Below are 217,268 nucleotides of genomic sequence, written 5' to 3'. Positions count from 1 at the left end.
TAGCTTACGAAATTTTGAGTCGCTTTTGATGAAAATGAAATTGGGAATTTTCATTATGGATCCATGGAATTTAATGCTTTGAGCCTTTTACTATCAAAAAGTGTTCTTTCTAATTAACAAAAACTCAATTATTTTAAGAATTAGGTCCCAAACCCAATAAAAGTGCCACATACACACTTTTATGGGCTTTCTTATACACAGCTTTTATTACAAAAATTGGTAGTTTAAAAATTATGGCCAACTTTCTGTAACAATTCATGAATTATATATTAAACATCTAACTGGACATTAGTTACTAAAATTCAATATAAGCAATACAAGTAAATAGAACTTATTACTAATTACAAAACATTTTCTACATAGTCTTCATTTTTGGCAATATAAGTGGTATATATGGTTTTAATTTTAGCAGTAGCGTTTCTTTCAAACGGCACAAGAAAAATAAGTCGTAACTCAATTTCTTTACAGGCACAGTACTCGGGTTATTCTGATGTAATTCGCCTTCATCTTTTAATCAGATCGATTTTACTGCTTCATAATACGGGCCTTAATCTAACCTTACTACAATTTGACATTGCATGGTTCTACTGCGCCGACTCCTGTAATTTTCTAAAACAAACAGACCCCTCCCATGCTCTTTTTGATCTGTGACTGATTTTGGAACAAAATTCACACAGATATCCTAATTTTATACGCAAAAAGATTAAGATGTGATTTTTGAAATACTGTTTAAAATATTGACTAACCCAGTTGGTTGTCACTGTCTGCTGCCGATAACGTTTTTTATCTTGCGTCAATGAAATCAAAGGCGGTAATGGAAAAACCTGCCAACTGTTATCCTCGACTAACTTATGACCACTTATTCGCTTAGGTACATATTAAATATGAACTTTCACAGAAAAAAAGTCCATTTACAAACATCAGAATGGGATAACGTTAAAAAGCAAATGTCAAAAATTCTATTACCAATATTTCCAGGGCATCAGTTGGTCAGGCGTGTTTCACTCTCTCATCCTGGTTGTGATGCATAATGCAATTTAATGTCGGCGGTGGGCGAGTGTCCATAATATACTTGCCCAATCAAATCATGGAACAAGTGTTCAGTGACCCTGGACTAAACATCCCGAAAGTCGATTTCTCCGATAAAAACAGACGAAACGTAAACGATAGATGCTATCGCTCGGGCAAAAGCGCTATCCGCGACCCGGATGTTATCGGCGAGGACACTTTCGACAACAGTCCGCCAGAAAAACAAGTTATTTGTCTGTTATCCGTCACGCAACATGCGAGAACTCTCGATTGAAGACAAACCGAACAAAACGGTTCGGTTGATCCTGAACCGGCACTCGAATCCTCCAGGGGAACCCTTTCTAACCGACCGCAGAAAGATATCGATCGAGCTGAGCCCGAACAAAGACTTCGACGCGGCATTGCTTAGCGAGTTAGGCCCGCGTTTCTGTTCCGTGACCTGGTTGGGCGACTCGAACGACAACGTCAGCGTCGAAGAGAACCCTTCGATAGCGCTCGCCAAAGACCTGCAGGCCCATGGGTACGAGACAGTCCTCCATTTGCCGGGCAGGAATTTGACGTCGGCTATGGTGGAAGAAATACTGAACGCGATCGACTCGGCCGGAGTAAGGGGCGTGCTGGCCCTTCAGGGCGGTGAGATTTCTTTTCGATTTTAACAGGGAGACAAACCCAATAAGAATGGAGTACCGTTATCTCAACTCAATTCGAACAAACGAAAACCAAATTTTAAAGAAAAATTCCCATTTTATTTGATACTATTTTGTTTTATGATGTGTGTACCCGTTTCGTTCGTGTGATATTGGGTAAAAATGAACCGCAACTCCAATGCAAAGGTAAATCGAAAGTGAGGTTTTGGCATAGTCAAATAAAATGCTTAAAGGATTTTTATTTTTTTAAGATTCGATTTCGTTTCCAATTCCCTTCAGGACGGTGAGATTGTTTTTTTTATTATTGGGATCTTAGGAATCTTTGGTATCTGTGATATCCGCAAAAAAAAAATTAAAAATGCCAAAATATAATTATGAAATAAAGATTTTAAAGTTATTGGTTGCCGTCTAAAAGGTATAACTTTTTGTAACAAAGAACTTCATTCATGGTATTTTTAATTTATTTTTTTGTAGTGTTCATTCAAGGCTATAATTCAAAATTATTTCCGGCTCTCTTTGTAATTCTATAAAGAAAATTACGCAATTAAAGTTGTAAAGACAAATAATTTAATGCATGCAAAATTGTTCTAATTAAAACATCTCAAATTTTGCATATTTATGTTACTTACGATGTACAGGGCGAATCATGTTGAATTCTGGAGAAATATAAAAGGAAACTGGTTCAAAGTTAAATTAATATACAGGGTGTTCTATTCGATACGTTGAAGAAGTTTTCGTTTTTAATTGTCCTTAACTTTTATTGTGCCATTCAGCCTGAAGCACCCTGTATATAACAAAGCATACACAATGGGCTCATAAAAGTTTTCTTTTAATTATTTAACTTCTAAAGTAAGTCGGAAGAGAAAGAAAGAAAATTAAGAGACAGAATTTTGCAAAATTGGAAATTTAAAAATAAAATCTTTATGCCAATCTCAAATGTCCTGGTTTCCTCCTGCGTCGGTTATTAATGACGTTTCGCCGATCATCCTGTTGGCTTCTTCAGAATTAAAACTGTAGGGACTTTGGTAAAGAGGGATTTCACGCCGAAACTAACCAGAATATGGATTTAATCTAATGCTTTTTAATTGTTGAATGAAATAAAAGGATTTAAGTATGAAAGCCAATGGTGAGAACCAATGGTGCTGATAATAGGGCATATCAGTCAAACTTGTAACGATGGCTTAAGGCACTCTTCAGAAGAAGACAGACTTCTGATAATCCTTACATTTGATGGTATTTTTTACGGCATATTATGCAATATATTGTTGCTTTTCATTATTTGTTGAAATGGTAACTGTACTTAGCGAAGTAATTGTTTTGTAATTGGATATTGTATATGTCAGACAATAAACCTTATTATTCTTATTATTATACATTTTGAAAAAGTAAAGTTTCAAATGCGAAGATTGGGCGCATGTACGCGAAAAAGACGACTCCAAGTGCGAATTTCCATACGCCGCTGATCTCGTGTCGTTCGTGAGGCGCACTCGGGGCTCCCGTTTCGTCATCGGGGTGAGCGCGTATCCGGACGGCCATGAACGCAGCGCCGCCGCCGACGACGAGTTCAACTATTTACGTCAAAAGGTAATCTGCGGCCTTTTTTTAATTTACAAACATTTTCATTTGCTCTTCCGTAGCAAAAATGCATACGGCGATATTCATTATTTGAACATTCCATAGGGTCTTTTAAGAGAAATTAATTTTTAGCAGTTTGTGACAATGATTTTTTCAAAGTTAGGTAATTTACAGGTAAAATTTGAGCCAAGAATAAAAAAGTCGATTTGTGACTAAACGATAACACTTATCGACTTAAAACAGGGGTAACAATTTTTGAGGATTTGCGATTCTGCTGAAGGCAATTTGTTCAATTTTGCAATATCGCGTTGAAACTACATGTGCGTTGAAATCGATTTTCTCGTAAAAAATGATTTTCAAAAAAATCTACGTAGCATAGGTTTTTTTATCTTGCCAATTGGGCGTTATCTTATGAAAGCCCTGTGCCTGATAAGTTCATTCTCGTACTATTTATACTATACTTTTACATAGAAAAGTTCCAGAATGTTTTGCAGAATCTAAAAATGTTATAATATACAGAGTGGTCCTTTTAAAAAACGAAAGTTGATATACATTACGACTGTATCTGGCGACGTCGCATGGCCAAAAATGTTTTATGTAGGTAGCTCATATTCGTTCACACTTCAGGTTTTTACCTTAAGCTATTTTCAGCTTTTCTTCTTTTTTTTACTATTTTAAAGGCGCTCTAGCCAGTGGCTTATCTAATAACTTTCCAGGTTGACTGCGGCGCCGATTTCATCGTGACGCAGGCGTCGTTCGAGTTTGACACGCTCGAGGCGTTCGCGCGGCGTTGCCGCGCACGCGGCATCGCGGTTCCCATCTTGCCGGGCGTCTTCGTCATCAAAAGTCAACGATCGCTGTCGGCCATGATGCGGTATTGCCAGCTCCGCGTGCCTGACAGCTTGCTAGCCGACGTAGAGGCGAGGAAAGAGGACGACCGCGCGGTCGAAGCGTACGGCGTCGATCTGGCAACGTCGCTCGTTCGACGGGCGCTGCGCGACAGCTACGGCTTCGGCGGCGCGCACATTTTCACCCTCAACGATTTGGGCTGCACGGCCGAGGTTCTGCGCAGACTGCGCGAAAATCGATAACAATAAACGATTACAAGATAGAAATGTTAGAAAATACATCAAAAGATTCCGATTTGATGGATGAATTTCAAATAATAAACCAATTTTTTTTTGTCCGTTTATTTATTTAAGAAACAAAATAAACACTACTCACGACTCCTGCTAGAACGTGTCTAAATCTTTTTCCATTCAAGGATTTAAGGATTGTCTTAGAGTTTGCAGGATTCTAGTATAATACGACCAAAAATATAGCGCATTACGAATATTAGTAAAAACTTGTTAGATTGCAATATGTTCCTATATATGACGGAGGTATTTGATTATGATCCTTCCAGTAAGTACTTATTTATGTACCTTTTTCTCGAGCTTTGACCCGAGGCGAGGCTGTTTGCACTGGATAGTCCTAAGGGTAACTGTAAGTGCCTGAACTCTATTTATCTTACAGGTAAGTTTGTCTTGTGTGTCGATCAACAATATTCAACGTTTGAAAATAACTATAGCCAAATATTGTTATTGTATTGGATAAAGCCTCGTAAAATTCAGCCCAAATTAGAAAACTTCCAAATACTTCTTCACATAAGGAAGAAATTAAAAAACACTGCAAAATCGGCAGAAGAAAACAGCATATATGAGAAAATAACACTGCACCAAAATTTAATGGTAGTCCCACAAATGTAATTCGACAAGAGGTAGCTAAAATATCAGTGCAAAGCTGTGAAAAACGAGTAATAAATGAAGAAAATATTTAACGAGAACGATTAGTGACGACAGTAGCGATAGTGACGATTTTTTACTTTATAATTATTATATTTAATATTTTGTATATTAATAATGATATTATGTAAAATATAATTAAATTTTACGTAATAAATTGTTACTTTGTAGTTTTTTTTTTATGTACGTGGTTTAAGACTTGAGAAAACGATTAAAAACATACCTATATCCCGCTTGTTAGTATAGGTAGATAAATTCCTAGGACGGTCCTGGAATAGTAGCTGGAAGGATCTGCTCGGCAGGGTCTTCTATAAGGAGCTGCGATTTTGGAGTAATAAACAGTAGGCAAAGTTAATAAGCACTATACTTCTGGTGGAAGTATATGTCCTAACCCATTTCGGCATAAGTTTAACTGTGAAAAACATTTCAAATAAATTTTTTTTCTAGAAATCCGCCTTTCTTTTGCAATAATATACCCAGATTGTACTGGGTATTATATCGGGATAGTAATGCCAACAGCAACGTTGTCAGATTTAAGAATGTCACTTCACACGTGATAGTTTGCTTATTACTTTCGCAAAATCGATGGTTTGTCTGTCCCTCTGTTCTCTGTCAAACTGCTTTTTGCTTTTTTTACTCTTTTATTTTATGAAATATGAACCCGATCCGACCCCGGCAACCCTGATTGTTCGTCATTTCTGCTTCGATTTTTCATTCGCTATGACGCACGATAATGTGTGCGAAAGTTGAATTTTTGCAGAAGTATAGAGTCCGAAACACTAACGAAACTTATTCAAAATGGGGGGGGGGGGAAGGTGGTGGTTAAAATAAAAAAAAAACCGTTGACCCGATGGACAAAATTCTTGAACCGAAAGACGCGGGAGATCTATGACTATAACCTTTATTTCGGGTATTTTTTCGATTATATACAGGGTTTTTCAAAATAGAAAAGACCCTGAAAAGTGTTCTTTTCCATAATTAATTTATCAGCTGTAAATCAATTTTTTTAAAACAATAGCTAATTTTTGTATTTACGGTTTTCAACGTACGCTGCTCGAGATATGTCAAAAGATCTGCATTGTTGTCAGATTTATCAATTTTACGGTAGACGTCATAAATTTGTTATATTAAATGGGATGCCCTATTCATTTTTGTTGCTATGAATTGCATACGTCAAATTCCTTAAGGTCTCCTAATTATAAAATTTTATATCTATTAACTACTGAGCTACGGCAACACCGCTTTTTTTCTTAATGAAAAGTACCGGAAAACAAATTTCTTAGAAACCGATTAAGCTGGAAAGCCATAGTTATATAGCCGGGGTTATTTGGACATTCAGAATTTGAAAATGTTAACAGCAACGTTGTCAGATTTACCAATTTTACGTTAGAAGTCATAATTTTGTTATGGATGAATTGATGAACTTAGTGAGTTCTGGTAATTTCAAAATTTAGTTTCTGTTAATTAATGAGCTACGGCAACGCCGGTTCTTCGATAAAAAGTACCTAAATATTTCTAAAACTCCAAAAGCTGGATTGATAAGCAACGGTGTCAGATTTACCACTTTTAACATACACTTCACAATTTTATTATTTTAAATGGGATCCCACATTTTGGCTGCAATAATTTGCGCATGCCGAATTTAGTAGTCTCACGAATTTCAAAATTTTATTGAGCTACGGCAACGTCGGATCTTCGATAAAAAGTACCCAAATATTTCGATTATGCATAATTCGAGAGACGTTGGGAATGCTAAGACATCTGACAACGCTGTATGTCGAATTTAATAATTTTCTAATCGCATACGGTAAAAATTCGCTGAATGTCCAATTTCCATTTCCGGTGTGAGCGGAAAGGACAGCAACTGTCGAATTTTAAATCGTACAACGTATATTTTTTTGCATTGTTGGATTCAGGAGACAATTGCGCTTGGGATAGGACGGTTTTTCTCACTTTTTCGTTTTTTTTTTTATTTAATTTTGGAAAATTGTGTCTAGGAGGCTGTGACCATCATAAATTTTATTTACCGGGTCACCTGATCAGGAGAAAAATTGTAAATGAAACTTTTCTGTACTTGTCTAATGGCAAACTGCATTTAATGTAAAGAACCCTAGTGGAAACAAAAACTTCCTAAAACCGATACTTTTTTTGCAATATCTCAACACCAAAAATCAAAATCAAAATCCGTTAACAAATAGGCTCACGGGAAGGAAACAGCCAGATAAGTAAATACATTCTTATAAAAACAAAATATTACTTAGGTGGCTCTGCTTCTATTCATCAAGTCGGCACGATTGAAAATTATGACAGTTTGTACATTTTTTATCTGATTATCGATTTTGTCGTGTTGTTTATTTGGATTATCATGGAAAACAATAATCAATTTACAAATGGAGAAAAAGTTGATATATTTCTGATTTACGGGGAATACAGAAAAAACTCTCGACAGGCCCGTGCATTGCATGCGTCCCGCTATACGGGAGGTCGTTGTATTATGATGATCACAGCCTCCAAGACACGATTTTCAGAAAAAGATAAAAAAAAACAAAAAAAAATAGAAAAACCGTACTATCCTAAAGTTTCTTACGTTCGAAAACTTCAAAAATTCCGAAAGTTTAAGGATGTTAAAACATCTGACAAAGCTGTATATCGAATTTTCTAATTTCCTAATCGTATACGGTAAAAAATGGGTAATTAAATCAACTCAATCGGTCGGGGTCGGACGAATATTCATCTCGCCAGGCGGCGCACCTCCCCACCCCCGCCAAAGTCATCCCCACCCACCGGAAAATCCGCAACTTGCGACTGCATCCAGCGAACTCGCGCGCAACTCTTCCGTCGGCGGCGACGACGGCGACGCCGGGCGTCAGTTTCGCGTTTCCGCCGTCGCGAGCGCTGCCCCGCATCCCTCTTCGAGTAGCCGCCGCCACGAGCGCGTCCAAAATCAAAACGTCAGTTATTATTGAACGGTGCAGCAAAGCGTGCCGCCGCCGCCCCCGGGTACTTGAAATGTCGCCTCTTTCTTTCGTTACGCGGGATTTCAGATACGGATGAGAGGGGGAAGATCGGCGACCTTGAACCTTGACGCCCCTCGTGCCGCCGCCGCGCCACCCCACGATCCTAACCTAAAAACCGCCCCGCGCCGCAACGACATATTGCTATGGACGGTCGCTGAGCGAAAGGTACGCGACAGCCGTTTAACAGTAGCGTCGCACAGTGGTTAACGTCATAGTTATACCGGGTGGCACAAGAAAGTGGGAATACTCTATAAATTTTAACCGACTTGACATAGCGATTTGAAATTTGGAAGGGTTGATATAAGCTAAATTTTCGTTTTTTTGACAATATGTATTCAACGGTTGCACTTTCGGTTTGAGCGGAAACGACACTAACATTCATACAATGAAATACGAAATATGTCCAAAATTTTGTATTGGTTTGTGGAGGAAAATAACTATTTGAAAAAACTAGGTTATTCTAAAAAATTAATAGTTCATTTCATTAAATGCTTTTTGCCATTAGAGAAGCAAATAAAAGTTTCATTTACAATTTTTCTCATGACCAGGTGATCTGGTAAATAGTATTTATGATGGTCACAGCCTCGTAGACACAATTTTAAAAAATTAAATAAAAATTAAAAAAAAACAAAAAAAATGCAAAAAAATATGGTTTGTGCAAAGTTACTCTCGTTTGCGCTGAAACCGGAAAGTTGGACATTCGGCCTGTATTAATCCTATCAAATGTCAAATTGCTATCTCAAGCCGTTTAAAAGTTATAGAGTGTTCCCACTTTCTTGTGTCAGCCGGTATGTGTTAATGTGTGTCTAGTCACGATAACAATATGAAATATAATTATTTATATACGGGGTGTTTTCTAATCGAATGTCAATAATTAAGGGGCCAATGTTAATTCATATGAACATATATTCTGCGCACTATGTATCAAGAAGCACTATTTTAATAAAATATCTAGTTTTTAGTTACCAACTAGTGTCCTTCAGAAAGAAAAAAATTACAACACTCTTCTTTTTATTTTCACAGCTTTAATGAAACAACATACTATTCTAATTCTAATAAACGCTTATTAAAAAAAATGCAACCTACCATTACTGACTTTAACAAAATTGTCTGTTAATAAATGAAAAACAACCTTTTTAAAAAAGCGTAGAACATAGAAACTAGATAAGCTGTCGAAAGTGTCCTCCATGTGGAGGGATACACGTTTCAGCTTTTTCTTATTAAATCGCAGGAAGCTTTTATACGATCTTTCAGCTCTTCTACAGTGTTGACTGTAGACTTTTAAGATTCCCGCATAAGAAAAATTCTGAATTATTTAAATCTGGGGACCTAGAGGGCGATGGTTGAGGTCCACTGCAAACTACCCATCGGTTATTAAATATGTGATTTAAATACTCTCTTACTGCAACACTAAAGTGAGCATTCGCGGCGTCATGCATGGACCATATTGTGTTCCTAATTAAATATGGCACTTCTAGCAGTATTGGCAAATCCTCCTCTAAAAACCGGCGATAATTATAGCCATTTAGCATTTCTGGTAGAAAAAAGGGTCCAATTAAGTAATTTCCAACAATTCCAGCCCAAACATTTACCAAAAACTGTCCTTGATGTTTAAATTTTACAACTGCATGCTGGTTTTGATCAGCCAAATATAGTTATTGCAGTAATTGCGGAAATTTCTGATTGCATTTCTGGAAACGCTAGCTCCACCTGGTCAAACAAGGGATAATGCGCAATCTTGCCCAAAAACCATTAACAAAAATTAACACGCATTTATATGTATATGAATGTATGTATATATGTATATACTGTAGCTCTTTCTTTACCCAAAAATACCAAAAAGTGTAATGTATGATTTTTGAGTTTCTCGTGGTTCAATTTTATTGTTTAAAAAAAAATCTTATTACATCTTTAATAATTTTAGCTTCTTAAAATATAGAAAACTGTAATATAAGATCTTATTTTTTTTTTACAAAACTTCTGGATTCCTCCTGCGTCGGTTTTTGCAGAGTCGAACTTGCTGACGTTTCGCCAATCATATAGCTTGACAGACTTTGCTTTGCAAAATCCTTTTTTAATGTTAATTTGTCCATTAGTAGTATTTTATAGATATCTTTTGTATTAATAGATTTATTTATATTTCATTCCTTCTCCGACGCTTGATTAAATCTTATTTTAATTTTAGTAATTGGTTGGGGGAGTTAATCTGAACGGTTAAATGCAGGACGTTACTTGTAAACGTATAAATTATTAGGATCTTTTCTATAATTTATCATATTTTAGATTAGAAGTTTAGAAGAACCAATTTTGTATATAAATATACTATTGGTATTTTTAATTAAGATTCTAAAATAATTTTTCATGTATGATTATTGAAAGCACATATCGAAGCTCTAATAGGAGGATCCATGGTATTTTCTGAATTATTCATCATCATCCGCTGTACGGTAAACCGCTGTTTACATACAACATTTGCACGAGAATATGTAAAAAAGTCTGAGATTTATAAATAAAAATCTTTCACAAGCCTATCGCATCGCTAGCGAAACAACGCGAAATACATTTTCACTTTGGCTCGCACGCCAAAATCAAATTATAAATAACAACGGTTTACGGGAACAAAAAAAAAAGAAAAACGTAAACATCTTAATTTTATTGTAAAAAGATGTTTGGCAGTGGTGTGGTGGTGGTGAAATTCGATTGGACGCCGTCCAACGATTAAAGGTGGTCACATGGCAATGAAAATCTATTAATACCTTTCTTGTGTTTAAGTATCCTATGCTATAATCCATACGTCCGCCCCGTATGATATATATATATATATATATATATATATATATATATATATATATATATATATATATATATATATATATATATATATATATATATATATATATATAATCTGTGTGTGTGGTTCCAGTGTCGTAATAATAACAAAAATTTAATTGAAACAAAGATTTTGTGTTAGTTATTTTTGTTTAGTCGAATTTTGAGCAATTTTGAGCTAGTTATTTTTGGAATTATAGCCACTAAACTAATAGTTTTTGTCACGTAACATTTTTGTCATATTTATCCTTTTCAAAAACAGGAACATTATAGTAACATTCTAAAAATTGAAATTGATACGCCACTGGCATGCGTTTTGCATAAATTAGAGGAATATTAGCGGGGAAACCGCGGAAGGTAAAAAGTCAATGTCGGAGGCATATTTATTTACTGTCTTATGGCATCGTCGGCGCTCAATTAACGAAACACCCAGTATAATATCCACGGCCGTAAATAGTGTTCCGCATTTTAAAAATATTGTCGCAGCGTTGCCAGATCCGCTCAAAAATTCATGCACACTGCGGTAAACTTTCGCAACACGCAGTATATTATATCAGTCGGCGCGCTTATCCGAGATAGTTAATCAACGTAATTACGGTAATTAATTACGCCCCCGGCGGTCGATAATTCAAAATTAAAATAGCCTTCTTTTCATAAACTGCGCGTCTCTCCGCAGCAGGAAGCGGGATCCTGGTGAGCGCGTCGCCGCCGCCGCCACTAGTCCAAACTGGCCCACCAGTTCTGGATTTCGTACCCGCCGCCGGGGGCGGGCGGATCGTCCAGTTCGAAAGACAAAGAGAAGGAGAAACTTCAGCAGGACGACGAGAAGCGACCGTCCAAGGAGCAGAGGCAGCAGGAATACGACGCCGCAGTGAAGGTATCACTTTTTTTGCACACGGGATATTTTTGTTTCCGGGATGTGGACGATTATGGACGAGTTGTTAAAATTATTTTTTTTTCACTTCCGGCGCCTTTATTTTAAATTGTATCTCAACATTTTTATATGACTATTTTTCTGATAATTAATCTCTTAATATTAAAGATACGTATTTTATCGATAATTATTCTTTTAATAAAGGTTAGAGATACATATTCTCTCGATAACGGCTGGAGATACATATTTTCTTGATAATTATTTTGTTGATAACAATTGAAGAGTGCAAATGTCAAAGGGATATGTGCCATTTTTTGATATATTAACATTTTGCGTTAGAATGTCCTGAGAAAAGGAATATGTGCCTATCGAAATAATTACTTCCACGAACACTGACAATTATAACCATGTTGTAAATTTAAATAGTTTTATTTTATTATCTCAAAAATAAAATTTGGCCCACACCTCTTTTGGTATTTCCACGCTTCATGTGGAGATACGTTGTTCTTGATACTTATTTTGTTAATAACAGTTGCAGCTACATATTCTGTTGATAACACTTGGAGATGCATATTTTCTTGACGCATATTCTCTTGATAATGGTTGGCAATACATATTCTCTAGATAACGGTTAAAGATATATATTTCCTTGATAAAAATTGGAGATACTTATTTTCTTGATAATTATTTTGTTGATAACAATATTTTATTGATACTTAACGGTTGATATTCGCTTGATAACGGTTAAAGATACTTATTTTGTTTATGTATACTGTTTGAATATACTAATTTTCTTGATATTTATTATCTTCATAACGGTTGGATGATAGCGGTTATTTTGTTGTAACTTATTCTCTTGAAAACAGGTAAAGGTTGAAAATACATATTCTCTTGATAACGGAATATATAACTGCACGTTCTTGACAATTATCCTGTTACGGTTAAAGATAGAAGATATTCTTGATAATTATTCTGTTGACAACAATTTGAGATACATATTTTCATGATCATTATTCTGTAATATTTTCTTAATAACTATTACCTTAATAACGGTTGGAGATATATATTCCCTTGACAACGGTTGAAGATGCATATTTTTTTCACAACTATTAGTTGACTTGCAGTACTTTGGACATTAAAAGATAAAAAAGCTGCTGCTTGCTGACAAAATGAATTCACGATAAAGAAAATCTAAAAAAATTGAGAAAATAAGTAAATCCTTCAAGCACCATTACTGTCATTTTTAACGAGTTTTATAAAACAAGGTTGTTTACAAGCTAGCCTATAGACTAGCACCTCAATGCACTTTTTCGCTAAGTTAATAAATTTACTGTACATTTTGCGAATGATTAGACGACAGAAAACAAAAAAAAATGGGGGCGCGCTTTTTTTAGTCATCGATTTTTACAATTTCGTCGTATTACTCGGCAACGCCGCTTCCGAGTGCAACGCCGCTGTCCGGTCGATAGGCGAAGGTTAATCGCGAAGGGGAAGGGGGATTGATATTTTAAATCTGCAAGTTTCACCGAACTGCGAAACTTGCTGGTTGTATTCCATAGGCGTACCATTGTCAAAGGTCCTGAGAGAGGCAGGTAGGCAGCAGTTGTTGGGAAAAAAATTTTCATTTTAAATTTTTGAAGGCTACGCGAAGAAGGAGCTTTTTTTTTATAAATGGTAACTTTGAATAAACCTCTTTGTACGAAACTAACGGGGCTATCGGCAAGCTATGACACCCCTTTTAAGTAAGAGATTTGAAGGCTTTGAAAAATATAGTACGGAATGTAAACATGAACTGAAATAGAAAAAGGCAAGGTGGATAACATATAGCAAACACTCTGTAGAGTTCCTTCCAATGTTTCCGTTCATCTTACCACTCGGATCATGATTGTTAAGATTTATAAATAAAATTGTATAGGGTGAGCCACTTATCTAGGGACACTACCTTATCTTAGAAACTATAGGGGATGGAGCCAAAAGTTAAATACAAAAGCTAATTAGTGTGGTTCAATTTTGAGTGAGTATCAACTTTCTTATTTTAAATGGAACACCTGCTATATATAATATAAGACGTAAAATATCTGTCAATTTCTTCGTTCGGAAGCATTTATTGTTTCACTTGACTAAGTTTTGCTCTACACAAAGGACTCGAATAACAGATTTCATATTAATACAGGGTACACGAAAAATATGATTAAAAAATTGGCAAAAAAATTTTTTTTGTCGTTTTGGCGAATTTAATTAACAAAAGCTAAAAATTTTCAAATGGAACACCCTATATTTTTAACCAAATATCAATTCTAGGACTAAAAATAAGGTAAGTTTGTAATTTATATTAAATCTCAAATTACTTACTTTTTGAGATATTCGAGGTTTAAGATAACAACCGTATAAATTCTTATTGAATTTAAATCTGCCCACATTCATATTTCTTTTTAAAAAGTGGGCAATATTACGTAGTATTTTTAAAGATATAATACTTCAGATGTACGAATAAAATCTATTGATAACAATACAGGTTATCCATTAATACGTGGAAATTGTGAGAAAAATCGACTCTATACCACACAATTTAACAGATGTAATAAAACTTCAGAATTCATATTTAAGGAAACACCTAATAATGAATTACCTAGCCTGATTGAAAATACCTAATAACAAAAATAAATAATTAAATTTTACAGATTAACCAAAAAACTATGACTTATTTAAAATGCAAATAAAATACATACTAACAAAAAACTTGACAACTATGAACCTTTGAAATAGAAATTCGAAAAACCAAAAAAAAACAAGCAGAAATGTCAAAGTTGGTTTATATCTTAATGCGTCAAAAAAATATTGTGATGTCATAGCCAACTTCAACTACAACAAGCAATAAATGTTTAAATATTTTGATACTTCTTTATTGTTTTGATGTTAACTAAACTTTATGGACCGAATTAAAGAACATGTTTTAGTTAACTTTTTTTTAATAGATTTATTTACTCAAATTTTTTAGTTAGCCTATAAACTTTAATTACCTATTTTTGTTATTTGGTATTTTCAATCAAGCTAGATAATTAACCACTAACTGCTTCTTTAAATATGAATTCTGAAGTTTTATTAAAGCTGTATTGTTGACAATAGTTTTTATTCGTATATCTGGAGTCTAATATGTTTAAAAGAAGTAGGATCATGTCTATGCTATTTAAAAAATGCCTAATATTGCCAACAAGTGGGCAGCTTTAAATTCACCAAGCATTTATGAGTGTGTTATCTAAAACCTCGAATATTTCAAAAAGTAAGAAAAATTTAAATATAAGATAAATTACAAACTTACTTTATTTTTTTATCCTAGAATTGATGTCTGAATAAAGATATAAGCCCATCTCAGGGAAGAATTACTTAAGGTACTGTATAATAGTTAACACTTTAAAGCAATAAATGAATAAATAAATATTTTTGGTCGTACAATAATAACATCGTTGAAATTTTATCGGAAAGGGTCCATCGAACACGACGAAAATGAGCCAGGTAAATATACCTCTGCAACATTATTGTCTCGCATTTGATAAAGATATATAATTTCGTGAACATTTGAACTTTTAGTTCTTATTTATTTTGTTAAATGGATTTTCATCAAGTAAAAGCCAGTTCAGTCTTTATTTTGATTAAAATGGTCCATTCTTATAAAAAAGCTTCTGGCAAATGCGAGGAGCGATTAAATTAAAATAAAAACCAAATACACACAACAAATTATTATTAAATTAAACAACTTCAAAATGTCAGAAAGATTAACACTTTCGTGAAATAGTACCTAATAAAATAAATATAATAAATAAATTAATATGTTTCTTAAACTAGTGCTGCCATCTGTCAACTAACGTTTTTATAGGAAAGTTTGACATTTTGAGGTTAGGTTTACTCAGTTAGGTTTTGGCGAAAGAGTGCAGTTTGTGTTTTTTGTGTTAAATTGAAAAAATTGTGACTGTTAAAAATAGAACTTAATCGGGAACATTTTTTACAATTTTAGATGTGGACTAACGCAATAGCAATACATCGATGAACTTCATTCGACTTTTGGAGTTAGTTTTCGGACTTCAGTCGTGGTCGTAGTTCTCTTATGATGAATCTTCGTGTAGGTCGTCCAAAATCGGTGGTTGTTCAAGAAAAAATTGATGCAGTGCTGAAACAGATTTTGCGAGATCGTCATGTTACTTACCATGAGATGAGGTATCTTTGAGCATTAGTGGGACCAGCATACATAAAATTTGCATAAACACGTTGGATTCCACACAATTTGACATAAGTTCAAAAAAGGCACGTGTTGATTGATCGAAGGAAATGCTAAAAAAATCGATCGATGTGCTTCCAAGCATGTGACAGGTGATGAATCATGGATCTATGCGTATGAACCTGAAAGTAGGCAGCAGTCGACTGCGTGGGTCTTTCAGAATGAAACAAAGCTCACAAAAGTTGTTAGCTCGCGAAGCACCTCGAAACGAATGGTAACCTGTTTATTTAGGAACACTGGCCACGTTATAACTGTTTCTTTGATGAAAGGTAAAACAGTCAATTCTGAATGATATACAGCCATTTGTTTGCCGAAAGTCTTCGAAGAAATTAGAAAAAACAACCGCCGAAGACGAATCACTCCCGACGACGACAATGCTAGATCAGTGCAAACAAAGAACTTTTTGAGCATTAAAAACGTTGATTTAGCACCTAATGACTTCTTTTTATTCCCATACATTAAGAACAAATTACGTGGGCAACGATTGTTGACAGCAGAAGAAGCGATTGAAGCATGTTTCGGAGGTGCCGGAATCGATGTGGGAAAAGTGCTTCGATGATTGCTTTTATCGAATGCAAAAGTGTATTGATCATCGGGGTGAATATTTTGAGAAACAATAAAGTAAAATTGTTGGTAGCTTATAGTTTTTTATTACAAATCCCGAAATATAAAAGGTAGACCTCGTACACCCTTCCCTAACCTAACTTTACATGTCACCAAGTGAAAAAAAAAAACGAAGTTTGCGGAGAATAATCGCGAGACTTGGCATCGTCGCGTTTTGCTCAGCAGGTGACGGCTACACTTTTTCTATTTCAGCAGCATCACCGCACGCAAAGGGAGCAGTGGGAAATACGGCAGCTGGACAACGACCTCCTTCAGCAGCGTCAGTCGGAACGGGAAAGGGAGACCAAACTAAAGGAGCTCGCAGAGCAAAAGTCGCTCCTGATCGAAGACCAAGAAGATACGCTACAGTCGATGTGAGTAACGGACGCAAGTCAAGAATCCAAAATACACGCAAACGTTATACGAATTTGTTGAGGTTATGCTATTTTGTTAATATGCTATTTATTTATTCAATTCAATTGATGAAAACCCTGAACTGAAATATTCTGAGGTATCTCGCACGTCTTGGTTTGGAAAATTCTATATTATATTCAACGAGTCCAAGCGTTACTTCTCAAAATTGCCGATTATGCCTTGATTGACCAAGAGTGATGTAGCTAACTTTTCCATGACAACCATATTTGGGCCGATGAAAACGCTCATGGAGCTGTCGAATTTAAACATCAAGTTTTCGCTAAATGTTTGGACTGGAATTGTTGGAAATTACTTAATTGGACCCCTATTCCTGCCAGAAAGGCTAAATGACCATAATTACCGCCTATTTTTAGAAGATGATTTGCCAATGTTGCTTGAAGAACTATCATATTTAATTAGGATCACTGCCAGCTCACTTCAATGATGCAATAAGAGATTTTTAATTAATAACCGAAGAGTAGGTCGCGGCGGACCTCGACCGTGGCCCCCTAGGTTCTCAGATTTAAATAGTTTGGACTTTTTCTTATGGGAGCGTCTTAAATGTCTGGAAACACCGGAGGATTACTTCTGAGAGTGAGTTTTTTTTAAAGCGAGAACAGTATATCGGATTGAAAAAAATCAAGAAATTATTTTTGTTTTAAGCGAAATCAATAGACAGGTGAAATTCCGTACGCCCGTCACTGGTGTATTTTTGAAAACTTGCGATACTCTAAATAATGCCTCTTGATACGTAGTACATATGTGGCGAATTTCATTAAAATATCTTTACTGGTATTACAAATATTAAAAGAACATATAAAGGCCAAAAAAAATAATAAAAAGCTTAAGACCCCCTTGCCCCACCCTCCCATATATCTAAAATTTTAAAATCAAGCGATGAATAATTATTTTGAACTATTTACATTTTTATTTAAAAAACCAAAAGAAAATATGCCTATTTGAAGCGACAATTTCGTTTTTTCCGTGGTAATAGGTAAATTGTCCGCCCCCACCCCCGTGTCCCTTTGGCCCGTGATTTCGCAACGTCCCGTCTACACACTAACTCTCCCCTCCACCCCGGGATCAATCGGCCTCGCGACGCCGGCGTCCCGACGTCAGCAGCTCGGGCGGGATCGGGCGGCTCCGCTGCCGCCGCCGCTGCTGCAATGACGACGTCGACGTCGTCGTCGTCGTCGTCGTCTCGACGCGTCGGTCCGATCGAAGAGCCCCCGAAATTTGTTGATTCTTTTCGTCGTTTATATGAGAAGAAACCGCGAGCCGCCGCCGCATACCAAGGTTGTGAATAAATAAATAAATAATAAAAAAAAACGACCAGCGTGGTGTAAAAACAGTATAACATAATAAATAGTATATAATTGACAGTGCGCGGGTTTTTACAGTTCATTTCGGGAGTTTTTAAAATCGAGTAAGGGCACAGAAAACCCCCCTCGGAACCAAACGACCACCACCCCCCACCCCCAAAAACAAAAACGTATTTTGCTTAGGGAATTGTGAGGTTATAGCGTAACAGTTGAACCGTTGCCAAAAACGGCGGCCGAAAGTCGACGTCGACGTAGAGACCCCCCAAACTCCCCCCAACCCCCCGATACTGCGACCGAAATGCGGCAACCGCATCCGTTACGTCACTTAATTTTTGTTCCCTCGGACGTTTTGGAACGCGCGAAATTTAAAAATGCCGACGCCGACGATGTCAGATTTCTTAATTCTACGTCACACTTGGTGATTTTGGTATTTTAAACGCGGTGCCGTATTTATTTTTCCGCAACGAATTGTGAAAGCGTATGCCCGAAAGGTGTTGCCGGAGTTGTAAACTTCGTCACAAAATCTGACAACGTTGCCGTTGGTGTTTTTGAATTCCACAGGTACATGAAAAAAAATTTTTTGCGAAGTGTTTGAGCCCGAGTATATATTTCATTTATAGCATTTTTATATGTACAGGGTGTTGCGTTGTACCAGGACGGTAATCAACTTAAATGGAATATTACGAATATTTTTTATAATTCCAATTGTTCCCTTAATTTTGAGTCTTTTTTGTCATTACATAAAATTACGAAATTTTTAACGCCCTGTATTTGACACTTTTATTGGGTTTGGGATTTAATTCTGTATCATTTCATATAATTTTATTACAAAAATTGTTAGTTTAGAAGTTTTCTGCAACAACTCGTGTATTTTACTTCAAATCTCCGCTAAGCGCTTTCCGAAAACATATACAGGGTGATTTATAAATGAATGTCAATAATTAGGAGTCCATTTTAAAAAGAAATGAAATTTAGCACACGTGTACTATATTTCAAAAGGCATTATTTAGTGTACCAAATAAACCAGTAGGCTCGAAAGGAATTTCACCTGTCTATTTTGATGATTTCCCTTAAAATAAAATTTATTCTTACAATCTGCAATCATTTCCAAAGAAATTTAATTTCTTGATTTTTTTCAATCCCATGTACGGCTGTCGCTTAAAAAATAAAAGCCTCTTCTCTGCAAGGTGCTGACAATATCGTTAATATGACAACATGCAGAGAAGTTAGTTTTTATTTTTAAATGAACGAACTAAACAAAAAACCAGAAATCAAATAAATTGATGCAAATGCCATTATCCTTAATATCTACCTAAAAAAATATATATCTAGTTCTTAATTACCAAATAATGTCCTTCAGAAAAAAAAAATAGGAGTTTTTTTTACTTTTACAGGTTTCACGATTCTGATTAAAAAAAACACACACTCACACAAAAACAAAATTAATTGTTAATAAATTAATAATAACCTTTTGGAAAAAACGTAGAACATACAAACCAGATAAGTTGAAGTTGAAAGTGCCCTTCCACCTTAAAGATTAAACACTCATATTGCTGCGTATTCTTTGAAGAATACCTCCAGTGTTTATTATTAAACCGCAGAACGCTCTTATGCGATATTTCAGCTCCTCTACAGTGTTAACTGTAGACTTTTAAGATACCCCCATAAGAAAGAGTCCAAACTATTTAAATCTGGGGGTCTAGAAGGGCATGGTTTTTAGCAATATTAGCAAATCCTGTTTTTTAAAAATCGCCGATAATTATGGCCAATGAAATGATGAAATAAAATAATTTCCAAAGTTTCAAACATTTACCGTGAACTCTTCTCGGCTTAAATATGATTATTGTGGAAATTTTTGACTGCACTTCTCGAAAAGTTAGCTTCCTCTGTGAACACTATTTCTTGGTTAAACAAGAGAAAATGCTCAATTGACTTGAAACAACTATCAAAAAACCGCTTTGATAATGATAAGAAATAATTACGATTTTTTTTTAAACCTGTGCTTATTTAAAAATTGCTGAACCGTAGATTTTGGAAGGCCAAGACATCCTCACTTTTTCTACAAGAATTTGTTATTATTATTATTAGAAACAATAAATTAAAACAAAAGTTGCACTTTAACAACCAAAATTCAAAACAAAACAAAACAAAAAACATATAAGTTTTCCACCGGGATTCTAAAAGCTTATTGCCCGGATTTTCAGTTTTTTTTTTTAAAATTGCAATTTTCCATGGCTCAATTTATTAAAAAATATTGCGCGTACAAAAATAAAACAAATATTCTTTTTCAAACAACCTGCGCTTTTAATTATCGTGCGACATTTTTATTGATCGACGATTTTTTTTCTCGTATTTTTTAAAAAGTTCACCATATTAACCTTGCATTAAATTTGACAACTTTTGCAGGTGTCAAATTTGAAGATTTTCTTTTGAAAACGACTTTTCTCAATCAAACTTTTCCATATTTTTGGAAAATAGCATAAACTAAGATTTTTTCTAAAATTTTGAACGCTTAAAATCCTGATCAAAATATCCCCTATAATCGCTCATTTTTGCACATTATTGTCACACACTGCCAATTTCCCGGAAAAAAACTAACCGTAACGTCCCATACGAAAGTTCCGTCGTTCTCATTGACTTTCGTTCGTGGGGTTACGAAATACAAACATGGCGGCCACACCACGAGCAAAATACTTTTTTGACAGTAGTGGTCAAATATAACCGATATATATATCCATAATTTAGATATTACCCGATACGTCTGCCTTAGAAATCTAATAAAAAATCGAAAAAGTAGTGCCTATATATACAAAAGCGAAATTTTCCCTCAAAATCGTCAGTACCCCTTCCCCGATCCGCCCCTTTAGATGCTGCTCCGCTTTCGATCATGTCTCAATTAGCGTTGTGTAATTATTCGGCCAACGATAACAATAACAACAGTGATAATGTTAACGAGGAGTCCAATCAGCCGCCTACGATCTATAGGTAACTCGCCTTTTCTTCTTTTTTTTTCTCGCTTTCAGAAATCGTCCTCGAAACGAAATGAAAAAAAAAAACGGCACACAAGATTTTTTTCAAAGAAACTTCCACAAGCAATTGTAAGACTATTTAGAAAACTTCTGGATTCCTCCTGTCGTTGAGTTGAATTTGCTTGCGAGCTGAACTAAAACTGAAACAATTTCAGTTAAGCCCTGAAGAAGCCAGCATGATGATCCAGAATTTTTGTAAACAATAAGAAAATTAATAGTTTTAATTTACCTTTATTTATTTATTTATTTTTATTTTATTATATATTTATGTTTATTTATTTATTAGTTATATTTAAATTTATACCGACTTTTTATCGAATGCTTCAAATAATGCAGGCATCTTCAATCTTTATATATTATATATGCCGACCACACTCAATTGTATTGCTGTTTTGATTTGGGTATTTATAAATCAAGATCTTTACAGAATTAGTGAACTTTCTCGTGCCCATAATTTAAAGCTAAACCCATCAAAATCGCATTTAATGATATTTTTAAATAAAAATAAAGTTAAGCTACTTAAACAAAATATTAATATAATGTTAGATAATACTAAACTTTCCGTTGTCGATTCATCAAAAAATTTGGGGGTGATCATAGATTGTGATCTAAGATTTCGTGAACATTTAAAAAATATTTTTCAAAAGGCACATTTCTCACTAAAAATCTTGTATTTAATCTTATATTTTAACTACTGTGATGTGATTAAATTTATATTCACTTAAAGGTACAAATATCATTTGTTACAAATACAGTTTTCCTAATAATGTGTTACTAATAATGTTATTAGCTAGGGATCATAATGAGTTATCAAATTCTTTATCTTCAATTACATTTCTTCTTGCAATTCGTCTACCCAACCCAACCCGACCCAACAATCTTAACTGCGACTCAGGTCACCAATACGGGATTCAGTCACCCGTCTTCATATAAGCAGGTACATAGAAAAACGTGAGCCAGTTTCAGTCAGGCTCTGAAGAAGCCAACAGGATGATTGGCGACTCAGCAAAAACCAACGCAGGAGGAATCCAGAAGTTTTGTTTGTCTGTATTATATTTTTTTTTATGTTTTTCTATGTATATTTATTTGTACAAACTGACATGCTACATTTACAGGGTGGTCCAAATTCGAGGGACCTGTAGCGCTCGAAGCATTTGCAGTATAGTTAGCCCAAAACTAATATGCATGTACGGGCTCGACTTTCGAGAGAAGTCGAAAACTAAAAACCGCATCATGATATGTCAGAGCATTTCTGAGCTGCAGGGTGATTCTTAAAAATGTGCGTTTCTAAAAATCCTCTATAACTTTTTTATTTGTAAAGATCGAGATTTAAAGAAAAACATTTTTTGAAAAATTTTTAACGGTAACTCTATCTCAAACTCTTGACTGGAACCTTCGGCCCTGCACTAACACACAATAACGCGTTTTACCACAAACCGAAACTCAATTTTACGACTCGACGCGCGTTTCGCCAACCAAGTTGGCATCTTTAGGAGAAGATTAAAACTAAGTTTTACCAATCAAAACTAAACTAACCAAAACAGTTTTACGGTATCTATCTAGGTAGCTACGATCAGATAAAAAGAATTGCCGCGATCAACAAGCCCAAATGTCAAAAGCGATAAAAATGTTTGAAAACGTTGAAAAGTACGACATGATATAATGTTATATTGAAAATAACGAAAATCCGCAGAGGGCGTTAAATCTATATTTCCAGAGATATCCGGTTCAAAAATATTTTTGAAGTTAAAACGTCAACTGTAAGAGTACGGATCCTTTACAAAATCGCGACCTAAGACGCATATAAGCCTGGCCAGAGATAAAGAGTTGGAAGAACTAACGGTTCTCGGAAAAGTAGAAATTAATCGGAATACTTCCACCAGGGCTGTGGAGAGAAACACTGGAATACCACGCAGCAATGCCGTGCGGGTGATTGAAAGACACAAGTTTAGGCCCTATCGCAGCAACGAGATTTTGCTCCAAGACGTGCACTTTGAAGGTTATTTAGGTACATAAATGCCGAGGAGACTCCGATGTTGCCAGGAAAGTTATTTGGGCGGATGAGGCAACACTTTCTATTGATGAAATATTCACCAGGTATCAGGTATAACTGCTATTACTGGAATCAGCAAAATCGCCATATTATTGACGGAACAAGCAAATCAGGGAAGGTTCATTTTTAACCCATTTTGTCCCAGTGGTGCGTTAATGCACCATGATTTTTTTGTCACATCCAGGAAATATTTTTGCACATCCATTTGGAAATTTTATTATTATCGCTACTAAAGGACATAAAACCGTAGAAATCGCTAATTTATGTGTAAAGGAAAGATCTTATATATGTGACTTTAAAAATGAACAAAGCGTTACATAAATTTGTATCACACTTTTAAGTAAATCTAAAATAGTAAAAAAAAAACATTTTGGAGTTGTATTGCCATGTATTGCATGTACATACACTGGAAATATTGATTATACTTTATTTTTTGAAAATGTTTACTGCTGCGTGAATGCACCAGTGGTTTTATCTGTGAAACAAAACTTTGTTATTGCAAGTCTAGATGTGAGGAAGTAAAAAATATGCTTTCTGGAAAAACTCCGATTGAAATATTTTTTATATTTTTTGATGGCGAAGTGATCAAACAGTTACACAAAGAAATTTTCCACCTGCCATACATGGTCACCTCATGATTGTTCATGCTAATAAAGCCCGAAGGAGATGTAGAATCTGCCACAACCACACAATTTACGTTTGCAATAAGTGTAGTGTGTAATCTATTTTAGTTGTTTTCTACCGAATTTGAACTTTCTTTTGTATATTTATGTATAAATTATATGTTACATCTTATGTGCCCCAAAACATTATTTAATTTTTTTGTATTTTTTGACACATGTAATGTACTCTCAAGTGCAACAAAATAAATAATTTCATAGCAAAAAAGGATTTTTTATTTTATTTTTTTGGTATAATATGGGCTAAGATGTGGGTAGGCATCTACAGAGGCCAGGCCTCCAGACCTGACTCCTGGCGACTTCTTTTTGTGGGGGAGAATCAAAGACCTTGTATTTCGAAATCGCCCAACCACTAGAAGGGAACTGGAAGAGGCACTTCGTACTGTATTCAGGCAGCTTCGTGCGCTAGAAGTTCTAAATGCAGAAAATTGCGTCAAGAGAAGATGTAGGATATGTTTAGAAGAAAACGGCCGTCAATTTGAGCATTTGTTTTACAATTAAAGAAATTTTTTAGATGTACATTTTAAGTGTTACATCGTTTAATTTAAAAAAAAAATAAATAAAAAAATTGCTTTTCATAATTTCATTTCCGTTTATTATTTTATGGTTGAAAATTATTATAAACTAGAAGTTAAAGTACAAGGTTGCTGTGTCCCCTCGTGTCGTAACCAACTTGATTTTGTATGAAAAAAAAATTATCTACACAGGAAATTTTATTAGAAAACTGATTTTTGGAAAAAATTGGGGTTATCTCATTAAATGAAATATAATTTTGTGTAATATCTCGGAAACTAAGACAAAACGCTTTAAAAAAATAAAAAAATGTTTTTTTCCGAAAATTCTATTCTTGCAATTAAAAAATTTATAGAGAAGCTCAAAAACGCCTTGACATCTGGAAAATCGGGCCCGTCCCATGCCTATAAGTTTTGGGCCAACTATGTTGCAAATACTTAAAGCCATAGAGGCCCCTCGAATTTGGACCACCTGGTACATAATCTTGCGTTACGTGGTCAAATAAACCAAACTAAACTACACAGATGCAGAGCGCCGATCGCTAGCCTAGACTGCATGGAAGAGTTCAGCGCCGGCAGCGCCCTCAGTGCCTTGGCGGAGAAATCGGGAGACGGCGCGTTCACCAAGGAGCAGCTGCTGCTCGGTGGGATCACGCATTCCGCCCCCGTCGTCGCCGCCCCAACGCAAATCGCCCGTCAAACCAACGTCACGCCCGGCCTGAGATACCGCAACCTCGGTAAAAGCGGCCTCCGGGTCTCCAACATCGGTTTAGGTTGGCGCGCCATTTTTTTCTCGCGTAAACCTTCATTTTTTCCTCTCTCTCAGGCACTTGGCCGACGTTCAGTCCGAGCATCACCGAAGAACAAGCGGAACAAGTGATCGTGCTCGCCGTGGAGAGCGGCATCAACGTGTTCGATTTGTCGGAGGCCCATTCAGGTATAGTGCGACCAAAAATATAGTGCATTTAATGCTTTGACCTTTTAAGTAGGTCACGACAGTAGCGATAGTGACGATTTTTTAAGTGACTGATGCTTTATTATTAATATATTTAATATTTTTTATATTAATAATGATACTATGTAGAAATGTAATAAAATAGAACATAATAATTTGTTACTTTATAATAATTTTTCTATGTACATATTTCAAGAATTGCTCGGCGAAAAAGCTTGTAGATAAATTCCTAGGACGGTCCTGGAATAGTCATCCTGCTGGGCAGGGTGTTCTATAAGGGGCTGCGGTTTTGCAGTAACAAACAGTAGTCAAAGTTAGTCACGGAGTCGGTTGCAAAAATACAATATTTCTGGTCGAAGTGCAACGCCCCTTGCCTGCATAAAAACTTTCTAGAACGTTGTGTCGAATTTCCAGGCACCAGGGCCGAGGTAGAGCTGGGCAGGATACTGGCGCGCAGAGGCTGGAAGAGGACCAGCTTCATTGTCACCACCAAGATTTATTGGAGTACCAGGTATATCGAATATTTTGATTTTCGTTCTCAGACTAACGGGAACCGAGCGTATTGCAGATCGGAAGAACGCGGACTCTCTCGGAAACACATCATCGAAAGCGTCAAGGCCAGCCTTCTCCGCCTTCAGCTCTCCTACATAGACGTCGTCATAGTACACAAGGCGGATCCAATGTGTCCGATGGAAGGTAATTAAACGTTTTGGTACCAATCAATTGATCTCCAAAAATTCCGAGTTTTTTATCGACGATTTGCTATTATTTTCAGAGTATTTAACTGTCATCTCACCTGCCCTTCTACAGCCAGTAAAAACTGCCTTCATTTAAGGAGTGCTTTTGAGGATTTACAATGATTTATCGATGATTTACGATTGTGTACTCAGTATATAATTATTAAGGCTACTGACCGGTCTACAGACTGTAAAAATTGTCGAGATTTAGAGCGTGTTACTGTGGATTATTTACCGAACATTTAACTGTTAATTCCATCTGCCATTCAACAGCCAGTAAATACTACCGTGATTTGCGGAGTGCTTTTGATGATTTACAGTGATTTACTGATTATTTACAATTATGCACAGAGTATTTAACTAATAAGGTCAATTGTCGGTCTACAGGCTGTAAAAATTGCAGTGATTTACGGCGTATTATTGAGGATCTACAGTAATTTAACCATGATTACGAATGTCAGGGCCCTTGCCTTTCTCAGACTGTAAAAATTTGCATGATTTACGGCGTGTTATTAAGGATTTAAGGTGGTTTATCGAAGATTTACGATTATTTGTCAACAGAGGTGGTGCGAGCGATGAACTACGTCATAACGCAAGGGTGGGCGATGTACTGGGGCACCGCGCGTTGGTCGCCGGTCGAAATAATGGAGGCCTACACCAACTGTCGCCAGTTCAACTGCATCACGCCGATCGTCGAGCAATCGGAATACCATCTGTTTTGTCGGGAGAAGGCGGAACTTTACATGCCCGAACTGTACAACAAAATTGGCGTCGGTAAGTGGGCCCGTCATGTACAAATGTATTATTTTTTCAAAAATTAGTAGCAATAATAAACACATTTCGAACTAGTAATTATATTAATACAATTTATATACTTATTGAGCATTTGCATTGATTCACAACCATTTATCTATGATTTATTGAAGATTTTAGAGGATTTACGATGATTTGTTGATTGTTTACTTATGAAACGAAAACAAATTTTGTATGAAAAATTCTTCATCTAAATAATACATTTTTCTGAAATGTGCTCCCGCAGGTTTGATGGCCTGGTCCCCGATATCGATGGGCCTCTCCCAAGGGAAAGAGGACTGCGTGGCCTTGTTCTCGCGCGCCAGCTTCCGCAATAAGTACAGCTCGTTCTCGTGGACCGAGGACGAGACCGCCGCCGCCAACAAAGACGTGAGTTTAAATAATCTACGGACCCGTCTTAATCGCTGTAGTGTGTTTTGAGATCATTTACGGTGATGAATTTACGATTTCAGTGATCTAACGACGATGTAACTCATTTTCTGTGGAGATTTACTGTAATTTATTGAATATTTAAATCGAAAGTTTATCTATTGCGGTGATTTACTGTGATTCATGATGATTTATTCTTAGTTACTAATTCACTTGTTGCGGCACTCCATCGCGATTTAACGGTATTTATTGAGAATTTATGAAAACTTTTTTGTCGCTCGGGCACAAATGAATTTTTGTTTTTTGAAGTTTTGTGGCAATTTACTGTAATTTATTGAGGATTTAAATTAAACTTCAACTTATTGCACAGACGTATTTGATATTTATAGCGACTTAATGATATTTATGACAATTTATTGAGGATTTTGGTGTATTTAAATCAGACGTTTACTTATTTCGAACACTTTATTTTTGGCCTGAATCACTTTGGCATGAAGTCAGCGCGGGAATATTTTTGGGATTTCAGAAAACTTATTTTCGGTCATTTTTTTTTCGGTTCCAAGAGGATATGTTTTTAGTTTTTGAATATGTGCACCGATTTAAATTGATTGCGTGGAGATTTACTGTAATTTATTTAGGTTTTAAATCAAACTTTTACTTATTGTTGTGTTTTATTAATATTTACGAGTAGTTATTGAGGATATCGAGGGATTTAAATCGGAAGTTTACTTATTGCGATAGTTCACGGAACTTTATTTTTAATCTGGATCGCTTTCGCACGAAGACAATGGCGATTTATATTGTAGTTAAGCGCGATTTGACGGCGTTTACTAAGGATTTTCGGGAATTTATTACGGTGAATTTCTACCATCGGAGTCTTAGGGCTGTGGTTGGATGAAGGAACGTATCCAGGCGGACGACGGACGTCGTCATTCGGAACGCGTACGCGAACTGAACGCCCTGGCCGAGCGTCTCGGTTGTTCGCTAACCCAGCTGACGGTCGCCTGGTGCCTGAAGAACGAGTCGGTGCAGTGCCTGCTGCTAGGCGCCAGCACAGTCGACCAATTGTACGAGAACATCCAGTCGTTGCAGCTCGTCCCGAAGCTGAACACAAACGCGGTGGCGGACATCGAGAGGATACTGGAGAACAAACCGTCCAGGCCGCCGATGGTGTCCACCCTGGCGCTTAGATGACAATCAATGTGCCCCCCTGGGTCCATCAGGTTAGTACGGCACGTAAATATATAATAAACGGTATAGTACTCATTATTATCCTATGCCTAAGCCGGTACCGGTTGATGTTTTCAGGCGTCTCGGTATTAACCGTGCTATTCGCATAAACTAATTTTAATAGATATGTTTACGTTTTTACGAATAGTATTTGTTTGGGTTGTTGTACCTAAGGAGGAAATATCAAAAGATAAATCCCAAGGTCGATTTTGGGTACACCCTTGTTAACTCAGATACTTAGACGATATTTTTTTGGGTTGTTATACCTAATTTGTAAATAATTATTGTTGTTGCAGTCAGTTATATAAAAATTTCATATTTTTGCCGATTTGTCAAAAGCGATTTGACTAAAATTTAAATTATGTCACATCATTTTAATCGGAGTAAAGTATTCTAATAAAAACATACCATATACATATATATGATGTAGGCTTATATGTCAGAAAATTGATAGTGTTTTGTTTTGTACGTCAAGGGACAATTTTGCAGATTACTTTATTACATTACCGTGGCAAATGGATAACATAAAAAGGTATCCACTTCCCTCCTAGCTTCCAACCCGATCTTTAAATGCAAACAGAGTGATGATTTTGCGTTGCAGCGGCCAGGGCGGCACCAACAACGCGGACAGCCCCAAGGGCGACGACCTCAGCACCACCGACACCGACACCAACAAGGACGGCCAGAAGATGCCGTTCTGCGAGATCCAGTGACAAAAGGTTAACGAGTTTGTCAAAACTCGTAAAAGCAAAACCCCTGACGAGAAACCGTTCAAAGAGAAGGTGCGCTGGTCGTACAGCCCCGACGAAGGGCCCAAGTGCACCACAGAGACGTTCGTCTGCAAACGCAAGGACAAAAAAACGGTCAGCCCGGTGAAGGTATGAAGGCCGGCGTTCAGGAGGCTCGACCAAGAAGAGGTTCTCATTTAAAATTTTTAAAAAATCGCTGTGAATTTTGAATCAAACCGAACCCATTCAACTCCGGTGACGGAGGAGGATGATGGGATGGGAGGGGGGAGTAGTTTTTCTGCTTCTTCTTTTCTCAGTGGACCATACATTATTTCATAATATACAGGGTCTTCCATTAAAAAAAAATGCACTTTTCATAATTTTTGTATAATGTAGAACTCATTTGGATATTGAGAAATTCTGTTCGATACCTTCCCAAACTACGTCCGAAATTTAACCCTCTACCGGCTTCACGGTAATTTAAGTGAAGAAAATAATCATTTCCTCGAAGTAACGGCAACATCGCGAGCTTAAAAATATTTCAGAACGATAGAGGTGTGGAAATAATCGAATTATCAAATCCATAAGGGAATAAATGTGCTCAAAAAAAATATAAACCAAAATGAAATTGGTAAAAAAGGCAGTGGCGCACATTTTGCACTTCATAATCTAATTGTGTGTGATTGGTGGACTTTTCTGGTACGATTATGTTTTTTAAAGTAGTTTTCCCAGGATCTGTTGCGTCAGTGAGAGGGTAGGGTACGCTTAACATTTTAAATTGCTCAATGAAGTGAAAACTAAAATTTGGCCACTAAAATTATGTCTATTTTTAAAATTATTTCCGTTTTTTTCAACACAAATCTACATCTACGTTGCTATATAAAATAAGAAAGTTGCGTTCATTTATGAGGAACTGGAGAAGTGTGGGAGAAATCCGATTACGCCACTGCATTTGCTTTTAAAAAAAAAACCAAAAGGGCCGAAGATGGAAAAAAGCCCTTGACATGTCTAGTGCTGTACATCGTGGGCCGTTTTATTTTTTTTATCCACTATACGATCTGGAAAGCCATGTACAAAAGTTCCTTGAACTCTCCTGACAGGGTGTCCCAAAAGTATCTTTCCGACACAAACATTTTTGAAATCTTTGGTTAAAATAATAATGCCAGAAGTAAACAACTTGTCCCTGAAAACTTGCGGGAGAACATTATATGTCAGCAAGATAGCGCGCCCTATCATTGTGGTCATCAAGTGATAATTTTTTAAGAGTAAAAAAAGGAAAATATAATTGCTAAAAATAGTGATATTGCGTGGCCACAGCGAAGTCCCGATTTTACGCCCATGGACTTTTTTTTATTGGGCACTTTAAAGGATCGTGTGTATAAATCGCGAAATAGCTATACAGTTGATTAAAGGAAAAAATAGACAAGAGATTCTTGCCATACATAATAGTGGTGCGGTTAGAAATGCGGTCTCCAGCATTGTGGGCAATCTATTGAAAATATATTACAGAATCACCATATTTAATTATTTTTTTTAGTTATTTGTTTCTGTTTTTTTTATAGATTTATTTATTTAGTTAGCCCATAAACTTTAATTATTTATTTTTCTTTAAATATCAATTCTGATGTTTTATTAAATATGTTAATGTTAAATTGTCACGTATTAATGAACACCCTGTATTGTTAGCAATTGGTTTTTTATTATATCTTTAAAAGAAATAGTATCATGTCTTTGCCATTTAAAGAATACCTAATATTGGCAACAAGTTTCGTTGCAATTTTATATTTTTATGGAACAATCAAATTTTAAAAAAAAAACACATAACCTCAATTTCTGCCTAAACTATGGAACATTTGAATAGGAATTTCTTATAAAAGTGGCCTTTATCTTAACCAAGGATTCGAAAATGTCGAAATATACAGAGTGTTCCATTTAAAATAACAAAGTTGATGTCGGGGGGGACACTTTCGGGACACCCTGTATCAACGAAATTATAATATTCTAAATCTTCATTAAAGTCCAAGAAACCTTTTTTCGTATCTCCTGTGGGTTTCCGGATCGTATAGTGGATCGTTTTATCCAAATTTATTATCTTTTTTTTCCTTGGTTTTTTTTGTCTTTCTGGTTGAAAAAGAAGCCAATATTCGTTCCCTACTACCTAAAGGGAGGCTGTTAAATTACTATCAATAATACGCCCCCCCCCCCGTCCTTTAGTTAAATCGCAACAATGTCGTAGATAGATAACATTAACGCCGTAGATCAAGAACGACGTAGCTATAGAGGGCGTTGTTGAACAAGCTATTTCGCTGTTGGTACAATAAATATTGATTGTGATTTTGTACGATAGGGGCGCCGTCGTACTACGATGATATATATATTATGTACATAACCTTAGGATACGTTTTAAGCGGAACTTTGAGCCGGACTCGCGAACGCGGTCCAACCGAAAACTGATAAATTTAAATAAAAAACAAAAGTGTGCGTCGGGAAGATTGAGCTCAAGAAAATCTCGATTTCATCGAAAATCGCGAATAATTGATACTCGGGCAATTGAGAAGGTGCAAAAAATATCACCTCAATTTAAAATCGATGAGATAAAAATTAAAGTTCCCGCACAGTTAGATCGCTTATTGTTTATTTCAAATCGAACACCCTGTAGATTATTAAAAATTCACATTCCATGTGAAATTTTAAACATATTTTACAAAAAAAAATGTGCTTCCAGCTTGAAAACGTATATTTTTGCCATTTTAGGCCAATTAGGCTGCTTGATTGTATCGTATTTATTCGGCTGAACATTTTCCCTTCACGTACCTGACTAGGAAAAATTGCAAGGTTCTCTTGTCCGTGACAAATAAATAATAATATAGTGAAAGGAAAAAAAAACTAATTACTTTGAATATGGTGGGGAATAGACCCTAAATCAGTTTAATAGAGAAATAAATCCTGGACTTGATAACGCTTAAAGTTACAGGGTGTTCAACCTGCAAAAAACGAATTTCAAAAATGTGAATGTTTACGGATTAATTTTCGACAATAACACAAAAATTAAGCCTATTTTTAACATTTTGCCAAATATGAGGAACAAATTTTCAGTAGGAAGCGTTTTTTTTTTCAACGTCAAATATCCGGGGCATTCAACTGGAAATGACGTCGAAAATATTTCTTTATAATGCTTATCTTAATTAATTGCGTTTCCAACTTAAATCTCAATTTTTATGCGCGGGCTGCTTGAAAAACCGTGATCGTACGAGGGTCGAATTTAAACACCAATCAATTTACTTCGGTTTTCGCTGACGCGAAACCGGCTCTCCAAAGCGCCACCGCCGTCGAACTAGTTAGTTAAAAAAAATTCGCCGCGACGCCACTGTTGTGGAAGAGGGCGCAACGATCCGCCGAACATAACATGCAACGTAACCTACGTACACGGTGTGTCGAAACAAATGTAAAACACTTAAGGGGTGAGGGGGGTAATTCCTTGATAGAATACGTTGGATTAAAAGTCACCCATATGGCGGCAAGATGTTTTTTTTTGTCTTCATACACGGGCGATTGCTTATCATAGACCTCTAAATCACAGCTTGTTTACCCCAACACGGATAACCGCTAGGCTACTACCTTTAAAAACATGTGTTCCCCTGAAGATGAAGTCCAGCATTCTCTTTTTGCGTATTTAACGAGTCTGCTGTATTGAATTCTCTTGTTTCTCACAGCTCACAGAGCCACGATAAGCCGGCCGATTGATGATTACGAGTTGTTAAATATTATTGAACAACTTGCATACTGATGAAATCCAGTTACCTCCACACCATGTAGAGACGTTTCAAGCTTCTTTACCAACACATTTCGAACCGGGTCGTTCGGTACGTTGTCGGTTATGATCGACGGACGCCGCCATGATCGTTTCCTTTCTAGCCGATAAAGTCTTCTCTATATTAGTTTTATAGCGAAATTGCTCGAAGGGACTCGGAGAAACGCGTTTCACATTTTAAAAATTCGAATTAAATGTAAGCAAAACGCGCGCCGCTTCGATGACCAATGATCGCGTTCCGTTTCTGATAACGCGAATAAAAAGAATCGGTGCCGCCCGGATCGTCTGCCAGCGCAGGAAACAAACTGTCAAATGTCTCGCGCTATTTGGACGTTATGTTTCATCCTTTTTTTAAAAGAAATTCTGACGAAATAGAGCTAGAGAGAGAGAGAACTAACGGTCGTAGAAAAAGTATAATATGCAACACGTTCGGTAGACTTTTTAAGTCACTCGTTAGTCAAATGGTGTCTACCGCACTTGTTGCATAATATTTTTGCATTACATTCGTAAAGTTTGTATCCATTGTCATTGATCGATTCGTGAAGAAATTGTCTACGTAAATGACAGAGCTTTTCCTGTAGGATGACTCGGCGGCATCGGATCACCATCCGATCAAAAATTAATAAATAAAAACGTCTTTCCTTGCAATATCGTTAATTACACCTTATAAATAAATACGTTATCCTGTTTACGCCTAACTTGTATACATTTTACTACGTAGGACGTTTACTACTAAGCTTCAGTGTACCGATTATTGAAATTGCCTTACTATACTTACAAATATATATTATATAGCGAGAACAAAAGAATAGTAACCAAAACATCGGTACAATTATAAATTTTTCTAAAATTTTAGCTTGATAAGTAGGTCCCAAATCAATTTCTAACCTAACTCTTGAAGTTTACGTACGACGTTTTTCTTTACCCCGAGACTGTCGAGTTCCTAACTTCAAAATCCGGAAGCAGTTCTGACGCGACGGTCATTGTTCCAGTTTCGGAAATTTAAAATTAGTTTACGCGCACAGTTATAGGTTATGTTCGTGGCGTCCACGATATTGTTTGACATATCACTCAAAAAAAAAACAAATAAAAAACGTAGCAATAATTTATTTAACGTTGTTACTTTCGTTTTAGACGACGAAAGATTTGTTGATATTGATATTTTCCCGGTTGTTAACACTTGACTATATATTCTATCGTTCGCTTCGAAAACGAATAGGGAACTGACGATGCGAGGGTTATTTTTACGTTTCCTATCGATTTTCTATTTTGTAGGTTACTACTTCTAATAACATGTCGCGACTTTGTAAAAATAAAACATTTTTCATTCTCGAGGCCGTTTTTCTTTAGCGCCTTTGCATCACTTACCGAATTATATCGTACCAACTTCCATTCGTTCACCTAAACACGATGAGACATACACTTGCGGAAAAACAATTTCACCGATAAAAGTACTGGGTACTGAACAATTTGTTAATGGGAGTCGAAGGTTAAAACGAAAATATCTGCAGAAACGTCAATGTAATTAATTACAATTAATAACTTTATAATATGTACGCAAAAATTTTGAAAGCCTCGACCCCGGACCATAAAATTAAAATTAACTCAACCGAGGATACAACAAAAGCTTTTGCCAGGGCACAGATCACAGATATCTTTACAGATTCCGGCGCACCCGCCATCTGTTTATGGCAATCCAAAGTAAGCACGAGTATTCCCCTGTTTAAAATGAAATAATTTAAAACGACTTTATTTTGTACCGTTTTTCATCGATCGAGCAATAAAACGTCAACGAATTTAATTACAATTTAATAACTTAGCATATTACGTGTATGTACACAAAAATTTCAACAACCTGAGGCTCGGAGACTAGGGGTTTGCATTTACAGTACCATCTGGGTCGAAGTTATAACCTAAAATTTACAATAGTTCAATGAGGAGCATCCTGCCGTGCCTCGAAATGCATTTAAATAACCATCGACAGCCAGCCTAAAATTAAAATTGTGCCCCCGAAGGGCGTCAACTTTCCGAATTTGTTCTCGCCGGTAAAGGCGTGGTAATAAATGGTGCCGGAAAAAAGAACCGTACCGGAAATGATAAGGGTACCAGCCTGAAACATATTCTTAAATTTACAGGCCTTGTGGGGACGTGACTCAAGATCTTACAATTTTCGGGTTCCTGCACAGCGGTACCGCGAAAAGCGCCAAACTGTGGAAGAAATGGTACCTATTTGCCGTTTCGAATAGCTGCTTGAGTTCGGCCTCTTTATCTTTGGCGTACGTCCGATGGGCGCCATAAGCACCCAGCGCCACAGCGGACGCCCCCATTAAGGCTGCGATCCTCACAAATGGGCCCCCCTCGCGGGCCAACTTCCATAGGGGCGATTTTTCGGTGATTACTGTTACATTGGGTATTGGTACGACGCCCTTTTTGCCCTTAAAATCGAAACTATTACGTAGCTCCACAAGTCGCAAAATAAATCCCTGGTACTTACTATGACCATGGACGTGACCGACTTCGACAGTGGATTATCGTATACTACGAAATTTATGAAGTCATAAAACCCCATTTTTCTCCCGTTTTATTCGCGTGCCAGGCGAAAAAGGTTCATTTAAAATATCCCAAAATCAATAACAAAAAATGACAAATCACTAATTCCGCGTTCTGTGGTCGAGGCGAGAACGAAACACGGAAAGCTAACGAATCGAAATGTTTTCGTTGGTTAAAGTCAACGAAATTGCCAAAATAGCTTCTTCGTCGATGGTGTTTAAATCACATATCAAAATTTACGTTGATATGTCAGCCAGGTGATTTTACACCGTCAGCCCGGATCAAAACAACTTCTCTTCTTCTTTCGTTAGGCAAAATTGCATGGGTCATTCGCCCAGTTTTAAAAACTTTTTTCACAACCTTCAGTTCTAGGTTAAGTGTTTTTGTTATTTAATTTTTAACCTACAAAAGCGTCGATGGAAAAAAATGTTATTGAACGAATCACATGATTGACGGTGAGATGTACTTAGCGAAACCTATTTTTTTCTTGAACGTACTTAATTCGTTATTCGCTGGTTGTCTATTCGACTGCGGGTGCGACTTGAATCGAGGGGGGCGGTGCAATGTTTTGACCAACGAAATCCGGGCCTCGCAAAAATATTCGGCAGAGTTGAACGCGAAACAGGCGTTCGACACCGCCAACATGGTACTGATCGAAAAAGGGACGTTCGAAATGGGCACCCACAAGCCCGTCTTCGTCGACGATTTCGAGGGGCCGGTGCGAAATGTTTCAGTAGAAAGTTTCTTCCTGGATAAGTACGAAGTGTCGAACCAAAACTTTTACGATTTCGTAAAAGCGACTGGCTACGAAACGGAGGCCGAGATGTTCGGCGACAGTTTCATCTTGGAGATGTCGTTGCCCGAGGAAAGCAGATCGGGGTATCAGGATGTCAGAGCGGCGCAGGCCCCGTGGTGGATTAAAATGAAAGACGTCAGCTGGAAGCATCCGGAAGGACCCAGAACGACCATTGAAGGTAAAAGTTTGTGCCAAAAAGACATGGTATAACAAATTGTATTTTTTAAATTTGGAAGGTAACTTTTTGCTGATTTCAAAAATAGGCCACGTGTTATAGTTTTTCTTTACATTAAGAATTAGTCAAGAATTAATCAGTTTGCTGGCTATGCCTCCAGACGTTAATCGCAATTCTCTTCTTTTTTTAATTATGATAGTGTGGCATGTCGAAATATAGATAAAAATATTTAAAAAACAACAGAAATGCAAATAAGGCTGGTGACTATATTACATAAATATACACATAATACAAACATATAAACAGCACTTTATTGATGAGGAATATTCCGCTAATGCTTTTCTGAATACCCAGTTTTTAACTTATCTAAAGCTTTAATTGTTCAGTCAGCACGTAAAACCATTAATATTAATTATTTCACTCCTACTTTGTTCTTTAATGTGATTCATGTCTCAAAATAAATTTTGTTTTTTAAATACCCCACAAAGAAAATTGTATGGAAAAACCGTGGATTTTTCGCAATATATGTCTACAAAACGCTTATGTGAAATTTCATTTTTTAAAGTCCTTCAAATTTTTTTGGAAACTCCCGTTGGCCCTGCTTGCATTTTTCTCGTTTTTTTCTACAACGATAATATTCCGAATTCCTTGTCAACCCAAAACGGTATTCTTTTATCGAATTTCGAATTCAAGATACCCCACAGCCGTCATAATTAAACCAAAGACGTGGCGGTGACATGACGCCATGCTGATCCATGGCCAACTGAGTGACAATTTTGTTTTTTGATAATTGCGGCCTTAGTGTCAAGAATAACTATGGCATGTTTTATATTTTTCAAATTAGCGTCAAAGAACCTCTTTTTATAAAATAACATATATAAAATATAGAATAAAAAAGTTAGATGGGGTAAATGATTACAATGTGCAATAATCACCCCTTATCGTTGTTTGGTTAATTGAATCGATTGGTTTTTTGCAATTTAGACAGGATGAATCATCCGGTGGTGCACGTTTCTTGGAACGACGCGGTTTCCTTCTGCAAATATTTGGGCAAACGGTTACCGACTGAGGCCGAATGGGAAATGGCTTGCCGGGGCGGTCTGCGCCAAAAACTGTACCCTTGGGGTAACAAACTCAATCCTAAGGGCAAACATTGGTAAAACACCCCCCCACCCCCTTCCGCGAAGTATGGTTCACTATAACCACGTTTCAGGGCCAATATTTGGCAGGGAGAGTTTCCCCATGAAAACACTGGAGAGGACGGGTATAAGTTTACTTGTCCCGTTGACGAGTTTTCGCCCAATAATTTCGGCCTTTACAATATGGCAGGTAACGTGTGGGAGTGGACGCAAGACGACTGGCAGGCCGATCCGGTGAGTTAACCTAAAAAAAAATCCAGTAATTTTTTTTTTCCCTTTTCAAGAGTTCCAAAGTGAAAAAAGGGGGGTCGTTTATGTGCCACCAGGCGTTCTGTTGGAGGTACCGCTGCGCCGCCAGGTCTTTCAACACGAAAGACAGTTCGTCCGCGAATTTGGGGTTCCGATGCGCTGGTAACGCGGCCCAGTAAAAAATAATTCACGTTTTTAAGCACCAGTCAAATATATTCTGTTTATTCTTCATTTTACACCACGTTGGGTAACTTCACCGGGGCCGCCCGCCAATTGCTGTCAGAATCTTAAATAGTTCCGGTTATTATTTTTGTGTGGTCTATGACTGGAAACATCCGTTACCAACTCAAAACTTGCACTTACCCGTTGTTATTGTTAATAAGTACTTAAAAATCAAATGAAAATCCTGCCAAACGTCTTCCACGAAATTTTCGGACAATAACTAATGTTGCGTACTATTAAATTGTATAAATTTGTTCAATAAAATCTGGTTAGTGTGTTTGTGTACGATTCTCCTCTTCCGCAAATGAGTTGATGTGTTTTGGCCGAGCGGCTTACAGCTAGTGAAAAGAAATAGATTGTTAATTTAAAACAGCGAACAAATCTGTTGCGATTTGCACTGCAACGGCTTGTAGCAGACGTCGTTACAAATGAAAGTTGAAACTGTTGTGAATTATAACACCTCACTTAATTTTGGACGTTACAGTTTAAACTTTATTAACTATAGTTTGTGAAACATGCTTTGGTGTTGTGTTCGTGTTTGCGAAAACGACAATAATGGATGACGCCGTAAGTATATTCTACTTTGTTACAGTTCACTACGTAATTAATGTGTGTGTGTCGCAAATATATTTATTGTTTCATGCATTACTTCGTTTTTCTGAAATGTAGAATGCCATATTTGATTGATGAGTGCCAATATCAGATTATTGCATTGCGTATATCAAATTATACGAGGTTACAGAAGAGATCCAAATTTGTTGCAACGGTAATGTATCTCAAGTAAAATTTAAAATTTAGTTTAAATCTATTTTAAAAACCAATGTTACAGCAAAAATGAAAAAAAGGTATATGACGTACGTCACTTCCTGTGTTTGCGTTTTAATCAGTAGTTCTCTAATAACGCTGTTTTTATTTCATATATTATGTCCTATCTTTCTTCGTGGTGGATTTCTCCCTCTATGAATCTTTTAGTCGTATAGCTACTAGGCTACTAAAGATATAAAGTCCCTGCCTATGTCGGTAATACAGGATCTTATGAAGCAAAAATGAAGACATTTCAATAAGGTCTATTCAACATGCGCATGCGCGACATTTAGAATCTATGGTTCAAACAGATCAAACAACTATAGTATAACGAACAGTTGTATTGACGTTTGAGATTATTTCCAGCGAAATGAAACGACGATCTTAGTTAAAAAGAAATCCTCTCCGTGACTCAATAAACAAAATCAATTCTGAACTCAATCGAAGTGTTTTTTTTTAATGTATCACATTGCGTAGGTTTAATGGCCGTGAGTTTTTATATACAGTTCGTGGAGGATTTCCCTCTCTGTCAGAGTATAATAGACGATAATTTTGGGTTTTGTGATTAACTTCAGCGAAGAAAAAGAAGTCCTTTTTATTACTAAATAAGTAAAATCAATACCGAACAAATCGGTGTTTAAAAAAATCTGAGTACATTCTACTTTTATCCGTGGATGCTACGTAGTTCTAAGACGCTCCTTTTTATTTACTCTCTCTATGAGCCTTACAACCGTATTAATTCCATGGTTCAAACAACTACAGTATCATAACGGTAATGTTGGCTTTTTGGATTAATTTCATCGAAATGACACAAAGATCTTAATTAAAAGAAATCATTTTTATTACTGAATAAAAAAATTAATACCAAATTAATCGAAGTTTAAACAAATCTTAAAACATCACTTTTATCCGTGGACGCTGCGCAGTTCTAATAACACTTTTTATATATGCTATCAGCCTTCCAAGAGTATTAAAGTTATAAACATAACTAATATCTGACATATAGAATAACTTCTTAAATATTAGATTTGTATAAAAGTAGTATAGACTAAACCCAATATAATCAACCGTAATATTGATGTCTGGGGTAGATTTCGGCGAAATGAATCAACGGTCTTAGTTAAAAACAAATCGTATTTACTACTCAATAAATAAAATCAACGCCGTACGAAATCGAAGTGCAGAAAAACCGTAAAACGTATCACTTGACCAGAGCTCGGTCCTGCAAAATGGCCGACATCAGTTGCTTGTCTCTTAGCGCGTCGACAACTTCGCTCCTGTTCCACTCCAAGGTGACCTTGTGCAGTCTGGGCTCCTTTTTGCCGCTCACTTTGATGATGCCACGCGACTCTATCAGCGAACACAAACCGACGAACTCTGTTTGGTCGATGGCGTGGATGTTTCTCTTCGCGCACGCCTTCCTGTACGCCTCGTGCAACCTCCCCAACGTCACGATCTTGGCTTTCGCCTGGTCCATCATCAGGAGCAAAACGCACACCACAATTTTCTGTTGCAACGGCCACGTGTCGTCCGCACCATCGGACAAGTGCTGCGTAGTACCGTACACGTTGTTCAACACTTTCGTCACCTCTTTCAAGTGGACGGTCTTGGGAAGGGTGACGTTTTCCACGGACTTGAGCACTTTCTGTTGTTCCTGATTGATGAGCTCGACGACGCGTCTACCGACATCGAGGGCCCTGCGAATGTCGCCCGAAACGGACGCTACTTTACCGGCCAGCATCTGAAGCGCGGGCGCTGAAAACACTTTGGACGCTCCCGCGGCCTCCAATCTGGACGTGAAAATTTTAATGATCTGATCTTTGGTGTAGGGCGCGAAATGCACCAGTTTCGGTTGCAAGTCGCACCTGGACTGTAGGCGGGGCAAAGTGCGATCTGTCAAGTCCAGAGCGTTCGAGATGCCCACCAGAACGAGCCTCGAGCCCTGTTTGGCAGGCCATTCGAACAACGTGTACAAAATCGATTGGTTTTTCGTCTCCAGTTGGTCGATCTCGTCGAGTATCAGCAAGCTGCAAAAAGCATTACGGAAACCGCGTTTATCCAACCGTTGCGGCATGCTTTAGTTCAAATAGACTAATATTAAAGGCAGATAAGCTTCTGCTTGTTAACCTCTGACGAATCTAATGATTGGCGAAACGTCACGAATAACCGACGCAGTAGTAAATAGTAAGACGATTATACCACCGTATTCAATGATGAAACGTGGGTTTTTAGTAAATGTTCGTTTAAATAGATAGTGTAAGATAAAGAAGGGAAGTGTACTTGCGTAGTATTCGCTGTGACTTTGCAATAGTTAGTAAAGTTTATATTCTCTATATTTTTGTTAAGTATTTCATGCGTAGTTCATGTATTTTTCCATGAACAGAGCCGATTAATATAAAATAACAATTTGAAAATTTTTCTAAAATAAATTTTATTTAATTTTAACTTGTAAAAATTCGAAAGACTGTTTTTGCTACATTTGTAGCGAGTTTAGTCTAAAAATACAGCCAAATGCTGTTTAACCGACCTTGTTAAAACACCTTCAGATTTTCTATCGATGAGAGGGATAAAAGTTGGCTGCCAAAAATATGCTGCAACAGTTGCTCAAGAACACTGAGAGCTTGGCTTGAAGGTCGTCACAAATCCATGCCTTTTACAATGCCAATACTTTGGAGTGAACCCCAGAATCATGAAAATGATTGCCAATTTTGTATGACATCAACTCCAGGATTCTCGAAAAACAAATAAAAATAAGATTATATATCCGAACATCGCCTCCATTTCATCAAAAAAAAAGATGGAAAATAAAAATATTTCCGATCAACAGCCTCAATCTAGTTTTATTTCTGCCTGTACCTCTTCACTATTACACACTTTATCTGGATCTGGTCCATCAAAAGAACCTCATTTCCTTAAACAACGTGATTTAAATGATCTTGTTAGAGGCTAGGGGCTCTTAAGTTCTAAAGCACAATTACTCAGATCCAGATTAAAGCAGTGGAATTTGTTGGCTAAAAGTACAAGAGTCTCAAGGCAAGCAGATTTCATTACATATTGTAATGATGCTGCCGGGCTTCTTCAAGAACTTAGTTTTCCAGAAAAATTCACATACATCAAGTTTTGTTTTCTATGCGAGTGGGACAGCCGCGCAAAAGGAAAACATTACAAAGTCTTAACTTAACAAACTTGACCAGAAAGAAAGAACTGGGCTCAAAAATATGTCTCATCAACTTTTAGTACAAAGTAACAAAAATTTTTCTACAACCACTTCAGATAAATTTGGAACTCATGAAAAACTTTGTGAAAGCTTTGAACAAGGATGGTGCAGGCTTTCAAAATCAGTGACGCAAAATTGAAGATGGAGCTTTTAATTCGAAGTTGAACAAAGCATAAAGAAGAGCTGGGTGGCTTTTGTAAATGTATGTCATCATTTTCTTGGGAATACTAAAACTGACAACTACCGACAACTTTTTTCTGCTTACAAAATTTTAGGATGCAATAATCATTTAAAATTAATTTTTTGTCGTATCAGATGACCACAGCTTCAGCAGGATATTATGCAAATTGCAAAACGCTACAATGAGAAATAATCAGCAGCAATGCTTGCATTTTAAAATTAACACTCATAGAGAGGTTTGTCGATAATCCCGGCAAGATACATACAAAAACACTTACACAGTTTTATGTGTCCGGGTCAAATACCTCTCCAACAGTCCCAAATAATCCCTCTGCGGTTTCCCTTGCACGTTGATTTTGAGCTCCCTCGCTATTCTGGAGTACACGGCCTGAGCGGACTTGATAGAAGTGCAATTCACATACACGGCTTGTACTTTCGACCGAATACTTTCCTTGTGGAGGATTAGGTTGAGCGTAGCCGTCTTGCCGGTGCCCGGAGGGCCGCTGACGTACATCGATCCCGAAGTGCCCGTACTCGCATGTTCTTGAATAAAATTACTTAATTCCTCGATCTCCGTCTCCCTGCCCGGCAGCTCGCTGGGAGCACAACTGTGTAACGCCCTCCGGGCCTCATCGTACTCAGATCCTTTTCTATCGTGGTTGTTTTCGTCGTTTTCCTTCGTCACTGTAACCTCTACGTCGTCTGAATATAAGATATGCTTCGAAATCCGTCCCCCTTCGGGGCTCCTTATAGCCAAGTTTTCCAATAAAAAGGTCGGAATATCGTCTGAGCGGGCCGCGGGTTCAACTTTCGCATGTTTCGGTGGTGTCGACGAGTCGATTTCTTCCGCGTCGTCCGCTTTTTTCTTCGGTTTGGTCCGCGGAGTTTTGCAAACGCTCTCGACTAATTGGCGTGAGCTTTTGAGGGTGGCGATTCTAGCCGATGACCTCGTAGTCGCCCCAATCATTATCCCCGCAAATTAGAACGACTGCAACGGTATCTTTTATTTGTCCACTTTCGAAGGTTAGGAAATAAAATTTGGCGCCAGCACTGTCAAAACACAGAAAGGTATTTTTCACAGTTAACTCTGGACAGGGACGTAAAGTTAATAATCGGTCTGTGACGTACAACCGCAGCATTCGTGCTTTGTTTTCCAAATATTTTTTAGTGTTTACGAATTGTTATATATAAACAATTGGCAATGGCAATATGTGTGCTATCATGCGAGTGCAATAATAGTTGCGGATGTAGTCCATAAGAAATAACAATTAAAGTATTTTAATAAAGTAGTTTACGGTTTAATAGCCGAACTTGTTTGATTTTTACGTAGTGCTCAAAAATTACCCTCGAAATTTGTTGCGCGTGGGACGGGTGACGTCACTGCACCAGCGTGCGTTCTGTCACTTTTCTTTTATCGTCTTCTTCTTTCACCGTCCTCACTTAGCTGGATAAAGTTTGATATTTTATCTATGATTAGAAACACAAAAAAAGGGAGAAAGAAATATGATATAGCTTATACTGTTGCTAAATAAAAAAAATTCTCATTTTATGCAACACAGGTTCATTTGAGTTATCGTGTACATCCGAAAATATATTTTTAAATATTTTCCACGTATAAAGCAAGATTTTCGGCTGCCTACTTAATTTAATTTTTAGAACTTTATATCTATAAGTTTGTCCAGATTCCGCTAAATCTCCAGACCAAAAGGAGCTGAGGCATGGAGAGCGTTAGTCTATCTGAGTCTCTATGAGTGTAACGATAGTATAGGGATTTGTGGGTTTCGAAAGACGATCTAGTTCCTTAGGTGTAAAATTTCACTTCAGCAGAAGTTCAATAAAACTCCCTCGTTTCCTTTAATGTAAAATAGTGCATTCGAAAGTAAAATCTACACTCTTTTAGCACAACTTAACCTTTGAAAGTTGCAAGAGAGTGATCGGCAGTACATTCTCAGAATACGTCCAAATCCTATTAAATAGTTAGATAAAAGGGGGTTGAGGCGTGCAGAGCTTTCTGGATATAAAAAGTTTCGTTTAGCAAGCAGAGATGGAAAATGTGTCTTTTTAACACAGGAAAAGGTCCATTGAAGCATCAACATTGCTGCCAATACATTGTAAATAAGTTTGAATAACATATTTTTGCGATATTTCAATCTTCAGACAAAATAGAGTTGAGGTGTAAAGGAGCTTTTTCAAAAAATACTGTTTTCGTATAGAAAGTAGTAATTACCCAAGTTTGTGAGTATGATATGGTTATTCTGTCATTTTTCGTGAGTATCAATATTGTGATTGTAATGGTAGTACGGACCATAGATCATATAGCCATGCTGCAGGAGACACGGAAACAAATTTGGCCCAATGGTCATATGCAACGGACCTTATGACACAAATTACGTAAAGGGCAATTGCATAACCAACATGGCCGCCAACAGATTGTCAATAAGTTGTTATGCGACATTTTTTCCCAAAATACGTTAGGTGTGCGGATATCCCTGTTGAGTAGCATGAAAGGCATCAATATTTACGCGCCACTATGTAATACTACCAGAGACACAGGGGTTTATGAACCGTCAATAAATTTGAATGCGGCATTTTTAGGGCTGTTTTTTAAAAATATGCCTACATGTTGTGAGAATATCGTTGTCTGGACAGCAAACGATGCGTGCAATGCATCAATTTTCACCGTAGCATGACCATAGGCGCACGCTGTAGATCAGACTCGAACGTCTGTTTGGGGGCGGGGAAAATGAAAACGCGCCTCGATAAATTATATATTTGTGTGAAAACAATAAACAACAACATAAGTATGGCAAATTTTGGCATTAAATGCTTTGGCGTTAAGACCCCCCTGCCCACAAACAACTTGAAAAATAAAATAATACTCTGTAACGTAAAAATATTAGCGGGTAACATCACTAACGACTACGGCTGGGTAAGTATACGCTACGGGAAAAAAAATGGCGCGACGTGCGGTTAAACGTGGGTGTATGTGTGTGTGTGTGTGAAAATACTTTTCGTTTAAAAAATACTCTATGACAGTCTACGTGTAGAAGGCAAACCGTTTTTTTTTTTTTTGGTTAGTTCGAGTCGACGACGCTCCGCCTCTCGCCCGCGTTATTGTTGAACCGTTCCGCGACGTCGTCGGCGACGGGGGGCGCGCACTCCGCCCCCTCCGTCCCGGAAAACACCAACCCCGCGTCCGTCGTCAACCTCAGACCGTCGCACGCCATGTACGCGTCGGGGGCGGGGCCGGCGTCGCGCGGCGCGAAGTGCAGCCGCGCGTGATCGCGCAAAAAGTGCGCCTGAGGCGCCGAATAGTCGCAGTGCTCGCACGCGTAGGCGCTCGCCGATCCGTGCCTCTTCCGATGGTTTTCGACCGCATCCTTGCGGCCGCTCGCGTACGGGCAACTCGCGCACCAAAACACTTTTGGCGCGACGGCCTTCGGCAGTTCGGCCCGCCGCTGCACCGCCTCGTCGCTCGTTCTGTGCTTTTTCACGTGCTGCACATAATTGGCGTAGTACTTGACCGAGTAGTCGCACGAGTCGCAACTGTAACGCTGCTTCGCGCCGTGCAGCCCCAAATGGACCCTGTACTGTTCGCGTTTCTCGAACGCGGTCGGACACTTGTGGCACTTGTAACGTTTCTCTTTCGCGCGGCCGTTTTTCACGCACGTCCCGTACACGAAATCGGGATTTCCGGCGGCGAGAGCCTCGCGTCTTCGAAACAGTTCCGTGCCCGATAGGGGTACGTCCGCCGGCGATTCTCTAGCGACGACGACGACATAGGCGCCGACGCGTCGCGTCTGGGGTCTCGGGTGATCCGCGCAGACGTCGTGGCGCTCGCAGAGGGCGTCCGAACGTCGCTGATAATCGTCGCCGTGGACGTTCGCGTGCGTCTGCAGGTACGATTCGTCTTGGGCGGCGTACGTGCACAGGGGGCACTTGTAAGTGTAGGGGGCCCCGTGCAGCGTCTCATGGATGTCGAACTCGGCGCGTTTGAGGAACCGCGCGGGGCACTCGCCGCAAAACCGGAGCTGCGCCTCCATAGTGTCGCGTAGCTCGCGCAGCTGCTCGTCGTCGCTCCGTCCCGGGTCAACGAGACGGTGAACGGTGCCCGCGACGCCCCTGTGTACTTTCGCGTGCGATGACAACACGCCGGCGTTGTTGCACACGTAGTCGCACTCGGCGCAACGGTGCTCGTCCGTCCCGTCGCCGTGCATCTTTTCGTGCTCGAGCACGTTCACTTTGCGTACGTTCACGTGCGGGCAACGGCGGCACTTGAACATTTTCGAAAACTTGCCGTCGCGCGACACCCACACCAGCGGTGGCTCGTTGAACGACGCGGCATCGTCGTGGACTTTGGAGTGCTCGCGCAGCAAACGATCTCCGGCAGCGGTATACGCGCAGCGGGAACACGCGTGTTCGGTTTTAGGATCTGGCGGAGGCGATGGGCAAGACGATTCCGACTGCAGCCGCTGCTGCTCGTCAACCTCCAGCTTCTCGTGTCCGTTCCTATTGCTTACGACCCTTATGTCCCCACTGTGCTTTAGCCGGCAGTGGCGCTGCAACGGACGCCGCTTCGTTAATTAAAAAAAAACCCTCGATATATTTTTCGCAATTAAAAAAAACGACAACAACCGAATATGCTACTCAAACAAACCTTTTATACACTAACGGCTTATTGTCAGCGTAGTTTGAGCAACGTAAGTTCGTGCATTGATTACTTTCCACCTTATTGTTCATTATCTCCATAAAAGTGATAATAGTTTGATCTATTTTTAATCTAAGGTGCGTTTAATGCCTGCTATTCTTGTGCCTACAATTGTAGAGTTAATTGGAAAACTAACACCGAACGCTATGGTAAATATATCATTGCGCCAACTTTCTGACACGGAAAACTCGATTCTGGTACAAGGTTCCAATTTAATTCTAAAAGCAAACAAAGAAACTGCAACCTTAAGTCTATTATTAACACTTTTTCTCCATCATGACTTTAAAATGTCTCATCCTCAGGGTCTCGCTACATCACTGAACACATATCAAAAGTTCTTAAGAAATATACCGTCAAAACCAGATTTGCCACTTGTCCAAAAATCTCTCAATATCTTCGATGTGTCAAGGATAAAAATTGTTTAGCTCCGCCCCTCTCAAACGGTATATAAGCAGATTTTTGTTAGGGAACACGCATGCCTGGCGGATTTGGGATCTGGCGGAGGCGACGAGTAAGACGGTTCCGACTGTAGCCACCGCTGTCTCCATAAAAGTTACTATTGTTTGACGTATTTTAGATCTAAAGTGCGTTTAATGCCTTTCGATCCTATTGTTGCGGCTACAATTGTAGTAAACTGTGATAAACATATCATCGCTTTGTCAGCCAGTTTTGACAAAAGGTTCCAACTTCGTCCATTTCAAATCAATCTATACGTAAAAAGATGCCCATTCCCGAAACTCTCAACATTATACCAAATATATTCAAATCCGAGAATATGGAACCAAATCATCTCATCTTAATTCAAAAATGCTTGTCCGGAAACTATGGGTTCTCCATTATCACCAATCACATATATTTACGGAAGAAGAAACCTCTCGACATTCTATAGATCTAAAACCGAAATTATGGAAACACGTTGTTGATGACAATTTTGTGATTTGGCCTCACGGTCAAAAATCTCTACTACATTTTCTCGTTTAAACTCTATACACCTTAACATATATCTTTTAAAATACTGGAAGTGACCCACTTTAAGTAGACATCTCAAGACAAAGCTAAATTGCGGATATTGTGATGTAACCAGACACGAAATATTTTGTAAACAAGCTAACCACTTCACTGTGACAAGACCCCCACACAAAACATTAGAATGTCCCCATATTCAGGCTCAAACACGCAGCGATATAATTCTGATAACATTGATTTTTAGTCGATATAAAAGTCATTTGTGACGTACCTTTTATTTGATTTTTTTTCTTTTCGGTTTTCTCTCGTTTAGCAAAGGAACAAAAAACACAACCGCCGAATATAAAATGTCATTACATCCCTTCGAACAAAACATCCCTATTGAAGTTAAGCGAAGTTCTATTTAAGAATTTTAAAACAGTTTTTTTAAACACTAATAATAAATTTATCACTCAAAATTGGTGGGAGCTAAATATTTGTGCGAAATTTCCAAGTCCATAAAACATGCAAGCCCACTAAAAAAAAAAAATGCGGTGAATCTTTAGAATAAGGCGCGTTGGTGTACAAAAATTTTGATCCGTGATCCGGCAAAATTTCCGTGCTGCCATCTGCAACAAATATCAAACAAAAACACGCGAAAAAAAGTTGCACTAAGTTTAAAAAATGTTAAATTAGATTTACTTAAAGCTTAAGGTTGAATAGCAATATGGACACACAGGATGTCATTCCGTTTCATATCACCAATAATGGTTATTGCAAAAGAATTTATCAACATTGCTGGTTGGGCGGGCGGCCCGTTTGCATTTAAACAACAACAACAAAAGAAGAATTGTCTCCCAATTGCTCTGGCGCGGCAGACTTGAACTATTTAACTTATGTCCACTGAAATAGTTTTCGAATTAGATTAAATTTAAATAGGTTTAAATGGAAGAGGAAAGATTACTTACTTTTGCAATGATCGTAAAAATCTCAAAGATTTCAAAGGTAACGGGTGTCCAAAATACCTGATTTTCCCACGACTAAACTATAAATGAAGGCGAAGATTATACAAATTGAGGATAGGATCGTGAACTTGGCTAAACCACGGAGAACCAGAATGATTTGGCTATTTAGAGAAACAGGGTTGGGTTAGCCAAAAGTCACGATTATTGTTACCTCGAAACAGAATTTGGCTATGCACTATGAGGTACGAAATTTTGCCAAACACAGAACGGGCGCGCACACACACACAAAAAAAATTAGTACGGTTAGTAAGCCGTGTGTTAGTAATACCTGAATGACATGCTTCCAGTTAGAGACCTGATTACAGTGGCCGCAACGAAAGGGTGCTTGTTGTGGAACACCCTTCGTCGCTATGCTGTTATTTACACTTGCCTCGTCTCTATCGGGACTCGTACCCCTTAAACTTAGATCCTGCGATGAATATGAGGCCGAGGTGCCGGGAACAAGGCCGTCCTCGCATGGCGTGAACGCCTCGCTCCGATAGTACTGCTCGTTGTCTGACTGACGTTGCTGCTGCTGCTGCTGCTGCTGCTGTTTGTACTGCTCTTTGAAGTGCTCCTTGACGTGCTGGTGCAGGTTCTCCTTTGAGGCGTCCCTGCGACACAAAGGATCCCGCGGTTTTTATACATTTTCACCTCCTAACCACTATTCTCTGTAGTACTGTACTCCATTTACTTTTTGCAATGGATACATCGTTCGCCAGTTCCCTCAAAACTATTTACTAACTACTCTTTATAAAAGATATGTTGATCTTCAGCTTCTATTAAGTATCTTTTGTTCTTTGTTGTACATAAATTGTTCCCTAATTTTCCCTAACTACTCACTGTACTACTGTTATCTGTAAAATGTAGAAAGATTTTTAAACCCAACTCTGCAACTCTTTACTGTACTGGCTTTGTTGGTTTTCACGTATTCCTAACTACTCTCTCATACATAAATCGATTTTTAGCTCCCATTGACTACCCTTTGCAATAGGAGTATCGTTCGAGAATTCTCCAAAGGTATCCACTGAACACTGCAAAAGATACACCAGAGCTTTGCTAGTTTTCGCCTGTTCCTACCAACTCTCTGTAAAAGATACATCGATCTCCAGCTCCCACTAATTACTCTTTGTAATAGATAAATTCTCTTCTAGTTCTCCCTAACTATTTACCGTATTAGTTTTTGCCTAACATTAATTACTAATTGTAATAGACACTTCGATCTCGAGCTCCTACCAACTACTCCTTGTAATAGTTCTATTCGAACTCTTCAGTAACTACTCTCTACAAAAGGTCCTTCAGCTCTTAGTAACTACTATCTGTAAAAGATACATAGACGTCCAGCTTTCACTAACTATTCTTTGTAATAGACAAATCTAGTTCTCCCTAGCTATTTACCGTACCAGATTTGTTAGCTTTTGCTTATTCCCACAACTAGCTGCATTAGATGCAACGATCTCTGACTGAGTATAAAAGTTATACCGATCTCCAGCTTCCTTTAACTACTCTTTGATTCCTAACTACATCGATTTCCAGTTCCTACTAACTACTCTTTGTAATGGTTCTAGCCGAAGTGTTCACTGTACTCCTAACTACTTTCTAGAAAAGGTACATCGATCTCCAGCTCTCATTAACGACTCTTTGATTCCTAACTACTCTATGTAAACGGCAGTGGATTGGTAGAATAAGGGGTTCAATAGACTGGCCTGCAAAATCCTCAGATATTACTTAAAATCAAAAGCGTATAAGGAAAAACCACAAAATAAGAATTAGATACGAATTAATAATAAAATATCCCAGGTGATGTTTTGGAACTGTAGTTAATTTTACGGACAAACTATCGATGAAAAAAAAAAACGAATACCTATGATTCACGACAGGGGACGCTGCGAGTTTTGCCGGAACTAACAACGTTATCTGGCGAATTCGCGTGAAAATATTCCGAAGAAAACGTTTTTTTTTTTTTTTTGCGAAATTACGGTATTTACGATACGTGCGCTCAAGGTCCGAAATCTCGCCAATTTCGAATATGAATACTATGTGCGAGCGCGGGCATTTAATTTTTGCCGATAAATAACGATTATTGTAATTATTCCGCGGGGTTATGTAACGCGAGCGCGTGAGAATTATAATGGTACATTTTTACGTATAAAATAAGCCCCGGTTTTCTATTTACAATCATACGTCGAGGATTTGATTATTGTTATCACTTTAAACAATAAATTGGCATGCTTCTTCCAGATTCATTTTCAAGACTAACCTTGCTATCGAAGTCGCCAATTGGATAATAGCCGTCTGGCCGGTTTAACCACAACGAAGAAGAAGAACGCGTTGAACATAACCTACCATAGATAACCGACGTCTCAGACGCGTGCCACTCCTTTCATCATTTTCTTATACCGATAAGTAAAATGAGATTTTTTTGCTATCGAAATATGCTGTATTTTTAGGTCGGGCAATGCAGAAACAAAAAAGTTTAAGGCAAATAGAAGGATATTGGTGCCAAACTTAATATATACGAGCAATAGGCGACCCGACATTACAATTACTGTCTTCTTTAATAATTCTGCTAGCTGCAGGTTGACTAATCGCAAAATTGCTTAGGAAAACTTCAAAACTGTCAGCTTGTAACGCAAAATAAGTGCAAAAATGTGATTGCTAATTCTAATAGCAATGCATTGATAAATAATAATTGAGATGGAGAAACAAAAATGTGGATCTTGTCCTAAAAACGCATTAACGCAAACAAAAGAGCATATGAAAATTCAGATTCAAACTGTGCCACCGTTCACTCAAATTCAGCAATTCACAAGTTTAATTACAATCAAAAAGCAAAAAACTAAATGTTTTAGAAGCTAGGGAGATTAACAAAATGAATCTATTAATGTCCAATTAATTATTTACAATAGATTTTTGATTTTAATAATTGTATTATTAATTATTAATCAAAGTCAGTAAAATTCGTAATAGTTATTTGAAAATACAGAAAAATTGATTAAATCTTTGTCAAATCCTCAAAATCATAACTTCGTGGTTTTTGTTGAGTCAAACTTGCTATCATCCTGTTGGCTTCTTCAGAGCTTGACCGAAACTGGTTCGCATTTTACTCTGTACCTGCTTATATATTATTTGACGGGGCGGAGCTAAATGAGGGACATAAACACCGTCTCGGATGATTCGCATATTGATGACAGGTAAAAACCTGAGTCGCGGTTACGATTGTTTGGTCGCTATAGACTCTCGCATTTTTCGTTGGTAGACGAATTGATTACATGGAAGAATTTTTGTTTTATCGAGTAAAATTTTATGTCCGGTTTGATGAGTGTGTTCGGCAACAGCTGATGAGTTTATTTGTCTTAGTTCAAAGGCTCTTTCACGTTCTTTGAGTCCGGTTGACATTTTTCGTCCGGTCTCTCCAAAGATGTTGAGAGATTTTTAGACAACTTTTGCTATGTGTTCGGTGAAGTTTTGAATATAAGGAAGGGCAACAGTGGCAAGTGTGAGATTGATTTCGGTCTCATTGCTATTGGAAGGTTGTGGTGAAGTGTATTTTGTGATGTTGAAATTATTAGAGAAAAGAGCAGAAGTAAGGTGTTTTAATTCTGTGAAATGTCTAAAAAAACTACTAAGGATTCTTGACCATGAGGTCAAACAACAAAAGTATCGTCGACATACGTCTGTTCCAAAATTTGACCGTTATGAGAAAAATATGTTCCAGACAAGCATTTTCCAATTAAAATGAGCAGATGTTGAGAGTTTGAGAAATAGGGACTTTAGTAAAGAGGGATACTACGTCCAAACTAACCAGAATATCTTGTGTATCTGATGTAATGCTTTTTAATTGTTCAATGAAGTGAAAGGAATTAAATACAGTTTTCCCCGTAAAGGGTTTTAATATGGAAGCTGGAGAATATGTTCGAGAAGGTGTTGACAATAGGTCGAAGGGGTAATCTTTGGGAGTCCGTAGAGACGAGGAATTTTAGAGTTATGAGGGGTGACAGACTTTTTCACGGAGTCTAATAGAGAAGAAGCCTTAATAACAGATGTAGGGTTCCGTTCTCTAGTTGAGGTAGGATCTTTTTTAAGCTCACGATATGATTCGTCTGTATATATATATATATATATATATATATATATATATATATATATATATATATATATATATATATATATAGTATGCCATTTATTTCTCTTAAAATAAAAAATCTTAATCTTAAATCAAAATTTAATTTCTTGATTTTTTCCAATCCGATGTACGGTTTTAGTTTAAAATATTGTTAATATGATATTGAATTATTATTATTATGATTTCTAAATTCTGTAATTGTCTATCAGTTTTATGAAAATATCCAAAAATCGAAGTACGAATACGAAGTACGTACACTAAAATAAATAAAACAAATTTAAATAAAAATCGTTTACTATTTATCTTGTTGTTAGGATGTTATGTTATTTCATTAACACTATAACAGTAAAAAAAAAACAGTCTTCTAATATATTTTTTTCTGAAGGACACTAGTTGGTAACTAATAACTAGATGTTTTATTTTAGGTGGGAAAAATATATCTCTGCATGTCGTCATATTAACGATATCGTTATGACCATGCAGAAAGAAGGTTTTCATTTTGTTAAGCGAAAACCGTACATCGGATTGAAAAAATCAAAAAATTGGATTGGTTTAGATATTGTAAGAACAATTTTTACTTTAAGAGAAATCAGTGGCGTGCAATCATAGACATGTGAAATTCCGTACGCCCGCCACTGGTATATTTCTAAAAAATTTTGGTACACTAAATAATGATATTTTTCTTGTTGTCTTTTTATCTTCTATCTTAATTATCGACATTCGATTAGATGACGCCCTGTATAGACCGCTCGGGCGCTTATCGCAACCAAATTTAATTTGCAGTTTTATACATGCGAGTGACGCTATTCGAAAGATGGCGAATTCGTTCGTGCAATGGCAGACTAGCCCATAAAAATTTTACAATCGCGGTTATATTGTGTAACGTTAAAGCAAGCGGTTATAGTCGTTTTCCTTGTTTTCTACGAAAAAAAGAAGAACGGAAAATGACTATGACTATGATTAGGAAAGGCTGTATTTTATATCAAATTATTTCGATTTTATTGCCTTTTTCAAGATTTTTTTTCATTTTGAATACGTTGTAAGGGTTTTTTTTGTGACCGAGCGTAGGTAAATACGGCGGGTTTTCTGGAATCCGTTACTAGGAAAACCTATTGCGTAATGGCGGAGATAAAAAAAAATCCTGTCGTTCTCTCTCGTCTATCTACAATTCACTAACCTAATACAAACGACAAGGCGATAAGAGGTTTTTATTTTTATTATTGGCTCTTTTATCGCCATTGCCTCCCCTCCGCCGCCATTTTTATCAAAAAAAAAGTACCCAATCGGAAGCGTCATATTGCAAGTGCCCCCACCCCCACCCCACTCAGCATTTAAAATATGTACGACCGGATAACGAAACAAAAACTGTTCCAACCTATAGTCAACTATCAAGTACGGACCTGTTAATGAATGGATGCCAAATTTACGTAATATTTTCTAGATTGTGGCAGACATTTGTGTGCTATTTTGGAGTTATATTCCATCGTTTAACATTTCCGGGTTTTCCATTTCCACCATTGCTTTTCCACCTTTCCATTAACCGATATTTTTGTTATCTCCAGATTAGTTTGTAAGATGAGTAGTCGCTTTTTAAAATAAAGTATAAAAGTGTTCCATTACCAGAATTTTTTACGATATATGTAATTTGTTACACACATTTCCACAATTTTTATAAAAGCAATGAAATAACATATTTAACGATTTTCCACGTCCCCCTTACTTTTTGTAATTAACCAAAATTAATCCAAAATTGTTCCCGATATTTCGTTTTAAATTCACATACATTTTCGTTATGGAAAATGATACAAAACTTTTTCAATTAACTTGTAAAAAAATACTACCAGCTTAACAATTTTCCATTAAAATCATGAAACTGAGATTATCGAACCCTTTCCCGATAGTTTATTTTATATTTACGTAAATCTTTATCATGGGAAATGGCTTATAACTTTTCAACTAACGCATAGAAAAAAAATACTAGTTTAAGAATTTTCCATTAAAATTCCTATCTAACTAAAACAAATCTAAAAATTATCTTAATTTTTCGACTAACGCTTAAATAAATCACCAGTTAAACAAATTTAGATTAACATCAGTTATGTTCCGGTGGAACCAAAATATATCTAATATATTTTATTTTAAATCGGAACCCTTATCCGCAACTATCCAACTATTTCACAATATTTTTTGACTTTTTCCCGGTATTAGCCTAGTCTCACGCTCACCTGTAGTTGCACCTCTTGCACTTGAACAGTATCCTCTTGGCGTCCGACGACCTCTTCCTCTCCGTCGTCGTCGCGGCGCCCTTCGCCGCTTCCACCGGCGACCCTGCCCTCTTCTCCGACCTCGTCGGCGACGACGGCACCTTCTCCAGGTGCCTTGGCCTGGTGCCGCAGCCGCCGCTCGTCTCCGACGACAAATGCAAACTGCTCAACGGTATCTCCGTCAGGTACTTGTTGTACTTGGTGTAGTTTCGTCTGCCCGTCTCGTCCGTCATCAGTACCCGGGCCGATTCGTGCGCCTGGTCCCTCACCGACTTCAGCTTGATGTGTTTGGTGATGTCCCAGCGCCAGTTCGATCGGTACGAGCACAAAGAACACTCGAACGGTTTCTTGTTGAGATGGCCGACGATATGGACGTGGAACCTGGACGCGGTGGACGCCCAGAAGGTGCAGTGAGGACACTTGAACACCCGCTTGTGCTGCGCGGTGCTGATGTCGTTGCCGTGGGTCGCCACCTTCTCCGTAGCGTGGTTTTTCACCATATTGTTGTTGTTGTTGTTCTCCGGCACCTGGGTCCTTATAGAGAGATCGAGCGACGTCTCGTCGCCCCTGTCGTCCGTGTACTCGTAATTCGAGTCGTCCACCTCGAGGTCCATCGGCACCACGATATCATTCCACACGAACACTTTGTTCTCCATCGGGTGCGGCTGTTTTGCCGCTTCCTCCGTTACCTCCTCTTGTTCTTCCTCCACGTCTTCGATCTTCAATTCGGACACGGGCTCGAGCTTCAAGTCTTCCTCCTCGACGGATCTTAGAGCTTCCGCGCACGTCATCACGTGATTGTAGAGGTCTGCGGTCGATTTGCAACGTTGCCTGCAGTACTGGCACCTACTCGAACCGCCCAGGTTCGAGAGGCGGGGCGGGTTCCGCACGCCGCAGCTCCTAGGTTCGTTGCCGCACGCGTTCTGATGCCTCACGTGTTCCGTGAGGCACTTGCTCTCGTGGCCGCACAGATTGCAAATGAGGTTCGACGCGGAGGTACCGCCTCCCAACTCGAGCTTCTCCTTGAGCTTGTCGAAGAACGACGCGTTTTTCTGCTTGAAGTCGGCACGCGCGGCAGGGATGAGGTCGGGTACCACCTTGGGCTGCTGCTGGGGGTCCCTTTTGAATACGTCCTCGCTGCCGAAGAGGGACGCGAGGTCCTTTAAGGAACTGTTGGCCGACTTGGAGCAGATGTCGTTGATGACCGCCTGGCTCATCGTCGCGGACACGCCCTTCGAAGGTATGGGGATGAGGTTGGGCACCGGTCTCGACGCTTTCTTGAGTTTGTCGTGGTGCTTGGCCATCGGGACGTCATCTGAGGGAAGTCGACGCGGCGTCGCCTGGAGGAAAACGTCTCGGTCGGTGCACGCCCAAAGGCAAAGATCGCGCGAGTGGTTTCTTATCGTTTGCGAACGCGATAAGCGCAGGTGTTTACCCGACGCGCACACCTCGTATAACACGACGTCGTACGACCACTGCGACGATACTGACGTTTGACGCTCCGCGGGCCCGGTTTAAAATAATTCGTCGGGTTTTCGCGGCACGGCGACCTTCGAGACGACCGACATAGGTGTGCGCGCGTGTGTATGTGTGTGCGAGTGTGTAATCGGTGCGAAACTTCCGCGCGCGTACGCTCACGAAGTTTATGACGAATGTTTGACATCGCTCCGATAATGTCGCTTCGCCTTATTGCCTTCGAAAAACGAACGCTTATTGGACATTTTTCCCCAAAACACGCCATATCGCTTCATCATATTTTTTCAAAGAAACTTCCACAGGCTTCCGGCTTCCTCTTGCGTCGGTTTTTGTTGAGTCGAACTTGCTATCATCAGAGTTTGACTGAAACTAACTCGCATTTTACTCTGTACCTGCTTATATATTGTGTTGAATTTTGTCTTTGCCGAATCGAAGATAGAACTTTTGCATATTAAAACCTTTTACAGTGAAACTGGTAGTTTTGTACTTAATCCCTTTCACTTCATTAAATTAAATTAAATTAAAAAGCATTACATTAGATACACACGATATTCTGGTTGGTTTCGACGTAGAATCCCCTTTACTAAAGTTCCTATTCCTGAAACCCTCAACATCATTTCAGATATATTAAAATCCGAGAATATAGAACATATTTTCCTCATAACGGTCAAATTTTTAAACTTCCGGAACAGCTATTGCTTCTCCATTATCACCAGTCATCAAGAATATATTTATGGATGTCTTTGGAGAAGAGACACCTTCTATTTGAAACCAAAATTATGGAAGCGCTACGTCGATGATACTTTTGTCATTTGGCCTCATGGTCAAGAATCCCTAGTAGATTTTCTTAGATATTTAAACTCTCTACACCCATTGAATTAGAAACTAATAATAACCTCCCATTTTCAGATATTCTTATCAATAGAAAATCAGACCTAACATGGGGTCGTTGTATTTACAGAAAACCTACCTACACAGACCGATACCTTAACTCTTTTGTTTACAGTCTACAATTCCGAGTCACTGAACCCAGAATTAAAGCAACTTCCCTCTTTCACTTCACTACAACTTTCCAATACCAATGAGGCCGAAAGCAACACTTGCCACTGTTGTATTTTCTTACATTCAAAACACCACTGACCACATATCAAAAGTTCTAAAGAAATATAACGTCAAAACCAGATTTACCACTTGTCCAAAAACCATAAGCAACCTAACAATCTTAACTGCGACTCAGGCCAGACCTGTCACCAATATGGGACGCAGTCATCCGAGACAGTGTTTATGCAACTCATTTAGCTCCGCCCCCGTCAAACAATATATAAGCAGTTACAGATTAAAATGTGAGCCAGTTTCAGTCGAGCTCTGAAGAAGCCAACTGGTGAAACGTTAGCAAGTTCGACTCAACAAAAACCGACGGGAATCCAATTTTGTAAATAGAGCTTGTTCCTCGTGTGTGTTCCTGTGTCCGCGGCTGTTTTCTTCGTTGTTGCGTATTTCTAATGTTCTAGAATGTATAAATATGGAAAAACGACATTGTGCGAACAATCCAAATAACTCTTGTTTTATCTGTGGTAGTTATATCGTAGTAAAGCAAAAGCAAACTACAACTTCTTTTGTGAAAAATGTATACCGTGCTCATCTTGGTGTAAAAATTGGCGACCAAGACAAGTCCTGGGCTCCTCATACTGTTTGTTCCGTTTGCATTCAAGCAATAAGAAACTGACAAAAAGGTAGAAAGAAACGTTTAACCTTTGGTGTTGGTGATGAGTTATTTTCAAAGATACAACAGAAAAAAAAGAACCAAATTGTGTATCCCAATGTTAACTCGGCTGTTCGAGCGGTTCCCGGGCGGACCAGATGTACTGATATCTACCGTATCAATAATTCCAACCCAAATGACGCAAGATTTCACACCGGATATCAGAGAGCCCGAAGTGTTTAACCAGAGCGAATTAAATGATTTAATTTGAGATTTGCACCTTCCAACGGACACATATAGCCTCAGTTGCCGTTGCATATTGAGTACCTTTAAAAGAAACTTATGAAAGTTTAGGACATCAGTTGAAGAAAATAAACGACCGAGAACATCAGTGGATGCTATGTGGCGACCTTCAAGTGCTGTGCATGCCCCTAGGACAACACGGGGGTTGTACAAAATTTCCATGCATTATTTATGAGTGAGGTAGTCGGGCAAGAGTTAGACATTGGACTCAAACATAATGGTCCTCTAGAACAAGTCTTATACCTGGCAGCAAAAATGCATGAGGAGATAGCTTAGTTCACCCCAAATAAAATTTTACTGCCTCCTCTTCATAACAAAATTGGATTGATGAATCAGTTTGTTAAAGGCCTGGACAAAAATGGACAGTGTTTCAAATATACAATGCCAAGATAAAAGAAGGTATTTTTATTGGGCCGCAGATAAGAACATTATGCAAAGTCAACACAGAAAGTGCCTTTCCTGTTTTCATACTCCAACCATTTCCTGAAAATCTTGGAGCAGTTAGCGAAGAACAGGGAGAGAGGTTTCACAGGGACATTGAGAAAATGAAATGGCGAAACCAACGCAGAGGCAGCATCACGATGATGACAAATTCCAAGCACCAAAAAGAAAAAAGCAGAATCAAATACAAACTTCAAAGGAAATTTGCCGTTTTACGACACCCTCAAAAACTGTCTAAACTGTTTAACCAATTTTAGGCGTTTATTTTTACCTTCTAGCCAAGGCCTAGCCCACCACAGCATTTCTTTTTCTAATTCTTTTACTTTTTTCGCATAACATTAAACTTAAACATTTCAATAAAACAATTAAACACCAGTCAAAAACAGAAATAGACAAACGTTGCCTCAAAATACTGAACTGTTAAATGACATTTTGAGACGTCAAAGAGATTGCTTCCCAGTTCACTTCGGCGTAAAACTAGTATTAGTTTTGACTTACGATTTACATAGTTGGCATTGCCGAATTGACGCCAAAAATTGATGAAAATCATAGCGAGTTCCATTTACACTCGACGAGTTTGTTCGTCAACCATAAACGCGAATAATCGACATCGACATGCCAAGAAATAAGGCACCGACAAAGTACCCACGTGGCCGATTTAACTCGGCACAAAGAAACAAAAGTATGCGAATACGTATGAAAATAAGAAACGGTGGGTCGCTGTGTAGGAATTAGGCAGACCGCCAAAAAATCTCGGCCGCCTCACGTTTTCCGTTACGTCACAATTCCCTTCGTCCGATTTCGCCAAAAAAAAAAAACGACGCGCTATTCCTTGCGAGAGACGTGTTAAATTTGGACGGGCGCCCCGCATCAAAACAAACATCGTTCCGAAAATAACGCGTAGACACGCGGCGGCGTTCTTTTTTTTTTTTTTTCTTTCATCTCGTCCGTCGTCATCGTCAGGTTTCGTCGGTCCGTGGTTGTACTTCTTCTTATCGGTTGTTATGGTCACGGGTACCAAGCCGGGCAAAAGATCGGTCGCGGTAAAGAAGAGCGACGAAACAGCTGATCCGGTGCCGTTACGTTATTTCGCGTGTTTAAAACCCCCAGCAGAATCGTTCGTGTTGCGTATCGTATTTTTTAGCGTCGGGTGAAGGTGGGTGATCTTCTTTCGTGGCAACTAAAAGTGGGTTTACACGAGCAGATTTTCAACGTGTAGCAAGTTCATTCGATAACGCCTTGCTATAGCCGCATAGCTTCTCCATTTACACAAACGCAAACGACTCGGTATATATTTTTTGAAAATGTTAACCAGAGCAGGTGTTTTACGTGCTGGTATGAAAATGGTTGGTAAATTAATTGTTCAGGAATTGCTCAAAGAACAAAAAAAGAAGCAAATGAAAAAACGTAAATGGATTTGCCGACGTAATATATTGGGTGCTTTAGTTACTTCGCTTGTGGAACGGAGATCAGAAGATCCTGAATATTTTAGAAAACGTTTAAGAATCATGACAGACCAGTTTGACACTTTACTTCAAAAAGTTATTGACACCAATTTTTCACAGAAACTTCCACAGGCTACTGCAATGCTTTTTACAAAACTTCTGGATTCCTCCTGCGTCGGTTTTTGCCGAGTCGAAATTGCTGACGTTTCGCCAATCATCTTGCTGGCTTCTTCAGAGCTTGACTGAAACTGCTACTGATACTGAACTGATACACAGTTTTGTAAAAAGCAGTTATTGACACTAATATGCGTGAAGTGCATTCGCCATAAATTAAATAAGAAATTACCCTAAAATTCCCTACCCTACCGACGATAACTACCCTTGCAGAGTCATTTAGAGTTTCAGAATGCACAATTTCATTATTTTTGAAAGATGTATTGGACATCATATGTTTTACAAGATTATATTATGGTAATTAAAAAATGAAAGTATAGTTGTCGATATAATTTGCATTAAGGCATTTAACAGCTTGCGACAGAAAATCGTATTGTTCAGTATTTTCTTGTACTTGGAAACAGCCGTCAAAATAGTCTTCGTGAGTCCGTGAGTAATGCTGAGTGTATTTGGAATTTGGAAACTGGTGAGAACATTGGCTGGCAGGCTTGAAAATTAAAAGATCTTGTGAATTTAACACTTGACATCTTTCCTCTGTTACGTAATTATTTATAAACTTCTGGCGCTTAATAACATTCGTTAATCGTAAACTACGTAGTTGGTTGGCTATAGCCTGCCCGAATGTATCAAATTCATCTTCGCGGAAATTTTCGGCTAAAGATTCTAATCTACTCATCGCTCCCAGAACAGGTGGTGTTTTATTTAGGACACCGCTCTGCACGTTTTTTTTTTTTTTTGGAGACAATAGACTATTTTTCTTTTGTAAGGACTCATGTTCTTGTCCCAATTCTTCGAAATATGACGATGCGTCACTGTTTGTGTTTATTTAAAATATTGTTATAATTTATTTTGTTTTAGGTGCAAGAGATAAATGGATGAAAATACAGAATTATTTCTACAATCTCTTGAAATTTTTTTTCTGCTTGACGGGAAACACGTTTTAACTACAAAGGAGGTTATAATGCGGTATTGTTTGCCATAGTGGATGTAATTAGTTAAATAATAATTAACATGTCACGTTATAACTAACTACATTAGTTTTACTGCTTCTTGCTTCAATAACTGGCTGCAGAAAACCACCACACGCTCCACATTTTTTGGAATTTACTGTCTTGGTGGCCTCTCTGTTATATATGTGGTCCTTATATTTTTTATCTTCAATTTGCAACTGATATGGAAATATGCATTTTTTGAATAATAGATTTAAGAGCTGCCAAACGAATATTGTCCTATATGGTTGTCTTGGGTTCCGTAAGCATTTAAAAAAAAATATGGTATTTTTATCCATGTTAATTCTTAAATTTTCACGTACTTAGCAAAACACACCCGAGTTTTAACTTTCGTGCGGCAAGAAATCGACTAGACTGAAGCATTTTCACTGTCGATTTTAGTCCCTACTTTGGTGCTTGCGATTTTAAGTCGTTTCTGTATAGACAATTTGATAATAATAACCCCGCATAACCGATGAGTACACGCGGGGCACAAAATCTCAAGGTCGATTGGAAGCCTGAGTTTTTACAAGAGTTTTTGTAAAGCACTGTCGACGAGCCGGCGGACGATCGCTTATTGATCGATGCAAGGACGACACCGATGCCGTACAAATACACACGATTCTAAATCGCAATCTATAAATATTTGAAATGGCTTCGCGGCGATCAAAAAACGGCCAAATTGACGTCCTGTCAAATGGGCCCTGTTATGCAAAAAGCTACCACACCAACATTATATGGAAAAATTAGATTAACTTGTAATCTGGTCAATAATTGGTTCTGCAAAATCTTTCCAACCCAATGTCGACTCTAGACCTCGAAATATGCATTCGTACATACTCTTCATTTTAACATAAAACCTTCAACCCACTTGGTTGACACACCAGATCCTAAAATAAGAATTCCGCGATCTATGAACTGACGCAGAAGGAATCCAAAAGTTTAGAGTTAGCCGATGAAGCTGAAAACATTACGCAAAGAAGATTATGAATGTGAGTGCTTGACTTCTGGTCTTCAAAAAACATTGCCTTTATCAGGAATACCCACAACGTACATCTCGACAGTTCCGGTCTAAGGGGTGACGGCCTTTATACAGATTTTAAATCAACGAACTTGGGTGCAGTGACTGAGTTTTTGTCGCAGTTCGAATAGGACAAGTTATTTACTAACAAAACCCATGAGGATATGGTCAACGTGTTCTAGGATATAGTTTATTTAGCTATCGATATTTACGTTCCATTAAGAAGTTTCCAGTTTGGGTTTCTCCAGAGCTTAAAGGTACAATGATTGAGAAGAAGAAATCACATAAACGATATCTTGAAACCGGGATATATGGAGACTATAACAGATTTTCCGACTTAAGGGCCAAATGTAAATTTTGAAAAACGCAGGAAAAATTTGGAAGTTCGTCAACAGTAAAAAGGAAATGAACTGTATTCCATCGGTTGTGCATTTTGGCGACGTGACCTGTTCTGTAGGTGAGGATATTGTCAATTTATTTGCGGACTATTTTTCGAACATGTATAGTGACAAGGACTCTGTCTCTGAAGATGCACTGCCTTCCGGAGACGCCAGCTTTTCACACATACACATTTCGATTTCATCTATTTACGAGAAACTGTCGGCTATAGATAAAAACAAAAGACCCGGTCCCGATGGCATTGCAGCTTCATACTTTCTAGACCACATTATATTATCTTTAACCACTCTTTAAAAACGGGAACTTACTGAAAATAAAACTTCATTGCTCTTATCCTAAAATCCGTCTACAATTATAGGCCCATCAGTATCCTGAGCTGTATTCGTAAAGTGTTCGAAAGTTTAGTCTGCGAATATTTATCTGCTGGCCTGAAAGGTTGCTTTATCGACCAACAATTTGGATTTCTCCCCCATCGCTACACTGGAATAATTGTTCAATCACGTTCATGTCATTTACACAGACTTTTTAAAGGCATTTGATAGTTCCTTCTGGTGTTCCGCGAGGATCACACCTGGGACCCCTACTATTCGATGTTGCCTTATGTTTTCATCACGACGACCTAAAATTCTACAGGAGAAGCTAAAATGCTGATGGCTGTATAAAACTCCAATCCGATTTAGATCACCTATCGCTGTGGTGCGATTTTAATGGAATTGAACTAAATATTAATAAATGCCAACTAGTGAACTTCAACCGGAGCAGAAACTCCATGCGTTATACTTATAATATAAAAGGGTCACCGGTAATACAGGACTCCGTAATAAGGGATCTTGGTGTGTTACTCGATATTAAATTGACTTACACATACCATCGTCTATTGTGCCTAAATCACTTCTGATTTTGGGCTTCATTAAGCGTTGTACATCCAGAGTATTCCGCCTCTCACATTACTGTTCTGCTGTTTCGTGCATCCACACCATTTTTTATAATCTACTGCACTCAAATTCTAATAGAACTGAGATGTTATATAAAATTGGGATTCGCAATTAACATACATACATACATAGGTATATTTCCTCAAAAGTTATTCTGTTATTATGTGATATTATATCTCGGGACACAGCCTCTTACCGAACGATTCAGGTTCCAAATTAAAATCATTCCAAAGTGTTTATATGGCTGATGATTTTATTGATATTATGAGAAACTGCTGTAAAAAAGGCATTCAGAGAAACAAAAAAATAATTTCGGAATAAGTATTTTAAAAAATCTAAGAGGAAGACCATGCGCAACCGTTTCCTTTCTCATCTCTAGTGTCTCTGCGAGGGTTGGGAGTTTTTTGCATTACATGGCCCAACTGAAATTCAATATTTCGTCCCAGGGCAAACAAAACAAAGCCAATAACGTTATTTTATGAGAAAAACCGTTTGTTTTTCATCAGATGACGTTGTTTTGCCTCTGTTGGAAAGTGTAAATGAGTAACACCAACAGAAAAAATAAAATATAGTAATTTGTTAATATAAGTGTACATCCTATTTTTTTCTTACAAAGTCTTTAAGGTTATGACACATTTTCTTAGCAGTGCCCAGTTTGTGGTATTTTATCAAAACTTAACTTATCTTTTTTTCTTGAGTTGCACTGTCCATTTCCAATCAGTTTCACATTTGTTTTGTATTAGGTAAAATAATTTTGTTTGTTCCGGTATCTTAAGTTCGCATATTTTTAAATAATACACGCACGTGTAGACTTCTTGACAAGGTATATTATAAAGTTCATTCCAAATATTATTTTATCGCCTTGTGTTTCGCCGGCATGTTAACAAGCATTTTCGCAACAAGTTTCGAACTTGGTCGTGTGTTAACTGCGCCGTCGGTTTACAAAAAATAAATACTTAGTAATTAGTAATCAAGTAATTAAGTAATCAGGCCCAAAAAAAATTGAGATAGTTTATACGCCAGCGTTATTTTTGGACGTTAAAAGTGAGTGATCGCGTGTTATCAAGTATGAATTATTTAAATAACCAAACTTACATATAATTCATAAATAATATAAAAAAAAATGAACTAAAATGCTCCTATTTTCTACCCGCTCACTACCCTTAGGCACACTAATCCTGGGGGCCTAGAAGAGTACAAATTTTTTCATCCAAAAAAATTTTTTTGCCAACTAGTTTTCCCTACTAAAATTTAACGAAATTCTCAATTTTTTGAATGAAATTCTATTTAAAAAAAAAGCTGACCTATAAAATTTGCCTAGTAAAATTTAAAATAGAAATTATAAAGAAATTTCAGAATTTTCGCTTTAAATTTATAATATAAACCCTTTTATTTTTCGCAAAAAATTGTTTTTGCATTTTTTTAAGCGGGGTGGGGGGATCAAAAATTCCAACTAAAATTTCCCAAAATCCAAAAAATTCGATTTTTCAAATAATTAGATCAAGTTTACCTTCAAATTGAATTTTTCATTTTTTTTTTATCTAAATTAATTTTTTTTATTAGACCCATAAATTTGTACCCCTAAGCGCACCCTCTATAACCTCCCCGTTCACCTAAATTTGAAAATTTTTAAGCCGTACACTTAAGATTTGTCTTCAAAATTTCAAAAAAATTGCAATACTAATTTTGAACAGTTTTCGGTGAATGTACTTTAGTGCTGCAGAAAGAGAATATTTAGATCGCACCTCAACCATGGCCTCCTAGGTCCCCAGATTTAAATGGATTTGACTTTTTATTATGGGTGCATCTTAAAAGCCTGGTTTATCGCACCCCAGTTTCTTATAACACTGTAAAAGAGCTAAAGGATCGTATAACACTTTCCTGCAATTTAATAAGAAATACTGTAAGAGTGCGCGCTTATCGCACTTATCAAGTCCATTTAAAATCGAAAACCGGTGGTATTTCTCGAGTGGCCCGTTTCATTTGCAAGAACCTTCGCGCCCGATATAAATTTCGAGATAATTTGATGCGGTCTCGCGTGAAAAACAGTTTGACAGCAGTTATCGATTGCACAATATCGTTGTTATTGTCGCTACGTTGCACTAGTCTCGGCATTTTTCGACTAAGAGGTACAACAGGTACAAATCAATGGTGAACTTAGTAAAAAGAAGATGAGGTGAACATTTGTATGATTTAATGGCCGTGTCAACGATATGACATGGCAATTTCCTCCCACCATTACGAGGAACTTTTATTACAAAGACAAAGCAACGCAATGGGCGGGTGACATCTTTCTACTACTAGCGACCATGAAAGACAGGAAGGCATGCGCTCAATGTTAACTCCAATAACGCTTTTTTGCTAATTCTGGCAGTGCTGTTTAAAATAATGCTTGGTTAAATACATCAAATAGGACATATCTTAAATATCCTTAACGTGTTAATCACACCAATGCGTAGAATTGAATTTTTTAAACCAAGTTTTATGTACCAAATCACGCTCATTTTTTAAAGCGTTTTTGGTTCCTTCTTTTTTTCGTTACCGCCTAAATTCGTTTTGAGTTTTAAATTCTTTTATTCATACTTTAGGTTAGGATGAAGATATTGAGATGCGGTTTTCACCGGATTGTTGGACTGTTGTTTGACTATTTAATGACCCAAACACAAATCGTATAACAATAATAATAATAATAATAATTACACATTTTATTTTCAGGTCAAAGTGCTGCCATATTTGACTTATAAAATCAATTAAAGTCAACTTGCCGACGTAAATTGGACAAAAGCAAACTTTACGAACTAAAAATGCGCATTTGAATGAAAAAAAATTGTTTTTGTTGACTGATGTTATTATTTTTTACTTAGTAACTCTCTATCTGTAAACTCTGTGTCTGTAAAAATTATTAATTCTGTTATCAAGGCGGTTGTTTGACATCAGTTTTTAAATTCAGTTCGCTGGAAGTTAGGCGATTATATTAAGATCGCTTTCCTAATAGAGTCGTACCATTTTCAAATGTACATTGAAGGTTGAGTGAAACAGGTACTTTGAGGGTAAATAATCATTTAAAAGGTACCCATCGGAGTGTAAAAAGTCCAGAAGCTGAAAAAGCAGTTTTAAATTTTATTGATGAAAACCTTGAACTTGGTACTATGGCACTTTCATTTTAGATAGATATTTTATTTTTCACAAAAAAAAAGTTGCAGTTGCAGTGCAGTGGCGATCTAATTAGTCAAAATATTATTTGACCACACGCAGTCGGTGGCACGCCACTGAGTTACTTATAAGATATTAAATTTCTTATAGAAATGATAATGATGAAATTTATTTAAAATATCTAAAGTGGTATTACAGATATTAAAAAGATATCTTTTATTTTTGAAAAAAACAGGAGAAAAATGAAATGAAGCCGTTTATGATCTCATTTATAGAAAATAATATCGCAAATGAATACCAGGTAATAAATACCCATACATTAAGAATAAATTACGTGGGCAACGATTTTTGACACCAGAAGAAGCGATTTATGCGTTTAAAAAGCATGTTTTGGAGACGCCCGACTCGACTGTTATATAAAAGGTATCGGCCACCCCGTACTATTGCTACAGTTGCGAAAAAAAAAACGACACCCACCTCTTCGGGCCGGTCGTCTTCCGCGACGACGACGGCGACGGCGTCTTCGTCGGCGGCGTCGCTCCCGCCCACCTTATTGCGGCGTCGGGCGGCCGCCAGGCCCGCCGCCTGACCCACCGGCGGCGTGTGATGATTCATCTCGTGCACCGTCAAGCTCTGCTTGATATCCGCGGTGAAATTGCACGCGGTACATCGAAAAACGCCCCTGCCGTTGTGGTTCTTGCAGTGGCGGTCCAGGTTCCACTTGTACGGGGTGCGAAAGTCGCACATGTCGCACTTGATCATCGGCATCGAATGGTACTTGACGTGTTTCGTGTACCTGGCCTTGATGTGCGTCACGTACGTGCACTTCGAGCATCGGAAAAACTTCGTCTTGATGTGGTATTCGCGTTCGTGTCTGCTCAACTGCGTGCGACTCGACGATGTGTAATCGCACACCGAACACCCGAATGACGTGGCCGATTCTTCTTGTCCGTCGTCGCCTTCGTCGTCGCGACGCCGTCGTCGATTTTCTTCGGGTCGTTTGAGCGACGACGACGGCGCGGCGTCGACGTCGACGTCATCGCCGTGTACCATCTTCGCGTGGCGGAGCAGTTTTTGGAAGTGCTTCGACGCGTAGAGACAATGCGGACACTCGTAGATGCGCACCTTTTCCTTGTGCACGTCGCGCAGGTGGTAGAGAAACACGCGGGGGTTTTGCGTGAAGAAGTCGCAACCGGAGCACGTGTAGTTACGTCTCACCTTGCAATCGGGCAGGTCGTCTTGGTCTTGCTGCGGACGCGCGGCGTCGACCGACGTGGACGCTTCTTCTTCGACGGCGCCCGATCGATGGGCGGGCGTCGGCGGCGTCGACATCGCCCTCGCCGCGTCTGCAAAGAAACGCCAGGTTGACATCCTGCCGAGCAGACACTTACCCGTAACGAATCCAGGACCGTCCTAGGAATTTATCTACCGACACTAACAAGCAATTTATTACGTTCTATTTCTACATGGTATAATTATTAATATATACAAAATATTAAATATAATAATAATAAAGCACCATCATTATTAAAAAATAGTCATTATCGCTATCACCTAGTTCCATGATCAGCTCAGCCACTAATCGTTCTCGATAAATATTTTCTATAATCCACCCTCCATTGCGAAAGTCCTTGAGATTCCATTAGCACTTGACGTTTACTAATTGTTTGGAACTGAAAATCCATTTTCTTTAAAAAAGTATGCAACGACTCGTACAACCAATGTTTAATTCTCTCATCACTTTTTTATGCACTTCCTCCAGGGTTAAAACATCATTCACTTTCGTTGTTTTTTTATTTGCTGAGGTAGTTCGTCTTCTAAATTGTCATTAGGATCGACTACCATCTCCACTTCGTCATCAAATTCTGCGTCGTTTTCCATGTCTTCCTCTAACAGGGGAACATGTGCTTCATCCCACGAACTCCACATTTTAAAGTGTTAAAAAACAGGAACCTTAAAAAAATGTTTAATTGTAAGATTCTAATAAATATTTATCTGTATTCTTATGACGTACCTAACTAGGTACGAGACATAAATATAAAAGAAGAAGAATGTAGGTTAATCGACAGGCACACAAGAAAAAAATGATTATTTTCAAACTTATCTGTAAGATGTTAACAGAGTACAGGTACTTACCCTTACCCTTTGAACTATCCAGTGAAGACAGCCTCGCAGAGCTCGCAAAGCTCCAGAATCAGGTACATAAAGAGGTAGATAAAAATAACATTGCTTTACAAAAATATAAATAAAACGCAATTTCGAGAAATCGATTTTTTCCAAAGCAACGAAACTAGCATCTCGGAAACGGTGCGTCGTTGCTAATCAGCGTCGAAAAAGAAAAAAAAAATGTCTGTTCTCTGTTCTCTGTCGTCGCTCGATAAAAACGCGAATAACTTCCGAACGGTTTGAGCTACGATGCCGAAATTGGCCCCTTTGGAGACACACAGGAAATGTCCTCGATTGGAAAGTGGCGTCCATCCATTTTTAGGGATTTTCCTCTGTTTTTCGCATGTCGCTATGAAACGCGATAAGTGGCCGAAATTTGAAAATATCGAATTCAAATTTGGCATACACATATGGAAAAAAAATATTTCTCGAAAATTGCTTACGGGATCGTAAACATTTTTGGACGCAAAATATTGGGCTGCGGCTGCACCATTCTTTATTTTTGAAAAATGCACAGGCGTCCCTTTTTCGGAAAAACCGAAAAATATAGTCTCCTTTTATGGAAAATTCCTTTACATGGCAATATATGCCGTAAAGATAGCTAAAATTTTTGCACTCAAGCTTTTTACTTTACATATTGTGCAAGGTGTTTGGGATACTAATAAATATACTAAATAAATATCATAGGTGTCTCAAATTTGCAGCTATCGACTTCAAATGTGGCATGAAAGTAAAAGTCCGTACCCACATCTAAACTGTAAAAGTTGGGCGCCTTCAAATTTCAAATTGGGATATTGCGGCTTTCAGAAAACAAGTATTTTTTCGAAAACCATTTACTGTATTAGAAAAATTCTTGGACCATGAAACGTGGGAGATCCAAGGCTATAACTTCTGTTTTCGGATTTTTTTCATTTATGTACAGGCTTTGTGGATTATGGGCAAAAAATAAAAAAAACTCAAAATTACCATGCTTATTCGGTAGACAACGACACTCGACCAAATAATGGTAAGGCAGGTCATGATAATGAACTGAAAAAATATGTTTACGGCAGAAGAATAAGTGCAGAAATCAGCAAACCGCTGACAATTTATACCGAATAAGTGATACTTGCTTGTTAAATGGAGACTTGTATTATAATAATTAACTTCCTCTACCATTGAGAAGAAGAAAATTTTTATCTATCTTTAAAACACAATACAGCGTTGCCACAGGCTATTTAGGTAGCTTTTTTTTTCATAATTTTAAGTTTATATGACCTGCCAATATAAGTTTAATAATTTTAAGTACAACCTTTGTCTACTGGCAATTTCTGCACGTGTTATCGATGACTCTTTTCGACGAACCATATTCGATTCTCGTCTTTGTCGTCGCCAAGGTCGCGACTACTGAAATGGCTGATTTCCGCCGCCGTGTCTCAATCTGTACAGAAATAATGATATACCGAGCGGAGAGAAAAATCGTTATTGTCCCTAGTTGCCGGACATTTCCCACAATTCCGACGAAAACAATAGAAACCACGTACGTATCTATACACCGTAGCCATCGTCGTCTCCTTTTTTGTCGAATTTTTCGTTAAAAAAAAAGCGTGTCCATCATACGTGAGAATTATTTATAGCAACGACTCGGAATAAAGAACACTCACGTCTATGGCTGGGACTATATGCAAAATGCGTATTTTTGCATATCGTGCATATTTTAGGCATATACAAAAAGAAGAACCCACAAAATGATTCTAGAAAAGCAACATCAAAACAGATTTTTCGAGTTTCAAGCGACTTCAAAAAGCAAAAAGCAAAAGTGTCGATCTCTGCTGTATTTAAAGTTTCAGTTGTTAAAAAGTTTTCTATTCTGATGAGATTAATACAGTTTTCAAATAATCATAATTCAGACGTTAACGCAAGCAAAGTTGTTAAAAACAAGAATTTCTTGATGTAGTTCCATATGGAAAAAATGATATTTGTGTTTTCTAGTTCTTCTGCTGACGAATCCAGTCGAACCTGTCTAGTCAATTTCTTTTGCAAATGCAATTGGAAAAATTCAAAATATTGAAAAAACTATTAGGTCTAGGTATGTATTACTGTTAATGAAAAAGATGAAGATTTTTAAAAGGAATTCAAAAGAAAATTTCAACATTTATTTTTTTAAAAAGTATGTTTCATTCGTCACGCTTTCGTTCAGTCATTAAAAACAAGAAGTTCTTGGTGCAGTTCCATATATAAGGAATGATATTTGTATTTTCCAGTTCTTCTACTGACCTGGGGATTATCTCGAACCTTAAGTAAGATTTTCAATTTTTTTCCTCATTCTGGATTACCACTTTCTGTTCTTCGTATTCAATACTAGGTAGCATCAAACCGTTCGAGTCTGTCTAGTCAAACTCAAATGCCTTTGCAAGTGCAAGAAGAAAAATTCAATATATTGAACAAACTTAGCTATGTTCAGAATTCAAAAGAAAATTTCAAAATATATTTAAAAAAAAGGTGTGTCGGTCCTGTATACTTTGTAACATTGGAATTACCATTACCAACGAAAATTAAAATTTACTAACAGCAGCCGTCCTGAAAATAGGACGTCATTTTGAGTTCTTATTTCTTCTACTGTTATTATAGGTTAGGAAAGATATATCTAAGTAATGGCGATGGCAATGGCTATCTTTCGTTGTAATAAAACTATCGTAGCATTTTTTTTGGCAAATAAGCAATCCCAATGGCGGCGGCATTCTAGTTTATTCCAAAAGTGTTCGATCGACACGACGGAGCAATAACGTTCTTCGTTTTTTGCGACGTAATTATAGTCGAACCGTCGTCAATAATAATTATCATACAAGAAAAGAGACAATTAACGTTTATTACGGTTTAAATTGCGCAAAAGAACACACAGTGCAAATATTAAAACGTTCCGAAGGTTACGCGACTATCGAAGATTCGTCGAGCCACACACACACAGATACGCGCACGTAGGTGTACATTAGTAGCCGATTCGTTTTTAACTTCGCAAGTCGTCTAATCGGCGAGTTCGTATTCGAATTCGTTGAGCCATCGATATGTCAATGTTACACTGACCAAAGTAGTTCGTCAATGCGACATTTTTATTATTTGTCTGTTCTCTGTAACGGTCGGATAACTTCAGAACGGTTGAAATTAGGGGCTTCAAATTTTCGTCCCTGGTAATACTAAGCGACGCGCAGCGACCCTGAAAATATCGAGCCGATCGAACAACCGGCCGCCATTTTGTCGCCCGTTATTGGTTTCTGCTAAAAAGTCTAAGAAATTTGAAGCAACCGAGTTGAAATTCGACGAGAAGCGAGATCGGAAGTTTGGAAGTATTTGGAAAAAATTTTTAAAAATTTTTTTTCGGGACCGGAAAATTTTTATTTTCTCGTAAGACGCGTGATGTTCGAAGAAATAACCCAAAAACATAGCGTAATAAAAAATATACAGCGTGCTCCAGTTATGACCAGCCGTGACACCGTGAACGCCCTTTTAGGTCGGGTCGAGAGCTAAGATTTTTTCGTTTACCGTTTTTTGGTCTATTGTACAGGGTGGGCGAGTTACGAGCTACAAAGCGATTGGTCGAAATTTAACGTTACCCCGTACTTCGATTATTTACGCGTTTCGGGTGCGCACAAAATATTGACTCGTTTGTGATAGGCCGGGATGTTTACCTAATACAGGGCGAATCAAAACTGCATGTTCATCTAACTTTTTCAATAATTCATTCGGATCTAACGTTAGTTCGGTTCAAAAAACGACGGTTTTTTTTGGCTGTCCCGCGCGTTTCAGTTTTTAATCTTCGAAAACGGAAAGAAATCACGTGGCTTCAGGTCACGACCGTACGGCGGGCCCAGGGCACTTCCTGTCGACCGATTACCATTGGATAGACATTTTTATAGTACCTACGATAAACGTAAAAGTCGCCCTGACGCGGCCAATTTTCCGTGCGCCGAACGTATTGTATTATAATTTCTTTCCGATTGACTCCGCGACCTTTGCACCTCGACCTCTTCTTTCTTTCTTTTGGTGTCGGCTTAATCACGAAATCGGATCAATTCGATATAGGTATAGTGCGTTCGCAGATAAACGTAACGAACGTAAAAAGTAGTACCTTAATGCCCAACGACCAGCCCTTCAAGTTTAACCTACGTTCCATTACAAATTTTCGGTGTCACCGTCGGCATATTTCAGTTTTCAAAATTAATTGAAAACGTTATTTTTTGCATGGGTTTGCGGAAAAAAAAATCATTTCTCAAGAACGATTAATTCTTCTCCTTTTACTTCTGTTGGCCACGACTGTTAGGATCATTCGGCCATAAGAACGATAAATTCATTCGAGAATTTTTTTTATTTTAAGCATTTTTTCGATTATATACGGGATTTTCAATTATAGACAAAAATGCAAAAGACTTTGAAAATTGTTTTCCTTTTTGTTTTTCGGGAATAGATTAGCTGCAAATCAAAATTCGTAAAAAAAGGCTAACTGGTAATGCAGTCCTATAGGCAGCTTCGAGAGCTACCATTTTTATTGTAAACAATATTCCAAAAGTTTTTATAGGCAATTTCACTAATTTCGAAAAAGAACTGGATTTGCATAAATTAAAAACACACTTATTTCTAGAAGTAGAAACTTAATGTTTTACTTGTATCAAAGTCTTTGAATAAAACGCTCTTCTACAATGTTAACTGGGGTGCGATGAACCAAACTTTAAAGATGCCCCCATAAGAAAAACTCCAAACTGTTAAAATGTGGGGACCTAGGGGGGCATGGTTGAGGTCTGCCGCGACTTACCTATCTGTAAATAATATTTCTTGGTCAAACAAATCGCTTAACTCGTTGAATATGATATGGGTTAAAACATTGTGCGAAATTTTCCAATCCAAGAGATGCAAGATATTCATATTATATACAACAGAATTTAAAACTGCTTCTTCAATTTCTGAAGTTCTTTTAAATGATTATTGACCCTCAAAGTACCTGTCTCAGTCAACCTTCTGCGTACATTTCAAAATATTCTTCCATCTGATATGACTCTATTAGGAAAGCTCTCTTGATAAAATCGCCTAACTTCCGGCCATCAGCTGTCAAACAACCGCGTTGACAAGAGAATTAATAATTGTTACAGATACGACCTAATACAAAGATAAGACATAATTATATGTAGATTTCAAAAATACACCTCAGAGTTTACGTACTTCGTATTCATACTTAGACTTTTGGAAGTATTATAACAAAACAGACAGACAATTACTTATGAAATAATAATAATTCTCAGCATGCTGTTATATTAATGATATTGTTATTACCGTGCGGAGAAGAGGTTTTCATTTTTTTTAAGCGAAAACCGTACATCGGATTGAAAAAATCAAGATATTAATGTTTTTTTTTAATTAGCACTAGATACTAGATACTAGATACCCGGTATATAACGTTCACTGTAATTTTAAATTGTTTTTTTTTAGTCTCATTTGTATTAACATTTTCCTTTAAAACAAATGCTTAACGAGATATATTACTTTGGACACCCCGTATAGGAACTGATTCGGTGTGACTGTCGAACGCGACAGACAAAAAAAAACTGGATAATTAGGCGGGACCTTTAAAACGTCTTGTGAGACGACGGCGTAAATCTGCATAGCGAACGAGAGCGGCCTCGAACTAATTATGCTGGGTGACGATTCACGATGACGCGTGTTTGTATTAGATGTGCGTGTATGTGTATGTGTGTGCATGCGCTCTGCCACTCATCTCGATCGAGATCTACTGCAGCCCATCTTCCGGACAAGTTTCTGAGGCACCGCGCGTGACCTTCGAAAGAGAAAAACCGGCGGCGCGTTAAATCTGGCGATCCGGGCGGCTAAACTCGCGTAATGCATCTAACAAAACAGCTCGGGCAGTTAAGACGGAGATTTTTTACAAAAAGGTTTTATAAACATGTACAGGGGGTTATTCATTACATTTTGATACCCGCCTACAAGGTTAATTTTGAAAGATAGAAGAAAAAGTGTAAATACGAAAGTTTGAAAATAAAAATAAATAATAATAAACAAAACATATAGTTTATTGACATTTCATTTTGCCGTTTTTAAGATCTTTCAATTTAAAAAAAAATTATCGTTCGATTTCTGGACAATAGCCATATTGTTTAAAAATGGTCCAGTCTGCCTTCATAGCAACCGTATTATCTATGTTTGCAATTGTTTTAACAATTGTCCACTTTCGATAGCTAATAAGATCTGCAGCATAAGTTAAATAACTTGAGATATTTCAAATAATAAAATTATATTATTCACATAACCTCCATTTTTTTCTATACATCGGACAATATTTACTTTCAATTTCCTATTAATACAAGAGGCGATAAAATCGGGGTTTCTCTGTTTAGATCTTGTAAAACGATAATAATATACTTGTAAAACTTTCATACCTATATATAACTTTTATTTTTTTAAGCATCCTCACAAAAAATATCACAAGGATTCAGGTCGGGGCTGTTAACAGGGATAGTTCTTTGCCTATCCATCCAAAATATATATTTATTATTGAGATAATCGGTAACCGGATGGCCACTATGTGGAGGTGCGCCATCTCGATGCCAAATTAATTTTAAATAATTCCTTAACTTTTCTAACAACTGTTCTATTTCTGTTGCAAGGAATCTTAAATATCGTTTAAGGATCCTTCGTATATAATTGGTCCGACCACTACATTGTTTAACATACCACACCATACATTAACTGACTGAACTGAAAAATGTTTATCCTTCCTATTAAACACACCTGCTGTCGCTAACGAAGCCGTAAATATTATTATTTTGTTTAGAAAATTTCCATCTTCTTGAGATCTTCTATACATTTTTGTGTAGAAGAGTAGAACCGAATGTCATGATGTCACGTAATGGTATAATAATTCACCTTGAAAGTAAAGTAATATATTGAGGTCTTCATCAAAATTTCTTTGTATTACCCTAGTCTTCCGTGTGACACTAGTTCGGTTCTAAAATTGTTTAATTACATTTTTAATTGTATTTAACATCCTCTTTAATCCTCTCTAATAAAAAATGTAAAAGAGCGAGCTTGTTCATTGCTTCTATTCGGCTCAGGAAAAGAGTGATTTTATTTTCGACAAAAATAAAAATAATTACACCATATTTACGTTTTCTTTTCTTCTTTTTGCTAAAATTTATTTTAAAATTTCTGTATTCATGTGGGTATGTGTTTCTATTTAATTGTTATACATTTATACTGTTTTGTCATATTTACGATTTATTGACATTTATTAATATTTATTAAACCTTAACAAGTAAAAGTTCCCGGTAAATGAACTTCTTATTCTTATTCTTTGATACGCAACGAACAACAAACTTCTGGAGATCTCTGCTGCAAAAATCCATAGTTTGATATGCGGGCATTTTCGAAATGAAATAACGCGTTGGTGGCAGTTTCAACTGCCATAACTATTTCTTTTCTTTATCTATGGTTGCCTCGCTGTCGCCATGTCCGTATCTACTTACGTTTTTGTTGAAATCCGTAAGGAAAGGTAAGAACTTTAATCGGTAGATGGTCGTAACACGAACCGACCAATTAAAAATAAAGTAATTTATTTGTGAGGTTTCAAAAATGTCGGTACATTTTTTTAAAAAATATAATTTTCAAGTGTCCGGCTCCATGTAGGCGCACTGGTCTATTTCGGACAACGTCAGAACAGAGACCCAAAAGTGACAGTATTAACCCACATCCGCGGCTATCCGTTACGAATGACGGGTCGCTTCACTTTCTTTGGAATCTCGCGGGGCCGGTTCTCCGCGATTTTATGTCACGCGGGCGGCCGCCAACAGGACCGGACCGGCCCGCCAATCGCTTGTCGCGTCACGTGATTTTTGACGCCCGCGCATACGACAAACAATATTTTTCGATCGAAATGAGTGGAAGAGATTGATTTTGGTCATCTATATGTATCGCTACGGTATAATAAATTATTTTTTCGTTGCTAAGCTAGTTTTCAAACTGAGTTTGAAAAGTATACAGCCACATATATTTTTTAATTCGGTATTTTTGAACAATAAATACGGAATGAAAGCTGGCTATTCCAGATTATCCTTTTTTAAATACACAGGGCGTACGGAAATCCTCAAAAACTGCTACGCTTGTTTCGAGTTCGTAAGGTGACATCGCGATATGCATTTCTGTTAATGATAAGCAATTGGAAATGCAGGCACTAAATTTTTCATAACTGTATGCTACAAATTAAAGAAGTGGAAAAATGACATAAATCAATGAAATAACATGTTTAATTTAAGTAACATAAATACATTTAACATTTGCGAAAATAAAAAATCATTAACAAAAATAGGGAATTAAACAGTTTACAACGCCAAATACAATTCATTTTCAAAATGCCCACCGTTAATTTCTAAACATTTTCTTATACATTGTAAAAAATACGACTAACGTATTTCGAATGATTTCACAACCGTTTATTATATATTTAATATTTGGAGTGCCTTAAATTAAAAAAAAAAACGTTTTCCTTGCTGTAAGGTGGTAGTTCGTCTGAATGCGGCCCACGAAAACATCTGAGCAGCGTCATTAGCGTAAAGCGAGAGAGACAGGGATGGACGATCCCGCTCTTCTAAACAATATTACACGGCCGGGCGTGTTATCAAGCGCTGGCCGAACGACTGACCTCTAAACGAGAATGTCAAGCAGTCGTTGCATAACCGTTTAATAAAACACAAGAAGACACCGAAGGCCGTTCCTCATTGGCGACATTAAAATACACGCCGAGCTTATAACGTTCCACGGCCTTCTACGCGGAACGCCGTGGGCGAACGGCCTTATAGACGCGCGCCCCGGCGACGCGCAAAAAAGAGGAAGAAGTAGTAGTAGAGGGTTGAGGTTACGAAACGTGGATAATAGTTGGCTTTGGGGCGCTTTCCAAAAATCGATGAAATCGATTCTTTTCGAAAGTATACGCGCTCCTCATTAAACTCACGACAAAAACGATTTTTTTTTGTCTGTCTGTTCTCCGTTCTCTGTTCCAGGGTTTTTCGATGACAACTTCCAAACGGTTTGAGCTATCAACTATTTCAGTTTTAATTAAATCTAAATGTTTAGCACAAGTAAACCAGTTGAATGGTACATGTTTTAATTTAAAAAAAAAACAAACACTTACTGGGACACCCATTAGGCCGTAGGCGAACGCCCTTATGGACATGCGCACCGACGACGCGCAAAAAAGAAGAAGAAGTTAGGGTTAAGGTTACGTAACGTCTAAAATAGTTGGCTTTGGTGTGCGATACGAACGTACGTGGTGAATCCTGTTCTCGGCTATTTCGAAACCAATTTTCTGTCGAGTTATCGCACTATTGTTTCACCTGCTTATCCGCGTCGTCTAAATAACTATTCTTATCGGCGAACTTGTGAAACGTACGTTTTGTAGGACGCGAGGCTTCTTAAACGAATTTCGGTTTGACTTTCAGCCAAATTTTTCGAAAAACTATAATAATTTCACAACGAAAACCCTACTTTTTCGTTAAAATTGTTACAGAAGAATTCGGTTCATAATAAAGTTTACAAAAATGTCACACTAAAAAAATTACTAGTTACGAATTACGTATACTTTATGAAAAACTAGTTTTACATTTAAGAGGCAGCATACGTTGCAATGATAACAAATATAATGAAAACATGATGTGTTCGTAATAAAAATTACTATCTAATACACGGACCGAATCGCCAAATTTCTGCTTTTTCGGCGTATCTTCGGAAGTGATGGGAATTTTTCGATTTTCCCAACAGCACGTTATCGTTATGACTTCCAAGATGACCATGATAGACAGACTTGTTATTATTATTTAAAGCAGAGTTTTTTTAATATTAAAAAAATGAATTTAAAATCAATAAGTAATATTATATATTACTATGCAGGATGTTTTTTAATAGAATGTCAATAATTAAGGAGGCGAGTTTTGCGTCCATTTTAATAAGAAAACATCTTAATTTTTCAGATACAGATATTTAAACAACAAAAACAGTTTTCGGTAAATTTTTGGGCTGGAATCTCATGCTTTAAGCTCAAAAATTATTCCGGTACTCGTTTTTGGGAAATATTTTTTTTTTTGATATTTTTAAAATATTTCCCAACCTGCCAACGCCCTCAGTTTCAATAGGTTCCGCCAGGGTACGAAACTCAATCACTGTGCCACGTTTGAAGTCGATAGCTTCAAATTTCGGACATTTCAGCGTTTCATAGCGATGTACGAAAAACAGTGGAAAAAATATGGACGCCAAGGTCTGACCGCGGTCATTCCTTATGGGTTTATATGTCCCGTCGGCTGTCTAAAATGAGCTAAATTTCAGCTCCCTTGTTCGAACCGTTCGAAAATTATTCGTGTTTTTATGTGGCGTCTACAGAGAACAGACAAAAAATAAAAACGTTTCTTTTTCGACGCAACGGCGACGCTGATGAGTTTCTCCATAATCCCATAGGCGAAGCAGCAATCACAGTGATCTACTAGCGATGATAAAAACTCAAGTGTTTTTAACCTCATAGAAACGAAGAAGATTAGAAGCCTATTACGACTAGTGTTCAGTCCTTCATCGCAATGTCTTCGAAGAAAACGTTGCACAGAGCCAAAAGCTATTTTAAATCAGATAAATGAGGGTTCTCCGAGAGGATCGCCACACTCCGCGAACGCATAAGTTGGTGTTTTGTTTTTTTTTTTTTTATTATCAGTTTCCTTTCGTGTTTTGAGCGCCGACGAAAACCTTGACGATATCCTTTATCGCCGCCGGAGCTATTATTAAAATTCGAAGCGCCACTTAAGGCTCCCTTCAATAACAATCGCCGATCGCGGAGCTTCCTTATATGACGATACGGAACCCAAGTAGAGATCTTTTTTTTTTTTTTTTTTCAAAGAAACTGGCACAGACTACTGTAATACTTTTTGTAAAACTTCCGGATTCCTCCTGCGTCGGTTTTTGTTGGCTCGAACTAGCTAACGTTTCGCCAATCATCTTTAAAAACACATTTTGTAGAACATTTGTTGCATGTGGCTGGCATTGTGAGGTTTTATGATAAAAAAAATCTCCCGTTCTGAAAGGGCTAATTAACGACTTTACATTTCAAACCTTGTTTAAGAGCATTGTACGGAAACATTTGTAGCAGATTAGCTCGCGTCCGGTTAGTCATCTTGCCTTCTTCAGAGCTTGACCGAAACTGTCTCGCATTTTACTCTATACCCGCTTACATATTGTAGGGCGGCGGAGCTAAATGTAAAACGTATGTTAGGGTGTATAGGGTTTACAGCTTTCTTCTCAAAGACCTCCGTAAATATATTTGGGGTGACTGGCGATAGTGGAGAAGCCATAGTTGCTCCAATTCAAAAATTTGACCGTTACAAGAAAAATATGTTCTTCACTTAAAGTGAGAAGATTTGGTTCCAGATTCTAGGATTTTAATATATCTGAAATGATGTTGAGAGTTTACTTTCTCGTCTCAGGTCTAAATACTACGCGTTTGAATGGTGATTTTAAGGCAAATCTGGAAAAATTCGACAGAAACACCTGCAATCCTCTCTTATTCGCGTTATCTGCGCAGCGTTTGGGTGATTCAAAGAACGACAAGTCACGTGAGCCTCGCCGTGACAGCCTATCTATCAAGATATCTTTTTATTTCTTTCGGGATTGTTTGCTCACTGTTTCACACTTTGGCGCGGCAGATAAGATAACGTTCTAGGAACGTATTACTGTGTCGAAACATTCGAATATTTTTCGAGGCTCTGCAAAGAAATCGGCGCCTTGGCCTGTTTTATTTCTTGGCATTTATTGCTTTTGATTGTCGCCGGTACTTTCGAATGGGAAAAATTAATCAAAATATCCCCATTTTTTAGGCTTTAACTTATATTCTTTACCATTCTAAAGTAACCAAACTAGGAATCCACGTTCTGGTCAACTCAGGCCCGTCTTCCTTCGAGTCTGGTTCACAAAATTGTTACGCATGCTGGTTTCTTCCAGTGCGAGCATTCTGGCCATAAAAATTTTATGTACGTCGCCGCTCGACAAACTACAACCAAGTTCTAAAGCTCTTTAACCAAAAAATTGTTCTGCGTAGCTTACACTTCACCTGGACACACTTTAAGTTTAAAATTAAAAAAATTACACACGTTTTTCATTACAAGTATTTCATTACGAAGTATTCCTGTCTTTTGATTGAGGATGGTAGGTGTCCTACTCGTCCTTAATTACGAATACGCCGCCATCTACATATCTACATCTTGACTTGAAGGCTGGAGTCCCGAAATCCAAACTGTATTTCTGATACGTACTGGTCACGTAAGTTATGCATTTTTCAAGAACACAGGCTACTGTAAATCGTTTAATCGGTATCTCGAACGGAATTCTGTCTTTGACGAATCGAAGAAGAGTTTTTTGAACAACTTTTAATATGTGATCAGTGATTTTTTTAATGTAAGGAAGGAGAACAGTAAGAGAAGAGCAGATGTTTAATGCTGGAACGTACAGGGTCCCACAGACCTCCAAAGTGAGTCTATTAGTGTTTTTACTATATTCAAAACATCAATCTTAATCAGAATCAAACTCACTCGCTAATATTTTCAAAAAATATAAATGATTCGTAAAGGAAGGCTCTCTAGGGCGCCTCTCAAGTGTCAACTGCTGTTGGGCAACTCAGCAGATTCCTCTATTCCCGAATCCTAGGTTTTTAGCACCGTTCTCGGTTTCAACAACCAATTAAGTTGCATAATTGTCTTCCCGATACACGGCGGCGGCGGCGGCGGCGGCACGGAGATTCTTCGACGCCCACGGCGCGTACGCTTTTAGACGCAAGACTCTTTCGGCGTCACTAAAGGTCGCTCAAAGGTCGTAGCGACGAAACAACACGTATATACGGGTGCTGTTTAACAACTCCTTAGGAAAAAGCAGTAAGAAAAAACAATTTACGCCATTTTGGAATTATTTTTAATCAACTAACATTTGCTAATGGTAAATCTTTGTTTAAGAAAAACGACATACACGAACATAAACGTTCCACGATTTTTAGAAAATAATTGGAAATTAATTAGAACGAAGGTTTCTCTCTAAAGCTACCAAAATAATACAAAACTGCAAAACGCTTGCACTTTTATCAGCCAATTTTCTTCAATTTGAAAAACTAACGTCGCTGGTTTTTTGGTACTGTATTCTCGTTCTTGGACATTCCATGGTTAAATATCGCAAACAGTTTCGTGAATAAAGCTTGGAGAATAACGGAAAAACCACAAATAATGCTTCGCCGACTAACCGCCATGGTTTAATCAATTTAGTAACCACAAGACGTATGGTCTGTTCATAGATATAAGAAAGTGACCAATTGCTTTTGAATGGGATTATCCAAGGGTGGTCATTAACATACAATGCAACAAGATTATTCCTAAAGTTTCGGAATTTAAATTCAGGCGAAATTGTGGTTCGTAATAGAAAATAATTTTATACCTACCTGTGTTTAATATTCTTTGGTTTGGTATACTGCTTAGTTAAAGTTTATTTCAGCGAGGAAAAAAAGAAGCGATGATCAAGATATAATACGGCGTAAAATTTACCAGTTATACGAGGAACAAAGCGTGCCTACAGGCTTGAAAAAGATGAAACCGGTGTTAAATGTGGCAGAACTACCTTATGGAAGTGTATTCAACACATTTTTAAAAAATTGACAAAAGGCAAGTTTTAATGGAATCTTTTAGACTTCGTAAATGACGACTGGAATATCTAGAAAAAATTATAATTTACAGTGAACAACAACAAAGGCCAATTATTTACTTGGATGAAACCTGGTTCGACACTTATGATACCCCGGAAAAGGTTTGTGTTGACTCAACTCATAAGTGTAAAACAAACGCGCCATCAAAAAGAGGTAAAAGAATAACTATTTTGCATGCTGGCTCTATAGATGGTTGGATTCCAAATGGACTTTCTCTGTCTGCGAAAAATATTAAAGATTCTTCTCTGGATTACCATAAAGACACCACCGCTGATTTATTTGAAAGTTGGTTTAAAAACAAACTAGTTCCAAACATTCCTCCTAATAGCGTCATTGTAATGGACAATGCAAGTTATCACAGTAGACAGTTGACTAAAACCCCTTCCTCGTGTGACACAAAAGCAACAATCCAAAGCAATTAATTGAGGTTCTATAGAGCTTGAACCTACAAAAGCAATACGCCTGTGATAATTATGCAAAACATCTAGGACATACAGTTTTAAGGCTTCCACTTTACCACTGCATATTTAATCTCATTGAACATGTTTGGCACCAACTGAAATCTGCCATTCGCCGTAACAATGTTTTTTCCCGTGTTAACTCCAATGTCCTCAAATTTATAAAAACCCAAGTTTTTAACATCCCTCCACAAAGTTGGGAAAATTGATTGAGGGATATATTATGTGAATAATTTTAAGTAATATAAGTAGGTAATAAAAATAATTTGTAATTTTATTTTAGATTTAAACATAAATACATACATAAATAAATAAATATTGTTTAGAGTCTTTCCTAACAAAACCCCAAATAATTAAATTCTAAGCAAAGTACGGACCTGTTGGGCCATATTTCATTCTTACAGCTTGCCCGGGTCTTTCTTTAATTCGTATCAGTTAGACAATTTCTTATATCTATGAACAGACTTTACCAAATGCCTTCAAATAATATCTGCATCACTGGCATTACACTTTCTCGCATTACTTTCAATTGAACCATTCTTCATTGGACGTATTGACGTTTTGTTAATTCCAAATGAACCACCAAAGCCTCGCGTGGCGAGTAACGCGATATTTTGTCTCTGGTGCACTGAAAAGTGCACTTTTAGAAGTCGATCACTTAAATACGCGATGAATTCATCTTCTAGGGCGACCCTCGTATCTATAAGCCGGCGCCGAGTTCTTGGCACCGTTTCTTCGTTACCGACGTGCCTAATGTAACGTTATTATTTTTTTTAGTCGCAGTTGCTGCCTCATGTTGCGTGCCTCTTCATTTGGCTGTTCCTTCGTTCCTTCGAAGCAGGCGAAACCCATTCACGAATCTCAAAAAGAAAATTCGACAAACCCATCTTTGCCTTTGAGCCTTCTTTGTTCAAAAACATTTTCACACGAAGCGATGAAGCCCTCAAAACTTCATTGGATAAAATGCATCCAGATAAGAAACACAAAAATGTCGCCTATTTTAGGAAGCATAACTTCGAGCTTCGTACAAAACACACAATTCATACAAACTGGCAAACCACAGAATATCGGGAAAACGTTAATTTTGTCGACGATAAAACAAGTTATAAAGATTGGGCTCTGTAAACCGACGGCAGATATAATTCCAAAAATTCCTTTGAGCCTATTTAAAAACGAATTGATGACTGAAAACATTGTGCAATCACCTGAAGACTTCATTTTCATTCAAGTTGGACGAGTCCAATTTGCCAAGTAATGAAACATTGTTGTTATCTGACGTGAGATTTATCAAAGATGAAAAATATCTCAAGAACTTTTATTTGCTAGAAATTTATAGACAGGCACAAATGAAAAAAGTTTTGTAATGAAAATAAAGAATATTATCAGCTGTTACAGGCAGTGCTCCAGCTATTACGACAGCATTTAGTTGCTAGAAATTTAAGTGAACGACTGTTTCAATCATTGCAACATATCATCGGCGAAGTCAATATAATCGGAGGCAACTTTTTAAAAGACAGATTAATTAATCAACTTCGTGTTGCTAATGATGAAGATTTCAACAGATTGTGATCTTTCACGCAGCTATCAAAAGGAAATTGTCTGACTCGTTTTTACAATCTCTTTGACTCTGTCATAGTGTTCTTGGAAAACAAACACATGGATAAACACCTTTGCTTAATGATACAAATCTCCAACTGAAAGGCGACGACTTAAACTTCGTGCCAACATTTGGAAAATCTTCGCAGTGATCTCATTGAAAAATTCCAGGACATTTTGAAATTGGAAATACTAGACTGAATGCTATCTTTTTCATATGTCAACATAGTCACCCCAGTTAGAAATAGAACTTATAGAACTAACAACGAATGAGCCAATAAAAATCAAATTCAAAAATGGCTACAAAAGTCAATTTGGCAGTTGTACCCTGGATTGTGGGTTATCGTTCATCGATTTATCATAACATTCCCATCGTCATATTTGACAACGCTCTTTACTAAAAAGAAATCAAGAATTACGACTGTTTTTGAGTCAAATCGAATCTGATATCAACAAAGCTGGTTAAAAGTCATCAAATTCATCAATTTCATTAGATTAGTTTAATAATTAAAATTCTTTGCCTATCCACATTTTTTCAATATTATATGGTAAAAATTTCTAGTTTAGAATGTAAGTTTAAACACCAGAACTGACTATTATAGCACAATATATTGGGTTGTTCGGAAAGTCATTTCGTTTTTTTTGGGGAACATGAAAAACATGACATGAAATATTTTATTAAATTATATATTGGCCATTCTGGTCCAACACCTTTTGCCATCTTTCTGGCAGTAACATAATTACCCTCTTATAAAAGTTTTGGTCCTTGCTGGCAAAAAACTGGTTCAGGTGGTTTTTGACATCTTCATTTGAGGTAAAGGTTTTGCCATCCAAAAAATTTTGCAGGGACCGGAACGAATAGTAGTCGGAAGGCGCCAGATCTGGAGAATATGATGTATGTTGCGGTACGTCCCATTCAAGCTGTAAAAGTTTTCGGCGAGTGACCAAACTTGTGTGAGGTCTCGCATTATCCTGGTGGAACACTACACCCTTCCTGTTGATTAATTCGGGCCTCTTCTCTTTAAGTGAATCATTCAATTTGTCCAGTTGATGACAATAGACTTCTGAATTAATCGTTGTATTGTCCGGTAAAAGCTCAAAAAAAACGATTCCTTTGACATCCCACCAAACGGAGAGCATCACCTTTTTTTGGTGAATGTTGGCTTTTGACACGCTTTGAGCCGGTGCATCTTTTCTGCTCCATGACCTCTTGCGTTTAACATTGTTGTATACAACCCATTTTTCGTCCCCAGTAATAATCCGCTTCAAAAATGGATCATTTTCTTGACGTTTGAGGAGCGAATCACACACGTCAACGCGACGACACAAATTTCGCTCCGTAAGGACATGGGGCACCCACACATCGAGCTTCGAGGTTAAGCCCATGCCTTTCAAATGGCCATAAATAGTCGAATTCGACAAATTTAATCTCTCACCGATCTCTCGTGTGGTTATTCGCCGATTTGTATCAACTAATGCCTTTATCGCATCTTTGTCAGCTTCGACCGGCCTTCCAGACCGTGGTGCATCTTCGACATCAAAATTGCCGGATCGAAATTTTGCAAACCAGTTCAATGTCATAGTGTGGGCTATGTGCAAAGTGCTTTTTAATAAAAATATTGTGAGTGACGCAAGGCACGATGATACTGTTTCGAAAGCAGCATTCCAGACAGTTACCAAAGGATCAGTTTTATAACACATACGGAAAATATAATTTAAAAAATACTGAGCAAAAGTGATTAATATTAATGTAGACGAAGAATCATTTTCTGGTAATAGCAGTTCCAATCTTGGCTCTGATGATGAAATGTTTCATCGTAAATACAAACTAAATACTTATTTTTAGTCGTAGCAAATTACATTTTATGCGGTATGATACGCATTTTTTTAATTTTCCTATTTTTTTTGGTATTATTGTAATTTTTATTGCATGGATAAATCATCATAATTTTTTCATGTCGATTCAATCACTTAAATATTCATAAGGAATACCCTGATCTATTATTACATAGAAAATAGGTAAATCCAGTATGGAGGCACTAATTAATTTAATAAATCGCAAGTACAACTGATTCTACCTATTTTATTGCCAAGTTGTTTTTATTATTACATACGCTCAACTGAATTAGAAGCTAATAATAACGTTTATTATTAGAAAGCCTTTTGACAACATAATATTTAAAAATACATTAATTGATTTTTTTTTTTTTGGTTTCAAATCAACCGAAATTAAACGAAACGCGTGGAAAGCGATGGACACTAATTTCGTTAGTATTTTGCTACGTATTTTCTTACTGCGACGGTACGTCTCGACGTGAAAATCACAATAGAAACGAACATAAAGAAGCGCTTCATTAGCATCGGGAACAATGGCAGCCGTGAAACGCCCGTATAAGTACTAATCAATTCAAAATCACGACTCCGTTTTGGTTAGTTAAGCTCCGTCGACGCATGCGTCAAAAATGGGCGGTCATGAAACACACAAAAGCGCTATCCGGAAAGAAACTGTTCCAAAATAAATACACGTTTAATTAGTACGATATTAATTTTGAACTGGACGGGTAACTAAAGTTTTGTTTTCATTGATAATTAATTTCACACAAGAAAGTGGGAGCACTCTATAACTTTTAAACGGCTTTTAAGCGGAAACGACAGTTACCTTCGAATTTTAAATTCCACAACCCATATTTCTCCGCATTTTTGGGAAGGTTTTTCTTTTTTTTTTTTTAAATTTTTATTTAAATTTTGAAAATTGTGTCTAGGAGGCTGTGATCATCATAAATACGATTTACCGGGTCACCTGATCATGGGACAAATTGTACTTTACTTGTCTTGTAATGAACTATTAATTTTTTGGGCTAACCTAGTTTTTTCAAAACGCACCCTAGTGGGAGCAAAAGCTCTTGAAAACCGGTACTTTTTTTGCAACATTTTGACACCAAAATTGTTTAAAATCAGTTAAAAAATAAGCTCAGAGGAAAGAAAAAAAAAACAGATAAGTGACACTATATTATGCAACAAGTGCGGTAAACGGCATTTGACTTACGAGTTTACTTGACACGAGCGGAGCGCAGCGGAGCGAGTTTTTAATAAACGAGCGAGTTAAAAAGTTTACCGAACGTGTTGCATACTATACTTTTTCTACGACCGTTAGTTTTTCGGTACATTTTCGCAATACAACACAAATGACCGTCAGAATTGACAAACGTCAAAATTCAAAGCGTGGGAAATATCTCCGAAAATATCCGATTGCTCCCAAATCCCGGAAATGACCGAAGTGGCTCGGATTCGTGGGAAACAAAACTGACGTGGTAAAGTGACGCTTCCCGCACGCTAGATCGGTGGGTAATTAAGTATTTTACAAACGGAAATAGAAAAATACATTTTTATAAAAACAAAATATTACTTAGGTGGCTTTGCTTCTATTCATCAGAAAGTCGGCATGATTGAAAATTCAAACAGTTTGTTGTTGCTGTTTGTAGAAATGGAAAAAAGTTGATATGTTTCTGATATAAGGGGAATGCAGAAAAAAATTCTCGAAATAGTCGACATGATAATTTTATTATAACATCAATATCGTGGGATATTGTGGGATACGTCAACGTAAATCCAGCTGCATCGTTAAGAGAAGTGGCATATCTTTATAACTTTTGATGTGTACGTTCTAAACAAAAACAAAAACCGACGCAGCATTAATCCATAAGTTTTGTAAAAAGTAACCAAACCAAATCGATATAGAGCGGCTATAAGCTTCGTAGTTTATCGTCAGTGTCCATTTAACCTCCGGAGCGACATTGATTTCCTGAGCAATTGCTTGGGAATCGATACGCAGGGGTAAAAGTAGGCAAAGAACTGGCACCGCACGACCGCGGGGTGCGGGGCGCGGAAAAAGATGGCCGACCAGGCGCCGCGAAAGTCGACAGAAAAGTTATATATATATAATATAGTCGAGGATTTGTGGTGACATCAAAATTTGCGAGACTTCTACTACGACTTCTACAATTGGCCAAAAAGGGTTAACTTAACTCACGGATAAAAAAATATTCTTCTCGATAGTCCTATAGAAGATTTAAATGAAGATCGGGATACCTATGAGGAAAACTTCCCAGTCTCTCTGAGGTAAGACATTAACGAAAGCAACGTTGTAGGTCCTTAAATAAGACGATTAATGGAAGAACGAGACTTTGGGAATACCGTAATCGAATAAGTAAAGGTTGCGCGAGTATAATATGAGTATAAAACTACACTTTTTACACTCACATTTGGACTACTATCCCGAAAATCTTTACGGAATTGGTTACTAGCTTAATCACTAATTTAATTATTTTTATTTTGATATCGACAAGGAGGAAACTCGTGGTATTTTTTAAAAACGGGTTTAAAAATAGCCTATTTTTTAATGTATTTTTAATTTTTAATATTTTGAATTTTTTTATGAGTTTTCTGTTATGTATTTAAAGTCCAAAGTGAATACGTTTTCGAAATCTGAAGAAAAAGACATAATTCCGATAGAAAAAAAATGAAAAAAAAAAAAATTTTAGACCCATTTTAAAAATTTACGGATTTTTAATAAACAGCTTTTAAAATATTTTGCATTTTTAATAATTTGCAATTTCTTATGTTAGTGATGTGATGCACGCAATCCACTCGAAAGTTTTCTTTTATACATTTAATGTCCGAAGTGAATAAATTTTCTAAATCTGAAGAAAACGATAAAATTTTGGAAAAAAAAAATTAAAAATTAAATTTGTATGCCCATTTTAAAAATTTACGGATTTGTTTATTAATTTATTTGCCTATTTAATAAATAATTTAATTATTTCTTCAGCTATTAAAATAGCCTATTTTTCTTACGTATTTTTAATTTCCAATAATTTTAAATTTCTCATATACGTGATTTGATGTACGCTATGTACTCACAAAAGTTTTTGTTTATATATATTACGTGTGAAGTGAATAAATTTTATAAATCTGAAGAAAAAGACATAATTTCGATTAAAAACAATTAAAAATAACAATTTTACGCCCATTTTAAAAATGTACAGATTTGTTTATTCGCCCATTTAATAACTAATTTAATTATTTTTATTTTAATACCGACATTAAGACAATATTTATTTATAAACAAGACAGACGCAGCTCTAAAATAAAAAGAAAGCACAAATGCCACAAAAAAAAAGATACTTAATCAGTGGACTAGTTTAAGTTGTGAAGAGTGTAGGGATTACAGTTCAAGTACATTTTTCCCAAAACGAAAGGAGATCGCTTACAACTTTATAAGTTGTTATAAGTTACAAAATTTCTTCTACGATCTTCCAAAGACTGCATTCTATGGACATGAAGGTTTTCATGATAACTAAAAAAATGTCTCTTTGTTGTTGTACGCTCCTTAAAATGGCCAAATTTTAACCTATTTTTAAATCTTAATAATTTGTAATTTGTTATTAGGATCTCGGTAACGGTAAGAGACATAGGGTGACTTAACATTCCAACAGATGTTTATTCTGCAACTGTAACGATTATTTGTAGAAACGTGAAATTTTTATTTGAAACGTAAATGGACCGTTTTAAATTTGATTAAGCATTGATGTTTAGGGGTATTTTCTAATAAGTAGAAGCGTTTCTTTTAACATCAAGTGATATTTATCGTTCATAAATGTTTGATCTAAATGGCAATCTGTTCGTATATATTACGGAGTTATTTGACTGTGATTCTTCTAGAAAGTACGTATTTATGTATAGTACGACCAAAAATATAGTGCATTTATGGCTTTGACGTTTTAAGTATATTACAGTACCTTAACCGCAGACCTTGGCAGGACCGTGGTAAAACCCATCCCAACAGATTCTGCATTAAGTAGGTCTTGCCTGAGATGCACCGTAACGAATATTTATAGAAACTTGAAATTTTTATTTGAAACGTAAATGGACCGTTTTAAATTTCATTAAGCATTGACGCTGCGGGGGATTTTCGAATAGGTAGAAGCGTTTATTTTAACATAAGGTGATACGTATCGTTATTAAGAGTTATATTACGGAGGTATTTGACTGTGAGGTAAGTTTGAAAATAATAATTTTTGTCTTTTGTGTCTGTCGTGCCATTCTTCTTCTTGTATTGTTGTGTCTTCTAGAAAGTTCTTCGTTTTGTAAAGAGCAACAGTCTTTTTTTAGATAATATTCCCGTCGGATAAAGGTACGTCATAAGAATACTTACAGATAAATATTTATTAGAATCTTACAATTAAACATTTTTTGAAGGTTCCTGTTTTTTAACACTTTAAATTGTGAAGACCGTGGAAAGAAGCACATGTTCCCCTGTTAGAACAAGACATCGAAAACAACGCAGAATTTGAAGAGGAGGTGGAAATGGTAGTCGAACCTGATGACAATTTAGAAGACGAACTACGTCAGCAAATAAGAAAACGGATCCATTTGTCTTCGGATGCTAAACAAATTGTTTTGAATGTTTACAAAATTTTATAAGAAATTCAGAAGGGGAAGTAGGCGCAGGCACTAATTTTTTTATGTACATGTTTCAAGAATTGCTCGGTGAAATAGATTGAAAACATACTTACGAGGGCAGCGCCAAACTTTCCCGACCTGAATATGAAATAAACAAAATAGGGTAAATTTTTTTTATTATTTTTCAATATAATCCCCCTTAACTTCAATGCACTTATTACATCTCTTTATTAATAACTCGATCCCTTTAAAAAAATATTCTTTTGGTTTGTCTGCTAAAACAGCCTCTTTTAACTCAATTTCGTCGTTAAACCGACGTCCACGTAAGTCCTTCTTCAAATATCCAAACAAATAATAGTCGCTGGGGACCATATCTGGACTATAGGGAGGATGATCTATCTGTTGGAACCCACACTCTAAAATGGCAGCTTGTGCAACACCAGCAGTATGGACAGGTGCATTATCGTGCAAAAGACGCACGCCTCTGGTCAGTTTTCCTCGACGTTTTACAAGTATGCAGTCTCGCAATTTATGTAATAATGTTGCGTAATATTTACCATTGACAGTGGTATTAGTTTTTTTAAAATCTATCAAAAGAATTCCTTCACAATTCCAAAAGATCGTGGCCATCACCTTTTTTGTTGACGGGCACTCAATACCACCTCGTCCACAATCGCAACAATATCTTCCGTTATGACTTCCACTGGTCGACCAGTTCTTGAATCATCTTCAAGGGATTCCTGCCCCATCCGAAAACGTTTTGACCATTCTTTCACTACAGAACACGAAGGAGAACTTTGGCCGTACACACCATCCAGCCTTTCTTGAATAATTTTAGGTGCTAACCCTTCTTTTGTCAAAAATTTTATGACTGCTCTATACTCAATTTGCATTATTTGCGACATATTTTCGGACACGTCTTGTTTAAAATGCTGTCAATAAAAAATTATTTGGCGCAAGACTTCAATTTTTTTTTCGCAGCCTACTAAGATACATATTTAAAAGAAGACAAAGATTTATCGTGATACTGGAGCTGCATCTATGTCACGCCGGGAAATTTTGGAGCTAACCTCGTATATCCCGCTTGTTAGTGTAGGTAAATAAATTCCTAGGACGATCCTGGAACGATTACGGGTAAAGGTCGGCATTGTATTCTATAAGGGAATAATAAACAGTGGGTAAAGTTAACCACGGGTTCGGTTGTAAAAGCGCTCTATTTCTGACCCAAGTACGGGCACTGTAAAAATCCAATATGGCGTCCGTAAAAAAAATAAAGTCGATGATGGTTTGAGAAGCTTAAGATTTCAAATAAAGACAAACCCGGAAGTTTTAAGATTTTCCGCCATACTGCCGGAAGTAACAAAAATAACTTAATTTCAGTCACCCTGTCTCTCTTACCGAGACGCTAACGGTAACAGTCGAACGTGAAACACCCGGTATAGGCAAACGTCTAAGTTTTCTAAATCTGATGAAAAAGGCAGAATACCGAAAAAGAAACGAAACAATATTCTCATGCCCCTTTTTAAAAGTTTAATTATTTTTATTTTAATACGGACAGCCAGACGACCCGTGGAATTTTGGGGTTTTAAAGTAGTCGATTTTTATGTAATTAATTATCCAAAGTTTTACGCGACACACCCCGTATACGGCCGCATAAACTAACCGCTCTGCTTGGCTCGCGGTGTACGAGCGTTACGTCACGCGAGCATTGCCGCTGCACTATTACGATTTCATTTCGAGCGGGCCGCATCTTCTTCGTCGACGGTTTGGTGCGCACGCGCGTCGCCTTCCCGAAAAAAAACTCGCCTCCACGGCCGAATCGCGGTAAAGACCGCGCGTGGTTGTGTCCCTTTAGGAAGCGCGGCCCGCTCGATTCACGCGACGGCCTATTTTCGTTCCGTCGCTTACGTAAACACACATACACACACACACGCAGGCGAGGCTCGCGAAGACACCGCGTCGACGACGACGACGACGTAGGGGGCACACGCACACAAAAAATGCGACCCGCGGGCCGAAACGGCATCAGCACCTACCTCACGTTATCTGTAGGACAGAACAAGGACGTCAGACGCACAGACACTCAACTGGCACGGAGACAGACGGAACGCCGCAAGAGAGACATCGCGTTGTTACCCGTCCACGATCCCAAGGAACACTGCCAGCGAGCCGCGGCTGCAGAATTATTACACGCAGAATACTCGGGGCGCTGCTGACTCAGCCATCGTCGGCCCGGCTTGGCCCATCTTCGACGCGGATCTCCTCGTCGTCGACGGCGGTGGCGGCTGCGAGGCAACCCTCCGCGTGGGTTTTGATCTGGTGACGTGTGAAGTACGCGACGCGGCCGCCCAGAGGGAAGCTCGGTCGCGAAGCGCGGCCGACTCGATTCGGGGCGGTTGGTTTCGGGGCGTTATGATCACGCCAGATGGCATTGTTTACGTTTCTACGACACGGGCCAATGTTGCCGGCACCGGTGCGGCGGTTTTCGAACGATTAATAACACACGTTCAATAACATTTTTAAGTTTAAGAAAAGTAAATAAATTCTATTTCATTGAGCATGGTTCATAAAATTACAAGTGCTCCCTACCCTAACGGCGATACGGTCAGCAAGAAATGCACTTTCATAGCGTGACAACGTGGCAACGGCGCTTGTACGAGGGAGGGTTGTTTATGTTTCGTTTTACGCGCTTGGTCCAAATTTTCGTGAGAATAATGGGTTTTTTAATTTCAAAAACCGTTTTAGAACAGATGTCCATTAAAATGTCGTTTCATCGAGCTCCTAGATTTCCGGTTCGGTGAAGTTTTTGCGAGCAATCTCCAAAAATGTAATTAGCGTATTTGGCTTAGGAAGAGGTCAGAGGAAAGCAACTGCGGAGTTGATGTTTAAATATTTGAAATAAATAAGTATTCAATAGTTTTTCCAATTATTTACCCAAAAATCCTAACATCCCGGACTTTTACCATTGGGGTCGAATGAAAGGTACTATTTATCAAACTCGTCCCACTACCCCTGAAAATATAGTCGATCGTATCTGGAATGCTGTAACCAACCTATCAAGAGGAAGGAATGTTGTTAATTTATATTTGAGGTGTATTCAAAAAGTAAGACGACTTTTAATTTTTATCAAAAAGTGTTTTTTTATTTGCCATAATTGTCCCCTTCAAAGAGATTTCCCCCTCCACCCCGGATATAATATATATTTGTGCCTACGTTTGTTTCAACCCTCGAAACACTTCAGTGTCGACGTCATCACCATTTTTCAACACCATTTGTTTCACTTCTTCAAAGCTTTCAGCAGTTATTCACGTGCAGAGTCATCGGAGTCTTCTCAGCCATCTTAGAATCACTTATAAACATCTTTTTGCTCAAGGTACATTGACCGTATGCCGTTGTCAACATTTCAAGTGTTTCGCAGAACTGTTTTTACACAAAATTACCATACTGTCTTACAAAAAAAAAAATAAACGTGCAAACTGACTGAAACTGTGAACATGTGTTAGGGACATGCGTACCAACATAACAAAAAAATATATCGAAAATCGAATGTATGTATCCCGCCCAATTACAAAAGACACCTTAGTTTTTGAACACACCTCGTATTATAAGACTTGCGCTAGGTTAAAATAAATATATTGTTATGCGAATTTCACTGAGTTGTTGGGCTTTTGTTTGACTAATCTAACGGTGTAAAGAAAATGTTATCGTTCCTTTTAAGTTATTTTCTTTTAGTGTCAGAAAATCTGGTGGCAGGTCTCTCAGTCGCAATCGTCTCGTTCGATAGCCTAAGGATTCGCCCATTTTAACGACTTCAAGTTCATCAAAACGCATTAAGCCATGACCATTAATATAAGAAAATTTTGCTGAAAACGGGTTTCAAAATTCAACATGGTAATTACGCCCTCTGGTGGCCATTTAGGAACCTCAAAAAAATTGCCATCATTTTCTCCTGCCCGATTTATGTACTTTTTATTTTAAAAGAAAAAAGAAGGGCACAAACAACGTCCTCCGTGTCGTCTGACAAACAGCTGAATAAAAAAAACACCACAAAAACGTTTCTCCCGCATAAATGATTGAAAACAAATACGCGACGGCAACTTCGTTTTCTTGCCTGTCTGGTCCAAGAACGGAGACTTTTTGTATGACGTCTCGGTTAAGTGAATAAATATAGCAACTCGGCAACGCCCTGCAGCCGGATGCCGTTTGACGACCACGGATAAAATTTTCCTTTCAAGGAAAGTGATGGACGAGTGCCTTTGAAAACAGGAAAAGAAGAAGACGTCGTTCACGAGGTGTGCAGTTTCGGGTCGGCAAAATTGATCCTGCACTTATTTTCCTTTTTCTAATTACGAAACTGACCAGAAGCGATGTTAACGCTCAGGCAGGCGCAATAAGTTACTCGGCCCATCGGGAAGACAATTGTAAAAGAAGAAGAAAAAGAAGGTTACCTCGTTTGCGGTTAGAACGCTTTTCCCCTTTTCCGACGAAAATCGCGTTTTCTAGCCCCGTGCCACTTACTTGGTAACAAGGCGCGCTCAGATCAAAAGAAATGAGACGCGAGGCAGGAGGATGTCCAAAAAAGCACCCGCGTCCACTAAAAAACGTCCGAAAACGTGCAGAAAAAGTCAAGTCGCCGCCCGTGCAGACACCAAACGCGAGGTACGAGAAGAGATATACAAGCGGATCGATCGAGAGGCGACGTCAATGTTACGTCGACGCCGCTGGCTCTCTTCGGCTCGCCGCAGCACCCTTCTTGCTCTTCCGCCGTCGCCCGGGACGCGGAGGGGCGGACAATCGATGTCCGCTTCGGAGGAACAACGACGTCTGGAGGCGCATCGTCAACGTCAACAGACCTTCGCGTTTGTTAATCAATGAGAATTTAAACCCGGAGTAAACCACTGACGGTCAGTCGACAAACTCTAGCTAAATGTGAGCATAAACGCAATCGCGCAACCAACCACAGTCCCACATACGGATATACAGGGTGTCCTAAACATCTTAACTTCTGAGACACCGGATGGTAAAGTTTTTAAAAATAAAATGGATTTTTTTAATATCTGTAACACCACTTTAGAAATTTTGATGATGGTACGCCACTGATTTCTCTTAAATTAAAAATTATTCTTACAATCTCCAAACATTTCCAAAGAATTTTTTTTCAATTCGATGTGCGGTTTTCGCTTTCAGCAAAAACCGACGCAGGAGGAATCCAGGAGTTTTGTAAAAAGTGTCGTTATTTTTTTTGGTTTTTGATTTTTTGGTTAATTGGGTTACATCAAGAACTTTTTTCGTGAAACATAAAATATCTATCTGATACAAAATATTTGGTTTTTGGTTACCAACTAGTGTCTTTCGGAAAAAAACTTACTACTAATAATTGTTAACAAATTTGTCTGTTAATAAATTAATAACAAACTTTTTGGAAAAAAGTAGAAGATAGAAACTAGATAAGTTTTCGAAAGTGTCCTCCACCTCCAGTGTTTATACGATCCTTCAGCTCTTCTATAGTGTTAAGTAGGGTGCGATAACCCAGACTTATATGATGCCCCCATCCGGATCTGTTATTATAGTACGACCAAAAATATGGAGCATTTATTGCTTTGACGTTTTAAGTATTTTACAGTACCTTAACCGCAGACCTTCGCAGGACCGTGGTAAAACCTATCCCAACAGATATTAATTCTACATTAAGTGGGTCTTGCCTGAGATGAACCGTAACGAACCGTAAACGAAACGAAACTGAAACGAATCTACGACGCTTATAAAATGAATAGTGTTTTAACGCTAGAAGAACTGCATAAAACGTACTGACAGACTTCACATGGACAAGGCATAATCATTTTTCATTTTGGGTCCAAAAGTGATTGAGTGGAAAACGCCTTATTTTTATCTACCAAAAACGTCAAAAATTACATTACTGTTGTGCTTCCTAACATTCAAAACTTCACTGACCACATATCAACAGTTCTAAAGTATTATAATATCACAAGCAGATTTCCAATTTGATCCGTCAAAGACAAAATTCCACTTGAGATGCCAGGAGTTTACAGTATTCCAAGCATATGCGGCGAAAAACACGTTGGAGAGACGGGACGAAAAATATCAGCTAGGCTTAAAGAACATGCCTTAAGACTAAGACAAATAAACTCATCAGCAATTGCCGAACACAATCAAGAAATCGGATAAAAATTTTTATTCAATATAACCAAAATTCTTACATGTAATCAATTCTTGTACCAACTAAAAATCCGAGAGTCTATAGAAATTTATAAGCAACCGAACAATCTTAACCGAGACGGTGTTTATGTCGGCCATTTAGCCCCCTCCAACAATATATAAGCAGGTACAGAGCAAAATGCGAGATAGTTGCAATCAAGCTGTGAAGAAGCCAACAGGATGATAGCAAGTTGGACTCAACAAAAACCGACGCAGGACGAATTCAGAAGTTTTGTAAAAAGTAGCGTGTTCCAGTGTAAAATCGCACTTGAAACCCGGTTTTTGCCTGCTACGCGATATTAAAAGGGTCGCAAAACAAGCCCGTCGACGAATTGGCAAGGACCGAGCCCCAAACCTTTAGACTTTCTTGTATTACGCGGCGTTTAACACCGATTTCCTTCGAGGCGTCGCAAATATTTGCCGATCTTACGCCACCTCACGCGGTCTTTATTGCCGGCAAACAAGCGGACGTAAGAAATCCACACAAACACACACGAAAATAAAGTTTTCGTAATCTGTACCATCGCCACTTCTTGTAATATTGAACTAGAGATAAGATAACGCGTACCGTTTTCAAAATGTTAACAAATACTCAGGTTTTCCTGCTTCGCGAACGTCGTCGCCTCGGCTTTTTTTCTCCAAGTAATTTTAATCCTTTCCGATAACAAATATTGGCCTTAGGAACGGCACCGCTTTTTCTCTCTCTTTGTCTAAATCGATTCGACAGCCCGCGGTATCTTATCGCTTATATTGAACGTTAAGCTGTTTGTTTGTCAATAGTCAAGGTCCTCGAATTTTTCTTACGCCGAAGAGCTGCGTTTTATTGCACGTCGCACTCTATTTCGTCAAGTACGTTTTAATTATTGTTATCGCTACGAATTGGTGTCCATGCGACGTCGTCACGTTTCGCCGCCGCGACGAATCGGCAACGATGCGAAATCTTCCCGACAAAATCCCGTTGTTGGGCGATTACGGAATATTAAAGTTTTCCCGAATTATTTATAATCTAAATGAACTACCTGACGGGGCGGAGTATTTGTTCGTCAAGCACGCGTATTAAGCGCTTCTTCTTCTTTTCTTTTCTTAGCGTCAACCACTAGGCTCATTCGGCCATTACAACCGCGTTGTGGCAGAAACAATTCACCCTGGTCTCTGCCTCTTTAATTTAATTTTACTCGCTACGTTTAATAATCGGGTTATTGAACGAGTGTGCTTAATTTGCTCACCACGACCGATCACAGTGTGTTTCCACGTCTGCGTGTCATCAGAAGGAAACAATAGGCATGCGTCAGGCAGTTTAGCACATAACGCTAAGGTCGTCTTTGCAGTTTCTGTAGAAAGAGACATACTAAAAGCCACGTAGGTTTTCCCAAACATTTTACTTTTTTATTAAAGCGGACCCTACGCTGTATTTTTTTAGAGTCAACTGTTTTATTTTACTTCCATTTTCTTATTCGGATTGTTTTAAACACCGATTACAAAAATAGGCAAAGGATAGCGAAAAATTACAAAAGAATGTAATAAAAACGAGTTGCTCTCCAATCAATCTCGCTCTATTTGAAGATTAATAAAACGAAAAGCTAAATAAGGTTTTTCTAAAATTTTAAAAACTGCGAAAATTGCATCTTGATATCTTTTTACGTTACATTTTCTCAAACTACTAAATTATTTGATGTTGGACGATTCCAAAAGATTTTAGAACAGATAAGCGCCGGAAACAGTAACGTATGACGCCATAACGAAAAAATCGAAACTTTACTGCCATCTATCCACGAGTAGCGAAACTAAGTGTCAATTATCAAGGGAAGCGATTGACATTCGACAATGCGGCCAAAGTAAAGGTTGACCTGTTGTTTCCTGGTCCATGAATGGTTTTCGATCAATTATTTTCCATACAGTACGTAAGAGTAAATGATGTTACAGCGTCGAGAAGTACCGATTTTCACATCGATTTTTTCAAATATCTCGGGCAGCTTGGGAACTGTAAGGTACTATTTAAGCCGATAATCATATTTTTCCTGATTTTTGATTTACTAATTATTGACTCCCGAAATTTTTGTATATAGTTGAAAAACCCTGTATATAATAGAACAAATAACGGATCTCCCGCATTTAAGAATTTTGCCGAAGTAACAGAAGAGAATTTTCATTGTTTTTTAATAACTGGCTTTTCGATTCTACAGTTTAGATCGGCTTGAAATTTGGCACGCTTATAGAGTGCGACTCCTCGACGGAACCTATTGAAACTGGAGAGCCTGTGGGTCCGTCAGCATTTAAAAAAAATAAAAACCGTATATGTGACGCATTTCGCGTCATTCGCAAAAAACGGAAAAATGCAACACGATGATTCAATTGACGGATTAGGCGGTGCCAAAGACTAAAATTTTCGTCTCCCTCTCAAATATGACATTCGACAAGGAACCTCTGCCCCCCTCCCCGAATGCAAAACGCTCAATTTTCCAACGTATTTTATTTTTTACACATTTCCAAGGATTAAAAACTAGAAAAAAGAAAACGTACACTCAGCGTTGACGGGGATCGTCCCATCCTCGTTTAGAAAGAAGGCTCCTCCTTCGGCGCCCCGCCACCCTACTGGTGAACGCACTGCATGCCCTGCATGCCCGCGTGTTCGTCGTCGTCGCTCGCATACGCCTCGCCCCTATGGCGGCCGTGGTGATCCCGCTCGTTGGGATCATAGTCGACCAAGTCCGCCTCCTCCACGTGTTCTCCCTCGGGCATAGTAAAAACGGGTCGAGCCGGCAACAGCGCTTCCAATTTTCTGAGTACGGGTTCGGGGGCGAAGTGCTTCTCGGGAAACTTGACGTTGAACGTAACGTAGAGGTTCCCCTTCTCGAAGGGGTTCTTATGGATCGGCATTCCCTCCCCCGCGACTGTCTTGACGTCACCGGGTTTGATCACCTCGCCGGCGGGATGACGTATGAGCAGCTTGCGCTTGTCGAGGTGCGTGATGACAAAATTGAAGCCGCACAACGCGTCCGTCAGCGAGATCGTGTGCTTCACGTATAGGTTGTTGCCATTCCGCTCGAACCTATACCGGGCGACGCGTTAATCGCGCAAAAAGTCTCGACGTTTGAGAATTTAAACGACCAGAAGGCCGAGTGTCAAAGTTCAATTCACAATGACATTAAAAATAGTCCATGTATTGGACAAATGATCATTATTTGCAGATGATATTAGCAGATGAGCGGTTCCAATCTGATTATGCAGGGAAGAAGCAGTTCTTCAGTGATGAGAACGATCTAGGTTTGAATTTGACGAAAAGAGTCAGTTCTTTTCTTTTATAGGGAGTATTTTTGTAACCTCAGATAGGGGTTCTATTCGACAGAGTAAAGTTGTAAAATCCTTAGATTTTAACCTATCTAAATTTAAGAAATAAAGAGATTATGTTCCCTTTTATTATATACGTATTAACTCCACACTGCAATCGTAACAACCGTTTTCGAGTTATTTTCTTGGACCACCGCAAGTGCGGTTTTTAATTTTTTCAAAACACTCCCGACTATAAATTTCAAGTCGATAGCTTCAAATTTCGGACACTTCTAACGATGTCCGAAAGAACAACCGACAATTAAAAAATATATACATCGACCTAGGGGGTTCGATCCGTCCTTTTTTTATTGGCTTATTTGTCTCGTGGACTGCTTAAAAGGAACCAAATGTGAAGGTCGTAGGTCAAACTGTTCGAATGCCGCGTCTACAGAGAACACACAGTTTTTTATGTCTGTTTTCTGTAGACGCAGCATAAAAACGGAAATAACTACCGAACGGTTTAAACTAGGCGGTTCAAATTTTCAAACTCGTCCGCCATATTTATTTTTCGTTTTCTGAACATTTTTATAAAACAAAGTACATGTTCCAAATTTCAAACGATCGAGTTGAAATTTAGAGTAATGTAGACCTATTGAAACTGTGGGACCCGGTGGGTCGTTAAGTATTTCAAACAAATTAAAAACCGTATTTGCAATCAGCGATAAGATAATTGTTTAATGGAAAGATTTCAAAGATCCAATGCTGTAATGCTATTTTTGGCGATTTTCACAAATATATAGGGTGCGCTGGTTATTCCGCCTATCCTCGCATAAAGTGACTCTAAAAGTAGCGTGTAGGTAAAACGGGTATATCACAGGGCACAATGATGTAAATAATAGTCCACTGAATATATAACTCGTGAGTTATTAAAATATTCTCCTTGGAGGTGTTTTATATTTTTAAATTTTTATATTTTGTTTTGCTATGTATTATTTCTGTACTAAACTTATTTATAGATCTTTTTCGACGAAACATATATATCTTTTTCGGTGCCAATATGGTTGTGAATTTGATTAAACAAATAAATAAATAAATAAAAAATACAACATTGCAACCGAAATTGGGTTTTTTGGAGATACCAGTTACAAAAACATAAGCGCTTATTTCCATGATGCAACTATTTTCGTTACAAGGTTCCTATTTATGATTTCTTAATATAATTTACCTGTAATTGAAAAAAATATTTTTTTAAAATGGGTGAGAACTGTTTTCGCTTGTGAACGTGGCAGGTTAATACTTTTTAAGGGTTAGTTTTTAGTCCAAAATGCATGGTGTGGCACATTAATTTATAGCAAAAAAATGGCGACATTTTGAAACCCACGTGAAAAATATTGTCTCGAAAACTGTTAGTCTAAAAAACATTTAAATTTCACTCTCTACATAAACTCGAAAACCTTTAGTGATTGGGATGTTATTTAAATTAAATAACAGAATTTACAGGATGAATCCCTTAATCGGGGGATGTACTGTAAAAATATTCCTTGTAATGGTCGCGGCCTGGTGTAGCCAGAAAGGCAGTACCAAAAGTTTCATATAGAAGAGCCAAGTCTTTACCACATTGGATACGAAAAATTTCAATCAATACTGGATTGGAGCCCTTTCCTTACATCACAAACTTCCCTAAAAATATGAAAAAATTCCCGATTTCGAGAAAAGAAAATATTCATTTGACATCAGGCTGTACCCCAAATTCACAATGTAGATTATGAGAGGTCAGTTCAATAACGACCTGTATACATATCTTTTTTACTTTTGGTTGAACAGAAAACTAAAGGACATTATTACCTCTCGTGGGGCTTCTGCTGCAGGACGATGACGACGTCGCCCGCCCTCACGTCTGGCTGCTGGTCGCCTTCGCCCCTGAAGTAGATCTTTTGGCTGTCCCGCATACCCTTGTCGACATGCACCTCGAGGATCTTCGTCTCATTGCACACCTTTTTGCCGTGGCACCCCGGGCACCGATCCTTTTCCTTGATGACCTCGCCCTCGCCCCGACACTCGCCGCACTGCGACTGGATCTGTTGGGCCATGCCCGGCCCGAGGCTGCGGTAGGTTACCTGCGAAACGTCACCACTTCTAATTGCCCAAAAGAATATGTTGAATCTTACACTCCTATTCCCTTCATAAATAATTTAACGTATTTTTTTTCTATGACAACATTATAACTGGCAAAATTAAACACAGAAGCGAACGTGAACTGTCCGAAAAATTCAGTGAAAGAAAAGTTCTAACCTTGATTCCGCAGCCATTACACGAGTGACACTTCTCGGTGGGTTGTCCGTTTTTGGTACCCTTTCCGCCGCAAGTGACGCAGATGACGTTTTTGCTGAGTTGGAGCTTCGAGGTCTTGCCATTGTACAGATCCTCCAGGGTTACCTTCAAAGGGTGGACAGTGTCCTCGCCCCTGTGTTTCCTGTGCGGTCCCATCCCGGACCAACCGCCGCCGAACAAGTGTGAGAAAAAGTCGTCGCCGCCCTCTTGGGCGCCCTCCTGCATGCCCTTGAGGCCCACCTTGTCGTACAGCGACCTTTTCTTCGGATCGGAGAGCACTTCGTACGCATAGCTGATTTCCTTGAATTTGTCGCCGGCCTGCGGGTTCTTGTCCGGGTGGAATTCTTTCGCCAATTTCCTGTATTGCTGGAAACAATTAGTCACATTTCATTGTCGAAGTTCGAAAATATGACGCAATAAACATGCAGCTTTCAGAGCGAGCGAAATCCTAAACGTGGCCGTGAAAACGAAAAAAAAAACCGCGATTACCTTTTTTATCTCGTTATCCGAAGCTGATCTCGATACTCCTAAAAGATCGTACAATTTATTGTCTGCCATCTTTCTAAACAAGGATTTTGATCGCCATAGATAAATGTCGTCTCCCGTTAGCTTTACTCCACAGAATAATTGAACGGTAGGACCGTTTTAAATGTCATAATTATTCGCATTATACAAATAAATCCAAAAAAACTCGCAACGATTTCAATTTACATGATTCGAACGGAACGGAATGGTTCAAAAATGAAATCAAATTTTCAAAGGTGTTAACGGGTTTTTAGTGGTAGTGTTTTATTTTATTATTGTAACAATGTATAAGTAACAGCTATATTATATGCCAAAAAAATGTGTTTATTTTACGTACACCATACTACACCAGACTATATATAAGCAGAAATTCCCAAAATTATAAACTGGGGAAATTCAAAAGAAAATGAATGGAAAGACGAAACACGATCTAAAAAATTATAATTTAATATTTGGCAACATAGGATGAATTTACAATAAAAAAAACGTGGTTGCGTCAACTCACAATTTGGGTGTCTATGACCTATGAACATTCCGTGCATTTCAGATTCCGTTTCGAAGCTAAAGCCAACGAAATATCATTTGTTATACGGTTGTTTCCTGTCTATGGTTATATAGGAAACAAATTCATTAATTCGTTTTTCAATTGCTGCCAGTCCGTCTTGCAAAACAGATTGTCGCGCATCTGTGGTCGTGGAACGGATTGGATGAATAGGATTTACTTATAATAGCCACAACCACAATAGGTCATTCGGCCAGCTGAATACAAAAATTCTGAAGAATGCATTCCTAAAAGAAGGGTCTGGGCCAATCCATCATCAGCCAGGTTGATTAACATATACAAAAACGATTAACTTCTCTCAAAAATCTTAAACCGATTACAAAAAAAGGCCTGCCCCGCTACCCGCCGGACCATCCAGGCCAATGCGGCCTCTATACCGGCGTGGACGAGAAAAAACAGCGGGGCCGACAACGATTCTAACTTTAAAACAATCACAAAACACTCGGTAAAAAAAAAACACTCCACTTTGGAAGCCAATATCAAAAATTTGGACGATTACAACGGATTCTGTCAGGAGCGAACGGATGTTAAACCGCCATGTACAATGACACCGACAGAATCCAAGGTACTTTAAAGATCCGAGTTGGTTTCTTCTTCTTTTCTTTGTATCCCATACAAAGTTAGATACGACCGCACCAGAGTTTATTTTCGTTCGTAGTATTTTTTTTTTATAATAATTATTAAAATTTATATTATTGTTTTGCAACAGATTCAAGTCGTCCGTTGGCTCTTACAATCGAAATGGACCATTCTTTAACAAACTTCGGTTGGTTAAAAGGTTCGCCTGCAGTTTCGCTTTAATTTCGACATAATTTTAGAACTTTCCGAAAGTACCGTGAAGATAGACTCCGAAAGTAGCTCGGACAAGAGCGACCCCATCGAAATTTTAGGCGATTACGACGCGGAATCGTCCGGCAGCGGTAGCAAGCTGGAAGATGATTTCGACAGTAACTTGCCCAGCACAGTTACGCTACTGAAACACGAAGCTACGGGGACCAAGCTCTATCTTATAGGCACCGCCCATTTTAGCAAAGAATCGCAAGACGATGTCGAGAAAGTTTGTGAAAGGATAGACATGGGGTTAGATATACACTACCGTGGTTTTTAGGTGATCAGGCACGTCCAGCCCCACTGTGTCGTGTTAGAGCTCTGCCGATCGCGAACGAACATTCTCGAACTGGACGAGAAAACGATATTGGAAGAGGCGAAAAAAATGGACATGCAAAAAATTGTGTCCACCATCAAGTCCAACGGCATATATAACGGCCTCATGTACATTCTTCTTCTTAACATGAGTAGTCACATTACAAAAGAGATTGGCATGGCTCCCGGGGGCGAGTTTCGGGTCGCGTACAGAGAAGTAAAGGTAGACGTGGCAAAGGTACATAGGAATAATTGCTAAACACTATTGTAGGCGTCCAAACTACCCCATTGCATTATCCGTTTGGGAGATAGGCCTATTAGCATAACGATCCGCAGGGCTTTAGCAAGATTGAGTTGGTTTCAGACTTTTAAGCTTGCCTGGCACCTGCTGACGTCGAAAGACCCCATAAGGTAAGGTTTTTCCCATTATTTTATAATGTGTGTGAGGTTAGGGATGAATTAGGGACATTGCACCCATGTAGAATTCAGAGAAAGAGTGAATTCAAATAAAAAAAAAAATAAATGTAAAAACTGGTGTTATAAAATTTGGAGGAGGACATTTAAAAAATTGTTAAAGATAAGTGCAATTAAGGATTATTATTATGGAAAGAAAAAATAAAATTTATCACCCTGAATGTTTATGGCAATTATTTTTGAGGCAAAGGTCAAGCATATTAGCAGCAGTTCAATTAATTTATTTATCAGTATATTTATTAAATAAAGTCATACTACTATCCGTTTTTGACTTTTTTCTGGGAAAACAAAAAGTGTTTTAAATATGTAGCAAACGCCTTTCTACTCTCTTAAGAAAAATATCTGTGAAATCTTTTTTTACATATATTTTTTATTAAAAATAAATTGTTTACTTTCAATTTTAAAAGAAAAGGGAGCTTTTGAAAGGAGTTTTCTAAAACGATCCGGCGCCTCAAAATTTTTTTGTGGAACATCAATTTTTACTATATTTTTGAAAAATTCTTTTTCTCTTTCTCTTAATTTCTAAAAACGCGTTTATGAGAGCTTTAAAAGACGCCCAGCCACTTTCTCTCTTTTCTTAATTCAAAAAATATGTTTATGATTTGTTAGATGGAAGCTATTAGGCTCCGCTTTCAAATTGAGTTTTCTAACACTCTTTGCAATGTTCCCTCAAAATTTTATCACAGAACATCAATTTTTATGTATATTTAAAATTTTTTTAAAATTCGTCTTAACTCTAAAAATGTATTTATGGTAGCTAAGCGGCTACTATTAACTTCCGCTTTTGAAAAGAGCTTTCTAAGACCGTTCGCAATGTTCTCTCAATTTTTACGTATATTTTTGATTTTTTTTATTTATCTTTTTTTCCCTTAATTAAAAAATGCGTTTTTGTTATCTTAGATAACAGGAGTGGGCTGGGCTTTCAAAGGAACTTTTTTAAGACCCTTCGCAATATTTTTTCTAAATTTTATTATGGAACATCAATTTTTCTCTTTAATTCTAAAATCGTATTTCCTTCACAATATCCTGTCAATTTTTACATATATTTTTGATTTTTTCAAAATTTATCTTTTTTGCCTTAAATCAAAAAATGCGCGTTTGGTAGCTTAGATGGTGGGATAGCTAGTGGGCACTGCTTTCAAAAGGAGTTTTTTAAGACCTTTGGCAATATTTTTTCAAAATTTTATCGCGGAATATAATTTTTCACATATCTAGTTTTTAAAAAATTATCTTCTGCTTCTCTTAATTTTAAAAACCTCTTTATGATAGCTAGACGGCAGCTATTGGGTTCGGCTTTTGAAAGAAGCTTTCTAAAACTCATCGATAGGTCATCTCCTAGTTAATGCTGTTAGATCAATTTTTACATAAATTTTTGATTTTGTTAAAAATTCACCTTCTTTTTATCTTAATCTTAAAAACGCGTTTTTGATGGTTTTGACGGTGGCTACGAGGTTCCGTTCTCGAGGCGTAGCCTTTAACACTCTCCCAATAACCCCTTCAAATTTCGTTATTTTGTAACAAATTTTTGGTGTTTTCAAAAAACCTTATCGGTGCAAACACCAGTGTCTCTAACCTCACGCGCGCCACTTGATCGCCGCTAATGGAATTCTAGCGTCGAGGAAATCGAAAAATGTAAAAATCGGGACATGCTCGAGCAGCTACTCGCCGATTTGGCAGGCGAGTATCCCGCGTTTCGAGAAGTGTTCTTAGACGAGCGGGATATCTATTTGACTAACGCGCTGCAGGAGGCGGCCGTCAGCAAACATCCGGAGGGAGGTGCGGAACCCCTGAAAGTTGTCGGGGTGGTCGGGATAGGTCACACCCCCGGCATCATTAGGCTGTGGCCCCACAGCCAGAAAAATTTCCTAAAGGGGATTATGGTCGTGCCCCCGCCGACTCTGATTTCGAGAATTTTGCGCTACTCCTTCCGCCTGACGATGCTTGGTTTGGGTGGCTACTTCGTCTACAAACTCATACCCGTACCGAAGGCAATCAGGGAAACCTTTCACTTAATTACGGCGAAAGTGATAAACAACATTAAAACCTCGCCTTTTAAATATTCGATTAACTAATTCTTTCCGATAATTCCGCGCGTAACTAAATAACTTGGTTATTTTCTTCTTATTGTTGTTTCTTTGGGTTCGTTTCTCGCACGAAAAACTTGGTTATGTAATCGTGTTTGGATTTGACATTTCGCTACATTTATGGTAGGGGGCGGATTCGTCACAGACCACGTGCGTTTGCATAAGACGTCAACAATTCTCCGGTCTGTACCCGGAAGTTGACAGTAAAGCTTTGCGTTATTTTTGTTCTGGAGATTGTTAAGTATGTTGTTAAAAAAGAAAAAGATGGTTCTAGTCTTTGCCGAGATTTATTTGGGCGCCAACATTCTAAGATAAAATCGATTATTTATATGAATAACGTCAGGCACAGGTTTGGATAACATTCCTTACACATTTAGTTTACGGTATTCGGGTTTTATGATACTTGTTAGGAATATATTTTGTAAACAATAAAGGTGATATATTTTTGAGTAGTTGTTTAAATATCTTTAACGCGTGTATTTTTCACGCAACATGTCTACTACCAAACTGAAACGAACTAGTCACTTAAAACTAGTGACTTTTTGCACCCCTTTGGCGTTGTTTTCAACGCTACCTGCGATGGACAGACCCCCCCACCCCGTTACACAAAGAAAATATTTCGTCCCATTTTTCATGTATATTTGTTTTTTTAGATTTTATTATTAAAAAGATGTAAAATCGGGAGAGAAAAAGAAAAGAAATGAAGATAAAGAATTTGAAAAAGCGACATCAAGCAGATGTTTGAATATTTTTTTACGTGCATTAAAATTTGTGTAGAGGATCTCTGAGACAAGGCAGTCTGTTGCTGTATCCTTACTTTGTTTCTGTACCTTACTTTTACATTATCAATGGCACTTCTAGAAATATATGTATAAATGAAATGTAGAGCTCTTCGTTCCATTTTAAACCAGTTAGGTTGATGGCAACCAGCAGACACATAATAAAACGTACACGAACACTTTGCAACCTCTGCATACGGCGTCTGGACTCACAGTAATTGAAATGTGAGGGAACAAGTCACTCACATAATTGTTTCCTTTTTTTTTAAATTTAGAATATGTCTGTTCCCATATAAAATTTTTAGTGTCGTGTGTCTCTTGAAATACAATTAATTCAAGTCAGTTCGCTCATTAATCATATCAGCGTACGCATCTGACATTAAAAATATCTCATCACAGATAACTGTGGTCGGTTTTGTCGTTTACCGACACTGTCAGAAGCCTATTTCCGCAGTGACCTCACTGAGCACATGGAGCAAATTTCATGTAACAATTCAATGGTTAATTAAGCAGTGGTACTCTGCGTCAGAGGAAATAATAGAATTCGAGATAGAACCACTCTAATCGGTAGAAAACAAACCACTTGACGGTTTACTGCAAAAGCTGCGCTCGGATCGTTCGATAGATCGCAATTGGTTTACAAAAATACACACCACAGATCGCAATTAACTTACCAAAAATACACAGGCATTATTTCCAAATTAATGTGTCCAGTCATGAAACGGAAGGTGCGTGGGACGTACGGTTCAATTCAGTATAAAGTTTGAAAGGTAAAATGTGAAAAAAAATTGTTGAAATAGTTTTAACTTTTTTTTATTAAAATATAAATAAAGTTACAAGCTACTGTGGTATTTTCAGTGTGACGAATTACTTTAAGCAGCCATGACAGTATTCTAGTCCTTGGACGCAAACACTAGATGGCATTCGTAACAGTATACGCGACCTTCCCTTCTATCTTATACTCTTTGGTTAAGCTCACGCAATCGGTTTCTATTAAGAGGCATCAGGTCATTGAGAGTCAAATGAACGTTCTGAAGACATAAGGGTCCCTGTATATGGGCGCAAAGTATATGAAATCATGTTGGATGATTGAAGAACTACTACCGACGGATATCGCCAATGGACGAGTGTCCCTCCTAAACTTCGACGCACGCGCTAACTAAACTTTTTTACCTACGCGTTTAGTTAAAACAACAAACAAGACAATTTTTATTTACGGACGTTTACAAAATTATTTGTTGCGAAGGCGGAAACGTTTGCAGGGGGAGCGTGTCGGCGCGTCTTCGCAGGGCCCCCTTCCTCGAGTACCCTAAGGACGCCATGATGACGTGAATCGCGGCTTCGACGGTGCGGCCGACGTCGAGCTCGCTGCCGATGTTCGGATTTACCTCGACCAAATCGACGCCGTTTAATCGACCGGTCCTGTGCACCATTTCCATGAGCTGGATGCCTTCGCGTAGGGTCAAACCGCCCCGCACTAAAATCTCACGATTTGAGATCGCCCGAGCGAGAGCGGACATTCGGTGCACTCACCCGACGTTCCCGTGCTCGGCGCTTCGAGAGAGTCCAACGAATCGATATCGAAACTGACATGTATCGACCTCGACGAATCCGGATCGATCCTTTTCAGTGCCATGTCGACCACGTTGGTTATCCCGAAGTTCTCGACATCTTCCATGCCGAACGCGTTAATTCCTTAACATGTTATTTCAATAATTCAAAGTTAATACCGAACAAACACTGGGAACGATTCTTGATTAGCGATTAGAGATTTAGTAGCTTAAAAGTTTTGTTAAGTGGAACGCGCTTTACGGTTTAAATTATTACAATGAAAATGATTTGTGGAATATATTCGTTGGGACCGAGAATAATTCTTAAGTTAAGGCGCGCCATCTATTAATAAACCTTACAAACTCTGAAAGAATGCGGTAAACCGCAAATCACATACGAATAACCTTGCGTTGCAGCCACATAACACGGAAACCAACGTGATTTACTATTTATTGAAAATATTGAAGACTAGCTGTGAGAAATAAAGTTATTATGGGCCTTTCGCTGATTAAACAATAATTAAGATAAGAAAATTATAAGTACAAACTAATTCGCCGCGAAAATCTAAAGTTCAAAGAAGACAAAATCATATAAATAATAAAATTATGGTGATTGTTTGAAATTTTGTTGTTTATACTATTAAGTAGTTAAGTTTTTGTGGTTCTTTAATTCAATTCACTTCACAAACTACTGAAGTTGCCAAAAAACACCACTTTTATTATTAAGGATGTTCCAACAACTTAAACAGTAAACTTAAATGTTTTAACCTAACATTTTCACTTGTTATTTTATGGCGATCGACTTTTTTTTTGCTTTAATTTGACATATTCCCTGACCAACTTGTTTATTCCGGGCTTCCTTTTGTGGCCCGCGTTACGAACGATTTGACAGCACAATTTCTATCCAAATACGAGCAGCACCGTTAACAATTTGCGACGTTTCCATTCCACGCACAAGCAATTGCCTACGTCACGTATTTATAACTTGATTGATCAGTGTACAGCGGTTTGCCGAAAAAGCGACAAACCACTTTTTATCCATCTCGTTATTGGCGACCGTCCACTTGAAACATTTGCCTCGCGCAGCTCTTTGGTTCGGTCGGCTATTAATTCAAGAGCGTCTCCAATTTATTTGACATCCTATTCCTCGGACCGCTAAGGCCCCGAAATCTGATATCAATTAGGTAGCTTCCGAGTTCGACGTCGAGTGATTACTTTGCGCGCGGATAATTTAAGAGGCCTGTTCGGATTTCATCGAAATTTGCCATTATTAACCCCGATCTCATTGATGTTTTGAACAAATAATTTACGGTCTCTTTGTTAATGCCATGATGGACAATTTATAAGTTATATTGCAAGGTTCGGTTATAATAATAATAATTATAGAGATTGGTAGATGACTGAGATATTAATTATTTTAAGATCAAGTAAATAAAAACTTATAAACAACACCCAAGGCACCCGGTGGGAATCGAACCCACAACCTCCGGCAGGTCGGGTTGCGATGGGCGAGTATCCATCGTGAATTGCCCACTAGAAGCGAAGAGGAAGAATTATATTAAGATTAGTGTTGATCACAGCAGTCGTGTCCAACAGAAATTGTGAAAAGCATTGAATTGAAGATTAGTGTTGCGTCAATCGTTCATTTTACGAGAACCGAATCTTTTGAGTCATCAAAAATTTATGTTGCCATATGCAAGGTATAAACCGTAAGCGGTAATAGTCACTGAATCCCAATAGTACGAACGACCGATTCAGATTCATTTGAATTTGAATTATTGTAGTGTCTAAATGTTCTGTTTTCTGTTTTAGTTAGTATAATACTTAGTTGTTTCCCGTTTTTTATTGCATCACGATTTTATGAAAATAGCGACAATTATGTCGGATTCTCAATTCTCATAATAAGAAAATGATGAATAAATGGAATATAACAGCTGCTTCTCTACGCGGATGTCATACATTTGTGCCCGATCCTAATATTTAATTATTGATTTTCCTGTTTGTCTTCGAGGAGTGAAGGTTTGATATTTATTTCTGTGAATAAATGAAATAAATGAAAATTTAAAGTAGTTGTTTTAATTGGATACTCTAATATCTTTTCCGCCACAAACGTGGAAAACTTCCACAACGTTTCGTTTTTTTTGGACCATACTCTACTTTAGTCCCTAAAATCCGAAATAAAGAAATCCAGGGCCGTGTCTTAAAAAATCGAAGTTCAAGTTACAACCAAAACTGAATTTAAAGTCTATCAGATTTGTTTACGTGACTAATAGTTCTAAAAAAAAAGTTACAAGGTATTTTTGAAGATGCATTTTTTAAAAAAATATTATGACATAATAATTCTATATCACCTCGGGTTGGTAGCTTTTGATGTGGATAATGAATTTCATTTTATAGTGGTGTGGAATACGAGTTACATTATATTAGTACTTTATCATTATTAAATAGTCGGTAGATAAACAAGTGTTTGTTAGGTATTCAAGAAAAATTAAAAGGTTTATATAATCACAAGAGTCAGCCACATCTGTGCCCTGTCAAACTACAGCCGCTAATATTTATGTCTCGCGCATTAAGACAGAATGCAGTAACTTTTTACCAAGTTTTTCAATGATGAGCCTCTCGTAAGAATCAACCGATCTCAGACCTACGTACGCGACGTTCCTGAGCGACAGTACCGGTTTCTGCCAGTCCATACCGGGCAGGTAAGGCCAGTAGTCGCAAAGCTCTTTAGCGAGGATTGCCATCGGCATCCCGTGCACGTTTCCTGAGCCCGATGTTTTGTTGGTGTTCAAATCCGCATGCGCGTCCACCCACAACACGCAGACGTTCTCGTTCATCGCCTTAAGATGGCCGTCGACCGTGCCTATACCTGTACCACAGAGAAAAGCAATCGGTACTACTTACTTAACTATCCAAATCCAAATAACGCTATTCCTTTTACTACGTTTATTATCTGTGACTAAAGTGTACCCGGTTCCATTTGTTTACTCTGGGTGTGTTATTTTCTATTATCTGTGGCGGGCAAATGTCACCGATTGACCGGCCCAATCGGAGGACGCAATAAAGAAGAAGTTTACCTTCAGACGTAACATCAACGCGTTAGTTGGGGTTTAATGTCGCGAAATATACCTAACGAGTGATCGCCGCCCAGCGTGATGCAGATCCGGCCATCCCTGATGATGTCCGACACGTTTTTCGAAATCTCGCGGTTGCAGGCGGCTACGTGCGCGTAACCTTTCATGTTCGGCACGTTATTGGTTTCCAAATCGGCCGCCACGTCGTAAGCTACGTTGCCGTAGTCCCTAATGTTGACTTGACCGCCTGTAACGTAGTAGGATACGGGATGTATAATTTCAAAATAAGTGTTGTAGTTTGCGATAGTTATTTTCGGAAGTGTTTGTTTCTAAAAAGTAAATTATAGAATAAAAAATTTTTGATCTTTATTCGTTCTTCTGTTCTTGGGCCCTCGTTATCGTTGTAGGTGCACGATGTTAGATCATTTATAATGACTGGAGAATAATGTGAAATATTCCAATTTTTTTAAATCTCTTGCCAAATTCACTCTCTGGTATCTTGCGGAGCCCCGACAACAGATGATTTTTTTTTCATTTTTCTGTCTGTGGCTGCGGGTCTAGAAATAGGGAACGGCTGTTTTTTATTTTATTATTAAAAATATATATATTTTTCAAATTGTATTCTTGGTTTGTTAAATTTTCATATTCGATTGAAGCAGTATATTTATATTTATGTATACGATTTTATAAAAGTGGACTTGTTTATTTGATATCTTTTAGCTGAAATTTTAGCTTTCAATGCGTTTAAAATTGATGCTCTAAATTCGTAAGGTTTGTGGCGAACTATGATATTGTATTTAAAAATAATACGTTTTAAATATTTTTGATATTGAATTTTTTGTTTAATTGATATTTTAAAATTTTATTAACGTTATTTTCAGGGAAATGATTTTCAATAAAAATTTGTGCGATTTTTGATTAAATTTCCGTTTTCTAGTGATGTTAGTTTTATCGCCACTATGTTGACGACACTTGTGTTTGTATATTCTCTTTTAATTTAGTTTTTCCTGATATATAAAATATTTACCATATCCTGCCCCGAATTTCACGTACTTAAAAAAAAAAGAAATACAATGAAATTAAAATCAGGCGAGAAGCGGAACAGAACGAATTTAAAAATCCTTCTCCAAGAAAAAAGATCCAAAATTATTTAGGTCGATTTTTCCAAATATTCTTTTATTGCGTCTCACGAGAAAATCGCGCAAGGACGCCACTGGCAGCAATAGTCTTTCGACGCACTGTCTTTTAGACGATATAAAAACGAATCCCCCACTCCCTCTCGGTAATGACTCACCGCTTTCCTCCAAGCTGTCCCTGAGCCTGTCGATCAAGCCCAGTTTTCTGATGACGTCTGGTCCGTCGGCGACACCTGCCTTCGGCTGACCCTTGTCGAAGGGCACCCCAAGGATGCCGACCCTGAGGCCGGGGTCCGTCGCAAAGAATCGCCTCGTAATTTTCGAAAAAGATTCGAAAAATGGCCGCATAATGCGCGTAAATTTGTTTATTACTGACAATCGGTTCCTTTGCTGTGGTCAGCTTGGTTCACAAGTCGATATTGCCTAATCTTTGACGCCGATATCGCGGAGATACAATCCTGTTTACATTTAGTCACTTTATGATAATAATAATAATGCTCATGTACGATACGTTTTTAAACTTCGGCTGGCCATTTCTTTTCTATGAATCGGACGTTGAGTCCGCCTGCTCCTTGTTTTATGAAAATCTGTATGAATGTATTAACGTATGTGTTCTTCGTTTTGGAAAGTATATAGTAATAATAAGTATCCCCCCGGTTTAATTGAAATATAATATGCAATAGGCTCAGATGTACTGGTAGTCAATATTTTTAATGCCTTAGGTGAAAAATAAAATCTTTTAATAACTTTTTTTTTCCCAAAGATACTTCCACAGGCTACTGTAATACTTTTTACAAAACCTCCGGATTCCTCCTTGTTGAGTCGAACTTAATAACGTTTCGCCAATCATCCTGCTGGCTTTTTCAGAGCTTGACTGACTGAGCGGTTTCAGTCAAGCTCTGACGAAGGCAACGAAACATTAGGAAGTTCGACTCAACAAAAACCGACGCAGGAGGAATCCAGAAGTTTTGTAAAAAGTATTGAATATGACATTAACAAAGATCCTAAATAAGTTTGTTCGATTATTAAAAAAAAAACAGGTGTACTTGAATCTGAGGCGGAAAAAGCTCTTAAAGTAAACATAAATTCTTAATGGATCCAGATTTAATTCCAACATTCCTTATACATGACTCTCGCTCTGTTCTGGCCAAACCGCTTGTACTTTATTTTGTGTCTGAGAAACCAAGCCGTTCCAGGTATGCGGAAAATGTCTAAAATTATTCCCGTACACAAAAGAGCCTGTAGATCGCAAATCTCATAATATTCCAAGGCTGATTGGAAAACTCTACTGATCAGGAGTTTGATATTGGCCTAGGAACCTGAATTCGTAGCGAAATTTCATTTGTGTGGCTATTTGAAAATGGACAATTCCAAGGCTCGGAAAACTCTACTGCTCTGGAGTTTGACATTGACATATCTGTAAAGTTTTAGAATCTCTGCTACAGGACCAAATATTTCATGTTTTTAAGAACTAAATAGTCCATGCTTAAAGGAAGATCCACTATTGATATTGATAAATAAAATTGATGACGTCACGCTGCGAAGGGGGTCGCGAAATGAAACGCCGACGTTCTCAAGGAATTTATTATAGAAACAGATTCTTGTATTAAAAAAGTGATATGCAAAAATATCTAGAGGAACATAAAAAATATAAGTATCTAAAAGTCTTCTAAATACCATCTCCTAGTTAGTCTAAACAGTAGTAGCCAGTGACGTTAACCTCTAAAAGTGGTTATGCAGCCAACATTACGTTTCGAGGTGTAAATCTCATTGGCTGGAGCCGCTTGTACCTCATCTATAATGAGATGCAGCGTATTTCTTCGATATAACGTCAGAGGGAGACGCTACAAAGTATCGGAATGTCGAAGGCTCTAGTTAGCTCAAGATTGGTTTACTCAAGACGGCCCGCTTCAGTCAGACCCGGAATGTGACGTTCTGAAAAAAAAAAAGATAAATTTAAAGTCAATTTGTCAAAGAAACAGGCACAGTTTACAAATATCCCCCTTTGCGGACGTTTCGCCAATCATATTATTGGCTTCTTCAGAGCTTAACTTTAAGTGGGTCGAATTCTGCTTTGTACCTGCATATGTACTGTTTGAAGGGGGTGGAGTCGAAAATTGTTTAATTGCAGGTCTCTGGAACAACTTCTGATTGCTTGGATGCTGCAATTCTGGAAATGCCAGCAGATGCAATGTGACCCATCGTCTTGAACCTAGGGTCTCTAATGATATGTTCCTAATGTGAAGCTTTCCGTTAACATTGAACAGTAGCTCCCTTCTCTTATTTAAAATGTCAGGAACATGTGATACTTTTCGGCTCCAAGATATTGTTTATATGCGCTTATATATTTCGACTAAATCCCAATTGGAAAAAAGTTTGGTGTTGGAGGTATTTCTATGCAGACCGAGACCTTCGTAATGGTGCCTGATGCTTACTATAGTTATTCCATTAAGTTGTGAGATAGTCATCCGCACATCTTATGACTTACATTTATTTTAATTCCTTGTGTTTCTTCAAATGCTCCTCTAACTATTTTTTCATGGAATAGGGGTAGTATGATTGTACGGAGATCTTTTTTATCAATGTTGTTGGATTTTAGAGAGGCAAATGTCGGGTGTTCTAATTCTGGGTTGAGATAATTTTAGTGATTGGCGAAACGCCAGCGAGTTCTGTTGTTCAACAACGGACCCAAACCAAACAAATACGTTACCCAGGGTTACCCGATTCATAACTCAGTCTTCTGATGTCTTTTGACCCGCGGGTGTCATCTCTGCGGTCTCCAGGCCGTCTTCCTGTACCGGCACGTCAGCACCTTCTTGAACGCGTTCCGGAACACCTTGTTGAAGATCGTGTAGAAGATGGGGTTCACCATGGAACTGCCGTAGCCCAGCCAAGTGACCAAGTGCATTACCCAGGCGCCGAGGTTTTTCTCGCACTCGAGACAGAACGCGGGCAGTAGGTTCAGGATGAAAAACGGCGCCCACAGGATGACGAAAGTGAAAAACACCACGCCCAGCACCTTGGTCGCCTTCTGCTCCAGCTTGATAATACGGCCGTGTCTGGAGGAGTTCCTGGACAGGATGCTCGAGTTGCGGGAATGGTGAGACCTGATGCTACGCGTGATATTGCCCGTGCCCGTCGTGAAGTTGTACCTCTGAAGGAGGCACGGAGACGACGGGTTCTTGTTGCGGTCGGTCAAGGTCGCATCCTGTCCGTTATGACGCAACGTCGCGGATCTACGTAAGAGCGGTGTCCTTTGGGTGGTGCTGGACGGCGAGACGCTCAGCAGGGTGTTCCTTGTGTTGCCGAAACTCGTACCTGAGAAAGCGAAACCGAAAATCACTCGTAGTGTGTATTAAAATTTTCGATAGTGCCCCATTGAAAATACTTCTTATATGAACAGATGTGAATTTCAACGTGCATCTCTCCACGAACAGTCTGGAAGATTACTGCTAAAAGAACCCTAAAAGACACTCATGTACCTGGATACTGATGGTGAGATAGATAGTCTCACGTGGACTTAAAGATTGGATAATTGTGCTAAGATTTCCATGGATTCTTGGAGTTTTCTTTAATCAGTTTCTTTCAGTGTCCAATGGACAAATTCCTCGTAACTCAAATGGAATTTCGTCTTTGACGATGTTGAGAGATTTTTGAACTAGTGGTGAATCTGGTTTTATTGATTTTGATATGTTTTAATGTAAGGAAGAAGAGAAAAGTTTGGGTTGGGCTTAGTGATTCAGGTTGCGATAGTTTAACGACTCTTTAAACAAGAGAATTAAGAGAAATCTGTAAACGTCTTACTAAGGTGTCACCTTCATGGAAATCGATGAAATCCACTTTCGCGAAACGGTAACGGTAGATCCTACTGTTTACTGGAAAACTGGACGGCAAGTTCCAATGAAAATTGTCATTTTTCGCAGTAACTAACAAACTGTAGCAAACAGGGATGTTTTATTTCAGCGTTCCGTTAATTCGCTACGTGAGCCTTAATCTTTAAACTTACTCAATTAGTATACGCAGTGTTTGGCAAAATATTGAATCGTAACAGTAATTTCATGAAACTGACATGAGCTTAACAAAAACATGAGATTGTAAGATCGTAAAATGGAAGTTTCCGCTTATGTTTTGTTAAAGAGAAAAAATTCAACACTACAGCTTCGAATGTATGCTCCACCGAAAAAGTTGTCTTCTATACTATACACCGACCTCTCCTGTGACTCTTGTTCGATTCCCACGTCACTACGACGTTGCTAGGCGACGTGTCGTTGCTGCTTTTGCCGGGCGACAGCAGCGCCGCCGGTGACGTCGGCTTGGCGACCGACAGCGCCATCTTCCGGTCGTCGTCTCTCTTTTCAGCGTTGCCGAAATATGGACACGTACAGGGCAGCGGCAGCGGCAGGGCATTTTCATCTGCGCCAACGCGACTGTCCTCCGTTATGGTGGCACTTATCTCGTGGAAGCTGTAACCCCGACGCCTCCGCCATTTCGGCGCGGGTGACTCGTCTCTCCCGTCGCCTTCGTGGAAGGTGGAGGCGCGACGCCGTTTCGTTTTCCACGACGACGACGACGACGACGACTCAACTAGCAAGGAGCTACGCGAGTTGGCCAGACTGTTTCCTGATCTGTTGATTGCATTGATAATCCACACGATTGTAAGCGAATAGTCTCTCTCTCTCTCTCTCTCTCTCTCTCTCTCTCTCTCTCTCTCTCTCTCTCTCTCAACTCTCAGTAGGAACCCAAATGTAGATTCAGACAATGTTATAGGAGTTTATGTTTATACATACGTTATATAATGTTTTTGCGTGTCTCTCACCTAACGCTCATAAATGACTTGGAAAATAAACACAACTATCGAAAGACCAGACTTGACTGACTGAAGTTGAAGCTGGAGTTTGAGTCGTAAGCACCGGCATCAGTATTGAGTTAGATTTTCTCCAGCTCAGTTCAGTAGGTACGGAGTTAAACCAGTTTTCAATTAGGCACTGAAGAAGCCAGCAGGATGATTGGCAAATTCCAATCATCAACAACCGATGATGGTACAGGCTGGCCCGTTTAAGAGCTACGTATACCTTATTTCGAAAGCTAGGGGGCTTACAAAAGAATTACCAATCTTGTTTCTATTAAAATGACCTTTAACTTTTTTAAATACAAAGTTACATTTTATTGCATTTTTTAGTGATCATTTCAAAGACAAATTGAAATATGTATATATGAGTATGGGTCTGCGACGCACCGTTTTGAATTTATTGCTAATCATCTTCAGAATTCGGGTTATGTTTAAACCATCATTAACTTTTTACACTTTGTTCATCTATTAGTTTTACGAAAATAATGCTTTTCTTTAGGCAATGCTAAAATTTAAAATATTTTCTTAAAATTCGAGCAGCCCCTTTAAAAGCAATTTTAATTATATAACATAGTACGGGTCACTGACTTACCGTTTTGGCTTAATTGGCAGATAAAATTAAAAACAACTTATGCACAACCAATGTGCCTCACAAAAATGAATGTATTCTATCTTTGGGGAATACTATTACGTATGTGTGGTCGAATTTTGTTCCTTAATTGCATTAAATATTGTGCTGGTAATAAATTTTGTTTGTATAATATGGATCCTAAAATTTTACTTTCGTGGATATTAAAATTGACTCAACAAAAATGCGACTTAATTAAATAATTAGAAAATATTATAATACATTTATAGCAGTCAAAAAATCGGTAACATTACCACAACAGAGAACTACTATTGGTTTCAAAGCTACTATGATGATTATGTCACAAAGGTCAAAACTAATATCATCAATTTTGTGTATGTGTCTTTCAACAGACAGGTTTCTACATACTTTTTAAAGATATGTGGTCTATATTATTAAGAATATGAATATTTTGTAAATTTTAATTTTCCATTTAAAGATCTTATTTACAAGATTCTTAAATTATGAATGTAAAAGAGTTTATGTATTATTGGAAAATAATTGCCAATTAAGTCAAAACGGTAAGCCAGAGACCCGTACTATGTTATATATCTGAAATTGCTATTAAAGTCACTATTCGAACATCCAATAATATACAGGGTGCTTCATTCAAGAAAATTGGCAACACTGCGTATTTTGAGAAAAAGCATTTGTCTTTTAAAGGACTATCCAAAAATGCAATAAAATGTGGGATGTTCCATTTCTATAAAAAAAGGATGATTAGGAGAATAGAAAAAAGTTCATGTTAATAGAAACAACTTTTGTATTAAAAATTTTTGTTCTACACCCGTCTGTAAAATACCTAATTACGCACCGATCTAGCGTGCGGGGAGCGCCACTTTACCACGTCATTTTCGTTTCCCACGAATCCGAACCGCTTCGGACATTTCCGGGATTTTACGGCATGGAGCAATCGGATTTTTTCGGAGATATTTCTTACGCTGAAATTTTGACGTTTGTCAATTCTGACCGTTATGTCAGTGAATGTATTCGTTTTGTTTTGCGAAAATCTTCCCAAAAACTAACGGTCGTAGAAAAAGTATAATATGCAACACGTTCGGTAAACTTTTTCACTCACTCGTTTATTAAACTCTCGCTCCGCTCGTGAGCCAAATGCCGTTTACCGCACTTGTTGCATAATATACTATTGTAACCCCCCGTAGGTTTCGACATGACTTATAGCCCCTTCTTAAACGGATCACCCTGTAGAAGATGACGTTGCCGAATATGGAGAGCAATTTGCGCTTGCCTTACAGAAGCTCTTTAATCACTATAGGTGATGTTATCTGAAATTTTAAATTGCTAGTGGTTAATTGTCAAGAACATCGTTTAAATGTCGTCAGAGGTGAAAAACGAAATAGTGACGTAAAGGGTCCTTCAGTAAGAGGTGTTACTTTGAATAATTTATATTTTATATTAATAAAAATGGCACGATACCATTGAAATTATTAAAATTCACCCCAGGTTTGTCCATTCCTCGTTGTTTTTTGGAATTGGGCATTCGACAAACATCATTTCGCTTTTTTTTTGCAAATATTCGGGTCTTAAGGCTTATGAAGTTCACACGAGAACTCAACCCGACCGATCATCAAAAACATCTTTGCTGATTAAGGCCTTTAAATGCACGAAAATGATCCGGAATTTCATCGAAAAATCTGGACTGATAAGACAAAATTGTGAAATCGGGTGTTAAATCCTATGGCCCGGCGGGATTCTTGGACTTTACTCTTTCGAAAATGAGACTGGAATAACAGCTATGACGACTGGATTACGCTATCGAGAGATGATTAATGATTTTTATATCCGATCGTTAACGGAAAAGTTTCCGGAGCGTGTTATCTGTAGAACAGGTGATCATAATTGGCCACCAAGATCTTGCGATTTAACACATTGCGACTTTTAGATATCGTTTTCCATAATTAATCTGAAATAAACATTTAAGAAAATGCCATTTTTCTTTGAATATCAAAATAACTCCTCTTAATGACAAACCCTTTATTAGTGGAGCAGACCCCAGGAGAAACCACCTAAAAAAAAGGAGCGATAACTCGAATGGTGCTTTCGGGTTCCTAATGGGAGTTCAGTACAAACATTTTAAAACTTTTTAGGCTTACATCGACTTGACGTAGTTTCCTTCCAACAGATCGTTTTTGGTTTTGTCCTGCGCTATGGCGTTTTCCTGCAAAGTGCGCGACAGTTTCAACATTTCCGCACCGAACTGACCTAGAGCGGACATCGTGCAGGGTGTCGGTTCCGACTCTTGAATCCAGAGTTCGTTGGTGTCGAGCATCGTCATTTCGGTGTCGGTGGAGCCGGCCGAATGGCCGTACTGCGACGTCGACGATTTGTTGCTTTTCGAATTCGTCATCAGCAGTTTTTTCCACGTGTATCGGCGTTCTGGAAACACACCGGGGAATCCCGCTACCTTTTAGTTCTGATTTGTTAGGATGCAGTTGGAAATATCACTTGTAATGCGACATTTCTCCGAGCTACACCGACAACGTATTGAAAATGTCAATTTTAGATAGTTAGTTCATTTACTAAAATTTTTAAAATAACTAAATAATGAAAATGAAAACCCCTACACGTTTTTCAGTTTAATCTGGTAGCCCTTTTTAAATTACAATTACCACCATGAGCTGTCGAAACTCTCCATGAAACAGGTACTGTTCTTCCACAGTACGGGGTTTTTCTAGTGGAGGGAGTGAAGAAGTGCGGGTATAAAGACGGTAAAATAGGAACGAGAATTATTCTTTTCGACATTTTCTATGACGCCTTTACCTAGGGGCGGGACCGTGGGTCCCATCCAGTTGCTAGACCAGTTCGCGGTGCCTAGTTTCTGTTCCTGATTGGCCAGCAAGCGAACCGTAAGCGCGTACGTCACCAACATGACCAGCAGCGGTATGTAAAAACATATTATCGACCCGATCAGCTTGTACAAGGGGTCGGGTATTTGACACGTCCCTTCTATTATCAACGAGGCCTGGTTCTGGAAACAAAAAAAAAGGCTGGAAATAAGGCGACGCTACTGTGCGCGACATCCGACGTTAAAAAATAAACACAAAACGGCTTGTTTTTCCGCTATTGTGAGGGACACCGCTCGTTTCGCTCGCAGTTCACGCCTCGGTAAACAATACGGGACGAAATACAGGGCGATTCAAATCTTTAGTTCAGTGTGTCAACAATAAAATGAAATTTTCTTTTGATATCATTAATTAAATAAACCCAAATTTTTCAAAGAAATTTCCATAGACTATTGTAATACTTTTACAAAATGTCTTGGTTGATCCTGCGTCGGTTTTTGTTGAATCGAACTTGCTGTCACCCTGCTGGCTTCTTCCATATATATATATATATATATATATATATATATATATATATATATATATATATATATATATATATATATATATATATATATATTCTTTGCTGTATGCATGGAATGCTGTAAACTTCTGGCATCTCAAATGGAATTTTATCTTTGACAGATCTAAGATTTGGTACTCCAACATATTCTCTAGCAAGATATTTAGCTTCCTATCCGTTTTCCCTATAAAGGATTTTAACTTTATAAGGAAAACGGATAGTTTTACACTTAATTTACACTTCATTGAACAACTGAAAAGTATTACATTAGATACACAAGATATTCTGGTTAGTTTCGACGTAGAATCCCTCTTTACTAAAGTCTCTATTTCTGAAAATTTTCAATATTGTTTCAGGTATATTTAAATCCCAGAATCTGGAACGAAACCTTCTCACCTTAATCGAAAAATGCTTGCCTGGAACATATTTTTCTTATATCGGTCAAATTTTTGAACAAACGTCGGGAACAGCTATGGGTTCGCCACTATCGCCAGCCATCGCAAATATATTTGTGGAAGTCTTTGAGAAGAAAGTTCTCGACACCTTTCATCTAAAACCAAAATTATGCAAACGCGATGATACTTTTGTTATTTGGCCTAATGGTCAAAAATCTCTAGTAGTAGACCTTTAAACGCCATACTCGTACGTTTTACGTTTTACCATTGAATTAAAAGCTAATAATAACCTCCCATTCTTAGATTATCTTATCAATAGAAAATTAGACCTAACATTGGGTCATTCTGTTTACAGAAAACCTACGTACATATCATCGGTTATCAACTGTCTTGTTTACAGAGTCGTAAAACTATCTCAGTCCGATTCACTGAACCTAGAATTAGAATACCTTACCCCTGCTCTTCTCTCTAATAACTTACATATTAAAGATATTAAGCGTTCCATCATAAAATACACTTCACCACAACCTTCCAATAGCAATGAATCCGAAAGTAATCGCAAGCTTACAACCGTTCAAACATTCTTCAAAACTTTAAATTTAAAACATTACTGACCACATATCAAAAGTTATAAAGAAATATAACGTCAAAACCAGATTTACCATTAATCCAAAAATCTCTCAACATCTTCAATCCATCAAAGACAAATTTTCATTTGAGATGCCTGGAGTTTACAGCATTCCATGCAAAGATTACATTTGAGAGACCGGACGAAAAATATCGGCTAGGCTCAAAGAATATGAAAGAGCCTTAAGACTAAGACAATCATAAACTACAATTCTTACATGTAATCAATTCTTGTACCAACGAAAAATCCGAAAGTTTATGGAAATCTTTAAGCAACCCATCAATCATAATCACGACTGAGGTCTTTCATTTAGCTCCTCTACCCTCAAACAATATATAAGCAAGTACAGAGTAAAATGCGAGCCAGTTTCAGTTAGGCGCTGAAGAAGCCAACAGGATGATTGGCGAAACGTTAGCAAGTTCGACTCAACATCAACCGACGCAGAAGGAATCCAGAAGTTTTGTGAAAAGTATGACATTCCCGAATTGCCACAAAATCTTGCAAACTAAGTAATTAAAGACTCAACTGAAAAACTTCAAGTGACCGTCGTCACATGTTTCTGAAAACATCTCGTATACCCGGTGGGCAATATGCCTCCACTTCGCACGTGGGACGAAAAAACCGCCACCCTGTATCGATTCGTCATAACCGCCATTAAAATGGCCCCCGGAGGCGATTGTAATTTATTAACCGTGTCGCTAGACGGGGCTCGCCATTGTGAACCGACATCAAAGGGTTTTGCAGCTGGACAATGACGTTTTAATTGGGCATCGTGCCCCCCGACTGTTTTTGTTTTCCTTTCGGTTTATTTGTAGACGAAAGCTCGATAATGATTTTCATTTCGTGTCTTTTAAGGAGCGCCGCGGGCTGTGAGGGGGGGAAGTTTTTCGTGGAATCCGTACTAAGCCGCGCTGAGGGTGGGGAACTCCCCCTCACGTCAGGGGAATATGAGGCGCGAATTTAGCGAAACGCCCGGATTTCAAGGTCGTCGACAGCTATCTTCACCTAATCAATCGCCGAAACCGCTTATCATATCTACTAAAATGGATTGCCGTCCTGGCACTTCGCTGAAAGTGTCAACGCTCATCTCTAAACTTGAGATTTCGGTAACGGCTCGGTCGAATATTCGGGGTCCAAAAAAATTTTTTCTTTTGTTCTCTGTTCTCTGTAACCGACCGGGAGGAAGTTTCTTTAAGTCCGATAACGGTCGAACCGTTTTAAGTACGGGCTTCAAATTTTCTTCCGTTCTTATACCAGAAGATGCACGGCGGCTCCCAAAATATTGAGCCCATCATACATCGGGTGCCCATTTTGTCAGCTATTAGTGGTTTTTGCTTGGAACATCGCTACGACAGTAAGTTCCAAAATTTCGAGCTCTTCTCGAACCACTAGACGCATCAGATTCTTGTATAGCGCATATCAAACAGGCTTGTAATCATGTCATCGAGTTCGGCCGGCACAGCGTTGCCGTCGTTTACATTGTTTCGTTTTACCAAAATATTTTTTACTGTAATATGATTCGATGACGTTCAGAATTTCTAAATATTAAGTAATATCCATTACTTGTGTCCATTTATACCACATATGAAATGAAATTTTCCACATTTCAGGGGTAACAGTATATTCAAAGGTACAGCAAACATCGGTAAATATTAAAATTAACGGGAATTAAGTAACGGGGTGACCATGGTCCGCTTCCAATTAAACATTTATTTATAATGTGTTTAGGTTCCAAATTTTAAGGACTTCCAAAGTGTCAATTTCACGAGTCTCTATATATTTCACAGAAACTCTCATTTATTAGAAAATGCCTATATATGTCTATATTTTCATTATAAAAAAATCTTTTTATGTTATATATTTGACTGATCTAAACACAGTTGATACGAAAAAGAATCAAAAATATAGGAAATACATGTCCAAGATCTTTCCCTGGTAACGTCATTTATATATTAATTCAAGCCAACCAAGTTGGTTTATTCCCAAAATGATTGTGTATTGTAGGTACTTTCAGTGCTATAACAGCTAGAAGTGCGGATTTGAATGACATGCTATGCTGCTTCATCATTTTGTACACTATGCACTACGAGCAGTTAAAAAAAAAGAATCTTGGACTACAAAGTCGGAAAACCAAGTAGCTTCCGTGGTGTCTAGAAATCGCATCATCTATGACGTGACTACACGTGGTATGAGCTGTTTACGTTAACAACCCACAATACTAATGCTTCAACCAAAGTTAATTTGTAGGCTTACCTTAGAATACATGAGGCTCAGGGGCAAACTCATGGCTATGGATAGAAGCCAGACGAAGACGATCTTCAGCACTACCCTGCGTCGTGACTTGTTTCTGCCGAACTTCATCGGGTACCTCAGGGAGAGGTACCGATCGACGCTGATCGTACAGAGATGCATGATCGATGCCGTACAGAACAACACGTCCAGGCAGATCCAAGCAAGGCAGTAAACGGATGGAAGCGGAAAATAGCCTGGAATTGAACCGAAGTAGTTGAAAGTAGACGAAAGTCCTATGAAACTGTCACTTAATGTATAGGCTGGGCCATTTGTCTTCGGACGCTACCTTATCGCTATAGGTTATGGAGAAAAAAGTACAAGTAAATACAGAAGTTAGTTGGAGTATTACAAACCTTCGACTTATTTTAGTGTTGTATATACAGGGTGTTTCATTTTTCTTGGGCGAGTATCAATTTTCTTATTTTAAATGGAACGCCCGGTATATTTTGGGTATAATTCCTATACCTCAGACTAGCAGTTTTTATTATATTTTAATCAGAATTTAAATTCCCCACGCTACTTAGAGCTACTTAGATGTTAGAAATTTACACTTATTGAAGTGCACACTATAGAGAATAGATTGGGGAGAATGGTAGTTAGGATATGTATCGGAAGACCCGATTTTTACGGTATTATGTTTGAAATGTGAAATTATTAGGCATAAACAACCTTGCATAAAATTGCCTTAATTTTTAACGACAAGATTATAAAAATAGGCAGTTTCCATAAAAAAAAGTTTTTTGGCAGTTTTTTTAATTTCATTTTTAATCTTATTTTTTGAGTACCGTGTATTAATATATACCGAAATTTCATGTGAAATCCGTTATTCGAGTCCGGTTAGTCTTAGGTATAGGATATTATACACAAAATATGTCTAGAATTTTGTATAAAATTCAAAAATGAAGTAGCATACCAGGTATTCCATTTAAAATAAGAGAATTGAGACTCGCTCACGAAAAATAAAATGCCCTGCATATACAAAATTAAAATAAATTAAGGGTTTATAATACAATAATTAACTTTTGGCACAATCCCTTATAGTTTCATATGAAATCCGTTATTCGAGTCCGATTAATCTTAGGTATAGGATATTATACACAAAATATGTCTAGAATTTTGTATAAAATTCAAAAACGAAGTAGCATACCACGTATTCCATTTAAAATAAGAGAATTGAGACTCGCTCACGAAAAATAAAATGCCCTGCATATAATAAATAAAAATATATAAAATAAATTAAGGGTTTATAACACAATAATGAACTTTTGGCACAATCCCTTGTAGTTTCGGAGATAAGTTAATGTCCCAAGATAAACTGTCCACCCTATAAAATAATAATGTATCAGTCTGATACAATATCCACCAAGTTCCTTCCAAACATATAGTAATATTCAGATATCCAGATGGACGCTATAGTATCCAGGCGTAATTTTGCTAATTTAATCTTTATAGGACTCTGGAGGCATGCACCACTTCAAAATTATTTGCCACACGCACTCAGATATCCGAGATCAACATAAACGTCCTCAATAGAGTAGTACCACATTATTAAACCTAGTTGCATATTGACTTTTTTTTTTCAAAGAAACTTCTGAAGCTACTGTAATACTTTTTACAAAACTTCTGCATTCCTCCTGCGTCAGTTTTTGCGTCACCGATCATTCTGTTGGTTTCTTCAGAGCTTGACTGAAACTGGCTCGCATTTTGCTGTGTACCTGCTTATATATTGTTTGAGGGGGCGGGGCTAAATAAGGGGCATACACGCCGTCTCGGTTGACTGATTCCCATATTAGTGACAGGTAGAGACATGAGTAGCGGTATTGACTTCTTCAGCACAACTCTTCGTAAACTTAAGCACGTAGCCAAGCAAACTATTCTGTACGGGTCGTATTTCACATGCGAACCCGTTTTTGCAACGTCTCACTTTTAATGTCGAGATTACTGCCGACGCGTCTGTTTTCCTACCTCGAATCCCACAACGCTGTTTGCTCGTTACTAACCGTTTAATCGTGTTATGCCTGTTGGTTGCGTTTAGCGATCTCTGGCAGATTTTGTACTGTTTTGGACGTACGCCAACCGCAATGTTCGCATTCGCTTCTAGAAGCGCGATATACCACCTAGGCAGGGATCGTTAGACGGCCCTTTCTGTGGGAGTTTGATTCGAAAATTTATGCTTCCATAAATCAAAATGTTTCTAAAGAATTGCTTTCATAGCCAGACAACAAGCTCTATAAAACTTTAATTAGTCATAAAAGGTTTTATATCGAGTTTGTCACATCTAGGATTAACTGTCATGTTATTTTTCAAACTGTTCATTCTTTTATGCTTTTTACAAAACTTCTGGATTCTTCTTGCGTCGGTTATTGTTGAGTCGAACTTGCTGTTGGGTTCTTCAGAGCTTAATTTTTTCCTTTTTTTACATATATTGATGTATCCTGCAATCTCTTGTCAATCATTATCTGTATTGCATTTTGAACTTCCTGTCCACATGAGAGTCTGGGTCTTCCTCTTTTCCTTCCTTTGGTAGGATCATATTTGCCATTCATTCTTCTAATGTAACTATTTCCGTTATAATTTCTAGTCTCCTCACCCTCTCCTCAACTAACCAAAACTAACAGTCTGCTACACAAAGCAACATATTGATATTTATTTTGAAGCTTGTTACGAGAAGGGACAACTTTTGGAAGTGCCCTTAACAACATTTGTGTTATGGTTTAGCTCAACGCATGTGTTAATCCATATATTGGATATTCAACCCGATAGCAAATTTTTGACACCAAGTAAAATGTTACTCACTAGCACAGGCTGACGAAGATTTTGTGATGTTATTTTTGATTGTTGTGCAATTAAATTTCTTTATAAATGCCAAGAAATGCCAGTTATGTTTTGTTACGTGTGTGTGGTTCTTTTATGGTCAAGAAATTTAGACATACCTGTTTAAAAACAATGCTACGCTCATTTTTAATGTTGTTTGTAAGGTATGCGTACTGGGTTTAAGATATTAGGACGATAGAACCAGTCGATCTCTAGCTTGTGGAATACCTATGAGCCAACAAATCACTTTGATGACTGCTATTTCTTGCACGTACTGCATCTGCCCAGATGTCTCATTACTTGAGAATGCTGCTAAATTAGAAGAAGACACAACAAGTTTTCCTGAACCTCAAATAGATGAAGATGTCCTGTGGTGGTGGTAAATGGAGTGTTTCTCAGCAACCACAACAATTTTCACAATCAGAACTTGACGACTTAGTGTGAAACTTAATTTTACCTAAGGATCATTCCGACATTTTAGCAACCAGACTTCGAATTAAAAATTTGGGATGCAAGATGAGTATAAAAGTACATTAGATCTGGACTACTTTCTCAAAAACATGGAATATACAAGTCTTTGTTCTTGTACTAATAAAAATAATGTTTAAACCAACCGAGATTTTATTTATTTGATTTAAATTATACAGAATCAAATGTCAGATCGAAATCAACTTTCAACTTTCATAATATACCTGTCGAAAGCTGGAAACGTTACATTTGTAATCAATTCATCTTAATGGCGACTCTGAGAGTGAAACAGAATCAGATTTTGAACAAAAGGTACCTATTTAGTTAAAAGTCCGTCGCTGATGCTCAGGCCTACAGGTCCGAAGACGAAACAAAGCATTCGAATCGAAGTTGCCGCATTGCTTCCGAAATTTTGATTACAAGCGTTTCTATCGTCGAGGTTCGATAACGCCAAGATTCATGAAGATTAAAAATTTTCCACCAAAAGTCTCTCAGAACCCACTTCGCTATTCTACTGACGGATTAAAGCGGTTTCTTTCTGTCGATGATGAGCCAATTTTAAAGCTTTAAATTAGATTTTTATGTCGATTAACTTTATCGAAAAAAGCCAAAGAAAACAGTCGAATATTCTACGATAAATGACGTTCACAAACATTCGGAACAGGTCGTTGTATATCAAAAAGCGTTTTAAGCATCCGGAATGGGGGAGTTCATTGAAAAGCTCGCGGTTATTTCGAGCCAAACTTTTCCACTAAAACTCGTTCCGCCGCAGCTTATTTCATCGATCAATTCCGCCGGAGAGAGAGAGAGGATACATCGCAACTTATTACTGACGCTGTTAATTACGAACAAATTTACGAGGGTCTTTCACATATTATCGACCATTTCAATAAAGAGGTGCATTAATGTCGCTTAATATAAGTGTTTCTCTGTAATTAAGTTATAAAGTCGGTTGTCCCGAGTTAAGAATGGACAAATATGAAGACACACTTCATGCGGATACCGGTAGTTGGCGTACATTTAGCAATAGAGTTCTTTTTTTTTTGTTCAATCTTCCTTCCCGTTAGGGTGTACAGGGTTATTCATTATATCTTGACACTCACTTACAGGGTTAAATTTGAAAGAGAGAAAAAAAAAGTGTAAATACAAAAGTTTGAAGGTTTTTGCTCTATCTTATGCAAATGTCAGAAAAAACGAACAACGATTGCAAGCTGTCAAACATCATACACATGACCTACATTATTTTCTATACATCGGACAATATTTTCTTTCAATTTCCTGTTAATACAGGAGATGATAAAATCACGGTTTTCCCTGATTAGATGTGGTAAAACGATATTAAGTCTTTTTGTTAACACTTGTAAACCTTCAGGTCTATTATAATACATTTTATCCTCACAAAAGAATCTCATAAGGATTCAGGTATTGCCAGGTCATTTAATAGTTCCTTGCCTACCTATCCAAAGTCTATACTTATTATTTAGATAATCTTGAGATCTTCTATACATTTTATGTTCATCGGTTAAATTTTGCACTGGAAGGAACTTATACGGGTGAAACTTGATATGATATCTTAGCGTTGGCTGAACTTTTCCATAGAACTTGTCGGATAATCTTTAACTTCAGGTATAGAACGTTCACTATTTTTTTAAAAATATGAAACATACAAATTAAGAAAATGGAAGTGAAAGTTATTATGTCAAGGCTCGTAATATTGCAACGATATATAAAATTTATTTCCATTGTCCTGATCTTCCGTGTGACACTATTTCGGTCCTCGAATTGTTACATTATTAATTGCATATTCTTGCAACGTTATGTCCATTTGAATCATGTAATTCCATTACAGTTATTTCTCCCCCAGTATAACCCATCTGAAATATCTTATAATAACTTACGCTCCATATCTTTAGTTTTGATTAGTTGTCAAAAGTAGGAAATTGTTAAAACAATTGTAAACATAGATAATATGGTTGCTATCAAAGCAGACTTGAAAATTTTTAAACAATATGGCTACTGTCCAGAAATGAAATGATAATTATTTATAAACGGAAATATTTTAAAAATGGCTAAATGAAATGTCAATTATCTATATGTTTTCGAAATCATGAAGAAAGATACACGATTTAAGCTAATAATATATAGGGTATTCCATTAAAAAAAAATTATGTTGGTGTAATTTGGACAACTTCAGGTAGTCGTTTGTTTTTTCTAACATTTGCATAAGATAATAGAGCAAAAATCTTTAAACTTTTGTGTTTACACATTTTTTTCTATCTTTCAAAATTAACCCTGTTGGCGGGTGTCAAATTATAATGAACAACCCAGTACGCACACAGAATTTGTTACATGGTATGTCAACAGTGTCAGTTTGAGAACGCCAAAAGTACACCTACGCCACTGGCGCAGAATGAAAAAAAAACAGACGAATGCCGAGGGTTTCCAAGGTGTCTGGATAAATATTCATCCCGAAACATATAAATCCCATTAAAACATCTCGAGGAATTCTTTTAGGGAAAGGGGGACGGCGGAGGTTCCAGAAAGGCGACGAAATGAATCTGATTACGATCGAGCGACAAGTCTCGTCCCCAGAGAAGACTAAAAACGCGGCTAGAAAAAGACTGAAAATAACGTCACGAGTATTGTGGAAGAAGGGAATTAACGGCGCTGCATCGTAAATTTCTTAAATCGCCTTATATCAGCGATCAGCAATTTGTTCGGTTTTTTTTTGTAGATAGTTTCCTCCATTTTGCCTTCTTTCTTCTTGTCATTTTGATGGAAACCACTTCTTTTTCCTAGGTTCATTTTTAGATAACATAATATTTACTCTCGATTGAAGTTCCTTCTCATTCTTCGTTATCAAAACTTGTTATCACTTGTAAAAAAGTCGCTCAACATCTTCGAACCATCAAAAACAGAATTCTCTTTGAGACGCCTGGAGTTCACAGCATTCGCTAGGTTAAAAGGATCTGAAAGAGCTTGGACGTCAAATATTTTTTGTCATATGCCTATTTGAAGTCTACAAACAGTTGATGGTTCTAATTGCTCTTCCTGTAGTGTGCTTGTAGCAGTTTAGGCGTAATAACGATCTCGCACCGCCAAGGTCGCACGAAATGAGGGAAAGTTTCGAAGCGTAACGAACCCTCCTCCCGCCTCGGTCGTATACGTTATTAAACCCCTTGGAATATGAATGAGACAGGCTTGTTAGTTTTAAATTGCCGTTCTTTCGTTGTGCGGCCCGGCTCGCGGTAAATATTGCATCGTCGAGAGAGAAAATTGGAATTTGACACGAGAACACTTTAAAATTAAGGGTCGTGATACACAAAACTTAACGTTCCGCACGAACCACTAGAAGGAAATGAGATCGCGTTCATTATGCACCAGCGTGCGCTGTATAGGTTATTACTGTTTTATTACCGACGTTCGGTCAGCGAAATGAGAGAACTGGCCCTTGCCACAGCTTAAGAAATCTTAATTTTACCCATTTCCCACAGAAATCTGAGGACTCAAGATTTTAGAGAGCATTGAATTGGGTTCGATCATTACTTAGTGGTGGTAATATAAATAAGTCCATTCCTAAAAAACTAAGAATCACAACCCAGGAACCAAATAAACAATGAAGAACGTTTAAATTAAACTTGGTACACGATGAGATGATCAAAAAGCTGCACCAAGATCGAGTGGTCTTGGTGTTCCGGCATTTGGGCTGTCGAAGAATTAGAAACCCCCCTTGTTGTTGTTGATTAACTGGAGAAATAAAGGAAACGGTAGCACAGTAGAACCCATTTCTGTCAAAAAGACTACGAGAACCGGGACATACATAATAGCAAAAACCAAGAGCTGCTATTAGAGATGCTGGGAACAAAAATGTGTAGAAATAGTGCACGATATATGAAAGATAACAATAGAGAACTCTACTTTTCTGAGATTCCCTTTATCTGTCCTTGCCGTCTATATTCGAGAGATGGCGCGATTCACCTATGTGTTCAGATTTCTTTTGCACAATTCTTTTCAAGTGTATCTCCTCAGTTTTGATCACACTATTCCGATTCAGTCTTGGCATAATATTTATATTCACATTGTTCTCACCTCTGATACAGATCTAGATCGCTTTTATGATCCAGACATCAACATCACTTGTGAGTTCTTCTCTTAAGAAATATGAAATCAGGTCCAGCTTTACTGCAGTACCATTGTTATTTAACACTGTTTTTTGTTTCCTAGCTTCTTTAAAGTCTATTAGAATTTCACTAATTCTACACATTGTACTCGTCCATCCCTATAAAGTCATATGTTTTGTTAGAGCCTAGCCAACTTCTACAGTGCTGCTCGTGTTTACTAAGTTCTTGCTTTGGCCAATCCCCTCCCACGACACACCAACGTACGCAAGCAAAGAGTAAAACGTACCTCGAAATAACGTCACCATGCCGAGGGAGTTCTTCTCTTAAGAAATATGCTTCACTGCAGTACCATTGTTGTTTAACACTGTTTTTTGTTTCCTAGCTTCTTAAAAGTGTATTAGAATTTCACTAATTTTACAGACTGAACTCGTCCATCCCTATACAGTCATATGTTTTCCTAGAGCCTAGCCAACTCCTACAGAGCTGCTCGTGTTTCCTAAATTCTTGCTTTGGCCAATCGCCTCCCACGACACACCAACGTACGCAAGCAAAGAGTAAAACGTACCTCGAAATAACGTCAAAATGCCGAGCGGCATCACCAAGATGGCGACCATCAGGTCGGTGATGGCGAGCGACATGAGAAAGTAGTTGGTCATGTTCTGCAACCTCCTCTCCCAGCAGATGGCCAAGCACACCAGGATATTTCCGGCCGCTGTCCCGACGGCCAAGCCTATGGCCGACAGTGCCCACCAGTTGTTGAGCTGTTCGAACTCGTAAGGGCCCGACGAAATGTTAAGGTCGTTTGCGAAGAGGGACAGGTTCCCCCGGGTTCCATTGACACCGTAAATTTGTTCCGCTGTCATGGCGATTATGACCTGAAACGATAGCGTGAGTTACCTTTTACAAATCTTCTGGATTTCTGAAGATTTGTATTATAGCAGCCCGTGGAAGTTAGTTTAGTCATAGTTAACGCCAAGTTTAGGGACGTAGGGACTAATAAAAAAAGACAATTTCCTGTAATGACGATCGGTAGGTTAGCTATGGAAAGTTGGTGGTAACACAGAGTGTCAAAGTTACTGTAATACAACCAAAAATATAGTGCATTTATTGCTTTCACGTTTTAAGTATTTTCAGTATTTTTTCCTTTTTTATTCTGCATTAAGTAGGTTTTGCCTGAGATAGACTGCCACGAATATTTGTTGAAACTTGAAATTTATTTGAAACGTAAATGGATCGTTTTAAATTTGATTATGCATTTTCGAATAAGTGGAAGCGTTTATTTTAATATCAGGTGATGCGTATCGTTCATAAGAGTCTAATCTAAATTCCAATATGTTCGTATATATTTCATTGTGATCCTTTGAATAAGTAAGTATTTACGTATTAGATTATTGAGCTTTGCTGTTTTCACTGGATAGTTCAAAGGATAAGTAATTATTTTTATCTTATGTGCCTGTCGAATAACAACATTCTTTTTCTTGTATGTTTGTATTTTCTACATAGTTCGTAGACTCTTTTTTAAGTCTATAGATTATATTCATGGTAGATAAAGTTACGTCATCAGAATACAGATAAATATTTATTAAAATTTTACAATTAAACATTTTTGGAAGTTCCTTTTTTTTAACACTTTAAAATGTGGAGCAAAAAAATGAAGCAGGTGTTCCCCTGTTAGAAGAAGAATTGAAAACAGCGCAGAATTTGAAGACGAAGGGCAGATGTAGTCGAAACTAATCACAATTTGGAAGACGAACTACGTCAGCAAATAAAAAAACGGATCCATTTGTCTTCGGATTCGAAACGAATTGTTTTAAATGTTTACAATTTTAAAAGAAAGAAGGGAAAGTAGGAGCAGGAATAAAAACAAGTTTCATGACCAAAGTTCCGAAGTCGACAAAGAAAAATTGTTTCAAATGGGATAGTCAAGAGGAAAGTGAGAGAAGATGCTCGTTCTTCGCAATTAGGCGTATAATCTACGACGCTTATAAAGTGAATAGCATTTTAACCCTAGAAGTGACGATGTTTCAAGTGACTGATACTTTATTATTATATTATATTATATTTATAAGTAATAAATTACTTATACTTATATCCCGCTTGTTAGTGTAGCACGAGAAATTACAAGGACGGTCCTTTAATGGTTACGTGTGAGGGTTTGTTCCTCAGGGTGTTCTATCAAAGTTAATCAGGAGGTCAGTTGTAAAAGCACTATATTTTTGGTCCAAGTATGCCAGAAATCATGGATTTTTTAACTCCTGACTCAAGACCACTTATGTTGAATTCTAGTATCATCATTCGGATCATTTCTAGGGATATTTAACGTTCTCCAAATAAAATTTAAAATTTTATACTGGGCTTCTGTCAGCCTCGACGTGCCGTTTCCGTATAGGGTGAATTGGGAGTTTCTCTCACGATCGACCTAAAGAGGTGAAGTTTATTCCGGCAAACTTATACGCAACTTTTTATCGCCCTTTAATGGAAAATGAACCGGAAACTTCTTCCGATATTGGGTTCGGGATAAACCTAGTCCGTGAAATTCGACAAGCAATTCATTCGCTCGGGTCATTCAAAAGGGGAAAACTTTGTTAATACTTCGCCCACAGGGAGCTACAAATATGTAGGAAAGTAAAATATTACAGTATTACTATAACAAAACCGCCATTGTTGCATATTTTTTGACCACCTCCACCATTCTACAAACATCAAGCCTTACTTATTGACAGCTGAATTTGTTATTGCCACTTCGAGGATGAAACGGTAAGGTCGAAATTGCGGTTAATGGCGCGGATGCTCATTTGCATTTGAATTCAGACCTGATGATGGTCTCGGTCGATTACTGTTATCTCATAATGAAGTGATGCCGAGTGCTTAAGTTGAGTCGCGGTGACGTAGCGCGTAATAACGTATATGATGATAACGCGGTGCACAAGTCAAGTTGAAAATGTTGAGTTGAAGTAATAGATACAAGAGTTGATTCAAGGTTCTATTTTGGTGTCGTTGCTGTTTATCAAGTTTCACTTGGCAAATTATAACATGAACTCTTTAAAACTTGAACAATAACCCTTGCAGCAGTATGGGTAAGGTACATTAAGGTTTTGCTGGGGAATCTCAGGGGTGCGAGTTTTCAAAACTTTCAAACCCTTCAACTCTGAGAAGTTCAACATCTTCATAACTACTACCCGACAAATGGAAATATTAAATCCTTGAAACTTCAAGAAACTTCTTGACCTGTTTTTCCAGACTGACGTTTCTGTAGTGTAGAAGAATCATCTGTAGCGGTACGGGTAAAGGACAGCAATGGTTCGTATGACTTGATCTTTCGAAAGTCTTAGTCACCAACTCTGAGGAGTTAAATTAATAAATGCAGGAGTTGACTCAAGGTTCTACTTTGGTGCCGTCAGTGTTTCCCATGTATCATCCACTGTAAATCTTTATAATTATATCTCGACAAATTGTAATATTAAATCCTCAAAACTTGTTTTTCCAAACCAACGTTTCTGCAGTGTAGAAGAATCATCTGTAGCGGTACATGACTTGCTGCGCGATCTTTTGAAAGCCTTCTTGTCAACTGCAAGGAGTCGATTCAAGATTCTACTTTGGTGTAGTTAGTGTTTCTCATGTACCATCGACTAAAAATCTTCGAAACTTGAAGAAACCTCTTGACTTGTTTTTTCAGATTAATATTCCTGCTGTGTAGAAGAATCATCTGCAGTGGTACTGGTAAGGTCCAGCAAGGTTTCGCAGGACGTGCTGGGTGATTTCGGATAGGGTTTTATCTTCGAAAATCTTCCTCCTCAACTCTGAGGCGTTGAAGGAATCAATATGGAAGTTGATTGCTGTTGGCTTGAAAAAGATTTCAGAAACTCTTTTGAGAATAATACACCTGGTCCTTCTAACTGCCTTTCTAGGACCAGTTTTCTGCTTCGTTGCTCAGCTTTGATCTAGTAGTAGATCGCATTTTGGAGGATCGCACTGTATAAACAATGGTTCGCGGGTATTAGCAAACTCCATTTAGCCGTTATCTCTGCCCTGCCTCGCCCGTTTCACTTAAATCTTCGTTAAAAATTGACGCGTCACGTGACCCCCCTTTTATCAATTCCAAATCATCGCCGTCGACATATTTCAATTAATGGCTTTAAACCGGCCACTAATCAAAGCTCCATTATCGCGCTCATCGCAGGCGAAAACCCGCCCGGACCCCCACCCCTATTATAAACACTATTGTGGAGTTTATTATCGGCGGCGGTGGTGCGGGACGGGACGGGGGCCCCTGCGGTCCCGCTAATAAATTTTCGACCGACCCGGGACTATTTTTTAACGGTCTCCTGGCCGAAAACAATCGGCCGGACCCGCGTTCGCGTTAATGGCGTCATTTCCGGTGTTACGGACTCCGGCACTGTCGAAATTCCGGGGCATTTTCGTTAAACCGGTGTCCCCCGGATCCCCCTTCCGACCCGCCCGCTTGTCGGACCGTACGTAATCCCGGGTATGTTTTTTTTTTTACACGGGACGGTCATCCCTTTGACGGAGTTTGGGCCAGCAAATTCGAAATGAAGCGATGGACACCAATTTCTTGTTACTTTCGAAAAATCGGTGAAATCACTAAACTCAGATCTCGAAAACGGTGCGTCCTAGCCGTCGGCATCGTTGGCACAGATGAAAACGGTTTTTTTTGTCTGTCCATTCTCCGTTCTATGTTACTGAACTCTTTCGACGATAACTTCCGAACGGTTTGAGTTCGACGCTTCAAATTTTGCTACTTTTTAACACTTCACGAGATGCATAAGATATGTGAAAATGGCTACGCTCAAACTTCAGCGTCCATCTTTTTTTTTGATATTCGACTGTTTTTTGGACATTGCTATGAAACACGATAAGTGACCGAAATTTGAAGCTATCGACTTTAAATTTTTCAGTCTGATAGTGTTTGGTCCTCTCACGGAACCTATTAAAATTGGGGGGGGGGGGGGCTGGTTGGTCGGGCAGTATTTTTAAAAATTAAAAATTACGTTTGCATAAAACTTTACTCCTGAAAATGTTTGAAAAATGTACAGGGTGCGCCGCAAATTCAAAGAAACTGAAAAATGGGTCTCCCGATTATTGATAATTGGTTATAACTGAAAAACTGTACTTCGGATGTCCGTTTGTTTTACATGACGATATAGCCCGCATAAACAGCAAACACTTTTGTATTTAAAGTTTTCACCTGTTATACAGGGTGTTCAAAATATTGAGTACTATATTCAAAAATTACCAGGCGATTTCAGATTTGGTAAAAGGGTAGAAGTCTACGCCCGGATTTCACCTGTTTAAAAAGGACTTACAAAAATATCGCAAAGTATTTTTAAAAAAAATTTGAATATATTTTTTTGTATATTTGACTTCCAGAAAATAATTATTTTCTCGAAAACTATTAACTCTATCGGCAAAATTTGTGGACCAGGAAATGCGGGACATTCAAAACCATAACTTACATATACAGGGTTTTCCAATCATATACAGAAATCTAAAAGACTTTGAAAATTATTCTTTTCGCTATTTAAGTATTAGCCGGTTATTTACATCTAATGCGAAAGGTGAGACCTAAGCAGTCTGAAGCTTGACTTGCTGCTTTAAAGAAAAATGCTCCGAGATTGGCAGCTTCATGATCCCTCACGAGTTTCAGAAGTGGGTCTACGTTATTGGCGATTTTGCAGGCAACGCCTGCCTATCGTGCAGACACTTCAGACTTAGAAGTCCTCTTCCTCTCTGATCGGATGATATGATATGATTGAGATGCATGATCTTAAGCGTGCTCACATCTAGAACTCGCATCCCTTCTCGTCTCCACCTCACCCCGAAGGAATAGAGAAGCACGGGCAACACAAGTATATTCGATAAGGCCACTTTATCGATACCGTAGGCGCTGCCTAAAGTTGTTTTGACATTCTCGGTGTCTTGTGTTCGGTATTGGTCAACTCCGAGATACCTATAAGGTTCGTTGCCTTCAAGGTAGCGCAGTATTGCTCCGTCACACAGTTGCACGTTTTCTGGATGCGTTATATGCAACCAATTAGAGGGCAGGAGACTTCAAGCATTTCCAAGAGATGTATTAAAAGTGGATGTGTTGTTGTAATCGATCCAAGCCATCGATAGGATACTTTTGGATTGAATCGAATTCTGTGTAATACACCTATCGGTCAGTAAGTTTTATTATTATTATTATTACTAATATTATTATTAACCGGTTCTCAATAATCACCCGGACATTTTTTTTAGATTCGAAATTATGAGATGATCAAAGTCCGCGCCATTAACGACTGCAAATACTCTTTTCGTTTACATCTTATCTCTTTTTCCTTCGTTCTCGACGGGTCCTCGAACCAATTTTCCCCGGAACTTAATAGACCTCGAGTAGCTATTACGAAAAACTTAAATATTCGTCGAAGGGAAAAACCAGCTGTTGCATAAATCATCCGGAGCCGATAATGAGTCGCCGGCCCGGAGAAAATCACGTTCGAACGACGAGAAGCGTGATGGTATTATTAATGGAGAGGAAAATCCCGGACCGGAGGAAATCCCTACGTGGGAAAAATCCGAGCCACCCCCTCCCTGCGGTATTAATTTCATCTCCGGAACGGTTGATCGTCCGTGGGTTTCTTAATAGCCCCGGATTTTAAAGTTACGTTTAAACCAATTAGGTGCTTCGGTTTTTGCTTTTCTTTGTTTATTCCGTTGCATAAAATATTGACGCAAGATGTCTACAGTCCACCGTAATCGCTTTAGTTTAAACATTTCCTTTAAAAAAAATTAAAAATTAAAAATTTTATTTACGCATTTACATTATTAATAAAATTTAGTATAGCCTAATAAAATTAGTAACACCAACACTTACAGTTGCTAGACTACCAAGTTTGGATTTAAAACAGACATCTTTACTTTGCGATTAAAACTACTGAGAGAGTCAGAAAATAAATCAATATGCTCGTTATTGGTGAGTAAAATATTTGTCAGCTTGCACATTAGATTCATAGGCGAGTTAATGCCATAGTTGGTCCTATGAAAATCAATATTAAAAAGAGCCTTATTTCTTGCATTAATAAGAGAAATATGAAAACCTTCAGATGCCAGAAAATCTGGTGAATCCATCAAATTATTAAGGATTTTGTATAATGTAGCGATGTCAAAAAATATGCGCCTACTCTCCAAAGATGTCAGATTCAAAAGCTTTATAATCTCGTCGTAGTTTAAGGAACTTACGCTACACACGCTCTATTCTTTAATTGTGAATTGTATGGTTGCCAGACACAGCTAGCATACTCTAAAAATTGAATTGAATTGATGGCAACTTAAAACAGAAAATGAATTGAATTCCTTTGGCAAATTGTTCAGTTAATCGGACGTTCCTGCTTCGTGTTCGCTTCCAGTCAGGCGTGTCTCTTGCTTTGGATTCTGCATACTTCGAATGCCTTGCCGAATTCAATTGCGTGGGGACCGAGATCCGAAGACCGTCGGAGCTTAAAACAGATAAGAAAGCTATAAAAAAAGGAGTCGGTAAACTTCTTTCACGTCGAGTCTATAACGGGACGCGACGCAGCGTTGGCGGAATCCAAATCGGTTCATTTCTCCACAATTTGTGTGGCGACGATCGTCATTTTTTCATTTTGCACGTTTTGGTCCAGTATAACACACAATATTTTTTTCTAAAATTTATCGATAAACGAAAATAATGTCATTTTATAAAACGTCAACCTTATAACCAAAACGATATTTTTTGAAACACACCATACTAATCCTAATCCGTTTAAATTTTAACTGGTTTGAAAGATTGTTTTCTAAAATTTATCGAAAAAGGATATTGATAACAGTGAATAATCGAATGAATGAAAACAACGTAGTGATTTGTAATCTCACCGTCTGAAAAATAGTGCGGCTTTTTGTCCTAAACGATGTATAAAATGTCTTGCTCGTCTCGCGTACTTCAAAGTTACGGTAAGCTTTCTTAAATATCAACATTTGTACAGGTAATTGCGATTTAATATGATAGGCGAAACGTGAAACTCTCTCTCTCGAGACAATTAACGATACTGTTCAAAAGATAATTATTTCATTTTTAACAGTTTTTCATTTATCGCCAATAATTTACCCACACAAACAGAAATTTTAGGGAACTTTTAGATTTTCCGTCCATGATCGACACACCTTGTATATAATTCAAACAATTTTCCATTGGATCTCGCGCTTTTCCTGGTATATTCAAATATCTCGAGCGGCGTGCGTGACAGACGAAAATAGTTAATTCAGAAATTGTAGCTCTTGACGTAGCCTGTAATACCGTTTAAACCAATTTGATATATTTTTTACGAATTTTGTTTAACCGCTATTAATTTATCGTGCTTCATAGCAATGTCCAAAAAACAGTCGAAAAACTAAAAAAAAAAAAGATGAACGCCGATGTCTGTTTGCGGCATTTATCTCTTGGCCTATGTGTTTCGTGGACTGTTTAAAAGGAGCCAAATTTGAACGTCATAGCTTAAACCGTTCGAAAGTTATAGCCAATTAATGCCGCGTCTACAGAAAAACGGAGAAGCGCGTATACTTTCGAAAAATTGGATTGTTTTCGATTTTTGCGAAAGTAACAAGAAAAATATATTCCCTTTATAGCTGGAAGAATATACCACGATATTCTTTAAGACACACCATACTAATCCTAATCGGCTTAAATTTTAAATGGTTTGAAAGGTTATTTTTTGAAGGGTTAATGTTATCATAAAAAAATAAAGCTCTGAGTGTGCCAATTTGCAAAATACGAGAGGTAAAGCGGTACAAAATTTCCGTAAAAAAAAGCAAGCAACAACCGGACCGTACAAACTGAAAGTGCGCAAATTTTACCAAATTGCCAATTTGTCGGATTTATGCCACGGAAACAATGACCGCCCGCGGGAACGAAATACTTTCCCATTTTTCAATCCCTCCCAGTGGAAATATATCGGATCGGGGGAATAATTTCGGGCGTAAAAACACGCGTTAAGGGAAGTCGAGGAACGCACGAGAGAAAAAATGGAGCGGACGAGATAAGTTCTTTTTTGTATGTGAAGTTTTTCCGTCCATTAATAACGAGAGGGAAAGAAAGGGGGAGAGAGGAGACATTAGTTACGATAATCGCCCGTATCGGACACGATTGGGATACTGACACTCGTTTGAACGTTTTTACCTCTAAATAAATAAAATAAATAAATGTTCATACGTTTGTTTGGAACGTTTTGCGAAGTCGTCCTCTGCGTAAATTATCATTTCATCTGGTATTGGCGATATTTTGCTTTTTCTTCTACTTCTTTGGCCAATCGTGTGTCATGAACATTACCCTTCTTTGTTTTAACGTTGTTACAATTTTTGAGGGATCAGTAAGCATGCTTAATTTTTTAAAAGCGGCTTCATTTATTTTCATATTTGGGTTTTTCATTATTATCTGAGTAAACTAATGTTGTTCTACTATTTCATTTCTTATCCTGCTCCCTGCCGTCGAGGCAAATCGTAAGGTTCCGCCTGAGTGTTTGCTTCCACTCGGACGTGTTTCCCGCTTTGAACTCGGCATTCGTCGATTGGTTCATTTCTCCACGATTTCTGTTGTTACGTTTGTCATTTTATACGTTTTTTAGAGTATATGGAGAAAGGAAAACAATAGGGTTTTAAAAATTAGGTCGTTGCCATGGTTACCTACTCTGTGTTCTTTATTTTTAAAATTCCAGTCATACAAAGTTGAAAACGGCATTGTTTAAGCTCTTGTCCAACTACGATTGAGAAAGTTGTATTAATTCAACATTAAAGTCTGTCAGGTGAACAATTTCTATTGATAAGTTTCAACAGAAATAATAAATGAGTGACGTCAGTTTTCAAACCACCCCCACCACAACTCCATTACATATTGTAGGTCATACTTGCCGTTGATCATCTGCAAATTGGAGAAGCATTATTCATTTCGATTTTCTTTGTCCAGTTGTTAAGTGCTACTCCAACATATATCTTAAAAGTGAAAAGCGATACACAGCATTCCTGTGTTAGTCACCACTTCACTAAATATATAATTATCTTGACGCTTACATAAATGATTTTAATGTAGGACTTAAAATGTCTCCATGGGGGAAAGAAGTTAGTTTGTTTTATGGCATCCATCGGAATAGAAAATAATTTGTAAGATGTAATGTAATGTGTATAATGTTGACATTAAGTTAGTTACTGTAACCAAAGCTCTCAGAAATATGAATTTATTTATGTTATAATTAAATTAAAGAGGGTTAAGGCAGGGATGCTATACGTTTTAATTTTTTTCCAGAAAAACTCATAAAAGAAGCCATAACTATATATTTTTATATATTAATATATATTTTATTATTTATATTCAAATAAAAAACAAATTAGTTCGAAAGAAAGACGGGCGTGTCTACTCGTACATCAGATGGCGGCCAGTATGGTTTCTGTATCTGAATATTGAACTAGACAGCGTTCTAGATATATAAACATTATATTAAAGTAGTAGTAGTAGTCTCTAATATTCTTTCTTGCATGTAATCAATGTTTTTATTAATAAAAAATCCGCGAATCTATAGAGATCTCTAAACAATCAAACAATATTATCTTCTGAAGATCCTTGGACATAATTAGCAAAAAAGAGTTACTTTAAACGAGTTGGTATTAAAACCACATTTTTAGGGATACATTGTTTTTCTTACCCCCGAGGTCGGTGATATGAACTATAAACTTAGCTAAAGATAAGCCTTGTACGTCCATGGTCTGAAAATTATCGGAGTTGTGGCAGATTTTAGAGTCACATCGATTTTACGCGTCTACCCAAGACCCGACTTAGGTGTTAGCGAAGGGTGTCGCTTACAAAATAAATCGTTTTATTAAAGTCCGTTTGCCAATTCCATAACTGGGCTTTAGGCTACCGCCATATCATAAACGAGCTGGCGCTTTGGTGGAATTTTTGGTTCGTCCGTCCCCGGCCTACTTCAGAGATGCTATATTATACAAAATTAATACTTGTCTTATACGAATAATAACTTAAATTTTTAAATTTGTACGAAGTATGTCTGTCTGCTCTTTAGCTCCGCTCTTCTCCAACAGCAGCAGGCACGGAGTAAAATGCCAGTCAGTTTTAGTTAAGCTCTGAAGAAACTAACAGATTTGTAGTAGTAGGTGGAAGCTTGTTACAAAGATAAACAAAGTATTATGCAGGTCGTGAAAGAATGAGGTTCAAAATCTAGGCTTATCAATGCATACAGATACAAGATAGCCAGCGAAATTTTTTTTATTTGATATACGCACGTAGCTAGGAGATATGATGAATTTTGACAATGGAATCTCCAATATGCAAAGGTGGGCGATATTCTCTAGAGGTCAACCGTTATTGACATTCTTTTAATAAATGTTTCACCCAAACACCATAATATTGCAGCAGTGTCTGTAGTCAAGGTTACAGCTATGAGCGGGTTTGTAAAGTTTTATTATGTCAATTTCTGATCTGTTATTTAGTATTTGGTTAAATTGAATGATATGATTTGGGTCATTTTGCAGATTCTAACTTATCACGCCCACCTTATCTATATCTCTTTGGTTTGGTTTACTTTTTTGATTTGAAAACAACGAGAACGCAAATTCTGTTTAATATTTAATAACACTAACAAATATAACTGTTAGATTTTTTTTATTAGTAAATGAAAAGCAACGATCGCTCGGAAGAGACAAGAATTTCGATTAAAAAATGTATCAAAAATTAATTTAAAAAATGACGAAGTATATAAACTCCTCCTGTAAGGATTGCAATGGCTGTGTCCTAGACATTTAAATCTCTTGAATATCGCTGTTCCCACATTTACAGAATAGTAGATTTAGTACTAACTATTAACAGGTCTAACCAAAACTAACCAAGTGCTTGTGTGTGTTTTGTTAGCACTTTCTAGTATTGTAAAAATTTCTGATGAGACCCAGAATGCAAGTTAATAATTTTTATTAATAAATTGTTTTTATCATTACAAAACTGCGTGGGATATATAAATTAAAATTAAAAGTAAAGTCATTAAACCAGGTCCTTGCTTTGTAGTCTTTTCGATCCACATTGCGATTTATATACAGGTTGTCCCGAAATTCGTGCTACCTTTTTTAACCTTATACTTTAAATATAAGATTTACTATAATGTCTCATTTGCATGGCTCTGCCCAATTTGAGAGATCTTAGCCCTCCGTAAGTATTTGTCTCTTTATATATTGAGGTGAACTTTGCTTTTTGAGTGAAGCTGTTTTATTAAATATTTGATATAATAATTTTTCACCAATTCCGAAGCTCATACGCGACAAGTGTCGCAGAAACCACGTGACCCATCTACTTATTCTTCGAAACGGCGCTACCAAAGTCGCGGAATTAACTTTCGGCTGGTTCAAAGTTCCACGGCCTAATTAAAAATCAAATCTGCGAGCTGCGCCGAAAAAGGATGTCGCCCCTTTGTGCCTGTTAATTACTTCGATTCAGATTAACCGAGGCTTAATTTTATATTCGAGTTTTAATTAAGTGGCCGGTTTTGTTTTCATATCGACTTTTTTATTCGCCTCTTTTACATCGACTGCCCCGGCACGCACGGGCGTGCAAAAAAACTCGGCCATAGGCGTACGTAGACTTCGGGCAATCAAATTATGAAGTTTGTCACTATGAAAGGAAAAAAATAGCGCGAATACCTGTTATAGTGGTCGCTTGCAGTTGAAGAGACATGCATATGTAAAAAATGTCAGTTAAATCCCTTTGAGATCATCCCTCAGAGAGGGAATCGTCCAGGACCAAATCGGTGGTGCACGGAGTGCCGCAAGGTTCCACCTTTGGCCCTATATCGCTCTTGGTTTATAGTTACTTTCCAAGTGACTCTACTGCTAGGTCAACCTATTTGGTAACTCATAAAAATTAAACTCTGAGGAGGTGATAGACAGAAAACGGTTTAACCGAGTGGATTTTGACAGTTCACTCGGTATCGAGTAAACAGAGAATTTCAAATTGCAGAAATCCATTTACTGCGAAGGAAGCGAGTGAAATTGATTCGTCCGGGAGCTTGGCGGAAACTCATTTCGTGGAGGAAAACATTGTTACCGAAATGAAAATAGCCGAACCGGCGAAAACGTTCCCGACTTATAGGTAAAAATGGCCTATTTAAATGTTGACGTATAACGAGAGAGGAAAATTCAGGGGGTGGACAATTCGCGCAAATTTGCCTTTTGTAGAAGAATGTGGAAGTTGATTGTGAAGAAACAATTGGGCACTGTTCTTTTATATATTGCTACTGCAGTTGTGTGTAAATTTGAGCAGCGGGAGTTCTGATGTACCTGGTGGCTGCAACCCAGGTGAAAACGTGAAAATCACTCTTCTCTATTTTGAAGGAACTGCTGGGTTTGGTCTTCCTTATCTACGCATTTCAGATGAAACGCCAGTTACTACTACTACTACTCATCTGATAACTGGTATGGCCCTCCAATCTGGAAATTGTAAAGGTGGAAAGAATTTTTCTTTGTCTATAAGGAACCACCGAGATTGGGCTTCCTTATCTACAAATGTCTGATAGAGGACCCACTACTACCAGATGGTGTAGTGAAACAGAAGGCCTAGCGATTCTATGTTTTAATTTAGACGATAAAATTGCTATGAGATTGTCGACTCGCTCTATTAGAAATCCCACCCATGTCTTATTTTTTTTTTTTAATGTCTAATTGAAGTTAAATCAATAAAAACAGTTACTATTCTGTGATATAGGCCTTTAGCACTCTGCCGATGGAATTCTTTCGATATCGAGCTCGGTCAACAAGCGCGGCGTTTATCTTCTACGAGTCACAAACTTGTAAATCACCCCGTACGTGCGAAGTAATGCGAAGGCAAGCGATTTTACCCCTCGAGACGGAATATATTACCTCCGCCAGCTAGACAAAGTCGGGTAATCGCCATCATCAGTTCCCGAACTAAACTGAAACTGCATTTAAATTTTAAAGCGACCGCCGTTTGTTATGACGTTAAAACAAACGCAGGGGGAAAATGGCTTCCCCCTTTGTTATCGCGTCAAAGTTTACACAAAGTTCCGGCCCGGAGTTATTTGGGCGGATGCGCGGGGCTACAAAAAGTGACGTCATTTTAATTAACAGAAATGGAAAGTGCAAAACATTACCTCTAGAATCATAGAAAAATAATGGACATGCGAGTTTTTTCGCCAATCATCCGGTAGGTTTCTTCAGAGCTGCAAATGAAAACCACTTCAGTTTAGATCTGAAGATGCCGACGAGATGATTGGCGAAACGTCAGCAAGTTTGACGTACGACGCAGGAGGAATCCAGGAGGTTTGTAAATAGATGACATGTTTCTAAAGCAAAGTTGAAAGAATGTTTATTTTATAGCTTTCGACCCCGACGTAATCGTTTTCCTGATTACTTATGCTGATGGTTCGAGATAAGTTTATACGGGTCTGGCTCATTTTATATGTCTTAGAATTTGCAGCTTTTAGTGAAAGTTGGGAGCTCCGAGATAATATTTAAAGTACACATCCTCCTAAATAAATAGATTATCTATTGCTGAATACCTTATACGATTATACGATACAACTATGCGACCTTGGGTATGGGGCATATTTCAAAACAATTTTTAAAAAATAATAGCAAAAAATGTCACAAAGCGAATATCCATTTTCTTTAATCAATTACTTGCTTTGTAAAGTCATAAAAATTGAAAAATTCGTTTGATTATAACAATTGCTCGTGCCATCGCGTTCTATTTTCTAAAATATACACTTTCCTCACTTTCTCCCAATTTTTTTTCATGCATTTTTTGTACGGAGCAAGTTGAGAAGAGTTGGAAGTCACTGCACATCTACTTTTAATTTTTAGTTCACAAATATGACGTGTTTATTTTAGTTCAGGTAATTCAATGAAAACTGCCCAAATTATAAATTATAAGCAATAAGTTATAAATTATAGTTTGCAAATTTTTCAAATAATAAATTAAAAACGTGTCAGAATTCGGTTGGTAGCTCAATTTTCAAAAATTGTATTCGAACTCTCGCATTCAGATAGTAAAAAATTATTAAAATTAAAAAAAAAGTTTCGCAGAAATTTTTTCATGTTTCTCGGAAATCCCGACTCTTTTCGGAGAAAATGTTTCGCAAAAATTTTTACTCGTTTCTCAGAAATTCTAAATTGTTTCGCAGAAATTTCGACTGAAGTCCGATATCCCGAGACGTTTCTTAAAAATTATGACTTGCTTTTCACAAAATCTTTGTTGTTTCTAAGAAAATCTGAATACTTTATCAGAAATTCAGACTGAAGTCAGATATGCTGACGCTGACTAATGAGTTCGATAGATCACTGGTTCTGCCATACCTGAAAAAGTGATATCGTCAAAACCGTTCCATTTTTTGCGCGGTTGCCAGCTGGTTTAAAATTTCTTGGGCGATTTTTTTCTATTAGACCGAATTTGACCTGTTCCGATAGGGAGAAAATAAAGATAAATCGCTGTACGTAGAATCCCGACTCCCTCCACCCCCCGTCCCGTCGCACCACCAGGAGATAATATTTTCGATGTAAACGGTGGCGGCGGGGTGGTTGGCGGGAGGGGTAAATTCCCGGTCCGAATTGAAAATTCCCTTTTTATCCGGAGTGTCGGGAAACGAAAAATACCATTTATCAAAAGCCAAAGGAAGAGGGAGCGACGAGGTCGGCCGAACGTTCAAACGTACGCTAGGAGGGTGGCGGGCGGGAGCCGGCCGGGGTCGTGTAAAAAGAAAAACACGAGCCCGATTTCTCGCCCTTTTTTTTTGCATAATTTGTAGGCGCCCTTTGAAATGTTTCGATTGGAACAGCGTAATCTACATATAACTACATTTCGACGAGATTTTGCTGATGTTTCCTGGTAATTTTCGGTTTAGAATCAATAAAAGTTCCCGCATTTAGTGTATTTTAGGTTATAACTGTTGTATTAATATCGCACTCTTTATAAAAGGCGGACAAAACCTAACCTAAAACCAATATATGAAACATAGCAAAAATTTAGTTAGTTAGTAGGGTTAGTCCACGTCCTAAAGGAAAAGAAATTATTGTAACACCACAAATATGCGTTGAGGCATGGTAAGTCTACAGAAAACACAATGGCCTCTTTAATTTGACAAAGTCTCGATCTTTCAGAAGTATTTGACTTTCTGGATCTCACTTATTTTATGCCAAATTTTTCCATAACATGTTTTTTAATAACAGTCCACTTTATTTGACAAATAAAATAACTTATAGGATAGTTTAAACGTTAGATTTAGGTGGCTCATCTCTCCACCAGCGCATAGGAAGTCTCTCCTTCAAAGAAGCATTTGCTGAAGTATTTATAAACTTTACAATACCATTCCCCTTTCTTTAATAGTTCGATAATCATTACTTCTTAAATGGAAATTAAGACAAGAATTTTTTAACCGACAAGCACGAAGTCAGTGATTTTCCAGCTTAGTTTCCATATTTTCTAGCCAATTTTTGAATTCTTATTATTGAATTAATATTAAATTAGTTACGCATATAAAGTGACGTTTTGGGGTCTATCATTCATATTCAATGAGTTTTTATTCATTTTTCTTTTCTAGTTCTTTAGGTTTCAAGAGACTTTGCTAAGTGCATTGGGTCCTCTGTCAGCGATGAAATCAGTACGATTTGGGAATATAAAATGAAAGTTGTACGTTTCGCACTGCAATGAATGTTTCTATTATTATTATTATTATTATTACAATTAATTATAAACTTTTAGACAAAAAATTTGCTATAATTGGTTGCCTTTATCACAGTAATTTCAAAAATTGCTTTTTTATGCTGTTAGATTTTGTGGAATTAGAGGATCGGACGGCACAGGAAGCTTATTGCAAAATATCCTCCATCATAAGTTTCGTAGAAAATTTTCTAGCATTGAATCCGCTGCAGTTCTTCAAATTTTTATCTTTTAATTCCTTCTGTACTTAGCAGCCTAATTGAAATATGGTAACATTCCTATTTTTTTAAATTTTGTTTCTTAGACAGTTACTAGTAAATGATACTTAATAATTACCACAAAATGAAAGAATTATTGACTAATTCAAAGCTACATCGAACCAGTGAAAATGTGATGAGGCGATAACTTTTCCCCTAAAGAGAAAGTGAAAACCGTTTTTTAAAAAAAATGTGACAATATTGAAACAAAATTGCCCTAAGCATTTCTTCATCATGTTCTTCAAAAATAAAATCTGCAATGAATCGTGAAGGTCTTATGTGAAAACTGGCTACACTCGGTTGCCTATATCGCAACAAATTCAAAATTGAGACCCATTGGGAACGCTTGAGTCTCTATTAGAAACAATTTTTTAGCAGGATTATTTTTCGTGTTTGCAATTAGAGCATCGCCTGACACAAGAAGCTTACTACAAAATGAAATTGAATTACATGATTTGAGAACCTTAAAAATTGTATTGTATATTGTAAGACAATATACCTCGAAGACCTCAAAACTACTGCATAAGGTTTCCAAAATTCATCGGCATCGAACAGGTCTTCATAGATATCCGAATTTCCGAAAACAAAAAAAAACCTTGCAGTATTGCCATCATCCCAAGCTTTGCTCTAACCTAAATCTTCTAAAAAGGAACCATGATTTTTTTTAATATAGTCGAAATTTTTTTTATTATCCAAAATGTAACTTTTTTTTTGAAAAAAAACATGCGGATTTTATTTTTGTTTGGAAAAAATATTTCAAGCGAGTCCGCAGGATAATTTGGGCCATTGACATCTGATCAAACAATAAAAAACAAGTTTTCAGAACATGAACTATCGGAGTTTTAGTAGGCGCTTAGATCGTTGTAAGTAGTATAGAAATGGTGGTTCGGTGCTCGATGGTATCTCGCATCTACTATTCTTTAACAAAAAGTTTATTTCTTTAAGTCAATTTCAGTTCAGTCAGCAAAAGCATTTCGCTAGCTATATGTTCGCCTACCAACAATAATACATTTTTTATAAAAGATGATGACAATAATATAAAATTGCCCTAAGGAAGTCGCATAACTCGCTCACCCATTAGGAACCCAAGAGACCAGCGACGACGGCGGGACCCATACTATATAGTTTTCGACTACGGCAGGCCCGGAAAAAAAATTCCAACCTCCCGGACTCTTCCCGGGACCCGCGGCACCCGGAATACCAGTCCGACCGAGAGAAACTTTTTATCAACACCTGTGGGGTCGACGTATCGACGCTACTGATATCGAAACTCGTTTCGGACAACCTCCGGAGGCGGTCGTCGCGATATTACTAACTCCGGCGGCGGTAGACAGTGTGGCGGCTTTTCTCGGTAAAGGTGTCATGGGCGCTTGCGTGGGTGCCATTCCGACCGGAGTATCATAGTTATTTTCGTTCCAGTGCGAAAGGAGGCCATTTACAGCACTACACGCTTCTGTCTATCTTTATCTTTTTATATTTCTTGACGAACAATTCTTGGAACATGTACATACAAAAATTACTACAAATGAACAATTTATCTATTTCATTACATTTCGACTTAGTATCATTATTAATATACAAAATATCAGTAACTTAAAAAATCGTCACTATCGCTACTGTTCAATGATCAAATCCGCCACTAATCGTTTTCGGTAAATATTTTCCTCTTTGATTACTCGCTTTTCACAGTTACCTCTAGTCGAATTAAGGTTATGGTATAACCATTAAATTTTTGTGCAGTGTTATTTATTCTTATATGCGCTTTCAACTCGGACCAAATCATCTGGATTGGATTAAAAATACAATGATACGGGTAATCTGCAGATTTCATGTCCGTATTGGTTGTGCTATCCAATCGATTTTGTCTTTATTAAAATATTTTATTGGTGAGATTCCATTAGCACTCGAAGTTTGTTAATTGCATGTTTTTTTCTCAAAATTTTCAATTTGAAATCTTTGTCATTTGGCTTTACCTCATTTTGTTTAACAATTTTCTCAATAATTATATTATCTTCAGCACTCTCATCAACTCCCAAAACTTTTATTCTATGTTCACGTAATTTAGGTCTTTCTACTTAATATTCTGCACCAAGTTTATTCTGTATTTCTGCTTGAATATTCGAAATCTTTTTTCCATCCCCACACTCCAGTATTAGTCCGCCATTCTTGGTAGAACACCCGATTTTTAATGCATTCATCGGTTCTACTTCTCTTCCTTGCCCGCTCAGGTTTGTTTACAGTTTCACTCATAACCTCGAAAACAGAATCACAGCACGATGCACACTTTCAACTTGATTTTTTCATATGAAAGCCTCTTAGCTCGACATTCACACATTTACCATGATAATATCGATTATAGTACACTGTATTATTGATTTCACATCATCAAATTGTATTTTACACTTAAAACGAATTCGCATCGTCCGCCATTCTCGCTCGCTCTCCCTGCACTGTTATGTTATTTCATTAAAACTGTAAAAATAAAAAGAACAGTTCGTTCGTTCATTAAGTAGCTTCTTTTTTAACTTTACCACCCTGTATCTCAAAATTAAAGACTCCTTAGGACATGCGTTCATGTGGTTTTCTTTTTAAAATGGTCAAAAAAATCGCACTTTCATAATCGATAGCCAATTAGAAACCACCCTGTATTTTAATTTCACACTTTTCACATACCTTATTATTTGTTCTGAAAGATCTTACAAGCTATTAGCTATTAGACTTCTATTAGGATTAAGTTGTAAACATATTAATTTGTAATTTTCAATCGAACCCTCAAAAGTAACATTTCGCGGACTACTTTGTTGACAAAATGGCGGATGCGCAACATAATTTTCGCTTTGAGAAAACCCACCTGGTACGACTATGACGGGCCGAACATAAACAAAAAGAAAAGGGCCGACAAGATAGTAGGAGGAACCCCATTCGTTTCAGTCCCACCCGGCCAAAATGGGCAGCTTTATTTTTAGCTCGAGCGACTTAATTGAAGCTGTTTGTCCGAATCAAGAGTCCGACAGCTGAAGCGATTGCTATCCGATTTTACGGTAAAGTTTGGCTACCGCATTGAAATGTTAAGGCGCCGATAACTTGTCGACTTGATTTTATTATTAATTATTAATATTAATGTTAAAATTAATGTTAAATTAACTTATAAACACAGCTTTTACAATTTAATAAGGAAAACAGTTTCAAAAATCGTGTCTTTACTTTACTTATTTTGAAGACACAAGTTGCTCACGGATATTGATTTCTTAATTTGCTTTTTTCAATTAAAGCTTTTTAAAGCATTAGTCAAATTGCCATTAATATTACAATAATTATTAATATTCATTATTATTAACAATGTAATTTAATATAAATAAATTAATAGAAAAAACAATCTAAAAAGTCTAGCCATAGTTAACTTATTTGGAAGGCACAGGTTGCTTACGGATATGAATGTTTTACTACTAAATTCGTTTAATTAATTAACCTAAATTTCAAATATTTAATATGGATAGCATTAATATTAGGTATTGAAGAAACAATTGAAAAAAGTCTTCTCCTTTCCGGTACTTTATTTATTTTGAATACCCTGGTTTGATTTCTTCAGTTAAATTGATTTAATTAATTCAATTAAATGTTAATTTTCTGCAACTAAGTAACTCGATTAATATTAAGATATTTAATTATTGAAATTTAAAAAAAATCATATCCATACTACACTTATTTTGAAGGCCCAGGTTACTCTGCGATATGAATTGTATAATTTTGTCAGTGAAATTAATTTTATTAAATAATACATAATTTTAATTAAATAGCCGTAATTTTTATTATGTTAATAGCAAAATATTCAATTGATTAAAAAATTCTGCAAGTTTGAAAGGTCGGTGGTCTTTTCCACGATTTCCTCGATGATTTTTCCGACGTGATTTCGACGTCAGCTTTAAGTGCCTCGCGACGACGAACGTTCAAAAGTTTTCCGTGAGTTTCAATTTACTCTACAATAGACATGTCAAGGGCCCGGGGAAAACTTTCGGGTATAAGCGGGTTTTCTTCGATACAGCGTACGTGACTACTTACGGCAAATTTTAAATTATGGAAAACTTACTTGAAAATCTCTGGTCGAGGTTCGTCACGTTTCCATTTCGAGAAAAATTTAAAAAAAAACACTATTAGATTCTCTCTCGTCAAGCTGTTTAGAAAGTTTAAGAAAATGACATTTCGTGGTTTCTCATCAATCATTTCTAAAGAAATTTAATTTCTTGATATATATATATATATATATATATATATATATATATATATATATATATATATATATATATATATATATATATATATATATATATATATATATATATATATATATATATATATATATATATATATGTTGCGGATTTGTAAACGATTTGTACAATCGCAGTGCGAAACAAACGAATCGTGGGAAATTACAAAGAAAATTTGATCGCGCGAACGAGTTTCGATTTTCCGAGATAAAAGCTTTCCCGTGTCAATGGCGCCGATAAGCTAATACGTGACTCGAACGAGAAATAAAATAAAAACATATATAAATATATAAAAATAGAACGGATGGTTAAATCGATGTTTACCGAATTTTCCGTTATTTTTTCGATGTATCGTATAAACAAAAGTGTTCCCAATGGCCAAAATTTATCCAAAAATGCAGTCCCTCGATATCTGAAAAATACGTACCTTTAAAAAAATTTCATGGCAAAAAGATATTGTTATGGTATTAGTATATGTGCTTAATATAGTTTAACAAAAATTCAAGACTCATTCAAGAAGATTAGAGAAAAGAGCTACTCTTATTGGTACAATTGAAAAATAAAATTTATGATAATTAATTTTTGATAAGAAATTTTAAGGGTGTTGCAGCCATAGACGTGTTGGGGATTGGGGATATCTGAATTTTTTGCGTACATTTCTTTTCCTGCGTTCCTCAAGGTAAATACCATTGACTTGATTGACCATTGTTTTTAATAACAATATTAATAATAATAACAAAAATGTTACCATATTTATTATTACAATCATCAAAATTACATAAGCAATTCATGTAATGAATTTTTATGCATAAAAAGATAGTTATTTATATCTTTATTTATTTTCATAAGTATATAGGTTTTTAATAGCTAGTATTTTTAATACCGTTTTTTAAGAAATATACATTTTTTAATAATTAGCATTTTAATTAATAACAACAACAATCATAATAATATATTTATTGCACAACCATGGAAATTATATTTGGTTACGTAAGTAGTTCATACAATTCATTTTTATATATATAAAAAATTAATTATTGTAATTCACAGAAGCCAAAGTAGGTATCTAATTAAAGAATACAAAAGGGAGGCAGGGCACTTGCTATATTTTTTATTGCATTGTTCCCATTCTTTTAAATTAATAAATATTTATTGAAAAAACTTTAAAAATGTTTTTCATTCAAGAATTACAACTATTAAAATTAAATATAATTACATAAACAATATATAAATTTATTTGTACATAGATATTAATTATCGTAATTTACCGATACCAAAGCAGGTATAATTAAAAATTAAAAATTGAATAGTTTATTAATTCTAATAATAACCATTAAAAATATATTTAATAACATAAGCCATTTATAGATTGAATTTTTAAATAATAAAAAAAGATTAATAACACTAATTTACCGATTCCAATATCTAAAATTGTCATCTATTTATTATTTATTCTATTTCTAATCAAAGAAACAAAACAGGAGAAATTAAAAGAAGCTGGAAGAGGGAAATGCAACTGCTATTTTTTTCGCATTATTCTCACATTTTTAAATCAATAAATATTTCTTAAAAACCGTTTAAACATGTTTTATTTTTCAAAAATTACAAATGTTCTTTAATAATGTTAATCGTCACAACCATTAATATTATATGTAATTAGATACGCAATTTAAACAATAAATTTTTAAATATTAAAAAATTGAACTATCGAAGTAACAATTATTATTTATTTCCTATTTACTAATAAATACTTAAAAAAAAACTTTGTTATTTTTTTGATTTCTAACTAAAGAAAACAAAAGGGACATCTGCTATTTTTTGATAGCATTATTCAAATGTTTTTAAATCAATAAATATTTCTTATAAAAAGTTATAAAGAGTTTTTTTTAATTATATAATTTGTAAATAATGTAATGCATTGTAAGCATAAGCAATGGATTTGTTTTATATAAAAAATATTAAGTTTAAGAAAATGACATTTCGTGGTTTCTCATCAATCATTTCTAAAGAAATTTAATTTCTTGATATATATATATATATATATATATATATATATATATATATATATATATATATATATATATATATATATATATATATATATATATATATATATATATATGTTGCGGATTTGTAAACGATTTGTACAATCGCAGTGCGAAACAAACGAATCGTGGGAAATTACAAAGAAAATTTGATCGCGCGAACGAGTTTCGATTTTCCGAGATAAAAGCTTTCCCGTGTCAATGGCGCCGATAAGCTAATACGTGACTCGAACGAGAAATAAAATAAAAACATATATAAATATATAAAAATAGAACGGATGGTTAAATCGATGTTTACCGAATTTTCCGTTATTTTTTCGATGTATCGTATAAACAAAAGTGTTCCCAATGGCCAAAATTTATCCAAAAATGCAGTCCCTCGATATCTGAAAAATACGTACCTTTAAAAAAATTTCATGGCAAAAAGATATTGTTATGGTATTAGTATATGTGCTTAATATAGTTTAACAAAAATTCAAGACTCATTCAAGAAGATTAGAGAAAAGAGCTACTCTTATTGGTACAATTGAAAAATAAAATTTATGATAATTAATTTTTGATAAGAAATTTTAAGGGTGTTGCAGCCATAGACGTGTTGGGGATTGGGGATATCTGAATTTTTTGCGTACATTTCTTTTCCTGCGTTCCTCAAGGTAAATACCATTGACTTGATTGACCATTGTTTTTAATAACAATATTAATAATAATAACAAAAATGTTACCATATTTATTATTACAATCATCAAAATTACATAAGCAATTCATGTAATGAATTTTTATGCATAAAAAGATAGTTATTTATATCTTTATTTATTTTCATAAGTATATAGGTTTTTAATAGCTAGTATTTTTAATACCGTTTTTTAAGAAATATACATTTTTTAATAATTAGCATTTTAATTAATAACAACAACAATCATAATAATATATTTATTGCACAACCATGGAAATTATATTTGGTTACGTAAGTAGTTCATACAATTCATTTTTATATATATAAAAAATTAATTATTGTAATTCACAGAAGCCAAAGTAGGTATCTAATTAAAGAATACAAAAGGGAGGCAGGGCACTTGCTATATTTTTTATTGCATTGTTCCCATTCTTTTAAATTAATAAATATTTATTGAAAAAACTTTAAAAATGTTTTTCATTCAAGAATTACAACTATTAAAATTAAATATAATTACATAAACAATATATAAATTTATTTGTACATAGATATTAATTATCGTAATTTACCGATACCAAAGCAGGTATAATTAAAAATTAAAAATTGAATAGTTTATTAATTCTAATAATAACCATTAAAAATATATTTAATAACATAAGCCATTTATAGATTGAATTTTTAAATAATAAAAAAAGATTAATAACACTAATTTACCGATTCCAATATCTAAAATTGTCATCTATTTATTATTTATTCTATTTCTAATCAAAGAAACAAAACAGGAGAAATTAAAAGAAGCTGGAAGAGGGAAATGCAACTGCTATTTTTTTCGCATTATTCTCACATTTTTAAATCAATAAATATTTCTTAAAAACCGTTTAAACATGTTTTATTTTTCAAAAATTACAAATGTTCTTTAATAATGTTAATCGTCACAACCATTAATATTATATGTAATTAGATACGCAATTTAAACAATAAATTTTTAAATATTAAAAAATTGAACTATCGAAGTAACAATTATTATTTATTTCCTATTTACTAATAAATACTTAAAAAAAAACTTTGTTATTTTTTTGATTTCTAACTAAAGAAAACAAAAGGGACATCTGCTATTTTTTGATAGCATTATTCAAATGTTTTTAAATCAATAAATATTTCTTATAAAAAGTTATAAAGAGTTTTTTTTAATTATATAATTTGTAAATAATGTAATGCATTGTAAGCATAAGCAATGGATTTGTTTTATATAAAAAATATTATAAGTTATTTACATATAAAAATTTTTTATTTAATGCTAATTCATTACTTATTATTATTTATTCGGTTTCAAAGTAAAGGAAACAAGCAGCTGGAACGGCAACTGCAATTTCTCATTGCTCTCATATTTTTAAATTAAGAAATATTACTTAAAAACCCTTTAAAAATGTTTGTTTTTTAATTATATATAATTACGTAAGCAATGTGTATAATAAATATTTATAGATAATTTAATAATTTAACTTTCGTAATTACAATTAATATTTATTTCTTATTTATTTATAAATACTTTTCAAAAATTACATATTTTTTTTAAGGAGGAGTGTGGTATGGGTCATCTCGTTCGAAGGATATTTTAAAAAAAGTGGTTTTCAAAAATTTGTTGTTTGTTGTTGTTGATCGAAAATTTCCCAATATTAGCGTGTCTGAGCTCAGTAACTGTCAAAAAAAAATCCTTTTGCCGCGTGCTTTAAAGCCCGTACGAGGCAACCGTAAATTTTATTCAGACGGAAACTTTATTCTCGAGTTACAAAGTAAGGCATTTTAACGAAAACCTTAACTCGGGGGAATAACACGTTAATTATCCATTCACGCTAATCGAAAACACTATCACTATTATGACTCGTGTCCGATCAAACACCCAATTAATGACGCGGGTGTTTGAACGGGCCGATTTTGAAAGCGAAACGATGTTAAAGCCGTCAGACGTTTCGGGTGAAAAGTAATATCCGCGTCGGTTTTTACCGAAACAAAATGTCGGCTAAAATACAACTCGCGTAGCGGGCGGTTTTACGAGCATCGTAACAGTAAAATCGGCCCTTTCGCACTTTGTGTGCACATAGTTTCACGTACGGGGTTATTTTTTCTAATCGCGCCTACAGGGCTGAACGAAAGTCACCGAGAAAAACTTCGCATTCAATTAGACTTGCAACAGAAAAGCGTAGCAAATGATGAAACGTCTTTTTCTCTGATTTCAAGAATAGATACATTTTCGATATGTTTATGGATAGTTTTGGTTAGTTATTAAAAAACGAGGATTTTTAAAAAAAAATTAAAGTGTTCTTTTCTATAAACTAGAGCGATCTTTGACTTTTCTGCAAGAATAACTGAATTTTACGGTGCTTTTTATAGTTTTTCTTTAAGTTAGCGTCTCAGCGTCTTTTTTACTCAAAATTTATGATGCGTTGTAATTTTTAGTCCCTGTATTTTGCTGAATACTTTCTATACGGTATCCATTCTATCTATCTATTATAGACGTGCTGTTTTTATAGCATCGATGGACCCTATTGATTGCATTGTCCACGGAACCGACTGCTTGAGTACATTAAGTTCCATACCAGGTTTTCCTCGATTACTAGACAGTCACTTTGAGTGGTTATTTCTAAGAACACTTTCAGATCGTCAGTAAAAAGAACATGAAACAAACGACAAAGAAAACCATGACGATGTTTCTAAGAATTGGAAAGACGTAAAGTTGTTCGACTGTAACTTTCTATCCAGGGCAATAAAGTACAAGTCTGTCTCGATCTTCATCGTGTTGGTTTTTAGCCGCCATTATGGGAGTTTTTATAGTATGCTGGGACTTAAAGTAGGAGCAGCGTTTTCTGCTCTGACCAATGCTTTTTGGGCTTAAACATTGAGCATTAAACAGTATGGCCAGTCTGTTCAGAAAAATTGATTGATTTCAGTTTTTGAACTTGATGAGGCTGGCGTCTTGCGTAGCATACATTCAAAAGATTGTTTTGTAACCAAATCTCAAAAAGGTCTACACTTCTATCCTCATGATAATCCAAGTTGGAATCTTTCTTACTTTGGAGACAACAGCAGGCAGTTCGGGACACATACGTCTTCTGACCCAGAGTGTATTATGGTGCATTTTCCTTTATTTGAAAGTGCTTTTGTCTGACACTTTTCTTAGTGGAATCAACCAATCCTTTGGATACAATGTCGTGTGTATTGAACTACGCTCCAAGGTAAAATATGGATCCGTTGTCTAATCGATATCTTTTAATTTATTGGAGGTAATTAAATCTCCTATTGTGGTTACATTACGACTTGCCTTTTGACTATTTTTCGGTACTTAAGTGCCGTGTTACAAACAACTCTATGGAGGGTGGCACGACTTCCAAGAACCTCCCTCAGATTCGAAGAAGTTAAGAAACTTCTTACGCCTTCTGCTTGAAGTGGGTTCGGGAGATTTTCAGAAGCACCAAGTCGCGGTGGGACCATCGAGGCGATCATCACAAGAGAGCCTTCAAAGTTGACGATACGATGGACGTACCGACGATAGTGATTAATTACAGCTAGAAACACTTCCGAAAAAAATAAATAAATATCGCGTTAAATGAAAACGTATCATTAATGGTTGGCGCCGACGACGGGCGGCCATGGTCGTGGGTCGGGCATAATAGACGCCCGTTTAGTCTCCCGTTTGGTGTTACAGAGTTGAGATATTGCGGGGATCGGGCAAAACTGTGATCCGCGATGTCACCTCCGATCGGTTGGGTCACGTAGTGCGGATTTTTGATTTGATGACGGTGAGTGTACTTTTTCCCTATGCCGATCCAAAAAAAAGAGATACTCAGATGTCAAACTAGCTGGGAATTTGGCCATATAAGGGGTGTTTCCAAACCGATTCGGAGAATTGATGTTTTTTTCATATTTTTTATTATTATGTAATATATTTTTTATATTTGTTTCATTAAATAATCAAAATTTAGATAGAAACGTTCGTAATGACGGAAAAAAAATTGGGAAATAGTATTTGCACTTGGAAAATAATTTTTTAATAAAAATTACTAAGCCTTATGAGGCCCATAAGATAGGTTAGGGAAAAATGACAAGCCAAACACGAAAGCTTGTTAATAAAACATAAAAAATAACATAAAAAACAAAAAAATGTGCCGAATAAGTAACCAAAATTTTACTTTTAATATGCTGTTATATACATTTAAATATTAAATTGATAACCAAAATTTGTTTTTTTTTATGCACATGTTTATGTATTTTTTATTTTATTTTTAAGCCAGCGACACTAATACTAATCAGTATTTGCCGCAATTGAAATTAAACAAGTAGAGGTTATTCCAAATACTTTGAAGTCAAAAGCAATCAAAAAGTGATCCCCCGGCCCCTTCAATAAGCTTTCCGGCATTGGATTCTTTGAATTTTGTCCAACCAATTTGAAACTCAACATTGCGAACACTTTTCTCGTTCCAAAAAAATTCCTACCCGAAAAACATAAAATTTTTGATTTTTCGTGTAAAAAAATTAACAAAACTTGATACACGGTTTTAGCACTATGTCACAGGGTTTCGAAAACTTGATGTTTCTTATTTTAAGTATTATAAAAACACACCTTCAGCATATTTTGTTTTATTAAATAATCAAAATTTAAAAAAGTTCGTAATGAAATGAAAAAAAATCATTTCGATAGACTTACAGTTTCCAAATAAAAAAAAAATCTTAAGCATTTAATTAAAAAAAATAATCTAGTAGATTGCTGCTAAACAGTTGGACATGGTATCATTAACATTTGTCTCCGAAACAATTCAATTTTCAACACTTTTGAACACTTTTGAACTTTTTGAACATTTTTGAAATTTGACTTGTCAAAGAAAAAACAAAATTTGGTATTTTAATTATAGTATTCATTTTTGAATATGCTTGTGAAATACAAAGAATTTTTTTTTGTACACCTAATTCTTTGTCCGTTTTTTTTGTAAGTCATGAAAGCATTATAGATTTTTGGAAAAAGAGGCACAAAAACTGATTAAGGAATGTTACGACCCTCCCAAGTACCGAATATTGACTTATTTATAAATAATTATAGTAAACAAGGACTATGGATGACAACATATCGACAGATAGACTTCTTCCCTTTTTTTAATAAGTTTTGTAAATTGTCGCCGCAGTTTGATTTTACTTGGGGTGGATTTAACGGAGTCAAATGTTGAAGAAACAATCCTGATTGGCGCTTCTCAATCAGTAACCCAAATTTTGTATTTTACTTACGTAAATCCTGACAATATTGTACAAATTTCAAGTTCGGAATTGCTTTTAACAGTTATCCCAAATACCCCTGTTCGGGTAAACAAACTAATTTTTCGGCATAATTAAAAAACACAACGGCTCGTTGTATACTTGTAAATATTTGCGCCTGGTTTTATTGCCGGAATATTAAGTTTACGCGACTCGCAGTCATTTCCGGTGAATAAACAAAAATTAACGGGATAGAAAAAAGTTTGTGATTTTTCTATTTAACCAGAAAAACCGGAGAGGTTTTTTTTAAGCGAAAACCGTACATTGGAAGGCCACAAATCAGGGAATTAACTTTCCTTAGGAATGTGAAGGAATGGGGATTGTAAGAATAATTATTATTTTAGAAGAAATTACCGTCAATGTTTGCCAAAATAGATATGTGTACACTTGTGCCGAATTTCATTAAATTATCTTCAGTGGTATTACATATATTAAAAAAAAACATATTTCATTTTTGAAAACTTTATGTTCATAGGAAGTTCTGTTTATAAAAGGGACCCAAAAATCGTCGCTTTAATTCAGTTAGAAGCTTTTGAGAAGAAAACCCTCTTAACTTTCCATTTAATAAAATAACTATGTTGTTATGGACTCAAAGTCAAGAATCTCTCCTAATAATAATCCCTCCTTGCTAGATATTCTTATTAATACAGAATCAGAGCCGTAAAACTATCTCAACCATAAATTGAAACATCTAAGCTCCTGTAAGAATAAAAAAGCAACTAGAGCGTACACGTGATCAACAGATCAACGGGACGTAAAATATCAACTAGGCTAAAAGAAACACATGGCATTATGTTCAACCAAACTTAAATTCTACCATGTAATTAATCAATCAAAGGTGCAAAGCATAATTTTGGTATTTGTAAACACGTTTTTGGTTGGTTCTCGATGCCACAAAGCAAGTGTTATCAGGACAGAAACTGAAGATCTTCTGACATTTTGTACGTTCAAATGAGAAATAAATTCATATGTCCAATGCTAATCTTTGCTCGCAGGCGGCAAAATTATATCAGATATAGTTCATTTCGTTGTTTATCAAAGCTAGTTATCCAAATCCGTGGACAAGAACGACTATCGAGATACCTGTTTTAATAGACGTCCCCTCTCGAGGGCAACATGAGTCGCGTCTTTTACGCTCTCTTGAACCCATTGTTTGTCTTATTGTTCCCGCTTTGGTGCCGAAACGTCGCGATATCGCTAAGCCGCTTCTTGGATTTCCAGCTTTACGCGAGGTTGATTTTCACTAGTAATAAATCTTGTTAATGAACGCTTTTCGTGTTAATTTCTTTAGTACACGGCTGTCTAAGAGCGAGGCAATCTTTACATTGCATATGGAGTATTTAATTATTATTATATATTATTATTATTAATATTACTTAGAACTGACACCTGCCAGCACAAGTCCAAATTGAATTTTGAATGAGACTCTTCCTTTCGCTCGGTGTTTGTTATTCTTCCAAAATAATCTTCTCCTCGTTAAAAATAATTTATAATGAATTACTGTACAATCTAATAATCTATAATAGAACAATCTTTCAATCGATAATCTATAACTATTAATTTAAAATCTATTATTCCTGTTATGGTCAACCACTTAGAACTTCGAGTAAAACCCATCCAAACGTTTTTCGCCACTGCAGAAAACTGTACTCTTAAATCCGTAATTCATTAATCTATAATCGAATATTCTGTTAATCTAATTAACGTATTGCATAATCTTTTAAATAATTAAAATCTGTAACCTGTTAATATTTAATATATTAAATTATAATCTATTATATGTGCCTCTAGTTATTCTTCCCATGGAGTCAGCATGGCGAAACTTCCGAACCGGTCCAGCGATCGACTCTCGTGCACTACGCGACCGTTCAGCGGTTCCTGCGACGAAACCGCAGCAGGATTTCTCACCTGCGACGCGACCGCGCCGTCGCCCTCGGACTTCTTCTGTCAACTCCTCAAAGACAACTTCTATGGATGCGTCGAGTGCGTCCGAAACTATTCGGTGCAAGTGCTCTTCCACTCGGTTAAGGAGAACCTGGCTAACTTCACGTTGAGGATGTCTGAGTGCGGAGGCAACGTCACGTGCCGGCAGCCCTTGTACCTCACCTTCGAAGAAGATCAGCACCAACATAACTGGAGTTTCCTGTTGGCGGTAGTGTTTATAATAGCCGGTTGCCTCGGCAACGTACTAGTGTGTCTGGCGGTGTTGCTCGACAGGCGCCTCCAAAACGTCACCAACTATTTTTTGCTCAGCTTGGCCATCGCCGACCTGCTAGTCAGTTTGATCGTGATGCCTTTGGGCGCGATTCCCGGATTTTTCGGTGAGTATGAAAAGGGAAACGAGGATGTTGTATTTTTCAAAGAAATTTCTGCAGGCTACTGTAATACTTTTTACAAAACTTCTGTATTCCTCCTGCGTGGATTTTTGTCGAGTCTTCTTCTCCATCAAACTCCGTGAAAAAACCTGTCACCCCTCATGACTCTAAAAGTCGTCGTCTCTACGGACTCTCAAAGATTCATAAACCAGGATTACCCCTTCCACTTATTGTCAGCACCATTGGTTCTCCAACATATTCTCTACCACGTTTGTCAAATCTGACGTTCATGTGATGTTTTGCGAAAATGTACCCGCTGCGTTCCGCTCGTGACAAATAAACTAGTGAGGCAAATACTGTTTACAGCACTTGTTGCGGATATTGTTTCTTCAAGTCTTATCCAAACGTTTGTATTCAACGCTGTTTTCCACACTATCAGACAATTGGTACAACTATTTTTCGGGGAAAAAATTGCGCGATCGGCACTGCGATCGAACTCGGGACCCTTCTGACCACCGGCCAAACTCTAGTTCGTTTGACCACGTGTCGCCCGTAAATAAAAGTGCTTAAAAGGCTCATACGTCGCGACATAAATAAATTTCTGATGCTTCCGGCTTTTCGTGAACAGCAACGTTAGCGAAAATATTTTATTCGGTGCGAGTAAACATATCGTAAAATTCTCTAATAAACGGTGCCGGCTGCGCCCAATTAAAAGCGTCAACGACGGCCGAAAATTCGCCTGCGATGCGGAATTACGATCGTTTTATGATCCGACTGGCCGACCAAGAAATTGTTTGCGTTATTGAACATTTTACGGTGGTCTTCGGACCGGTCGGCGTGGAGAGGGAAGCGGGGTGGTTGTTCGCGCAAATAAACGAAAACTTTTCCGCTTTTGTAGGTTAGGTTTGTCGTTGGTTTGTCTCCTTTAGGTTAGAAAATTGACAAATGGAAGAAATCATTAATAATAATAATTGAGTTCAAAAAAGCTAACATCAGTGTCGTCAGATTTCGCGCTGATATTTATTGTTCTAGGGATCTGTCACCGATACACTCCTAAAGTTTACTATCTTCAAAAACCTCCAAGATTCTTAACGTTAAAACTTTTTGGTAAAACTGGCAACGTTGCCGTTAGCATTGCCTGTGTATACAGGTAAAACCAAATTGTATCCTACCATACTGGAACTTCTTCTTCTGGTTCCTTCTCCTAACGGAGGTTGAATATTATCATGGCTATCCTAATCTCGTTAACAGCTGCTTAGTTGGTTTGAAGTCATTCCAAACCATTCCCTTAAGTTTTTGTGTCAAGTGGTTATTCTTCTCCCTGGGCTCCTTCTGCCTGATTTTTCCTTCCATAATGTTCTCTAGCATCGCATGATCACGTGGCCAAAATATTCCAGTTTTCTTCTTTTTAGCGAGTTAACTATTTCCTGTTTCTGGGTTCTCTGTAGCAGTTCCAGATTGGAAACCTTGTCAGTCCATGAGAGTTTTAACATTCGCCTATACCACCATCTTTCAGAAGCCCCGATGTTGTCCATGTCTGCCTTTTTCAGTGCCCATGCTTCTAATTCGCAACGTAATGTTGAAAAAACTGGCTACATCTATGCGACTTTTGAGTTCATGAGACTGCTGCATTGTTTCATGTAGTCATATCCCTAAATATTTTTATTTTCTTACTTTTTCTTTAGTAAGATTTCGGTTAACATTTAATTTCTTTGTAATAATCATATATTTAGTTTTCTTAAGGTGCAGCAGGGTTTACAGATCTTGTCTGAAGCTTGTCTGTAACTATAATGGTGTCGTCCTCATAACGTCAGTTGTTTAAAATCTGCCTGTTTATGGTGACACCCTCCTGTCCATAGCTTAACTGAAAATTGCCTGATTCCCTATGATTTTGATGTCCCGACTATCAATGTTCATGTTCTGTAATATTTCTATAAGTTTTTGGTGTTGAACTTTATCAAGCACCTTTTCAAAATCAACAAATCAGGCGTAGACATCTTGGTTCATGTCGAGACATCGTTGTGCTAACAGCTTTATAAAGCCTGCTATCGCAAATTTCGAAGTTGAACTTATATATTCTTAATTCTTAAAAACACTTTCAAAGTGTGACCCATAAGGGTATTGTTCGATGATCAGAACATTCTGTAGCATTTTGTTTTCAGGTAACATTATAAATGTAAATGAAAGCCACTGTCTTGGAATAACTCCGGTTGAGTATACGATATTAAAGAGATTTACGATAATCGATAATTTTAAGAAACTCGATTGGTATCTCGTCACTACCATTTGCTCTTCCTCCTTTCGTCTGTTGAATGGCATGTAGAACTTTCAGCATGGCCAAGAATTGGTTCAGGCTGATCGTCAGTGACAAGGTCTTTAATATATTCAGTCCGGCGAATCAGCTGTCGAAATAATACTGCCGTCGGAGTTTCTCAATACAGTAGACTCCCTATATTTCTTCATTCCGGTCACCTCTTTCAGCTTCCTATGCAGATTGAAGCTTCACATCTTCGCTCGTATTCTTCCACTGCATCACACTCCCTCCTAATTCAATTATAAACAAAAATCTAAAAGACCCTGAAAATCGTCTTGTTCCAGAGTAAATTATTAGCCGTATATCAAAATTAGTAAAAAATATGATCAATTGGTTTGTTTAAACAGTGTTAGGCCACATCGAGAACTACGATTTTTGTATTTACGGTTTTCGTCTATCGCATACGCTGTTCGAGATATTTGAAAAAAACCATATAAAAATCACCTTTTCTCAATCTAGACGCGATGACGTCACTTACTATTACCACGTACTGCATGGATAACGTGTAGAATGAATTCTCTGGGACCAAAGTCCCCGCCCCCTTCCGCGACGCATATGTAATGGAATTTTTATGGAAATGTCCATATTGGCCGAGAACAAGTGAATTTAGATGAGTTGTTTCGCCGTCGCTCCATAGTAATGGAATTTTCATTGAAGAAATCGGCGTGAAACGGAGAAAATATAAGGGGATAATAAATAACGGCCATTTAAACTTGGCGAATGAGTTTGATTAAAAAATCGCCAAGAGAATATTGTTCGGGTTTTATTTTTTATTGCCTCTGCGAAATTTGACAAGACGGCCAAAATGTACAGGGCGAGTCGATAACAAAAGTTGTGGAGGTTGTTGGGAGCACGATTTAAAGAATACAGGGTAGCCTGAAAGAGCGGGATGCATGTTTATAACGGGAACATCCTATTTTTAACTTTTTTATTAATAAGAATGCACACTCTGACCTAATAGAAAAATATATTGGAAAAGTTAAAATAAATTGCAAAGTGTCAAAAATGATATGCTTAACAAAATAATGATGCTTTTTAAGATCTTTCAAAACACATAATAATATATATGGTGAGCCTTTTAACAAAATCGATGCTTTTCGATTTAAAATGATCCAAATCGATTCGTTGTTTTGAACTACCTGTGGTATCTGACTGAAATTGTGTTTCACATATCTTTTTTTTGCAACTAAGTAAATTAGCATATTTTTCAAAAAATTGAAATATTATTATTAATAAAAAAAAGCAGGTAGTTTCAGGACCTTTAAGAACCGATGAAAATTGCCTTTTGCCAGACCAAACACATAGCACATAACTTAGGACCCTAAGACTCAAAGACCCAAAAAAGTGACTAGGGGGTCGGAAGTCAAATACATGCTGACTTATCTTGCGAGGATTGAAATAATCATCCCCAGTGTTGAGTGTAAAAATTTAACTTACGGACATTCGATTTACGCCACTTAAAGTGAACAGTAATCTTTTATGTTGAATGCTTTTCGCTCAGTTTTCGGAAGTAAATTTTGAATATTGGAGCAAAGGTCCAAAACACTAAACCGAACCTTGTTTTGAAGGTGAGTGGCGTTTGGGACTGATCTGGTGTCACGTCTACGCGACCTGCGACACTCTGGCATGTTCGGCCTCCATCATCCACATGAGCTTCATCAGTCTGGGCCGATATGTGGGCATCCGGCATCCTCTCAAGACCCGTCACGCTACCACCACCAGAACGATCGTCATGAAAATCATGATGGCCTGGCTCCTTTCGATGGGAGTGTCCAGCTCGATCACAGTGCTAGGTAAATAAACTAGGCCACAGTGCCTTGTAGTTCCAAGTATTCATCCATCTTCCAAGATCTATGAAGTGTGTTCAAAAAGTAAGGTTTTATCTTTATCGCCTTAATCGTTCCTTTCGTAGGTTTCTTGTGTTTTGGGAGTGATAAAAATTCGCAGGGGCTACTAGGTGAATATGGTGGCCGAGGCATAGTTCTGGTTTTGATTTTGGCTAAAAAGTTAAACACTAACAACGATGAATGTGCAAGTGTTTTGCAGCAATTATTCAATTTTTTTAGACAAAACTTTATAAAAATTCTTTGTTCCAGAAAATCGCCGAGCTCACACCACGCCTCTAACGCTACAAAAGTCACTTTACTTTTTGAACACACCTCGTAATATGATATCAATTATTCTCCATAACTAGGTTCGTATCTCTTCGCGTTCCCATATCGCTTGGGTAGCTGTTTCCTCTACTTTTCTTAGCAAAATCCTTGCGTAATTCGTTGTAACTTAGCTTTACTTTACATTAACTTACTCTTTAATCTGACTTTCTATCTCGTTTAATGCCTTACGACAATCTAAAAGTAATTTGTTTTTGCCGGCGAATTGTTACAATCTGGAGGTTTCCAGGGATCGTGGATCAGAGGAACATAATGCCGGAACCGAACAAGTGCGTCATCAACAATCGCAAATTCTTCATATTCGGCAGCCTGGTGGCTTTTTACATTCCAATGCTGGTGATGTTGATCAGCTTCGCGCTGACCGTCCAACTGCTGCGGAATAGAGCTCGCTTCGCAGCAGACCACGTCGAGAGTGACCAGTTCCGAAGGTTAGGGGGTCGGTTCTGCAGCAAGTCCCCTTTCGTTGAAGGCGCTCCCCTCAGGACTGTTTCCGGTACGGACAGGTAGGAATCGAAATTACGAATCTGATATACAACGTTATTATGTGGTTATACAAATTGCAACTCCACAATATGCTTAGTAATTTGTCGATTGTCATAGCAGGAACCTCGAAGGATCTAGAGAAAAATCTAAATGATTGGCAAAGGTATGGCAACGTCAGACGAAAAAGATAAATTGGAGGTCAGAATACATTAATAGAACAAGTTAGTAGCTTATAAGAGAATACGAAAAGGCAAATACTTGAGTAAGAGGAAATTTGCAAGGAAGGTAAAATGAAAGTTTACAAAACAATTTACAGACCAATAAGAGAAGAGTTAAAGGTGGAATCTTTAGAAGAGTTCATAGAAAAAAAAACAACTTGATATAAACAACACTGATATAAAAATTCTGAAATTTTAATATAAATCATCTATTTTACAAAAAAAAAAAGAAAAGTTTATTCAATTCCCAAAATATTTATTTAATACAATGTTGCTGTATTAGAAATGAATTTTATCTACAGATAGCTGTAAGCGTTTCTTACGCAAAATTTTACAATACACCAAATAAAATTTTTATTCATTCATCCTATATTTCTATTATTGTAGTTCAAGAACAACTTTGTTTTATAATTTTTATATTAAAAATCGTACATAATTGATATCTTCCTAGTTCATTATAAGGAATGACTTTTAAATCTTAGGCGCTTTTGGAAAATAACCATTTTGGGCTGAACGAACGGTTCAAAAATCGAACGTCAATTTTTAAAATTCTATATCTCGCTTATTGATATTTTTTTGAAAAATTGAAATTTTTATTTTATATTCCTCTATTCTCTATCGGACTATACCAAAAAGTCTAATTCGGGTGGTACCGTTTGCCATCTGGGTGGTGGGACATTTAGGAATATATCGATAAACCGTATTTTTAAAAATCAAAAATTAAATTTTTGAGAAAAATTACGACTCATCAAAATTTTGGATCGATATTAATAGATCTATATTGAAAAAAATTAGTCCGTTGTATAATTGCAAGTTTCTTAGCCCCTACGAGGGGAGAAACATGGGTAAAAAAACAATTTTCCAGATAAAATGTGGATAATTTATCGATTATTCCATTTCAGGCCGTCGTCGCGCCAATTGCAGAACTCAACGGCCAACGGCAACATATCGAGAGGCTATACCACGAATCGGGGAACTCAGACCCCCGAAAGTATCGCTCTAGAGACCAGAAGTTGGCGTCTGAACACGTTAAGGGTGCATTTTAACCAAGCCGCAGCCAGCTTACCGAGCTTTAGGTGAGACCGCCGCTTTGTTTTTTTTTACAAAACAAACGGTTATAAAAACGAAGAAACGATGAGGATCAAGAATCAGACAAATTCTTTGGTTTCTCATTTTGGCTTTAAAAATTTTATATGCCAAATTCGTGACTTGTTTTGGACTTCGCCTGAGAATTTTGTACGCTTTTAGCGTGTTTAAACTTCTTAGTTAGAAGCTAATTTAAAGAGGAACTGATCCTTTTCATTATTGCTAAAGACCTGCTCGAAAAATAAGATGATATTGCACCCAGTGCGACACGGTCAAAGCGCTTTGGAGATATCACAGGGTTCTAAAGTACCATGCTGTCTGCTCTCAAAACCCTTAACTATGCGAATCGCCAGAGCCAAACTGATTTGAATTTATCAAATCTTTAGACATTTTTGTGCACTGGCATAACTTTTGTTACTTAAAGAACCTCTGAATATACTCCAGTAAGAAAAGCTTTAAAGTATAGCATGCTGCCCTCTCTCAGACTTATCAAATCGCTTGAGCTTTTGGTGGACTAGCACAACTGTCGATACCTAAAGAATCTCTGGATATACTACGGTAAGAAAATACCTATTCAGAGAGAGGTCACAGAGCCTTAAAGTAGCATGCGGCACTCTCTCAGAGCCCTCACTATATCCAAAGTGATTTGGATTTATCAAATTGTTTTTTGTGGACTGGCACAGCTTCAAAAAACCTCTGAATATACTCCAGTAAGAAAATACCTATCCATTGTATCTGCCAATGGTGGAAGTATTAGATTGCAGCATATAAAAGAAATAGAACGCAGAAATCGAGGACTTAACCATCATTTGAGACTTTCTTATTTGGTGTAGATGATTTTAATTCAAATTTTGTTCTTGTATTAGTAGAAATAATGTCTATATAAAAAATTGGCCTGTGTTACCCGCTTGTCTTCTCGTTGCAGATTACTGGCGGGCAAAGTGAAGAGAAAGACCTCCTCGTCGAACTCACTAGCCGCAGAACAAAAGGCCTCGAAAGTTCTCGGTCTCGTGTTTTTCACGTTCGTCCTTTGTTGGTCCCCGTTTTTCATCCTCAACATCATATTCGCAGCGTGTCCAGATTGCGACGTGCCTCAGCATGTCGTCACGACCTTCCTCTGGCTTGGATACGTCAGTTCGACGATAAATCCAGTCATATACACCGTGTTCAATAGAACTTTCAGGACGGCTTTCGGCAGACTCTTGCTTTGCAGGTGCCGCCGCTATGGCAGGCTTCGCAGGACCCACAACGTTTCGTTTTCCACCGCCTGAGCGGGTAAATCGAATTCCCGAACTTTCGGGAAAATGCGCACGAGCCGGCAACGCCGCTTCGCGCGGTAGCCGATATCGGTGAAACGGCAACGCCTACGGATAAAACTTCGGGCCGAAAGTTGCTCGTATTGACTTAGACATCGTAAGGAAATGGTTTTTATATGTACAGGGTGTTTGGAACGCCTTCTCAAGTAGCACAAACGCATTGAACATTTTTATATATTTTACTATATAACAACTTTAAATATGACCTTTAATATGGCGCTTATAAACATGGAAAAGGCGCAAGTTTATAAAACAGTTGTACCCAATAGGTGTTATACAAGGTGTTCGGAAATTGAGTTTGTAAACTTGGAGGAAAGATTCGTTATCGTTTGGCCACAAATAAAAATTTTATTTTATTCTCGGCCCTAATAAACAGCACTTCTAATTTACGGAAAGGTGATAGTGGATATCGGGATATGCATTTCTGTTAAGAAAATGCAAGTGGAAATGCAGGCCAGCATTATTAGCGTATAGGCGACGTGCATTAAATTTTTCAAAACAGCATTCTACAAATTAAAAAAGTGAAAAGAACAGTATAAGTCAATGCAATAACATGTTTAACTTAAGTAATATAAATACATTTAACGAAAATAAAAAATCACTAATAAAAATCGAGAAGTAGTGTACGACGCTAATTACTATGTTCGTTTCTTATAATTTTCTTATAGATTTTAACAAATGCTCTCGATTTTATTTTTTTTTAGTTTATTATTTTTTGTCGCAGATCATTGATATCTGTTATAAGTACACTAAAGACTTTAAGTGCCCTCAAAAAAGAAGTCAATCGGATTAAGGTCTAATGAGCGAGGCGGCCAAGCTTGGGGTCCGCTCCGACGTATCAAATGACTGATTTAAATAACTTCGTGCAGCCAATATGGAGCGCCATCTTGCATTAACCACTGGTTACTTTCGAAAATCGATGAAACCGAATTTTCGAAAGTATCTGTGCTGGTATAAGAATTTTATATAAGTCCTACAGGATCGCCGTTGCTACAGAAATGATCAACGTCGAAAAAAAATTTTTTTTTTGTATGTCCGTTCTCCGTTCTTGTCTTTTGGATTTTCCTGAATAACTTTCGAATCGTTGGAGCTACAAAATTGAAACTTGCCTCCTTTTTAACCCTCAACGAGGCACATAAGCTTGTAAAAAATGGCCTTGATCCGAAGCTGGTATCCACCTTTTTTTCGCGATTTTCGACTATTTTTGGACCTTGCTATGAAACACGATAAGTGTCCGAAATTTGAAGCGATCGACTTTATATTTGGCACATAAATGCATCTTTGCCCCTTGACAAAACCTATTGAAAAAGGGGGTTGCTGGGGGGTCGGGAAGTATTCTAAAAATATAAAAAATCGCGCATGTAAGGGTCTACAAAAAATATCATTTTTTCAAAAACCGTTTACGTGACCAAAAAGATTCTATAAACTTTTATTCTCGACAATTTTTCTAAAATATACAGGGACGCAAATCAAAAATCGTAAAAAATACGACTAATTGGTTCAAACGGTGTCATAGGCCGCATCAAGAGCTACAATTTTTGTATTTGCGGTTTTTGAAAAATAAAGAAACGTAAAGTAAGTAACAATAAAGCAATTATATAAGTATTTAGTGCTACTTGGGTTGTTTACCAAGCCACACACATACTAGCGGGTATTTGTGATCCGAAGTTTCGCTTGTAATTTTGTGAATTCCGCTTGATGAAAATAAATTTTCTAATTTATGAATTTTTATTTTTTTTTGGATAAATTAATCTCGCGGCAGTGCTCAGCACTGGCAACGTCGTCTCTTGGCGTTTTTGGTGTGCCACTGGTTCTTGGCAGATAAATAACGCAAAATTAGATATTTGGCCATTTCTTAGTCAAACAGGATTAGCAAAAGCCGCTTTTAACATTTTGAATCCTGACAAAAAAAAACTGCCGTTGTCAACACGGAGTGTTTAAGCCTTTGTAATATCTTTCTTTCAATTTTTTTATACAGAGTGTAGAAGAAAAAAAACTATAAAATTTTCAAAAAAATTTTTTTTTTATATCTGCAATTATAACTTTAGATATTTTAATGAAACTTGGCACACATGTACCACAACTTTTTTAAAATACGTCAGCGGCGCGCGTACGGAATTTCGCCTGTCAATTTTAGCAGACATTGACTTCTCTGAAAACAAAAATTATTCCTATAATCTCCAATCATTTCTTTTCTAAGAAATTCCGTTTTTATATGACAGCACGCATAGAAATTAGTTTTTATTTTTTGGTGAACACCGCGAGACGAATTAAAAAAAAAAGAGATCAAATCTGTACGAAAACAATTGCAAATGTCATTATTTTTTTAAGGAAATGAGTGGCGTGCCATTGAATGTCTGAAAAAAAATCATATTTGGGTTGATTAGGTCGCTACTGCACTAATTAAATTTAGAACTTTTTTTGGTGAAAAATAATATATCTATCTAAAACAAAATATCTAGTTTTTAGTTACCAACTAGTGTTCTTCAGAAAAAAAATATTAGAAGACCCTTCCACTTAATTTTAAAGTTTTATTAACGTCCTAACATCAAGATAAATAAAAAACGATTGTTATTTAAATTCATTTTATTTATTTAAGTTTATGCACTTTGTATTCGTGCTTTCAATTTTTAGAAGTATTTAAAAAAAAAGAGAATAATTCTCTGTAGAAAAAGGTTTTTATTTTTTTAAACGAAAACCGTACATCGGATCGAAAAAAATTAGTTAAATTTCCTTACAAACGATTGGAGACCGTAAGAATAATTTTTGTTTTAAGCGTATTTTAAAAAAATGCTTTTTGGTAAACAATACATGTGTGCCAAATTTTATTAAAAAATCTATAGTGGTATTACAGATATTTAAAAAAAAATATTTAATTTTTGAAAACTGGCAAATCTGTGGGTGGGTACGATACAAGGAGTAACCCTGTATATCCTAAAAAATCTTTGCTTATGGATCGATTTTGAGAATTTGTTTGTGGTGGGTTTTAACGTAGGTCCACGTTATTTGCTGCGCTGATTCTTGTTCGATTGAGTCGACTGTATTTTTCGATAAATTTATTTTTTAACTTTTACAACTTAACAAACTTTTACAACTAACAAACAAAGGAAAAAACATATGAAAATGAATAACGAAGCTTAACGTTTGCTAGCACGGGTTGTAATGTCGAGACTCAGTGTCCCGCGGTCTCTCTTAAGTGTCGGCAGCGCCGATCCCTTTTCTGCAGGCAACCTTTTTTTTACGGTGCTCGCGATGTTGCCGTTGCTGGGCAGTTTTGAAGATTGACCAGTTTGTTATTGGATTAAGTGCCACCTACAGGTCGAAATGTTAATCACAGTGCAGTTGCGAATAAACATTTCGATCGGTCAAATAATGTCTGACTATTTTAATGAAAATCCCGCATCTAATGTGAAACTTGAGAAAAAGGACTTTAAACCGCAACAATTGAATTTTTGTTTTTTTATCTACTCCTTTTTATTTACTTTTTTTTTTAATTTAGTTTTTTTTTTATTGAATTGAAGGGATAAATCCATTAAAACGTATGCCCGGATACCCGAAGTTGACCTTCAGTCTTTTCAGTGGGTCATCAGCCTCACATTACTAAATATTGTCCTTTTTTTTAATTTATTAGAAATGTTTCCCACATTCAAAAATCGAAATGGTACTCAAGTAGGTATGTTACCGACTAAGACATTTTCCCGAGTTTATCGCGAAACTTTTCTGAGCGTCTACGTCATTTCTTTATTACGTGGTAAACTTTCGTCGCTGGTATTTTAGGTAGTTGCGGATACGATTCTGTCAATTTCAATTTGAAATCAAACGTTTCGGCGTCTTTTAAGGAGTCTATCCAACAAAAAAAAAATCAAAATTGAACTGTAAACGAAGACTTTACAAGGGGGACAGTTCTTAAGTGGGACGCACTGTATAAAACTGTTTTCAAAAATACTAATAACAATCTGATTTTACATTTTTTTACAACACAAATTTTATTTCAGATCTAGTGGCGTACAATATTCAAAAATGCCCAGCCCGGAAACATTTTGCTTGTTTCTCAGATTTGATAAAAAAATATTCAAAAAATTCATCTTCAACCAACAAAAAATTAAACGAAAATTTTGTACAGTTCTTAAGCGGAACGAGCTGTAATTTTTCTTTCGAATTTACGAGCCGGAATTTTTCAAAAACATAGAATTCTTTAAATTGTTCCCGCGACGGACGTGGCTTTACGCAATTATTTTACGCGCTCAGTGAAACAATCGTACTAACAATTATTAAGTGTAACCTACATATTTCGACAATTTGAACCGAAATTCTCGCCTCTGCCGTTCCGCACTTTCGATTTCGACAACGCGTGTCACTCTGGTACGGCGTGCCTCCACCCAGTGTCTAGGTTAATGTCTGCTGTATAAAAGCGTCGAAGAAAAACGTCCTCGTCAGTCGAAAAATATCGTTTTGAAGACAGACGAAAGCAAAATGTTCGCCAAGGTGGGTGACGAGGGAAGGTTCATTTATTTATTTATTTATTTATTTGTGTATAATGAGTCTAATGCGTCCTAACTTGTTTAACTTACGTTTTACAAAAAAAAATTGCATACAAAAGTTGTCCCGTTAATATTACATACCAATTTTTATGCAAAAAAAATTTCATCTTACCTTGTAGCGCTGATTTCAAATATATATGTCACACGTGTCTTATATATTTTCGAATAAAATTTTATTCAACAATGAACTGGGATATTTACTATATAATAAAATGTCTCATAAACTTTAATGAACTTTTTTAAAGAAATTTCCGCAATCGTTTTTTTTTTTTTTTTGTAATTACTTTGTGGTCTCTTACATTGAAATTTGCGAATGCGTTATCGCATTTTCTCAAATTTATTACCATAGAAAACAACGTAAAAAACACTTTAGCTACTTTTGACATTTGTTGCCGGAATCTATATGTTCGCTCCGCCGTTTGAGGGTTTTATCGATACAAAAATAACAATGCCTTTTTTTAAATTATCAATTTATCAGTGCCATCCAAAATTTTCATAGCGTTGAAAGATTTGTAACTAGTTGCTTCTGCAAAATCGATTAAATCGATTTTTTGCAACGTATCTGTGCTCTTATAAAAATTCTATATCATGATAGTAGGAGGTACAGAAATGATTTTTTGTCTGTCCGTTCTCAGTTCTCGTCTGTGGTTTTTCCGGAATAGCTTTTTCCACCTATTGTACAGGGTGTTCCGGATATTTCGTGGTATATAAGAAATGTATTAAGTGTCGTAAATTTGGAGCTATCGACCTCAAATTTGGCAGGAAAGTAGTCTGGGACCACATTTGAACGGAAGTATTTTTGAAAAAAAATTTTTTTGGTTATTTTGGCTTCCAGAAAAACGTCGTTTCTCCAAAAGTGTAAAGGTAGACTAAACTCTGGTTTTTACACGAGTGTCCTCCATGTCATTTTAGACGCTAACAGACGAACAGGACCTCAGTCCGTGCGATTTTTATCTGTTCCGTTCCTTTTACAAGAACGTATGTTTTATTCGTCGCGCTTTTTTGAGCCGCCCTGTGTATTTTAAAATAATTTAATATTTTCTCATAACTTTTGGAATTAATGGAAAAGGGCCTAATAAAATGCAATTAATGGTTCACTCTTATGCTTTTCTATGTTTCGCCGTTTTAGGTCGCCATTTTCTCGGTCCTCGTTGCCGCGTCCTACGCCGGAGTGTTCCAGCTGCCCCAGCACCAAGGCTACGGTGTCCAAGAGCACCAGGACTACTACGCCCATCCCAAATACGAGTTCAACTACGGCGTGCAGGATCCCCACACGGGAGACCACAAGACCCAGCACGAGGTCCGTGACGGCGACGTTGTCAAAGGCTCTTACAGCGTTGCCGAACCTGACGGCACCCTCAGGACAGTCCACTACACGGCCGACGATTACAACGGTTTCAACGCGGTCGTCGAGAAATCCGGACATCCTGTACATCCCGCTCCCGTAGCCTATCACCATTAGAGTCCTTCTGTAGTTTATAGATATTTATTTTTGTTACTGTGTTAATATATGGAGTTATTTCAACACATCTCGGTCGATCATATCGTTCCGGCTTCTTTTTAACCGACTAGTGATAATAACAACCAACCAACCGACAATCATAAATCATACTCTCTCGCTCTTTAATGTGAACGTTTGCTCGAATGCGCTAGACAACGATTCAGGAGAAATACCAACTGATTTTCCCATTGGCTTTATGATCTTCATAATCTCTGTGTATTTGCAACTCGAATTTTGGTTAATTATTAGTGACGTGAATTAGAAACGTGCAAATTTATCCATCCACTAATACCAGAAAATATCAGAGGTCCTTTATCGGGAACGTAGTGCTCAAAAAATTTATAACTTACATAGCGTCGAAGATTTACTATACGAGTATTAGTTTTTTTACTATCGAAGAAAGTAAGTATATTCGATATTTCTTCGCCTCCGTGTCCTTTCGGAGGTTGGCAATCATCAGGGAGATTTTTATTTTCGAAATATGCATCCAACTCTCAAATACTTGTAGCCTTTTCATCTCAGCTACCTTCAGTCTATTCCAGAATATAGCACAGACAGGACGTAGTATCTCATCAGTTATCAGTTCAATGTTATTCTTCTAAGTGTGCTTCAGACCTGCTTATTCCTTGAACTACTTCACACTTATTCTATAGACTTACTCCATCAAAGGCCTCGTTAAATCTATAAAGCAGGTTTGATTGATGTCCTTCCAAATGGAGTAGCGCTTTAATCTGCTTCCAGGTTCCTGGATATTCTGTTACGTCTATTATATATCATTATTATATTGTTTTGTGAACGTTGATAAAAAAGTAGTGATTTTGATTAGTTCACTGGAACATTGACAGCACTTAATCTAATCAACACTGAAATTGAACGCTCAAATAATAACGATAAGCACATATAGCACAAAAATGTATTCTTCTTTCTTGTCCACGCTTCTGTTCCATAACATCTCTCTCTCTCTCTCTCTATCAGAAGCCTCATTATCTATACATCAACCTTGATTGTTGTCCTTCCAAACTTAGTCTACTTTCAGTTTCCTGGATATTCTCTTACGTCTATTACATATCATCATATCATATATTATATCATTACATAGTTTTGTGAACCCCGATAAAAAATTATAAACCCAAATAATAAAGATATAGCACATATAGCACAAAAATGTTTTTTCTTTTTTTTAATTTTGTTTTTTGAGAAAATGGCATCTAATTGTTACGAGCACAGATCTCACTTGAAATTCGTAACGACACTTTGTATATTTTCTCCCGATTTCGATATAAAATTCACCTGTTTGATATTCGACCGTTTTTCAACACTTTGAAGTGATGAAAAAGAAAATAAACTTTTGTTAAAAAGATGCCTTTAATATTACAATAAATAATAACTTAGTATGTACAAGTCATCCGTTCGTTCTCTAATGGTGGTAGTAAGCGGGGGCGGCGTGGTAGGGGGCAGCGACCACCAGCTTGGCAGGGGCTACGGGGGCGGGATGTACAGGGTGTCCGGATTTCTCGACGACCGCGTTGAAACCGTTGTGATCGTCGGCGGTGTAGTGGACTGTCCTGAGGGTGCCGTCAGGTTCGGCAACGCTGTAAGATCCTTTGACAACGTCGCCGTCGCGGATCTCGTGCTGGGTCTTGTGGTCTCCCGTGTGGGGATCCTGCACGCCGTAGTTGAACTCGTACTTCGCAGGAGCGTAGTAGTCCTGATGTTCGTGGGCGTGGATCGGAGCTGCGGCGTATTTGACGGCTACAGGTGCTACGTGAGCTACCGGGGCGGCGATGTGGGCTGTCGCGTAGGCGGGGGCGGCGTACGCGTGAGCGGCGGGGGCGTAGTCGATCAGACCAGCCCGGGCGGCGGCTACGACGGCTACGACTACGGCGATCTGATGCAAAGGCGGGAAATGTTAAATACAAAGGTTATATACATTTCCGAACCAAACGTAGGAAATCTCGTGTAAAATTTTAGGTGGCCGAATATTAGCTTCTCTGTATGATTAACTCGTGTGCTGAATAAATTTCAAACCAGTGTTGCGCACATTAAAAAAATTAATATTTTTGCAATAAATACGAAAAGCACCGAGAGGTCCGGGAAGGCGTCGAAGAAAGAAGAGTAGCATTTTGTTTTGAAATGATTTGTGCAAATGATTGGGATTTAAAAAAATATATTTGTTTTACTGATGAATGTACGCCGTGTGCCAAATAAAACGATCCAATATACTATCTGGAAACGCATAGGAGATACGAAAAAACGTTTCGTACAAAATTTTCTTGGTCTCCCCCTGTATATTTCTACATTTTTCGAATCTACAATTTTGCAAAGTTTAGGCAGAAATTGAGGTTATGTGTTTTTTTAAATCATATTTTGATTGCCCCATATAAAATTGTGTTGTCACGCTACTGATACAGGTATTGCAACGAAAATTTAGCCACGAACTAAGAAGATAATGCACTACTCAATCAGTTTGACAGATGCGCCTCAGCTTATACAGGGTGTCCCAAATAGGTGGTGCCGTTTGGGCGAATTCAATTAACAAAACAATTACTTTTGATTTTAACAAAATCCTATGATTTTCAAATGGAACACACTATATTTTTATTCAGATATCAATTCTAGGACACAAAATATGTAATTTATCTTATGGTCCCTTGTTGACCAAAAATGAAGCCTATTACTGACAAACAATTTGGGAAAAAATGACTCCATACCACACGCTTTAACAGATTTAATAATATCTAATAACAAAAATAATTAATTTAAGTTTATAGGCTAACTAAACAACGTTAACTAAAAAGAGTTCGTTAATTCAGCAAAATCAAATTGAACCCGCACTGGAAGTTGTTCGCGAAGATCAAGAGATCCGGTTCCAGACGGACCGTTGTCGCCGTCTCCTCCACCCCCCATAATTCCCGTATGGTTAGGGAGTATTTGGGAAAAACCATTAACGTAAATAATATTGGCCCAATGTGTCGAATCTTTCTGTGGGCTCAATAGAAGAGCATTATTTTTATTAAAGTGCAATATGCAAATTGTTTTAGAGGTAAACAATTATAAAATCTTCTTATGAAGCTCTTACAAAGAATTTTATTTTATTGTTATTATGGTACACTGCACCCTCAATAAACTCATTCAAAAACAAATATAAAAAAACAATATATCAGTTTCTAAAACATATTGATGACCTTGGCGAGCTTTTTCGGTTATTTGCTCTTAAAGGAAGTAACAATAAGGCCAACTATTTAGTCGAATAACAACATTTATGTGATACTTGGGTAGCGTTCATGGTAAATCATCGCAGTAGACGAGTATTTAAGATTTCACCTCAAGTGCTGAAATTTAAATTCACGTTGCCTGCAAAGAAAATTTCACTGCATAGTATACACGGATGGAATAGACAAGCTAACAAAACTAACAAAGTAAGTTTCAACTCCAGTTGGAAATTGAGTACGCAGGGGAAGTTTTTGAAATATATCATGTCCACTCATCTTTTATTTTATTTCAATAAGCAATTGGAAAAATGATTATTATTTGATTGCGAGCCTGATTCAAAATTCCATTTTGAAAAAACGAAGCGTCAATAACTTTAATCTTTATTTTCAGGGAGTAAGTAAAATTAATTATCGAATATTTCCTAGAGAAACTCATATTAGAATCTTTTTTTAAAATTTTCGCTCTGTATCGCATTTAGTGACGTCAAAAGCTTCGATATAATCGGGAACAAAAACGTTACTTACTTTGGCGAACATTTTGCTTGTTGCACTGTAAAAATCTACTGCCATGGTAGTTGTCCATTACCTATTTATATAATAATTAAACCCTTGAATCAGCGTGGCGGGTCCCCACTCGAAAGGGGGGCGCTTGGGTGATTTGAAAGTATATCGCTTCCAAAATACGCGTGTGTGTTGATTCCTGACCTCGATTCTTTAAGTGATCTGCGCCCGGGCTTGTTTGAGGAAACGTGATCGCCTATTTGTTTCGTTTTTTGATTTTTTTTTATTGTTGCGGTTTCGACATCGTATCGGTCAGCCATTAACTAATTAAATAATCTACGAAATAGTTATTAAATCGTTTTTAAATATGTTTAAAAATAAAATAAAAGGACTTATTTTAACTAAAGCAATTTTGAAGAGATTAATGCTGAAAGTGAGTCGTCATAAATAAAAACCCGAGTCTTGAGACATTTTTATTAAAACCGCAGCTGAAATTTTCGTCTATTAAGAAAAATAGACGCCATTTGCAAAACGAATTGCACGGGAGGCGACAGAAGCGCGATTTTAATATAATTATAATACCCCCGGTGGTGTACGCCAGCTTTAAGGGATATTAAAAAAGGGAGCGGGGGACGGGTAAATTCATACGAAACCGTGCAATATTAAATAAAAATAAAAATGTATGTATAGTCCTGTAGGTGGATCCAAAACACCAATATCGAGAACATAATTACTTTTGATTTTAACAAAATCTTAACATTTTCAAATGGAACACACTATATTTTTATTCAGATACATTCTAGGATAAAAAATAAGCTAAGTTTGTAATTTATCTTATATTTGAATTTTGCTTACATTTTGAGATATCCGAGGTTTGAGATAACACACTCATAAATGCTTGTTGAATTTAAAGCTGCCCACTTGTTGGCAATATTAGGTATTTTCTTAATAACAAAGACATTCTTCTACTTCTACTTCTTTTAAATACTGCACACTTTTTAAATAGAAATATGAAAAACAACAAAATCAAATAGAAATGTCAAAGTTTGTTTATACTTTAATAAGTCAAAAAAAATATTGTGATGTCATAGCCCACTACATTTTTAAATATTTTAATATTTGTTTGTTGTGTTGGTGCCAGAGGAGCATTTTAAGAGGAACGGTTTTAACTAAACTTTATGGACCGAATTAAGGAACTCTTTTTAGTTCACTTTTTGTTTTATAGATAAATTTATTCAAATTTCTTATCTTGTTTAGTTAGCCTATAAACTTTAATTATTTACTTTTATTATTAGGCATTTTTAATCAAGGCAGATAATTCACTGCTAAATGTTTCTTCTTTTTTAGAAATTTTCACGTGATAATAGACACCTTACATTGTCAGCTATAGGTTTTATTCGCATATCTTTAAAAGAAGTAGTTTCATGTCTTTGCTATTTAAAAAATGTCTAATATAGCCAACATGCGACCTAATGTGGGCAGCTTTAAATTCAACAAGAACGGGTGTTATCTTAAATCTCTAATATCTCAAAAAGTGAGTAAAATTTAAATATAATTACAAGCTTTACTTATTTTTTTATCATATAATTGATATCTGAATAAAAATATAGCTTGTGCAATTTGAAATTTTGAGATTTTGTTAATTAAGGTATTATCTTCATTCGGGTTTAAAGGCCGTCGTCGATTGGAATTACTTCCTAACGTTTCGCTAGCACGAGTGGCGAGCTTCTTCAGAGGTCCTTCCATCTCCGATGTTGGACGTAGACTCATCAACATCGGAGATGGAAGGACCTCTGAGGAAGCTCGCCACTCGTGCTAGCGAAACGTTAGGAAGTAATTCCAATCGACGACGGCCTTTAAACCCGAATGAAGATAATACCTTATCAACGGGCCGCGAAAGCCTTAACCAATTTATTTGTTAATTGAATTTGCCATAACGGCACCACCTCTTTTAGACACCCTGTATAAGCTGAGGCGTATCTGTCAAACTGATTGACGAGAGTATCATCTCTTTAGTCTGTGATCCAATTTTCGTTGCAATACCTCTAATGTCATAAAAAAAACACAATGTCTGACTAAACTACGCAACATTCGAATAGAAGAAGAAAGTGACCTTTATTTTAACACAGAATTCCAAAAATGTGTAAATGTAAAGGATGCTCCACTTAAAATAACAAAGTTGATACCGGAAGGGCGCTTTTCAGGAGATTCTAAGAGACTTTTGGACGAAACTTCTTTTCGCATCTCCTATGAGTTTTCAGACCGTATAGTGGATCGTCTCATTTGGTACACGGTGTACATAGAAGGTTGACTGAAACAAGTATTTTGATATTATTTGTTCATTGACAGCCATTGATTTTCATAAAAAATAATGACTTTGCATTATTTAAAAATAAAAACTAATTTCTCCTCATGCTGTTCTAATTTTTTTAAACCAAAACCGTTACGTCGGATTGTCCAAAATCGACAAATTACATTTACGACCCTACTGGTGTATTTGGCACACTAAGTAATGCATCTTGATACATAGTACATGTGTGCCAAGTTTCATTAAAATATACAAAATGGTATTGCAGATATTAAGAAAAATGTATTCTATTTTTGAAAACATTACCACCCTGTATATCAAAAGTAAAGACATTTAGGCCCCCAAAATGGAGCCCTTAATTATTGACAGTCAGTTAGAAAACACTCACATTTCTAGTATCTAGTATCAATTTCCCCAAATTAAGATAATTGTGTTACCTTACTTTGCCAAAAAATTGTCGTCAGAAGTTTCAATTTGATCGCTACAAATTTATTTTCTGCACACTCCTCTCAGAAAGTTTTAACGTAAAAGGAAAACGTCTGTATAAAAAACCATAACTATATTAAATTCTAGAAAAAACTATAGTTGTTGAATTCAATTGCCCATATTTAGGTCTCACAAAAACCTAATGCTTTTCATATTTTCCTATATTAACCACGAAATATTCCTTGAATGCTCCTCTATTAAATTTACATTGTTCAACCCCGTTGACTAGGTTGATCTAATTTTTAATCACATATCTAGATTCTTCAACCTTTCTTAATCTTCTTGAAAGTTTAACCGATGATGTTTGTGTAATTTAATTAAAGAATATAATTTTGGTCGCGTTAAATATAAACGAGCGTATAAAAATAAAATTTTAACTGTGCCATTCATTTCAATTCAGAAATGCACAAACAAAATTTGTTTCAAACTATGGAGATTAATAAAGTGAAATATATATGACCAACTGTCGTTTTAAATTTATAACACTACAAGTATAATTAAGAACCTATTAGTACCTGCTCTTTATAGATTATTTAAAACGACTATAACCCCACCAAAAATATAGTGCATTTATTGCTTGTATTTAGTATTAAGTATGCCAGCAGATGTTTATTCTACATTAAGTAGGTCTTGTCTGACATGGACCGTTACAATTAAGTATTTTTTGAAGGCTCCTGTATTTTAACACTTTAAAATGTGGAGACCGTGGAATGAAGCAGATGTTCCCTCGTTAGATGGATAACAACGCAGAATTTGAAGACGGAGTGGAGAGGATAGCCGAACCTAATCACAATTTAGAAGACTAACTACCTCATCAAATAAAAAAAAAGGATCCATTTGTCTTCGGATGCTAAACATATTGTTTTGAATATTTACAATTTTACAAAATATTCAGAATAAGTAGCAGCAACTGTAGGGAAAATGTTTGCACTTCGCGAGTTTTTAATGAGCAACACGCTTATCTAATTAGGCGCATAATCTACTACGCTTATATATTGAATAGTATTTTAACCCAAGAAGCCAAAGAGTGTTGCGTACTTTTTTTGAAGAAAAAAAGATAAATACCTAGGACGGTCCTGGAATATTTACAGGTAAAGTGTCTGTTCTGCAGGGGGTTCTATAAGTGGCTACGGTTTTCGACTAACAAACAGTAGGCAAATGACGGGGTCGGTTGTAAAAGAACTACATTTATGGTCGAAGTATAGCACCCATAAGAAGTTTTATGAAAAAGAAAATAGATACTGTTGTTAAACTGGGTCTTTTTGGGTTATTAATTAGGAATATCTGGCAACATTTTGTACGCCGGGCGAAATCTTCTTGACGGAAAGTGGATACGGTATTAGATCTGTGAAATTTCTTTAAATACCCGAATCTTCTTCATATCTAACACATTGACAATATTTCCCTTACTTCACTCAAACTCTCACGGCTTTCCAGAAAATTTTCCTTGATAGATACACCTTTCACTGCCCATGTATTACGAATAAATTTAGAATTTCAGCAAAGGAATATGGATTATGGATCATCACTTTACAACTTCTGGATTCCTCCCGCGTTGGTTGTCGTTGAGTCAAATTTACTGACGTTTCGCCAATCATCCTGTTGGCTTCTTCAGAGCTCAATCTACATATTTAAGTTAAATTTAAGTTTGGGTAAAGCTCCGGAGAAGATGCTTTTCGAAATGTCAACAAAGGACCCTTATTAAGTTTGTTTAGTTTTCCCTCCCTAGCTTTAAAACTACTTTTCGATATAATTTTTAGGTAGTTGACCACCGTTTAATGGTCCCGTTTCTTACTCCCAATATCGTGTTACGTCACGGCCTGGCGCATTCCAATGTCAAAACAATCGTCAGAGATACTGATCTATACGTCTGGTGGTCCGCAGCAGCAGCCGCGACGGCGACGGCCCCGAATTCGTTCACAATTAAATCGTTATTGGATCGACTCTTAAGTGGGTAAAAGTATTGCGAGTCAAGGCGAGAATTGCGTTTCTTGGCGGGTAATTTTTTCTCCGGGTTACGAAACCTGGCACGCTTTTTACCGTCGACGATTAACAGGCCGGAAAGGATCGTTTCGGAGGGACATCGCGTGAAAAATCCGTATATAGCCAGGCGCCCAACGTCAAGGTCGTTTTTTGTAGCTTTGAATGTCATTTTTCAGTTTGTCAGTTAACGCTAATGGACATTTTCAGATTTTCGCCCGTAATTGGGACACCCCGTACATTTTCGACAGAACCATATTTCCGGGTTATTTCTGCGAACCTAGTGCGTCTTCCGGTTCGAGAATGTCAATGAAAATAATTTTTTTCGATCCCGAAAAAATTTTTATATATTTTTTTAATGCTTCGCAACTCCCTGTCGCTCCGACTTTCGACAGCTTACATACCCAGGTGGAACTACAAATTCCTGCTGAATTTCAACTCAAATTTTGGACAATTATATCGGTTCGTACACCGATTCGGGCAAGACTTCCCCAAGGTCCGTGTCGAAAAAGAGAGAACAAACAAAATAAGAACGTCGCTATATTGAGGGCTACATATGAAGGGAAGTTGACACTCACACCCTTTTAGGCTACTGGAGAGTATTTGATATATAAGGGCAGCCCCAGAATTTCCCGACCTGAATATGAAGAAAACAAAGTAGAGTAACAATTTTTAATTATTTTTCACTAAAGTCCCCCTTAACTTCAATACACTTATTACTTCTCTTTATTAACAACTCAATCCCTTTAAAAAAATATTGTTTTGGTTTGTCTGAAAATTGAGCTAAAACAGCCTCTTTTAACTCAACTTCGTCGTTAAACCGCCGTCCACGTACGTCCTTTTTCAAATATCCAAACAAATAATAGTCGCTGGGGGCCACATCTGGACTATAGGGAGGATGATCTATCTGTTGGAAGCCACACTCTAAAATGGCAGCTTGTGAAACACCAGCAGTGGTCAGTGTTCCTCTACGTTTTACACGTATGCAGTCTCGCAATTTATGTAATAATGTTGCGTAATATTTACCATTGACAGTGGTAAAATCTATCAGAAGAATTCCTTCACAATCCCAAAAGATCGTGGCCATCACCTTTTTTGTTGATTGGCAGACTCTGAATTTTCTTGGAGGTGTTTCACCCTTACGACGCCACTACATTGATTCTTTTTTCGATAGAGGGTCATAATAGAAAACCATAGTTTTATCTCCCGTCACAATAGTTTCTATCATAGGCTTCGGTTCCGACCCACAGAGTTCCAAAAAAGACCGGGCACACTCGACACGGCGTTGTTTTTGAATAGCCCAAAGGTTTTTAGGAACCCATCTTGCACTAACCTTATGCATACTTAGATGATCATACAGGATTCGACGAATACTTTTATCAGAAAGATTTGTAATTTCTGAGATTTCCTTGATCTTTAAACGTCGATCACTCAATACCACCTCTTCCACAATCGCAATAATATCTTCCGTTATGACCTCCACTGGTCGACCAGTTCTTGAATCATCTTCAGGGGACTCCTTGAAGAAGAGAACTTTGACCGTACACACCATCCAGTCTTTCTTTAATAATTTTAGGTACTAACTCTTCTTTTGTTAAAAACTTTATGACTGCTTTATAGAACAGACAACATAAAAACTTTTTTTTTACGCTGATGTAGTGAGGATCGTAGATACTGTAGATCCTGCTGAGCTCTTATGGGAAGATCTTCCTTATCATTAGCAATGACAACCTGGTAGTTAGCAATTTGCTGCTGCTTTTGTTTCCTCTAAGCTTCACTTAGGTATAAACCAGATTCTACAGATTGCACCACAGCTGTACTAAGCATAACCGATGCTATATTGAGGGCTACATATGAAGGGAAGCTGACACTCACACCCTTTTAGACTACTGGAGAGATTTTGATACTCTTAATAGTAAAATTTTGATTTCAATTTTAAATTTTACTGTTTTTACGCAATTAATAATAGCTCCATATCGATCTCGAGCAATGGTGTAACTTCATCTTTTTTCTCAGTGAAGCTAAGCAAGCCGTTTGCGAGATGTCCATATTATTTACAATTAAATGCTAGCATATAGCATATATTAAGGTCTGTGATTCGGTGAGAAACTAATTAACGATAATAGACAAAGATTTTACATTTTCAAAATTCAATTCAGTGGTTTTATATCAGTGAAGTTACGGGGAAGCGGATGTTGTTTAAATTATTTTGTTACCGAATTCAACCGGTTCAAAATTCACCTCTAAATAACAACAATTCACCGAATTAAATGAGAAAACTTAAGCAACCACTAACGTTTTAATACCAATCTTTTCAAACGCCACTTGACGATTCTGTTCCGAATGAAATGAAATACGAGGAGTGCTCAAAAAGTAAGATGACTTTTTTAATTGGGCGGGAACTTCGATATTTTTTTGTTGCTCTCACTCGCCTTTGCTCGCGTCTAACAAAATTAGAATCATACCTCAGCCACCATACTCACCGGATACGGCTTCCCGTGATTTTTTCCTTTTCCGAAAACTCAAGAAACACCAGAAAGTGCTTACCAGAAGCAAGGAAATAAAATCAGCACAGCCCTGCCTGGAATGTATTGTATCTGTATGTATTGTACTGCTTATCCCCAAGACAGAAGATCGTTTTGCAATACTATCAAAGTGTCAATTACGTATGCGCCAATTGCGAATTAGACGCTAACGCAAGACGTTAAACGCAACAATTGACGTTATTTCGGCGGAGCTATCCGGGCTAATTGGACGATTAACATAAAATTGTAAGTTTCTCGCCCATAAATAAGTCCGTCTGTGTCATTATCTTTCGTTAATTCATCTCTAATGTTTATCGTCTCGAAACGTAACAAAACATTAGTTTACTAATTATGTAATTAATTATTACGCAACAAAAGTTTTTTTTTTCGTTATGGGCAGAATAAATGAAAGCAAGCTAGTAATAAAACAATGTAATTTGGTTTCTTCGATGCTAGCATGGAACAACTGTGTAAACGGGAACTATGTAAAAATTGTCTGGTCATGTTTGCTCCATTTTAAAATATGTAAATACCAGAAAGTTTCATTTCAGATTTTCGGATATATCTGAAATGATGTTATTCCAAGAATAGGGACTTTAATACAAACTTATTAAATCCGAAACTACCACTTTGCCCTGAGAGGGTTTAAATAGAGCGAGATTATTATTGGAGAATAGGTTAGAAAACCATTGGTGGTTGCAACTGGTTAAAAAGGTTTGTAAATCTTAGGGATTCCCCATCATTTACTCCCTTTTCTACTCAGACTTGTCCCAATGGCTCTTTTTTCGCGTCCCATTTGTTTTAGCCCTTTTTGTTTTTGTTCCTGTGTGTCCATAGGCCACACAGGAACTTGCTTAAGTTGTCTATTTGATGCGTCCGTATTGAATTTTTTCGTTATAGTTAGTTGAGTTTTCGTTGTTTAGGATAGACTCGACATTTGAAATGATTTCTTCATTTGGGATCATACGTGGGGTAAGAACGAAGCTGGAACCTTTTGCGAGAACGGATTTTCCCCCCTCAGACAGTTGTTTGACAGTTGGGAAGAGTTTGATCGTTTTACTTGTATTGAATCTGTTAAATTATTGAATGTGGATAGTCCAAGTCAACTAGGCAACTAATTAAGATTCTGTGGTAATTGTGGTGGCTGCTTTTGACTAGAGACAATCTGCGTGGTTGGAGAGTCTACCTCAAATTCGTCTTTTTTGGTTATTATTATTATTATTATTCGAAGAATTCTACAAAATATTTTTTTTTATATTAGAATATTATAGGAAATCATATTCAAAAATTTGGTGTTTTCAAAAATGTGTTTAAAACTAAACAAGTTATTTAAAAAAAATTCTGTCCAATTTAGCAACATTTATAAGTTATAATATAGTATAGTCTGTCTCACTATTCATTGTGCTATTACGAAAGTATACCTGCCGATGGCAATAAAACTCGGTTCCGATAGGTATTAAATTAATCTGTGTGATTCCAATACTACTTGCCTTTTGTCTATATTGCTGTTTTTATAATAATATATTGGTTTCATCTTCTCCTAGCTTCTTTTTAAAATAATTGACGTAGAACTAACCAAAACTAGCCAAATAGTACGAAGAAGTTGTGGTGGAATCTTTTGATGCGAATTAAGGAAAGACCCGGGCAAGCTGTAAAAATGAAATTGCTTTGAATTTAATTATTTGGGGTTTTGTTAGGAAATATACTAAACAATATTTATTTATGCATGTATTTATTTTAAAATCTAAAATAAAATTACAAATTTGTTTGTTGTTCTCTGTAAATCCTATTTTTTTTCTAGATATTCCAGTCGCCATTTCCGAATTCTAAAAGGTTCTATTAAAACTTGCCTTTTGTCATTTTTTTTTAATCTAAAACCCATGTGTTGAATACACTTCCATAAGGTAGCTCTGCCATATTTAACACCGGTTTCATCTTTTTCGAGCCTCCTAATTAAGATATCTAATGTAGGCGCGCTTTGTTCCTCGTATATCTGGTAAATTTTACGTCGTATTATATCTCTACACTCGAGAAAATGTCAGCATCGCTTCTTTTTTTCCCCGCTGAAATGGGATTATTCACAATTTTCAATACAGTTGCTGTTGGAATTTTCGTCAATGTGGCCGTTTCTTCTAAAGGTGCTTGCTTGCTGGCACCCCGTTTAATTAGAGTCAAGTAAACATTGTTCATGACTTCCTTAAATCTCAATAGAATTGTGATTTCTATATTGAGATACACTAGACTCGCACATATTTGGCATAATTCGCACACGATTCAACACCCGCTATATTACACACGAAATAAGAATGATTACTAATAAACTTAAACTAAGTAGTATGCCAAACCAAAGAATATTAAACACGGGTAGGTCTAAAATTATTTTCTATTACGGACCACAATTTTACCTGAATCGAAATTCCGAAACTTTACGTAATAATCTCGTTGCATTGTATGTTAATGACCACCCTTGGATAATCCCATTCAAAAGCAATTGGTCACTTTCTTATATCTATGAACAGACCATATCTCATCTACACGGCATTCCGTTTAGAAATACATAAGTTTGTTCCCTTTTTATTTCAAATTTATTTTTAATCGTTTCTTGTCTTTCCATAACGTTTTTCTCTAAAACAAGCAATAAACGTAAAATATTACTTGGACATACTATCATGTTCGCAGCAGTTTGCGAATTTTCCGCGTTCGGTTTGTTTAGTTTTGGCCAATTGAGCTTCGCAAACTTCGGACAGTGCTGTGGGCACTCGGCGTCTTTAGCAATGACCTTGTTTCACGCCCGCCATTCGACGGTTTTTCAACCTCCGTTTCCCAACCACGCGACGGACTTACTCCGGGTGAAAAAAAGGTACAGTTCGAGGTCCGGTTTCGCAACCGTCCACCATTGTTTGCGCGGGAAATCGCTGGTAATGCAATAAGCGCGGACCTTTGACCCAATAACGATCCCATTTGGGGCACGATTCGAAAGTCTGTGCGGGCAACGACGAGATTTAAACCGCAGTTTTTCGTATTAGCATAGACTGCTTACTTAACGTAAGAAAAAAAAACGCCGCACCAATTGGAAATCAGACGAGAAAAAGTATACGAAAATAGCAATAACTGTCGAGAAGCTTGAAGTACTTGCCCACGTACTACACAAAATATTAAAAAATGGCTGCGTTTGAACCTGGCGGCCATTATTTTTTAACGATTTTCGGCCGTTTTTTCGGGAGTCGCTAGGAAACACCATAAATATCCGAAGTTTCAAACTATCGACTTCAAAATTTGCCGTTCATATGGAGTTTGGTTTCCCAACGAAGCCTATTGAAACAGTGGTCCAGTATTCCAGTTGTCTTACTTTGGTTTTCGCTTGCAACTTCACGATCAGTATTACCACTTTTATATATATTTTTTTTACTTTACTTTACTTTAAAATAAGTTTTAATTTTTTGAATTGCGACTTATTTTCGATTTAAATTTTGAATTTCATTCTAAATTGTGAGCAATAAACGGTAAATTTGAGATATTTTGCAAAAAATGTATATTATGTTTGCATCGTATAGGTATTAGAGTATTCAGTATTCTGTTAAATTTTATTGCTTATCTTTGGTTGATCTCGTGTACGTTTTAACACTAAAAAACGTATTTATTTGAAAAATAACAAAAGTAAACAGCTTTAAAATAATTAGGTTTAAGTGAATGCAAGAATATTACATAATTTAATAAGAATAAACACTTGGAAGTAATTTAATATTTTGTGTACACTCCGTCCGCATCCTTCACAGCTAGAAGTCTGAAAGGAGATATGACATTTTCTTCAAGCGTCAATTGTTCCCATGCTGCCTGAGGCACAAAATTTCGTCGACACCATTGTCGCCCATATGTTTTCGATTGGGTTGGTGTCATTCAACCTGTGAGAAAAAAGACGGCGTTCGTTATGTGTGTAATGGGTCAATATTATTAAGGATTTGTGGGCCTCCACGACTTTTGAGGGCGGTAAGCAACTCTTCTTTTGTGCCGTGTACGACGTGTGTCCAAAAAGTAAGGTCACTTTTAAGTTTTATCAAAAGATATTTATTAATTTATCAAAATTAACGTTGTCCCCTTCACACTTTTGGTAAGCACTTTCTGGTCTAGCCTTGAGTTGTTCCAGCTATTTTTCTTTATCTCATTAATAGTTCCAAACCTCCTTCCTTTCAAGGTGAATATGGTGGCTGAGGCATGATTCTGGTTTTCTTTATGACCAAAAAGTTAGACACAAGCAACGATGAGTGAGCAGGTGCATCATCGTGATGCAAAATACAACCTTAATATTTGATCGAAGTTGACGTGCTTTTTTTGGTCTTGGCGATTCTGGGTTCTTCCATTGGGACGACTAGGCTTTGGTTTCGACGTCATAACCGTATACCCATGATTCGTTACCCTTTTTGAGCATATCAGGATCATCATTGACGTCGTTTAACAGCTCTTGAGCGATGCTCCTTCGACTGCCCTTTTGTTCAAAATTTTGCTGCTACACGTTTCATGCCCAAAACTTTGGATGGCACTAGCCAATGGACATGCCGACGTCTTCAGCCACTTCTCTAACGATTTTTCAACATCATTTGTTTCACTTTGCTCAAAGTAGATTCACTATATGCCGTTGACAGCATTTCTTATGTGTGCTGCAATACTGTATTCTATTTTTTACACAAAATTTTGTGCATATTACTTGTTTCATTTGATAAACATGAAAACAATGAGTCTCTGGGTTTAAATTATGCGACCTGGACAGTAAGTGTTCCCCATCACGCCCATCTCTCGAATCTGGCATTGTTCGGTACCGGATTCATCGCACGCCCTGTACAGCGACCGCTTTTATGCGGTTATTACCGGTAAACGGATCTGTCGCGTCGGCTCCTTCAACGTCGTCAGAAGTAGGATTGCCTCGTCAGGCAATCCCACTTCTGATTCGTCGCTCGAGCTAACAAAGAAAAGGCGATAAGAAAATAAAACAATCGTGAAGTGGCGTGGAGTGCGCGGAGACGTGAAATCAGAAATAACCTCGTGGCTAATAAGGCCGGGAAAAGTAATAATTCTCCAATTTAGCGATGGCCTTTGTGCCGTCCGGGCAATTGGGTCGATTGCCCGAGACCCCACTCGAGATTGAGGAATAGCGCGGAAGGGCTTTCCCGGTGGCACGAAAAATGTCTCTGCTAAACGCGGAGGTGTTCGGAAGATGATAATGCCGATAATGTTTTTCTTTTCACTTTTCGGTTTCTTTCTCACTTATTTGGCCTTTGTTGTCGAAAATGCAAGCAAAAAGCAAAAACAGGATAGTAGCCTGCTTTATACGAAATGAAATACGTTATTATTGTTTACTAGCTGACCCGGGAGCCTTCGTACTGCCTCAATCGATAAATAAAAGCTCTAAACTTTTGTATAAAATAATCTTAAAGCAAACAAAACAAATCCGTATTAAATAAAAAAGCATTTTTTCAATGACGCATTTACAATACAGACAATTGCAGTGAATTTAAAAATTCCTTGGGATAGTTGACTACGTCATCCTGGTTCATAACAGTGTCGACTGATTTGAAGGAAACGAACTGCCCTGATATAGTTTCTTGGGCCGTCGCGTGGATATTTTCTTCAATTTGTCTTTCTCGAAAACAATTAATGTGATTCTTCTAAATATTTATTAACGTTTCGATCGTAATTTCGATCTTTTTCAAAATATTCTTATTTTATCTAGGTGACATACATAACAATTGATGACATTTGACGTTGTGTTAATATATTATAAATAAAAATAAATTGTTAGCAAATATTTTATACGGATTGAAATGGCATGCAAAGCAGGTACGGATCTTGTTTATCAGTAAATATATTGGATAATTTAATTTGGGTAGTTTAAAATTTAATGATATATTTTGTTAAGGTCTTTAGAATGGGTTTTGTAATTAATTGATTTTTTGTTTTTTTGGATTTTTGGTGTTAGGTTCTGTTAGTAGGACTTTAACTTTTTGAAAATTAAATGTGTGTTTGGTGTTTTCGCAATGGGTATGAAGGCCTGTTTTATTTTCTTTTGTCATGCTTATGTCTGTTTATGCTATTTTTTCAATATTGGCTTGTTTGTCCTATATATACACTGCCGCAATTAGAACATGGAATTTCATATACTATATTACTTCTTTTTTCAACTGGAATTTTTGCTTTGAGTTTAGTGAAGAGATATGTTTTTGTAAATTATTGTCTTTTGTGTCCTATTTGAATTTTGTGTTTCTTGAAAATGATTTGGAGTTTTCCTGATAATCCAGGTATATATGGTAGCGATATATATTTTCTTTAAGGATTTTGATGTTGGTTTTTGTTTACGTCTCCGAGACGTATTATGATGGATTTTTTTTGGGCTAGGGGATGATTAGATTTAAAATTAAGATAACTTGATGATTAAGTTTTCTCAGTATACCATTTTGTTCGTATTTCATTTTGTATGTGATGTACGGAAAAGTCTAAAAAGTTAATAGTATTTTGGTTCTCAATTTCAATTGTGAATTGTAACTTTTGTGGAAATTATGGAAGGAGTTTAGCAATAAGTTTGTTTTTCTTTTTGTAATTGCAGTTATGATATCGTCGACATATCGATAAAAAAAAGGTAAATTGAATTGAATGTTTTTAATAACATTTTCTTCTAGATACTCCATAACATTGTATTGAAAAAATGTGGATTTTAGTGTAAAATCTAAAGTCAGTTAAAATTCATTGAGAGGAATATCTGTGTGTAGTTTAATTTTGTCTCATTTTGTTTTAATTACTTGTGTGATAAGCTCGAAGGGTATGTTGGTGTATAATGATACGACATCAAGCGAAACTACAACGTAGTTATTTGGAATTTTTAATTTTTTTATTTTTTGTTTAAAGTCTGTCGAGTCTTTGATGTAAAGTTTATTTTGATTTGCTATGTTTTTTAAAATATTTTTTAAATATTTAGAAAATTTTTCTGTTGGTGATTGGTATGCAGGATACGCTAGGTCTTAATGGGATGTTGGGTTTGTGCAGTTTGGGTAAAACGTAATTTCATATAATTTCGTTTGTTTTTCTTTTAGATTGGATGTGAGGGATTAGAATTGTTTGATAGATTTTCTTATCGTATTCTTCTGCGTGCCTGATATCCGGTACCCTTATCGGGGTAAATTATTGGCTGTAAATTAAAAGTCGTGAAAAATATGGCCTTTCGGTTTAAACACTACCAAATGTCGCATCGAGGGCTACAATTTTCGTATATACGGTTTCCGTCTATCACAAAGATCCGTGGGAGTGCAAGGTTTTGAAGAAAATTTTTCGAAAACCATTTACACTGCTGGAAAAATTCATGGGCCAGGAGGCGTGGGAGAGCAGCATGGAAAGAATCGAAGAGAATTCCGGTTTTTGGCGAAGTCTGACCGATCTCTGGGGTACGTTTAGTCTGATTTACGTCGGTGTCGAGATTTTTGGATTAAAACGAGAAGCTCCGCAGCGTCAAAACTGTCTAGAATTCCGTCTAAATCTAAGCCAATACCTCTTACTTCTTCAATAAGGTAAACATATTGAACGTTTATTTTTTAACAATAAAAAAAGGGTACAATAAATATGGCATGGAATGAGGTATAAATATAAACGACGCTAGGTCCGATCTTCAGTGACCTCCGCCGAAGTCGTGACCTTCGTGACCGTGATAGGCGATGGAGTGTCCGTTGGAGTAGTGGCTGGGATGCATCGCTTTCCCGTGCCTGGTGACCACAGCGTTGAACCCGTTGTGTTTGTCGGCGGTGTAATGAACGATCCTAAGGGTACCGTCAGGCTCGGCAACGCTGTAAGAGCCTTTGACAACGTCGCCGTCACGCGTCTCCTCCTGGGACTTGTAGTCGCCCGTGTGGAAGTCCTCCACGCCATATTTGAATTCGTATTTCGGATGGGCCTGCAACGTAAATGGTTTATTGCTTCAAATTCTACCGTGCGTCCAATTTATCTTCATGACATTTCAATTGGCCGTAACTTTTGTGTTTCGATTACAATAATGTAACACACTTTATATTTTTGTACATTTGTTGTTGACAAATCGGCAACAGTTATTATTTACAAATTAAAGTAGAACGAAAACACTAAAAATAACAAGACACACTAAAGTAAAAAATTCTCATACACTCTAATTGTATGATGTCTTGCATTTAGTTTCCGGATTGTCTTTTAACTGATTGATTGCCTATGGTATCCTTTGGCGAATTTCCATGACATTATTACAAGGAGTTATGTGCACGTGATTTTTTATGTATCCAAAAAAATCCATTAAAGTTAAGTCGGGGCTGTTAGCTGGCCAATCCATAGTTCCCTATCCGACCACTGGGATATTCCATGTTAAGAAAATATTTAGCATGAACAACATTGTGAGGATTGCCACCGTCTTGCTGCCATATAATCAGCGCTGATATATTTATTTGGTGCTCTAAGAGTTGCAAATAAAGATCTACAGTTAACTTTTGATTTATAAATATAGGACCCAAAATATGCCCATCTGTGACACCACACCATACATTAATTGATTGGTGGTACCCCTGGGTATGTATTTCGTGTATTTATCTGGAATTATTTAAATATGTATTTTATCTATTACAACACTTTCCATAAAATGTTTTTCAAAAAATCAAAAAAAATATCTGCACTTATTATTATTATGTTTTACTAAATAATGCCTCTCGAGTCATAATACGTGTGTGCCAAATTTCATTAAAATATCTAAACACCCTGTATTGTTTTGTATCGATAAAACCTGGACTATACGAATTTAATCGGTCGCAGATATGGGCAAAACGCCCCCTATACGAGCGGGCGTAATCAAAGCACCCCCGTTTTGTCAATAATCCGGAAACAATATCGCTTAACAACGTATCACCGACTAAAGCTACCCCGTAATCCTGATTAATAAGGGTGTTTGCACGCTCCGACGGTGTTGCGGACGCCTCGCAAAGTTATGTCTTTCGATTAATGGCCGAAGACAATAAGAAATAATTTACGATTGCCCGGAACACGGGTCCCGGAGCGAACGACAATTTGCCACACCCGGAAACCGCTATAAGTAAAAACTGAACAGCTGCAATAGAAAGTTTTTCATTACCTTTTGGATTTTTTGATAATTGATAAATTTTGCGGCAAGGAAATTTATTTGAAATAGTTGTTTGCCAAATATGTGCAACAAGACGGAAATCCGGAAAAACGTTCAATTTTTAGTAGGAAACATAAATGAACTTTTCTTTAGGCCTGACTTATTGAAAGTGTTTTTATGATTATTTTTTTTTAGTTAACCAAACCAAAATTTGCTGACTGACTCTCATTCTACTCTGTGCCTATTTATATACTATTTCAAAGGGGAGGAGCTAAAGCAGGGTACATTGTCTCAAAGTACTGATTGGTGAAAGAACCCATACATATCAATAAGTCTATGACAATTTTTGTCATTTGGTCTCATGGACAAGTACCTAGCTTCTTTCCCTTTACAGAGAAAACTGATAGTTTCGTACTTAATTGCTTTTACATCATTGAACATTTAAAAAGCATTGCATAAGATACACAAGTGGTTAGTTTCGCCGTAGAATCCCTATTTCTGAAATTTTCAACATCATCTTAGATCTATTAAAATCTGAGAATCTGGAACCAAACCTTCTCATCTTAATTGGAAAGTGCTTGTCTGAAACATATTTCTTATATAACAGTCAAATTTTTGAACAAACTAAACTTATGAAAACCCTACGTCGATAATACTTTTGGTATTTAACCTCTTGGTCAAGAATCTCTAATAGGTTTTCTTAGACATTTAAACTCTATACGCCTTAATGTACGTTTTACCATTGAATTAGAAACTTAGAATGAATTAATAGAAAATCAGACCTAACATTGGGTCATTGTGTTTATAGCAAACCTACGCACACACACCGCTCACTTAATGCACTGTCACATCACCATTCGGCCCATAAATCATCGGTTATAAACTTCCTTGTTTACAGAGCCGTAAGACTATCTCAGCCTGAGTCACTGAACTCAGAATTGCAACAGCTTACCTCTGCCTCTTCTTTATAATAATTTCCATCTTGCAGATATTAAGCGTTCCATCACAAAGTACACTTCACCTACAACCTTCCAATACCAATGAGCTCGAAAGCAATCCCACACTTGCCACTGTTGTGCCTCCTTACATTCAAAAACCTCGTTGACCACATATCAAAAGTTCTAAAAAAATATAACATCAAAACCAGATTTACCACTTGTCCAAAAATTTCTCAACATTGGAGAGACAGGACGAAAAATACCAATTAGGCTCAAAGAACGTGAAAGAGCGCTAAGACTAAAACAAAAAGGCCATACAATTTTATTCGATAAATTCTTGCATGTAGTCAATTCTTCTACTAACGAAAAATCCGATAATTTATAGAAATCTATACAACAAACAGTTTCAGTTAGGCTCTGAAGAGGGCAATCGGATGATTGGGGAAACGTTAGCAAGTTTGACTCAGCAACAAACGGCGCAAGATTAACCAAGATTAACCACTTGTCTAGAAACGTCTACAAATAGAAACATGCGGTTGCATGCAACAGGACTGAAAATATCAGCCGGCATGAATTAACAAGAAAGAGTCTTCAAACTACATCACACTTTAAATACTTGCTGAAAATATCTTACTTGTCATTGACCCCCAGACTCTTCCAAATTATTTAACTTTGAAGCACATTTATTTACATTTTTTCTCTTAAACCACTGCAATAAAGTTATTTAATCATGCGAAGCACGTTGTTAAATCTATTTTTCATCAGTCTACGATAATAGGACAAAATTTAACATCGGTTGAGTTGAATTTCACTTGGTTTTGTTTGTCCCAAGTCGTACAAAAAAAAGATATATTTATAAAGCAAAATATATCCTAATAATTTTTTTCTCTAAAAAATTCTCTGTCGCCATGGGGAAAACGCTTAAAAGTTTAAAACCCTCTTTCCGTAGGGATAGAAATTTTTGCGACCGCTCTCTCGCAAGAAAGAAATCAACCTTTTGCCAATTGTTAGTCTTGCCGTCATTAGTTTGGGTGTAATAAACAAAACCTTTTTCAATAGTTTGACGGCATAAAGAGAGTTATCCCAGAATATGGTGTAAGTAAGATGATTCTAATGTCTCAAAATTAACCATTTTACAAAGTCATTGCAGGAGAAATAGGGTATTTTGAAAATTTTTGTTTCGCAACATCATCCAAGGAAAACGTCCAGAATCTATAGATATGTTGATATAGATATTGTTTTTCCCTTGAATTTATTATCCCTTCCCGTCCTACGTATCTCGTAGAAGTGAATGAAATGAATGCCGCTCGGACTGATCAAAGCGATTTTTTTGCTATCGCGGAAGCCGCATCGACTTAAAAAGAAGCGAAGAGAAATATATAGGCGGTCGTTTGAGAGGGCCCTCTTGTAATTTCGTTTTGCTACGTGCTCTCTCGTGCGGCGATAAAAACAAACCCCGCGCAACGTAATACGACGTCGGTTGTTTCCGTTCGAGCCAAATTGCATTTTCTCCCGATCAGTATTCACTCCGCGGACCGAAACGTATCGTTTCCTTCGGTCCTACATTAAACAATGTAAACTAAATTAAATCCGAATAACCGCCCGCTTCTCGACAGATGGCGGAAGTTAATCGTGAAATACAAAAGAAAAACACTATTTTCTGGATAGTATTACAGTAGCTTGTCGAAGTTTTTTTTTTTGAAAAAAAAGTTTTGTCGCCGAATCCGCGTAACTTATCTACTGACCAATGATTTTCACTTTTTTTTATGTACTGCCGGACTATTTGCGAATTTATTCTGCAGTGGTGGCCCACGGTGGCCTTAACGTCGATTCCAACAAAAGAAAACAAAATAAAAAATATGTTTTTTACGCATCTTTAACGAGTATTTCATGTCAAAAACTCAACACAATTTGGAGTTCAGAACGGTATGGTTAAGGGCGACAACCTTTTCGTACTTAATATACTACCACAAATCGTCAGATAGAGTTAAACTACAAACAAGTAACTGTTTAATGCAGTTTGCCGGTTTTTGTAAACCATTGATAATCAGGACAGCAATGAAATGGAGAATGGAGACAAATAAAAACTATTAAGTATGATTCATATGAGCATATGTAATGTATTCATACTATTTAAAAAAATTGTAGAATCAACAAATATTAACGAAACTAAATATTAGCTAAATACAAAAATTGAAAAAGAAATAAAGCTAGTATTCTAGTCTTTATTATCGTCTCAATAGTTTGGTTGATATGTCACTTTTGGTAGAGTAATTGAATAATGAGAGTGCTTCTTGAGAAAACACCACAAATGTAGAAATTATAAAACATTACAATAAATGTGTTGTGCTGTTCATTCCATAAAAATCCTTACTTTTTAGAAAAAATGTGACGTCATATTTTGCATATCAGAAGGATCTCTATCAATTTTATCAATAGGTAAACAAACTCACGATTCCATATTTATTGGTTTTTCGATGTATTTTTAAGCATTTTTTCTGCTTTCTCCTTCTTTCTCCGTACCCAGTTCTATAATCAAAATCCAGATTTTCAAAATCAATGACTTCTTGAAATATAACTGAAGAAGCCGACAAACCAAGACAATAGAAAGACATTTTGATGAAAACCTCAATATTTTACTTTACTTTAAAGTAAACGACCTTAAGTTCTACTTTCTTAATTTTTATATTACAATTGTTTTGGAGAATCCTGAATATTCAGACTTTGAAAAATTATCCGGAAAGTCCTATAGTAAAATTCGGCGAACACTAAAATATAAATTCCACTAGTATAAGTTCTTTCGAGTGCATAATTTAAACGATGAACATAAAAGGCAGAATCTCCAATTTATTACTGAAATGTATAGAAGATCTCAAGAAAATGGAAATTTTCTAAACAAAATAATATTTTATCATTTGGCGTTTTTCTTCCTCAGAATAATCCATTTGAAATATCTTAAGTTATTTAACTTGCGCTGCAGATCTTTAGTTTTGATTAGTAATAGAACATTGTTAAAACAATTGCGAACATAGATAGTATGGTTGCTATCAACGCAGACTTATTAATAATTATTAATTATTTTTAAATAGAAATATCTCAAAAGCGGCTAAATAAAATGCCAACAAACCACATGCTCTTGAAATCAGAAAAAAAAGACGTAAGATTTAAGCAAATAATATATAAGGCATTCCATTTAAAAAAATTATGTTAATGTCATTTTGTTAGCTTGCGATGGTCGTTTGTTTTTTCTGATATTTGCATAAGATAACAGCAATAATCTTCAGGCTTTTGTATTTACACTCTTTTTCTATCTTTTAAAATTCACCCTGTATTTGGGTGTCAAAATATAATGAATCCTCCAGTACACCGGCGTCCGGGGATCGGTATCAATTTGTAATTACACACCCACACAAGAACGTCAGGTATTAATTACCTTCGTAACGATGACATTTCACCTACCTTAATCGGATCAAACGCAACATACGTAGGCCGGAGGCGGCGGCGCCGCCCCCTACATGCCGCCGCCGAGCCGGTATCACCGCCCGGGACGACTACGACCCTCTCAGAATTGCGTAACGGCAATTTCCTTTATTTGCCACTCTGTTTACGACCGGTTCCGTGTGGAAATTGATTCGGAATTCACTCCACGCTACCGTCCCGCAGGAATTTATCATTCAGATATCAGTAGTATTTTACTTTCCGACATACGCCGTTGGTGTTCAACTGGTCACAATACTATTAAACCGACAAAGTTTAGAAAGTTCGTTGCTATTAAGATATTTTTGGAAGGTATATTCAAGGTGTCGAAATAAATAGTCTTTTTTAAATCCTGTTTACATTACATGTAAACTTATGCATGTGTCGCTGATATTTGCGCTCCACCAAAAGAAAGAGTCTTACAATAAAATCAATGCCAACCAATAAATGTAATTTAAATAAATAATCACTTAAAAGTTCCTTTGCATAAATAATGAAGCTATTTTTTAACCCTTAACCTTGCTGAAATACACTGGAAGTAGTAAACCATTTTGTCACACTCCTGCAACGTCACGTAAGCAAAGTTGTGTCTCAGAACCTGCTTAGATTAACTACTTACGTGTAATGATTTATCCCTTTTATAGGCCATTGTTGCAATTTTTGGCCACTTTTATCTTCATGAGACGAGGATTAATGAAAGTTATTTGGTACCAAAAATGTCTAATTGTGATCAAAAATTAATATTGAATATTTAAACGAAAGTAAAAAATTGTTTTACGTTTTCCATAAAACAGTAACATTTTTATAAAGTTGCCTATTGGAAGGGGGAAGATTTCGAAATATTAGACACTCCGTTGTAAAAACGTTTGACAGCTTTTTCAAAAACATTTTTTAATGTTATTGTTATTAATTATTTTAATACAAGAAAAATGGTATGGATCTATACAAGATTTGTATGTAAAATTTTTTGTTTTTTAATTTTTAATTTACCATTTTACCTCTCTACAGTTCTCTGAAATAGCCTAGAAAACGGAAAATTATGAGTCGCAAGTAGTTAACCTGATCCGATTCTGTGACATCGATGTAGTCGCACCCAAACAACATGAATGAACTGAGAAAGTTGTGTATTTTGAATTTTGGCAATAAACCGTTTTCCCATTGCTAAAATGATAAAAAAATCAATTAATTAATTTTGTGGTGATAACTTAATTAATAGGGATGATTTCCTCTCGCTCCAAGTCAATGAATCTACTTTTTCAAATTTCCCTGTCTTGGAACCAGAGAACCAACTCGTGAAATGGTGTGTCGAGCTTCTCGATCCCATCTACACATTCAGAGTATTTAGAGTGCAGAAACGCAAAGATCCACTACGTATACTTTGGTTATTTCAATTTGTTAGCTTTTTACTCTCACTCGGGCGTCGAGATTCGGAGGAAAAGCTAATTTTTCGGGAACATTTTTTAATAAATATTTCCTGCCCGCGTGCCACTCGTTTATCATGGGAAATTTATCGTCTGTGACCCAGTTCCGCGGAAAAGGTTACGAGCGTGCGGTGGGGTGGGGGGGCGTTTCCTGAGGGAGTTTTGGGCGCTCCGACGACAGAGTAATTGTTTTATGGTTTCCCCTCGTTTCATCTCTCGTGATTATCATCTGTCACATTGACAATCTCGTTTTGAATCAATGACCCTGCATTTAACAACCAACATGGCCTTTGATAATAATATTAATAAAACCGGGCATTGAAATTATTTCATAAAATTTGCGCTTATAAGTATACTTTATTTTTATTTTCTAAGCCAAAGGTGGCAGGCGACACTTTGATTGAACGGTGATTGAAAGGTAGCATCAAAGTAAAACTGGTCTACCTCATCTGTAACAATTATATTTGTGCGTCACTCAGGTGAAAATAGTCGTAATTCTTCTGTGCCATCACGTTCACATAGCTTTCAAGTTCAAGCATCACAAAGTTTAACTGAATCCGATACACCACTAACCTGATAATAGTGAATTCATGATAAAACCTCAAAGTATTGGGCCACATTTTATTAGTTCAAGTGCATTTGATGATTTTCTCCTAGACTTGAACCTATCCAAGAGTGCAGCGGAATTTCAAGTTTCACTACTAAAGCAATGCAACTCGCTCGAAAATGACGTAAAAATGACTGATCAAAGAGCGATCAAAAGTTTTTCATGTTTTTCATGAATTGGAGACAAATTCTGTATTATTGAAAGAGAACTGTGACAGCGTGAAAGTAATACTAGAAAAATTGAATTAGATAGAATGCCAGTGGACAGTGATCTGTGATTTAAAAATGAAAACATGGAGAACGATTTCACCAAGATGTGGTGGACTTTGAAGGGGCAGTACAACGAGGATATGATGGGGGATTACATTTGGGATTTAATCCGAGATAGCCCATACGAACTTAAACGGAATTCGATAAATATTCATTTTTAGATACTTATTTCTATTATTTGTTACAAATTTTGAATAAAAAAGAGCTATATTGGAAAAGAAACGTTCTTTACCATAACTTAATTATCACAGATATTGCAACAATGATAAACTAATAAAAAAACAAAAAATCACTTCAACCTCAGTTCTGTCTTAAGGCAATTTTCGAATTAATCTATAACCTGTGGAGTTTAAAATGTCAAGTGCGGGCTAGTGAAAATAGGGAATTAAATGGAAAGATCGTGTTATTTAGTCCATATCAACGTCGGGTGTGGACACAAATTAATTAAGTCAAATTAGTCCTTAAAATAGAAGTAGGGTTACAAAATTTTCCATATAGCCAAAAATTGCTGTGAAAGTTAAGAATGTAAATGAATTGGGAAAAGGTCCCGTTAAATTTTATTGATGGTCTTTTTCAGTTGTCTTTGTAAGTAGACTGATTAAAGTTCCATTGTTCCTTGTCACTCAAGTAAGAATAACCCAATAACAATAGGTAATAACATCGTTGAAGTTTTATTAGGGAGGGTCCTTTGAAAGCCAACACGATGAAGATTGAGAGAGACTATTCTTCATTTTTGCTCACTCTTTATTAATTTACATTGAAAACATCCAAAATTATGTAATTAAGAAAAGTTGTTAATTATTTTAGGGCCTGCTGAATAAATAAATGATATACAGGGGATGGCGTTTAAACTAATCCAGACGTCACCACGTTTATGTAGAAGCGACAACACCGCATACTTGGAAATTCTGTATGTATGTCTGCGTGTATGCCTGTCTGGATGTCTATATATTATTTCGAACAGCCTGTACATGCTTGCTAGGTGTTGCGGATAGCTTCCGCGCGCCAATTAAAACTTGCCCGAGATTATTTAGTATCCACGCAATTTAAAGGGTTATTCTGTCATATCTGCAGCGGAATTAAGATTTAATGGCGACGCCCGCCAACTTGCTGGAACGCTTAATTTACTTGTCTAAAGTCGTTAAGTTATAATTGTGCGGGCGCTGACGGTGATCTAGGTCATGCCCGGGAGGGGGGAACAAGGGAAATTTGGCAACGTCGGCCGTTTTTCCGCCGGCCACTTGTTGGCATGCAGTCAATTTCGGTGTTTAACTCTGTCTGCAGTATAAAGATTGCGATAATTGGGAGGGTCTTAAAGAATTTTTTCAGACACTAATTCTGTAGTAGCGATCTGTTACCACATGCGTTGTCTTGTGTTGACATATAAGAAACACCTCATTAATAGCATACCTAATCTCTTGCCGGGCTTTACAGGTATTTGAAGAAATCGAAATATTCAACATATTAAAACTACCCAAGCTGTAGCGGTGGATCTCTCCCCCTATATTACCGCACATCACACATCCAATAAATTTTTTATTTTTCCTGAGTCTCAGTCATTCTTCTTCTTCTTCTTCTAGCTACGTCTATGGCTTACGGGGCCCTGAATAAATGTACATTCGTTATTCCTGTCCACTGTCTGATATTTTTCATCCCCTGACCTTTCGACCCTCTATTTTGCCCTGAAAGTTTAGTAGGATAAATTGATATTTCTCATTACGCATCACGTGACTAAGGTAAGCCATCTTCCTCACTTTCACATTATGTACGAGTTGCCTTTGTATTCGCGTCGTTTGTGACATGGTAGAAGTGTGATAGCACCACATTTCAAAGGTCTATAGGCGTATAGGGGCGTGGAGAATACGTAACATGTTTAGACCCGTGTTCTTATAGTAATATTCAGGTGCATGTTACACAGGACTTTGCTGATCCCATTCCTTGTTCAGAATTTTGGTCTCCTGAAATATTGGATATAGTAGTAATAGGGTTCAAGCAGTGACATACAACTCCAAATTATCCTCTTTTTGGTATCTTAATAAAGGCGTTCCACCGGGATCTATAATAGGTCCGACCCTTTTCTCTATATATTTCAAATTTTCGAGTCAAAGTCACTATTTTTGTGTGAGTCATTAGTGCCATCACAACTAAATTTGTGTGATGTTATATTTCATCCACGTTTGATTCACATTGATATTTTTTATATTCACAAATTACAAAACTGTTGTTTGAAGGTGATATTAGGTGTGAGAAAGTTATATACAGGTGAGAAAGTTATATACAGGGTGTTTCATTTGAAAAAATATGATGTAGGCTTATATGTCAGAAAATATATAGTGTTTTGTTTTATAAGTCACTTGGAAAAAAAAATTGGCTATTAACCCTACTTTTTTTTTGTTTATCTTGACATCCCTAAAAACAAAATAGTTACAGTCAATTAAGGCCCAGATAAATTGAACGCACGGTACATGCATCCTTTGCATAAAATTAAACACCTAATCTACGATGTTCTTGCCGGTTAAGTATCAATTTTCTTTTGGCTAATCGTAAATGATTTTCACTTTTAATTAATAGAGACAGATTTATAAATTTCGATTGGCATATTTGCTAGGCAACAATTTTGTCTGGTAAAACATTTCTCCCCAATGGATGGAAAGGCATTTGGATGGGATTTTCAACTGCACCGTAAAAGATTTTACACCCTCCCGTTACGACGTAACATGAGACAAATTTGATATAAAATATCGCGCAACCTTTACTTTATCGTCTAAAAGTGTCGCCGGCAGCGGGCCAGTCTTTGGAAAACATATCGCGGGTATACGAGTTCTTATTAATGGTCTCCTTATTTCCATAGAGTATAATGTTTCCTTTCCTTATGTCGCGGTAAAAATATTAATTATTTTTGAAATTTTTGATTTTTGTTGTCTGGTTTCAAACTTATAGATAGATCTAATCCGTAGGATTATTAGATGGAAAACGTCTTTTGAAATTTTAAAATTATACGGTTATTCTTCTATGTTTTATTGTTTCAGAGGCACAGGTTATATTTTCTCTTGCCACCATTGTAGTACTAAATAACTAACGTATGAGGTAAGTGACCAAAAACAGCTCCAAACAAATTTATAGCGTCGTCATCGGCCTTTGGGATTTTTTAAATTATTTTAAATATTGAAACTAACTCTTTTCAGGAATTACATTAGCGATCAAAAAGTATTTTCTTTTACAATGTTTATGAGACACTAAATCGATTTCAAGTATGGAAACTCCTGTTTTACTTTAAGTTTTACTCTTTAAGCTATAAAATGGTCGAAAGTAGACTATAAACAACGTAATAGTATCTTCATTTACAAGGGAGATCAAAAATTATTTTCTTGGACAAAGCCCTTGAGAATTTTTAACGAATCTAAAGTCTGGTTCTTTATCTATATAACAGTGATAAAAATCATTTTCTTGTACAAAATCTATGGGAATTTTGAACTATTTTTACTTTAAGTTTGGGACTTTAGGCTATAAAGTAGTACAAGTATGGCAATAAACAATGTAATAAAATCTTAATTTTTCAAAGAAACTGACACAGACTACTGTAATACTTTTTATAAAACTTCTGGATTCCTTTCGGGAAAATTTTTACTATTTGATATATCCACACTAAAGCCGAGCTCCTTTTTTAATTTAAATTCTAGTCCTTGAGCTATAAAATATTCAAAAGTAGTCAAATATGCCAATAAGCAATGTATTAGTATCTTCATTTATAATGGGGATTGAAAATTATTTTCTGTTAAAAAGCCTATGACACATTTCAACTATTTCAAGCACTGGAACTAAATTCTAGCCTTTTTTTCTCTAAGTTCGGACAAAGCCTATGACTAAACTGAACTAAACTAAAGTGTATCTCACTTTTAACTTTAAGTTTGAGTCTTTAAGTTGTTAAATAGTCAAAAGTCGTCAAACAGTGTCGTGTAATGGTGTCTTCATTGGATTCAATGCAGGTCCAAAATTATTTTCTTGGACAAAGCTTGTGAGAATTATGCTATTTGAAATACTGAAAATTAAACCAAACAATGTAATACTATCTTCATTTACAATGGGGATCAAAAATTTATTTTTTTTACAAAGCCAATGAGACGTTTAACCTATTTCAATTATTAGAACAAAAGTCTAGCTCTTGTTTTACTTTAAGTTCCACTCCTTAAGCAATAAAAATTCAAATGTTGTGGATTATGACAATAAATAATGTAATACTATCCTTATTTACAATGAAGATCAAAAATTAGTTTCTTTTACTATGCCTATGAGACATTTAAACTATTTCAAATATTGAAACGAAAGTTTTGCTGTTTTTTTGAGTTGAATCTGAGTCCTTAAGCAATAAAATAGTGAAAATTGCTCAAATATGACAATAAACAATATCTTCCTTTACAATGGGAATCAAAAATTGTTTTTTTTTATAAAGTCAATTTGACGTTTAATCTATTTCCATTATTAGAACCAAAGTTTAGCTCTTGTTTTACTTTAAGTTCCACTCCTTAAGCGATAAAAACTCAAATGTTGTCAATTATGACAATAAACAATGTAATGCTATATTTATTTACAATGAAGATCAAAAATTAGTTTTTTTAACTACTTTAAGTATTGAAAATAAAGTCTAGCTCTTGTTTTCGATTTCGAGTTTTCAGAAAATAGTCAAAAGTTTGTAAAAATGACAATGAACGATTCCTGTTCCTATTCCTATTAAGGTATTGAAACCCAAGACTAGTTCTTTCCTGGTACAAAAATCAATACTCACGAAATAATCAAAGGTCGTCTTAATCTCTGGCCCATGTCCATAGACCAAATTCTCTTCGCCGTGATGTCCACTATCGAATCCCAAGATGGCGGCCGACGTGCACGCGCAAAGGACAGATAGAGCTACAATCTGGAAGGGAAAAAATTTCGTAGGTGAGCCCACTCCCCCTAAGGGATCGCAAACGGCTTATCAATAACCAATTGCAATTAACGCATCCCCCGGAATAGAGTTTACCCCCCGATCCCTCCCACGCCCCTTTGACATCGCTATTAATTCCGAACGCTTGACGCTTAAATCTCCATCAATTCGAGTGCTTTGGATGTTTCCATCAGCGTATAGCGGATTTGTGTTCGATCATTCAAACCGTAGAGGTCCAAATGGGCCCCCTTTGAGGTTAGATCTCGTCCCGAACTGCGAATAAATAGGAACTAGAAGCTAGGGATTTTAGTTTAATAAAGAATTTTTTTTACTTAGGTCGCAATTTCAGCAAAATATGTATGCTAAATTAGGGGCACATTTGTTTGCACGCAATATGGATGAATTATGATGAATCGAAAGATGGAAAGAACAGGCCAAATGTCTCATACAAGAAGAAGCAGAAAGTTTCTATAACCTAACATTTATAAGCAGTAACTAGTACAAGTGCTAATAACTCGAAAGTATTTGCGAATATAGCTTATAAACAGAACTTTCATAAATATATTAGCATTAATAGATGGAAGTAAGTTGATTTATAGTATTTTTTTAAATATTAGTTACTTTCTGCACCAGAACATTTACTACTTACATTACACCCCCATCCATTTAAAAAATATGAAAAAATGGACCTATCTCTCATAAATTAGGGTTATTTTGGAAAAATTCTTACTTGTTTTTCAAAAATTATTTTTGCTTCTCCTATATTATGACGTAATTTGAAAATAACATTTTTGGAATCACTTTTTTTTTAAACACCTTGTGCAATCTAGGGAGGTAGAATGTAATCAATGCAATGCAACGATGATAAATGTCACTTTATTATTTTATTTATTGTTGTGCTGAAATTTGTTGAAGCGTCAAATACCGAGTCAGTTTTGGTTAGTTGACTTGGGTCTGAAAATTTTGACTTATTTATTAAAAATTATTACTTGTTTTTCAAAAATTATGATAAGTTGTAAATTGTCAAAAATTTCCATTATTTTATTTCTTCATGCCTATCTAATAATTAAAAAAAAACATTTTTGGTTAGTTAGTTAACTTTTTTTTTGAAACACCCATTAGAATTTTGGATGGTGGAAGGTTGTCTGCCATAAGAATAAGATTGTTAAAGAAAGCAATCAAAATTATGATACGTTTTACTTTACTACTTACATACCGCGTTATTTTTTTGAATAAAAAAAAAATATGTCTGTAATTTTTTTGATGTGAATAAGTCAAAAACCGAGTCAGTTTTGTTTAGTCGGCTTGAGTCCAAAATTGTGACTTATGTTGTAAAAATTCTTACTTGTTTTTCCAAAATTATCGCTTAAGTTGAAAATTCTCAAAAGTTTTATTTTATTTAATTTTTTTTAAATACATAAAAATGTGACGGGTGTAAAAGCAAAGGCTTTGACATTGGAGTTATTAACCTCCCCCCCCCCCCAACCGGTACCCCTTACGCCACACGAACAAGGATTAATTAATTAAAAAGTTGCGAGAGACTATTAAAACTTTCGAACCGAATCCTGCGTCGCAAAAAATACGCTGGGCTGGGGGGGGGAGAGTTTTACGGAGGGATTTCTTGCGAGATTCTATTTTCGGTAGTATGACGACAATCTTGTGACATCACGGTTACACATTTCAGCCATAAGGGTCGCTTCAGAGCTCGGGATCCCCAACACTTTAATCGCACCTTTTTTTTTAGTTTTTTCATATTAACTTGACTTCTTTTTTAAAAAGTGGTTACCTAGTTACCTAATTCTTACTTGAGCTTGATTTTTGATAACAAAAAGGTGTCAAGTATACTCACTTTATGAAATGGAAAGAAGAAATCTGATACCGCATTTTCTTGAATTCCCATTTTCATCCGTTCATAAATACTTTTATTTTTTGTGAACATAACCAAAGTTTCAGCTGCCGATTGAAGTAAACAACTTTTATTTGTCTAAAAAAATGGATGAAAGTGATGTGGGAGCACTGGAAACATGGAACTAAAGCTTAACAAAAATCGAAATCTTCAATAATAAATTTAAAGCGTAAAATTTTCCGAAAAAACTTTTTTTTCTGCGTTATGTTCTTTTGTTTATATTTTAGGTTAGGATAAACACGTTGAGAGGCGACATGATGTAAGTCATATCGTTGCATTCAAAAGCCTCAACGAATTAATGAGAAGGAAAATTTGACAATATTGGCTTTAGATTGTTCCTAGTTTGGAAAAAATTAAAAAAGAAGAAGCTAGAAGGTTATATCAGACATTCCAATGATTTTTTCAGGGAAGAACATTCCCAAACAATCCCAAAAAATAACGCAAATTTTCAGAACGTCGAAATGTTTACTTAGTAAAAAGCTTAAAAATAAAAGTTCTGCTGCAGTTGATGATACCCCGAATTTTTTGATCAAGCGCGTATTAATATTCATTATGAAGCCCTATATCTAGTAAATTTATCCTTTTTTGAAGGGAAATTTCCTTCAAGCCAAAAAATTGGAAATATTATTCCATTACATAAAAAAAGGTAGTAAAACAGATATTAATAATTAGATCAGTTTAAGTCACTATGGTTTCCTCGAAGTTTTTGAGTACGTATATTTGCAATTCCAAATCTATCGAACTCAAAAATGGTACAGGGAGCAAAAGGAAACGAAACTAACAAGTACAAGTGGGGAATAACAAGTGGGTAAATGAGTATATGTATTTGGGAGTACTAGTAATCAACAAATGTGAAGAGGACAAAATTCTAGTACCAGAGACAATGGTCCGACCAACTTGAACTGACAGTCCTGAGACATGGACCCTCAATCAAAAAAACCTACAGAAACTAAATAAACAGGAAAGGAATATATTAAGGCATATCTTTGGTGGGAATAATACAGAGCATGGCTGGGAGAGAAGGATGAATGAATCGAAAAATTTGTTCAAGCAAGGAGACTACAATGGCTAGTGCACCTCACTAGACCCAGAGGGGTGCAGGAAGCGTGGTGTACCAGAAGATGGAGAGAAGCCGTGAAGGAAAATTTGAGAGAGAGAGAGAGAGAGAGGAAAGGATTGTTAATTGGAGAAATATAGCAAGAGATAGAACTGAATGGATGAAAATTATATAGCTCTGGGCCTAAAGGGCCTGTCAAAAAGCTGATACAGCAACTACTTTTATTGTGCCTTGAAAACAATAAAATATCATCAGATAATCAGTTCGGTTTTCGAAGTGGGAGCAGTACCAGCAGTTACTTGAAGGGTACTGTTAATTCTATTAAGTGCGGCAAGTGTCCTATTGTTGTATTCTGTGATCCCAGCACAGCATTCGATTGTGTAGATCACGACATCATGTCATGGAAAATGTCTTGGTATTATCTTATAGAAAACAATAGATTAGCCTAATGTATAAAACAGATGGTGTATGCACTGAAATGAAGTCGAAGTCATCCATGGTAACAATGGGCGTCCCTCAGGGCTGTGTATTAGGACCAGTACTTTATGCGTGGCTCGGACGACTTCGAGAAAACAGCGTTCACAAAGTTTGCTGATGGCTTTACTATATCTATGACGAGTTTAATGATAATAAGTCATACCTTCCACTAAAAACATCTTTTATAAGATTCTCTCATAGTCAAAAGACACGTAAATACTGAAGAATTGCTATCAGTACATGATGTAAAGTTTCTTAGAATATTGATAGATAAAAACATGAATTTTAAAACTCATTACTCTTCGTTGGTATCAGATTTTTTGATTTTGTAACTGGACAATGGTCTCTATTTCCTGCGTTGGATCTAATTCTGATCGCTCTTTCTCGGATAAGAAAAATTTTTATTTAATCTATTGAGTTTCCCCACAGTATAACAGCATATGAAAAAATTGAACGAAAAAGAGCTCGAGACTAGATAATCCCTTCCGATTGGATTTTTCAATCGTCGTAACAAAAAGTTGACACTTGAGAGGCGCTTTACTAAATAAGCAATATGGTCCTTCCAAGAGAGCCTATCACCCAAGGCCACAACCAACAACTTCTCAGATCTTAAATTTGTTGAAAATACTAATAATGGAACCCTGTGGAACTCCGTGCATTAAATTTGTAAACTTGACATTTCATTACTGCGAAAAACTGTTTGCTTTCTATTAGGGTAATAAGTAGTTAAAGTGCTATGCTCACCCCCCTCAAAGCCCAAAACTATACCAGCGACTATACGTTATAGTGGTGGAACGCCCCTTTTAAATCCAAACTGGTATGGTAAGTTAATTTAGAGTACACATTTTGAATGTGTTTGAAATGTGTGTTTATGTGTTTTAAAATAAATCAGGTTTTTTTGTTCAACGGAATTTTTCACTGAGTGAATACAAAATCTAAAGACGATTTTAACCTCTTACCGAAAGAAATAAAAATGTTAGAGGAATATCTTGTGATTAATTGCCTGTAGTCAGTACAATGGCACTTTAGTTAGTCTTTGTTTATAAATTACTGTTTCTAGTCTTGGATTATGCGTCATTTCATTTTATTTTTTTACAATTTCTTATACAAACACATTTTTATTACATTTTGAAACAAATATAAAATAAATTTGGCTCTAGGATAAATCATTCTCTACAACGTGTTTAAACAGGCTTATAACTTTTAAACCATATTTAAGCACGTCTGCTTTGAAGCGTTTGAGAACGTTATATTAATCAGTCTCAACTATAAGGCACTTTAATAAAATATATCAGATTCTAAAGCCGAGTCGAGTAACAAAATTTATGTCGGGGAACAAACTATACGAACCTCGGGAAACATTGTTCTTTGGTTGTCCGTCGCACTCGATCACCGATCACCAACCTGGAGTTATCTATCGTTTCGCTCTCTTTATATAAACGCCAACCCCCCGGATCTTTCTCTCTCGTTGTTTCACTTGCGTAAAAAATAAATCAACAAACGCATTTGTATACGAGGCATATAGCGGAAAACGAACCCGCTTAGATTACCTAGATTTCTTGCAAATTTCTCGCGACGCCTATCGCGTTTACGATCCGACGCCAGTGGGCAAAAAATTCATAGTATTTCTGAAAGAAAAAATACTAATTACGTATTCTTCTTCTTCGCTTCGAGTTTTTGGCACTTTGCCTGTTTCCTCTATCTTCTTTTTCCTTTATTATTTTTAATTTATTATTATTCCATATTTTTTCTTTGTTTGTCTTCTGTCTGATAGCTTCGTGTAGATTCATAACGTTTTTCTACTGTGTCTTAGCTTGGCTCATACATGTCGATAAGTTGTCGACTTTGTATCGATAAAACCCGTTTTTTATATATATGTTGTTTAACAGCTTTTGATCGAAGTTCCTTATTAAGCAGTTTCGAAACAAATTTTGATACCATTTCTCTAACGATTTTTCAACACCATTTGTTTGACCTCTTCGACGCCTTCGTCAGTTATTGAGCGA

At 36.9% G+C, this 217,268-nt stretch overlaps 13 protein-coding genes across 17 annotated transcripts; 6 read left to right on the top strand and 7 right to left on the bottom strand.

Annotated features, from left to right (window-relative positions):
• The first annotated feature begins 1,099 nt into the window (after positions 1-1,099).
• Positions 1,100-4,595, top strand: LOC132697225 (probable methylenetetrahydrofolate reductase (NADPH)). Its single transcript, XM_060662552.1, has 3 exons — positions 1,100-1,662; positions 3,082-3,260; positions 3,968-4,595. Exons 1-3 carry the CDS (start codon positions 1,209-1,211, stop codon positions 4,340-4,342), a joined length of 1,008 nt encoding a protein of 335 aa, XP_060518535.1. The 5' UTR covers positions 1,100-1,208; the 3' UTR covers positions 4,343-4,595.
• A 3,288-nt stretch (positions 4,596-7,883) lies between these two features.
• Positions 7,884-34,616, top strand: LOC132696019 (voltage-gated potassium channel subunit beta-2). 2 transcript variants are annotated; one of them, XM_060660538.1, is made up of 10 exons: positions 7,884-8,217; positions 16,848-17,005; positions 25,167-25,414; positions 25,468-25,578; positions 26,011-26,107; positions 26,165-26,292; positions 26,895-27,107; positions 27,373-27,515; positions 28,398-28,738; positions 29,347-34,616. In XM_060660538.1, exons 1-9 carry the CDS (start codon positions 8,086-8,088, stop codon positions 28,707-28,709), a joined length of 1,542 nt encoding a protein of 513 aa, XP_060516521.1. In that variant the 5' UTR covers positions 7,884-8,085; the 3' UTR covers positions 28,710-28,738; positions 29,347-34,616. The 2 variants fall into 2 exon arrangements, with proteins under 2 accessions (XP_060516521.1, XP_060516522.1); XM_060660539.1 differs by lacking the exons at positions 7,884-8,217; positions 16,848-17,005 and adding exons at positions 17,024-19,884; positions 19,938-21,352.
• Positions 34,617-35,094: 478 nt separating this feature from the next.
• On the bottom strand, positions 35,095-36,098 carry LOC132696682 (transmembrane protein 256 homolog). Its single transcript, XM_060661661.1, has 4 exons — positions 35,779-36,098; positions 35,450-35,719; positions 35,260-35,394; positions 35,095-35,197 (listed from the first exon to the last, which is right to left on the bottom strand). Exons 1-4 carry the CDS (start codon positions 35,851-35,853, stop codon positions 35,168-35,170), a joined length of 510 nt encoding a protein of 169 aa, XP_060517644.1. The 5' UTR covers positions 35,854-36,098; the 3' UTR covers positions 35,095-35,167.
• A 124-nt stretch (positions 36,099-36,222) lies between these two features.
• On the top strand, positions 36,223-38,686 carry LOC132696362 (formylglycine-generating enzyme). The gene is made up of 4 exons (XM_060661146.1): positions 36,223-36,808; positions 37,790-37,961; positions 38,019-38,178; positions 38,229-38,686. The coding sequence occupies exons 1-4, from the start codon at positions 36,280-36,282 to the stop codon at positions 38,370-38,372; spliced, it is 1,005 nt and encodes a 334-aa protein (XP_060517129.1). The 5' UTR covers positions 36,223-36,279; the 3' UTR covers positions 38,373-38,686.
• A 1,418-nt stretch (positions 38,687-40,104) lies between these two features.
• On the bottom strand, positions 40,105-43,786 carry LOC132696405 (cell division control protein 6 homolog). Its single transcript, XM_060661217.1, has 2 exons — positions 42,895-43,786; positions 40,105-41,246 (listed from the first exon to the last, which is right to left on the bottom strand). Exons 1-2 carry the CDS (start codon positions 43,581-43,583, stop codon positions 40,421-40,423), a joined length of 1,515 nt encoding a protein of 504 aa, XP_060517200.1. The 5' UTR covers positions 43,584-43,786; the 3' UTR covers positions 40,105-40,420.
• A 1,566-nt stretch (positions 43,787-45,352) lies between these two features.
• Positions 45,353-94,963, bottom strand: LOC132697519 (zinc finger protein 142-like). 2 transcript variants are annotated; one of them, XM_060663121.1, is made up of 5 exons: positions 94,173-94,963; positions 68,179-69,047; positions 55,625-57,003; positions 49,563-49,887; positions 45,353-47,175 (listed from the first exon to the last, which is right to left on the bottom strand). In XM_060663121.1, the coding sequence occupies exons 2-5, from the start codon at positions 69,031-69,033 to the stop codon at positions 45,691-45,693; spliced, it is 4,044 nt and encodes a 1,347-aa protein (XP_060519104.1). In that variant the 5' UTR covers positions 69,034-69,047; positions 94,173-94,963; the 3' UTR covers positions 45,353-45,690. The 2 variants fall into 2 exon arrangements, with proteins under 2 accessions (XP_060519104.1, XP_060519105.1); XM_060663122.1 differs by having other exon boundaries at positions 49,665-49,887; positions 94,173-94,962.
• A 5,844-nt stretch (positions 94,964-100,807) lies between these two features.
• Positions 100,808-104,564, bottom strand: LOC132697062 (dnaJ homolog subfamily A member 2-like). Its single transcript, XM_060662322.1, has 4 exons — positions 104,443-104,564; positions 103,915-104,319; positions 103,468-103,739; positions 100,808-101,401 (listed from the first exon to the last, which is right to left on the bottom strand). The coding sequence occupies exons 1-4, from the start codon at positions 104,509-104,511 to the stop codon at positions 100,942-100,944; spliced, it is 1,206 nt and encodes a 401-aa protein (XP_060518305.1). The 5' UTR covers positions 104,512-104,564; the 3' UTR covers positions 100,808-100,941.
• A 1,091-nt stretch (positions 104,565-105,655) lies between these two features.
• On the top strand, positions 105,656-109,202 carry LOC132697269 (traB domain-containing protein). Of its 2 annotated transcripts, XM_060662625.1 has the most exons (6): positions 105,656-105,690; positions 105,750-105,806; positions 105,859-106,097; positions 106,149-106,400; positions 106,455-106,594; positions 108,270-109,202. In XM_060662625.1, exons 2-6 carry the CDS (start codon positions 105,782-105,784, stop codon positions 108,727-108,729), a joined length of 1,116 nt encoding a protein of 371 aa, XP_060518608.1. In that variant the 5' UTR covers positions 105,656-105,690; positions 105,750-105,781; the 3' UTR covers positions 108,730-109,202. The 2 variants fall into 2 exon arrangements, with proteins under 2 accessions (XP_060518608.1, XP_060518607.1); XM_060662624.1 differs by having other exon boundaries at positions 105,656-105,806.
• A 1,169-nt stretch (positions 109,203-110,371) lies between these two features.
• On the bottom strand, positions 110,372-115,674 carry LOC132696508 (arginase, hepatic). The gene is made up of 5 exons (XM_060661367.1): positions 115,439-115,674; positions 114,200-114,391; positions 113,667-113,939; positions 111,054-111,215; positions 110,372-110,997 (listed from the first exon to the last, which is right to left on the bottom strand). The coding sequence occupies exons 1-5, from the start codon at positions 115,626-115,628 to the stop codon at positions 110,744-110,746; spliced, it is 1,071 nt and encodes a 356-aa protein (XP_060517350.1). The 5' UTR covers positions 115,629-115,674; the 3' UTR covers positions 110,372-110,743.
• A 1,186-nt stretch (positions 115,675-116,860) lies between these two features.
• Positions 116,861-153,120, bottom strand: LOC132696393 (D(2) dopamine receptor). Of its 2 annotated transcripts, none has more exons than XR_009618026.1 (8): positions 152,911-153,120; positions 135,407-135,716; positions 127,400-127,632; positions 123,539-123,746; positions 122,872-123,154; positions 119,490-119,905; positions 117,991-118,598; positions 116,861-117,215 (listed from the first exon to the last, which is right to left on the bottom strand). XR_009618026.1 is itself a non-coding variant. In XM_060661195.1 (8 exons), the coding sequence occupies exons 2-7, from the start codon at positions 135,702-135,704 to the stop codon at positions 118,045-118,047; spliced, it is 1,992 nt and encodes a 663-aa protein (XP_060517178.1). In that variant the 5' UTR covers positions 135,705-135,716; positions 152,911-153,120; the 3' UTR covers positions 116,861-117,215; positions 118,001-118,044. The 2 variants fall into 2 exon arrangements, 1 of the variants encoding a protein (XP_060517178.1); XM_060661195.1 differs by having other exon boundaries at positions 118,001-118,598.
• Positions 153,121-162,518: 9,398 nt separating this feature from the next.
• Positions 162,519-175,712, top strand: LOC132696460 (5-hydroxytryptamine receptor 2C). Its single transcript, XM_060661281.1, has 6 exons — positions 162,519-162,616; positions 165,912-166,441; positions 170,318-170,542; positions 171,150-171,423; positions 172,524-172,697; positions 173,633-175,712. The coding sequence occupies exons 2-6, from the start codon at positions 165,934-165,936 to the stop codon at positions 173,976-173,978; spliced, it is 1,527 nt and encodes a 508-aa protein (XP_060517264.1). The 5' UTR covers positions 162,519-162,616; positions 165,912-165,933; the 3' UTR covers positions 173,979-175,712.
• A 2,736-nt stretch (positions 175,713-178,448) lies between these two features.
• Positions 178,449-180,064, top strand: LOC132696360 (cuticle protein 19-like). The gene is made up of 2 exons (XM_060661145.1): positions 178,449-178,508; positions 179,694-180,064. Exons 1-2 carry the CDS (start codon positions 178,497-178,499, stop codon positions 180,024-180,026), a joined length of 345 nt encoding a protein of 114 aa, XP_060517128.1. The 5' UTR covers positions 178,449-178,496; the 3' UTR covers positions 180,027-180,064.
• A 1,353-nt stretch (positions 180,065-181,417) lies between these two features.
• Positions 181,418-216,744, bottom strand: LOC132697170 (cuticle protein 19.8-like). The gene is made up of 5 exons (XM_060662464.1): positions 216,613-216,744; positions 211,685-211,813; positions 198,734-199,007; positions 183,803-183,840; positions 181,418-181,953 (listed from the first exon to the last, which is right to left on the bottom strand). The coding sequence occupies exons 1-5, from the start codon at positions 216,622-216,624 to the stop codon at positions 181,483-181,485; spliced, it is 924 nt and encodes a 307-aa protein (XP_060518447.1). The 5' UTR covers positions 216,625-216,744; the 3' UTR covers positions 181,418-181,482.
• Between the last annotated feature and the right edge of the window lie 524 nt (positions 216,745-217,268).

The sequence above is a fragment of the Cylas formicarius genome, unplaced genomic scaffold, assembly GCF_029955315.1.
Source record: "Cylas formicarius isolate icCylForm1 unplaced genomic scaffold, icCylForm1.1 PGA_scaffold_1__22_contigs__length_36826433, whole genome shotgun sequence".
NCBI classification, from domain to species: Eukaryota; Metazoa; Arthropoda; class Insecta; order Coleoptera; family Brentidae; genus Cylas; species Cylas formicarius.
This window is presented reverse-complemented; position numbering and strand designations above follow the sequence as displayed.

Bases quoted from the DNA above. Each gene is read 5' to 3' on its own strand.
- LOC132697225 (XM_060662552.1), top strand. From the start codon at position 1,209: ATGTTATCGGCGAGGACACTTTCGACAACAGTCCGCCAGAAAAACAAG. The intron at 1,663-3,081 runs GTGAGATTTCTT...TCAAATGCGAAG, and splicing joins CGTGCTGGCCCTTCAGGGCG to ATTGGGCGCATGTACGCGAA. The intron at 3,261-3,967 runs GTAATCTGCGGC...ATAACTTTCCAG, and splicing joins TCAACTATTTACGTCAAAAG to GTTGACTGCGGCGCCGATTT.
- LOC132696019 (XM_060660538.1), top strand. From the start codon at position 8,086: ATGAGAGGGGGAAGATCGGCGACCTTGAACCTTGACGCCCCTCGTGCC. The intron at 27,108-27,372 runs GTAAGTGGGCCC...GTGCTCCCGCAG, and splicing joins GTACAACAAAATTGGCGTCG to GTTTGATGGCCTGGTCCCCG. The intron at 27,516-28,397 runs GTGAGTTTAAAT...TCGGAGTCTTAG, and splicing joins CCGCCGCCGCCAACAAAGAC to GGCTGTGGTTGGATGAAGGA.
- LOC132696682 (XM_060661661.1), bottom strand. From the start codon at position 35,853: ATGGGGTTTTATGACTTCATAAATTTCGTAGTATACGATAATCCACTG. The intron at 35,720-35,778 runs GTAAGTACCAGG...TTCGATTTTAAG, and splicing joins CGGTCACGTCCATGGTCATA to GGCAAAAAGGGCGTCGTACC. The intron at 35,395-35,449 runs GTAAGATCTTGA...AATATGTTTCAG, and splicing joins TGTGCAGGAACCCGAAAATT to GCTGGTACCCTTATCATTTC.
- LOC132696362 (XM_060661146.1), top strand. From the start codon at position 36,280: ATGATTGACGGTGAGATGTACTTAGCGAAACCTATTTTTTTCTTGAAC. The intron at 36,809-37,789 runs GTAAAAGTTTGT...TTTGCAATTTAG, and splicing joins ACCCAGAACGACCATTGAAG to ACAGGATGAATCATCCGGTG. The intron at 38,179-38,228 runs GTGAGTTAACCT...TCCCTTTTCAAG, and splicing joins ACGACTGGCAGGCCGATCCG to AGTTCCAAAGTGAAAAAAGG.
- LOC132696405 (XM_060661217.1), bottom strand. From the start codon at position 43,583: ATGATTGGGGCGACTACGAGGTCATCGGCTAGAATCGCCACCCTCAAA. The intron at 41,247-42,894 runs GTAAGTGTTTTT...TGCTTTTTGCAG, and splicing joins ACCCGGACACATAAAACTGT to CTTGCTGATACTCGACGAGA.
- LOC132697519 (XM_060663121.1), bottom strand. From the start codon at position 69,033: ATGTCGACGCCGCCGACGCCCGCCCATCGATCGGGCGCCGTCGAAGAA. The intron at 49,888-55,624 runs GTGAGCGTGAGA...TTTGTGTCGCAG, and splicing joins TGCAAGAGGTGCAACTACAG to GGACGCCTCAAAGGAGAACC. The intron at 47,176-49,562 runs GTATTACTAACA...CGTCCGTTGCAG, and splicing joins ACTGGAAGCATGTCATTCAG to CGCCACTGCCGGCTAAAGCA.
- LOC132697062 (XM_060662322.1), bottom strand. From the start codon at position 104,511: ATGGCAGACAATAAATTGTACGATCTTTTAGGAGTATCGAGATCAGCT. The intron at 104,320-104,442 runs GTAATCGCGGTT...AATTGTTTCCAG, and splicing joins CGGATAACGAGATAAAAAAG to CAATACAGGAAATTGGCGAA. The intron at 103,740-103,914 runs GTTAGAACTTTT...GACGTTTCGCAG, and splicing joins GTAATGGCTGCGGAATCAAG to GTAACCTACCGCAGCCTCGG.
- LOC132697269 (XM_060662625.1), top strand. From the start codon at position 105,782: ATGGACCATTCTTTAACAAACTTCG. The intron at 106,401-106,454 runs GTAAAGGTAGAC...ACACTATTGTAG, and splicing joins TTCGGGTCGCGTACAGAGAA to GCGTCCAAACTACCCCATTG. The intron at 106,595-108,269 runs GTAAGGTTTTTC...ATGGAATTCTAG, and splicing joins ACGTCGAAAGACCCCATAAG to CGTCGAGGAAATCGAAAAAT.
- LOC132696508 (XM_060661367.1), bottom strand. From the start codon at position 115,628: ATGCGGCCATTTTTCGAATCTTTTTCGAAAATTACGAGGCGATTCTTT. The intron at 113,940-114,199 runs GTATATTTCGCG...TCTGTGGTACAG, and splicing joins GGGCGGCGATCACTCGTTAG to GTATAGGCACGGTCGACGGC. The intron at 111,216-113,666 runs GTAAAAAGTTAC...TAACATGTTAAG, and splicing joins GCTCATCATTGAAAAACTTG to GAATTAACGCGTTCGGCATG.
- LOC132696393 (XM_060661195.1), bottom strand. From the start codon at position 135,704: ATGACAGCGGAACAAATTTACGGTGTCAATGGAACCCGGGGGAACCTG. The intron at 123,155-123,538 runs GTAAAGGCGTCA...GTGTGTTTCCAG, and splicing joins ACCCACGGTCCCGCCCCTAG to AACGCCGATACACGTGGAAA. The intron at 119,906-122,871 runs GTAAGCCTAAAA...TGCAATCAACAG, and splicing joins GGAAACTACGTCAAGTCGAT to ATCAGGAAACAGTCTGGCCA.
- LOC132696460 (XM_060661281.1), top strand. From the start codon at position 165,934: ATGGCGAAACTTCCGAACCGGTCCAGCGATCGACTCTCGTGCACTACG. The intron at 166,442-170,317 runs GTGAGTATGAAA...CTTGTTTTGAAG, and splicing joins CGCGATTCCCGGATTTTTCG to GTGAGTGGCGTTTGGGACTG. The intron at 171,424-172,523 runs GTAGGAATCGAA...ATTCCATTTCAG, and splicing joins ACTGTTTCCGGTACGGACAG to GCCGTCGTCGCGCCAATTGC.
- LOC132697170 (XM_060662464.1), bottom strand. The intron at 183,841-198,733 runs GTCACTGAAGAT...CTACCATGGCAG, and splicing joins AGGTCACGACTTCGGCGGAG to TAGATTTTTACAGTGCAACA. The intron at 181,954-183,802 runs GTAAGTAACGTT...CCTTTGCATCAG, and splicing joins CAAGCAAAATGTTCGCCAAA to ATCGCCGTAGTCGTAGCCGT.